General features: G+C 43.1%; 1 protein-coding gene and 1 long non-coding RNA gene across 2 annotated transcripts; one reads left to right on the top strand and one right to left on the bottom strand.

Moving 5' to 3' along the window:
- Positions 1–33,652: 33,652 nt before the first annotated feature.
- Positions 33,653–40,473, top strand: LOC308653937. Its single transcript, XR_014023140.1, has 3 exons — positions 33,653–33,775; positions 38,922–39,089; positions 40,404–40,473. It is a non-coding gene; the product is annotated as an uncharacterized lncRNA (long non-coding RNA).
- A 59,429-nt stretch (positions 40,474–99,902) lies between these two features.
- Positions 99,903–223,320, bottom strand: LOC308652898 (WW domain-containing transcription regulator protein 1). The gene is made up of 7 exons (XM_081301029.1): positions 223,059–223,320; positions 222,212–222,645; positions 153,421–153,557; positions 126,401–126,612; positions 109,228–109,361; positions 107,585–107,697; positions 99,903–103,468 (listed from the first exon to the last, which is right to left on the bottom strand). Exons 2-7 carry the CDS (start codon positions 222,640–222,642, stop codon positions 103,284–103,286), a joined length of 1,212 nt encoding a protein of 403 aa, XP_081157155.1. The 5' UTR covers positions 222,643–222,645; positions 223,059–223,320; the 3' UTR covers positions 99,903–103,283.
- Positions 223,321–288,358: the final 65,038 nt, after the last annotated feature.

The raw sequence follows: 288,358 nt of genomic DNA, 5'->3' as shown, positions 1-288,358 counted from the left end.
ACTCAATTTTTTTTTTTTTTTTTTTTTTTTGGATACAGGGGATTGAACTCAGGGACACTCAACCACTGAGCCACATCCTCAGCCCTGTTTTTGTATTTTATTTAGAGACAGGGTCTCACTGAGTTGCTTAGCACCTCCCTAAATTTCTGAGTCTGGCTTTGACCTCTTGATCCTCCTGCCTCAGCCTCCCAAGCTGCTGGGATTACAGACATGCACCACCATGCCTGGCTTAGACAGTTTCTAAACTGTGTATGAATACATACTTATGTGGTATATGATCAGTGTAAATGTGATTGCTGAAAATCTGAAATATGAGCTGGGGCTGGGGGCAGTAGCACACACCTGTGATCCTAGTGACTTGGGAGGGTGAGGCAGGATTAAGGCCAGTTCAAGGCCAACCTGGGAAATTTAGTAAGATTCTATCTCAATAAAAAAATTACAAAAAAGCCTGGGAATGTAGCTCAGTGGTGAAGCATCCCTGGAGTCAATCTCTAGCACCAAAAAAAAAAAAAAAAAAAAAAAAAAGACAAGAAAAGAAAAAGAAAGAGCTCCGTCTGCCTTCATATCTGCGGCAAGCTAGATTTAAAAAACAAAAGACTCCCCTAAACAACAACAACAGCAACAATTCCTTTTATACATGTATTTTGAATGATTAGTGAAACCCAGGACTGTTTGTGATCTGGGGCAAAAATGGAAATTTTGGCAGAAGTTGCTGTGATCCATTTCTGCCCATCCCCCTACCCACAGCAGAGGACATCTTCCTTTCACTTTGAATAGACAGTCAAGACCAGACAGCTGGAAGAAAACAAACACAAAACAACCCACCAGAAGTAGGCTGGCCTCATCTAATGCCATCCTGAAAAGTGTTCTGGTTTACTGGGTGAAGAGGCTTTAAGAAATTAAGTCATTGTGACTATTATCTTTCAGAATAAACCATCTGTCAAAAGTTCTTGCCTTCAGAGCTTTATTTAAAGTTTGAATAAGGTAAAAGTTAAATGTCATTCAGCCTCAAAAGGCAATGCATTTGGGGAGATTAAGGAGTTTGAGCCGTGCCTGGTGCATGGCTGTGACCCCAGCACCTCTGAAGGCTGGTGCAGGAGGATGGAAGGAGGATTGCAAGTTCTAGGCCAGCCTCACCAATTTAGTGATCTCCTACGCAACTTACCCAGACCCTATCTCAAAATAAAATAATAAACACATTAAAATCAAAAGGGCTGGGAATGCGGCCCAGTGGTTAAGCACCCCTGGGCTCAATTCCTGGCACTAAAAAAAAGTAGGAGCTTGAAAATGGTGGTAAGAATCTGGTCTTTACTTGGACCAGCCTGTGTGAAATGGGCTAGCAGAAGAGCCTTAGCCTTGCCTCTGTTGGGAGTTGAAGAGTGTAAGGATTTTAGAATTGACAAGGATCAAATTTTTTTTTTCTATTTGTTTTGGTTTTTGATTAGAAAGCTGAGGCCCGGGAGGGTTGAAGACCTTCTGGAAAGGCATATGCTTTTAGTGGAGGACCCTGAAGTGGTTTTCCTTTCCCCTCCCTGACCTTTTGCCCTTGTCACTTCCCTGGTTGAACACAGAGGCTTGTGGGAAACAGCCTTGATCTTTAAGAGACTTTAAGAAGTCTTTGTCACTTTTTCAGGTAAGGTATTCCCAGTTATGTGATGGGTACCTCTTGAAGGTTCCCTTTCCAGAGCAACCATGGCTTTTCTGCAGCATTCAGGTAACAGCAGAAAACCACGTGGCCTCTGAGAACTCTGGCATTGCGCCTCCTGTCCTCTACTGGCTGCTTAAGTGCCAAGCAACTAGAAGCACTGGGATTGAACTCAGGGGCACTGGACCACTGAGCAGCACCCCCAGCCCTATTTTGTGTTTTATTTAGAGACAGGGTCTCACTGAGTTGCTTAGCGCCTTGCTGTGGCTGAGGCTGGCTTTGAAGCATTGACTTTGAACATGGGTCACATTGAACATTTGAAAAGTTTCTGGTTATAATGCAGTACATATTCTTTTGTACATAAACCAGAAAACAAAGAATTGTAAAAAAGAAAGTGATCTAGCTTCACTAGATTTTTCCTTTTTTATTTTACAGCCTATTGTAGAAAACTTTTATTTGAATAACATAATTCTTTTAAGAAAAAAGATTTTTATCTTGTTCTTCTGTACAAGTCCAACTATGACATTCTACTGCCACTCCTAATTTTAGGAATAATTTCATTGTTTGGCATTCTCTGAAATTTGTGGTAAAATAATTATTTTTGTCAAAGGGATCTCTATACACTTGGTAAACCCAGTTGTACAGAAGGACTTTTGTTAAAAACAGTGTTTTCTTTTACTTCTTCAAGGCTCACAGAGGGGAATCTTTTAAAAATTTTTTTTTTTTTTAAAGAGAGAGTGAGAGAGGAGAGAGAGAGAGAATTTTTGATATTTATTCTTTAGTTCTCGGTGGACACAACATCTTTGTTGGTATGTGGTGCTGAGGATCGAACCCGGGCCGCACGCATGCCAGGCGAGCGCGCTACCGCTTGAGCCACATCCCCAGCCCTCTTTTAAAATTTTTTAAAAACTTTTTCTGTCGTGAATTTTTAGATCATTATCTTCTTCTTCTTTTTTTTTTTAGTTGTAGTTACACACAATATCTTTATTTTATTTATCTTTATGTGTTGCTGAGGTTCAAACCCAGGGCCACACACGTGCTAGGTGAGCACTCTACCACTGAGTCACAATCCAGCCTTAGGTCGTTATCTTCTTAACCCTTAGTGATATATACTTTTACTCCCCTTCCTTTTTTTTTTTTTTTTTTTTTTTTACTGGGGATTGACCTTTGCAAGGGTGCTTTACTACTGAGCTACTGAGCCATTTTTATTCTTTATTTTGATACAGGGTATTGCTAAGTTCAAACTGGAGATCCTCCTGCTTCGGCCTCCTGAGTCCCTGGGGTTATAGGCCTGTGCCACCACGCCCAGTTTATCATCATTTTTTTTTTGATTTGTCAACTTTAAGCTTCTTATGTAGGAGAGAATGTAGTTCCTTAAACTAGTTTTCTTCTTCCTCTCTCAAGTTTATTATTTAAATTATCTTAAGTTTCCTGGGCATGGTAGTGAAGGCCTATAATCCCAGGTACTAGGGAGACTGAGGCAGCAGAACAGCAAACTTGAGGCCAGCCTAGGCAATTTAGTGAGATCCTGTCTCAAAATTAAAGAAATTAAAAAGGGCTGGGGATGTAGTTCAGAGCACCCCTAGGTTCAATCCCCTTTACTGCAAAAGAATAAAAAATTTAAAAAATGTTTAAGTGTCTGGTAGGTCACCTTGGTTACTATTTGGTCCCTTTTGATAGTTTCCTAGACTTGCTGCTTTGTGAGTGAGTGGTTTTGATCAATACCAGTCTGCCAATCACTTTTTGGCCATGACACCTTAATGTTCCAAGACTCTGAACTTATTGCTTATACTTGTGCTTTGCCCCAAAGGTCACCTTCCTATTCATAAAGGATTCTTTTAAAAATATATATTTATTTTTTTAGTTGTAGTTGGACACAATACCCTTATTTTATTTTTTTACTTTTATGTGGTGCTGAGGCTCAAACCCAGGGCCTCGCATGTGCTAGGTGAACACTCTACGGTTGAGCTCCAGCCCCAGCCCCATAAATATTCTTAAGGTCGAACCCAGAGGTGGCCTCTGTACAATTACAGACCTGTAAGTGGTCCATCGCCCTGCATGCTGGTACGGTGTCAGGACAATGGGGACCACCCATAGAGGATGCCCCCACACCAGCTGGTGGGCTTTTCCTCCTCTCTCTGCACCAGTTGTTTATATTTGTCGCACTTTTTAGTTTTTTCATACTTGGACCGTGACTTAATTAAATAATATTTTTATTTAAAATTGCCTTTTAATATGCCTATGTGTTATTTTCCTTATTATGACTTAATTAATTTTCTGGACTTTGAGTTCCGTCTGTTCTCTCCAGTCTCCTTTCCCTGAGCTTTATTCCTGCATTCCTCGTCCCTGTACCCTTGTGGACTGAGGGTTGCTGGCCCGCTGCAGGGCCCTCACGGTGGGACTGCTGTAGGGCGGTAGGGCAGAGGTGCTGTTGCCTTTCCCCAGGTGTGTGTGTGTTCGTTTATGCCCTCATGTTCTGGCTTATTTGAGTAACTTCTTAAGAATGGTCTTTGGAACATAAAATTTTCAGATCTTTTCCTATCTGACCTTATTACTTTGAAAGTTTTTCTACATTTATTTTCTTTAAAAAGTTTCATTTTTTTTGTGTGTTTTGCCTTTGAATGACATATTGTGTACCTGTTTTCATGAAGGCCTTTTGCCATTCAAAATCAGTGCCAGCTGTCTCAGTTTCCGTGTCTATAACATGAAGATAGAAGTACCTGTTTCATGGTGGTTTGAAAGGTCAGATGAAGCTGGGTGTGATGACACATACCTGTAATCCCAGTTATGTGGGAGGCTGAGGCAAGAGGATCTCCAAATTTGAGGCCAGGCTCAGCCACTTATTGAGACCTTGTCTCAAAAAAACTAGTAAAAGTGCTGGGTGTGTAAGCCAGTGGCAAAGCTCCCTTGGCTTCAACAGTAAAGAAGAAAGAAAGATTAGATAAGATAGCATGCTTAAAGCACATGGCACTCAGTAGAGATTCAGTACAAGTTAGTTCTTGCCTTCCTCCCTTTCCTCTCACCCAACTCCTAGCAGTCTAGCCAGCCAGCCAGACGAAGCAGTACCAACAGGAGGGTAAGGCTGTTTTTGACTTCTAGTTACAGCTGAGGCTTTGAAAGACAAATGGGATCTGCAGCTGAAAGTCGATCTTTAAATTGAGAGTTCGTCTTCTTAGTAAGAAATCTGTCAGGAGTCTAAGAAATCTGTCAGGAGTCTCACCCTGGTCGCTCCCTCACCTCAGGGCCTTGGGCAGACACCCACCCCTTCTGAGGAGCATCTGCCTTTTATATTGGGGGATTTGGCTTGTGGCTACTGGTTGGAACTTTTTGTGTGTGGGGGTTAGAGAAGGCGGGGTTGAGAAAGGGGGGAAAATAGCCATTTGTTGGTGGCCTGGTCTGTCCCCAAGTTGAGTTAGTTCATGGGAGAGAGAGAAAGAGTCCCAGAACCACATGTGAATAGGACCTTTTTTCACAACCCTGGGGACAAGGTTACATTTATTCTTTCTTTTAGCTGTGGCAGTGATCCTGTCAATAGGTACATATTATTATCTCATCTACCGTTGAGGAAACTGAAGCCCAGTGAGGTTAAATAAATGTCCCAGGGTCAGGTAACAGGTGAGTGGCACAGATGGGATTGGAATTGCACCTTTCCAAAACCTGTGTGCCCGCCGTCATGCCATGCTGTCTCAAGCCCATTACATGCCCACACTCGGGCCCTGGGACGAAGTATCCTTGGTGCCCACGACTGGAGTGGTGGAAGGACCATTAGCGCTTGCTTCTGAGCTGAGTGACCCCATTTGGAGTTATCCTTGGTGGTGAGATAGAGATGCAGAAAACTCCCCAAACCAGAAATGGGGAGCACACCTATGGTGCCTGTTAATTTTTAAATTCTCATTAAGATTTCCAGCATAAATCAGTCCATATCACTTTAGAGAAAATGTGCTATGACAGTGGGGTGGGAACAGACCACAGAGTCTCTCAGCATACCAGCTGATGTCCAGGTCGGGCACTTTGGATTTGTTGTCAGGGTTGATTAGATAATGTTATTAATTTGTCTTTATAATTTGTGGACATTGTTTGAAAATTAAGTTCGAGGCAGCATTGTGTCTAAGTTTGTTAACAAATTAAGACATATAGGAATTTCAGTCTCAGCCTCTTTTTTTGCCCTCCTGCCTCAATTAAATACATGACCCAGAAGAGGGTGATAGGAAGTGTGAAATCATCTAATCTAAGGCACAGTTTTTTTGAAAGAATGATTTGGAAAACTGAGGACTGAAGTAATTAGCCTACTATTGCAGGGAAGCTTTTTTTTTTTTTTTTTTTTGTACTAAGAATTAAATGCAGGGAGCTCTATCACTGACTATATCCCAGCCCTTTATATTTTCAAGATGGGGCTTTCCTAGGTTGCCAAGGCTAACCTTGAACCTGCAGTCCTCAGCCTTCCAAGTAGCTGGGATTCCAGGTGTGCACCATCATGCCTGGTTTAGGAGGGCAGATGTCTGCTTTTCTGCTGGGGCCTGTAAATGTTTTTATTCAAAATGTTGATAGAGCATTATATTCTTCAGAACCCCAGTTCATTCAGACCCTCTGTGAACAAAGGGCTTCTGGACTGATAGGTTTGCAATGTGTGTGCACTTTATCCCTTTAATGCACAAAATGCATTAAAGAGGCCAGAGACTCCTATTAGAAAACTGGTTTATTTTTGCTTCCATCAATATTTCGCAAGCTTATTTGGATTTGGTCATTTTTATTCTAACTATCATCTGTTAACACACACTCAGACGATTTCCTCAGGCTACACTTTGGAAAACCCTTTTGTGACCTTCTCTATTGTTTTTATAGTAGAGACTTTCATGTTTGAAGCGAGTTAATTTTTCTTTTCAGTGTGCTTTGTGTGTGTGTGTTGTATTTTTATTTCTTGATACAGCAGCTGCTAATACTTACTGAGTGTCAGAGACTAGAATATGGAGATAGAAGTGGCCCTAAACATCCAACAAGTGGGAGATAGACAAGAAATCCAGGAATCACAAGACAGTGTGCTAGCACCATATTCCTGATTTTATTTTTAAAACTCTGTGTGAGGAGGAGAGAGGAAAAAGAGAAAGAAGAATATATAGGAATATGCTTATAGCAGTCATTTATGAGACTATGGATGATTGTTGTAGTTTCTGCCTTTATACAGAAATTTAGTCATGAATCCCCCAAACAATGTTTCTGTTTAACTTGGTGCTCGGGGCAGTTATGAAGGCATGGGAGAGTAGCCAGGTGGTGGTGTACTCTTGGAACTCTAGCTAGTCAGGAGGCTGAGGCTGGAGTCTTAGACCAGCCTGGGTAACTTAGCAAGACTCTGTCTCCAAATAAAAAATAAAAGTCTGAGGATTTAACTCAGCGGGAAAGAGCACTTGGGTTCAATCCTCAGTACCAAAAACAAAACAACAACAACCAAAGAACAACAACAAACTGCAGGAGACAGGAAGAAGGCAAAGAGAATGGAGATTGGTGGATTTGGGGAGGTGTGGGGAATCTTTTAGCTCAACTTCAGCATCTGGAGTCTGGAATTTTATTACTAAAGAGATGGTCTCTGGGAGTGGCCTGTGTTCTCTTTAGAAATGAACTGGACACAGTGATTGCTAAAATTTTAACTGAGAGTCACCTCAGGATTTGTTGGTGGCCAATGGTGAGTCTCGTGCATTCCCTTGGCCTCTGTCCTGGACTTGCTGATTTTGTTTCACATTCTGTGGTGGCACAGCAGATGATAAGCAGGAAGGGAAGGTGATATCCTTCTTGGACTGTGCCTGGCAGGTGCAGCGGCACATTGGCCCGTTAGGTTCTGTTCAGCGGTGATGGGGCTGCTCTCCCATGGCCTTCCCATGTGCCATCTAAAAGATCTTTGGTTATTTCAGGCAGTTTACAACTAAAGTTCATTGTGCTGCTCTAGATGCCCACAAGTGTATGTTCCTGAGCAGAATGTGTGGCTGGTTCCCCTGGTTTCCGAGTCTGAAGCAGCTGACACCTCCGTGGAATGAAAGGGAACACAGACAAAGGCAGGCTAAGTGGCTGGTTCCAGCCAGGTGCTGCTAGACCCAGGGTAGAGGGTCCCTGCCTGGTGGGTTGGAATCTCCTAGAGGCGTGTCCTCAGTCTGTCTTACTGTGGTTGCAGGTCTGAAACTTGTAGCCTACTGAATATCTGTTGGTTTCTTCCACTGGCTACTCTCCCTCTGGCCCCAGGAGCTTGGCACAGGCTGTTACCTGTGCCTGGAACATTATTTCCCTGCTCTTTGCTTAGTTCACTCCTCATTGCCTTTAGGCCTCAGCTCCTTGGCCATCTCCTATGGGTTTCCCTTGAGTCACAGCCCCACTCTAGTCAAGATATTTCTTAGGTCTGTGTCTCCCCAGCCTTTGTACTGCTCCTGCATTACTGTCTGATAATTTCTCTCTCTTTTTTGGTTGGCCTTGAACTTGTGATTGTCCTGTCTTAGCCTCCCCAGTGGCTGGCGTTGTAGTCATGCGCCCTGAGGCCCAATTAATTTCCCTTTCTTATTGCACTGAACCTCCACGAAGGCAAGAATGATGTTTGTCCTGCCTGCATTGTATAGCCTGAGTCCAGTGCCTGGCTACAGTAGTGTTTAACAAGGAAAAAAGGAAGGAATCTTGCCATATTTTCTCTGAGCCATTTTCCTTTTCCTTTTAGTATCAGAGATTGTCCAGGGACACTTAACCACTGAGCCACATCCCCACCCCCCTTTTTATATTTTATTTAGAGACAGGATTTCATGAGTTGCTTAGGACCTTGCTACATTGCTGAGGCTGGCTTTGAACTTGTGATCCTCCTGCCTCAGCCTCCTGAGCTGCTGAGATTATAGGCGTGCACTACCAAGCTCAGCTTTTGAGCCATTTTCATACACATAAGACTTTCTCTGCTGTGTTCAAGAATGGAATTCCATCATGTTTGTGCCTCTTGGACTGAATTTTTAGAATTAGGGCTTCAGATACTAAATGTCATGGAGAGAAAGATGAACAAAGGGTAGATGTTCAGAGAAGACTCTGTAAAGGTGGGTGGACATAAATGAAGTCTCGAGAATGGAAAGGATGTGGACAAGCCTTTCAGGAGAGAAGTGGGGAGCCAGAAATGCTGAGGCTATGTTTTGAGGCTGGGCAGAACCTGGTCTGATGTGGGCTGAAGCCTATAGCTCTGAGGGTGAGTATGCAGACCTTTGTTAGTAAATAAATATCAACTTCCTTACCCCTTAAATTTGAGATATAGCAGCCCTGGCTTTACCTCCCTGCAGCATAGGACCTCACCACTGTCCCCTGTGTTGGGGTCTTCCTAATCATTTAGGGGTCAAGCGCTGCATGCCAGCCTGAGGGGGTGGGAGTCACAGCACTCACAGTAGCTCTTCTCCCACATCTCCATCCACAGGTCCACCTGCTCATGTGCTCAGTCCAGCAGTGCACTTCCACATTGGCGGGTGGTCTCTGCTTTCCAGTCAGTGGGCTGCTGGGTTGCCCCGACTCGGGCCCCTCTCCACTGCAGCTGCTATTTCTGCGTGTGAGTGAACAGCTCTGGTCTGGTTGTTCCAGAGTGTGCTGTGGTTTGAGTTGTTTTCTCTGTTCCTGTGAGGCTGATATCACTGGTTCTGACACCACAGTCATCTCACCAGGGCCCATTGGGCTGGTCACCTGAGGATGCTCAATCAGAGACCAGTGGCTTCCCTCTCAGAGGTGAGCTTTCTGAACTCACAAGGTATATTTTCAGGTGACTTCTTTCAACTACTAAAATTTTTTTGAATAGGTAATAAGTACATGTCAACAGCAGACTATTTAAATAGTACAGAAGCAGGTACCATGAGAGCACTTTTGTTTCCTCTCCCTGGTGCCCTGGTCCTGTCTCCTCTTGTCTTATCCAGAGAAGCTGTGTGAGTACCAACATGCTTGGCTCACTGTTGATGAAGTGTGAGTGGCGGTGCACTAGCCCTCTGCTGGGCCTTCCTTCTTGCTCTTAGTGTATCTCGGAGCTCCTTCCTTCCTTCCCTCTCTCCCTCTGTTTCTTTCTTTCTTCCCTGGAACTGGGGATTGAACTTAGGGTGCTCTATACCTCTGAACTCTACCCGTTTTTTTTTTTTTTTTGGTAAATTGCTGAGGTTGGTCTCAAATTTGCAATCTTCCTGCCTCAGCCTCCCAAGTTGCTGGGATTGTAGGCATGCACCACTGCTCCTGGCTCCTTTTCTTTATATAAACATTTGCTTTTATTTCTTTAAGGAGTAAATAGGGTTCCATTGTTTGTATAGATTATAAATTTCTTTAACTGGTGCCCTATTGATGTTACCCAACTTAAATTGTTTCTGACTTTCTTTTTTCAGTTATTAAAATTATATGTACTAAAACATTACTAGAGGGAGGAAAATGGAAAATGAAATTTTCTGATCTTCTCTGAATTCCCTATTTAGAGAGAACCATAGTTGATGACTTATCCAGAAATATTCTTTGCACAAAGACTTATAATTCATTATCTAGCTGTCACAGACTGTCCAACCCATCAATCTGCCTGTCTTTCTTGTACAGGGTGTTACGCAGTCCAACCAATATACCAACCGGTTGGCAAGAGCCAGTGCAAGGGGTCTGAGGGCACAGCACAGAGTGATGGCATGGGGCGCCACAGGCTGAGAGCAGAGTATGGCCTGGATGACTCACACGGAGCCGGACACAGAAGCTGAGAGTGTTTAGAAACTTTAGAGCAAATAACATTGCTATGACGTCTAAGCACAAGGTTGGGATAGTTGTCTTGGGAAACTATCGAAACTTGGTAGTTTCGATCTATCAGATTTGTGTGTTGAGCTATGTGTGGTCTGAATCATGCACAGACCGTCCCAGTAGGACTACAACATGCTCTTGAAGACACTGGATTGGAAATGAAGATTCTGTCTCACCACAGACAGTTGGGGAAGCACTAATCTGTCCCTCTGTCTCTTGGTTCTGACTGCTATCTATTCATCTATTTACATGCAGATCACTATATTTTTTTTTGTCCTTCTAACTACCTTATGCATCAACCAATCAATCAGTCATACCTTTTATTAACTTTAGAATGATCAGTCCATGAGGTTGAATAATGAGTCTCCAGTGCAAACAAAGTCTATGGCACAAAGGTTGCGTGTGATCTGAAACCATAATATATTTTATGTTTCTCTAGCTTCAATGCTAACCCATTGTTTTAAAAATATGCATTGGTACACCTTAATTCTGTAGATAAATGCAGTTTGTGATAGTTTTTGTGACAAATCTCCTTGCAGGCCTTGCCAGCCACAGACTCAGGATGAGCACAGTGACTGGAGAAAAATACATATTGTTCACTAAAAAAATTCCTTTGTGGTGACTTTTCAATTTGCCTATGAAAATGATTTCTTGGCCTAAGTAAGTGTTCAAACATTGAGGCCACAGTTGTTGTAACCCAACAAAAAGCAGAAAACAGAAGCAAATGTTAAATGTGACAAAATGAACAGAAGTAACTTCTGCTGATTTGGTTTTCTTTTTAGATTTGTTTTTAAAAAGCTGTTTTTATTACAAAATTAATCCTTATTCTTTTTTTTTTTTTTTTTTTTTTTTTTTTTTTGGTTCCAGGGATTGAACTCAGGGGCCCTCCACCACTGAGCCACATCCCCAGGCCTATTTTGTAATTTTTTTAGAGACAGGGTCTCACTAAGTTGCTAAGAGCCTTGCTGAGTTGCTGAGGCTGGCTTTGAACTTGCGATCCTCCTGCCTCAGCCTCCTGAGCTTCTGGGATTATAGGTGTGGCTACCATGCCCAGCTTCAATCCATATTCTTATCAAAAAGTTCTGACAGAGCTGAAGAGTGTGAGGTGACAGTAGGAGAGCCACCACATTCCTCCCACTGTTCTTACTCCTCAGAAGCAACCCCTGCTCCCAGGGGCTTGTGCATCTCCCAGGGATCTACTCCTTATGAAAAGGGCAGCCCTTGGTTGCTTTGACATTGAGGGAACCACTGCTTCAGCTGCCTGTTCCTGGTTGACCTTCACAATTTCAGGGCCAACTTGAGCACAGCAACAGATTACACTCTGGAAAACAGTGTGGTACCGCCGGGCGTCTGGGTACAGAGCCTTGCTGGGGTGACCGAGGTCCAGAGACGGGGTTTGGCTTTGGAGTTCAAGATGTTGATGCCTTCAGTGCTCTGAAACCGGCCAGGGTTTTGAGGGTCGTCTGACGTGGGCTGGGAGCGATGGGGGTAGGAATTTGAATTGTAGTTTCAGAATTCACAAGCCGGGAACATCTGCTCCTCTGGAAAGGAGACACCAGCGATCCAGCCGCGCGGGAAAGTTGGGTTGGGGTGCTGGAAACGGGAATCCGTGAGCACCGCCAGGTGTGGTGGTGGAGATGACAGCAGGAGAGGGCAGGAGGATCTGCATGCTGCTGGCAGGGTAGCGGCATGGCCCGGTGACTCAGGGTGTGACAGGCAGTAGTGGGAGGTTTGGCAGAGAAATAACATGCTGAGTTTGAGGTGACATTAAGATATCCAAGGGAGTTACCTGGGGACTCCAAATACATCTCTATTCGTAGACGTATTTAGCGTTGGGCACTGAACCGGCGATGCGCATGCGCGGCAAGTGCTTGGCCGGTGAGCGGCATCCCGGCCGTTATGTGTAATTATTCATATCCAGGTGGGATGAGGTCCCTCAGAGGGAGGTTACAGTGGGGCAGGATGTCCCTGGAGACTTGTGAAGGGAAGTGAACATTCAGAGACTCCCTAAATCTGCCATGATGTATGCACTCTCACTCTCCCCACAGCACCACTAGTGTTGCCCTGCTGTCACCGTGAACTGCTGCCGCTCAGGTTCCCAGTTGAGCTACTGGCATCTGACAGTCAAGAGACCACTTCTTCATAATGGCTGCCAATCTTACTGGAGTGAGATGGTATCTTAGGGTGGTTTTGATTTGCATTTCTCTGACTGCTAGAGATGGTGAGCATTTTTTCATGTACTTGTTGATTGATTGTATGTCCTCCTCTGAGAAGTGTCTGTTCAGGTCCTTGGCCCATTTGTTGATTGGGTTATTTGTTATCTTATTGTCTAATTTTTTGAGTTCTTTGTATACTCTGGATATTAGGGCTCTATCTGAAGTGTGAGGAATAAAGATTTGTTCCCATGATGTAGGCTCCCTATTTACCTCTCTTATTGTTTCTCTTGCTGAGAAAAAATTTTTCAGTTTAAGTGAGTCCCATTTGTTGATTCTTGTTATTAACTCTTGTGCTATGGGTGTCCTATTAAGGAATTTGGAGCCCGACCCCACAATATGTAGATCGGAGCCAACTTTTTCTTCTATCAGACGCAGAGTCTCTGATTTGATATCTAGCTCCTAGATCCACTTTGAGTTAACTTTTGTGCATGGCGAGAGGAGGGGATTCAGTTTCATTTTGTTGCATATGGATTTCCAGTTTTCCCAACACCATTTGTTGAAGATGCTATCCTTCCTCCATTGCATAAGATACCATCTCACTCCAGTAAGATTGGCAGCCATTATGAAGTCAAACAACAACAAGTGCTGGTGAGGATGTGGGGAAAAGGGTACTCTTGCACATTGCTGGTGGGGCTGCAAACTGGTGTGGCTAATTTGGAAAGCAGTATGGAGATTCCTGGGAAAGCTGGGAATGGAACCACCATTCGACCCAGCTATTGCCCTTCTCGAACTATTCTCTGAAGACCTTAAAAGAGCGTACTACAGGGATACTGCCACATCGATGTTCATAGCAGCACAATTCACAATTGCTAGACTGTGGAACCAACCCAGATGCCCTTCAATAGATGAATGGATAAAAAAAATGTGGCATTTATACACCATGGAATATTATGCAGCACTAAAAAATGACAAAATCATGGAATTTGCAGGAAAATGGATGGCACTAGAGCAGATTATACTTAGTGAAGCTAGCCAATCCCTAAAAAACAAATACCAAATGTCTTCTTTGATATAATGAGAACAACGAAGAACAGAGCAGGGAGGAAGAGCAGGAAGAAAAGATCAACATTAAACAGATACATTAAGTGGGAGGGAAAGGGAGAGAAAAGGGAAATTGCATGGTAATGGAGGGAGACCCTCATTGTTATACAAAATTTCACATAAGAGGTTGTGAGGGGAATGGGAAAATAAACAAGGAGAGAAATGAATTACAGTATATGGGGTAGAGAGAGAAGATGGGAGGGGAGGGGAGGGGGGATAGTAGAGGATAGGAAAGGTAGCAGAATACAACAGTTACTAATAGGGCATTATGTAAAAATGTGGATGTGTAACCGATGTGATTCTGCAATCTGTATATGGGGTAAAATTGGGAGTTCATAACCAACTTGAATCTAATGTATGAAACATGATATGTTAAGAGCTTTGTAATGTTTTGCACAACCAATAAAAAATAAAAAAAAAAAAGAGACCACTTCTGCGGCCCAGAGACATCGCACTATGGATGGAACATGATCTATTACATCTGAGGGACTTGCTGGCTGGGTGAAATGGGAATAGCACCGTTCTCTGTGTGTTAAGAGTATATTAAATATAATTGCATTTCAAACACATCTAGCTCTAGTGTGGTTCTTCCAACACTGCTCACAACACTGTGCCCATGATATTACAAAATTTTCTAAAAACTGAATGTGTATCTAAAAGGAAGTAAATCTAGAAATAATGAAATTAAGAGCACACAGAAAGAGAAAAGGATGTGTTAACAATCTGGGCCATGGCTATGGCTAATCTGAAGTCATGTCCATGTGCTGAGGTTGGCTTGAAGGTCACCTGCCTCCCAAGCCAAGACAGAAGCCTGGGTTACATATGTACCATCATCTGACAAAAGGCAACATACCAAAATTTTTAAATAAATTGATTTTTTAGGTACTACAGTGTAAAGTAGATTTTTATGTGAACCTATCCAGAGAAGATGAACCAAACAAAGTGGGCCCTGTCTGGGATGGATGACTTTAATTATGGCAGTGTGATAAAAGATGAGGGCCCTCTGTGAGGATGTGACTGTAAACATGTTTGAGCAAAGCAAGCATGAGAGGCCTGAGCAGAACTTTTATGGGGGTTGGGCTTGGTCATTCCCTGATGCCTCCCCCAGAAGACTGGAGCCTTCTACTTCTTGACCTGTGCACCTCAGCCTTCATGAAGCTGTTCCAACTGGCATTATTCACACAGTGACGTATATTGCTCAAGGCATAGTACTAAGAGAGATGCCAGGGAAATAAAGAGAGATGTCAAGGAAATACTTAATATGAAATAAGACTTGAAGAAGAAAATGGCATTCAACAAGCTCTGCTAGTTTCATGTCTAAACCAAGAACAAGAGATTACTTTTCTTCCACATCCACTTCCCGGCCCAAGTCTAAATGGTTCCCTTGTTACTGGGCCCAACTCCAGCCACTCCAGAACATCCCTTACAGATCCCTGAGCATCTTCTCCCAGACCTGGGGGAATAACACAGCACCAACCCACTCTAGTCCTGAAGCCTATTGGGGGACTCTGTTAAATCAGCTCCTGAAATCCAAGGGGAGTCCCCTGGTGTGCAGGGCTAAACAGATGTGTTCAGAGCACCCCATCCTTCAGGTTCTACCTGGTGTTTTGTTTGTTTGTTTGTTTGGTGGGGGGGCAGGGGGATTGGGGGATTAAACCCAGGGACACTAAATCCTAAACCACAGAGCTACATCCCCAGCCATTTTTGTTTATTTATTTATTTTTTTAATTTTGAGGCAGGTCTTGCTAAGTTTGCTTAGGTTCTCACTAAGTTCAGAAGGCTGGCTTTGTACTTGTCATCCTCCTGCTTCAACCTCCTGAGCTGCTGAGATTACACCTTGCCAGGTACAGCCTGCTATTTCAAGAGAACAGCTCCTGCTCTGATTTGTAAATGTTCCCATGCCACAGGTCCTTCATTTTGCACTCTATGGATCATCTCTTTCACTAGGGAAGTCTCCCGATACAATGTTCCCTCACTTCTGCTCCCTGACTTCCTCCTCTTTGTTTGGTCATTCTGTTTGCAAAAAATAAAGTAAAACAAAAACCTACCAGGCCTTCCCCACCAGGTGCTTTGCAAAGTAAGAATCTTAACTCGGGAATTCAAAAGCTGACTCTTCATTCACTCTGCTGTGTCAACATCTGCCCACCTGGAGCTTTATGCAGAATGAGCCCTCCTTGGAGAATGGTCCATTCCTTCCAACTTCAGACAGTGCTGGGTTTTCCTTCTCTTCAGCTCTGGCCCTGAAAGGTCATCAATGACAGGAGTGGAGACTTAAAAAATGTGACATCCAATCTATAAGGACTCACCTGCACAACCTGGGAGTGTGCTCATGGGCCCAGATGTTCATGTGCACACACAAGAAGCCAGAGTCCACAATGCAACTCCAAGGACAGCATGACATCTGAGAAGAAACTCCAGAACATGCCCATAGGATAAAAAGCCAGGGCCTCATCCACAGTCCCATGGTGAGCAATCCAATTGGCCATGACCATCCTCCCTCCAAAGCTCTTCCCTCACCCTACCCTCCTGTGCCCACCCTCCTCTGGCTCCACTTTGAAGCCTGGGTTTTTAGTAAAGACCTTGATTTCTGCCTCCCAGCAATCTTTCCTGAGACTCAGTCCTGTTGGTTTAACTTCCTACCTTAACCCAACAAACAGCAAGCCAGCTTAATTTACTCCAGATGATTCTTGTCACACACACACACACACACACACACACACACACACACACAAATCTAATGAACACATTAAAATAAACAAGTAAAAATTCTTTTAGATACAGCTGATAAAACAGGACACAGAACAGTAGAACTTTGCTCTTTGGAAGTTTCTATTCTGTTTCATACTGTGCAATGAGTTCGTGGTGGTCAACTGGGATCAGGGAATCAAGACAGAATCATGCATGATTGTGTGTGAGGTGGAAACACCCAACTTCCCTGGCAAGGTGACCAGAGACACACAGGAGGAGTCCAGCCACTTAGACAAACAGAGTCGACAAACACAGAGGCAGCCTGGGAACCCACGTGTCCACAGTGAAGCATGGGAGACCTAGGGAAGATCACACAGACCTAGATATCAATGTCAGGATGGTGGGGTTTATTCTGAGCAATGGCTACCTGCATTAGTTTCCTAGGTGGCAATTTGAAGGAAAGTACCACAATTGTGGGTGGCTGAAAAGTAGTAAAAGTAGTAAATTGCATCCAAAAGAAGGATTGGCATCTCCACTCCTGAAATCCTCTGTACTCCTTCTCCAATACCTTTAGCAACAGTGATGAGATGATTATGAGCGGGGAGGCTGAGCTCCCTTCTCAGAGCAGATTGAGAGAGACACCCAGGTTGGGGACCCTCGTGGGTCATGCCTCCAGGGACTCCCAGAGCTCCCTTCTCAGAGCAGCCTCAGTGGACTCTTCGCTTAGGGACTTTCATGAGTCTGTCTGTAGGGATTCCCAGGTTTCCCTTCTCCTCAGCAGCCTGAGATAGACACCTGGCATGGGTACATTTGTGGGTCATGTCTCTAGGGATGCCAGGGGGCTCCCTCCTCCTTAAAGCAGCCTGAGGGAGATGCCTGGTGTGGGGACCCTCCTGGGCCACGTCTCTAGGGATGCCGGGGGCTCCCTTCTCAGAGTGGCTTAAAGGGAGATGCCAGTGTGGGGATCCTTGTGGGTGGCATCTCTAGGGATGCCTGGGGTTTCCTTCTCTTAAGAGTGGCTTGAGGGAGACACTGGTGTGGGGACCCTCATGGGTCATGTTTCTAGGGATGCCCAGTGCTCCTTTCTCAGAATGGCCTGGGGGAGATGCCAGTGTGGGGACCCTCCTGGGCCACATCTCTAGGGACACCTGGGGTTCCCTTCTCCTCACACTTGCCTGTGAGGAGAGAGATGACAGGCATGTGGACCCTCATGGGGCATGTCTCTAGGGATGCCTGGGCCTCCCTTCTCCTCACACTGGCCTGAGGGAGACACCAGGTGTGGGAACCCTCATGGGTCACATCTCTAAGTAGGCCCCAGGTTTTCTTCTCCTCAGAGTGGCCTGAGGGAGATGCCTGGTGTGGGGACCCTCATGGGTTATGTCTCTAGGGATGCCCAGGGTTTCTTTCTACTCAGAGGAGCCTCAGGTAGACGCTTGGTGTGGGGACCCTTGTGGGTCACATCTCTAGGTATCCCAGGGCTCCCTTCTCAGAGCAGGCTGGAGGAGATGTTAGGCATTGTAACTCCTGTTATTCATGTCTCTAGTAGGGCCTGGGGTTCCCTTCTCTGAGCAGCTTCAGGCAGACACCTGTCTTAGGGACTCATGTGTCATGTCTCTGAGGATGTCTGGGTTCCCTTCTCAGAGCAGCCTGAGGGGGATGACAGGTATAGGTACCCTTGTTGGTCAAGTCTCTAGGGATGCCTGTGGTTGCCTTCTCAGAGAAGCCCAAGGGAGAAGCCTAGCATGGGGATCTCGTGGATCATGTCTCTAGGTTTCCCTTTGCAGAGCAGCCTGAGGGAGATGCCAGGGTTGGGGATCCTTGTGGGTCATGTCTTCAGTGAGCCTGGTGTTCCCTTCTTCTCAGAGCAACCTGAGGGAGATTCTTTACTTAGGGACCCTTCTTGGTTGTTTCTCTAATGAAGCCCGGGATTCCCTTCTCAGAGCAGCCTCTGGGAGATGCCTGGCTTGAGGACTCACCTGGGTCACATCTCTAGGGAAACTCAGAGCTCCCTTCTCCTCAGAGCAACCTGAGGGAGAAGCCCAGCTTGGGGACGCTCATGGGTCACATATCTAGGGATACCTGGGGTTCCTTTCTCAGAGAAGCCTCAGGCAAATGCCTTTCCTAGGGACCCTTGTGGGTCATGTCTCTAGAGATGCCTGGGGTTCCCTTCTCCTTGGAGTAGCCTGGCTTGGGGACCCTCATGGGTCATAGCTCTAGAGGAGCCTGGGGTTTCCATCTCAGAGCAGCCTGAGGAGAGGTCTAGCATGGGGACCCACATGGGTTATGTCTCTAGGGACAGCTGTGGTTTCCTTTTCCTCAGAGTAGCCTCAGAGAGATGGCTCAGAAGCTTCTGGAAGGACTGGCAGCAGTTGAGGGGAGGATGGGGAGCATGAGGAGCAAACCCTGTCCTGGGCCTGAGAGCTGAGGGCAGCCGTGGCTGTCAGCCCCACTCTCTCCTTCACAATTTTATTCTGGCTCCCTGTGCAGCAGTGACCCTTCCTTAGGCTTTGACCCTCATCATCTTAACATGGTGACCCAGGGTGGTTTCTAGGGAACCTGGAATGGAGGAAGGAGGAATGTATAGGAAGGCAGGAATATAGAGCCTAAGGGAAGGGGGCCCCAGTCCACTTCTTTGATTTCCTTAGTGTTTTAATGGTGTGTTTTTTCTTGCAGTGTTAAAATAGTAGAAAAAATTAAAAAGTGCATATGTTAATAGCCCACTATATTATTTTTAAAATTGTTTTTTATTTTTATTTTGGGGTACTGGGCATTGAACTCAGGAGCATGTGACCCCTGAGCCATATCTCCAGCCCTATTTTTTATTATACAGACAGGGTCTCACTGAGTTGCTTCATGCCTTGCTTTTGCTAAGGCTGGTTTTGAACTTGAAATTCTTCTGCCTCAGCTTCCGAGATTCTTAAGTTTAAATATATTACTTCTAACAAAGCCAGAATTTATTAAAAATACACCTCATGTTTTTTGTGGAACCAAACCCATGTACCACATTTTTCTTTTTGCTTTAATCTTTGCTTAGTTTTTTAAATTTTTTTTTAGTTGCAGAAGGGCAAAATACATTTATTTTATTTATTTATTTATACGTGGTGCTGAGGATCAAATACAGTGCCTCACACATGCTACGCAAGCATTCTACCACTGAGCTACCACAGCCACACATTTTTCTTTTGGTGGAGAGTTTAATTAGCAAGAAGCCACGCCTCCAGAACCCTCCCCCTAAGGCCTCCCCCTCCAGACTCTGCCTCTCCTCCAGATCCCACCCATATTCTATGGCCTTGCACATCCTCCTGAACCACCCTTGCCCCTCCTTCCTACCCTGCCTCTCCTCTAGGGCCTACTCATGTTCCAGGGCCTGCCACTCCCTCAGGTCCCACCCATATGCCAGGCCCTACCCCCTTGTGACCCATTCTCCCCCTTCTTCAGACCCTGCCTCTCCTCCAGACCTCATACTCCTCCTCTTTTTTAAATTTTTTGTTGTTGTTGCACATGGACACAATGCCTTTATTTTGTTTATTTATTTTTATGTGGTATTGAGGTTTGAACCTAGTGCCTCAGACATGCTAGGCAAGCGCTCTACCATGGAGCCATAACCCCAGCCCAACCCTCCTCCTCTTTAAGACCCTGCCTCTTCTCCAGACCCCACCCATCTTCCAGGCCCCCATCCTCCTCCTGACCTTCCCTCCCCCTCCTCCAGACTCTTCCCCTGCTAATCTAGGATGAGCAGCTCCCTGGCTGCTGTGCTAATTGGCAGTATATTTGTAATGGTGCACAAATAACATCTGTTTTATAAACACTAACATCCTGCATTGGATGAATTATCTTGACTATATCAGAATTTGATATACCATAAAATAAACTTAGAAAAGTCACCTTTCTCTCTCTCTTTTTTCTCTATAGATCATGAACATTTGAAATAAAATCAGAACTTCTTAAAGGGCAGATGACAGTCAGCCTTGAGCCCTGATGATCCCAGGATCCCATCCAGTAGGAGAACTCTAAGTACCAGTTCAAGTTTTGTATGCTAATTGATTCATTTAGTTTTCTTATTTTGGAGTTATTTTGCAATGTAATTCCCCATGGCCTCCAGGTCTCCAGTTCTGTGCAGTAGGTTTTTCCTATTCAATTTTTGATTAATATTCTTTCAGTTTTCTACAGAATTTTTTTAAAAAATTTTTTGGTTGTCAGTGGATCTTTTTATTTTATTTATTAATTTTGCTTATTTATATGTGGTGCTGAGGATTGAACCCAGGGCCTAACACATGCCAGGCAAATGCTCTGCCTTTGCACCACAACTCTAGACCTCTATAGAATTTTTAATTCTGTGAACTTCTATTTTTTATAAGGAATATTTTAAAAATTACTTTTAGCTTACTTTGTTTTTGATTGAGAGAATTGGCTTGTTTGAGAGAATTGTCTTGTTTGGAAATGCTCATAATCAAATGATTTAATTAATTTCCACTTATTAAGGTATCTTTGGAGACTACATGTGCAGCTCAGTGGCAGAGCACTTGACTGGCCTGTGAGGGTCCTCGGAGTCCATCCTAGCACCAAACACAGAGATGTCTTTGACAGGACTCAAGAATGAGAAGTATGGTTTAAAAAGATCATGTATTGGGGCTGGGGTTGTGGCTCAGCAGTAGAGCACTTGCCTAGCACATGCAAGGCCCTGGATTCGATCCTCAGCACCACATAAAAATAAGTAAATAAAACAAAGGTATTGTGTCCAACTACAACTAAAAATAAATATTCTTTTTTAAAAAAAGATCATGTATTTACACATACACACATACACCACAGTGTCTCTTCCAAATCCATATGACAGTTTTGAAAGAGAAGAGGGATAATATTTTTAATGTTAACTATTGATATTTCATGATATTTAAAAGCACTATAGATGAAATTTCCTGAGATGCAAATCATTACAAAATGTAAGAGACAAGTCAGTAGCTGCTTTTTTGTAATTCAGATACATTTACTACAAATAAGCTTTTTTAAAAACAGATATTTTCTTTTAAAATTTAGAAAGCATGTCAATATGTCCTATTAAAGTTCTACATTTATCAGAAAGTTCTCTTATTCCTTGCATACAAAGGGATGGGCCTTCTAATGAGCATGATACTTTATGTTGTCAGGAATTCTTGTGGGAGAACTCTTTAAGTGTTTTGCCTCTGTTCAAAATATTATTTAAAAATGTATCAATTTGCTTTTGATTTCAGAAATTTGTCTTTCTTTTGAAATTATGTATTCATTAGCATTTAGGGTTATTTCATGTGGGAAATACAATGATTACATTTTATCCTAATGTTGGTGCTCCTATGTGCTTTTAAGGTGGCTTTCAGAACACAGTTGAGTCTCTCTCTCAAATTTGTTGAATTCATTAGAAAAGTACACAAACTTTTGATCATATTTAAATGGCTACATTTGAATTATTAGAAGCAGAAATCAGACATGTTAGTATTGTGAGCTGAACAAAGTACAGGTTTACTTTAATCATTTTGAGGAAGTTGACATAATGGCTTCTGCCCTGTTCTGTACCTGCCATAGTTGTCTGTTATCAGATGTCTCACCTAGAGAAATTTTTTTTGGCACTGGGGATTAAACCCAGGACCTTGCATGTGCTATGAAAGCCCTGAGCTACATATGTCTTCAGTCCTCGTTACAATTTCATTTTGAGACAGGGTCTAGCTGAATTGCTAATGTTGGCCTCAAATTTGTGGTCCTTCTGCTTTATTCTCCCAAATAGATGAGATGACAGGCATGTGTCAAAGTGCCTGGCTTGTCCTGGAGGATTTTGATGTCTACTTATTAACACATGTTTCCAATGTGTTAATAATTTCCTAAGCTAGATTATGTTTTTTTCTTATCAACTGTCAATAAAGCCTTTTGGTTGTTTTGATGGTATGCTTCATGTGAACATGTTTTATGATGTGACACCACTCTTCATGGTGGTCTAGCTATGCAATACACTATAAGGAGAGTATTTTGATTCTGAAAGTCTCAAGTGTTTTAGACCCAACATGTTTTCTTAAGAGGAGTGATTATTCATTTTTTATTTGATTACACATATAAGACACAAATTCTTTTTTTTCCTTTTGTGGTTCTCGGGGTTTGTCCTAGGGCCTCCTGCATGCTAGGAAATCTTTCTACCACTGAGCTACATCCCCAGCCCCATAGATTCTTTAGTTGTCATTGGCTGCCGCACGCGTTCGGCCAATGGGCCGAGTCCGGCGGGAGATGTCGGGATTAAAAAAGACACAGGAGTCTGAGGTCCTTCATCCAGGGGGAATCTGACTTTATTATCTCAGCTCATACTTATATATTTCTTTCAGATAGAATGGAAAGTCACTAGTAGGCGGGAGCAAGGAGGAGGGGAAAACAGGTGGTTCATGTCGACTCATAATGAGCCTTCAACCAGGAACCTTATCAGACCCAAGCAGGTCAGGGCGTCCCCACATGACCATTACAGGCTGAAATAATATGAAAACAGACACCACAAATCCTTCAAGGCCTTGTGAGCTCCTTCAAGGCCTTGTGAGCTGGCCTCTTTGACGTGCACAAAAATCAGGGCTGGATCCAAGCCCCGGGGGCCGGGGGGAGTCCGTGCCAGCAGTTTCCCCCTCTTTTGTTTGTTGCACGTCAAAGGGAATCAAGTAGCCCCTGTCTTAGGTCGTTCACTGCCCTTACAGTGCTTACCCGTCTCTGGGGAGGCCCCATTCCCCTGTCTTAGGTTGCAGTGCAAGCGTGAAAGTTGCCCGTCTCTGGGTACTACAAGATCAGCTCGTTGCTGCCAAGGCGTTTAGTGGTATCCATTCAGCCAGTCATTATTAGGTCTTTAATTGGTTCCGGTTCAACAAGGCATAGAGTCAGAGGAGAAGAATAATAAAATAAAGAAGAAAGGGGGGTGAAAGGAGGAAGGCATGAAGCAGGGATCATTGTAGAAAAATCATCTTCGAATTCATCGGAGACAAACTTCAGCAAAATCATCCTTGGTTTGTAGGCGTTGATAATGAACCTGTATTGGCTTAGAAGTCAAAATGTTAATTTGATCTTTAATAAATTGTGTTATTCTATTGACAAGGCAGGGGCCTATAGCAACTATAAGGAGAAGGCCCGACAGGGGTCCAAGCAAAGGAAGGAGATAAGGCAGAAATCCATTTAGTCCCGTCCAAAGGGGATTTTCGAGTAACTCCCTTTTTCTTTTCTCCAAGTCATCTTGAAGTTCCTTAATTTTTGTACGGACTATGCCTGACTTATTAGCATAGAAACAACATCTCTCCCCCAAGGCCAAACAGATCCCACCCTGATTAGCGGTTAGCAAGTCTAAGCCGCGTCTGTTTTGGAGGACCACCTCTGCTAAGGAGTCTATTTGATCTTGTAAGTCCTTAATGGTCCCTGATAGAGTTTGTACATCGTCTATGAGTTGTTGGGATAAGCGGCGGTACGAATGTATAGCCGTGCCTAATCCGGCTGTACCGGTGCCCACAGCAGCGGTCACTCCAAGGCCCACAAGAAGCGGCAAAAACTGAACAGCCCTTTTATGTCTCCTGATCAAAGTGTCCAGGCTGGGAATAGGCAGGGGCTCATCACCTGAGACGATTGTAACATCAGGGAGGAGAAATGCCAGGACACATCCGCCCGTCCAGTTGGCCGGGAGCCTGGAAAAGGCAAGGTTTCCGCCACAAAGACAGTACCATTGGGAGGACAAAGAGGTGGGGTTGGTGAGGAGTACTTTGTGACCACCGAGCAGTTCTTTACATTCAGGAACCCTACATCAACATCATTAGAAGTGTTTTGAAAAGATCCTATAAGGCACATTATAAAGCCCTCCACAATTTGCACCCTAAAGGGTAACCCAGGACCACACGCTGTGCCCTCTTGAATGGTATTATTAACAGGAATGGCCAGTGGCATCATTACACCTGTGGTCATACAAAGCCAGCAATCTCCGGCAAGAGTGGGATTGGAGTCATTAAGCAGGGAAAAGGTGGTCTCTAAAATACCTAGGGTGTTAGCGTCTAGATCAGGGAGTTGGGATTTAGGTAGTGCCAGGGGGTGATACATAAGTTTGGGGATCTCTGGTTTCAGTCGCCTAATTACCTCAATGTGTTTAATGGCATCCGTGGGTCCCCCTCCATCAGAGATCCCTACAGGGGCCGTGCTAGACCAGCAGGAGGGCTTGCCAACAATACCATAACAACCAGCCAGCTTCATGTAGCCAGATATGTCTCCCCCTCCAAGCATAGGTTGAGAAAAATAAGCACTATTTGGTGGACCCTCCCCTTTGACGGCAGTTAGCGTAGCCTCAAAATATGTTTTCCCATTTTTAATACAAGGGGAGGCCTCCGTATAGCATGAGGAATGAATTGTTGACGTAAAGTTGCAAGTTGAAGAGCATTGTGGAGTGCCCTCCGGGTTTGGAGCTTTAATTTTTGGCTTATTGATACAAACCCAATTGGGGTGGGTAGCACCCGTGGTCTGGAAACTTGTACTGAGGTAAGCCACCCTATTGGTACAATCAGAAGTGGCGGTGTAAAAGCCTGGGGCCTGCGTCATTGTTCCCCCTTTGCATTCACAGGGGGTTCCACAGAGGTATGTTAGAAGATTTGTGCCGGCCGGGGGACCAAGGCCCCCATGAACTAACTCACCCAGAGGGAACATCACCAGCAGAGTCCATCTCACGGTTCGGAAGATCGGTGGCAACGGCAGGCTCAAGTGTCTGGGGGTCTTCATCTGGAGCCTCATGTTTGTCATTCACCGGCCTTATGCAGCGTTCCGGGACCCAAATGGGCTTTTCTGCTCCTGGAGGGAAAACACATACGGCTCCTCTCACTCTCGCTAAGAGTGGAGCCAAAGGCTGCCACCTTCCGGTGGATAAATCTTTCCACCGTACTTGAGCATTTTGTACAGTTGGAGGGGAGAAATGGCGCTGTGCGGCCGTACGTCCCCTCGCATCAGTGAGCAAAAAATTCAAAGTGAACAAGGTTATGGATAATAGCGCTTGTGGTCCCTGGCAGCATCTATATATCTCCCCCTCTTTTGTTTTTTTGTAAATAGGTTTTTAAATGTTGATGGGCCCGTTCTACAATCGCTTGTCCCTGGGGGTTATATGGAATTCCAGTTTTGTGTTTAATCTCCCACTGGGCACAGAACTGTTGAACTGCTTGGCTTGTATATGCGGGTCCATTGTCTGTTTTGAGACAGCGTGGAGTGCCCATGTAAGAGAAAGCTTTTAAGAGATGTCCAATTACATCCTTAGCCTTTTCCCCAGTATGTAAGGTAGCAAAGATATAGCCAGAATATGTGTCAATAGAAACATGCACAAAAGACAGCTTTCCAAAACTTGGGGAGTGGGTAACATCAGTTTGCCAGACATCATTGGGGTGTAAGCCTCTAGGGTTAACACCTAAACTGGGAGAATGAATAAATGGAGCACATACTGGGCATAGGGAAACAATTTGTAAAGCCTGATCACGCGAGCATCCTGTGCGGAAGCGTAAAGATTGTGCATTTAGATGGAATTTAGCATGGAGTTGTGAGGCCTCATCATACTTGGTTATGGTGTATACTAGGCCCATAGTATGAGTGGCGGCATCTGCTTTAGCATTACCCTCCGCCAGAGGCCCAGGGAGCTCCGAGTGTCCTCGGATATGTCCAATGAATAAAGGATCTCGTCTAGCCCAAACAAGGAGCTGAACTGTTTGTAATTGTTCCATGATGGTAGATTGTCTGCCAATATAAGGGGCTGTTTCAATAACTGAGGCTAAATTGGCAACATAGAGACTATCAGTATACACATTAAGTGGAATAGAATTGAATAGTTTAAGGGCCATAATTAAAGCCTCGACTTCTGATCTTTGGGCAGATAGTTTAGGTACTGGGTGTCGAGTTACTTGAGATCCATCAAAAACAACAGTAAACCCCTCTTTTGCTCCATCTGTATAAACAGTCTGAGCTCCTGGGATAGGCTCCCCTTTAATAATTTTTGGAAAAATAATAGGACATTTTTTAAGGCCTTCTAGAAGTTTATGTCGGGGAAAGTGATTATCAATTTTACCTTTGAAATTACAAAGAAAAAGACACCAAAGATCATGTTCTTGTTGCAATTTTAAAATCATATCCTGGGTATAGGGTTGAATGAGAATGTCAAAAGTCTTTCCAAACAATGCATCACCCAAATATTTGGCTTTCCAAATCAGATTTATTACTAGTTCATAAAAGGGAGTTATTACCCGAGAGTTAGAAGCGGGTAAATGGACCCAATAAATAGGGCCTGCTTGCCAAAACACTCCAGTAGGAGTTATTTTAGACGGCAGAACTACAAATGATAGGGGTATAGAGTAGTCTATCTGGGTAACCTGCATGTCTTGTAGGGCCTTCTCTATCAGTCTTAATGATTGTAGAGCCCCAGGTGTGGGTTTCCTGGCTGAGGTAGGGGAAGGGTCTCCTTGGAGGAGATCATATAGAGGCTTAAGTTCCCCTGTGGGAATATGGAAGGATGGACGTAGCCACTGTATTTCTCCTAAAAAGGTTTGCCATTGGTGTAAAGTCTTAAGGTGGTGTATTTGGAATTGAGGCTTTTGGGGATAGATTCCAGTATGATTTATAACATACCCCAAATAGTTAAAAGGGTGTTGGAATTGAACCTTTTCAGGGGCTATGATCAATCCTGCCCTCTGTAGGAGGGACTGGAGGACCTCATAAGCCTGAAGGAGGGAGTCTTTCTGTGGCCCTGCTAATAAAATATCATCCATATAATGAATAAGATACAGCTGAGAAAATTGGCGCCGAAAGGGTTGTAAAACTTCGGCTACAAAATATTGGCACATTGTGGGACTGTTGGACATTCCTTGGGGTAGGACAGTCCACTCAAATCGTTGGTAAGGCTCTCTAAAATTTATGGATGGTAGGGAAAAGGCAAAGCGTTTTCGGTCTTCTGGATGTAGGGGAACGGAGAAAAAACAATCCTTTAAGTCTATGACAATAAGGTGCCAATCCTTAGGGATTGCAGTCGGGCATGGCAGCCCTGGTTGCAGGGGTCCCATGGGCTGCATGGTCTTATTAATCGCCCGTAAATCCTGCAGGAGTCTCCATTTTCCCGATCCCTTTTTTATGACAAAAATAGGAGTATTCCAAGGAGAAGTAGAGGGTGTCACATGTCCCAGATTAAGTTGTTCCTGAACTAGTAAAGAAGCGGCCTGTAACTTTTGTCAGGGGCCACTGTTCTACCCACACTGGATCGTTTGATAGCCATGTGATGGCTAGTGGGGATGGCCGCTCTTCAGCGGCCCCTAAGAAAAATTTCCTAATCCTTGCCGGTCCTTTCCTTTTCTAATAACCTGGCCCATTAGGTCTATGGAGGAAGTTCTGCCCTCATGTCCCTTTCCTAAGCCTTTCCCAGGCAGCCATCCCATATCCAGCATTACATTATTAACAAAATGATTATTTTCTTTTAAGGTCTGGGTGGTAAGGATAGCCCCCATTTGTTGGAGTAGATCTCTCCCCCAGAGGTTTGTGGGAAGCCCGGCCACCACATAAGGTTGGAAGAAGCCACTGTGACCTTCATTATCTTCCCACTTTAAGAAGGATGCACTCTTTTGTGGTCTGGTTTGACCTATGCCCTGTAGGACAGCAGAGGGACTCTGGAGGGGCCAGGCGCGAGGCCACTGTCTATCGGAGATGACAGAAACATCTGCCCCCGAGTCCAATATTCCCTCAAAGGTTTTATCTTGTATTTTCAATGTAAACTTAGGACGTGAATCCAAGTGAGCCACCCAGTAGGTTTGGGGGGTCCCGGTGGAGCCAAATGCGCCCCTTTCTCGGGATCTGCTAAAAGGTATGCATAGAAATAAAATAGAGACAAGGATTCTTTGGGATAAGTGAGTCAGTCACAGTGAGTCAATTTGCCATTAGAACTTGTTTTTATAAAGTCACTCATTTGGGAAAGTTAAACCATGAGTTGAAATAAAATCTCTAAAATGTCATTTTTCCCCTCTAGTGATCAAGTTTTAAGAAGGCAAACCTAAAACATAGTGACAGAATAAAAATATAACAAGTTCACATATGTTATTACTTCAACATGAAATATGTAAAAGTGGCACATACTTTGAATTTTTAAAAAATTTTTAGTTGTAGTTGACACAATGCCTTTATTTTTATTTATTCATTTTTCTGTGGTGCTGAGGCTCAAACCTAGTTCCTCACATATGCTAGGTGAGTGCTCTACTGCTGAGCTACAACCCCAGCCCACATACTTTGAATTTTATATTAGTTTGAACTATTTGATTTTTGTGTTATAAATGTTCATAATAAAATACAGAACTAGCTAAGAGTGTCAGTTACCAGTAATTAACTGTATGAATAATTAAACAAGTAGGTGTTTTAGAAAATATAACCATATCCTAAGGTTTTACATTAGTTTAATCTTTTTTTTTTGGGGGGGGAGGTTACTGGGGATTGAATCCAGGTGTGCTTAATCACTGAGCCACATCCCCAGCCCTTTTTTGTATTTTATTTAGAGGTAGGGTCTCACAGAATTACTTAGGGCTTCACTAAGTTGCTGAGGCTGGCTTTGAACTTGAAATCCTCTTGCCTCAGCCCCTCAAGACACTGGGATTACAGGCATGTGCAACCATGCCAGGCTTAGTTTTATCTTTATACAGAAATTGAAAAGAAAGTGCAGAGATTTCTCAGGTAGCCTCAGCCTGGTTTCTTCCCTTATTATGACTTAGGTGAGCTGTTTCTAAAGTGTTAACATCTTAGACAATTCATCACGAAGAAGAAATACTGGTATGTTAAAATTAACTGAAGTCACATATCTTTTGGATTCTTGGTACTGTGTCTTCCTGTTCTAGGATTCCATCTAGGATCCAACATGACATCCAGTCATCATGTCTCCATGAACTTCTCTTGGGGTGACAGTTTCTATGAACTCCCTTGTTCTGATGACCTTGACAGTATCGAGGAGGTCTTGTCAGGTATTTTTTAGATTGTTCTCCATTGAATTTTCCAAGAAGAAAATTTTAAAAGCCACAAGAAAAAAGCAGCAGATCATATATAGGGGTATACCAATTAGTTTAAAGGCTGATCTTTCAACACAGTCCCTGAAAGCTAGAAGATCCTGAAACAATATATTTCCAATGCTAAAATATACTGTATTCTAACCAAGACTCTTGTATGCAGCAAGACTAAGTGTCAGGTTTGACGATGAAATAAAATTCTTCCATGATAAACAAAAGTTAAGAGAATATGCAGGTAGAAAACCAGCGGTCAACATATCCTTGGCAAAATATATCATTAAGAGGAAATGGAAAAGAACAATGAAAACCAACAGTGGAATGGAGTACACTATAGGAAAAAACTAATCAAAGAGGAAAATCAAGTCAAGTTAAATAACAAAGATAAACAAATATGGCTGGAAATACAAACCATATCTCAATAGTAACCCTAAATGTTAATGGCATAAATTCACCATTCAAAAGATACAGGCTAGTAGACTAGATTATTTTAAAAGATCCTACAATATGCTGTGTACAAAAAAATCATTTGATAGGAAAAGAGATACACAGACTGAAGGTAAAAGGTTGGGAAAATCATACACTCACATGGACCTCAGAAGCAAGCAGGGGTGTCCTTACTCATATCAAATAAAGTAGACTTCTAGCCAAAGTTTATCAAAAGGGATAAAGAAGGACCCTGCATATTGATCAAGGGAACCATACAGCAACAAGACATAACAATCTTTAATATATATGCCCCCAAACATGGTGCAGCTATGTTCATATAAAAAATTCTTCTCAAGTTCAAGAGTCAAATAGACCAAAGCATAATAATCATGGGTGATTTTAGCACACCTCCCTCCACTGGGAAGACGGTCCAATCAAATTTGAATAATGAAACCATAGAACTCAAAACCACAATTAATAAGTTAGACTTAGTTGACATATATAAAATATCAACCAATATCAAGCAGCACAATATATCAGCAGCACATGGATCCTTCTCAAAAATAGACGCTATATTATGCCCAGGGCAACTCTTAACAAATACAAAGGAGTAGAGTTACTACCATGCATTTTATCCCATTGTAATGGAATAAAATTGGAAATCAATGATAAAATAAGGAAGAAAAATTCCTTCTTCACATGGAGAATGAACAATATGCTACTAAATGAACAATGGGTTACAGAAGACATCAAGGAGGAAATTAAAAAATTCTTAGAGGTAAATGAGAACACAGACACAACATATCAAAATCCCTAGGACATTATAAAAGCAGTACTAAGAAGAAAATTCATTGCTTGGAGTTTATTTCTTGAAAGAAGAAAGAGCCAAGAAGTAAATTACCTCACACTACACAAACCATCAGCAAAAGCAGTAGAAGGCATGCAATAATTAAAATCAGAGCTGAAATCAGTGAAATAAAAACAAAAGAAACATTTGGAAAAATTGACAAAACTCAGAGTTGGTTCTTTGAAAAAATACATAAGAATTACAGACCCTTAGTCATGCTAACAAAGAGAAGAAGAGTGGGAACCCGAATTACTAGCTTACGGGATGAAAAAGGCAATATTAAAACAGACACTTCAGAAATACAGAAGATAATTAGAAATTATTTTGAAACCCTATACTCTAATCAAATAGAAGATAGTGAAGGCATCGATAAATTCCTTAAGGCATATGAGCTGCCCAGATTGAGTCAGGATGATATAAACAACCTAAACAGACCAATATCAAGTGAACAAATAGAAGAAGCCATCAAAAGACTACCAACTAAGAAAAGCCCAGGACCAGACGGATACACAGCAGAGTTTTACAAGAACTTTAAAGAAGAAGTAATACCAATACTCTACAATCTATTTCAGGAGATAGAAAAAGAGGGAGTACTTCCAAATTCATTCTATGAGGCCAACATCACCCTGATTCCAAAACCAGATAAAGACACTTCAAAGAAAGAAAACTTCAGACCAATATCCCAAATGAATTTAGATGCAAAAATCCTCAATTAAATTCTGGCAAATTGAATACAAAAACATATAAAAAATATCATGCACCATGATCAGGTGGGATTCATCACTGGGATGCAAGGCTGGTTCAATATATGGAAATCAATAAATGTAATTCACCACATCAATAGACTTAAAGATAAGAACCATACGATCATCTCGATAGATGCTGAAAAAGCATTTGACAAAATACAGCATCCCTTTATGTTCAAAGCTCTAGAAAAATTAGGGATAACAGGAAATTTCCTCAAAATGGTAAAAGCTATATACGCTAAGCCTCAGGCCAGCATCATTCTATATGGAGAAAAATTGAAGGCATTCCCTTTAAAATCTGGAACAAGACAGAGATGCCCTCTCTCACCACTTCTATTCAACATAGTTCTTGAAACACTAGCCAGAGCAATTAGACAGATGAAAGACATTAAAGGCATAAATACAGGAAAAGAAGAACTTAAATTAGCACTATTTGCCGATGACATGATCCTATACCTAGCAGACCCATAAAATTCAACCAAGAAACTTCTAGAACTCGTAAATGAATTCAGCAAAGTGGCAGGATATAAAATCAATACCAATAAATCAAAGGCATTCCTGTATATCAGTGACAAATTCTCTGAAATGGAAATGAGGACAACTACTCCATTCACAATATCCTCAAAAAAAAAAAAAAAAAAAACACCTGGGAATCAACTTAACAAAAGAAGAGAAAGAACTATACAATGAAAACTACAGAACCCTGAAGAAAGAAATAGAAGAAGACCTTAGAAGATGGAAGGATTTACCTTGCTCATGGATTGGTAGAATTAATATTATTAAGATGGCCATATTACCAAAAGCACTTTGCAGATTCAATGCAATTCTCATCAAAATCCCAAAAACATTCCTTGCAGAAATGGAAAAAGCAATCATGAAATTCATCTGGAAAAACAAGAGACCCAGAATAGCTAAAGTAATTCTAAGCAGGCAGAGTGAAATTGGTGGCATCGTGATTCCAGATTTTAAACTATACTATAGAGCAATAGTAACAAAAACAGCACGGTACTGGCACCAAAACAAGCTGGTAGACCAATGGTACAAAATAGAGGACACAGAGACAAATCCACAAAGTTACAACTACCTTATATTAGACAAAGGTGCTAAAACCATGCAATGGAGAAAGGATAGCATCTTCAACAAATGGTGCTGGGAGAACTGGAAATCCATATGCAACAAAATGAAATTGAATCCCTTTCTCTTACCATGCAAAAAAGTCAACTGAAAATGGATCAAGGAGCTAGGAATCAGATCAGAGACTCTGCATGTAAAAGAAGATAAAGTTGGCCCTAATCTTCATCACATGGTGGCAGGCCCCAAATTTCTTAATAACACCTATAGCACAAGAGTTAAAACCAAGAATCAACAAATGGGACGAATTCAAACTAAAAAGTTTGTTCTCAGCAAGAGAAATAATATCTGAGGTGAATAGGGAGCCTACATCCTGGGAACAAATTTTTACCCCTCAAACATCAGATAGAGCTCTAATCTCTATAGTATATAAAGAACCCAAAAAGTTAAACAACAAAAATTAAATGACCCAATCAACAAATGGGCCAAGGACTCGAACAGAAACTTCTCAGAATAGGATATACAATCAATCAACAAATACATGAAAAAATGCTCACCATCTCTAGCAATCAGAGAAATTAAAATTGAAACTACTCTAAGATACCATCTCACTCCAATAAGAATGGCAGCCATTATGAAGTCAAACAACAATAAGTACTGGTGAGGTTGTGGGGAAAAAGATACACTCATACATTGCTGGTGGGACTGCAAATTGGTGCAGCCAATTTGGAAAGCAGTATGGAGATTACTTAGAAAGCTGGGAATGGAACCACCATTTGACCCAGCTATTCCCCTTCTCGGACTATAGCAAAAAGACCTAAAAAGAACATACTACAGGGACACAGCCACATCAATGTTTATAGCAGCACAATTCATAATAGCTAGAATGTGGAACCAACCTAGATGCCCTTCAATAGATGAATGGATTAAAAAAGGTGGCATTTATGCACAATGGAATATTACTCAGTGTGGTGAGCCGTTTCTTCGGACTGTGGTCACCATTACAAGATGGCGCTGGCTCCGCTGTGGTCTGTGACAAACAACTCCTTATTTGGGAGAGTTGGCACGTGATGTTTTAACACCCTATGAGAAAGCTCCAGGTAGCAGCTTCGCATTGGGGCTTGGGATGCTTTATTAAGGCTGGGAGGGGCGTCCGAGAGGAAGAAGAAGAAACATCAGGGGCCTGAATAAACGGCTGAAAGAAGATTCCTGTTGTTGCGTCTTCCTTGCGGGCAAGGGGTCGCGACAAGTGGTGCCGAAACCCGGGAACCAGAACTTTCAGCCGTCAGGGGTGGTGCACCGGTTAGTCCCAGGTAAGTGGGATCCGCGACCAAAGCGGGGATAGTCCCAGTAAGTGGGATCCGCGATCAAAGCGGGGTCAGCTCCTCTACAAAGAAAGAGAGAGCTTTATATTTTATTGCAGCTGCACTGTGTACTTTCACTTTTGTTTTCTGTGTTTCTTTTGTTGCTGTGTCATGGGTGCCGCATCTTCAAGTCCGCTTCTTCTGGCCCTAGACGGCCTGTTACGTTTCAAGGGCCTGGAAGTGAAACATAGTACTTTACAAAGATTTTTACGGAAGTTGGATATTGCTGCACCGTGGTTTGCATTTTCGGGCAGTCTTACTATACCTAGTTGGGATAAATTAGGCAAAGATCTTGACTTTGCTTCTGAGCAGGGCATATTAGAGGGCGGGGTGATACCCCTTTGGAAAATGGTCCGTAGTTGCCTCACAAATGGCAGATGTCAGGAAGCACTTACTAAAGGACAGGAAGTTCTAGAACAATTACATGAGGAGAAATCGGAGACGGCAGGAAGTGAGGTATCTCGGGAGGATGGAAGTGTGCGGAGCGTGAAACAGGGGAAGAGACGATTGTATCCAGATCTCAGTGCGCTGCGCACACCCCCATGTGAAAGTGGGTCAGAGGAAGAGGAGGATGAGGAGGAGGAGCTTGGGAGGCTGTCTCGCCAGCTAGGGAGTTTAGCTATAGGAGAAGGGAACAAAAATAAACAGGAGCTCAAGAAATGTGATCCTCCGGATCCACCGCCGTATGGCGGGGGTGTTTCGGGGAGAGCTTTCCATGCTCAAACATGGAGGGCTGTTAACGCTGAGATGGGTCTTGCTTATCCAGTTTTTCAGGATGATAATAGGGGAAGATTCCATGAGCCTTTAGATTTCAAAATTGTGAAGACTCTGGCGGAGTCTGTGCGCACTTATGGGGTGGATGCCGCCTTCACACTAACTCAGGTGGAGAGTCTGTCTAGATACTGTATGACTCCCTCTGATTGGGCTAGCCTTGTTCGGGCTTGTGTTTCCCCAGGTAAATATTTGGACTGGAGAGCATTTGTGCTAGAGGGCGCAATAGAGCAGGCCGCCCAAAACCATGCGGCGGGACACCCTCATTGGGATAAGGACATGCTTTTGGGGCAAGGTAGATTTGCTAATCAACAGACGGGATTCCCTCTTGAGGTATATGATCAAATTAATAACATTTGCATTCGGGCATGGAAGTCACTTCCAAATAGAGGAGAGGTAACTGGTAATTTGACTAAGATTATACAAGGCCCTACAGAACCCTTTTCAGACTTTGTAGCAAGGATGGTGGATGCCGCTGGAAAGATTTTTGGGGATCCTGATAGAGCCATGCCCCTTGTCAAGCAATTGGTCTTTGAGCAATGCACCAAGGAATGTAAAGCAGCAATCGCTCCTTATAAGAACAAAGGCATAGAAGCATGGATGAAGGTGTGTAGAGAGATTGGAGGACCTTTAACTAATGCAGGTCTTGCAGCTGCTGTCCTTCGGATTGCAAAAGGGGGCGGTCCTGCCGCCGGAACATGCTTCCATTGTGGTCAACCCGGTCATGTTAGACGTGAATGTCCCAAAAAAGACAATTCCAAAAAAGACAATTTTACTGGACCTTCTCACGGTGGCCTTTCCAATGGCCTTCGTCTACCGGGGTTGTGTCCAAGATGCAAAAAGGGGAAGCATTGGGCAAGAGAGTGTAGATCAGTGAGGGACATCCATGGAAAGCCTATTTCAGCTGGGCCAAAAAACGGCCGACGGGGCCCTCGACCCCAGGGCCCACAAATATATGGGGCAGTGGAGAATGTCACACCCGAACCCGAGACATGGCCATCTCTACGCCATCCCATGAAACGCGGAGAGCCACTACAGGTGCCGCGGGATTGGACCTCTGTTCCACCTCCAGACTCGTATTAACACCTAAGATGGGAGTCCAATTGGTGGAAACTGAGTTTACAGGGCCTCTACCACCTGGCACTGTAGGTTTGCTAATTGGACGTGCATCCTCTATTTTACAAGGTCTTCATGTTTTCCCCGGAGTCATAAGTCCTGATACTGTAGGGATAATAAAGGTTATGGTGGAAGCTCCAAGGGGCATTGTGTCCATCTCCCCAGGGGATCGGATTGCTCAATTGCTAATTTTGCCTAGCTTACATAATCACTTCCCTGCTGATTCAAGGTCACGGACAGGGAATGAGATTGGTACCACCGGAGGGAATTGTGCCTATTTGTCACTAGATATGAGCAATCGCCCCACTTTGGAATTAAGCATAGAAGGTAAATCTATTGTGGGATTACTGGATACCGGAGCAGACCGTAGTATTATAGCACTTAGGGACTGGTCTAAGGGATGGCCAGTGCAGACTTCTGATCAATCCTTGAGAGGACTTGGATATGCCCAGGCCCCTCAGATCAGCTGTAGACATCTAGTCTGGAAGGATCCAGAAGGACATAATGGTACCTTTCAGCCTTATGTACTTGATTTACCTATCTCTCTATGGGGCCGTGATCTGATGAAAGACATGGGGTTCACTCTTAGTAATGACTATTCCCCAGTGTCTCAACAGATTATGCAAAATATGGGGTATAGGCCAGGTCTAGGACTAGGAAAACATTTACAGGGACGTAAGCATCCTGTACAAGGTCATCAAAAGCTTGACAGATTTGGTCTGGGTTTTTCCTAGGGGCCGCTGGGGCTCAAATACCCATAACATGGCTCACCGAGGAGCCTGTTTGGGTGCCTCAGTGGCCTCTTCCCTCGGTTAAATTGGCAGCAGCTCATGCTCTAGTTAAAGAACAACTTGACTTGGGTCACATCCAGCCTTCTACTTCTCCATGGAATACTCCCATATTTGTCATTAAGAAAAAATCAGGGAAGTGGTGCCTACTGCATGATCTACGAGCAGTTAATGCTCAAATGCAACTTATGGGGCCCATTCAAAGAGGGCTGCCTCTGCTCTCCTCGGTTCCTCAGGGTTGGCACATTATTGTTATTGACATTAAAGACTGTTGCTTTTCTATTCCTTTGCATCCTAAAGACTCGCAGCGTTTTGCCTTCACCCTTCCCTCGTGTAACCACGAGGAACCTGATCAAAGGTTTGAGTGGGTAGTGTTGCCGCAGGGAATGGCTAATAGTCCCACGATGTGTCAGATGTATGTGGGGAAGACACTCGCACCTCTCAGACAAAAGTATTCCTCCATCAAGATCATTCATTATATGGATGATGTATTATTGGCTGCTAAATCAAAGCAGACAGTTCATGAGGCCTATAAAGACCTAGTGAAGTTGTTAGCTCAATATGGACTGCATATCGCACCTGAAAAGATTCAAACAGGGGATTCTATTAAGTATTTGGGAGCAACAATTGGGTGTGACAAATTACGACCACAGAAAATCACCATACGAGCTCAGGATCTCCAAACTCTAAATGATTTTCAAAAACTGCTGGGAGATATTAATTGGATACGAGGATATTTACATATTTCTAATGCTATGCTACAGCCTTTGTATGCTACTCTTAGGGGTGATCCAGATCTTACTTCCCCTCGTAGCCTCACCAAAGAGGCTAGAGCGGCCCTTATGACAGTAGAAGAAGCTATACAACATGCTACTTTATGCAGGCTCCAGAGTGATAAACCTTTCCAGTTATGTGTGCTTGCCACTATGCGGCAGCCTACTGGAGTACTGTGGCAAGATGGACCTTTGCTATGGATTCACCCACATGTATCCCCAGGAAAATCCTTAGAATATTATCCTGATGCTGTTGCAGCATTAGCACTTAAAGGGATTCAACAAAGCATTCAATTTTTCGGACAATCACCTTCTTCTCTTATTATACCCTACACTAAAGCTCAACTTAGTGTCTTGTGTGCTACTCTAGATAACTGGGCTATTCTATGTTGCTCGTTTCAAGGGGATATTGATAATCATTACCCTTCTCATCCGTTACTCCATTTTGTTAAAGAACATCCTATCATTTTCCCTAAAGTAACTTCATCCAGTCCCATTCCGGGGGCTGTTAACATTTTTACTGATGGTTCCAAGTCTGGAATGGGAGCTTATGTAATTAATGATTCTCCCCCTGTCCAGCATCAATTTGCTCCTGGAAATCCACAATGGGTAGAACTACAAATTGTTATTGAGGTTTTTAAACAGTGTTCTTTTCCCTTTAATCTCATTTCGGACTCCATCTATGTGGTGCAAGCACTACAAATCCTGGAGGCTGTGGGAGCTATTAGTGATGCCCGTAATGTATCTGCTTACTTTAATCAGCTTCAACAGCTTATCCGTGGCCGCACTGCTCCTTTTTATCCAGTGCACATCCGGGCTCACACCTCTCTTCCTGGTCCGTTATCGCAGGGTAATGCCTGTGCGGACTCAGCCACTAGAGGTCAGTTGATCTGTTTGGCTTCCTCCTTAGAGGAGGCTAAATTGTTTCACCAAAATTTTCATGTTAATGCTTTAACACTGCGCAGGCGTTTTTCTATTTCAAGAGCAGATGCTCGGCAGATAGTATTACACTGTCCCCATTGTGTCACATTTCTTCATCCCCCTACTTATGGAGTGAACCCACGGGGATTGAAGCCATTGGTTGTCTGGCAAATGGATGTGACACACATACCTGACTTTGGTAGCCTCAAGTATGTCCATGTTTCTGTTGATACGTACTCTGGAATTATTCATGCTTCTGCTTTATCGGGAGAAAAGGCACGTAATGTCATTACTCATTGCCTGGAGGCCTGGGCGGCGTGGGGTGCACCTACGTCCCTTAAGACTGATAATGGACCTGCTTATACTGGAAGACAATTTACATCTTTTTGTTCTACTATGGGAGTGCAACTTACTCATGGTTTGCCTTACAATCCTCAAGGGCAAGGCATTGTTGAGCGTGCTCATCGCACCTTAAAGGAAACTTTACATAAACAAAAGGGGGGAATAGGTGCTGAACATACTCCTAAAGAACGCCTGTCCTTAGCTCTCTTTACCATTAATTTTTTGAATTTGGATATTCATGATCGCTCTGCGGCCGATAGACATGTGTCCCCTCAGCCCTCTGTGATTGGCTATGTTAAGTGGAAAGATGTTCTTACGGGCCAATGGAATGGCCCCGACCCCGTGCTGACATGGGCACGAGGATCTGTATGTGTTTTTCCCCAGGATCGCACGGAACCGTTGTGGGTCCCTGAACGCCTGACAAGAAGAGTCTTGACGTCGGCTAACCAGCAACAGGAAATACCACAGCAATCCCGTGATGAGGATCTTCATTCTGCTAAGTGCTCTGGCTCTGGTGCTGATGCCGATGACACAGATGACACCAATGCAGTGGTGGGCAGTGGCACGGGCTTGGCCAATGCCAATGCCGGTTCATGGTAATTCTAGTGTCCTCCCCACTCTTTTCTCTACCTCATGTGAGATGTCTGCTCCCTGTGCCTCTCCTAGAGGGGACGTGGATAGCATTTTTAATCAATCTCAAGTTAATCTCACAGGAGTTTTTTGTTTCAGCCTTGGGAACACTCATTGTATTAGTCTTAAGACCAAGAATTTGACTAACTGGGAGGACCCATTGCGGTCCAGTCAGGTTTCAGGGAGCATTCTCAGTGCTGTGCTGAGCCAAGTAGTCTCAAGGGAACAAACAGGCTCAGGAACCCCCGCAAATAGCTCTGCTTTAAACACAACTACCTTGGCTATTATCTCCGAGGTACTAATCCCAGTGCCTCCTTCTTCTAATAGTCTTTATAATGCCACCCATTTTAAGGCCTCTCCTTACTGTACCCCTAATCTTGGTTTCCCCCCAACATTTACGCCTTGTCAGGATCATTCTTGGGAGCAACGTCAAGTTGCTAAAGGTTTCTCCCTTTCCCCCTCTCTTAAGAGGTATGTTTATAACTTTAACAACAGTGTCAACTCCTCTACAGGAGTGGGTTGGTCCTGGTTTCAATGGCTGATCTCCAATGAAAAGGGGGCTTCAGCTGATATTTCTGCACTGGCTCAATTGCTGGGAGCCAAAAGTTGGCTGGCTAATGTTTCTGGCACTGTTAGGGAGAGTGAACGAGGTAAAAGACTCACATCTGTTTCGTTCAACTCTCTGTTATATAATGCCGCATTGCCCCCTGCAATGGTCTGTGTCCAATCCCCGTTCTTACTCCTTTTGGCTAATGACACCTCGTCAGGGGTGCTGGATTGTTCTAATGTTACCTGTCTCTTATCTGAGTGTTGGGATGGTTCTTGGACTGTAGCGGTGGTTATGAAAATTCCAACTTTTGTCCCAATCCCAGTCACTGCGGACCCTGACGAATTCCCCATTGTTGAGCTACTTAGAGTCCACAGGGATTTTGGAATCACAGCTGCTATAGTGACAGCCGTGGCGGTATCTGCTGCTGCAGCGGTCACGGCCGGAGTGGCCATGGCCAGTCAAGTGCAGACTGCTGCCACCATTAATCAAGTTGTTCAACAAACTTCCACCATACTTGAATCCCAGAATACAATTAATCAACATATTTTGTCAGGGATTTTAGCTGCCAACCAAAGAATAGATTTACTCCAAGCTCAGGTAGAAGAATTGGCTGATTTGGTGCTTTTGGGCTGTGTTGACCAACGTGCACATTTATGTATAACCTCTGTCAGATTTAATGATTCCAGGAATGCCTCCCGTATCATTGGCGAATACTTGGCCGGAAATTGGTCCATGGCAGCGGAAGACATGATCCAGTCTCAACTAACCCAGATAGCTGTCTTGAACAGTACCCATGTCGATCCCGTAACTTTGGGTCAATTCACCGATTGGATATCCTCTGCCTTTTCCTTTTTTAAAGAGTGGGTGGGGGTAGGCATTTTTGGTGCAATGTGTTGCTTCGGTATGGTTCTCTGCTTGTGGTTTCTCTGTCGCCTCAAGGCCCGCAATGCTCACGATAAAGCTATGATCATACAAGCTCTTGCAGCTTTAGAAAATGGCAACTCACCTCAAGTTTGGCTTGCGCAAATTAAACAGTAAATCTTTGACATGGTCGTCGCACCCCAAGTCTTACGGACATTGCACTGGGATCGACATGTCTTTCCTTGTTATTCTCTTAGTGTTGGAAAGCCCTTGCACTCTGCCGGCTTTCCTACCATTGCACGCAGATGGGTTTCCACACTAGTGCTTTTCTATTGCCTTAAGACCCGTGCCTTTCTTTTAGGGTGTTATCAACTTGTTTATCGTTGTATTTCTATACAGCCACAGTTCAGCCTTAGCTATCCCCCTTCGTCCACCATCGTCACGATACAGGATGCGAGGCAAGGCACTGCACTTGAGTGATCCTTGAAGTGGACCTCAAGGAGAGCATGTCCTATTGTATGCGGGTTAGACGCGTCCACGCCCCGTCCCACGGAGAAAAGCGTCGGCTGATATGGCCTCAGATCTGGGGAAGGCGCCTCCTTGGGGCTGAGCCATACTATGCAGCCACTTCTGCACAGTGGGATAGGACCTCTACTCTCTCCTGTGTTGTTCTTAAAAAACAAAAGGGGGAACTGTGGTGAGCCGTTTCTTCGGACTGTGGTCACCATTACAAGATGGCGCTGGCTCCGCTGTGGTCTGTGACAAACAACTCCTTATTTGGGAGAGTTGGCACGTGATGTTTTAACACCCTATGAGAAAGCTCCAGGTAGCAGCTTCGCATTGGGGCTTGGGATGCTTTATTAAGGCTGGGAGGGGCGTCCGAGAGGAAGAAGAAGAAACATCAGGGGCCTGAATAAACGGCTGAAAGAAGATTCCTGTTGTTGCGTCTTCCTTGCGGGCAAGGGGTCGCGACAACTCAGCACTAAAAAATAACACGATCATGGCATTTGCAGGCAAATGGATGGCATTAGAGCAGATTATGCTAAGTGAAGTGAGCCAATCCCTAAAAAACAAATGCTGAATGTCTTCTCTGATATAAGGGGGGTAACTCAAAATGGGATAGGGAATAAGAGCATGAGAAGAAGACTACCACTAATAGGGAAGAAAGGTGGGAGGGAAAAAGAGGGAGAAGGGGAGTTGCATGGAAAATGGAAGGAGAAGCTCATTGTTATACAGAATACATATATGATGTTGTAATGAGAAAAAGAAAAAAAAAGTGTGTCACATTAGATTGGATAGAGAGAAAGGATGGGAGAAGAGGGAAGGAGTAAGGAGGACAGGAAGGGAAACAGAATAGAATAGACAATATGAATGATGTATGTACATTCCATGTATGCATTATATGTCAAAATACATTCCGCTGTCATGTATAACTAAAAAAAATAAAAAAATAAAGTTAAAAAAATGACAGTACAATGATCTAAAATAACAGTTCTTATTTAACCAGTTGTTTAAGTTTTATGGTTGCTTGCTCTATAAAAATAAAGCTTAATAAAAACAATATTAAGGGTAAACTTAAAAAAAAAAGAAACATAAGTCATTAACCCAGCTAAAAAATTAAAAAGAAAAAAGAAAGAAAGAAAGTAGTGTATCATGAGAGTTTTTTCTGTTAGAAATAATTCAAATGACTATCCTAGAAAGAGTCAGCAGGTCTGGGGAGGTAGCTCAGTGGTAGTGAGCTGGCCAAGCATGCAGAAGGCCTTGGAATTTAAAGCCCAATACTGCAAGAAAAGAAAAGGGAGGGAAGGGAGAAAAAAGAAGGGAGGGAGGGAGGAAGGATGAAAGGAAGAAAACAAGGAAAAAATGAAGAAAGGGAGGGAGGAAGGAAGGAAGGAAGAAAAAAGGGAGAGGACAAAAGCAGGGAAAGGAATGGGTCATTAAAACAAAAGGGCAAGCAGTACACATATAAGAATATGACCTAAAATCTGTTGAGACAGTTTAGAAAGCTTTAGAATTTGCCTGACATCAAACTGAGTGGTATTATGACTGTATAGAAATTTCATAAGAAGCTCCATCTTGGCCTAGCCTAAACCAAACTCAGGGGTGAGTGGCATGGAGAGGACTCCTCTCTGGCTGGAGTGGAAGGGACCTGAACCCCTGGCACTTCAGGATGCACTGGGTAGGGAAGGAAGGGGCCAAGACACCCCTGATGGGCACTTGAGCACCACAAGGCTCCTGGGAGTCCTTCACCCCGGCTCCCCACATCACAACCCCCCCCCTTGCAGGGGTTCTCAGTGGTCTGCTCCGTTGCCTGGTGCAGGTTGGAATTCCTGAGCAAACACCTGAGTGTCCACAGCCATATTAGAGGGTGGTCCTGGAAGAAGTAGGAAGGGTTGTGGCAGCATTGTCTGAAGACATGAAACCAGGCCCTGATCCTTATGGCGTTCCTTGGGATTTGGTGATGTGTAGAGCTATTGGATGTTTTTGTCTTCTTCTCTTGTTTTTGTTAAGAAGTTTTCAGTGTGTTAAAAGCAGGCTTTATGTGCGAAGAGAAAAACAGCTGGCTCTAAAACTTTCTAGAAGAATTGAAGAAAAATGTGAACTACTTGAAAAAGTTAGCCTTATTCAAAAAGAGCATGAAGGCATAGAGTCAACTTTAAAGGGTGGCAGTTTTGAGAAGGGTCCAAGAGAAGCCCCAAATTTAAAGGCAACCTATGAAAAGCTGCATAGGTCCAAACCTAGCCATGGGGATGAAAGACTCTTTCTAGAAAAAGAGCTAGAAGAGCAAAAGGCCAGACATTGTAAACAGGATGAAATCATGGCAGATATATCGAGAAGGATAAAGTCCCTCGAAGGTGAATTAGGATCCCTCAGATCACAAATAACTGAAAGTAAAACAAACCTGAGACTGCTTCAAATGAGTGAGGAAGGACTTCAGCTGGCAATGAAAGAAGCTTTGGATGTAAGTTCCCAGCTTCAGCAATGTCAGAAACCAATCATAAAAGGAGAAGCTGAAGCATGGAGGGAACAAGGATGTGTCCAATGTAAAGAGAGCACCACATTGGAAGACTCTCAAGTCCATGCAGGAAAAGTTCAAAGTGATAAAGAAAATCACGAGGAGTCTCTGACTGAAGGCTTGCTGAAGATGAAAGATAGGTCTTCTCCAAGCGCGGGAGCCCAAACAGATGTTGGCAACTTGGAATGGGGAATGAGGAGTGAATCAAGAATTGGTGCTCACTTGGATGATGAGCCAAAAGGAGCTTTAAAGAAACTGATTGATGGTGCTAAGCTAAAGGCCTCCTTAGAAAACTTAGAAGGACAAAGATATCAAACTTGTGCTTTCTTATCTGAAGTAGAGAAAACAAAGGAAGACCTTAGAGAACAGATTAGAAGTCTGAAGACTGAACAGGCAACCTTGCTGTCAGAGAATACACGGCTTGAAGGTGAGAAGGAGAACCTTCAGCAGAAATGTAAAGTCATAATGGAACACTATCAAGAAAATAGGATGAAACTCTATGGGAAACTCAGAGTAGAGGAAAACTACCGGGTGGAGCAAGAGAAGAAACTTTCCAAGGTCAAAGAAGAGATGGGCCATATGAAGAAAGAGCTGGAGACCTACAGAAAACGAGCCAAATATCTTGAAGAAGAATTGGAGAGAACCATTCAGTCCTGTCAGGGGAAGATTATTTACTCTGAGAAAAAAGCACATGAGAGTGAATTGGCGGCTTGGATTGCTGAAAGAAACCTCCATTATTTCATGAAACAAAAGGCTCGCAATGGACAAAAGTTAACTGAAAGGGAGCTTCAGTTTGAACTTGTAGAGAAAGATCCCTGTGCACTTGGTGTTTCAAAGGCAGCATTGGGCAGAAAGAATTCCCCCAATGGTCCCTCATCATTGGGTCCTCCTTGGCAAGGTGGATGTTATTCGAATTATGGTAGACCATCGCGACCAGCAGAACTCAGAAGTTCTAATATGCCTTCTTTGGATAAAGAGGATTGGCCTATGTCTTCAGAAAGTCAATCCAGTAGAAAGGAGACCAAATTTGATCCTGGTGATACCAATGTGCCTGATTCATCTCTCTCTGCTGAAAACCAAGCAACTGGCTCTGGCTCATTGTTGGCACCTTTCCCTCCAGTCAGAGGTGAATTGTTTCCTGTGGACCCAAGGAGTCAGTTCACGAGAAGAGGACCAGTTTTCCCTCTGCCTCCTCCAGGAAACAGGTATGGAGCACCTCAAGATTATTTTCCACCAGGCCCACCACCCCCTCCATTTTTTCCAATGCCAGATGTCTATGCATGGAAGTGTTTTTCTCAAGACCTTCCCCCAAGAGCTGGATTTCCTCCACTCACCCCCGCATTCTGAAAGTAGAAGTGAGTTCCCTTCAGGATTCATTCCATCTTCAAATAAGCCTGCTACTGAACATCCAGAACCACAACAAATTCCTACTGGTATTTTGGGGCCAATCCCTAGAGAAAGTATAGGTTTAATTTTGGGAAGTAACAATTTAAAAGGGGCCATCATGGTGATACCTGGAGTAGTAGATTCTTATTTTGAAGGAGAATTAAAATATTACTGTAAAGTCAAATTTTGCCCTTCGGTTTACTCCAAAAAATACAATTACTCAATTACTTTTATTATCCTGTAATTTGGATGGACATCCACAATTAAATTTGGTTTCCAACCTCCCAAAAAGAGTGTACGGTAATTAATTGTTTTTTTAGGGAAAGACAAAGACAATCATGCAAAGGAAACAATATATACAAAATGGTTGGTGATGAAGCATTATTCCCATTTTAAAGATGAGGAAGATAAGCGCAAAGGTAAATGAGTTGTCTAAAATCACATGAATATTAACAATGTATAAAGCAGAAAACAGGACTGTTTTAATCAATTTTGTACACCAGGAAATACCAGTACATGTTAGACAAGAACATCAAATAAAGATGAGTTCTTAATCTCTTTATTCTACTCCTTTCTAAGAGATGCTCCACAGTTGACCCAGCTCCTGGTAGGTGGGGATGCAGGGAGTGGGACAAGCTTATTTAATCCCTCCCTAGCAGTCCTATGAGAGAGATATTTTTACTATTCCTATTTTATACATGAGAATATGAAGGTACAAAGAGGCTAACAAAGGTTGGAAATAAAGTGGAAATTTGCTGAGGGCCATTACCAAGTAGAAATGACGCATCGAAATTGCCTTGCCAGCGTACCCCATGTTAATTTCGCTGTTGACCTTGCATGTGTGTTTGAGAAAGGTGACCCTGCTCAACGACCAGGGTGGATCCAGGATTAGGGTGTATCCTGCAGTTTGAGGAAGTATAGTATCCCGGTCCTTGGGTTTAGGGCGTTCCCAGTTTAAGACCTTGGGTTTTAGGGAAGTTCGATGTTGAGGATTATTGCTGCTGGAAATAGGGCGTTCCTGCTACCTGAGCTCCCTTGGAGTTCTCGTGAGATTCAGAGAGCATTTTTGGGAAAAAAGCCTCGTGGAGGAGGTGAATTGGGTGGCAGCAGAACTGGGATTGCCCCAGTACGTGTGTGGAGGCCGGTGTGAGTTTGGGAATAAAGATTTGCTGTTTGAATCTACAAAGCTGTGTGGTGGCTCGTGATTCTGTGCCCAGCCAAGACTGCGGCATTTGGTGGCCCGTACGGGGAGTGTCTGAAACTTGGAGGTAAGTGAAATTCCTCGCCCCTGAGGGAAGGCGAGAGAATGGGTGACTATTTTAAAAAGCAATGTGTTCTTGTTTTGATTTATTTCGTTTTTGTTTCAAGCTGCCTGTCCCTAGAAATTTCTCAGGCAAACTGGGAAAAATGGATGGCTCAAGGTTTGAAGTTTGTCAGCCCAGAGAAAGAGAAAATTGATACAGCAAATTTTTATTCAGTTTTTGTTTCATTCAGTTGCGGTTTTGTTTTGTGTTATCTTATTGGGTTGCGTTATCTTTATAGAAGATTAGAAATTAGTAAAAAAGAAACTGAAAAGGTGTTAAGTAAATTGTTAGAGATTCAGACCATGGAGAAAGGCATTTTTGATCAAGCAAAAGAGAAGATCTCTCGAGCTAGTCAGAGAGAGGAAGAAAATTTAAAGGAAAAGGGGTTATTAGGAAAAAGGCCACAACAAGAGGCTGTTACTAACTCCGTTTTATTACCAGAGGGTGTAATTCAACCAACAGCCCCACCGATGGAAACAGCTGAGTGGCCCTCAAACCCCGTAGTTGATAAGTGGGATCCTGAGACAGGACCTCAAAGATTAGCATGCCCTGTACTTGAACAGGTAGGAGGGCAGCGAATTCACCGTGCTTTAGATTTTAAAACAGTGAAGCAGTTAAAGGAGGCTGTAACAACCTACGGTCCCCAAGCTCCCTTCACGGTAAGCATGGTCGAATCCATTACTAACTTGGACATGACGCCAGCAGATTGGGCTAGCATGTGTAAATCTGTGCTAAATGGAGGACAATATTTGTTATGGAAAGTTGCCAATGAGGAATTTTGCACGGAGACAGCTAGGCGAAATGCAGCAGCCGGTTACCCTCAAAGAAATCTAGATATGCTTTTAGGAAAAGGACCTTATGAGGGTCAACGGCAACAAATTGAATATGATCCTGCTATATATGCACAAATTGCTGCAGACGCACTTAGGGCATGGAAGACTTTACAAGGACATGAAGATTCACAAGGTCAGCTATCTAAGGTAATACAGAGACCCAATGAACCTTACGCTGACTTTGTAGATAGGCTTATTCAAACAGCCGCCAAAATTTTTGGGGATACAGATCAAGCAATGCCATTAATAAAACAACTTGCTTATGACCAAGCGAATCGTTGCTGCAGAGAGGTTATTAGACCATGGAGACATGAAGACTTAAATACATATATTAAACTATGTAGAGATATTAATGAACAAGGGCAAGTCTTGGCAGCTGCAGTACAACAGGCTTTAGATGCCAGGCCAGAAACATGCTATAACTGCGAACAAACAGGACATTTTAAAAGGAGTTGCCCTATAAGAGGAGGTTTCAACAAAACTAGAAATCAAAGGAATAGAATACCGGGTATTTGCCCACGATGCCGTAGAGGGAGACATTGGGCTAATGAATGCCGTTCTCAAACTACCATAGAAGGTACTCCGTTATCAAAAAACGGACAAGGATCAGGTATTTACCCACAACATCGTGGAGAAAGACATCAGGCTTCATTGCCAAAAAACGGAGTGAGGGGCCCAATGCTCCGGGGCCCAAAACCACAAATATACGGGGCAGTGGAGGAACCCAGCAACACCATCAGGGTGGTGCCCAGGACACATTGTCCATTAAATCCCTCATCAGACAAACCCGAGGGAGCGCAGGGTTGGACATCTGTGCCTCTGCCAGAGCAGTATTAACTCCAGAGATGGGAGTTCAAATCATTCCTACAGGAGTAAAAGGACCTCTTCCCCAAGGAACAGTAGGCTTATTATTGGGACGTAGTTCATCTACATTAAAAGGACTTATGATAAGTCCTGGGGTAATTGATCCCGATTATGTAGGTGAAATAAAAATTATAGCTAGTTCTCCAGGAGGTATATCAGTAATTTCACCTGGAGATAGAATAGCACAGTTGTTAATAATACCCAGCCTACATAATAAGTTCTCTAGTCATAATGTAGAAAGAGGTTCTAAGGGATTAGGCTCCACAGGTGTAGATTGGGCTATGTTGTCTTTAAATTTAGATTCTCGCCCGATGCTAAAACTAAATATTCAAGGTCACGAGTTTAATGGGCTACTGGACACAGGTGCTGACCTTAGCATCATATCTCGTCGAGAATGGCCAAAACATTGGCCATTACAACAAGCCACTCAAACGCTTCGAGGCCTAGGAGTGGCGACTAATCCCCACAGAAGTTCTATGGTATTAGATTGGAAGGATCCTGAAGGATGTGAAGGAACTATACAACCATATGTTTTGGATCACCTTCCTATTAATCTATGGGGACGAGATGTCCTGGATCAACTAGGTTTGATGTTAACAAATAACATCAATTCTAATGCGCCCACTACTAGGGCTAGACAAGGTGTTAAGAAAGAAAAAAGATTAGGAAAACAAGAACAAGGTTTAGCAGCACCAGTCCAATTAGATCAAGGAACAGACAGACATGGGTCGGATTTTCAGAAAGGGCCACTGAGACAATCAAAATTACTTGGAAATCAGAAAGACCAGTGTGGGTTCCTCAGTGGCCCTTGACTAAAGAAAAGATACAAGTAGCCCATGATCTGGTCAAACAACAATTAGCGGAAGGACATTTACAACCTTCCGTATCTCCCCATAATACTCCCATTTTTGTCATCAAAAAGAAATCGGGTAAATGGAGATTATTGCAAGATTTAAGAGCCATTAATAATGAGATGGTTATTATGGGACCTGCTCAATCAGGGATTCCTCAATTGTCTGCTTTACCAAAAACGTGGCATGTCTTATGTATAGATATTAAAGATTGGTTTTTTTCTATTCCAATTCATCCCGAGGATAGTCCACGTTTTGCATTTACTATCCCTGCATTAAATCATGAAGGTCCTGATGAGAGATATGAGTGGAAAGTACTCCCTCAAGGTATGGCTAACAGTCCAACTATGTGTCAAATCTATGTAAATAAAGCAATCCAGCCACTTAGAAATCAAAATCCTGAACTAAAAATATTTCACTATATGGATGATGTATTATTAGCACATAAAGATAAAAACATATTGCTGGAATGTTATGCCACACTTACGAACTTATTGAAAAATTATAATCTAGAGATAGGAATAGATAAAGTACAATTAAATTTTCCAATTAATTATTTAGGGGTTCTATTATCCTCAACCATGGTCCATCCGCCGAAAATTCAAATACGAGTAGATCAACTCAAATCACTCAACGGTTTTCAAAAGTTATTGGGAGACATAAATTGGATAAGGCCTTATCTAGGCATACCAACAGGAGAGTTGGGACCTTTATTTGATATTCTAAAAGGTCCATCAGATCCAAATTCACCCCGAATGTTAACTCCTAAAGCTAGAAAGGCATTAAAAATTATTGAAGCATATATGGAAAATATGCATCTAGATAGAATTGATATAAGTTTGCCTTTATTATTTATTGTACTACCAACAAAAAATATTCCTACAGGAGTATTTTGGCAAGAAGGTCCATTATTGTGGATGCATTTATCTTATTCTCCTAACACTATTCTTACTAGGTATCCTGAGGCTGTAGGACAATTAATACTCAAAGGAATAAGAGCAGCAAAGGGAGTGTTTGGAATTTCTCCCAATAAAATTATTACTCCATATACTATGGATCAAATTGATGAGTTAGCTAATGAGTTAAATACTTGGGCAATAATCATGTGTAAATCTAATGTTTCATTTGATAATCATTTGCCATCAAATCCTTTGTTGTCTTTTTGGTCTAAGCATCCTGTAGTTTTTCCTAAAATGACAAGGAAAACACCTATCATGAATGCTCCAAATATATTCACTGATGGGTCTAATAATGGTACAGCAGCCGTAGTTACCCCTGATCAAACTTTTACATTTTTAGTACCCAAACAATCAGCTCAAAAGGTAGAGCTTAATGCAGTTTTACAAGCTTTTGTGATGTTCAAAGATTCTGTATTTAATTTATTTTCTGATAGTCAATATATAGTTAATGCTATTAATTCCCTTGAAGATGCTGGTAGGATTTCCCCTTCTTCTACTGTTTTTTCTTTGTTTTCCACTATACAAAGTCTAATATGGGACAGAAAAGATCCATTCTTTATAGGACATATTAGGGCACATACAGGATTGCCTGGAGCCCTTAGTTTGGGCAATGATTTAGCAGATAAAACTACACATGATGTACATATTATCTCTACATTAGAAGAAGCTACAAATTTTCATAAAAGGTTTCATGTTAATGCTAATACTTTACAAAAGTGTTTTAAAATAACTAAGGAACAAGCCAGGCATATAATAAAACAATGTCAAAATTGTGTGACCTTTCTACCACAAGTTAATCTTGGAGTCAATCCTAGAGGACTGATACCTAACCATATTTGGCAGATGGACGTCACACACTTGCCAGAATTTGGAAAATTAAAATATTTACATGTTACAGTTGATACTTCTTTTGGATTTTTGATGGGCTCCCTTCATGCCGGAGAAAAAACTAAAGATGTTATAGCTCATTGCTTACAAAATTTTGCCACTGTGGGTGTTCCTAAACAGTTAAAAACTGATAACGGTCCTGGTTATACATCTGCCTCTTTTAAACAATTTTGTTCATCATTTGGTATTACTCATATAACCGGAATCCCATACAATACACAGGGACAAGGCATAGTTGAAAGAGCTCATCAAACTATTAAAACATACCTATTAAAGCAAAAAGAGGGAATTGGAAAGGGGTATATATCCCCCAAAGATAAACTTAAAATAACCCTTTTTACTCCAAACTTTTTAAATTTGGATTCATCAGGACTTAGTGCTGCGGAAAGACATATGTATCCGAAAAATGTACATAAGCCTAAGGTACTTTGGAAAGATATTCTAACAGGACAATGGAAAGGCCCTGATCCAGTTATTGTCTGGAATCGGGGTTCCCTTTGTGTGTTTCCACAGGGAGAACAGCAGCCGATTTGGATTCCAGAGAGATTAACAAAAGCAATTTCTACAGAAAAAGAAGATGATTTGACTCAAATCCATAACAGCTGATATCCAGAGCTCCAGCTTGGCTATTCTTACATCTGCGACAGTGATTAACCAAGGTGTTTTTTTCAATATCTATTTTATTATTGCATTTTTCCCACATCGTAAAGTTCTCTTTTATTTTTTGAGCTCATACAAACCTAGGTTAATGTTTTTCTGATCAGTTTTATTTTTTGACTGTGTTTTATTTTTTGACTAGAGTTTTTAAACATTGCAATGGAGATTTCACCTACGTAAAACTACAAGGCCTTTATTGTCTTATGTGTTGTATGTTATGTGTGCACTGTTTTGTGTTGTATGTCTGTATGTGTGTATGTCCATATTTCATATATGAGGAGCGCTCATGAAAAAATGGATCCGAATTTTTTTTTATTCACGTGATTTAAATGGTTTAATTTAAATTAGGTAAACGTGATTCTGTGCCCAGCCAAGACTGCGGCAGAAATTCAAACCCAGGTGACTAACTTCACTAGGCCTTTAAGTTAGAATACTTATCCATATCCCACAGTTTCTCCCTACTTTGTCAAACAATCCTAAGTCATTCTTGGCCTGAAAACATGAGGGATATCAAATAAGTTCTGGGACATACAATGGTCACACATCTAACAATTCACACAGGTCTTAACATTTGGCTTACAGGAAAATGGTATCCCTTCAGTAGATAAACTCATGTACAATACGGTGTGGGCCCCTTCAGTAACATTTTTACAACCTGATTTAATTGGACAAGAACAAACTGAACAAAAAGTGGCAACCAAAAAAGTCTCAAAATAGCAGTAAAACAGAGAAACAGAGAAAGCCCAAATCCTTTTTTCACCTGAGTGTAGGGTTTTCTGGGGAGAAGGGCATGCAATGTATTTCAGATATACTAACATGCCTGCTACTACTCACTGCACAAGAATTCAAAACCATAGGAAGGCATCTGGAATATAACCCTCCCTAATTTTATTTACCAAGGGTTCACAAGACAGGCCTAAGATATCTAACAATAAGGCTTGACTATGAATACATTTAAGGAAGCAGAGCTTTCAGAACTGTCAGGTTTCCTAGGGCACTAAAATGACTTCAGGAAATTTGGGACCAGTCTATAAGACACTAGATTCGTTAACATCAAATGACAACTTGAAACTGGCAATAAAATGGTTTTTCAATCTGTCAATCTAATATTTCACCTTGTGAGATATATTGGAAACTAATAAATACAAGAATGAAGTTCCCTAAAGAAGTTTGTGCATAATTATCTATATCTAGAACTTTAAAGATGTATAAATCAATCCATCATCCCTTTCTACTGGAATGACTTGGAGTTGAAGGGACCCGCCCAAGTCCAGGAATAAGACCACTTCTTTTCAAGCTCACTTTCAGCCCTATGCATCTGTAACTCTTCAGATGAGAGACTCCTAATCAGCAGTTTAGGATTTACCAGCACATCTCCAGGTCAGTAGGTAAAATTAGGATTTCTTTAAAGATTTCTCAGCATAGTGAAGAGGAAGAAGATATACGTACCCTCCTCCCCAGGCTGCTTAACATCTTCATTGTCAGAACCACCATCATCCCACTTCTGTAACTTTAGTACCTTAAGACTCTTCTACCCTTCAGCTCCCCCGCCTTACAAAAACTACACATCAATTTCAGGGAAACAGAAAACAGCACCTCTTCACAAGGTTTTGAAGCTAAACCAATTCTGGATTACATCAGTTAAAAGAACAGAAAAGAAATGTGAGGTGAGAATTCTGTATATCAATATATTAACACATACATCCTATGAAATGGTCACCTCATGACTTGAGCTATATGCTGAGCAATTTAAAAAGCAAGAAGCTGACTGACAGATGTAATACTTTGACTATGGTTCAAGCAGTATCACTCCCAGTAAGTGTATGGCCAATTTCCAAGTCTGTATGCCAGCCTTGCTCTAAACTATAGAAACACACATTTTTTGTTTGTTTTATTTGCAGGCCCTTTTAATTTGTAGACCCAAGTTTTACTTACAGTGATGCCTCTTACAAAACTGTTTTCAATGGTATTTGCCACGGAGCAGGTGAAAGTATAGGCTACTAATTCCTTCTGGAAACACCCCAACTCAATTCTATGACACACATATATGTTGTTCCATAAACAACCTGCAGTTAAGTATCAGTGAGGCTCCAACAGACAGTGTCTAATATCAATAACGCTAAAATGTAAGGAGGTAAAAATCTGGAAAACCAGATCAAGGAGGGAGCTCCGCCCATTTAGTTTCCCAGTTAAATTAGATATATGCATATATTAAATATAAGATTTAACCTAAATTCTGAAAAGGCTTTATTCCTTAAAAATATCTTTAATGTTGGAAACTTAGATGCAGGAAACAGCTACTTCTCCAGTATCTTTATTAGGTTTTAAGAACTGCAATCTCTTAAGGGTTCTATGACTATAACAGGGAAATACGATGTGAGGGAATTTAATAGTTTGCCTTGGGATTTAATAAAATCCCAAATCCTTAGGCCAGCATGATGGAGAATGCCTATAATCCCAGCAACCCAGGACGCTGATGCAGGAAGATTGCAAGTTTGAGGCCAGCCTCAGCAATTTAGCAAGGCCCTCAGCAACTTAGTAAAACATTAAAAAAAAAAAAAAAAAGGCTGGGGATGTAGCCCAGGGATAAAGCACTCCGGGATTCCATCCCTAGTACCAAATAAATAAGCAAACAAACAAAAATTCAATTCCTTGAAAGAGGGAGCAGCCTGAAAAGAAAGTGAGATTCCAAAATCAATTAACAGCATCATTACTCAAGAAAAATTTTGTAGCCTACCCAAGAGCACTGTTAGTAATTTTAATGCAATTCAATTTTCTTCACACAAGGTAAAAAGGACCCCTCATAACTAGCACAATCTGAGAATACTGAATAAAGAAAACCGTTAATTTTCAACCAAAGCAAAATAAGCTCTATAGATCTTTTTTTTTTTTAAAGAGGTATTTTGTCTAAATAAACTACTGTAGGAAAATGGCAATCTAAAGGGCATTTTAAAAACCATCAATGTCCAAATGACTGAAATCGAATCGGTGTGTTTATAGTAATGCTCAGGGCCTCGGAGCAAAACTGTAGTTAGTCAACTAGTATGGCTCGCTCACAGAAGTGACAAATGCTTGAAAAGGAAAGGAATTAAGTGGGTTAAGTGCGGATTGGATGACTGTGTTTTGAGACCTGCTCACAGGAAACCACTACATCCTGCCCCAAGTCCCTGTCAGTCACCCGGCTCTCTGTTCAAGTCCCCGGCAGCGAGGCGGGGCGGAGTACAGGTGTCCAGCCGAGCCCCTCCCGTGCTCCCTCGCAGCACGCCGCGAGGCCCCCTCCGGGTCCCCGGGCGGCCTGCTTCCTCCCGCTGAGGGCGCCTTTTTCAAGCTCTCACGGGCTCGGGAGCTCGGGAGGCAGGCAGCCCCCTCCCCTCGGGCCAGCCCCCCTTCCACGCCGCCGCCTCTCCTCCGGCCGGCCGCTCCTCCCCATAATTGCTGCTCCGCACCCGCCTCGGGGCCGCTCCCCGGTGTCCGCGGTCGGCCGGAGGCCTGCGTCGGAAGGCGGCCGGAAGCTCCTCACGCCCCCGGCCCCCGCCCCCGGCCGCCGAGCCCCTCACGCCCGCTCGCCCAGGCCGCCTCCGCCGGCGCTGCCCGCTCTCCACTCCCTCCCCAGAGGCGTAGCCGCAGCCCACGCCGCCCCGTCCAGGCGACGCCTCCCCCAACACACCCCCTCCAGCCTCGCCCGCGCCGCGCCTCACCGGCCCTCTGGGCCCACCATCCAGCGCCGCGCGGCGACGCCAACCCAGCGCGCCCATTGCCCCCTCAGCCGTGTGGCCGCTACCGCGGGAAAGCCCCTCAGCCGGGCCGCTTACAGATCTTGCCCCGTAGGCTCTGCAGCACTCCGACCTCGCGGCTGTCCTGGTCTCCCGCCTCGGGCTCTGCCGTCGCAGTCGCCGCAGCAGGCGGCGCCGCGGCCACCGCCACGGTGCCGCCTGGCACGTGCCGCAGCCCCGCCAGCGTAGCCCGGCGAGGCGGAGCCCAGCGGTGGCCTAGGCCTGGGCAAGCGGCGCGCCTGGCTGGGCCCCGGCCTTGGCCTGGTTGCCCCGCCCCGCGCGGCCCCGCCCACTCGGACCGGACGGCGCGGGCGGGAACAACGCGCATGCCTCCAGTCTTGTGGCGCTGCGGATCCGTGGACCTTAGTCGTGGCTCTGAGAAGCCTCAAAAGCCCCGCGAGGAGAAAACCGTGGCAATCCTGTGGATCCCCAAGAAAACAATGCTTGGGAATTTAAGTCCGAGGTTCTGTACAGCTTCTGATGGAATTCCTGCATTTTGAAGAAGAGAGGTTAGAAGAAGGAAAGCCATCAAGGAGAGAAAGTGTGGAACCTATTCCCACCTTGAGCTGAAGGGTAATATTTGGCGAGAGACAAAAGAGCCACTTTTTCTGTATCTGTTTGCTACTTCATCTATTGATGACTGCAAAGAAAGGGGTGATTTTAAGACTGCCACAAATATGTGTAGTAAACTAATAGACTTTTTAAACAGCTTAGACAATTTCTATGTCATCTTCACAGAACTTAGTGCCTGTTTATGCAGGCCTTCGGCCTTGAGTTACCTTGTCTTGTGTCTGTAGTCTTATTTGGCTTGTATTTACCCTTCCTCTGGCTCACTTACCACAAATTGGTTATTCTATTATCTTGAGCATTTCAATAATGTCTGTTCCTCCCCCCACTCCATCAAACTGTAATATGCATAAGACCAGGATCCACTGTTTCCCCACTAGTATATCTCCCGCACCAAGCCTGGACCCCACATGTAGTAGGTACTCAATACATATCTGTTGTCTGAGTAAATCAGTAATGAATAAACTCAAGGACCTCCAGCAGGAGTAATCGACATCATCCTCATCGAGTACTCCTTACCACATGCCTTCCTGTCGGTGGTCCTGCAGGGCAAGCTTCTTAAAGCCTCAATTAAACACAGACAGATGGATGGATGCCCGGCACTGCTACTGGAAGTGGTCTTGGAGGTTCCTGATGGCTTGCTTTCCCCTGAAGCATGGTGCTAGCACAGTGCCACCTGTTGGATAAAACAGAGAATCCAATTTTTTGTACAATCTCATTTTCTCTTTACAAATAAACAGAGTCCCATCGAAGTTTTGCAGATCTAGAATCTTCTTTGGCATTTAAAAATATCTACATTTGGCTTCATTTCCTCTGTTAAGCTTACTGTTTTCTTATTTTTTTGTCTCTAAAGCCCTAGTCTTATTTCACATCATTTCAGATAAAGGAATCATGATAACCTGTCAAACTTCTGTTACATAAAGTAACTGGTTAATGGAAGTATTAATAGACATACCTTATGTGCCACATAGGGACCTCTTGAAGACACAGTTATTTATGATAGAAAAACTCTCTATGGCCAGGCGGGATTGCACACACCTGTCATCCCAGTGACTCAGAGGCTAAAGCAGGAGGATTACAAGTTCAAGGCCAACCTCAGCAACATAGGGAGACCCTGTCTCAAAAATAATAATAATAAATAAATAATAAAAAGGACTGTGAAACTTATTCAGTAGTAATGCCACTCTGGTTCAATTCCCAGTACCAAAAAAAGAAGCACACTATTCAGTAATGGCATGGCAATGCTTTCATTGATGAGATTATTGAGAAGAAACTTCTAGAACATGCAGCTCAATTGCCATTATTGCAAAAATTTGTTATGCTGGGAAACATGAAAATAATGGTCAGTAGACATGTGACTGAAGAGGCTACTGATCCTGCTTTTATGGGGCAACTGCATTTTTAACATTACACATGAAATGCACAGGCCCATTTTAGGAGGAATGCTCATTAAACCACGTTGAATTCTCCCATCTCTCATGGTAGTCCCCTCCTGTCAGTGTTAAGGTGGAGTTTTTGTTGGCTTGCTCGTCTCCTCTTTTGGACAGATTACCAAACGGCTTAAAGTCCTGTGTTTTGGTTTTTGATATTTTACTTTTGCTTTTTCTCTGATTACTGGTTCCCTGTTGGCAGTGGAATCGCCTTATGCTCCTTTTATCTGAGAATGTGGGGGACACTGTTTTCTTCTTACAGATTTCCAGGAAATAATTATATATCAACTACGGGACCCATTTGTATGTATTGTAACGTGCTGATATTGTCTCCTAATCGTGTGTGTGTGTGTTGGTGTGTGTGTAGCGTTGTGTGTGGTGTTTTAAACACCACAGAGATGTCACATTTTATGCTTCCATGCTCCGTCTTTGTCTTTGTGATAATTTCTATCATCACTCTGTGCTCAGAACACCCTTTTTGTTTTGGGTAACAAACACAGATATACTTGGCTTTAACTTTGTTTTTCTTTTTTTTTAAATTTAATTTTATTTTTTTAATTTATTTTTTATTAGTTGTTCACAACATTACAAAGCTCTTGACATATCATATTTCATACATTAGATTGAAGTGGGTTATGAACCCCCAATTTTACCCCAAATGCAGATTGCAGAATCACGTTGGTTACACATCCACAATTTTACATAATGCCCTATTAGTAATTGTTGTATTCTGCTACCTTTCCTATCCCCTACTATCCCCCCTCCACTCCCCTCCCATCTTCTCTCTCTACCCCATCTACTGTAATTCATTTCTCTCCTTGTTTATTTTCCCATTCCCCTCACAACCTCTTATATGTAATTTTGTATAGCAATGAGGTTCTCCCTTCATTTCCATGCAATTTCCCTTTTCTCTCCCTTTCCCTCCCATCTCATGTCTCTGTTTAATGTTAATCTTTTCTTCCTACTCTTCCTCCCTGCTCTGTTCATAGTTGCTCTCATTATATCAAAGAAGACATTTGGTATTTGTTTTTTAGGGATTGGCTAGCTTCACTAAGCATAATCTGCTCTAGTGCATCCATTTCCCTGAAAATTCTATGATTTTGTCATTTTTTATTGCTGCATAGTACTTCATTGTATATAGATGCCACATTTTTTTTATCCATTCATCTAATGAAGGGCATCTGGGTTGGTTCCACAGTCTAGCAATTGTGAATTGTGCTGCTATGAACATCGATGTGGCAGTATCCCTGTAGCATGCTCTTTTAAGGTCTTCAGGGAATAGTCCGAGAAGGGCAATAGCAGGGTCAAATGGTGGTTCCATTCCCAGCTTTCCCAGGAATCTCCAAACTGCTTTCCAAATTGGCCGCACCAATTTGCAGTCCCACCAGCAATGTACAAGTGTACCCTTTTCTCCACATCCTCACCAGCACTTGTTGTTGTTTGACTTCATAGTGGCTGCCACTCTTACTGGAGTGAGATGGTATCTTAGGGTGGTTTTGATTTGCATTTCTCTGACTGCTAGAGATGGTGAGCATTTTTTCATGTACTTGTTGATTGATTGTATGTCCTCCTCTGAGAAGTGTCTGTTCAGGTCCTTGGCCCATTTGTTGATTGGGTTATTTGTTACCTTATTGTCTAATTTTTTGAGTTCTTTGTATACTCTGGATATTAGGGCTCTATCTGAAGTGTGAGGAGTAAAAATTTGTTCCCAGGATGTAGGCTCCCTATTTACTTCTCTTATTGTTTCTCTTGCTGAGAAAAAACTTTTAAGTTTAATTAAGTCCCATTTGTTGATTCTTGTTATTAACTCTTGTGCTATGGGTGTCCTATTAAGGAATTTGGAGCCCAACCCCACAATATGTAGATCGGAGCCAACTTTTTCTTCTATCAGACGCAGAGTCTCTGGTTTGATATCAAGCTCCTTGATCCATTTTGAGTTAACTTTTGTGCATGGTGAGAGAAAGGGATTCAGTTTCATTTTGTTGCATATGGATTTCCAGTTTTCCCAACACCATTTGTTGAAGATGCTATCCTTCCTCCATTGCATGCTTTTAGCGCCTTTATCAAATATAAGATAGTTGTAACTTTGTGGATTAGTCTCTGTGTCCTCTACTCTATACCATTGGTCCACCCGCCTGTTTTGGTACCAGTACCATGCTGTTTTTGTCACTATTGCTCTGTAATATAGTTTGAAATCTGGTATCGCTATACCGCCTGATTCACACTTCCTGTTTAGAATTGCTTTTGCTATTCTGGGTCTTTTATTTTTCCATATGAATTTCATGATTCCTTTATCTATTTCTACAAGAAATGCCGTTGGGATTCTGATTGGCATTGCATTAAACCTATAGAGAACTTTTGGTAATATCGCCATTTTGATGATGTTAGTTCTGCCTATCCATGAACAGGGTACATTTTTCCATCTTCTAAGATCTTCTTCTACTTCTCTCTTTAGGGTTCTGTAGTTTTCATTGTATAAATCTTTCACCTCTTTTGTTAGGTTGATTCCCAAGTATTTTATTTTTTTTGAGGATATTGTGAATGGAGTGTTTTTCCTCATTTCCGTTTCAGAAGTTTTGTCGCTGATATACAGAAATGCCTTTGATTTATGCGTGTTGATTTTATATCCTGCCACTTTGCTGAATTCATTTATTAGTTCTAGTAGTTTCTTTGTAGACCCTTTTGGGTCTTCTAGGTATAGAATCATGTCATCTGCAAATAGTGATAATTTAAGTTCTTCTTTTGCAATTTTTATGCCTTTAATTTCTTTCGTCTGTCTAATTGCTCTGGCCAGTGTTTCGAGAACTATATTGAATAGAAGTGGTGATAGAGGGCATCCCTGTCTTGTTCCGGATTTTAGAGGGAATGCCTTCAACTTTTGTCCATTCAGAATGATGCTAGCCTGAGGCTTAGCATAGATAGCTTTTACAATGTCAAGGTAAGTTCCTGTTATCCCTAATTTTTCTAATGTTTTGAACATAAAGGGATACTGTACTTTGTCGAATGCTTTCTCTGCATCTATCGAGATGATCATATGGTTCTTATCTTTAAGTCTATTGATGTGGTGAATAACATTTATTGATTTCCCTATATTGAACCATACTTGCATCCCAGGGATGAATCCTACTTGATCGTGGTGCACAATTTTTTTGATGTGTTTTTGTATTCGATTCACCAGAATTTTATTGAGGATTTTTGCATCTAGGTTCATTAGAGATATTGGTCTGTAGTTTTCTTTCTTTGAGGTGTCTTTGTCTGGTTTCGGAATCAGGGTGATGTTGGCCACATAGAATGAATTTGGAAGAGCTCCCTCTTTTTCTATTTCCTGAAATAACTTGAAAAGTATTGGTATTAATTCTTCTTTAAAGGTTTTGTAAAACTCCGCTGTATACCCATCCGGTCCTGGGCTTTTCTTGGTTGGTAGTCTTTTGATGGCTTCTTCAATTTCATCCATTGATATTGGTCTGTTCAAATTGTGTGTATCCTCCTGACTCAGTCTGGGCAAATAATATGACTTAAGAAATTTATCGATGTCTTCACTATCTTCTATTTTATTGGAATATAGGTTTTCAAAATAATTTCTAATTGTCTTCTGTATTTCTGTAGCATCTGTTGTGATATTGCCTTTTTCATCCCATATGTTAGTAATTTGAGTTCTCTCTCTTCTTCTCTTCGTTAGCATGGCTAAAGGTCTGTCGATCTTATTTATTTTTTCAAAGAACCAACTTTTAGTTTTGTTAATTTTTTCAATAGTTTCTTTTGTTTCAATTTCATTGATGTCCGCTTTGATTTTAATTATTTCTTGCCTTCTGCTACATTTGCTATTGTTTTGCTCTTCCTTTTCTAGGGCTTTGAGATGAAGTATGAGCTCATTTATTTGTTGGTTTTTTCTTTTTTTGAGGAATGACCACCAGGCGATGAATTTTCCTCTTAAAACTGCTTTCATTGTGTCCCATAGATTCTGATATGTTGTGTCTGTATTTTCATTTATCTCTAAGAATTTTTTGATTTCCTCCTTTATGTCTTCTGTAACCCATTGATCATTCAGTAACATATTGTTCATTTTCCATGTGATGTAGGATTTTTCCTTCCTTCTTTTATCATTGATTTCCAGTTTCATTCCATTATGATCAGATAAAATGCATGGTATAATCTCCACCCCTTTATATTTACAGAGGGTTGCCCTATGGCATAATATATGGTCTATTTTTGAGAAGGATCCATGTGCTGCTGAGAAAAAAGTATATCCATTTGATGATGGTTGATATATTCTATATATGTCAGTTAAGTCTAGGTTATTGATTGTGATATTGAGTTCTATAGTTTCTTTATTCAACTTTTGTTTGGAGGATCTGTCCAGTGGTGAGAGAGGTGTGTTGAAGTCACCCATAATTATTGTGTTGTGGTCTATTTGATTCTTGAACTTGAGGAGAATTTGTTTTATGAATGTCGCAGCACCATTATTTGGTGCATAAATATTGATAATTGTTATGTCTTGTTGGTGAATGGTTCCTTTTAACAGTATATAATGACCTTCTTTATCCCTTTTGATTAGCTTAGTCTTGAAGTCGATTTTATTCGATATGAGGATGGCCACCCCTGCTTGCTTACGAGGACCGTGTGCGTAGTATATTTTTTCCCAACCTTTCACCTTCAGCCTGTGTATGTCTTTTCCAATCAGATGTGTCTCCTGGAGGCAGCATATTGTTGGATTTGTTTTTTTAAATCCATGATACCAGCCTATGTCACTTTATTGGAGAGTTTAAGCCATTAACATTCAGAGTTACTATTGATATATGGTTTGTACTTCCATCCATGTTTGATTGTTTATCCTTTTTTTTAAAAAATTTAGTTTGTTTCTCCATGATTATCTTTCCGCTTGACCTCTATCTTTACTGAGGCACTTCCCACTGATGGTTTTGGTTATTGTTTTTCATTTCTTCCTCATGCAGTGTTTTGCTCAAAATGCTTTGCAATGCTAGTTTTCTGGCTGCAAATTCTTTTAACTTTTGTTTATCATGAAAGATTTTTATTTCGTTGTCATACCTGAAGCTTAATTTTGCTGGATACAGAATTCTTGGTTGGCATCCATTGTCTTTCAGTGTTTGAAATACATTGTTCCATGACCTTCTTGCTTTCAGTGTCTGTGATGAAAATCCGTTGTTAACCTTATTGGTTTACCCCTGAATGTAATCTGTCTCCTTTCTCTTGTAGCTTTTAATATTTTCTCTTTGTTCTGTATATTGGATATCTTCATAACAATGTGTCTTGGCATTGGTCTACTGTGATTTTGTGTGCTCGGTGTCCTGTATGCATCTTCAATTTGTATATCTGTTTCCTTTTTTATTTCTGGAAAGTTTTCTGTAATTATTTCATTCATCAGGTTACTCATTCCCTTGGTTTGAATCTCTGTACCTTCTTCTATCCCGATGACTCGTAAGTTTGTTTTTTTTATGTTATCCCATAACTCTTGGATGTTTTTCTCGTGATTTTTTTACCAGCCTTTCTGAGTTGGCTAGACTCTTTTCAAGATGATATATTTTGTCTTCATTATCTGACGTTCTGGCTTCTACTTGCTCCACTCTGTTAGTGATACTCTCAATTGAGTTTTTAATTTGGTTTATCATTTCCTTAATTTCTAGAATTATTGTTTGATTATTTTTTATAATCTCTATCTCCTGATAAAGATGCTCAACTTCTTCTTTTATCTGTTTATGTAATTCATTCTCAATGTGTTCTTTCGTTGCTTGAATTTGCTGTCTCGTATCCTCTTTAAGGTTCCATTCCATGTGTCTAAGGTGTTCCTTGAGTTCTTTATATGACCATTTTTCTGATGACTCTAGGTCCTCCTGACTGTTTAGGCTGTCCTGCATTATTTGTACTCCTTTTCTGCCTTGCTTTTTGAAGCTGCTCATGTTACTTCTTGTTCTGTTTGACTGATGAGTTACTGTTTACTCCTATAAATGTATTAGATGCTTGGGAAGAAAGGTATTAGAAGAGAAGGGAAGAAGTCACTAAAGAGAATGAGAGTAAGCAGGTAGAATTCAAGGAAGGGGGGATAAGATAATTGAAAGGAAATGAAAAGACAAAAGAAGAAAAAAATAGGAAATAAAAAAAGAAAAAAAAGAAAAAAAAATGATAAAAAAAATTAAAATTAAAATTAGAAGAAAAAAAATTGTAAAAAGATTGTAAAAAAAATTTTAAAAAAACAACAAGAAAGAAAAATGAAAATGAAAGAAAAACCCAAATCAAAAAAAAGAGAAAAGAAAAAAAACAAAAAACTAATAAATGCAGTCTTAGAGTTTGATTAACTTCTCTTCCAGTAGGTGGCGCTGTGCCCACCAGGCCAAGTTTCTCCTGTCAATACGCGGGAACCAATCACTGTGCAGCAGCTCCTCCCAGACTGGGCGAGTCTCCAATCCTGAGTGCCTAGGGCCTCCTGTTGTGTCTAGTCACTTCCCACTTTTCCTCTAGCCAGGCCCCTCTCTCAGGTGCCGCTCACCACAATACTGGCTACATGCCAGGTCTGTTGTTCCCAGGAGCCCTGTTTTCATGAATGACTGGGCACACTCTTCCAGTTTGCCATTCCCTCAGACCCTAAGTTTGTAGAGCTTGGGGCTGAGAATCCTCAGCGAATTTTACTTGCCCTCTGGTAGCCACTCCCCCAGTAGCTGATGCAAGAGACCTCAGCTGTCAGCACTGGAGGGAGCCTTAGTTCCGTGCCGCAGGTCCCGCGCCACCTCTGATTCCCTGGGTCTGGCTATCGTGCTCACGGGAGAGCTGGCAGGGGCCCTTACAGGAGAGCTGGGAGGGGCCCTTAAGGTTTCCCCGATGTGTGGAGAGGGAAGGCTAGGGAATTACACACCTGTAGCCGCAGGTTTCAATGAAGTTATCTCCTCCGCCGCAGTCTGATGATGTCAGTTCTCTGCCATGGTGGTATCTCTTGCAAATGGCGACAGTTTGTTTCCCTTTGCTGGGCGACCAATGTAACGGGTGGGTCCTTACTGTCTCTCCCAAGCCCCGTTTCAAACCTGTGGCCACTACCTATGAAGGCTCGGTAGGCATTTACCTCCGTAGGATCAGAAGGGCTGACCAGTTGTTTCAGCCGGATGGATTAGTGCTGAGTCACAGCTGTTTGTCTGCGGGAAGCAGGCAAACGGGAGCTTGAATTCAGCTGATCCGGGCTCAGAGTGTGTTCTGAGAGGCCCAGACTGTTTGCCCCAGATCCACGTCAGCTCAGCATTGCCTAGTGATCCTGAGCAAACAGATTTAGGTTGTTTATGACTCCCTATGCCTGCACAGCTGAAGAGGTCAGAGACTTGATCTCTCTGCGCCCGCCGCCATGTTGGAATCTCAGTATGGTCATTTTGACAGTATTAATTCTGCCTATCCAAGGACATGAAGGTCTTTTCATTTTCAATTTTTTTTTTCAATTTCTTTCTTTAGAATTCTATACTTGTGCTTGTAGACGTCCTTAACCTCTTTTTCTAAATTGGTTCCCAGGTATTTTATTTTATTTTTGAAAGTATTATGAGAGACAGTTTTCCTAAGTACATTTTGGCTGGATTCATCATTGGAGTTTAGGAGCATGATTGACTAATGGATGTTGGTTTTGCATCCTGCTATATTGCTGAATATATTTGTGAACTGTATAAGTCTTCTAGTGAAGATATTCTACATATAGGATCATGTCATTGACAGACAATTTTAGCTCTTTTCCTTTTTATATCCCTTTAATTTTCACCTCTTGCCTGATTTTCCTGGTCAGACTTTGAAGGATGGTGTTGAATAGGAGTGGTGAAAGTGGTCATCTTTACTCATTATATGCTTTCAGTTTTCCTCCATTTAGAATGCTGTTAGCCTTGGATTTGTCCTAGATAGCCTTGACAGTGTTGAGACAAGTTCCCCTTAGCTCTAGTTTTTTCTCATGTTTTAAACATAAAAGTGCTGTACGTTGTCAAATAATTTTTCTGCATCTACTGAGATAATCTTGTGATTCCTGTCTTTAAGTTTATTTATGTGATAAACTACATTTATTGATTTCTATATGTTAAAACCTTGCATTCCTTGGATGAAACCTACTTCATCATGAAGGATGAAAACAACCCTTTTCATGTATTTTGGTATGCAAATTACCAGTACTTTATTAACAAATTTTTTTGTCTATGCTCATCAAGAATATTGGTCAGAATTTTTCTTTCCATGATGTGTCTTTGTATGCTTTTGGTATCAATGTAATATTGGCTTCATAAAATAAGTTTGGCAGAGTGCCTTTATTTTCAATTTCATGGAATAATTTGAGGAAGGTTGATATTATTTCTCTTTTAATGGTTTGGTAGAACTAAGCTCAGAATCCATCTGGTACAGGAATTTTCTTTGTTGAAGTTGTTTTGCTCATTGTTTCAATTGAATGGCTTTCAAACTGATTTTATTACGCTTTGTATATCCTCCTAATTCAAGTTAGGTAGGTCATATGTCTCTAGGATTCTGTCAGTATATTCAAATTTTTCTAGTTCTTCGGAGTACAAATTTCCAGACATTTCCTGAATCACTTCTGCTGTTCAGTAGTATCTGTGGTGATGCTTCCTTCCCCATCTCAGATTTTAATAATTTGAGACTTTGTCCTCCTTTAGTTAGTTTGCCTGAGGTTTTATCAGGTTTTTTTTTATTCTTTCAAACAACAATTGCTTTTTTTGCTGATTTTTTTCTATTGTTTTTTAATCTCAATTTTGTTGCAGTGGGTTCTAACTTTAATGATAATCCTGTCTTCTACTGATATTGCAGTTACTACTGATATTGTTCTTCTTTTTCTAGAAACTTTAGATGTAATGTTTGATTATTTATTGGTGTCTTCCTGTTGCTTTAGTGTATGAGATCAATGATAAGAAATTTTCTTTTAGAATTTTTTATATTGGATCTCAAATTTTTTTATATATTGTATCATTTTTCTCATTTACTTCTAAGTTTTCTTTATTTCTCTCCCAATTTTTCTGCTATTTATGAATCCTCAAAAGTATGTTATATAATAGTATGGCAATTCCTCACAAAACCTGCAATGGAATCATTATTTAACTGAGTTATTCCGCTCCTCAGTATATACTCAAAGGTCTTAAAATCATCATGCTACAGTAACACAGCCTCACTATTTTTAAAATATGTATTTTTGTTATAGGTAGACACAATACCTTTATTTTATGTTTATATGGTGCTTAGGATCAAACCCAGTTCCTCACACATGCCAGGTGAGCACTCTACCACTGAGCCACAGCCCCAGCTCACCACATCAATATTTATAGCAGCCATATTCACAATATCAAAGGTATGGACACAATCAAGGTGCTGTTCACAAGATGAATGGATAATGAAAACATGGTATGTACACATCATGGAATATTACTCAACTATAAAGAAAAATAAAATTATGGCATTTGCTGGTAAGTGGATGAAACTATAAATTATCATGCTAAGTGAAATAAACCAGTCCCCACAAAAAACAAAGACTGAATGTTCTTCCCTCTGATGTGTGGCTGACTACACACAATAATGAGGAGTGGAGGAAAGAATAGAAGTTTATTGGATTATACAAATGGAAATCAAGAGAAGAGAGGGGAGATGGAATTAGGGCAAGATGTTTTATCTAATATTTGGGTGTTAGAGTGGTTTCTGTTTTCATCTTGTTGATTTATAATTTTATTTTATTATGATGTGATACAATACAAGATATTTTATTTCATTTTCCATATTTGATAATATTTTATTTGTGATTTATAATATGACCTATTTTAGAAAATGTTCCATATGATGTTGAAAAGAATTGTGAATTCAGTCATTGATGAATGAAATATTTTGTAGACGTTCATAAGGTTCACATTTTCATTTACTTACTTTTAATTCTATAGTCTCTTTATTTAGTTTTTCTTTGAATTGTGTATCCAGTGAAAACAAAGCAATGTTAAAATTAAATTATGTTATATTGTGGTCTATTTGATACTTAATGTTGCAAAGAGTTTCTTTGATGTATGCAGATATTTCATTTTTTCAGGCATAAATTGTGTTTCATGTATGATTTCTTTAAACAGAATGAAATGATCTTTGTCTCTTTGAATTAATTTTGGGTTGAAGTCCTCTTTATCTGGTATGACAATACTAACCCCTGCTTTTGTTTTTAGATTCTTGTAAATTTTATGCTTTGTGTCATCCTTTCAAATTCAGTCTGTGGATGTCTTCTCCTATGAGGTGAGACTCTTGAAAACAGCATATTAGTGTATCTTGTTTCTATTCCAATCTGCCAATCTGTGTTTTCATTGATGAGTGTATACCATGTGCATCCAATGTCATTGTTAAGAGAAGATTTTTAGATTTTTATTTCCTGCCATTTTGATTTATTTCTATAAATTAAATGAAATTCACCTTTGCTTGACTATTTTAGTGAGTCCCTCCCTTTCCTGGCTTTCATTTTTTATTTGTTCTTCATGAAATGTTTTATTGAATATATTTCATAGGGTAGGCTTACTAATTATTAATTCTTTTTAGCTCTTGTTTATCATGGAAGGTTTTTATTTCCTCTTTAATTTAGAAGCTCAATTTTTCTGAAGATAGTATTCTTGGTTGGCTCTCGGGTTCTTTCAAATCGTGTTATATATTGTTTCAAGCTTTCCTAGATTTTAGGGTCTGGGTCAAGAATTCAGTTGAAATATGAATTTGTTTTTCTCTAAATGCAATCAATTGTTATTCTCTTGCAGCTTTTAAAATTCTGTCCTCCTCATACAATCAATCAACAAGTACATGAAAAATGCTCACCATCTCTAGCAGTCAGAGAAATGCAAATCAAAACCACCCAGGATACCATCTCACTCCAGTAAGATTGGCAGCCATTATGAAGTCAAACAACAATAAGTGTTGGCGAGGATGTGGGGAAAAGGGTACACTTGTACACTGCTGGTGGGACTGCAAATTGGTGCGGCCAATTTGGAAAGCAGTATGGAGATTCCTGGGAAAGCTTGGAATGGAACCACCATTTGACCCAGCTATTGCCCTTCTTGGACTATTCCCTGAGGATCTTAAAAGAGCGTACTATAGGGATACTGCCACATCAATGATCATAGCGGCACAATTCACAATAGCTAGACTGTGGAACCAACCTAGATGCCCTTCAATAGATGAATGGATAAAAAAAATGTGGCATCGATACACAATGGAGCATTACACAGCACTAAAAAATGACGAAATCATAGAATTTGCAGGGAAATGGATGGCATTAGAACAGATTATGCTAAGGGAAGCTAGCCAATCCTTAAAAAACAAATGCCAAATGTCTTCTTTGATATAAAGAGAACAACTAAGAACAGAACAGGGAGGAAGAGCATGAGGAAAAGATTAACATTAAACAGAGATGAGTGGGGGGAGAGAAAGGGAGAGAGAAGGGAAAGCATATGGAAATGGTAGGAGACCCTCAATGTTACACAAAATTACATATAAGAGGTTGTGAGGGGAAAGGGGGGGGGAACAAGGGAGAGAATTGAACAACAGCAGATGAGATAGAGAGGGAAGATGGGAGGGGAGGGGAGGGGAGGGGAGGGGGATAGTAGGGGATAGGAAAGGCAGCAGAATACAACAGTCACTAATATGGCATTATGTAAAAATTGTGAATGTGTAACTGATGTGATTCTGCAATTTGTATTTGGGGTAAAAATGGGAGTTCATAACTCACTTGAATCAAATGTATGAAAGATGATATGTCATGAGCTTTGTAATGTTTTGAACAACCAATAAAAAAATTCTGTCCTCCTTCTGTCTGTTAGGCATTTTCATAGTAATGTGTCTAGGATTTAATATATTATGATTTTGTATTCTTGTACTCTCTGAGGTTTCTGTATGTGGATTTCCATTTTGTTTCTCAGATGTGGAAATATTTCTGATATTATTTCATTGCAAAAATTGTGCATTCCTTTAGTTTATACTTCAGAACCTTCTTCTAACCCAATGAATCTTAATTATGGCCTTTTAAAGTTATCCCAGATTTTTTAAATATTCTGTTCATGGTTTTGTAACACTTTTCTCTAAGGTCAGCTTTATGTTCAGGTTATATACTTGTCTTTGAGGCCTGATAGTCTATTTTCAAAGATCTCTAATCTGTTGGTGATGCCTTCCATTGAATTTTGAATTTGGTTAACTGATTTGTTATTTCAAGATTTTCCACTTGGTTCTTCTTCAGAATCTCACTCTCTTAATTCAAGTGTTCTTTCTCTTTATTTTCTCTCTGATTTTACTCATTATATGGTTTATAAGCTCATAAAATAGTTTAATAATAAATTTTCTACATTCCTTCTCGGAAATTTCTCAACTGTGGTGTCAATTAAGTCTGTTGTTTGGGATGTATTGTTCCCTTTCTATTACATATTATTGGTACATCTACTCATCTGCAGGTATTGTTCCAACTTATTTTAAGTGAAGAACTACTCTGTGAGCTTCTTTTTATTAAGATCTCTGTGTTGGGTGAATATCCAGTTAATGATATTTTAATTCAGCCTGTGACATCTGCTGATTCCAATGTCAGCACCACTTTCAGAAATGTCACTGAGCCCTAATTACTATAATCAATTCTCAGCTAAGCTTCATTGTATTCAAACTTATAAGAAAAAAAACTTTTTGCAAGTGTTTTATGTGGTTCCTCAAATTCAGATATAAGCCTCCAATAAAGTTCTGGAACAAGTCACAGTTGTTATGATTAGTAAATTTATAACTTTAAGTGAGGGTCAAAGATGGAAAGGAAGAAAGATTTGACAAAGGAGAGAGGCCAGAGGAGAAAGGAGAGAGAGATAAATCTTTAAAAGGGTAATCTATGAAGACATAAAGGAGAAATAGAAGAATAAGTGTTATTCAAAGTAGTAGCAGATAGTGCAAGAGGATGAACAGGGGGAAGAGAAGTAGATATAAACTGGAGTTAAGAAAACAAACATAAAAAGATTGATTCCAGTTAATGCTTTAAAACATTAGATGAACTACATTCAAATGAGTTGAAGGTATAATGTTGGCTATGGGATTGACAATTATTGTTCAAGGTAAGGAGTTATTTATATGATCAAAGTTCATCTTAGAGTTCTTTATAGTATAACATGCCAAGGTGTAGAAAATTCTAATTGAATCATGGTTTGCATTTCATGGAGGTTTAGATATTTAAGTAAATTTCCATAAGTCTTTGATTGTGGATCTTTCCTGAGTTGCAGGGGCATAGGAGGTAATCTCTGGGTTTCAGTGAACCCTCTGGCAGCAGCTTCTTGTTTGACAGCTTACAGGACTGCACCTTACTGCTTGAAAGGTTGTCAGTTTTCTCTTTCTGTTGTGTTCAGTAGTTCTGGAAGGAGGATATTTTTTGTGAGAGTGAAGATTCTGGTGGCTGTCTGTGAGCACATGAATTATGGCTGTGGATTTTCTGTGAGTGATCTCTGATGCAGAAGTATTCTCTCATCCTATTTCACTCCCTGCAGTATTATAGTGAAGGGTCTCTTGTGGCTTAGCTGGGTTCTCTTTTCCATCTTCCCAGATTGAGAATAGCAGGAGTTAACTCCTTTTGCTTAGTAAGCCCTATGGAAGGTCCTGCATTCATCCAGACAATGCCCACCCTTTCACTTCCAGTTGTGAACAGGATTCAAGCTATGCACGTGTTAAGGCTGTTGTCAGCTCCTTTCTGATGCAAAGACAGGGATTTTCACTCTGAATCTCTATCAGTGGATATCATATATCACCTATTTATGAAATCCTTATTTAATAATGAAGAATAGTCTGAGAAGCTTGGAAGGCAGACAGAAGAAATGCAAGTACAAAGCCAACCTCAACCACTTAGTGTTGAACCCACAATGCAAAGAAAAGACAACCAACTCGAATTTTAAACCAAATTAAAGCAAGCTTATATTGTGTACACAAGAGAGCTGATCAGTGACTGCCTCACCAAAGGCTGGGCCACAGGACAGCATCTGGGGGCAGGGGTATAACAAAAGTTACAAAGGCGGGTGTCTTGGGAGCTTATAGCTAACTGGGTTCTGGCAAGCATGATACAAGGGCAGATAGCAGATTAATGATCTACATGGCTTAACATCTCAAGGTAGAGAGTGAATTCAGATTTCAACATTAGAATTAGTGAGGAGCAACTGAGATTTCAGGGAGGGTTGTTATCTGGTTAAGGAGAGCCAGGCATGAATAAGTTCAAAGCATGGGCAGGAATCCCAAATAAGTTTTTAAAACATCAAAGTATGGTCAGGCCAAATAGAAACCTTAGTATTTTGCAGTAAAATATAAATGAACTTTTCATGACCTTGTGACGAGATGGCTCCCAATCTTAAAATGAAATTAGACTGGGTTCATCATTAGTAAGGCCCTAAGCAACACATCGAGACCCTGTCTCTTAATAAAACTATAAAAACTTTAGGCAATGTGGCTTAATGTTTAACAATCCCTGTCTTCCATCCCTAGTACAACACCCAAAAATGATCTCCACAATGCATAGATGAAGTGGGGAAAAAAACCAGTAAACTCCTGAATAAAAAATGTAGGCATTAATGATATTAAAATTATTAGAAAACAGTTAAATAAATGAGTGATTATTAAATTGATGTGAGAATAGTGACACTAGAGGAAGTGAGGAGAAAAAGTAGTAACATGAGAAATGATGGGATTTAAAATGAGAAGAAAATGTGATACAGGAGGAAAAAAACAAGAAAGCAATAAAAATATCTTAGAAAATTAGATGGAATGTGAAGAAACACATAATGAGAAAACCCCATACATAATAACTGCCAAATGAATTCAAGAGCAACTTTGAACAATAAAAGCTAAAGTTTTTTTTCTGCGTGCTCTTGTAAATGAGCGTTTCTGTCCAGGCTGTCCCTATTTAGAACCCAATAGCCTGGTGAGGCTTTGGGGATGCAACTACAGTCCAGCTTTTTTCATATGTGCTCCAGCGCAATCACTTATAACATGGTAATGGAGTGTACAACCTGAGTTCTTCTCATTTTCCCTCCAACCCTACAATAGGGTAAGCCTTAGGGAAGTATCTAATGTAGGAACTGCCCAACAAAAAAACCTTCTGCCTATAGAGCCCGGGAACTTGTCTGTAATGAAGAATCCAATTCTGGACTCTTTCACTCAGTGATCTCAGATGTTTGTGAGATTCCAAGCCTCTTGGGTGGTTTTCTCATATACTCTCTTGAGAATGACAAGGGTGGCTAGATTGCAGAATCTGTGTTTTGTGCTGAGAATGATAGAAAATTATTTCCATATGACACATCTCTGCCCCTCTGAGACACTTCTGCCTCTTGAATTTTTGCACAGGATCTCTCTAACTATCAATATTCTCAAAGCACTGATTTGAAATGTGTAATGTTGCCATAGGCCTCTATTTCACAAGCCATGTAATGGGCACAACACAGCTTTTGCTGATGAGAGTTTTTATCACATTCCTATCAGTTTGTATTATGGGCTCATACTATTACAGTGAACAACCACCATCTAGTGAAGAGAGGTGGAATATGAATCTTGGAGATACAAGACATGCAGTGTGGTGATCTCTCACACAAAACCTCTGTAATGGAGCCTTTCTGAAAGGTGCTTGCCCTCAGGGTTCTAATACCCAGGAAAGTGCCTAGAATCACCCATGTAGTAGGAGCAAATACAACAAATGCCTCTGGGCGTGATGGGTTGAACATACCTATGATATCTGCTCATGTGTATGGTGCTACATGCACCTGGTTTTCTACCAAAAATATCCCTGGAATTCTGTCCCAGAACTACAAACACATTGAAATGAAAGAGCCCTTGATTTTCAATACCTTAGGTGTGGACCACAAGATCATTCTCTAGCTTGCCAAAGTCCTCAGCACATCTGTCTTATTTTTTCTCTATACCCAGCCTGTCGCTTGTTGGGGTTGTATCCAGGCCCACTGTAGTTTCTGCTCCAATTAGGAAAGACTAGAAAAATGACCCTGTGTGAAAAAGACTCCTGGCCTGGGATTCTGACTCTGCTGGCAAGAATCTGCATTACTTCCAGTCTTCTTTGACCTCTTAGGCAGAATCCAAGTCCTCTCCTCTTTGCAGAAGTTGTTATATTTGATTTAGAGTTCAATACCTTTCTTTTTCTTTGCCTGTTTTAATAGAATGACATCCATTTATGAAATTTGTTAAATTAAAGGAAGTATAATTTATAGATTATTTTAGTGATTTTTTTGCAGCATTGTTGTCATACACAATATTGGGTTAATTTTGACATAATTATATTAGCATGGAAAATAATTTGCTCAGATTCAGTTCCCACTGATTCCCATTACCAACCTCACCTCTTGCCCCTTTCCTTTTTTCCTCTACAATTTTTGTCCTTCCATTTATTTATAATTTTTAATTTAGTGTATTGTACACATATACAAAGATGAAAATCCATGCCTCTATTTTCCTTGAGTTTTTGTGACTGACTTTGCCTATATACCTTTCTGGGATTTTGTTTGTTTATTTTGCATACCGAGGGTATTTGGGGTGGGGTTGTTTTTTGAGATGTGTAATTCTTTTATGGAGTTTTTTAAAAAGAATTTTCATATTGTTTTTTCTAACATGGCTTCATTAAACATTTAAGTATTTTAAAAATATGTAATATTTGGACCAGATGTTGTGAATAATAGTAGAGATAAAGCTATTTTATTCTGTATTTTTAAAACTGTTCCATACAAAGAAAAGCTCTCCTGAATGCTGTTTTGCTGTTAAAAAAAAAAAGGATGAAAATCCCTGGTGTATATTCATGTATTTACTTAGGACATGTGGTCAGTTTTATGTCACTGTGCTTCCCATTTCTCACCCTCTTCCCATGCCCTCCATTTCCTTCCTAAATTTCAATTATCTATCACCTGGTATAATAAAATCTCTCCCCTCATACCTCCCCTTGTTTTTCTCTGATCCCACATATTAGAGGAAATGTTTGACCCTTGGTTTTTAGATTCTGGCTTATATTCCTTGGCATGATGTTCTCCAGTTCCACCGATTTGCCAACAGTTGTCATAACTGCATTTTCTCTAATGGCTTCTGCATATAAAGCACATTCTTTCTATCCTTCCATCAGTTGACCAACATCTTTTCTAGTTCTATAGCTTGATGATTGTGAATTGTACTGCTACAAACCTTGATGTTGATGTGTCTCATATTTTAATTCATTAATATAAATACCAAGGCGTGCGATGGCTGCATCCTGTGGTGGCTATATTTCTAGTTTTCTTGAGTCATCTCCACCCTGCTTTTCAGAGTGCAAGTTCTAGTCTCCAGTCTCACAGACAGAAGTGTCTCTTTACTCCTTTTCTCCATTTACTGATGTGGTTGATACAATTATCCTCAACTCACCAGAGGGAATCTTCCCCTCTTTGACTCAGTGTATTTTTTTCCTGACACTGCTATAGGATATTTTCCTATGATTGCATTTACTATTACAAACCAGTCAATGTTTCTTGGTGTCTTATCTAAGGCTCTCATATAGTGGCTTTCCAGTGTTTTCCCACAGTTTCTCTTTTTCATCAAGAAACCACCTACCTGTCAGTATGACTTAACCTCTAAATATAATAATTAAGCACTGTATCTTCCTGAACTGCTATATTTTGATGAGTTTACTTTTTAGTTTTTCCTTCAATGGAAACTGTCACTTATCCTACCTAAATAGTGTAAGCTGTAATGAAAAATAAAAGCTAAACATATTTGTCCTTTTTACATCTAAACTAGATTCCTCTCAGTGAAAATTTTACAGAAAACTGTACATTTTATAACACTGTGATGACTAAAATGAAGCAATTGCAATACTATTTTATTTCCACTCAACATCACAGAAATCAAAATCTCATCACAACAAGTCTCATATTTTAAAAATAAATGTTTGTCAATCCAGGGTTTAAAGTGTAATGCTATATAACATCAAGCATATTTCTCAAAACTGTTTTAAATAATATTTTAAACATTCTTACTTGTGATGGGGAATGTGAAGTAGGATTATTCACAATGACTTTAGTTCCTTTAGGCTGTATATACATCTTTTGGTATGTTTTTAGTGAATATCTTTTCTATGATCTCCATCCTTGTTTTTCCAAATCAGTATCCGCATGCAGGTAATTGTTCAGGTTCATCTGGAGTGCAAATGCTAGACTGTCTTCTGGAAAGTATTTGTAAAATCTCACTTGTCTAAAAATTGGGGGGGGGAGAACTGGGATTGAACTCAGGAGTACTTAACTACTGAGCCACACCTCCAGCCCCATTTTGTATTTTATTTAGAAACATGGTCTCCCTGAGTTGCTTAGCACCTCACTGTTGCTGAGGCTGGCTTTGAACTTGAGTTCCTCCTTGAGCTTCCCATGCTACTGAGATTACAGTAGCATACAGTAACATACAATGTTGTCTGTACTTGTCTAAATTTTAATTACTTGCTTTCAAAACTAAAATTTGCATGATATCTAAAGGGTGATTACTAAATCTATGCAACTTGTTGACACTGGTTTTGCAGTTTCTTTGAGCCAGCCACAGATGTTTGTTTCTCATTCATCTGGAGATAAACATCAAAAAGCAAAAATAAGTAGATGGACATGTCAAAGTTAATAACTTCATAATATGCAAAACACTTTGGACAGACTATTGATTTCAAACATGAGCACTAGTACATCCTAATTGTTTTATAAATGTACCTAGTAAAGAGATAGTAATTAAAAAGAAGAAAGGAAATAAGTTGTATATCTTAATAACAAATATTAAGCTAGATGTTATATTGGGAGTGTCCCTCTTAGTTTGTATTCAAGGTAGGCATAGATCTCTGTAGAGCTGAAAAAAGGAAGAGAAGATGAGAAAGGGGGATAAAAAATTGAGAAATGCAGAGAGTACAGGGACTAAATAAGGAGAAGAGAAGCATGGAGGCCGAGGTGTCATAAATATGGAATTTGTGAGTTTCCAGTTATGAACGTGACTGAGGGTTTGAATAAATTTTCCCAACTCTCCTGTCTTAGTTGCCATTGGAAAGAAAGGGCCAAGTAAAGAACTGATCATGCAAAGAAATGGTTTTATTTTTTAAAACATAAAGTAATGATAGAGGACAGAAACCACAAGATGGGAAGTAGGAAAGTTTACAAATGATTACAGACCCATCTCCAAACTCATGGATTTCTAAAAATGTCCTCTAGAAAAAGTAGGACTTCTTTTCATCCTCCATGTTGGGGAACATCATAGGGAGGAAACTGGGCTATGTTCTTGGACATCATGTTAAGGCAGGTAATGTGAAGCACCTTAAGCAAGTACACACCAAAACTTTCAAATTCTAATAGGCCATCTATTGGTAAACCTATTCAGAATGCACATTCTGAATTAGGTGGTCTTTGCATCTACATTTCCTCATATTGTAAGGTTTGTCCAACGATTATGACCCACAGACAACATTTTGAATAGGTCAGAAAAGGATTTCTGACCTATTAGAAAAAAATAATGCAAAGTCACTGGAACATAGAGTGCAGTACATAACCAGATCAAGTGATAGCGTACATCTTGCTTTCATTCTTAAAGAAAAAAAGAAAAAGGAAAGAGCGCTGATTCTGATCATAGTCTGTGACCTTAGCACAGCATCATAACTGTGATGAACAAAGGAACAGTAAGATCTAGTCAAACTGTATTTGAAGTACAAGACACCCTGACCCTTGGGCCCTTTGTAATTACTGTACTGCAGTCAGCCCCAAGAACAAATAAAAATTCTCTACTAGATCAATGAAAAAGAGAGGAAGAGCTAGCCCTCAACTGATCCGTGTCTTAGCCCAGATATTTCCTGTGTTAAATCACCTCACAAGTCTAGTAAAATCAATGAGTCCAGCACCTCACAATCAGCAGAGTCCACGAGGCCGTCTGTGGGTCCACTGGCCAGTCTCTGGCCACAGGCATAGTTGTAGCTGGAGGCGTTTGGTACCATGGGAGCAGAAGCCGGTGGGCTGTGCTTCAGAGGGACAGGGAGAGTGAACATGGGGACCAGGTGCCTTTGGGTGAGGAGTGCATGGCTGACCCAGAGGTGAAGAGCAGGGGAGCAGAGGGAGGGTTCTCCAGCCCCTCCAGGACAGCACCAAGGCCAGTGCGGAATGGCAGGTGGCGCGATGGAAGGTTGTTCTCCATCAAGACCCATCCCTCGGCCAGCGCGCCGGCCCTGTCTGTAATTCCAGCAACTTGGGAGGCTGAGGGCAGGGGCATGGCAAGTTCCAGGCCTCTCTGGGAACCTTGTCTCAATATGAAATAAAAAGTGCTGGGGGTGTGGGTCAGTAGTTAAGCACCCCCGAGTTCCATCCCCAGTACCCTCCCCCAAAAGAGTAAAAAGAACAAGATTTAATCAAGTGTAAAGAAGAGAAACTGAACCCTAACCCCAGCAAAGCTGCCTTTGGAGTACTCGAGTCCCGAGGGTTAGGTAGCACTTGAGTCAACACCATTGGTCCCAAACTAGGCTAATCAGGGTTTGGAGAAGCACCAAGGCTAGTGGTTGGCCCTTGCTCAGAACTTCCATTCAGGCCTGCCCACTTGCATTTTGCCACTGCTCACAGAGAGATGGAAGGTTGAGGTCATTGAATCATGGATGCTTGGGGTTGGCTATGGCACCAAGTGGAGCAGGCATCCACACAGGCTTGGGCTGGACCACCATGGTAGAACTGATCACATGTCCTGGCTCACCTGGGCCCAGGCTGGCCATGCCTCAGGTTCACACTGGCATGGCCTGACTCTGTGCAGCTGAGACCTGTGCTCCAGCCCCCCTGGGCCATGCATCCCCTGCTCTAGGACAAGGACTTGGCCTCACAGCCACTATGGACATCACACATACTCCTCAAAAATAGAGCTACCATGTGACCAGTGATTCCTCTTCTGAGTTCTTATCCAAGGAAATGAAATCAGGACCTTAAAGAGACATCTGCGCCCTGGTTTGCATTGCAGTATTGTTCACAATAGCCTAGGTATGGGAACGACCCAATGTTCAGTGATGGATATGATTAAAGATAACATCACACACACCACACTGGAATAGTATTCAGCCTTCACGAAGAAAGAAATTCTATCATTTACAACAACATGGAAGAACCAAAGGACATGCTAAATGAAATAAGGCCAGAGAGTACAAGAAACACCATGCATGGCTTCACTGATATGTGCAATGTATAAAGTTCAAATTCATGCAAAGAGCTGGACAGTGGTTCCTGGAGCTGCAGGGGTGGTGTGTGTAGTGAGGGGAGGACATTGGTAAAAGGGAACAAACTTCCAGTTATGGGTAAGTTGGGGAATTAAGTGTAAGTTATACCATGAGTTCACTTGATACTAGGAAAGAGACCTCAGGTTTATCCCCCTACATAGACAGTGAATCTGTGAGGGCCAAGATGTTTAGCTTCCTACAACTAATATGTCACAGACTAGATGCATATCAAACCATCTCCATACACACATAAATATACATAATTGTTATTTGTGTGTAATGCTTCAAGAAAGATGAAGAAATAAAGGGCAACTTCAGGGCTGCACTTAGAGTAACCGTGCTGTGAATCCATGGGGGCCTGGGAGTGCTGGGTGAATCCCCTGGGGAGGCTCAGGACGTAAAGCCCAAGTTCATAGTCAGAACCTAAGCACTTGTGTGGTTGACTAACCACAGGAGGGCACAGGAACCAGAGGATGAGAGGGAGATGGACCTGTGTGATGGATTCACCTGAGAGGTGTGAGGAGGACATGTACCTGTGTGGTGGACTCATTGAGAGGGAACATGAGGAGGAGAGGTACCTGTGTATTTGACTCACTGCAGGTTCATGAGGAGGAGAGGTATCTATGTGGTGGATGCAAAAAAAGCAAAAGGAGACAGAAGTAAAGTGCAGAGGCAAAGAAAACCTGCTCACTCACCTGCCAGCCTTATTGATACCATCAGGTCACACAGGTCACTGGCATCAGTAGTACATGCTGTTCATTGTGTGTCACCAGGCAGGTTACAGAGTTAGCAACATCATGCAGCTTATTCCTGGATTGCATACTAAGTTGCAATGTGTAGCTCTCAAGAAAGTCCACGGTATAAAGTTACTGTTGCATGGACAGGCTCAGGTGCAGTAAGACATTGTGGTTGTCTAACAAGAGAGTTCTTTTATTCCCAGGAGATGAGTGTCTGAGATCAAGATCGAGGCTGATAAGACTCTAGCACAGAGCCTCCTCATGGAGGGCATTACCATAGCAGCTAGGCATTGCACATGTATTAGTTATCTTACTAGTCCCTGGGAGAAACTGCAGAATATTCCAACTGTGGAAAACAAAATGCCTGTTATTCCTTGAGAGTTTGCTCACCAGAGAAAATTCGCTGAGTTGTACATTTCCACAGCCAGAAAGCTTACATCTCCCCATTTAGTTTTGTATGGCATTTTGGATAACGTTTGTTTTCTCTAATATTGGCAGAGGCAAAAAAGAAAAAAAAAATAGGGTAGGCATTGACAATACCAAGAACAACATAACAACCCCAGTATTGGTGAACATCCACCTATGAAGAAGGGGTCTGGTCCTTCTGGATTTCCCATAGCTAGGGTACAGCAGCAGAACAACATTATCATAAGAATCAAAACATTTACAGATTTTTGTGTAAGTTTAGCAAACAAAGCTGTAAATAAATTTTTCAGAGTGTATTTTAACCCCTTTTGAACAACCAGCTGTTGAACTGAGGCTGTTAATGATTTTATATCTCCCCAAGTCAAGGGTGGTCAAGTATCTTGGGACACTTTTGTAGTGTTCTTTCTCTTTCAAGGACAGTGATCATCTTTTTGTTTGGCAAATACTCCTCATCAAGGGCAAAATTAAACTTGGGGATTGGGTTATATAGTCCCTGGTGCCCATTCATAATTGACTGAATTCCAGTTCAATGCATGAGACCTAACAGGACCTGTTGGTATAAGCAGAGCCATGTGATCAGAGGCATAGGGTCTTGCCATATTGGGTCTGGTGGAGCCCTATATTTTACATAAATTATTGGCAATGGTTGTTTGGGAATGAAACATCTATCCAAGGCAGATGACCAACTGTGAGCATAATTTTTGTGTTGCATATTGAGTGCACTAACTGTAAATAAAGCAGTATTTGAGTCATTGTTAACATGAGAGTATTAGGTTCCCTTTTTTGTTTCTGTCTTCAGGGGACAATATGCTTGATTAACCAAGACTTGTCTGTTAGTATTATGAGGAATTTCATGGGTCAAAATTATATTTTAATGAGTACAAAATTGTGCAAAAGCATGGGATGTATGTGATGGGACCTTATCCATTTTTAAGTGAGCAGGCTTTCCCATAGTGGCAAAGCAGAGTAATAAAGGAGAAATGCAAGTAGATACTTTTTAGACCTTTGGGCATTATCCCAGACAAATGCAGAATGAGTGTCAATGGAAACATGAAGAAGGGAGTAAGAATGAAAAGGAGGGAAATGGGTAACTGTTGAGAGCCACAGCCGAAGGGGCCCCTGCAAACTTCCAGCTGCCAGCAAACTTCCAGCTGCCAGCAAACTTCTAGCTGCCAATTGATTGGCTCCTCTGCGGTGATGCTCATTGGGCTGTTTCCCCGCCCTTTCAGACCACAGAGCTGCTCATTGTGGGACTTTTTTTGCCCCACCCACGTGACCCAGCCAACCAGCCTCAAGAGCAGGAGGAGTGGGGGAGGTTGAGAGGCTTGTGGGAAGCCAGTGGTGGCAGTTGGGCTCTGAAGGTTTTTCCTGAGGAGCTGTTTTGTTTGGCCTGTGTGGTTCTAAAAATAAAGTTCATTTCTTTTGACAAGTGGCTCCTGAATTGTGCCCAGACAGACTGCGGCTTTGGTGGCTCACACGGGGAACGACTGAGGGTAAGTGATAAAGTAAACTGCTCGCCCCTGAGGGCAGGGCGAGAGGATGGGTAGCCATTTTAAGATTATTCTTTTGTTTTGCTTCACTTTTGTTTTAAGTTGCCTGTCCCTGGAGATGAGTGAGATGGAAGAAAAACCGCTCACATCTGAGGAACAGATAGGGAGAAAGGACGGATGGACATTTCAGGAGGATAGAAAGGCTATAATGATTTTATGTTGTTCCACTTTTGTTTCATTCTGTTTCAGTTTTGTTTGGCGTTATCTTGTTGGGTTGTATTATAGTTATAGTAGAAATATTCAAGTAAAAGAGAAGGTCTCTTGAGCTAGTCAGACAGAGAAAAAATTTCAAGTAAAAAAGAAGGTCTCTCAAGCTAGTCAGACAGAGGAAAAAATTCAGTTAAAAGAGAAGGTCTCTCGAACTAGTCAGACAGAGGAAAAAATTCAAGTAAAAGAGAAGGCCTCTCAAGCTAGTCAGACAGAGAAAGAAAGTGTAGAGCAGAAAAAGCCATCAGGGGGAAAGTTACAAAAGGAGACTGCTACTAACGCCTTTCTATCACCAGAGGGTGTAAGTGTCCAACCAACAGCACTACCTCTACTGGAGACTGCTACTAACACCTTTCTATCAGAGAGCGTAAGTGTCCAACCAACAGTGCCACCTCTACAGGAGACTGCTACTAACACCTTTCTATCACCAGAGGATGTAAATGTCCAACTAACAAGGCCACCTCCATATGCTGGGAGGCCCCAAACCCCGCAGTTGATAGTTGGGATCCTGAGACAGGATCTCAAGTATTAACATGCCCTGTATTTGAGGCAGGAGGGCAGCGAATTCACCATGCTTTAAATTTCAAAACAGTGAAGCAGCTAAAATAGGCTGTAACAACCTATGGTCCTCAAGCACCCTTCACTGTAAGCTTTGTCGAATCCATTAACAACTTGAACATGACGCCAGCAGATTGGGCTAATATGTGTAAAGCTGTGCTAAATGGAGGTCGAGACCTGTTATGGAAGATTGCCAATGAGGAATTTTGCAAGGAGACAGCTAGACGAAATGCAGCAGCTGGTTATCCTCAGAGAAATCTAGATATGTTGTTAGGAAAGGGACCTTATGAGGATCAGCAGCAACAAATTGCATATGATCCTGGTGTATATGCACAAATTGCTGCAGATGCAGTTAAAGCTTGGAAGACTTTACAAGGACATGGAGGTTTACAAGGTCAATTATCTAAGGTAATAAAAGAGCTAATGAACCTTACGCTGAATTTGTAGATAGGCTTATTCAAACAGCTACCAGAGTTTTTGGGAATACAGAACTAGCAATGCCATTAATAAAACAACTGGCTTATGAGCAAGTGAATCATTGGTGCAGAGAAGTCATTAGAACATGGAAACATGAAGATTTAAACACATATATTAAATTATGTAGAGGCATTAATGAACAAGGGCAAGTCGTGGCAGCTGCAGTAAAACAGGCTTTAGATGCCAGTCCAACAATATGCCACAATTGTGAACAAACAGGACATTTTAAAAGGAATTGCCCATAGGAGGAGGGTTTAACAAAACTAGGTATCAAAGGAGTAGAATACTGGGTATTTGCCCATGATGCCATAGAGGGAGACATTGGGCTAATGAATGCCATTCTCAAACCACCATAGAGGGTACTCCATTATCAAAAAATTAACAAGGACCAGGTGTTTATCCACGATATCATGGAGAAAGGCATCGGACTCCATTGCCAAAAAATGGACAGGGGGGCCCAATGCTCCAGGACCCAAGACCACAAACATACGGAGCACTGAAGGAACCCAGCAACCCCATCAGGGTAGTGCCCAGGACACATTGTCCATTAAATCCCTCATCAGACAAACCAGAGGAAGCACAGGGTTGGACATCTGCGCCTCCGCCAGATCAGTACTAACTCCAGAGATGGGAGTTCAAATCATTCCCACAGGGGTAAAAGGACCTCTTCCCCAAGAAACAGTAGGCTTATTATTGGGATGCAGCTCTTCCACTCTAAAAGGACTTATGATAAGTCCTGGGGTAATTGATCCCAATTATGAAGGTGAAATAAAAATTATAGCCAGTTCTCCAAAGGGTATATCAGTAATTTCACCAGGAGATAGAATAGCACGGTTACTAATAATACCCGGCCTACATGATAAATTTTCCAGTCGTACTGTAGAAAGAGGTTCCAAGGGATTAGGCTCCACAGGTGTAGATTGGGCTATGCTTTCTTTAAATTTAGATTCTTGCCCCATGCTAAAACTAAATATTCAAGGACATGAATTTAATGGGCTACTGGATACAGGTGCAGACCTTAGCATCATCTCTCATCAAGAATGGCCAAAACATTGGCCATTACAACAAGCCACTCAAATGCTTCGAGGCCTAGGAGTGGCGACTAATCCCCATAGAAGTGCAATGGTATTAGATTGGAAGGATCCTGAAGGATGTGAAGGAACTATACTGCCATATGTATTGGATCATCTTCCCGTAAATTTATGGGGACGAGATGTCCTAGATCAATTAGGTTTAACATTAACAAATAACATCAACCAAAATGCACCCACTATTATGGCTAGACAAGGTTTTTGGAAAGGAAAAAGATTAGGAGAACAAGAACAAGGTATAGCAGCATCAATACAAATAGATCAAGGAACAGACAGACATGGGTTGGATTTTCAGAAAGGGCCACTGAGACAAAAATTACTTGGAAATCAGAAAGACCACTATGGGTTCCTCAGTGGCCCCTGACTAAAGAAAAGATAAAAGCAGCCCATGACCTGGTCAAACAACAATTAGCGGAAGGACATATACAACCTTCTGTATCTCCCCATAATACTTCCATTTTTTCATCAAAAAGAAATCTGGTAAATGGAGATTATTGCAAGATTTAAGAGCCATTAATAATGAGATGGTTATTATGGGACCTGCTCAATTGGGGATTCCTCAATTGTCTGCTTTGCCAAAAACTTGGTATGTTTTAGTTATAGATATTAAAGATTTTTTTTTTTTCAATTCCAATTCATCCTGAGGATAATCCACGTTTTGCATTTACTATCCCTGCACTGAATCATGAAGGTCCTGATCAGAGATATGAATGGAAAGTACTCCCTCAAGGGATGGCTAACAGCCCAACTATGTGTCAAATTTATGTTAACAAAGCAATCCACCCACTTAGAAATCAAAATCCTGAACTACAAATATTTCACTATATGGTTGATGTATTATTAGCACATAAAGATAAAAACACATTGCTAGAATGTTATGCCACACTTACAAACTTATTTAAAAATTATAATCTAGAGATAGCAATAGATAAAGTACAATTAAATTTTCCAATTAATTATTTAGGAGTTCTATTATCCTCAACCATGGTCCGTCCACCAAAAATTCAAATACGAGTAGATCAACTCAAATCACTTAATGACTTTCAAAAGTTACTAGGAGACATAAATTGGATAAGGCCTTATCTAGGCATACCAACAGGAGAGTTGGGACCTTTATTTGATATCCTAAAAGGTCCATCAGATCCAAATTCACCCCAAATGTTAACGCCTGAAGCAAGAAAGACATTAAAATCATTGAAACATATATGGGAAATATGCATTTGGATAGAATTGATATAAGTTTGCCTTTATTATTTATTGTACTACCAACAAAAATATTCCTACAGGAGTAATTTGGCAAGAAGGTCCATTATTATGGATACATTTATCTTATTCTCCTAACACTATTCTTACTAGGTATCCTGAGGCTGTAGGACAATTAATACTCAAAGGAATAAAAGCATCAAAGGGAGTGTTTGGAATTTCTCCCAATAAAATTATTACTCCATATACTATGAATCAAATTGATGAATTAGCTAATGAGTTAAATACTTGGGCAATAATCATGTGCAAATCTAATGTTTCATTTGATAACCACTTACCATCTAATCCTTTATTGTCTTTTTGGTCATTGCATCCTATAATTTTTCCAAAAATGACAGGAAAAACACCTATCATGAATGCTCCAAATATATTCACTGATGGGTCAAATAATGGTACAGCAGCAATAGTTACACCTGATCAAACTTTTACATTTTTGTACCCAAACAATCAGCTCAAAATGTAGAGCTTAATGCAGTATTACAAGCTTTTGTGATGTTTAAAGATTCTGTATTTAATTTATTTTCTGATAGTCAGTATATACTTAATGCTATAGTATCCCTTGAAGATGCTGGTAGGATTTCCCCTTCCTCTACTGTTTTCTCTTTGCTTTCCACTATACAAAGTCTAATCTGGGATAGAAAAGATCCATTCTTTATAAGACATACCAGGGCACATACAGGATTGCCTGGAGCCCTTAGTTTGGGCAATGATTTAGCAGATAAAACTACACATGATATACATATTTTCTCTACACTAGAAGAAGCTATAAATTTTCATAAAAAGTTCCATGTCAATGCTAATACTTTACAAAAGCATTTTAAAATAACTAAGGAACAAGCTAGACAAATAATAAAACAATGTCAAAATTGTGTGACCTTTTTACCACAAGTTAATCTTGGAGTCAATCCTAGAGGACTGATACCTAACCATATTTGGCAGATGGATGTGACACACTTGCCAGAATTTGGAAAATTAAAATATTTGCATGTTACAGTTGATACTTCTTCCAGATTTTTGATGGGCTCCTTCATGCGGGAGAAAAAACTAAAGATATTATAGCTCATTGCTTACAAAATTTTGCCACTGTGGGCGTTCCAAAACAGTTAAAAACAGATAATGCCCCTGGTTATACTTCTACCTCTTTTAAACAATTTTGCTCATCATTTGGCATTACTCATATAACAGGAATCCCATACAATCCACAGGGACAAGGCATAGTTGAAAGAGCTCATCAAACTATTAAAATGTACTTATTAAAGCAAAAAGAAAGAATTGGGAAGGGGCATATATTCCCCAAAGATAAACTTAAAATAACACTTTTTACTCTAAACTTTTAAAATTTGGATTCATCAGAGCTTAGTGCTGCAGAAAGGTATATGTGTCCAAAAAATTTACATAAGCCCAAGGTACTTTGGAAGGATATTCTAACAGGACAATGGAAAGGTCCTGACCCAGTAATTGTCTGGAGTCGGGGGTCTGTTTGTGTGTTTCCACAGGGAGAACATTAGCCGTTTTGGATTCCAGAGAGATTAACTAAGGTCCTGACCCAGTGATTGTCTGGAGTCAGGGGTCTGTTTATGTGTTTCCACAAGGAGAACAGCAGCCGATTTGGATTCCAGAAAGATTAACTAAAACGATTTCTACAGACCAAAAAGAAGATGATTTGGCTCAAATCCATAACAACTGATATCCAAAACTCCAGTTTGGCTATTCTTACATCTGCGACACAACCAGGATGCTTTTTTCAATATCTATTTTATTATTATCCTTTCCCACATCATGAAGTTCTATTTTGTTTTTTGAGCTCATACAGACCTAGGTTAATGTTTTGCTGATCAGTTCTATTTTTTGACTATAGAGTTTTTAAACATTGCAATGGAGATTTCACCTGTAAAATGTTATAAGGCCTTTACTATTATGTTATGTGTTGTGTGCACACTTGTGTTTTATGTTGTATGTTTGTATGTACGTATGTCCATATATCATATATGATGAGCGCTCATAAAAAAATGGATCCAAATATTTTTTTTTATTCATGTGATTTAAATGTTTTAATTTAAATTGGGTAAACAGCTGTGGAGGATTTTTTTAATATGTGAACAAAAAAGGAGGTTAACAGATCTGTTTGTTTATTTTCACCTTTCCTTTTCATTATATTTATTAATTCTGTTCAAGATAATGTAAATTTTTAAGAAAATTGTTTTCTTTTAGTGCCTTCTGGAATGTTATATAATTTTTTCTTTAGCCATTATTGCCAGAATTCCTATCTTCATTCCAGTGCTGGTGAAGACAAAGATAAAACCAATCTACAGCTTCTGCAATAGCCATCACTGAACTGCATGCAGAACTTGCCTAAACTATGTGTCACTTGTATGCATTGTGAACTCACTTGTATGCATTGTGAACTATCTGTTGGTGCAGTGACTTGTGGGAGTGTTGGGGTATTTATGCTGATAGTGTCATCGGTGGTACAATTTTTCCAAAAGGAGCCATCACTGAACTGCTTGCAGAACTTGCCTGGACTATGAATGAGTGTCAATGGAAACATGAAGAAGGGAGTAAGGATGAAAAGGAAAGAAATGGGTGGCATTAATTTGTCAAAGTGCATTAGAATGTAGGCTTTGTGATTGATAGATTCCCACATAAGGGCCTGGAAGGGTGTACAGTGCGCAGAGTTATTGACAATGACATGAGCCTGTTGAGAAGAAATGGAAAGCATGTTCATTAGTGAGTGAGTGTCTTAATGAGAAAATCCATGAGATTCTACAGCATCTGAAAATAAAGGATAAAGGGATCTCAGAGCTTTGTCTGTGTCATGTTATCCTCCATCAGAGGATATGAGCTGCATATATGAACAAGGGAAATAGGGGTTGTAGGATGCTATAACAGAGTTTGAAGGGTTAAAAAAGGAAAGAGTAAATTGGAATCCAAATGAGGGGATAACGCAGCTATAGAAATATGAGGAACAAGTTTCATTATATGTTGAAAATCTGTAATAATGTTTAAAGTAGGAGGAAATAATCTCAGTGCCAGGATAATGCTGGTTAATTCAGCTTTCTATGGAGAAATTTGAGGCAGGGTATGATAGTCATTCCATTTACCATTAATAAAAACAGATATTTTCCCTCTTTGTTTACCTTCATCTGTATACTTTGGTAACTCATCTACAAGAGGAATGGTAGACATCAAGGAAGAGGAGGATGTGTAACCTGACATAACAAAGGGAATTGGCCATCACGTTGTGAAAAGCAATTGATGCTGAAAAACGTGTTAATATAGCTTGATAGTAGGAGAACTGTAAGTATTGGAGTTGTGACATTTTTCCACAAGTTAAGTATAAAACATGAATGTCTGTGCCTGTGAAGGATAGAATTTTAGTAAGACCATAACCAATTAATTGAGCATATCTATCAGCAAAAGGCAAAATATTACAGCCTGAAAATGAGGAGAATATAACAATTTTAATATATTTAATCATTAGTTATAAATAGCAATTACTGCTGTAAAAGCATAAGGTTTTTCAGCAAAAATTACCAATGATAATAACATATTAGATACAGGAAGTCAATCCACCATTACTGTTGAGAAAATTTTTGTTAATGTTTTGTAGAGCTTGTTTTAGAGAAGGAGTCAGATAAAGGGTGAAGATTAGGTCCTATTGATTCTTTATCAACTGGAAAAAAAGGAGAGAGCATCAGCTGTAATTTTTAATTTATTTAATAAACCATATTTATGAAGATTAATCCTACTTACGTTAAATTTATTTATTCTAATTGTAAAAACTAAAAATATCAGAAAAGTGTAATTAATAGCATTAATTATTTCTTTATTGTTGAATAAAAATCTTAGAAGCAACAGATATTATATACATTTTATATCTTTTTTAGAAATTAAGATTTTATTGCTTGGCCACCTAGAAAAATGTGTGAGTTAGAATTTTAAAGACATCTATATATTTATTTAATCACTTGACTTTAATTGAATTATTTGGGTCCATATACTTTACTTATTTATATTTTAATTGATGAGTGCCCATTTCTTTAAATGCCAATTTAATACCAAGTATATGATATATAGATATGACAGGCCTGTGTAATTGGAAACACCAGGTTCGAAATCCAACAGCCATGATGAACAATGAAATTAAAGGTTTCAGATAGGAGGTGCTATTGGTCCTTGATGGTTATCAAATTTATTCCCAATATTATCATTCTTATATCTTCCTAAGGATTTATAAAAGAAATTTTTGAACATATTTTAGAGTTAACTCAAGAGAAATTGGCCTTTGGACAAAGACAGAATGTAAAAACCTTTATAGTTAGATAAAACAAAACTGATCAGAAAAATACATTAACTTACATAGAATATTTAAAAACATACATGGTTGTAACTTTTTCATCTGGTCAGAGTGTACTTTTAGCTTAGATAAAAGTCAGTTGGAAGCCTGTGAAATTCTTTTAAAAAAATGTAAAGAAAGCTTATACATTTGGAATCTTTTCATTTTTGTCTTTCTGTGCTGTAACATTATGGAGGAACTGGTTAAGAAAGCCAGCTGAAAACAGATAAGATAACCAGTTAAGCAGTTTGGATTTAAAAGGGGCACTTTTTCTTCTTTTGCCTTAACTAGTTTTTCATAAGCCTAGTAAATCTTGTAGGCCCTATAATTTACATTTTAAATATAAGGCTAGGAGAGCTAGAGATCCAGCAGAAGGTAAGAAGTAAGGAAAACTGCTATAACCATTTTTTTCTTTTATACGATTATTCTCTTAAAGCATGGTGGTGCAGTTTGTATTCTTTTTGGAGAGTTTTTTTCCTTTTTTGTTTTTGTTTTAAATCTTGTAAACCTTGCAATAGTTTCCACATATGGCTAAACATGAGCAATGATTTGTTGTGGATTGGAAGGGGCAGAGCATGGTAGCCACAAGGAGCTTTTGGACGCTTGCTCATTTTTGCCTCCTTTACTCCAGACCGGGATGACCTTTTGAAGAGTCCATACATAAGGCCAAACCATAAGAGGTATTACTATGACATTAGCATTGGTGTCTAACAACCCTGTAATTGACTGCTCATTTAAATGATTAATTTAGGTCAATTAATTTAGGTCTGTCTACCTTCAGTAACTGGTAAACATGCTCCAATAACAGTAGAGCCAAATCTTGCATTTTCTCTTTCATTTAAAGGTTGTTGAGCTGAAATATAGGAAATCACAATCAATTGACCAATAGAGGATCCTTTGGAGAGGCTTAAGGGCATATGGGATGACATTTGGACATATATTGTATTGGTGTAATCAAAATTAATTACTACCAGAATAAAAAATTTTTCCTCTTTAGCATTATGAGAATGAGACAAAATTAATCCAAAAGTATTGGGTAAAGATTCCTGAATGTGAGTAATAATTTTATATATTTCTCCATGTCGTTGCATTTGGGCATCTGCAGTAGTAATCAAATTTAAGTTAGAACTCCCTCTAGTGGCATGAAAGGATTTCTGCAAGGATGTTTTGTTTGAACTGAAAACTTTTGTGTCCTGGGAGTTTGAGGGGCCTGGAAAAATGGATTCCCCCTCCTTTTGTCCTGGGTGAGTAGGTTGTAATTCTTTAAATACAGTAAAAGGTGATTGTTTATGTTCTATTTGGCAAGCGGGATTCAGCCTAATAGGACAAACAGCTAAATTATGAGATTTTCCTTACTCCTGTACTTGCTGTATACTTTCAGGTAAATGGGATCTAAGTAGGGGCAGGGTGATAGCTTCTGTCAGCTGTGGATAATTTAAAGGGGCTGAACATCTGAGAGGCTCCTGGATTGTAACAGTGGGCAGTGTGTTGGGTGCAGGAGAGAAGTGTGCTTCGGCTGAGAAACACAAAGCTTACACACTACATCACAACAAAGAAACCAAGCTTGCTGCACAAGCACAGGAGCTTGTGGTCCTCATGAAGCTTCTTACCTATATCTGCCCAACCACTTTCTGGGTACTGGGAACAATGAGAGTCTATCTCTGCCAGAAAAGCAGTGAGTTCAGCATTAATACAGTATGTCCAGCCTTGCAAAGTAAATTGGAAAGTTCAGCCCAATGATGATGATGTTGGGCATCAGATAGGGAATTTGCCATAGCTTACCAGTGGGGATGTGTCAAAGGCTGCTCCAGGCAGTAAGCTGTCAAAACATCCGGGATTGTCCCTGTTTGGGCTCACTGGGCCCTAGACTCCTTGTGGACCAAGAGGCTATGAAATAGTGTGGGGACAGGACTCTCCTTTGCCCCATGTTTTGGGCACCAGTTGCAAAGAAAGCAAAAGGAAACAGAACAAAGTGCAGAGGCAAAGCAAAGCTGTTCACTCACCTGCCAGCCTTATTGATATCAGCAGGTCACACAGGTCACTGGCATCAGTAGTACATGCTGTTCATTATGTCACCAGGCAGGTTACAGAGTTAGCAACATCATGCAGCTTATTCCTGGGTTGCATACTAAGTTGCCATGTGTAGCTCTCAAGAAAGTCCATTGTATAAAGTTACTGTTGAGTGGACAGGCTCATGTGCAGTGAAACATTGTGGTTGTCTAAAGAGATTTCCTTTATTCCCAGGAGATGAGTGTCTGAGATCAAGATCGAGGCTGATAAGACTCTAGCACAGAGCCTCCTCATGGAGGGCATTACTATAGCAGCTAGGCATTGAACATGTATTAGTTATCTTACTAGTCCCTGGGAGAAACTGCAGAATATTCCAACTGTGGAAAACAAAATGACTGTTATTCCTCGAGAGTTTGCTCACCAGAGGAAATTCGCTGTGTTGTACATTTCCACAGCCAGAACCCTTACAGGTGGACTCATCTACAGGGAGTATGATGAAGAGGTATATGAGTGTGACTCACCTGCAGGGGACATGAGGAGAAGGTGTACCTGCGTGGTGGACTCACTGCAGGGGGGCATAAAAAGGAGATGTACCCATGGGGTTGACTTATCTGCAGGGGCAAGGGGATGAGATGTACCTGTGTGGTTGGCTCACTGCATGGGAACTTGAAAAAGAGATGTACCTCTGTGGTAGACTCACCTGCAGGGGAACATGAGAAGGAGATGTCTGTGAGTGATGGACTCCCTGCAGGGGGCATGGGGAGGAGGAATACCTGTGCGTCTGGCTCACCTGCTGTGGGCATGAGCAGGAGAGGTACCTTTGTGGTGGACACATATGCAAGAAACATGAGGAAGAAATATACCTCTCTGATGGAGTCACCTGCAGAATCATGAGGAGTAGATGTACCTCTGTGACAGAGTCACCTGAGGGGACATGCAAAGAAGATGGACTCTGTGATGAGTCACCTGAGGGGACATGAGGAAGAGATGTACCTGTGGGGTGGGCTCAGGGAAACATAAGGAGAAGATGTACCTGAATAGTGAAGTCACTGAAGAGTAACTTGAAGAGATGTACCAGTGTGATGGACTCACCTGCTACAGGCATCAGGAGGAGATGTACATTCTTGTTGGATTTACCTGCACTGGTAACTGAGGAGGGACATGAATCATCTGTAGATGAATTCATATATGAAATACTTTCCAGTGCCTTCTACTAACTACGGGGAATGGAACACTGTGCCCTCCCCTCGATAGAGAACAAATTTCCATGCCTCTTAGAATGAGTGAAGTAATTCCCCTTGGGTGGTAGGTATCATTTCCTTCACACATTTAGGAGTACAATTTCCCTTGCCCTATATCTGGTAAGGGATTAGAGCCATGTACACTCCACCTGATTAAGGGAGTTACTCTCTGTACAGTCCTTCATTCCCACTCCAGATTTTTCCAGTTCTACCATCAAGGTATGAACTGGTGAAGATATTTATATGTGAATTTGTTTATGACTATGTGTATGAATGTGTATGTGAATATGAACATGTATATCTGAATGTCTATAAATATAAATTTTTATTATGAATACAAATGTATTAATATGCATGTAAATATGCATGTGTACATAAAATATAAATATGAATGTGAGCATCAACATTAATATGAATATATGGATGTGAATATATGAATATAATTGTATATATAAGTATGAATATGTACTTGAATATTGTGTAGATACTAATGTGTACATGTACATGAATATAAATGTGTATTAATATGACCATATCCTGTTGATGTTCATGAATATAAACATGTATATGAATGAGTATGATCATTTGCATATGAATGTGTATATCAATATCACATGTATGCATATGAATAAGTGCAGGAATATGTACATAAAAATGAATGTGCATACATATAGATATATATAAGAATATGAACATGAATATGTATGTGAATATAATTGAATATGAATGAGTGTGTGACTATATGTATGAATGCATCTGTGAAGATTTTATATATATACATATATGCCACAGTCTGGCTGGGCACAAAATAACCGGGAGGTCACGAGCCACTTGTAGGTTCAAACAGGAACTACTTTATTGCCCGAACCCAACGGGAACTCCACCCGAACTCCACCAAAACTCCACAAGAACCAACGGGAACTCCGTGAGAACTCATAAGTAGCGGGCACCCAAGGCAGCAGGAGCCGCCCCACTGCCGGACAGCAGAGGTCCACATACACAACTGAATACACAGCTTGCCCCAATCCAGCATCATCCAGTTACAGCAATCAGTCACCATCCCAATAATTATACACAGCTTAAGTTAATCACCATCATCCCAATGGCTCGCTGGCGTCACCTCCCAACCACTCCTTCTGGCAAAATGCCAGGCGCCATCCCGACTTGGCTGTGGCTCTCAACACATATATATAAAATGAAATACATCCCAGTACCTTCTGCTCAGGTGGGAGTGGATCACAGACCCCTGCGCCACAAGAGGTCGGGGGATCTTCACACCCTCTATGCTGTGAGAGGAGATGATCCCCATCACCTGAGTAGCTCCCTATGTCCTTATCCTTTGAGGGGATAGGTCCCCATGTCCTCCACCTGGTGAGTTAGAATCATGTATCCTCATCCTGACCAGAGAAAACAATGGTTCCCAGGCTAGTGGCCTCAAAGGGCAAGTATGAACCTTCTGGAAACAGGACAAATCCTTTCTGAATCATCCACATCATTGGCTTCATTCATGAGTATAAATGTGTAGAAATGTGAGTGAGCATGGAGTCCTGGGATTCTGAATAACAGATGAAGGCATCTCAAAAAGATGAGCCAAGCAGGAAGAGGAGTTAATCACTATATCCTAGATCTGATGAGTTCCCATCTCATATTTCAGTTCAACCCCCACAGTTCTAAACTGGAGAAGACGTGTATGATGAACATATGTATAAACATATCTTGAATAAGCAGATCTTGGTGCCTTCCACTCAATATGGGGAATGTCTCACCTTGCCCTTCAATCTATTATGGGAGTAGGTCTTCACGTCCTCCCCCTTGAGAGGGAGTAGGTGCCCGAGGGGAGAGTGGGTCCTCGTGTCCTTCATGTGGTGGGTTCACATCCTTATACCCTGCATCTGGTAAGGTATGTATAGCCATATCCTCATTCCAGGTATCTGGTGAGCAGAGTAGAACCCTATATCCTCCACCTGATCAGGGAGATAGTCACTGTACCCTCCATCTGAAGAGTTCCCATTTGAGAACATTCCAGATCAACCCACAATGTATAAAACTAAAGAAGAGATGTGTATCAATATATGTGTATTTATCAATACATATGTGACTGTATATGGGTATATAATAAATTATTTTGTACATGAATACATGACTATGCAGATGAATATACAGATTAACATGCAGATGTGTATGCAGATGATATGCATATGGCTATGCAAATGAACATGCAAATGATTGTGCAGATGAATGTTATTTGAATTTGCATGTGAATATGAGTATAAATCTGTGAATATATGAATATGTGTATAAATATATATTTGCATATATATGTGAATATATGAATATGTATAGATATGTATTTGTATAAATATGTATTTGCATATATATGAATATATGTATGTATACATGAATATATGTGAATATATTTATTTGAATATATATGAATATGTGTGTATATATGGATATATATTTAAATGAATATGTATAAATGAGTATAAATGAATATACATAAATAATGTGAATATGTATAAGAACATAGGAATATATATCTATATATAAGAACATGTATATATACATATATATTAGTATTATATGAACATGTATAAACATATGCAGTAATATATATATGAATATATTTAATAATATATATTTCGATATGTGTTGAAATACACATATACCTGCAGACCCAGCTACGTTTCTCCAACTACTGGAAAGTTCAGTGAAAAGTTATTTTAAGAGAAAATGTTAACAATTCCCCAAACTAATACTTACAATAATATTTTTATATAAATGAAGTCCTTTACATCAGCCTCTTACTTATTTTCATGAATAAATTAGCACTCAAAATCCCTTGATTTGCAGGACCACTAAGCACCCTAACAGGAAGCCATGTTCAGGGCTGGCTTCACCAGCAGGTTTCAGGGCCCCACACTCGAGAGCCCCACATGTGGGCTGACATTCCGGTCGTCCCACCCTCATCATTCTTAGTGAAGTTGAGGAAGATGCCCTATACTTTTATAATGCCCTGGGTCCCACTCCTTCATGTAGCCACTCCTTCCAGTGAGTACCTGTTGAGTTTGGTGGGACTGAGTGAGGACCAGACTCTCTGGGGTGTCCCTGGAACAAAGCCATCCCAGTTTAGGGGCAGACTTCATAAACCCATCTCACTCCAGTAACCAGAAACCCATCCACAAAGGTCTTCCTGACATTACGTGTCAGCTCTTGACTCCATATTCATCGTGTTATAGGACACATGTGTTTATTCTGGGAAGCAAGGAAGAAAGACGTCAGAGTCTCCCATTGTAACCTAGCACCTACAAGACACCTTAAATGTGCTCCCAGTGAAAATCAAGCAAATGACATATCCAGGAGCTTTGATGTCCACACTATTTAATTATAGCTTTTAAAAAATCCAGTGCCCCAAGAGAGAAAAAAGCTAAAACCTACTAGTCATATGTTTAATACAAAATACCAACATGTGAGTTTTTCATATATTGTAATCCAAAAAGAATTGTAAAGGAGGTAGGAAGGGAAGAAAGCCAGAAGGAAGACAGAGAGGGAAAAAAGTGTGGAAATCTTTCAGGTGCAAAGCTGCCAGCTCTGAACTGGTATGGATTCAATGCCCATCACAGATTTACTTGATCAACTAGACTGATGGATAAAGTAGCTGAATGTGATCAGCGGGAATGCCTACCAATTCACTAATTGGTAATAGACTTGTTTAATCAACTCACTTTCTGGGAAGTTTCTTTCTCCCTGTCCTATAACCCCACTTCTCTGTGTGTCCTCTCTGAAACTACTTGCTTCTTTGGTGTGCCAAAAAATTAATTCATTCCACAAACATTTGCTGGGCATACAGTGTGTGCTGGGCACACACTATGTGGCCCAGGGGCTTGGGATACAGTAGTCAACAAAATGGACCAAGTCACAGCCTCATGGAGACAGAGGCTGCCTCCACGTGCAACACCACCACCCACAGTACATGAACTCCCTCTTTTTGGTCCTGGAGGATTGAACCCAAGGGCACTGTTTTAGTCAAGTTTTTCACTGCTGTGACTAAAAGACCCAACCAAAACAATTTTAGAGGAGGAAAAGGTTATTTTGGAGCTCACGGTTTCAGAGGCTCCAATTCATAGACAGCAGGCTCCATTCTGTGGGAGGGAAGCAGCCCACACGACTCATCCAGAAGCAGAGAGACTCCACTGGCCTGATACAAATATATACTCCAAAGCCACCCCCGATGACCCACCTCCTCCAGCCCCAGCTACCACTCCAATCACCACTCTGTTAATCCCATCAGGTAATTCACTGATTAGGTTAAGGCTCTCCTAACCCAATCATTTCTTCTTTGAACCTTCTTGTATTTTCTTATACATGAGCCTTTGGGGGACAGCACAGCCAAACCATAACAGGCACTTAACCACTGAGCCATATCCCTAGCCCACTTTATTTATTTTATTTTATTTTATTGAGGCAGAGTCTCATAAGTTGCTGAGGCTGGCTTTGAACTCTTGATCCTTCTGCCTCAGCCTCCCAAGTTGCTGGGATTGCAAGAGTGCCCCAACGTACCAGCTTGCCAGTCTTTTAAATTTTGGTTTGTAAGAAGTAAAATGGTATGTCTTTAATATCTAAATTTTTGATTAGTAATGATGTCACAAATCAATTGCTACCCAGTTTCATCTTCTATATATTTCTATTGTTGGCTCATATTTCTTTTGGGCTGTTTTTCTTACTGATTTGTGAGTTTGTTTTATAGCCTGAATATCAGGTCTGGTTCCTAGAAGCAAGCCCTGATTCAGGGAATTATGTAGAAGTGATTTACTTAAAAAAGAATTAGAAAAAGGGCTTGTTACAGAAGTGTTTTTGTAGAGAAACTGGTGAGAGTACAAGAAGCAGGAAAAAAAGGGGAGAGAGAAAAAGCAAGAGTGCACTGGAGTCGCAGCACAGGCCGGCTCTGCATGATCCCTTGGAAATCTGGAGGGGAGGTTAGAGGCCCCAGTTGCTAGTCCATGGCTGAGGGCCATGCTGGAGGATGGCATTTCGAGCTCTCCACATATGTGTGGGCAAGTGGATTCTGGCACCCTTTTAAGAGCTGGCGTGAAGTATGAAAACACCTGGGGTGGGTGGGGAGTGAAGTGCTTGGAAAATGGCCAAACAGGAATCTGAGGTGACCTCGGAGAACCAATGGCATCCACTAACGGCAACACAAACTCAACTTCACGATTAATTCAAGAAACAACTTGCAAGAGCAAGACATTTTGTAGATGCAAAGGACAGGCAACACCTGTCTCTAGCTGCAGTAGTGCACAGGCTTCTGCAAACACTCTTGCTGGGAATATAAATTGGTACCATCCTTTTGGGGGAAAATATTTGATAGAATGTTGGTGGGCCTGACTCTGTACCTACATGGAGGGATGCTTATCTTGCTCATTGTGCAAGGAAGTCTTAACACAGAACACTGTTTTGGGACAAAGTGCTGTTAGAACATTGGCAAGCGCAATTTCCTTGCTCCTTTGACAGCAAGTTATTCCCCTGTTGGTACAAGGTCGGCGTGTGTGGCAGTTTCTAACTCCTGATGTCTGGACCGCTGTAAGATAACACCTTCTGTACCACCTCTGGCTTATCATGACTGTCACATGTAAATTGGCACATACCCACTATTAAAGCTATTTTTGCTGCACAATAAAGCAGAGCCATTCTCTGAAACAATCTAGGAGAGGTTTCTCCCCACCCTCAAGCTCCCCAAAGTCCATGCTGGAAGAGCAGGCCCCTCTGCAATGGAATCTATCTAGATTTAAAATCATGTACCTTTTGATGCAGCGATTCCTTTCCTAGGAATTTATCCTCTACCTGTCGTCCACAAAAGTGGGCAGTGCACAGCAGCACTACTCACAGAGACAAAAACCAACAGCGTACATCCATACAGAAGAGCATTATCAGCTATTTAAAGTAACTGGCAGAAATGAAGCCTCTGCTGGAGGGCGGGACCTGTGTGGACTGCAGACCCCTGCTCCAGGGCGGGCTGCAGACCTCAGCAGCTCACCACAGATTTCTTCTTTCTGGATTTTGTCTGACAAATTTGAAGAATGAAATCCACAGAGGAGCATGGGTGAGTGTAACAGTAGGACTCACTTAACTGTGACTGGAAACAGAAGTCCTCCGGAGAGAGAGAGAGAACACAAGGGGTGCCACTGGAGTGGGTCGGTTTAGGGGTTCATACATGCTTGGGTCAATGCTGCTGGTCCAAATGAATGCTTTTCAGTGACTGGGAAAGTCACCATCAACACTGGTTAGCCCTGCAAGCCTATTCAGGTCTGCCCCACTTCAACCTTCCCCTATTGGTCTGGAAGGGGAGGTTGAGGCCCGTAGGCTCAAGCAGGGAGTGCAGGTTCCGGGCTGCAGTGCTAGATGGACACTGTGCTCACCACCAGCCCTTCCCTCCACAGCTCTGGGACAAGGATCTGGCTTCAGAGAGATGTCCATTGACGTATCTGTTGCTTACTGGGCGACCCTGTGTAAATTATTTGACTTCTTTACACCTCAATGTACCTATCTGGGAATTGAGGCCAGTATTTGAAATGATATTGCTGTATGGATTAGATGATGCTTCTCAGGTGTTTTGCACAACATCTAGGACATAATTTTCAACAAGTATTAGTGATATCAGTTATTGTTAAGAGAGGTTGAGAAGCCACTTCCCCTGGCACCTCCTTCCAGGTTCCTCTGAGGCTCCTGCCAAACAGTGCTCTCACATGACCCATCCACCCAGTGGACACAAGTATGGGACAGTGGGATCCAGAGGAACTTTAAGGACAGAGAGCACTGTCCCAAGCATGAATGATGAGCAGCTATTCTGATTTTAGGCTTGTTGTTTTAGTACTAGGGATCTAATCCAGGGCACTTTACCACTGAGCCACGTCCCCAGTGCTTTTTTATTTTTTGTTTTGAGACAGGGTCTCACTAGGTTGCTTAGGGTCTCACTACGTTGCTGAGTCTGTCCTCAAACCTGCAGTCCTCCTGCCTCAGACTACTGAGTCTCTGGTTTTAATTTTGAGAGCAACAACAAAAATCTAAATCATATGGTTAATGATAGGAATAAGAATCCTGTAATTCTGATGACTTGTTACCTCTGTGAAGTTGTTAGCAGGACAGCATGGCTTTTTAAAGAAATACATACCTTTAAAAAACCTTGGGAGGGGGGATGGGGGGGCACAGAGTGGTGGCACATGCCTGTAATCCCAATGGCTGGGGAGGCTAAGGCAGGATTCTAAGTTCAATGCCAGCCCCAACAACTTAGTGGGACCTATCCCTAAATAATACATATTTATTTACCATATATATATATATATATATATATATATATATATATATATATATATATTTTTTTTTTTTTTTTTTTAAGGGCTGGAGATGTGGCTCAGTGGTTAAATGCCCCTGGGTACAATCACTGGTACCAATTTTTTTTTTTTTTTAAATCTCAGGGGGCCACTTCAAATAAAGTGGAAATTAGAATTCTGTCGACATCTAGAGTATTGAAGAGTATTGAAGTTCAGGCATGGGAGTCAAAAAAAGCATCTTCCTACAGAATTTTCCTTCCTTTGTTGTCCGCCAAGAGGTTATATAAGTCTCTCCATTCTGTTCCACCCAAAACCGCTCAGTATGAAGAACATACATGAATAATGAGACAAAGACTCCAAGTGGAAACTCAATTGTATTTATTTTTCTTATACAGAATCAAAGAAGTAAAAATCAGTACCAAACTCCAGGTAAAAGGGTTTGATCTGATTGATTTGGCTGCATACTTTTTTATGCATAACATTCTAAATTAAAAATAAACACACATGTCATATTACAAAATGTAGAAGTAAAATTTTAAAAAATTTAAAGTACTAGCACAAATGATGTAGTGTTGGGGAAACAGTCTCTGTCAAATCACCCATTTTTCCAATTAAATTAGTCCACAATTCCTTCCTTCCTTCCTTCCTTCCTTCCTTCCTTCCTTCCTTCCTTCCTTCCTTCCTTCCTTCCTTCCTTCCTTCCCTCCTTCCTTCCTTCCTTCCTTCCTTCCTTCCTTAACAGCTTATTTTTTTCCACAGAAGTTGGCTGTACTTCCAGAAGTTCCTTTCTCATTACAGGGTGAGAATGTGACTTGTACTCAGCAAGTCTGTCGCTCCACCTTCTTCTGCAGAGAGCTTTTCCACCAGGTGGGGGCCACAGCTACCAGCACACAGAATACTCCACTCTGTTTCACACCTTCCTGTGTATTGTGTGCTCAGTAAAAGAAATGGCGGTTTATATCCTAAGTGAAACACTTAAGATAATGTGAAACGCTATCTACCAATTACTTAAGATTTTAAAAAAGATAAATAAATTTTGACAATTTATTTGCTTCAAAAGAAAATGTATTTTATCAGAAAAAAAATCTTGAATAAAAAAATCTCTGAAATTACTTTTCAATTTCACTTTTGAAATATGGCTTTTCTCTAACAAGATTTTGGGATGAGATGGTGAAATTTATTGACTGGTTTTGAATGAAAAATACTAGATATCCTGGCAGCTGTCTTAATAAAAAGAAATATAAATAGCACCTTATCATGACTTCTGAGGGGTTTTAACACTTAAAATAAGAGAAACAGCCATCAGAAAGTTGCTCTGACAGGCTGTGGGTGCAGCTCCGTGGAGCCCGGCCTGGCACACTGGTTTGAATCCCAGCACCTCCCCCCACCAAAAAAAAAAAAAAAAAAAAAAAAAAAAGCTCTTACTTTAGATTTTTAGCCTTAATGTTCTTTAATGAGACCACAGTTAATGGCCTTAAAAACAACAAAAAATTATACCTGGCTTTATCTATTAGTAAACAAATAAGGTCCCTAGTTTACTCTGAAAAATATTTATTATATTCATTGATAAATGTTCCAACTAATTTCACTAAAAAAAATGATCCTAGTATTTTCTAATGGCACAAGCTTACTAGAAAATTACTCCTAAATGGTGGTAATGTAAATCATCAATGATTAACTGCTTTTTTTTAAAAAAAGGGTATCTGTATCTTTTACATTTAATAACCTGAAAATGAGTCTATAAAAATATCTTTTAAAAGTACAGTAACACTGCTGAGTTCTGTTAGGTCCCTTCTATTTGTTTTTTCTTAGAAAGAATGTACAACTCTTTTTGCAATTTTTGCTAACAAAAGAGGAAAATAAAGAGTGTTCCCTTTCAATTTAGTAGCAACACAAACACCTTCCTGCCTCTCTCTGCTTAGAGAGAGCAAAAGGAATCAGTGGAACAAAAGCCCTGACCTCAGGCAGTTAGCGCGCAGGCAACAGCCGTCCCTGCGTATGTCTGCCCACTGCTCAGTGTCCTGGGGACAGTGCCACAGGGCTAGCCCCCAACTCCCATAAAGTGCACCAAAGCCCTCTTTTCTTCTACCACAGTCTCCTGGCACAAAGCCTGTGGCAGAAGGCTGCTGCTCTGCTCCGTGGGGGCACCTCTCACACTTGCCTGTCCTACCTTCAGGGACTATGCCTTGTCTGTCTCCATGTCACACTAGTGTCCTTTCTACTACGTGCCATTCAATTTACCACTTCATCTCTGACCTTTTCACTTGCCTTCTTTCCAGCTAGATCAAGTATATTCTGTGCATCTCTATTCTGGTAGATCAAAAAGGATCTCAATGAAGATCCCCAACAAATAAGCCCCCATGGGAACTGAATGTTTCCTTTTAGAGACCTGAATTATTAATGTCTTTGAAAAAAAGAGATTAAATTCATAGAGTATAAATAATGTCAGTTCAAAACATTAACAGTCGAGGACTTCATTGGCGAGGCAGGGGGCTTCGTGCCAGGTGAACATGCCACTCTCAGTCCTTGAAGGCTAATGAGGAGAGATTCTTGTTTCTATAAGAGGTATTGAGTATATAGCTCATGCCTTTTTAGACCAACTGTAGCAACAGAGTTAGGATAATATACGTAGGAACCAATTTTCCTGCATTCAGAAACATGTCTCCACTACGCCCTTGGAGGGCGACTTTTTAAACGTCAGTCAGAGATCTGCTTCATCCTTCAGTTTCATAGATGTGATTATTTAAAACATCAGAAATTTTTAAAACAAAACTGACAAAGCTTCGCAATTTAAAAAGCAACAGCTTACTGTGTGTACTATCAGGTTGAATCTATGTTGTCCTGATGTTTCAGAATAGTTTCAAAAGACAAAAATACAGTTGCCACTGATTTATCAAAAACATCTAGCTGGTCTTTGTTGTCAGCTACAAAATTACAGTGTTTTATAAAATAAACATTGAATTCTGAGCTGCATTTTTTTAAGAAATCTAAGTTGCAATATAAAAAAAAGTTTTATTTAATAAATGCTCATTTTAGTCTGATATTGGTCTCTTTCACAGGTCTCTAGTATAAGCACTGTGGCTGATGCTGCTGCCACTCTCCTGCTGGGAGGGCCAGGTTGTACAGATACTATGCAGCAGAGGACCAAGGAGACACTCCAATAGAACTGTGTGTCCCTCTTTCAGAGGCTGTCAGAGCCAGCATGGATTCAAAACTAGGCTGCATTCCATAGAGCAGGATTTCGCTACCCATACAACAATGTTGTAAAATTCATTGAGTAGGTTTAAAGCACTTGGTACTACTGTAATACACTCAGCTTTAGAGACATAAATTAGGTCAAATTTTGTGCACATTTCCTGGACCAAGCTGCCCATCTGAATTCACTGGCTGTGATCAGCTTTCTATGGTTTATAATCAATTTATGTATAAATTTCAACTAATACACATAAAGCTTAGCCATGGGGCAGCAGAGAATGAAGAGGAGTAATTCTGCATAACCAATTCTATAGGCACAATTCTGCATCATCTGTCTCAGAAATGCAGGCTTGCAGAAAATAAAGATAGAACATTTATTCATGTTTAACTTAAGTCACTGTCAATCAAAACCAGGCATTGATGAAACTGGCCACATGGACAGGAAGGAAAAGGAGTCACAGAGGCAGAAAGCCGTGCACTGTCGCTTTCTCCAAGAGGCCTAGGAAATGTCAGGTTGCGCTGCACCCCAGTGACAAAATGGTAGCCATTACAGCCAGGTTAGAAAGGGCTCACTTTTGTTCAGAGCCGACTCTACGTCATTGAAGAGGGGGATCAGATCTTCAGACTCCAGCGTTCCTAGGTCAACGTTGGTTCCCGGAAGACAGTCAAGGAAATCAGGGAAGCGGGTCTGTTGCGGGTTGATGTTCATAGGTGTCTGACCTGTGGTTTCTCCTGTAACAGAATGAAAGGAAGCCATGGTAAGTTCTTCTTGCAAGGTCTTGAGAGAGGGACAGTTTAAATGTTAACACAACTGTTACCTTCACACTTTCAGACAGTACATTAATGAATTTCACTTGTAAGAGGTACAGAGGTGCTGGGGTCATCTGAAATGGGTAGCCGTGGCCCAGAATGGAAATGTAAGAGCCTGGGATCTATGCCTTCCTGTGACAGAGGCATGAAGGGTTGTTTCAAGAAACAGAGGCCCTGCCTGGGATGAATATCTTATCACACAGCTGCACTCCATGGTCTGACTGTGAGCTGCTTTCTACTCTCGCCATCCTTGCTGATGTTTGGGGACAGTGGTGTGAGGTTTCTTTTACTCGTGCTATGTTAGAAGACAGTCTTCATGAGGGTGTTGGGCACCATGTACACAGGGGATCTGCAGGTCCTCCGCCCCACACACCCCACGACAAGCCACCTCCTCAGAGCACAGAGTAATCTCTTTTATTTTGCTTAAACCACGATTTCCTAAACCCAATAAATTATCTAATCCTATTTTGGCAGAATGTATCTCTGAATAAAACCAGAATACTTTAGAGCACCATTGAGAAAACGCCGAACATTGAGTAGCTGGAACAGGACAGGAAGAATCTGTCCTTCACCTGTAAGACCACTGGAGGAAGTCCTCAGAGACCTGTCACCAGACTGATTCTTTTAGCTGTGTGACCTTAGACATATTTGCTTGTCTAAATAAAATGCAAAATGAATAAAATGCAAAATAATGTCTGGCACACACCAAGGGTGTCCACATAAAAACAGAAAATGTTTGTGGATCGTGCTAGGAGAAAGAAAAATCTAGGCATTCAACTATTGAACAACTAGTTGATTCAAACAGCCCCAAATTTTCTAAAGGGATAAACTACCTCAAAGTTTGAGAAGGGCTGCGGCTGCAGGTCAGCAGCAGAGCACTTGGCCAGCATGTGTGAGGCACTGAGTTTGATCCTTAGCATCATCTAAAAATAAGTAAATAAAATAAAGGCATGATATCAATTTGTAACTACCAAAAAAAAAAAAAAAACTGACTTGAGAGGCACTGATAAGTGAGGCCAGCTTCCACCAGAACAACATTGGAAGGGAAGAAACTCGCTATGTTAGTTTTTGGTTTATACATGCAGCCGCCTTCCTAAAAAGCATGCATACAGGTTGCATCATATTGATAAAAGTACAGAAATTTTATTTTATCCATATGTGTTTCCCAAGGAAGACTTACTGATTGGTGAAGGAAGCAAACTTTTGGTGACAGTAAAGCACATGGCTTTTCTAAAAGTCACAAAATATCCATGACTCTTGGCTGATATTTTATAGGATTTTTTGAAGAGCAGTAATTTGAAAAATTAAATTATATGCAACAACATGACCTCAATAGAGTGCTTCAGATACTGAAAAACAACCTTAAAAATAGAAAAGAAAGTCCAAAATAACTTTCTTCTACCATTACAGATTAACAGATGAAAAGGAGGTTTTAAAATTGATCTCTCCCAAAAAGCTATTCAATCTTAAGGGCTAGATATCTTTTTTATCTTCATTTCCAGTGAGAATCATTGTTCCAACTTTCTAATACTTAAAACATATATTTTAGTCAAAAGAAATCCCTGATTTAAGGACTCACTCCGATCCTTACTTCCCAGGATTGATGGGAAGCACAGGGAGTCAGGTGGAGCTTCTCCTCGGGGTTGACTATCTTCAACTGTCTGTCTGGAACAACTTGGAAATCTCCTAGTGATACTAGGGTCTTTGTAGTTTTGTCCACTTAAAAGGTGGATGACAGGGGCTGGGGTTGTGCTCAGTGACAGAGCGCTTACCTCGCACATGTGAGGCACTGGGTTCCATCCTCAGCACCACATAAAAATAAATAAACAAAATAAAGACATTGTGTTCATGTATAACTAAAATATATATATATATATATTTTTTTTTAAGTAGATGAGATAAAAACCAGACAATTCTTGCAAGGGTGTGATTATTGTAGAAAGTTCTAGAAGGATGGATGCGTGCCCAGCTTTTGCTCATGCTGGTCCCTGTGCTCTGTCCTCACACCAAGCCCAGCTGTTGTTTGGTGTGCATGGTGAAGAGGGAATGCTCAGCTGGCCCATTCCCATCTGGCCTGTGGTCAACGTGTGCTCAGCAGGATTAACGGATGTCTTTTAGCCACACTTGAGGTCTGCCTTCCCTGGTTCTCCTCAGCTGCTTGCTATGTGGCAGCATGTCTCCCCTTGAGAGGGTTAATGCCCACTTCCTTTAAGACTTCACAGAGGTGGCCCTAAACTTAAGTCCCTTTCACAGCTTCTTAGATAGAGGGGCAGATTTTTGTGCTAGGATTCGACCGGTGATATAAAGTGAGCACATTGCTCCTACTTCATGGGTGAGAATCTGAGGCCCACAGAGGTTAGGTGCCCACAGTAGCTACCAGAAAGTAGAGAAGCAAGGCTTCAACCCAGGTTGCCTGTCTGCAAAGACCATTTTCTTTTCAAGACACCATTTAATTCCACCTTATGGTTCATAACACTCCCCATCTTCTGACTTGAGGTCACAATTTTTAAAATGTGGAAAAGAATCCTTTCTTTCTTTTCTTTTCTTTATTTTTTTTAAGATCTCCAGAGGCTTTTTCCTTATCTAACTTTTGATTTTTGCCCTTACTGGCTTCCTTGTGTTTAAAAGATGAAAGTAAACAGCTATTATATAAGAAGGAGCCCCTTAATCAGGCCGATCCAAGGGAGCAAAATAAACCTAACACCAAAAAGGAAAGAAGGAAAAAAGGGGAAGGGGAGAGAGAAAACAGCAGCAATGAATTGAAGAACAGTAAGATGATAGTTCAAACTATTCTGTTCAGCTCCTCAGGAGACCACTGTGCAGCCATCGGACAGCAAGGCCGCAGGACCACCCAGCCCAGGAGTTGCTCCCTGCCGCACCCCAGGACCTGGCTGGTCTGACTCTCAGGCCCCCCAACAACAGGGACCAGGGCACAAAGGAGTCACTTAGGAGCAGGCACTCTAGACAAACGCTTGGGGAAGCAATTTTCAATTTTTGTCACAGAACGATTAATTTTCTATCATCCATGACAATGGAGGAGAAACTTGCCTGGGTAACTCCAAAGAGTAGACACTTCAGCTGTCATTTGGTTCTGGTTCTAGAATATTTTCTGGGAGTTATAAGTTTCATAATTAAGTCTAGATTAAGCAAATAAGACTAAATTCAGATTTTGCATTGGAGGGCTCCCTCCTAGAGAATGGGAGAAGTACTGTATTTCACAGCATTGACATATATTCTCCAGTATTTTGTGCATCCTAATCTTGCATAAAAATAATTTAGTAATAACTTATTTTTAAGTAACACCGGCACAATAAAAAAAAAAAGCTTCACAAAATGGTTGCGCCCCGCTTTTTTTGCAAAACAAACATACAAGAAGCATAAATTCTGCAATGATTATGTAGTGAAATGGGGTAGGAGGCATTCTCAAAGCCTGCCGAGCCCTGGCCTGAGGATGCACAGGCTGAGGCCAGGGAGAAGTTTTCTGGTGTTCTTTTTAATTGCAAGGGCGGGCATCATCACCATCACGGAACTCCGAGTCGACAGCGTAACATGCTCTGAGTGACTGACCTCTCTACATGCCTACTTCCAGTTGCTCCCCAAATGCAGGGAATAACATGGAAACATATGTGATTGGCGGAACTGTTAACTAGGAACATTTTCCAGGACAAAAAGTGGCCTGTGCATTATACTTTAAAACTATGGACAGTAGGAGCAACGGCAGAAGAGTGGCAAAGCAGACAGGTCTCTGAGTACAACCGCGAGCAAGGGGCTATAAGGAGCAGAGATGAGCTTTTAAAAAACAGTAATTAAAATCCTGTGCCCATGTATGAAACTGTTTGGGAAGCTCTGGGAAAGAGGCTGGAGTTCATTAATAGTGAATTGATTAATTAATAGTGCCTGTGGGTTGCGCAGCTTTTCAGGAGTCATTTTATGTTGTCATTGAGATTTCGTGTTTCTGGTTGGATTTTAGAGTTAAGGTGACAAAGGGACAAATTGAAAGTGAAAACACACTGCAAGCATTGACAGGCTGTGCCCCACCTGTGTCCATCTCGTCCACGTTGCTGAGAAAGTCCTCAGGGGTGGTGGGAACACTGTAGCACCCTAACCCCAGGCCACTGTCGGTGCTCTGCTCCCTTGAGTGGTAGGGCCCCCTGCGAGCAAAAGAGGGTGAGACATCATTGACCCACTCAATGCAGTGCACAGTCGCATCACAACCCCAGAAACAGTGTGGCTCTGTCATTGGCTCAACTTTCCAGGTAGTGAAGGGAGAAGATAGCACCTCCCTTCACTCTGAAATATACATTCTGATGTTAATGCAATCAAATTATAAGCAAGCAAAACTGGCCATTCATGATGAATGGCCCTTGATTTTCTTTCCATCTTCAAATAACCATTTGGATACTGTTCTACAAACAGAGTATGATACCATTTATGTGGGATTTTAAAAAAAAACCAGAAAACAAAATTCAACACTGCTATGGATATACACACTAACAAAAGATACATACATGATGGGCATATGCCAGTTCCTGCATAGTGGCTACATGAGGAAGAGAAGAGGGAAAGAAACAAGAGTTCAGTATTGGAGGGATGGCTTCATGGTAAGTGTAATACTTTATTTATAAAAAAAAACTAAGACTGGGGCTGGGGATGTGGCTCAAGTGGTAGCGCGCTCGCCTGGCATGCGTGCGGCCCAGGTTAGATCCTCAGCACCACATACAAACAAAGATGTTGTGTCCTCTGAGAACTAAAAAAAAGTAAATATTAAAAAAAAATTCTCTCTCTCTCTCTCTTTAAAAAAAAAATAAGACTGGACAGAAATATGGCAAATCTAGGTGGTGGGTAAATTAGTAACTTCCATGTTATTCTTTACACTTTTCTGTACTTTAAAATCAACAACTTAAAACACCCATACCTTCATTATTTCAGTTCATGTTTGTTTTCTTACCTGTCTTTACTTGTATTCTTTTGCCAGAAGCACCCGCGAGGGCACTAGGACATGGGGCAACAAAGAGTGGCCCCCATGTGCTTAAAAGGCCACAGGTGATGCTGACATCTGCACATGCGGACACCACTGCCCAAAAGCATCTTTTTATTCTGCTCCTTTGTTTTGTTTGTTTTTTGAAGAAACATCATCTACTTTAATTAATTTATTAATTATAAAATAATTTTAAACACACACAGAAGATGCAAAATGATTATAGCGATTATAGTCCGTGCTCCCTTCACCCAACTTCTTCCACACAGCCACAGTGCAGTATAGAAGCCTGGGAACAGATGATGTGAAATCCTACTAACTAACCTATAGCCTTATTTACATTTCACCATCAAAATATCATCTTTAATTATTTTGTTCTCAACTTGCCACATGACATGCTTTTATCCCCCAGGTGGCCACCGAAAGCCACAGGATTCTTCCCGGTATAAACACTAGACAACACCATCCTGTTTAAATGACAAATGCATTCCTGATTCAAACTGTGCACTAGGGGCTGACTATATAATTTTTAAAAGGCAGATGACTTCCTTGGCTTTTCTTTTTTCTACCAGTTCCTCCTACTTCCTATTCTCACCCCAAACCTCAAGCTCCTTATCTTTTCCCAGTATAAACCAAACCCCCTTTTAGTCTAGACTTCATAATAAATAGAACAAAATTAAATGTTCCCCAAATGTTAACTTACCCATTGAGAAAAGGATCTGAGCTGTTATTAGTGATGGATCTCATATCTGGGGTCATGGCAGGAGGGTTTGCAGCAGCCTGGACTGCGGCCATTGTCTCGGCTTCCATGGGGAGCTGTCTGCAGAGGGCAGCTTCCTGCAGAGGTACAAGGATTAGAGCAGAGTGTACTTGTGGGAGAAGCACTCGCCAAATACAATGCACTTATATTAATTCCCAGTGAGTCTAAATCATCAGGAAGTCATGAGTGGCATAAATCACCTTCCTACATTCACAGAGTTGAGGAGAAGTTCGGCTAACATTGGCCTCTGGACACTGACTTCTCCATGTACCACCCACAGGACTGTTTAAACACCATCACATGCAGGCTTCTCAGGCACTTTCTCAGAGACAGGCTATTGCAGTCCCGATCTCAGAACAAACCTAAGCCAATCAATGCAATCGGATGACTCAGGACGAGTAGGTACATTCTAGTCCCTATTACTTACAGGCCAGCGAAACTGTATTACAGAATTCAGGATTTACATTAAATTACATCTGACAGTTTATGTCAATAATAAAGAAAACAGCTAAAAAAAACCCACATTTTTCTACTGCATTGTATTGTTGACGTGACTAACATGGCTGAGGTTGGAGACCACGCAGAGCCAAACAGAACCCCATCAACAATTAGGTATCTGGGGGCACATGGGTTTTACCAGCAAGATCATGCTGCTAGAATTATTTATTTAAGCCAGCAGTGCTTTGCCAAGTAGAGTCAATACAAACAACTATGAATTTATTGACTACAATCTCTCTAGGTAGTACCTCCTGGAGTTTGTCCGCTCTGACAAACATGAGCAGGAATTAAATTGCTTTCCAATGCACTCTACTTCTGGAGAAGAAGGATTCTGTACAGTGTGCTGCTTGGAAACCAAGGAGAGGCTCCTCCCCAGGCCACCATCTCCCACTCCAGGCTTAGGTCACTGAACCTCCCAGACCCCAAGCCATGGCTGCAGTGGCAAGCAGACTCAGGCTGTCTGAGTTGCACATCTCATTAGCCCTCCCCAGACCTAACATGCCATGACTTCAGAGAGGAACTGTGGTCTAGACAAGTCCCAGTGAAGTCATCGGATATAAAAACTTTCGGTTACTAGAGTTCATTCTGTTGTTCGTGGGAGTCCTGGTAGCGTGACGGCTGCACACTGTGAGGCCTGCTGGGTAACTTAGCCTGACATCAACACCGTGACCAGAAAGGGCCCCCAGGTCACTGCTGTTGGCCTGGATGGCAAGTCGTCAGAATGCTTCACTCCCATATCTCATTCAGTGATCCATAACAAGCACATAAGAAATAAAGGTATTTTTAAAAGATGATTTTTAATCCATCATGTAAATCTTGGAAGAAAGTTTTGAATAAATCTAGAAAAGCCAAACTATTTTCTGATGGTTACTTTTACACAGTAGGCAGCATGCCTTAGAAACGTTCCCCCAACAAAGTCTTCCCCAAAATCTTGTATAGGACGGCGGCGAGGCTGCACCAGGTGCCAAGAGCCCGTGCCACCAGCCCACTCCTGCAGCTCACATGCCTTGGCCCTAGTGCAAAAACATCTGGCCACTGACACAATTTCTAGTTCCTTATAAACTACAAATGCAAGAATCTTGTGGCTGATAACCTTCATTATATATATAAAAAAAGACTTTAACTAGAAGTTTCTATTCTTCAACCATAAATGAATAAATTTGGGGGTTTACCTCCAGACAAATACCCTTTTAAACATAAAAGTTGATGGGGTGACAGTATTTCCTTATATTTCACAGAATTTTATCACCATGTCTGAAAAATTCATAAAAAAATTCAGGTTCAATTTATAAAATCCAGAAGGATCTGAATTCAAATAAGAAGAATAATTTCTGAAACCTCAGCTACTTCAGATAAAAAAGAGAAGAAGACTGTATATGAATGGTCATCTGTAATGACATATATATAGAAATAAAATTCAAGTTATAAGAACAAATCTCAGAAACAAGATATAAAACATGTAGTTCTGAACTTCACTTTCATTTAGATTATTCCTGGAACACTTCAAATACAGAGAATGTAAAATAATGATATATATTGTTGCTAAACATATAAATAAAATTCAAAGGGACTATGTTGCAGCCAAAGCTGCGAGGAAGACGTCTCACTGCGCCAGTTCATGTCAGCCGCTGTTTTGAGTTCGGAAGAACTGAAGTTCTGCTCCCCAGCATTGACGGTGCTGCGGAGACTTGACAAGTCACCCTAAGAGGAAGTGCTACCTGCTGACCACAGGGGTTCACAGTCTCACCCTCCATACAGATGATTGACACACGGGAGAATACACAAGGATGTTGCATGGAACTAAGAAAAGTGACTTTGAGAAACAGGCCAGTCTAAGCTACAAGGCCATTGCTCACAACACAGCACCTTCTCTGAGACTCTTCCAAAATCATCTTCAGGTCACAAGGCACTATGCACTATGCACAGCAACCCCACCCCCACCCCTGCTTCAGATCCTACCTGGATGGGGACCGTAGCCCCCAGCCCTGCCCGAACCCCTCCTAGTCCCTCACAGCTCCCCCTGGCTCCACGCAGTCTCCTGGTCTCTGCTGTTCCTCCACTCCACACCATCTGTCCCTCTGCTTGGAGCCCACTCCTCAGATTTCCCCAAGGCTCATTATCTCACTCGCTGCTCATCTACAAACGTCACCCCCTCAGAGATGCTCCTCCCTAACCCTGCCTCTGTTAATTCGTCTCTTCCCCTGTATTTATTCTCTTCTCTCCACTTAGGCATTGGCTCTCTTTCCTGCTGGAATGTGAGCTCGTGCCAGCAAGGCCTCGTCTGTCTTGTCCACGTCTGTGCTGCTGCAACATGGCCATGCTGGGAACATAGTGTGTACTAAGGAAACACCCACTCGATGAATAAATGGACAGTTTCACTGGATCCAAGTGGAAAGATCTGAAGTCGCGATTAGTAATAAAAGGAAAAATAAACTGAGAGCATTTGCTCAACCTTCCACCACACAGATGAGTGACAAAACAGCCTCTGCGTTCATCCTAGCCAGGCGGGCGCCACACCATCCACCCTAACTCTCTCCTGCTGCTCCCTCCCCAGCTCCTGACACAGGGCTGTGCGGCCAGAGCAGTCACCAGCAGGAAGTGGGCAGCCAATGCCTGGGTTCTGCCTGCCAGGCCACCTCCCAGCAAGCCTCTCACCCTCTGTGCTTCACAGTGGGAGCATGAGAGCTGCAGCTGGTGGGGGCTGCTGTGTGTGCAGTGCAGGTGAGCAGCCGCCCCCAGGCCTCACCAAGAAGAGGCTCCAGCATCAGTCCTGCCTCATCTCTGCATTCCAACCTCAAAAGACAAAAGCAAAAGCAAACCATCTAAAAGGGATGCTGTCTGTGTGTCACAGACCCTCTTTGAGAGGTAGGATATTTCAGCTTTCACTTCACCAGGATTAAACCAAAGTGTGAAATTCATCTAAAGGCTAAAAAAACACTTTTGTTCAACAAGGAGAAGTTTATAAACCTTTTATATAACATAAAAATCAGTTTTGAATATAAAGTGGTGAAAATTATATTTTATAATATAATACTTCTATATTTAGAATTTTTAAAATTCTAGCCTTTTTGAATGAAAATATTTTCTGATTTCTGCTCATGAATTAAAAGAAAAAGTACAGTATAAAATCTAAGTATGAGCTGGACATGGTGGTGCATGCCTATGATTCCAGTGACTTGGGAAGCTGAAGCAGGAGGACTACAAGTTGAAGGTCATCTTGGGCAACTTAGTGAGACCCTGTCTCAAAATTAAAAGGTTGGGGGGGGGGCGGTGCTAGGTAGAACACCATGGGTTCAGTCTTTAATAACACCTAGTGTGTGTGTGTGTGTGTGTCTCTCTCTTTCTCTCTCTCTCTCTCTCTCTCTCTCTCTCTCTCTCACACACACACACACACACACACACACACACACACACACACTATCAGTAACACAAAAAAACAAAAAAATCCAAGGATAAAAATAAAAGGACAAACCTCATGAACATGACCCCAGCCAAACAGGGGAGAGCCTGGGGTTTTCTTTGTTAACTTTTAAACTAAACTTAGATATGAGGTTAAGGTCCAGGCCCAGCATGACTGGCCATCACGAGACACCCACTGCCCTGGCATGGGCAGCAATGAAAGGCAAGCATCAGGTTTTACGTAGCAGGAAATGACAGTCCAAACTGATGGAGCTAAAACAAGCCATGTGCTGGGAAGGGAGGGGACGGTGGCCGAGGCTGGTCCAGGGTGTGGCCCTTAGATCCTCTGGTCCAGCAGAGATGAGGAAGGCCGAGCTCCAGGCACCACTGCACCCCAGCGCCATCTCTTATACCCACCTCTGCCAGTGGCCTACCCACACGTCCCTCCAGTGTCCCCTCCATGTCCACCACACTCCCCACTGCCATCCCCAAGAAGCCGTCCATTTCCAGGCTCACCAGTGCCTTGGGTCCCTCCCACTAGAGCCTCAGAAGTCCAATCCACATCCACGAGGGCTTGCCTGCCACCACAACCCAGCAAGTAACCACTCCCTCCCAGCTCTGAATTCCTATACAAAGGTGTCCACTGGCCTCTGAGCCTCCACGCGCCTCAGGCGGGCTCCTCATATGGCTCAAGGCAGCTCTTCTTATTAATGTAGAACCTTTTCTTAGTGTCATCACTACCCATCCAAGTTCAAGATCCAAGTCAACAATTTCTTCCTTAGACCCCACAGAAGTTTTTTTTTTTTCTTTTTAATTTTTAGATGGACACAATACCTTTATTTATTTTTATGTGGTGCTCAGGATCAAACCCAGGGCCTCACACGTGGGAGGCACATGCTCCACCACTGAGCCCCAGCCCCAGCCCCTTAGCAATTCTTTTGTTTACACCTGTATTTGGTCTTTAAAACATACTCCTGAGACTATCAGGTGCCGTGAACCGTGTCTCACAGCAGCAACTGACAAGGAAGGGCCTTCTCCTCGTGAACATTCCAGAGTGGGAGGCAGACCATCAGGAAGAATGAAGGCTAAGGGTCAAGCCTCCTGTATCCCAGCTCCTAGGATCTCCAGGCTCCACACCCTTGCCTTCTCCAGCAGCAGATCATCACTGCTTCTCTGTGTATCCCATGGGCCTCCCTTCCGCCAGTCAATTTCCATGCACAAAGCTGCATGTAGGTGTCTGTTCAACACTCACCAAAGTCCTCACAAGGGAGAACCAGAAAGAGAAACAAGGATAACTAGGAGTCAGGGTATCATGGGAATTATTTAACCAAAAGAGATCTGTCCATCAGCGTTTCCTCACTGTGACCAAAATACGTGATAAGAATTACTTTAAGGAGGAAAAAGTTATTTGGGGGCTCACAGTTTCAGAGGTCTCAGTCAATGAATGACCAATGTTATTGCTCTGGGCCCAAAGCGAGGCAGAACATCATGGTGGACAGGCATGGTGGACAAGAGCTACTCAGCTCACGGCAGCCAGAAGGCAGAGAGAGAGAGAGCAAGGAACAAGGCACAAAGACAACCAACCTCCAAGGACACATCCCCAGAGACCTATTTCCTCTAGCCATACTCCATCTGCCTGTAGTTGCAACCCAGTAATCCAAATTACTAATTCATCAAATGGATTAATCCACCGATTAGGTTAGAGCTCTCATTCCTGATCTCATCCTCCGATCACTTCTGCATTAACACATGAGCTTTTGGGGGACACCTCATATGCAAACCATAATTTGCAAACCAATTTTTTTTTTTTTGCATAAGGAGAAGACTCAAGGGACACAGCCATGGCTCTCAGACTATTAAAGCACCGAGACATGAAAGAAGGAAGACATGTTCTGTCCCAGATCTGAGGAGGACGGGATGAGATCTTCCCAGGTAGTAGCTCAGTGAGGAGGTGGCTGATTCTCACTTCTCTGGGATATCAGCCACTGGGATTCTCAGCAGCAATTAAGGGTTCAGTGCTATTGAGCATGTCTTAGGCTAGGCACAGAAGCACAGCACAGAAGAAAAACTGTCTTTGGAATCAGAAAGATTGGCGTTCAAACCCCACTGCAGCTGTGCTTTGGCTGTGACAAATGCACTAAATCTTAACCTCTCTTGACAGGTCATTCATCAGACAAAGGATAAGTTAGTTCAGAAAGCATATTTATAAAGAACCTGGCCCCAGATTCTCTTCAACAGAATGAGCTCCTGAAGGTATTGGGTGGTCAGGGAGGCAGAAATGTCAGCTCCGACTAGCAGACTAGCGGCCTACCGTGTGGGGAATGCTGTCCCCAGTGCTTTCACCCAATTGTTTTCACTTTACAGCTGAGGAAGCCAAGGCACAGAGATGAAGCCATTCTCCCCGTATAACACGGCTGATAACTGGAGGCACCAGGATCTGAGTGCAGGCCGTGCAGCTATTCTGATGACCTCCACAGGCAGCATGGCAGAGAAAAGAAAGCTGAGGATTGGGGTGGCAGACCTCAAATTTTGGGCCCTTTCACCTACTGGCTGTGAGACTTGGGCAAGTTACTTCATTTTTCTGAGCCTGTTTTCCCTGCTACAAAGTGGAAATACCATCCCCTCTACCTCAGACAGCTTAGAGTAGAATTTAATGAACTGTCTGTTTCAGAGTCCTCCTCCCTGAATTGGGAAACAGATTGAACTGGATGTATTCTACAGTTCTTTTCAACGTATGTGGGTAGTGCTAGTGTCCTGGGAATTCACAACACATCAAGAAAAAAGTTGCAAGTTCAAATTTAAAAGGCCAGTTTCAGAAAGATTTGGAAAGTTGCCCTCGGTAGTCCCATCCCAGATCTTTCCTTCCCCCAACAACTTTATTTTTTTTTACTTATGTCCAAGTCGGGGTTGAAAAGACTGTTGCAAAATAAGGGCCTGAGAATCTGTGAGTCTGTAGTCATCCATTCAGCTCCTTAAAACAAAAAATCACATGTGGGTTAAAGAAACACCCTGTCCTAGTGGCTGGAGGGCGTTGTGGTGTGCAAAGCAGCTGCAGGGGTGGAGCAAGGTGTCTCTGGAAGCAAACCCCAAGCTCCTTCAGCTCCCCACTGGCCTGCAGCTCGCCAGTGGGATCAATCACAGAGGTGGTGAGAGGGCAGAGTACGGTGGGGAGTGTCAGCTGGCTGGTCTGGCTGGGGGCAGCTCCCACCAGCCAGCTCTGCCCTCCCTGGAACAGCTTCAAAGGAAAGGGCAGCTGTCTCTGCTAAGGGTGCGCTGCTTGAGTTAAGTGTGGCCAGCGATTCCCCAAGTATGGAAGACTGGATTGTTTTAATTATAGAGGGTGTGGGGAGTGAGAACAAATGAAAAGCAAAATAAATAAATAAAGACAATATTTTTAAATCCTAACGTTAAAATAGTTATTCTGGTGCAGAGACATGGCTCTCTCAGCCAAAATCCTGGGGACTTCAGAGGCAGAATGCTGAATCACTTTACCTTTAGGAAAAAGAAAAGAAATTCCTGCTGTAAATCTCTCCTTCACTGTGCCAAGTGGTTCTAGAAACTCACGGTCACACTTCCTGGAGCCTCAGCTGCCAGGCTGGTGCTGCACAAGGACAGGGCTGGGGCACAGATGCGGGGGCAGTCCGTGATCATCCTCCACGGCCTGCTAGTGGCTCTTTTGTCTCACAGTGTGTGTGACAATCTCATGTTATCCCACTCTCTGTTTCTGTTGTCCCTTGGACTCGCACTAAGGAAAACATTATAATCTAGATACTCTTCTTTCTTCATTAAAATACATAAGAAGCTGAATGGTCTTTGAGATGGATATTTCATCAGACCCCAGTGATCTGATTAAGATCAGAAGTAATAAGCTGCTTTTCCTTCACACAAAATGAGCCTCTACTTTAAAATGATGTTCAATTTAAAACATTTTTCCAAGAGGGTCCTTTTCTTTTATTATTTTTTTTATTTTAACTGCTAAAAATGTATCTATCTATCATGTACAACACGTTGGTGTGAATAAAAGGAGTTGTTTAAAACAAGACTTGAATTGGTATTATTCCTCAAGAGGGGAGCGGCAGGCCATCTTAGAAAATGGTCACTTCTGGGACTTGTAAGTTAATGTGACAATTGACATGGGGTTGAAGAGCAGCTCCAAGAAGGTGGGGCAGGCCTGCTCACTGCCACACACCCAGTGCCCAGGACATCTGCTGAACACAAAAATGGACCAGGGAATTTAAACAGCCAAGCCACTACAGAGGGACAGAGGGATTTCCTAGATGGTGACCACGTGACCTTGGACATCCCAGGCAACTCTAAAACCTAACTCTGTTACAAGGTTTCCTCAAAGTTGGGTCCCAAGTTCCAAAGGCGAGACAATGAAATAGCTGCATTCACACTACGCGACCTGCTAGGCCGTGACACTTCTCAACCTCTCTAATGGCTTCTCTCCTCAAGATGGAAAACAGATCCTTCCCCTGACCAGGGCTGCTCCCAGCCGGGTGTGACAGCTGGCCAGCTGCTAGTGGTTGTCAGGTCCAACAGGAGTCTGCCAAGAGATTCCTGGGCCTCCCTCCTTCCTCGTCCCTGTTGCCCTAACCACCAGAGGCCAGTCTTAGTCAGCATTTCTGTTTGACAAGCTGCATTCTCTTGTCCCCCAAGTCCCAATTTAGGAAAGAATGGAGTAAAACGGTGCAGAATTTACTTGAGAATAAAAATTGTTTCTCAACAGTGCGGCCCATGAACAGGGGTAGGGGGAGGCCAGCCTGAGGGGGTCCAGGCCCTGAGAGCCAACAGGAAGTCCACAAGGTCAGACGCTCCAGCTCTGCCCCTACAGTTTATATTTGAGTGAATAAAACACACAAGAAGAAACATTCTTCTCAAATAAAGCCATTGCATGTGTTTTCATGTGAAGAAACTTCTTTTAAATAAAACCTGAGAAGTCTGTTTCTCAATTTTCTGGCTAAAATTTTCCATTTCATCTGATAAAGTTGCTTTTAGGATACTGAAAAAATACTGTGCAGAACTTTAAGTTGCAACAATAGAACATTCTAGTCACTGGGGCATGTGTGGCTCATGGGGTTGAAAAACTTGGGTGCAGCCTGCTGCAGAAAGGATTCCAGACACAAAGGATGGGGAGAAGGTGATGGCACAACTCACTCGGCAAACACAGAACAGCTGACTTTCTTAAAGATTAAGAAACAAGAGGCAACAAAACAGTATCAAAGTAAGCTACCAATTTTCTTTCAAGACACAAAGGACCCAGAGAAATGTACAAAAGAACTAGAAAGAAACCACCAACATCTTTACAGCTATTCTCTAGAGTATGGGTGATTATAATACTTTTGGTTTTAAGTATTTTGTACCTTTTGCACAATACATATGTGTTTGGTCTTTTTGTATGATAATTTTATTTCTTCTTATTATTTATATACAGTGAAATTCACTCTTTGTTCTGTATCATTCTGAATTAAGAGCAAGCACAGAGTTATGAAATAGCTACTAAAACCAAGGTACAGAACTATGCCAGCACCAGTCAAGTCCCTGGAGCTGCCCCTGTGTGGTCAGCCCCTCCTCCACGCCCAGCCCTGGACCCGCTCATCTATTCTGTGTCCCTACAATTTTGTCTTTTCCAGAATGTCACATGAACATAAACAGAATCATACAAGGAGTTTTGTTTTGTTTTGTTGGGATCTGTTTTCTTTAGCTTTGCAAAAATGCTGTGTTTTATCTTAATCAAAAGAGTAATTCTGTAAATTATATGTGTATATGTATGTGTGTGTGTGTATATATATATATATTTATATATTTATATTTGGTACCAGGGATTGAACTCAGGGACACTCAACCACTGAGCCACATCCCCAGCCCTATTTCATTTAGAGACAAAATCTCACTGAGTTGCTTAGCTCCTCACTTTTGCTGAGGCTGGCTTTGAACTAGTGATCTCCCTTCCTCAGCCTCCTGAGCTGCTGGGATTACAGGTGTGCCACAACACCCAGCATTGTAAATTATAATTTTAAAAATTAAAAAAATTCTAGTTCAAAATCCTCTAAAAACAAAATTCCAATTTCTTTCTAAAAAAAAAAAAAAGAAGAAGAAGATAAAATAAAGCCTTCAACTAAGAATTGTTTCCTTTTAGTGGGCACAATAGTAATGTAATCCCAGCAATTTGGGAGGCCAAGGTAGGAGGATCACAAGTTAGAGGTCAGCCTGAGCAATTCAATAAGACCCATTCTTAAAATTAAAAAATAAAAAGGCTAGAGATGTAGCTCAGTGGGTTCAATCTCTAGTAGCCCACCCCCCTCAAAAAAAATTGCTTCCTTTTCTCAGGTTGTCATTTTGGGGATGATTCTGAAGTTACCTTGTAGCCTTTGGAAAATATGGTCAAAATAAAACTCTGCCAGGAATGAAGATAAAAGAAAAGTAAACCTTGTACTAAAAATTGCTTTCTTGTGCTGGGCGTGATGGTAAATGCCTATAATCCTGGCTGCTCAGAAGGCTGAGGCAGGAGGATGGCAAGTTCTAGAAAGTCAGCCTCAGCAACCTAGTGAGACCCTGTCCTGGAATAAAATTAAAAGGGCTGGTGATGAAGCTCAGTTGGTAGAACACTTGCCTAGCATGTGTGAGGTCCTGGATCAAATCTCCCCAGATAGACAGTTTGGAAGGATAAGTAGATAGATAAATAGATAGAACTCTATCACAGACATGGAGAATGGCTTTCATGAAAATTCATTCTCTGTAATGCCTATGGTAGATTCCTGGTGAAAGTAGGGAGAGATCCAGTTTTGTAATAAAGCCTCTGAGCAGAACACCTGACAGGACCTCCCAGAGCTCCATGGTGCCCTCCATCTGAAGTTCCTGTCACATCCTGAGATAATTCATCAATTATCAGATATAAGCAGTTCAATTCTGGTGATACAGCAGCCATTGCTGAATCATAGTGACTGCAATCATAGTGAAGGATTTCTCCTAGTTAAGTTTGCTAATCAGTAGAAATACCAAACCTCACTGGCACTTTGATCCATTTATTCTGTAGTTGTTTAACTACCTGTTAGTCTGAGGGTCACTGGAAAGAGATGAAGAAACAACTTTTGTCACTTTCACAGAAGTCTGGTGTGTGTGGTCTCATCCCCAATAATTTGAAAGTAAATATGGCAACCACTGGGCCTTGATGAAGGAGGAAATGGTGTTAATTTACTTTTCTGGCCACAACTTAAATTCGGTCTAATTAGTTTGCCTCCCATGTCCCTCTATCTTTCCATTGCCGCAGTCTTGGCTGGGCACAGAATCACGAGCCAGTCAAGCAGGAACAAAACTTTATTTTGAAAAAGCCGCCCAATGTTTCCCTCTATGGCATCGTGGGCAAATACCCGGTATTCTATTCCTTTGATACCCCGCTTTGTTAAACCCTCCTCTTATGGGGCAACTCCTTTTAAAATGTCCTGTTTGATTACAATTATAGCATGTTTTTGGCCTGGCATTTAAAGCCTGTTGTACTGCTGCTAAGACTTGCCTTTGTTCATTAATGTCTCTACATAATTTAATATATGTGTTTAAATCTTCATGTCTCCATGGTCTAATGACCTCTCTGCAGCAACGATTTGCTTGGTCATAAGCCAGTTGTTTTATAAATGGCATTACCTGTTCTGTATTACCAAATATCCTAGAGGCTGACTGAATAAGTCTATCTACAAATTCAGCGTAAGGTTCATTAGTTCCTTGTATTACCTTAGATAATTGACCTTGTAAGTCTTTATGCCCCTGTAAAGTTTTTTATGCCCTAACTGCATCTACAGCAATCTGTGCGTATACGCCAGGGTCATATTCAATTTGCTGTCTTTGACCTTCATAAGGTCCCTTCCCCAAAAGCATTTCTATATTTCTTTGAGGATAACCAGCTTCTGCATTTCGCCTAGCTGTCTCCATGCAAAATTCCTCATTGGCAACTTTCCATAATAAATATTGTCCTCCGTTTAGCACAGATCGACACATGTTAGCCCAATCTGCTGGTGTCATGTCCAAGTTGGTAACAGATTCGACCATGCTTATTGTGAAGGGAGCTTGCGGCCCATAGGTCGTTACAGCCTCCTTTAATTGCTTTATTGTTTTGAAATCTAAAGCACGGTGAATTCGTTGCCTTCCTGTCTGCTCAAGTACAGGGCATGCTAATCTTTGGGGTCCTGCCTCAGAATTCCGTCCATCAACTACGGGAGTTGAGGGCCGCTCAGCGGTAGATGGAGCTGTTGGTTGAGTTACGCCCTCTGGTGATAGAACGGAGTTAGTAGCAACCTCCTGTTGTAATTCTCCACCTGATGGTTGCTTTTCCTCTAAGCTTGGTTTCTTTAAATTTTCCTCTGTCTGACTAGCTTGAGAGACCTTCTCTTTTGCTTGACCTAGCGTTTTTTCTACCATAGTTTGGACCTCTAACAATTTACTTAGCAGTTTTTCGGTTTGTTTTTTACTGGATTCTAATCTACTATAAAGGTAACGTAACCCAATAAGATAGGATAAAACAAAGCCAAAACAGAATGAAACAAAAACGGAACAGACAATGGTTGTATCAATTTTCTCTTTCTCAGGGCCGAATAACTTCAAACCTTGAGCCAACCATTTTTCCCAGTTCGCCTGAGAAAATTCTAGGGCTAGGGAGCTTGAAATGAAAACAAAATAAATCAAAACAAGAACACATTGTTTTTCTAAATGTTCACCCATTTTGTTGCCTTCCCTCAGGGGCGAGCAGTTTTACTCACCTCTAAGTTTCAGGCGCTCCCCGTACGGGCCACCAAATGCCGCAGTCTTGGCTGGGCACAGAATCACGAGCCAGTCAAGCAGGAACAAAACTTTATTTTGAAAAAGCCGCCGCAGGCAAGCCAAACCCGGTCCTCCCACGCGGGCGTCTGCCGGAACCGCGCGCCTCCCGGAGCCAGGGTCCCAGACCTTCCCCGGAATTTCCTCCTACTATCTTTCCCCAACCAATGGGAACTCTCCAGCAGTCCGGTAACTAGAGTCCTGTAGCAAGCCAAGGTGAACAGCAGGAGCCCAATTTGCATATGAATGTAAATCTTAGCATAATAATACCTCAGTGGCTAGTTGGCGTCACTTTACAACCAAAGGTGCCATTTATATTTTGTTTGTGGCTCCTAGCATTCCATTACTTTCTACAATATAAAATTGGATAAGTGAATAAATGAATGAGGAGACAAACAAACAAAAAATGAGCTTCCACCCTTAAATAATGGTGCTTCACTTAAATTTGTTATCAACTGGCCCTTGAACCCATTTTGTTAAAATCCTGTGCTAACCCATTTTGTTAAAATCCTGGCACTAAGAATCTAGTGCCAGCAAACTCACACATGACTCCTTGGTATCGTGAAGTATGAGTCAGACGGTGCACAGCACCAAGGAGATGTTCTCCCTAGTGGAGCATCATCTAACGCCGCATGCCGAGGAACAGAGACAGAGAAGGAGGAGGAGGAGCAGGAAGAGGAGAAGGAGGAGAAGAAAGAGCAGGAGGAGCAGCAATAGGAGGAGGAGGAGCAGGAAGAGCAGGAGGAGGAAGAGGAGGCACAGGAGGAGATGGAGGAGGAGGACGGTGGTAGGAGGAAGAGCAGGAGGATGGGGGGTGGGGGGGTAGGAGGAGGAGCAGGAGGCAGAGGAGAAATAGGAGGAGCAGGGGTAGGAGGAGGAGCACAGCGGAGGACCCACACAGTAGATCACTTCAGGATCTTTCACATTCATCATGTCATTTAAGAATGATAAAAATATGCAAAAGTGACAATGTCACAGGAATTAGGAAATAAATTCTTCTACTTATTAAATTTCATCAACCTCTCTACTTCCTATAGAGTCAGAGCATAGCTCGGGCCTCCCCTGGAGATTCTCCCTTGGTAGAATTGCAGGAGGATTGGGCCTGCCTGCAGGACCGGGGCCTAAGAAGACAGGCTACACAATTAGGGCTCCTACAAGCAAGGAGAGCCAGGTCTTTACAAACTGCCCGCCAAGCAAGGGATCATCAGGCAGCTGTTGATGACCAAGGCCATGGGTAGGATGGAAGGAACAAATGCAAGTCTATAGATGACTTTTCAATTTTGTGGGATCGCCACTGCTCCATCCCTGCAAATTCCTACCTCATGGGGGAGGCAGCTCAGCAGAGAAGCCAAAGACCACTTTTCCATCCAGCCCATTTTCTGCCCTTGCCCTGGCTCTGTTACAAATACAGAAGCAGGAAAGTCACCAAACGAAAGTAGTCAAACAGCCATCAAAATGATATGAACAATCCACACCTGTTATCAGAGCTCCTGACAGATGCTCAGAAAACTGCAATAGGACACTCCTCCTCACCATTTATTACACAGCCTTCAAAAACAATTTTGACACATGGTAGGGCATGTTGCTTTGGGATAGGGAAAAAAACCTTCCAGGATTAAAAAGTCTATTTAGACCTTTTTTTCCTGTCCAATAACAAAAACAAAAAGACATCAGAACTATCCATTCCATCTCCTCCAAACAACATTTAACACATGCACACACAGTCAGGGCTGGGCAGTGGGGGCCTCCAGTGACACTGGACAGCCTTTCTTCGTCACTGGGCTCCATGGGGTATTGCACACCATGATGCAGCAAAATGACCCAAGTGCCACAGCCTCTAAGGACCAGCATTTAAGGAATGTGGTTGGCATGTAACACGAACCATCAATATTATCCTGTGGTTCAAAAGCACCTACAGCTGGAATCAGGCAACACTCTGGGGCATTTTTTCCCACCCCTTCCCAGAAATACTTTCTGTGGGAAAGAAGAAGGCGGGGCAAGAGAAAGAGAAACAGCAAGGAGGCAAAAACAGAAGCAAGTCATTCTTTGCTAAGAGGTCTCACTCACACACGAACACAGCAAGCTCATTGAAATATGAAACTAACAGAGAACCTACAAAAGCTACCGTAATGCCATGTAAAGTAGAATCATCACCCAAGACAGAAAACAATAATACAATGATTTCCTGCCAAGAAACATGATCCTGTATATCTAAAAATGGTATCAACAACTGTTTCCCTGAAATAGCCACGAGAGTCCAGGCAGAAACCCTGGAGCTACCTTTCTACTCTGCTTGGGGGCTGAGCCAGCAGCAGGGCACACTGCACTTCACTCCTCTTTTTTCAAAAGCCATGTCTAAGAAGTGATTTTCATTCACCATGCCTGTTAAACCTCATGTACTAAGAGATGCCTTATATCCTAGAATTGATCTGATAGGAAATACATTAATGTCATTAATAGAAGTTATTGAGGGGCTTGGGATGTGGCTCAAGCGGTAGCGCGCTCGCCTGGCATGCGTGCGGCCCGGGTTTGATCCTCAGCACCACATACCAACAAAGATGTTGTGTCCGCCGAGAACTAAGAAATAAATATTAAAATTTAAAAAAATAATAACTCTTTCCTTCCCCTTCCTTCCTTCCTTCCTTTCTTTCTTAAAAAAAAAAAAAAGTTATTGAGTATTTTTCCAAGTGTTTACCCTATCACCCCAGGACTCCCCATTAGACAGCTCTCTGGAACAGCCAGATCTACTTATTTCCTTAAAGCAGCAAAAGGACTCTAGCCATGTATCTTGTTTCCCTTGAGTCATTATAAAGAGTTAGAACAATAAATGGAAGCTTTTTTCCCTAAGATAAAGCCAGAAAAATGTATGATACCTGCAGAGGTGGATGACATTTAGTTCAGCAACACAGAAAAAAGAATACTCTTCTGGGGCTAGACACGGTGGTGCACACCTATAATCTCAGCGACTCAGGAGGCTGAGACAGGAGGATGGCCAGTTCAAAGCCAGCCTCAGCAAAAGGGGCGGGGGCTAAGCAACTCAGTGAGACCCTTTCTCTAAATAAAATATAAAATAGGGCTGGGGATGCAGCTCAGTGGTCAAGCACCCCTGAGTTCAATCTCCAGTACCACATCCCCACCCCAAAAAGAAAATACTGTTCTGGGGCTAGGGCTACAGCTCAGTGGCAGAGTGCTTGCCTATAAATAAATAAAATGAAATAATTATTTAAAAAGAAAAAAAGAATACTGTTCTACCACAAACCAAGCCACTAAAGCAGGGAGACAATGGGTTCTCTTTTGTTCATGCTTGAAGGACAGGGCAGAGCCTGACCCTCAGAGGACACAAAGCAGCATTCTGTTGACCAGAAAGTGGGGTGCATGGAGCGAGGCACACAAGAGCCCCATCAACATGCCCAGGCCGTTTTGCAGAGCAGAAGGGTCCACAGACAAGCCGGTTTCCCGCCTCCCTTCAATTCTCTTTCATGCTCTGTGGTAGGCCAGAGGGACATACACCATGAGTCACTGCTTCCGTGGAACATTCCCCTGCTGTCTCTGTTCATCCAGGGTTGCTCTGTGAGTGATCTGACCAAGAACAGCAAGAGGAGCCCCACAGCAGTTTTCAGAACCAGCCCTCGGCACTGGCCCATCTGTCAACATTCTCTCTTGGAGACCCAGCAGTATGGAGTAAACCCTGCTGCTCTCACACTGCGAGGCTATAGACGCCCCTCCTTGATGACCAGGCCTCAGTCCAGTCAGGTCCAGGCTTCCAGAATCCCTGACACAGCACCACACACCTAACCCTCTGGACCATCCCACCTAACAGGTGACTACCACCAAGTGACCCCATCAATGCCACACAGAGAGGAAGAGGAGCCCAGCTGGGCCCTTTCCAGATTCCTGACCTACAAAATTGAGTGACACAGTGAAATGGCTGTTCCGGGCCATGAGGTGTGGAAAAGAGAGCCACACAGCAGTTTGTGACAGACACGTCACAAACTGCACTAAGCGCTAGCAGTGGAAGCCAAAGGCCACCGTGCAAATACAGCCAGAGCTCCTCCTGTACACAAGTCTGGTTCCCACCACAGCAAAGGCAGAAGCAGGGGAAGAGACCCACTCTACCAGAGGCTTAGAGCTAGGCTCTGGGCCTCCAGGGCTTCCAGACAAAGGAAGCTCATACTGAAGGCCACAAGGGCCACAGGGCCTCCGGTGGCACCATGCAGCTTACCTGCCGCAGGAGCTCCTCCTGGCTGCCATCAGCCCTGCCACCAAGGCCGAGGCCACAGGGCCTCCCAGGGCACTGAGCAGCCTACCTGCCGCAGGAGCTCCTCCTGGCTGCCATCAGCCCTGCCCTCCTGGCTGCCATCAGTCCCGCCACCAAGGCCGCAGGATCTCCAGGGGCACCACGCAGGCCTACCTGCCGCAGGAGCTCCTCCTGGCGCACGCGGATCCTCTCTCTCTCCATCTGGATCCTCTGCAGCCGCAGCTTCTGCTGCTGCTGCTGCTGCGTGGTCAGGGCAGTGGGCAAGGCGGTAGGCAAGCTCATGAGCCCGGCCGGGTTCTGAGAAGGGCGGTTCTGCTGGCTCAGGGTGCTGGGCGCCATCTGCTGCTGGTGTTGGTGACTCATCACTAGAAGAAGAACACACATGGGATAGGTGACAGGGCCTAGGACACCTTATCAAAAAGAAGATGCGACGTCCTTTTTAAGTATGGATTCCCGAGACTCCTTCCACAGCAACTTTCCGGTTATGCTTTGCTATTTAAATAACTATTACCTAATTCAATTCACTCCTGATCACCCAGTCTTGGTTTTATTGTCTGTTGGGAACCTTGCTTCACATCTTCTCCATGTGCAGAGTACATCTTAAGCTTTACATAGAACACAATGGCAAATCAAGCAGATTCCACAAACGTCATCACAGATCATGAGAGAGTTCACCAGGACCTCTAAGGCTGTGTGTGCACTTTCCCAAGAGCTGACGAGGGCATGTGCTCGCCAGTGCTCAGTGGCTGCGCAAGACCATCGAGGATTGGGTGAATGCTCGGCAACATGGGAACTCAACGCAAGCAGGAGCCCGTTAATGCTTTCTTAGAAAGGGACACCCCAAGAAATCTCAGCTCCACTTAGGAGCAAGTATCAGACTGAGAACAACAAATAGCTGATCTTACAAAGGGAAAATCAGTGAGAAACAGATTACTTGGTACAGTACCAAGGCAGGCAGTATCTATTTTACACTTACCAACATTCAATTTTTAGGATCGAGAACTTTGCCCTGGGAAAGAAGTCCCAAGCTGGGCGCAGTGGCACAGGCCTTGTACACGCTAAGCAAGTTCTCCACCCCCAACCACACTGGGCATTCTGAATAAAACTGGTGAACTGTAGGAATGTCTCCATTTGGGCTATGGTAGGACACTGCAGTTTTTTCTATTGCTATGGAGATAACTGTGTGTGCAAGGATCCTCGTGTCTTATTTCCTACGATTGCATATGACACTATGGGGTCTGTAGTCATGTATCTGTACAGGCACACTATATGAAACATGGATCTGGCCAATGTCACTCTCCAGTAACTCCCCAAACAACCTTAATAAGAAAGAAAGAAAAAAATCAAAGTTTTAAATCCTTTAACATATCCATGATTGCTGTTCGCTATCTCACACACACACACACACACACACACACACAAGAAAAAACATTTTAGAAAGTGCTAAACTGGGTGTGGTGCATGCATATAGTCTCAGCCACTTGGGAAGCTGAGGCAAGAGGGTCCCTGAGTCTGGAAGTTCAAGGCCAGCCTGGCAATACAATGAGGACCTATCTCAAAAAATATTTCTAGATTTTCCTCCTGTTCACCAGTCAAACTTGCTTCACTTCTGCCAGGCTAATATATAATAAAGACAACCACACTTTAGTTTCTAGGTCAGGACCAAAGACAGGAAGGTATAATTTTATATATTCATTTCATTTCTGAGAAAAAAAATTAGGATTTTTGCTATATTTGATCTCACTATTTTAAAAGATTTTTTTAAATGCATGTATTTTAATTAAGTTCTAAGACTTCAACTTATTTATTTATTTACTTATTGGTACTGGGATTGAACCCAGGGCCTTGTCCTTTTATTATTTCGATTTTTTTTTTTAAGCAGGGATTGAACCCAGGGGTACTTAACCACTGAACCAACCCTTAAAATAAAATAATTTTAAGTTATTCATTTTGTATTTTGAGACAAGGTCTCACTAGGTTCCTCAGGGCCTTGCTAGGATGCTGAGGCTGCCTTTGAACTTTTGATCCTCCTGCCTCAGCCTCCCAAGTCACTGGGATTACAGGTGTGGGCCACTGTGCCTGGCTGGCCTTGTCTTTGAAACACACACTCTACCATTGAACTATAGCCCCCAAAGTTAAATCTTCTAAATCTTCCATTTGCTATGTATATTATGTGGAAACATATCTTGTAACTAAATTTTCTTGAATGGATTCTATGGTGTCCTAATCACCCAGGTACTGAATGTATGTGCAGCATGCAGGCCATACTCATGCTGAATCCATGAATCATGAGCATCAGTGGATGAGGACAGTTGGCTACCTCCTATACTCTTAGTTTCAGAACTGAAGTGGGTGGGGGGGGGGGTGGACTACAGTTCTGATTGATGCCAAAATAACAGAAATGTCTAGAGCTTGCAAGAGCATAGTTACCTCGACTCCACGGCAGGCGGGAGTGGGAGGTCAAAGGCTGTGCATACAAGGTTCCCAGGGAAACTATCACTTACATACAGAATCCAGTCAGAAAAACCCAGACATGCAGAGAGTGTGAGGAAAGAATTGTGGTCATTTCAAGGGATAGACATTTCTGAACCTTCTAGAAAAGTATGCTCCTACTTTTCTATAAATAACAACAACAAAAAATGCTCAATATTTTCAATATCTGTACAGGCTATTAATCCTGAATTATTTCTTTATAAACCAGAAGTTTAACATATTTTTAAAAACTGACTCGGGTCTGGTAACTTCAGATTCAAGTGGGACTGTCTTCAGCAGCTTTCCCTAGATGGCACGTGGAACCAGGCTCACCCCATGCACTGCACTTGGCCTCTCAGCTTCTCACGGTAACCTGGAACTCTTGGGGACACTACTAATGTCTTATTTCTCATCTGGGGGACTGTGAGACCAGAGAAGAGCTCTTCCCAAACCACATCTTGCTGGTCTGCAACACCAGCCTTGAGGAGACACCCACAGGAAGTAATGGTAGAGCCACTGGGTACCTCCATGAACCCAGACTCCACCACTCAGACCAGACCTCTCTGGTCACCAACCATGGTGTCTGGAGAGGAGCGGACTTACACGATGGCTTTGTTTTCAAAGCCGACAGCATCATTACCACAGGACCCTCACCATGGCACTGCTCATAACAGCCCAAGTCTGAGCTGAGGTCAAGGGCTGTGCATACCAGGGAGCACGGGCTGCACCTTCAGAGACATCCTACATAATCATTCCAAAGAGTGAGGAAGTTCTGTAGGGTTTCTATGGAACGATCTCTCAGAAACGTGGTCTAGAGGGGCAGAGTCACAAGGTGCAGAGCCACATGTTCTATGGCCAAAAAGGAGGGGCACATGACATCCATGCAGCACTGCCCTCCAGAGGCATCCGCCTGACACTGAGAACAGTGGAACCTCTGGACAGGAAGCTGCCCACGTCCGCATGAGAGGTCTTCCTTTTCCTATTCTGCTCTGTTTGAAGTTTCCCCACACGCCCTGATACTTATTGTTTTTTAATTAGCTTTGGCATTGCTGTGACCAAAATACCCAGCGACAGGAACAACTTACAGGAGGAAGTTTATCTGGGGCGCATGGTTTCAGAGGCCTCAGCCTATGCTCTGGGCTCAAGAGGAGTCAGGACATCATGGGGGACGGACCCAGCAGAGGACAGCTGCTTAGCTCACAGCGGGGTCAGGATGCAGAGAGAATGGAAAGGGCCAGAGGAAAGATGCCCCCTTCCAGGGCAGCCCCCAGTTGCGCCTCCTCCTCCAGCCAGCCATGCCTACCCACAGTCTCCACCCAGCCAGTCCATTCACACTAGAAAGGACAGATGAGGTCACAGCCCCACACTCCAGTCACCTAGCCTCTTAACATCTCTATATTAACACAGGAGCTTTGGGGGATACCTTACATCCAAACCCTAACCCTTATGTAAAACAAATGGAAATGAAAAGTAAGGAAACAAAGCCACAAGACAAAACAGTAAACATGGCCCTGAAAGCATCACACTCAATATTTTCTTGCTGGGGTAAAAGAAGATAATCCTCAAATTAAAACAAGGCTCAGAACATCATCAAGACAACTCATCATGACTAAGAGTTAACTTGGCACAACCTCTTTTTGGAATGAGACCAAAGCCCAGAGACAAGGGAATTCAGTCTCTGCCACAAGTGTCCTGGAAGCTAAGCCTCCTGACGTCCCCAGGCACTAGCAATGCAGATCTGCACTCTACACCCTCTGGTTGATTGAGTTCTTTTACTGAGCCCTCTTGAGACTGGCTTCACTGCTGGCTGAGCTGAGACAAGGCACTTCAACTGCACTCACAGCTGAACTTCCAAAACCAGAGCCACCCCTTATTTTAGCCACTCAGAGGCCCAAGGCAGCAACACAGTCCCCAGGACATCAGGGGAAGGAAAAACATCAGAATCTGTGATGAACAAAATACTCCTCAGGATAATGTTCCAGAACACTGCGGAAAGAAAACAAGAAGAAAAAGAAGCAGAGTGTTCCAAATGCAGGATCTGAGGCCAAACTGGATTATGGGCAGACAGCCATGAACTGCCTCAAAAAGGCCAAAGACCTCGTCAGTCCTAGACCTTCGCCAGTCCCCACAGAAAGGAATAACCCAAACAGAAGAGCTCTCCACTGAAGCAAGAATGCATCAAAACTAAAGCCAGGACATCTTTTTCTTTTTTATTTTTAATTTCTTTCCAAGAGAGTCAGAATTTAAATTTAGATCCCCATTAATCTTTTTCTTTTTCATCTCCTTTCCCTTTTCTTCTTCTTGCTCTTCTCTTTTTTTTTAATAACTGGCTTTCTCTTTGGAAATTGAAAAAAAATGCCCTTAATTGGCATTATTTGATATAAAAGAAAATACCAAAAAAAAAAAAAAAAAAAAAAAAAAAAAAGAAGCTCCATAGTATCTGAGGTACAGAGGCCCTTGTGATCCAGAGCCTGGCCTCAGTGAAGCCCCAGCCCACAGGAGATCAGGTGGAACTGCGTTGCTCTCGACCGACACAACTCTCTGGTCAGCGCTGCCTGGGACAGTGTGCCCGGGTGCAACAGTTCACGCCCCTGGTCACCTCTCAAAGCCCTAAGAGTGGGACAGGCTAGAGGCCAGGAATGGCCTGGACTCTGGGCTAAGCCAGACTTCATCTGCTGCACCAGGCGCCAACGTGGAGAGTAGAGGCTTTGCTTCTGAAGCACCAGGGAAGAGGGCTCATGGAGAAAGTGCTTTGGCAGCTTCCCCCAGCCAGAAGCTGCAGACACAGAGGGAGGCCAGGAACCCAGGGCCTGCCTGGCTCGCCTCCTGGAATGTTTGACAAACGTCTTCTTGGCCCTGGAGAGGTTCAGTGGCTCGCTCCCCAACGTCCTGGGCTTGCTTTCCTCATTTTTAAAATAGGCTTTGGTCACACTCACACACATACATACACAAAGCCAAGAGAAGGAAGCAAACCACACACTTAGGCTTAACTACAAATACCATCAGGGGCCTGCATGGGGCTGGCTCTAAGCAGAAGATGGAAGGGACAGTCAGCACCCCAAGGGTCAGAAGTCACCTAAGCCCTGCTTTGCCTTCTGCTCCTCCTCCTCCTCCCACACGGGCCTGGGGGGCAAAGAGCACCATCTTCAGTCAGCTGTATGTTCCTGGTCACATTCAAAGACAAGGTGCTTCAACTGCACTGTCAGCTGAACTTCCAAAACCATGTGGTTCTGCCAGGGTGTCAGAGGCATGAGGCCGCTTGAGGAAATGGGAAGGCCCTCCAAGGCTTCTTCTGTGCCTCTGTCCTGCCAGGAGTGGACTGTCTCACGTGGGGCTCACAAGTTTAAGAGAATGTAGGACCCATGGCATCTATGCTGATATACACAAAAAATGAAATAAATAAACGGGAGAACAGACAAGTCTCTGGATCAAGGAATTCCAAATACTTATGTAGATACAAAGTCTGGAAGAGAAAGTGGGACAGGACTGCCACCAGGGACTTTATTCCAAAGACATAGTACTGAGTGGGAATCAAGGAAACTTTATTTTGGAGAAATCTGAAAAATACCACCCTAGCCATGAGGTCAGGGTCAGCACAGCAGGGATGAGACCCAGAACCACCTTGGCCATGGGGTCAGGGTCAGCACTACAGGGACAGGACTCAGGACCACCTTGGCCACGAGGTCAGGGTTAGCAGTACAAGAACAAGACTCAGTGATAGCATGTGCCTCAACATGAGGGGACGAAAATGATACTCTTTAATGCACAACTAAGTACTGTATTCTTCCCCCACAAAACCCATAATCCTGTCTTATCCTGAAAGGGAAAAAAAAAATCAGACAAATACCAAGCAAAGGGAAGCATACAAAATATTCGACAATACTCCTCAAAGTTATCCAGGTCATCAAAAACAAGGAAAGTCAAAGAACGTGCCAAAGCCAGCAGAGTCTGAGGAGGCAGGGCGAGCAGAGGTAGTGTGGTAGTGTCAGGGGTGGGGGAGGGGGCCCCTGGATCAGAAAGGATAGCGGGTGAACACGACTCTGAATAAAACACAGATTTACTTAGTAATAACGTGTCGACACTGGTTCACCAATTATAACAAATACAGCATATTAACGTAAGATTCAACAAGAGGACAAAATAGGTATGCCACATATAGAAACTCTACTCACCTTTTTCTGTAAAACTAAAACTGTTCTAAGGAATATAGTTTCTCTCTCTCTCTCTCTCCCTCTCTCTCTCTCTCTCTCTCTCTCACACACACACACACACACACACACACACACACACACATACACACACACTCCTTGTGCCCAATGGATCCTGGGGAGCATGCTGGGTAACCTATCTTCGATAGTCACTTAATTAGTTTTTACAGGGTGTATAAAAATAGATGTAATATTCAAAAGGAAATATGATTTATAATGTGCTCCATGAAAATAAGTAGATATTAAACTAAAAAAAAAAAGTTGCTTCCAGATGTGTCCCATGGTCAAATAAGATTGTGAAGTATTGGCTAAATAAAGTTACATGCATTTATTTTACTGCAGGTTCTCTTAAGAGCTTTTATAATGCTAAATGTAGTTACTGAGAAGGAGAGAGGGAGGTAAGAGTACAGCACTTCTTCAACTTACAAGACCAGTGTTCTAAACACCCTACAGCACACAAATCTTGCAAGTGTTCCTATTTCTTAGTAGGATACTAAGAAACACTGATTAAGGCAACTTCCCAGACATCTTGGCAGAATGTTGAATTATGAATGAAACTCAATATGAATTAACATTTATTAAACTCCTACTATCTGCTTAGCTCTTTAAAATTAATTAAGCTACTCAGAACTGAGGTAGAGGATGGAAAACAGCAACCAGATGTTAACAAATAGTTTCAGGAGTCTAAGTGTTAGGGACCGCTGCACAAGACACAAACTAAATACAAAGCCTCTGTGGTGGTCATCCCTAGAATCCCAGTTCCCCACCAGGCTGAGGCAGGAAGATAACTTGGGCCAGGATTTCTAGGCCCAGCTGAGCAACATACTGAGATCCATCTCAAATAAATACATAAATAAAATAAAAATACAGGGAAAGAAAGGGTTGTAAAACACTGCAAAAAAAAATGTCTGCTGAAGTTTTCCATAAGCAAACACTGATTGACAAGAAAATTTCACAGACAGCTTAACTTTATAAATTTTCAGATGAGCAAAACCTTAGCTCTATATGTTCAAAATCATATTTTAGAATTTTTTTCATTTGCTATGTTAAAACAACACTGACTGCTCCAATGAACCCTTCCAACATCATTCTTTTGAGAGTGGGATGATGAATGACATTTTCTCAAAACAGGTAAAAACAGCATTCAGATGCCCACACTGGGTAATGGACTGACATGCGACCTGGGAAGCTTCTTCCTTGGCAGGAGGTTGGTTCAGGTTGACACCTAAAGCTAAGTCTGACCAGTTGCATCTTAAACACCTTTAAGGATGCTAAATGCAGCACCAGGGGAGAAACCTGGCTTCCACTCACCCAATCTCTGTCTCCTACCAATGCTGACCCCGAGGTCAGCTGCAGAGAGTGACCAGCCATCTTGGCTTGCCTGGAACTGAGGGAAGCCTCAAGACACAGGACTTTCAGTGCTAACTCTGCAGAAGTCCCTACATATGGGCTGGTTTGTCATCCTCAGCCTGTGACTGTCCAAGGCCCTAGGCCTGCCTCACAGCAACAGAACCCATGTTTCTATTTCTGCCTAATATGTTTTCTTAAAAAGAAAACGAGGTCCCAGTATAAAAATAACATTCACTAGAAGTCAGGTAAGGCAATCAAGATTGGCAGTGTGTCCTTCTGGATTATAACCAGGTGGTTGCCCTCCTTTTGTTTTGGGTTGGTTTTTTTGTTTGTTTTTTTGGTACCAGAGATTGAACCCAGGGGCAAGGAGCCACATCCCCAGCCCTTTTACTCTGTAGTTTGAGACAGGATCTCACTGAGTTGCTGAGGCTGATCCTGAACTTGCAATCCCCTGCCTCAGCCTTTCAAGTTCCTTGGATTGCAGGTATCACCACCATGCCTAGGTACTATAGTATCCGCATTCCCTGATAATCAGAGCAAAACTATTACACATAAATGCTTCTTAACTTTTTAAGAAAATCAAGCACAGCTTTTGACACAGCGTTTCATCAGTCAGGAAAACAGTTCCCAAAGGGCTTCTGGAAGATCTGCCCCTCCCAAATGTAGCTCTCCTGGGAAACAATGATCCAGTCTCTTCCTGCAACTTGAACCAACTCCAGGCTTCCTGTGGGACGGGTTTGTGCATGTCAACAAGCCCTGGGAAGAGCCAGGTCTGCCCTGCCACTCAGAACCAGCATGATGACGTGGCTCTTCTTTCCTTATAAAAATAGAAAAATGGGACCTATTTCTTTATTAACATGGTTCGTCTAGTGTGAGTTTTATACCTGTCTGGTTATTTCCTATTTTATTGTGTGAAATGTTCAAGGTGTAAAGACACTACAAAGTGTTCTTTTGATTTTTTTTAATGTTTCTCAAATCTCATTTTAAAAACATTAAAAAAAAGAATAAATATGACTTTGGTGCATTTCAAATCTGATTGATGTACATAGTAGGCCCTGAATTCATTCTCCATAAAGTTTAGGGTTATGAGTCAGAAATTGATAACAAAATATCAGTTTCATTTAATGGTGAAGATGATCACCATAGATTTCATTTAAAAGAAGCAATGAAGAAGAGAAAACAGAACAAGCTGGAATCCGCCCCCCCACAGCTCTTCTTCTCTGGAGCACGCCTTGCACCCACTCGTTACCCCGGTGGTAGGACGGGTAGTGAGTGAGTACTGGGTCCCAGTCGCTGCTTCCTCTGCACTTCTCAAGCACAGTGGCTTGCTTAGTGCTCATTTTGCTCTGCCTCATATCCCGTGGCATACTCATCCCTCCTGTTCCCCCAACACTCTTCCTGGTGGGGCCGTGTATTTACCCTGCACCTTCACATGGTGAGACTTCAGGCTGCACAGACAGGGTCTTGGTCACTTAGACGTGTGTTCTCAAACTTCTCTTTAGTACAGGATCTTGCCCCAGCCCAACATCTTGCTTGGAGCAGGGTTGCCCCTGCATCCAGCGGCTCCTTCCACATTCTGCTTGGGGCTTGGGCAGCCCCTTCCACTGTCTTCTCTAAATTCTCTTGAGATCGATGTCACTGTGCTTTCCCTAAAGCATTTCCCAACTGCCCCATTGAAATTTTAAACACAATTTTAAAAAATATGTTGAAGAAGCACAGTTCTGAGGCTGGACGCTGACTGGGCTTAGCTGCTGCTCACGCCCCTGAGATCCTGGCACTGGGCCTTGGAACACACTTTAAGACCAATGATTTCAACTAATTCACTTATTTCAGAGATGAAGAAACTTTCAAAGGCTAAATGACTCAGCAGAAATCACACATGTAGACTGTGGCAGACCTGCAACAAACCCTGGGAGTCCCAAGGTCGTGCTAGGACACAATGGCTGGCACCTTCTGATCCATGGCCCACCCCAGTCGTCCTGCGACCCTCAGCAATCAAAAAACATCTGCTAAGTGGAAATGTGGTGAGGAGGAGAACCAGTGCCTCTTCCCATCTCCTGAATTAGTCTAGTGTGACCAACTGAATCAACTTGTTTCCTTTTAAAATGAAGTAAACATGAATCATGTTTTGATGACAGGCTGTGGGTGGGATCTAGTTTTACACAAAATGGCCTAGCGCTCTGTTATTTAATTGTCCAGAACAATTTTTTAAAGACAAAATCAGATAAACTTTGCATTTCATAATTCAGCAAGGTTTGTCTTAAAGCAGATGCAAAGCAATTCTGGCCCACGGAGCTTTCGGGAATTGCAACCTGCAACCAGAAGATGCCGAAACACACAGGTGTGAGTGGTGTCTGAGGTCCACGCGGCCCCAGACACGCTGAGCTGGGAGGGTGTTTTAGCACCGAGGGTCTGGGCACAGCTGCAGGCCTTCTCTCTGTTTATGGGGCGGTTCAGGCTTAACTCATGTGAGCTGGCCAACTTCAGGTGTCACGCAGCCCTGGCTGATGGGAAACACATGTCTACAGAGGTGGAAAGAAAACCCAGCCACAGTCCAGCCTTGACTCAGTCACGGCACAGTGAAGGGAATAGAGGGCTACAGACGCGCCTCCGCCTTCCTGATGTCTCTCTCAGCTCCTGCCAACAATGGGCTGCTTGTTTCTCTTATTTCCCAGAAACAGTCTTAGCTGTCCAACAAGGTCAGCAAAAAAAGCAGCTTTTCACTTCAGGGTGGATTTGGTTCCAAAAATCTGCAAAGTATTAGACCAAGAAGTTCCTCTATCCCAACTTCACACTGAAACCTTTATTCCAATTCTGAGTGAGAATAACTATAGAGAAGTTTCTCAGACGGCTCAGCTGATAGGCACAGAGCTCTGCCGTGATGTACGTGGGCCACACTTTCCCAGCTTGCCTGTTTCAAGCCATGAAACCACTTCCAGGAGCTCAAGGTCAGGCAGATGGACCAGGCCCTCCAGTTTTAGCCTTGTAAGCCAACCTGCATTAACTTCACAGGAAACCTTGAATATTGAGCACCAAGAAATGATTTTCCTACTTGCTCTCCTGTCCAGCCCATACAAACAGTAATCCAGTCCACAAACCCTGTGCAAAAAAGTGGACATCTGTGCTCTGCTATATGGGAGGACCAAGATGCCTGTAACACTGTTTTTCACACTTTCCTAGTAAATACGTTACCCTGAATGTTGTTTATTGACACTAAGAGGATTTAGACGTCAGTTCTCATCATTATAATATATCCAGAAAAATGCAGAAAAGAAATCCTGCATCTTCCTGGTATGTTGATTTGGATCCTTTTGCTGTAAAGAAATCATCTTTCTTCTGCTAAGGCAGCACCAGAATGTGTTACCCAGATTCCATCTGATTTAAGGGATAGCGAAAGATCTGTCAAAAGTGGCCTGTGGCAGGAAGCACATCCGCAGAGCTGTGAATTTAGCAAACAAGGACCCATCTTAGGAAAAGTGGAAACTGGGAGATTTCACTTTGCCACTTCACAAAGTTATCCTTGTAATTCTGAATTTAATTCCACAGCTGGGCATTAGAAATATAACCAAAACTGTTTTATTATCTTCAGACAATAGGTATACTTTTATCCCGACAGGAAATGGAAACTCTGATTCATGCATTTATTTTCATTCATCAGGAGAGAATTTATGGTCACTTTTTTTTTTTTTTTTAAGTTAGCTTTGCTGAATGATTTTAAAACTGCTCCAGGTGCAAAGCATGGAGACCCAAGCTAAACAGCAGAAAATGAGCCGTGACCACGAGGAGCACAGAGGAGTCACCAGTGAGAACCGCTGGCTTTTACTGTTTCCTTTTTATAATATGCCATTTTGGTAAAAACCTTTATTATTTAAAGAGGTCACACAATAAACACTAAGAATCCAAGAGACAGTCAAAGGACTCCAACAATTTATGAAAGAGAACTTGCAATTTCTAATAAACAATATTATCAGTTTCCCATGGAATCACAGAAATGCCAATTAAGAAAGAGCCATTTTCCAGCAATCAAATGAACAAAGGTGACAATGTGAAGTGCTTGGCACTGGGCTAGCAGAGCAGTAACACAGGTTAACCAGAGAGCAAGGTCAGCAAACCAGGAAATGTCACAGGCCAGATTTCAGGAATTTGTGCGTGTATGTATTTCATTGAAGACTGCATCCCTAGATCTTATAGGGTTTCTAGTAACCTCCCAAAGTTAATCATCTTTGGAAGGAAAAAGTATCAGAATGTTAACAGGTGGTGTTTGCACAGCAGGACTACTCTGGTTTGGTTTTGGGTTTTTTTGTTTTGTTTTGTTTTTTTGTTTTTTCTGTGTGTCCTGTGGTTCACTTAATATTCACCCTCAATGATCTGAGGTACAGAGTTAGTGATGGACAAAGAGCAAGGTCCCTGTCCCTTGAAGATCACAGTCTAGTTAAAAAAAAAAACAAAAAGAGATGTGCAATAGCATATAATTTTAGCAACAGGTTTGTAAGAAACAAGCATGGAGTTAAGTTCCATAGCAAGGGTAGGGAGGCCTCTCTGCGGGGGTCACACGGATCTAACACATCTGAATGACATGTGGAAATCCACCTAGGGGACATCTAAGGATGAGAGACTGTTAAGTGCCAAGGGCAGCCCCCGTGGTGGGGAAGCAGAGGCAAGGGCAGGGTGATTCCCGGGGCGCGGGCTGTGGCGGGCACGTGACTGCCTCCCCTCCAGAGAGTCAGAAATCGCTGTCCAGCTCACTGCTTGGACCGCACCGGAAACTGCTGGACCATTTCACACACAAAAATACAGTAAAATAAAAGTTTCTGAAAAAATAAAAATATGAAGAAGTTCTGGAGTGCCCTGAAGAGCCCAGAATTTCTCCATATTTCTATTAGGAATTCCTAATGACATTTCCTGGTTTGCTGACCCTGCTCTCTGATTAACTTGTCAACAACAGGAAGGACAAGAGATGCTCCTAGGATCCGCGACTATGGTCTCTGGGCCTGTGCATTACTTCAGGATCATGTTTAAGAGAATAGGAAAAAAGGTCAGGCAGGGTTGGGATGGTGGCGTGGAGAAACCAAAGCAGCTCAGCCCTTCAACCCTGCACAGAAAGCCTGGTCCCGAGCAAAACACACCGAAGCCCACAGCTCAAGATTTTATTTGGAAGGATATGCCAAAGGGTTCTGTCCTTGAAAACAAAAGCCCCATGAAACACACAACCAGAGACCATGGCTCTGGGTTTTCCAGATTTTACCCTTGCCTACCCTGGGTTGGGTGTGTGGTGTATACACCTTTGTGCTTATGGGCTGGTCCAGTGAGGGTGATAGAAAAGCTCCCTAAAACAACTAGTATCACAGATGGGATTTTTTTAGGACATTGACCCCTAGGTCTTTGTGCCTAGATGGCTTACAGAATTAGAGCTTAAGTCTTTACATCTGGAAAAACCCGACACAATGCAAGCCTTTGCCTGGTGACTGATAGACTATACCTCTGTCCCTGTCCACGAGAGCCCCCAGAAGTCTCTGAGCCACTCTGCAGTTACTTCCAGAATCTCCAGGCACCATGGTTTGCATTTTGCTCCCTGGATTTGTAGTTCTCTCAGCCCAGTGTCTCTTTACCCTAACTTAATTATTCTGTTTTTTTATTATTATTATATGTTGTATATAAGGAAAGATCAGGGAATAAATGAATAAAAGTGTCAACATTTCACTTTAAAACTACCTACATGTATAGCTACATAAATACCTTGTCAACAATGACATCCTCCAGTCATTCCAAAGGGAAGGACTTATATGACCTTGGGCTACATCTTTGGGAGACCTTGTAGACCAAAAAGCCTACTCATCTTATTATCTTTACTGAACATGTTCATTAAACATGTCACCTGACACAAGCAAACTGTATCCCCTTCCGTAACCCAGTGATCCTGCTAACATCTCCAGTACTGGAACAAATCAGTACTGGGTGCTTCCTGCTATGGCATGAAAAGAATACAATGTCTAACCTATGTCTGAGCATGAGAAAATGTCTGACAAATCCAAATAAAAAACAGTCCACAGCCAGGCACAGTGGTGTATACCTGTAATCCCAGGGACAGGAGAGTCAAAAAGGAGAGGCCAGCCTCAGCAATTTAGCAATACCCTCAGCAACAAAGCAAGGCCTTGTCTCAAAATAAAAAATAAAGAAGTCTGGAGATGTGGCTAAGTGGTAAAGGGTCCCTGGGTTCAATCCCCAGCTCCAGAAAAAAAATTTCAAAAACATTTTTTAAATAGTCTACAAAACAACAGATCTATGCTCCTCTAAAATGTTAAAGTGCAGAAACAAAGGGCTGAGGAATTACTACAGGTTAAGATCAATTAAGGAAAGGGGGCGGGCTCAGTGATAAGAGCATTTGAGTTTGATCCCTGCACCAAGAAAAAGAAGGAAAGAAAGAAAATTTAGAAGATAAGACAACTAAATGCAATGCATGATCTTCAATTAGATTCTGGGCCAGAAACAAAAACATCCATAAAGGGCATTATCAGGGAACTGAAGACATTTCAAATATGGACTGTGCCTTAGATAATAGTACTGTAACAATACTAAATTTCCTGACTTTTATATCTGCATCGTGCTTATGTAAGAGCACGTCCCTTTAGAAAACACAGCTTGACATGTGTAAGGGTAAAGTAGTGTGATGTTTACAACTTCATCTTATGTAGTTCAGGAAAAAAAGTATACACAGAGAGCAGGAGGGGGAGAGACGGGGAGACAGGCTGGGGGGAGAGGGGAAGAAAGAGGGAGGGGGAGGAGAGGGGGAGGGGAGGGGGAGGGAGGGGTAGAGGAGGAGAGAAAGACCAGGGAGGGGGAGGGGGGACACAGAGAGAGGGAGAGAGAAATAAACGTGTCTTTCTTTGCAAGTACATTATGTCCAATGAAGGTAGATCTGGGCAAAGGATAGACTGGAATTCTATATATCTTTTTGAAACTTTTCTGAAGTTTAAGATTATTTCAAAATAAAATGTGACATACTTAAAAACAAGTGAGTTTTATGTGGCACAGACTCCAAACCCCCTGGAGATGGAAAATTCTTTCGCAGGTCCAGAGAAGTGGCGTTGTCTGCAGGCCACTGTCCTGTAGCATTATTGATCTTTGAGGAGACACTTCCCTCCTTCCTTCCTTCCTTCCTTTATTTCTTTCACTTTCTTTCTATCTCTGCAAATATTTAAATCTTGGCAAAATTCAAAACGCACAACTCGCTCCTTCACGGGTGTCTGAGAAACATAATACTGAGGAGGGCAGGGAAGACGATGATGTGGACAGCCATGCACGCCTGCCGGAAGCCAGCTGCCTTCCAGTTCCCCAGGAGCGGCTCAGTGGAAGCACGTGCACACACATGCTGATACACAAGGCCCGTGGGAAGCAGGGCTGCTTAAAAGTATGCTTTCATGGCAATTTTAAACCATTTTTTTTTTTAAAAAGAAAGCATCACCCCAAACAAATCACCTCCCAACACACAATGGATCTTCAAATTTGTACTTCAAATTTATACTTTTTAAAAAAGGAATATTTATATTTTACTCACAAATGAAAAGCCCAAAGAAACTGGAAAATGAAAAAATTAAAGGTAGATACAAAAAATGAACCAAAATATGTATTACAACATTATTTAAATAGATAAAAAAAGTAGAATCAACCTATGTCTCTCAACTGAAATAGTTAAATAAATTATTGCACTGGTTTTGCAATTAATTAAATAAATTACACAAGGAACACTGCAGCCATTAACATGAAATAAAGATTTGTAAACAAAGGAACATGTCTAAGTTCATTCATAACATTAAAAAAATTAAGACAATTAGAACCTAGCTTATATCTATCTATCCAAATTGTAAGGACTAAAAATTTTGATAATGACTTTACTGACCAATATATGGGGAAAGAAGTACTTTATTGGTAGGGATGTGACTGGTATAACCTTTTAGGAAAAAAATGGAGTAACACGGTTAAACTTTAAAAGAATATACTCTCAAGAATTCTATTTGACAAAATTATACTAGACACAAACAGCCTATGGCACAAGAACCTTAGGGCAAGCATTGTTCAATAATAGGGTACAATGCGGGGGGGGGGGGACTAAATATTTAGCACCAGGGACTGCTTAAAGTATATGGTACACCAACAGAGTAGAATTATTATATAAGCTGAAAAAGATTAATAAATCAGTAATTACTGATTTAGAAAGCTCTCTATGGTATGTTAGGTTTGAAAAAGACATCTCTATCCATGTGTGCATGCATATGTAGAACAGCTCCAGCAGTCAGGAAGCTGCTAGCAGTGCTGTCTGTCAGAGGAGCAAAGGGCTGGGGGTCCTGGGGGCCAAGGGACAGACCATTCGTGAATACCCTTTGGAACTATTTGAATGTTTTTGCCATACGCTTAAGTTACTAAAAAGCAGCTCATAAAAAAATATTACTAAAAAATATTCACTAATGTGGAAAGAAGCTCATGATACAATAAATTTAAAAGGTAGGCCACAGATGGGAGTTTAGGCACATGCCTATAATCCCAGCCACCAGGGAGACAGGAGGACTCAAGTTTGAGGGAGGCAGCCTCTGCAACTGTGCAAGACTCTGTCTCAAAAAATAAGAAGGCCTGGGTAGTAGAGCATTCCTGGGTTCAATTCCCAGTACCAGTAAATAAATAAATGGCCCCAGCACAGACACACACACACACACACACACACACACACACACACACACACACAGTGAATGTAGAGAATTTCCCAGCTTTTTTTGTTTAGGTCTATATTAAAAAAAAAGTCAAATATGAGAAAATGCTAGTATAATCTTGAACGGTAAAATTATAGTAAAATTTTTCTTTTCTTTTTTGGCTGAATAACATTATTCATAATGACCTAATAGCAATTACATGACATGAAGAAAAAAATAGCATTCTTGAATCTTGTTGCCTTGAATTCACTTGGGGTCTTTTTTATTTCCCCCTGCCCATTTTTGTTTGTTTGTGTTTCTTTTAACCAGGGAGAGGTATGTTCTTCCACTTTTTAGCATTTAAGGAGAAAAGACTTCTGTTCTCTTGCCCTCTCACATGGTATCATTGGCTGCCTTCATCACAGAGGAGTATTCCAGTAAAGCAGAGAACAGCTGTCCCTGACCACCAGCAACTGCAAAACACCCAGGGAATAAATTTAGACTTCCAGAAAGAAAGAAAAAATCAATCAGCTGATACCTGGCTGGGGGTGATGATCACCAGGGGCTTCTCAGCAGAGATCAAAGAGAATATCAGAGTGTCACTCAGCACTTACCAATCTGGGACAAGGGGCTGGATGGCAAGCCATCCCGAACCCCAAGACCTCTAACCACGTAGGTCCCACAGAGCAGGGATGCTCCTGGGGCCAATTGCTGGAGCCAGCCAGCAGGTAGAACTGAAACATCAATTTACTTTTTGAATTCCCAGCAGAGATCCATAGCATGAACGGTGATGAGATTACACTTCATTAAAGAGACAGAAATAAATTAAGGTGGTGCAACAAAGAAAGGACTGAATCAGAGCTCAGCCTGACTCCTTCCCAGAGGCTGTGCTCCTCTCCAGGGACAGGTTGTAGCCACCTGGCTCAGGCCCACAGCAGCACACAGAGCCGAAGACAGGCTCACACGTTGACCCAGGGAATTGCAAGCATACTGCTCAGTAATCTAATCCTGAGCAGTAACTTGTTCCCTTGCTTTTTGAAGCTTACTGGGTATGATGAGGGTCAGAACTCTCTGGAAAGAGGCTTCAGCATTCACTCACCCAAAGCTCGTATGCACACTGCACTAAGTGCCAAGATGACGAAGCCAATGCCATGAACGCATGAGGGCTTCAGACACAGTCCTTCCAAACGTGGGAGAGCCGATTCCAGGGTCTCTGCAGCAGTGTCAGAACTGTGTGTCTGAGTGGGTTTCCTGCTTTCATCGCAATGGCCTTCTCCAGTCACAGGGCTACAATACACAGTCCTCCTGAGGGTCCTGCACCTGGCTGATGCTCTGGATCTTCAGGGCTCTTGAAAACAGGACCTTCTCAGACCCCACCCCATACCCTCCATGCAGAGTTCCCAGTGGTGACTCCAGTGCCACCTCTCCCAGCAGCAGCCTGGGGTTGATATTTGGGGAGTAACAGGTACCAGATTCTAGAGATGCATGTCTAACACATGCGCCAAGAAATGCAACTAGTAGAATCCAACTGGACCACACTAGGAGAAACCAGAGTAGAGACCAGTGAGCAACTGGCCCTAGGCAGACTCAGTCCACTGCAGAGGCCTGAGAACTCCTGGTCTTACCTGGACTCCGCTCAGGGCCTGGAGCTACTTCCCAACACCCTATTCTCCTCCCACCATGGGAAGCTCAAGGTAACAAGTGGGTCTCCTTTATTTTATTTTATATTATTTTTGTCTTTTTGTTTAATATAAAAGTAAAATAACCACATTGCAAAGAAAACAGGAGAAATTGCCCATAAGTCAAAGGCCTAAATCTAATCACTACTAACATTTAAAAATACATAACCGAGCCGCTTAATAAGTTTATTCTGCAATGTGGTACGCCTGTGCTGCATGAGGCACTCCATGAGAGCATGTCCCTGTCCTCAAGAAGCTTCATGTGTGGGAAAGGAGGCTCTAAGCAACCTTTGGTAAAAACCAAAATCATCATCACAGCATAAACCATCCTGCCCGCTGGACGAGACTGGACTGCTGTAAGGAGGCGCTTGCTGCGCGTCCAACTGTGATCCTTATACTGCTGGTTTCTGCTGTATTTATTTTCATACTGTAGGCATGTATTTAGCTACTGGCTACACATCTCTGTATACACAATACCCCAAGTGTTCATCTAGCATACTGAGGGAATTTTATCTTGGAGAATATTTTGAATATTGCTATAGCAAACATCTCATGGGTCTTAATACTGCTTGTGGAAGAGGAGATGTTCTACCTAAATTTTGCATTAAGAAAATTTATGTCTTCATCATCTAATGTTAATACATTAAAAGAAAACTGATCTAGATAAAGTTATCCTACATTAAGATAACTGTAATATACTCAGGAAAATACAAGGTTTATTTCTTTATTAAATATCATATCCCACTTATCACACATAAGAAAAGCCTAAAACAACCTGGGGTGCTACTCAGTGGAGAGCCTTTGCCCGGCACGTTCAAAGCCTCAGGTTCTACCTCCAGCACCACAGTAAATCATCAAATGAATAATAGAAAGTTGAAGAATCTTTTAAAGCCCCAACTCACATAATTCCCTATCTTTCTTTCTCCTTCTTTCCTGCTTTTTTTATTTTTTATTTTTTTTAGTTGTAGGTGAACACCATATCTTTATTTTATTTATTTATTTTTTATGCAATGCTAAGGATCAAACCCAGTGCCTCCAACATGCTGGGCAAGTGCTCTGCCACTAAGCCACAGCCACAGCCCCCTTTCCTGCTCTTTTTTAAATTTTGAGACAGTGTCTCGCTAAATTGCCCAGGCTGGCCTTGAACTTGTGATCCTCCTGCCTCAGCTTGCCGAGTTGTGGGATTACAGGTGTGTGCCACCATGCTCAGCCATTTCACATACTTTTTAAAAGTCTTAAAAGAAAGGTTTCTGGAAGCCCCAAAGAAAAGTAGTCTTCAATGTGGAACTGAGTGAATTTTGACAACAGACAATAGCTTCCTCAAATCTATTTAAGAAAAAAAAATAGTGATTTTTCTATAGTGTTTAGAAAACTCTTACTTCTTTTCCAATCAAGGAAACCCCAATTAAGGAAAACCCTGTAAGAACAGGAACCCTTTCCCCTCTTCCTGTGCCCACTAGCTCTCGACCCCCCATAAACACACTTTCCACCACAGCAGTTCTACCAGCATTCCCCACCTCCACCCTCCTGGTAAAATGTTTAGGGTAATGCTGCATAAACCACAGAGTTCAAAAAAATGATGAGAACATCCAATCCAGAAGAATTACTGCAGCCAGATATGTCTTCCATGATCTACCATGTAAATTTGATCAGAAAGAATATTCCCTTCCCTCTGCTGCCTCCACATAATTAAGGCAACCATAAACATCACACATCATCTTTTACCAGTTTTGATACCAGAGATTTTCAAAATATATAAATGACAAAATTTGCCATTTATTTTTTTCAATTATGTACCAAGAATCTCTGGTCCGACACGGTTGTATGCCTGTAATCCCAGACCTGGGAGGCTGACAGGCAGGAGGATCACAAGTTCAAGGCCAGTCCCAGGAGCTTAGCAAGACACTCTCAAAACAAAAAATTAAAAAGGACTGGTGACATAGCTCAGTGGTACAATCACAGCAGCACACACACACAAATCTCCGTGAGGGACTGGTTATAGAAGAAAGAACAAAACAGAGAAAAATCTGTGCCCTCAAGACTTAGGTTGTAGAATCAAACAAGTGCATTGCAAAAGGAAGAACAATGTTGTAATGGGTGAAATCATCTTTGGGATTAAAGTGGTGACAAGTTCTATTCTAGGTAAATCATTTACTAAATTTTGCCAATCTCAAGTACATTTTGATTACTACCTTGAAACCACTCCTCTGATTTCTTGTTTTCTTTTGGAGTTTCTGTGACACTCAAAAAAGAAGTTAGTAATAAAGTTTAAACTGAAAAAAAATATATCTCTACTCTCAAACTTTTGGAGGAGGAACAGGCAGGGATTGAACCCAGGGGCGCTTAACCACTGAGCCACATCCCCAGCCCTTTTTATTTTTTATTTTGAGACAGGGTCTCCATAAATTGCCTATGGCCTTGCTAAATTGCTTAGGGCCTTGCTAAGTTGCTTAGGGCCTCGCTAAGTTGCTGAGTCTAGCTTTGAACTTGTGATCCTCCTGCCTCAGCCTCCTGAACCACTGGATTACAGGCATACATCACTGTGCATGGCCCGAAATTTTTTGTTGAATGTATGTTTTGGTTCTAGAAAAATGGACTTAAGAGTTCAGTGAATCCCAAGCCTATAAATTAGATCCTGAGGGGACAGTTTTAGGACAGAACCCTTAACGGTGAGCACAGAGTGGATTAAGTTTACCAATAAGCAAAATTTTCTAATGTAGCTCTTGAGAAGTGTTAGGCCGTGATGTTGATTTGTTTCTCTAAGCAAAAGTGAATGTGGGACTTACAACAATGTCATCACCACATAGTCCTGAAGTCATCAAACATCACATGTTAAATGAATTTAATATTTGTTTATTAGAAATAAAAGAAATAGACAAAGGGAAACAAGATCCCTAGTCTGACTTTGAACTTTAAGGATCCTTCTCTACCTGCTTCAGGCAACACCAGGCTGTGGAATCCCTTAGCTATTTTATTTGCTTTTGATAAAATGTTTTTAAGGGCCTTTGTACATTTTGTAGAAGGCAGAATGAGTCAATTTAGCAGGCTGAGCACAGACAAGATTTTCCATCTTGTCTTGAAAAGCATGCCCTAGGGGGAAAAAAAATGGTACATGTGTTTATAATCTGAGTACAGATGGAGACTCAGACCTGGATGGCTTGGGCTCTGAGCTGGTGGATGGCACAACTTCAAAGGGGGTGTGTGTGTGTGTGTGTGTGTGTGTGTGTGTGTGTGAATTTTTTTTTTTTTAATTCCTGCAGTATTAAGAATCCTGGCTGCACTTCACCAAGTTTCTGGAGTGGCCAGGGCTGGCAGTCTGGAGAAGTTGTTATGTGGTCTTTATTTTTCCCAGACTGTCTGGAGGACACTGGCAACCCAGGTTGGAGCCTCAGGCCAACCATAAGTTCTGTTAATGTGCGACCAGAGCCCGTGCAGTAAGCTTTATGACCGCCAGGATTATCACCAAAAAGGCCAAAAAACTGCATGTCATGTTCCCTTGGTAAAAACACTTTAGAATACGGGGCATTTTATGTTGCTTTGTGATTTTGGTATCTGCATGCTGACACATGTCTCACTTGCAGCAGGGGATACCTCTTCCCTCAGAACTTAAAAGCTGGACGGCCTCTCTGATTCCTGCCCCTGGGTCTGACAGGGATGTGATGGTCACCAGCTCGCTTTCCTTCATCTCAGAACTGCTGCCTGAGGTTAAAGATTATTTTCCATTGCAGCACCAACTAGTATCACAATTTGTAAGCAAAAGTACCCAAACAGTAAAATTGACGTTGCCGCGGCTGGGTCTTCCTGAGGGAGCAGCAGCCCCACTGCCTTCTAACTGAGCACCGCAGAGGCTCTCCCTTAGAACACAGGGAAGTCTGCCACAGCTCACAGGAAGGGTTGCAAGAACACATCTCTGGGCGCTTGCTATAGGCCAGGCCAGGAACCTCCCTACTGCTATCAACTTTATCAGGTAGGTACCACTGTCATTACTTTATAGACAAGGAAAATGAGCCTCAGATTAGGTAAATAACAAATCCAAGTAATAAGTATCTAACCCAAGAGAAACTGAGTTCTGACTCCAAGTGCTTATGAAGGAGACTCCACTTATGAAGGAGACCCCTGCCCTCCACCCAACTCCCAGGTCCCTACATACCCTAATAAAGGACCAAGTTCAGGAGTGGGCTCCACTTTCCCCAGGCCCTTGATCCACAGGTCATAACAGGGTAGACAATCCTTTCTCTTCCCCTCATTTCATTTTTTTTCTTCCTTTAAAAATTAATAGGGGTATTAATAGTAATAACAGTAATAATAATTAATAGTAATCAATAGTAATTAAGGTAAAGAGCCTACTTGAAATTCTTTCTGGTTTGTGTTCTGGATAAAAAGAGTCACCTTTCACACTTGCACATACACAGAATTCTGCCCTTTTGCTGTGTCACTTACTTAAAAGTAAGCACTCTGGACACACTAGCTTCCCAGGGACTCCCAAATGTGACCTCTCTTCTGTACAGTCTGAAGTCCCCCAAGGTCTTTCTGTCTTTCATTCCTAGGCAACATCTGGGGATTCAGACTTAAAGGTCACTGGTCTACTCAGACAAAATCAAACTTTACAGTTACCCGATTCAGCAAGCAGAAAAACTAACATTTCAGTTAGAAACCACACCAAGCTGAAGTGACTATGTGAAGGAAAGTGGGGAAAAAACTACTACTACTACTACTACTACTACTACTACTATTATTATCCCCTTTAGAGCCTATTTTGTTTTCACCTGGATATCTGAAAGTTCAGTGAATCCAACCACATAGCAAATCTGCCAGTCTATTCTTACAAAATCCTAGGACAGAAGACACACTGGATTTATAGTCCACTCTTCAGGGACATGAGGAAAGCCCTTAGGAAGATGCCCAGGATACGGAGCTTCTTGCGGGAGGGAGAGTTTACTCGCCAGAGGGCGCTATCCTCACTGAAAGTAACCAGAGTGTTCCTCAGAGCACTTTGCAGTCTCACCAGCCCAAAATAAATATTTTTCTTGAAAGCCTTTATAATGAACAACAAAATTCTCTGAAAATATACATGCCATGGTTAACTAAAACATAAAATAAAGCTATTCTTTCCAAAAAGAGTGATGATGATAATAAGAATTAACACCTCATTTAGCCACATGTGGTGACACAAGCTTGTCATCCCAGCTATTTGGGAAGCTGAGGCAGGAGGATCACAAGTTTGAGGATAACCTGGGCAACTTAGTGAGACCCTGCCTAAAAATAAAAACTGGAAAGAAGTAGGCTGTGGCCCAGTGGTAAAGATGCACCCTTGGGTTCCATCCCCAGTACCACAAAACAAACACAAAATGTACTTATTTTAGCTTACTATGTGTCACATACAATTCTAAGCATTTTACAGATATAAACTCATAATTTCCTTACATATTAATAATCCTCACTCTACATATGGGAAGACTGAGGTACGACTCTGTGACCTCACAGGGTCATAGGCTGGTGACTAGCAGAGCCAAGACACATTTTTGGACAGTCTGACTCTTTATCTCCATATCCCCAACCTACGGAAAAATGAGGGGTCTAGCAGAGGTGGTGGCCACACCTGCGATCCCAGCAACTCAGAAGGCTGAGACAGGAGGACTCCAAGTTCAAGACCTGCCTCAATACCTTAGTAAGGCCCTAAGCAACTAAGTGAGATCCTGTCTCAGGAAAAGCATTAAAAAGGGCTGGGATGTGGCTCAGTGGCAAATTGCCCCTGTGTTAAATTCTTAGTACTCCCCTCCCCAAAAATGAGAGGCTTCAATAAAGAGATTTATTTATAATATATATGTTACAAATTATATCACAGCTCTAGAAATAATAGTTAGCTATAAAAAAGGTACTAATTCTGTCACCTGAGAGCAATGCTATTAACTTTACTTTGACATCATTTTCATATATATATATATATATATATATATATATATATATATGTGTGTGTGTGTGTGTGTGTGTGTGTGTGTGTGTGTGTGTGTGTCATTATGGAGACATTAAAAGGGACATATCACTTAAGTTCACTTACATTCCATTGAAAAGTATCAAAGTTCTAAACTAAAGAATAAGGAGGAGGAAAAGGATCTGATTTTTTTTTTTTTTTCGATGCTGGGGCTTGAGCCCAGAGTGCTCTACCTTGGAGCTACAACCAAGTCTGTTCATTTTTCACTTTTTAAATTTTGAAATAGGGTCTCACTAAGCTGTCCAGACTGGATTCGCACTTGGGATCCTCCTGCCTCAGCCTCTTGAGCAGCAGGGATTATAGGCATGTGCTATCACACCTGGCCTGATCTTGTCATTTTTAAAGAATGATAATAGTGAGTATGAATCACAGGCAGAGCTTTTAACTTGGAACGCAGTGTCCTGACTAAATCATTTGCTATTGGATTGTGACTCTAACTCTTCTCCTGGTCTTTGGAACCTGCTTGATGTTCCTGATTATGTTTCCCTCGTTGGAACACATCTGTGACTCTCCACAGACTAACTCTATAAATGGGCAATATTATACTCCAATGTCGTTGGGAAAACCCAAGACTGCATGTTTTAAGAAACTTATTGCCCTAATTTCTTAGAAATCTGTAAAGTAAGGTATTTCCCTCAGCCGCAGGTAAATATGTTTCAGAATGTTCAGATACAACTTCTTTAGGGACACTTCACTAGTTTGCCTATGGGTCTTTTGTTGGTGGTGTTTTTTATGTGTTTTGCAGTATAGGGATTGAGCCCAAAGACACTCTACCACTGAGCTACATCCCTAGTCTTTTTCACTTTTATTTTAAGATGGTCTCTGGTAAGTTGCCCAGGCTGGCCTCAAATTTGTGATCCCCCTGCCTCAGCCTCCCAAGTCTCTGGAACTGACCATAAGCACATGCAACTACATCCAGTTTATCATACAGTTTTTAAGATTAAGGTAAGTGCATAGAGCAGAGTATGACCAAGCATAATGATTACTGGTAACCTAAGTGTGCGTTAGATCAGAGCTAGTCAAGGATATTAATTGCAGCATATCCATATGTTGGACTATGAGGCAATTTTTAACAAGGAGGAGGCAGCCCTAAATGTATGAGTCTAGAAGTGGAAAGACAAGACACAGTGCAGAACATGAGACACCAGCTCAGTGTGAACACGTAAACAGCACAGTGTGAACACACACAAAAACAGTACATGCTGAGGAAGTGGCAGGCAGAGGTGACAGGGACTGCAGGGAGACCTAGTTTTTGAACACTTCTTTGAAGTGTTGGAATGTCTTTTATCATGCCCATGAGATATTTTTTTCAATTATAAGAGATAACAAAGTAAGACCTAGGACAGGGAATGCACTGCAGTGCTAGAGCACACACAAGCCCAGTTCAAACCCCAGCACTAGAGAAAGATGTCAAAACTTTAATAATCAATTTTTAGAATATTTAATGAAAGCTGAAGACTGATGGAATTAGGAAACTCATTTACTTGGTGATAGATAGATAGATATTTTACAGGGGATTGAATCCAGGGGCGCTTTACCACAAAGCTACACCCATGGCTGTTTTAGTTTTCATTCTGAGACAGGGTCCCACTAAATTGCTGAGACTAGCTTTGAATGGGTGACCCTCCTGCTTCAGCCCCCGCCCCAGTCGCTGGGATTACAGGTGTGGCTACTGAGCACAGCACGGGGGATGTATTTGTGACACTGGCATATGCTCTACATGAGCACATACATATTTGGGACAAATAAGTCATGGGAAGCTTATCTCCATATCCCCAACCTCAGAAAAATGAGAGGTCTAGCAGAGGTGGCTCTTCCCCTGCTCACAGGACTGGGCCACTTTCCTTGATCTGCCCTTTACACAAGGCACATGGAGAGGGGAGTCCAAGGCCTCTGCTCTTGGACACAAGCACACCTGCACACTTTAGCACAAAGGTGCAGACTTCCTGGACGAGAGTGCGTCCATTTGAGTTCACATGCACTGGCTGAGCATCTCGAGAAAAAGGGGTCTGGGGATAATGCTGCCGTTTTCATCCAATTCATTCCTGAAAATCCAGCAGGAGGTACTCTTCACCCCTACATTAACTACTCCAGGGATAAAGCAGTATCTGAGTATTTAATCTTAAATGGAAATGTCTAAGAACATTTTTTACAAAACCAATCTAAGGGCCCTTTTTTATTTTCAAGCCCCGGGAGGAAGGGAGGGAAAATTGACCCAAAACCTTGGCTACTTCTGCCCGCCAGAGCACTCCTCAGACCTAGGGTCCAGTGCACAGGATATAAAGAGCAGAGACCATTCCCTTCTCGAGGCTAAAGGTCACACACCCAAACACTGTGGTTGACGTGACAGGTGAGCCTCCCCGCGGGGCACATGAGGTGATGGGTAACTGCACCAGTAGGGAGCAGGGTTCCACCCTCAGCTCTGTAGTCTGAAGGCTGTAGGACAGGGGGTCCTCTTGTCCACACAGGGGCATTCTGTTACCTCTTGGAGGCTATGCTGAGACCTGACCAGGTAAGGCCTGGGAGGGCCCACCTGCTGTCAGACATAGCATGCAGTGTCCCTGATCCCAGTTCACAGGAAGGGACACTGCCTTAGTCTAAATGGAAACAGGACCCAACAGGGACACTCTAGTGCAAACTTAAGGCAGAGTCACGACCTATGTGGCCAAGAGGCCAAACAAAGGAGGGACGGGCAGCAGGAAAGGGCAGCAAGGAGGGAAGAGAGAGACAAGGCACAAAGAGGCCTGGAGCCAGCAGAGCCCCCTCGGCAGGAGTCGGAGCTGGGGCTTACCCAGGTTTGGCTGGGATGCGGCCATGGAACTCTGAGGCACTGGTGTGGAAGTGACGGCAGGGCGGAGGCTCATATGATTCAGGGGCTGACTCATCGCCTTCCTGGGGTCTTGCCAGGTGGTGATTTTTTCTGTGTGACTAAAAGAAGGAAAACAATTAGCTACTTTTAAATTGTCAGCATCATCAGCATCAGTAATAGCAAAACAATTAGGCGACGCTGGTCCTTCCCTCTGAGCTGCCTGCAAGTATCTACCAGTTGTGGTGGTTTCAAACAAGAACACACTGTCCTCTGAGCCTCTGTCCCAGGAGGCCACAGTGGGGCCTGCAGATGCTGAACACAAGCCCTATTGGGCCCAGGAGCCCTCATCTACCCATGGTCCATGACACTCGATACCATGGCAAGCTCATCTCCAGGAGCGGGACCCATGCTCTCCTTCCCCAGCCCCCTGAGCCCCCACACTCTCCCCGCTCATGGACCTGACACGAGGGGCTTCCTCACACAGCACCCCTGAGCTCACCAAGACAAAGCAGCCTGGCTTCAGCCAATCGCCAGGTGACACTATGAGGCCCAGGACAGAGCAACAGGAAATGAATGCAGGGAGGCGGGCGAGTGGAGAGTTGGGTTTAAAGCATGCTAGTTTCTTTCTTTTCTTTTCTTTTCTTTTTTTTCATTCATATTACTAGGGCTTGAACTGAGGGGTACTTTGCCACTGACCTACATTCCCAGTCTTTTCTATTTTTTATTTTGAGGGTCTCATTAAGTGCTGAGGGTCTTGCTAAGTTGCAAACTTGTGATCTTCTTAACTCAGCCTCTCAGTCAGTAGGATTCCAGGCAGGCACCATCACACCCAGCATGATATATATATATATATACTTAAAAGAAGAACAGAACCATCTACTGCCCTGACTGTGCTTTACAAATGGTATCAGAGGTCTTTCTGTATCCATCACAGATAATACACTTGGATAGAAAAAACTGAGTATTAGCCCTTTGTTCTGACCTCACAACTAGTTTTGCCTCTTCCCTGTCAAACCCCACACACCTAGGACAGGTCCTCAGATGCGGAGGGAACAAAATTCCTGTTAAACACAACTTAATTGTGAATAATGATGGCCTCTCAACTCTTTAGTGCAGGAAACCACTGTTACCAACACTTGGCTCCATCTGAGATCTAGAAACTTTCTTGAGCTGGAGTTAGTTCATCTTCATTATTTTTTATTTTATTTTGTTCTGTTTCCTCACAATTAAATGCCTCCACTGCTAATATTCCTTATCCAGGACAGAAACTATTCCCATAGGAAGCTCATTCACTGCCCTGAGTGAGAACCTGGATGTTTTCCAAACATCTTTAAGGGCACCTATATGGTGGTCACACCTGTAATCTTGCTACCCAGGAGGCCAAGGCCAGAGGATGACAAGTCCAAGGCCAGCAAGTCCAAGGCCATCCTGGGCAAGTGAGAGAGACCCTGTCTCAAAACAAACAATAGAAAGGGCTGAGGATGTGGCTCAGTGGTGTTGTTCTTGCCTGGCATGCAACTCAAGAGGCCCTGAGCTCAACTTCCAGCATCACACACAAAAAAGTATAAAAAGACTCGGGGTGTGTCTCAGTATCTCAAGGTAGACCACTTGTTTTCACATACAGGACCCCTCCCTCTATCCCCAGCACCTTCAGCAAAGCAAGTGGAGTGAAATGTAACTACCAAATGTCAATACTGTAGGTGCCATAGTCAATCTTAAAATAAATAAATAAATGAATAAAAGAACCAATACTATCTTGTTAAGAAAAAAACAGGGAAAGATTGATTGAGGTTCATTTACCTAAGCATAAAAAATAACAAAAGAAATGGTTGAGCCTTCACCCACCCAGGGGGTGCCAGGCACAGTGGGGAGCACCTGTAGTCCCAGTGACACCAAGGCTGACAAGTTCAAGGCCAGCCTCAGCAACTCAGTAAGGCTCTAAGCAACTTAGTGGGACTTTGTCTCAAAAATAAAAAAAAAAAAATTAAGAGCTGGGGATGTGGCTCAGTGGTAAAACACCCCTGGGTTCAATGGAAAGAGAGAGAGAGAGAGAGAGAGAGAGAGAGAGAGAGAGAGAGAGAGAGAGAGAGGGAGGGAGGGAGGGAGGGAGGGAGGAGGAAAGAAGGAAGGAAGGAAGGAAGGAAGGGAGGGAGGGAGGGAGGGAGGGAGGGAGGAAGAGAGGAAGAAAGAGAGGAAGAGAGAAAGACAGAAACAGAAAGAGAGAAAGAGAAAAAGAGAGAAAGAAAGAAAGAAAAAGAGAGAGAGAGAGAGAGAGAGAGAGAGAGAGAGAGAGAGAGAGAGAGGGAGGGGGGGGGAGGGAGGGAGGGAGGAGGAAAGGACAGACAAGGGAAAGACAATGAATGGTCTTAGTTAGATCTGAGTTTGACCACAGTAATTCTGTTTAAAGCTTTAGTAAAATCCTTGAGTCAGTTTTTTGGCCTGAGGAAACTCAGCCTCTGGGATTTGTCACAAGCCTTCAGAGCGAGGAACTAACTGAGGAGGCTATCAGAGTGCAGTGGACTTCTTTAGCAAGGTAACTGGAGCTGAGAAGCGACTCTCCATCAGACCGTCCTAGGGTCCACAGCCTAGGTGAGGACCTTCTGCTCTGGAGCAGGAAGGGCAGGAACCCTCCTGTTTCAGGAGACTCTTGGACACTGACACTGTGGCTACTGGGCCCACCATCAGCCTGGGGGTGGCTTCCTCCTCCCTACCCGTTGCTAACTTTTGCTGGGACCTTTTCCATCTGCTGGTCCCAGCAGAGGTCAGCAATGGGTAGGGAGTGGTGGCCTGCAGGCTTCTCCTGCTCCAGTCTTCCTGAAGCCCCTTAGGCACTCCCAGGACGGCTGCACCCTCCCGAGGGCCTACTGCCAGAGACTGCAGGGTCTGCCAGGGCCCTGCTGAAGCCCGCCTGCCAGGGAATCTGGGCTCCGAGACTAGCACTCACCCTGTGCACAGGACCCAGGGGGTTAAGGTCACCAACCCAAATCCATGAGACACCCAAATCCATGAGACAAAAGAAGAAAAAAATAAAAAATAGGCCAGATCCTCCCTGAGAGGGTCCAGAGGGCCCGTTCTGAGGAGGACCTTAACACCCTCACAGTCTCAGGTCTCAGGTGCAATTCAACAAGCTTCCCAAGGTCGTGCGGCAGAGGGCAGGGTAGGAAGCCCTAGCTCCTGACTCCACAACTGTGGACAGGGTGCCACATTCCATGAGCACCCTGAGGGGTAGGTATGAAAATGAGCCCCGTTAAAACCTTAAAACCCTGACTAGCGGCAGAACCACTGACGACAAAGATCAGATCCTTTGTGTAAAAATAGAGTCCAGCAGCTTCACCACCTGGGAAAGGCCTGGCATTTGGGATCTTGACCCAACTTTATGGAAGGAAGCCACACAATAAGAAGCAGAGAGGCCTCCGTGAGATGATTTGATTTGCCGGAGCAATAATAATCACACAAACAGGACGGTCACGAGGCTTCAGCAGCACGTGGGGCTGGTTTCTACGGGCAGAGATTACTTTCTCAGCAGCTTCCCTCCATCCCCACTTCTTGAATATGTCGCTGTGGATAGTCAGCACCAGACATCAGGGCACTGTGGGGACAGACTGAAGGCAACCTCCACCCACCTCTATTTTCTAGCACAACCTACGAAGCAGGTAAAAGGAACCACATCAATATGAAGGGGGAATTTAAAGGCAGCCTGGGGTCACAAGGACCCATCATGACTGAGTGCTGAACCCACAGCTGATGGGGCCCCAGCAAACTTCCAGCTGATTGGCTCCTCTGCAGTGATGCTCATTGGGCTGTTTCCCCGCCCTTTCAGACCACTGAGCTGCTCATTTGGGGACTCTTTTGGCTCCGCCCACACTACCCAGCCAATTGGCCTCAAGAGCAGGAGGAGTGGGGGTTGAGAGGCTGGCTGGAAGCCAGTGGTGGCAGTTGGGCTCTGAGGGAATTCCTGAAGAGCTCCTGTGGTGCCTGTGTTCTAAAAATAAAATCCTTTCTGCTTGACAAGTGGCTCCTGAGTTGTGCCCAGCAAGACGGCGGCATCATGCTACTTTCCTCCATCCCCAGACTGCAGACCTCCCTAGCCTTTCCTTGATCCCTCTTATCTGGGGGTACTCGGGCTTCTCTTCAATGGAGTAAGGCTCTTCTGAGGGCCCTGTGGAGCACAGCAAATCACTCTGCACGCTGAAGGCACCTGAAAAATCATACTTTTACAACCTTGTGATATTTACAAGCCCAACTTAGGGTAAAAGTAAACTGTCATATTTTTAAAAATCAGGTTTTAAATACTTTTTGATTTGTTAGGCCAGTTTACTACCCTTTTAATATTGTAACAAATATACGGGCTGAAGACAATTTGCTAAGAAATTGCTAAATAGCTTTGTAACCTTCTTTTTGTGAACCAATCCAATTAGAACCATTAGTGTTAAAAATGGAAATTGAAACAGATTTGGATGCAGTTGATAAATTCTCTGATAGGGCCTGCCAAGCAAAGTTGACCTAATGTCAGCAAACGCTATGCCAATTTTTTAATCCTGCGCCAGACGGCAAGAAGACTTTAACACTTACATTTAAGTTTAAAATTTTTCCCAATTAGAATTAGAATACAAATATCCCTGAGCTCAGTGTGTTTCAGGGATAAATACTACCTGTGTTTTGGTCTAATTTAACAGTGCATTCTTAACTTAAATCTCGAGACTTTGAAAATGGCACATCATATCTTACTCATATCTTGTAGGACATTTGTTGTGGATTTTGCCAGTGGCACTTAACAGTCCTGAGGACACCAGAGATGGTTCTTAGCCACAAGATCAAGGACAGCTGGCGTGCATTTACTCATCCTCTTAGCCAGACCCACACGCTCACTCCTTTTCCAGGTAGCCTCCCTCTGCTGTCCCCTCTGGTAGACCACAGTGAGAGCTCACAGCCGCAGGAGTCACTGTCCCTGTGGACTCTCAGCTCACAACCCCATCTCAACTGGCAACCTGGCATATCTTGCTCACAATAGTAAAATGAGCGGCCCTCATGTGCATTATTCTTCTCTGTTTAATTAACCCCAATGGACCATTTGGATGATGGGGAATTCAATTTTGAAGTTCAATACATTGACAATCAAAAATAAAGCACTGTCCTTCACATGCTGAAGAGGGGCACAGCTGTGTCAGTGCTATTTCTAGAGCCCTCAGTCTCCCTCCCAAATTGGCATTCTTCTTGCTGTCACCCCAGTTGAATATTCTTTGTCCCAAAGCAGCTTTCATAACACCATAACTGGTTACAATTCTTCTTCCATATAGAGCACCACACCCTGCTATTCTAATGCACTAGAATAAAAGACATAAAGAGGTAGAAGTCCAGATGCAAATGTACATAGCTGACACATCCATTAGGAAAAAATTTCAGAGTTTAAATGCCAAAGCTATAAAAACACCATACAATAGAGATGACTGCTCAAATAACAGAAACGTGGTAATGAGAATACTTATCCTTCTTTGAAATCACAAAGAATTTATAGTTAAAAGGTTCCAGTCAGGTTGTCACTTAGGCAGCTCATCAAATGTAGCTGTAGTCTATGACACAGGAATAATAATTTATATGCAAACAGAGAAGTTTCTAGGGTCTTCTAATAAAAGACAATACAAGACCAGAAAAGCATTACTTTGGTGTATGCTTCCGGTGTCCACCATTCACTTGCCAATTCAAAAAATTTCAGAGTTCTCTGGAATTCTGAATGAATGGCAGGGCTTGTATTTTTAACTGCCAGGCTCTAATCCTTGACTTCCACCCCAGCCTTGCCAAGAAGCCTCCACTTGTTTAAATTAGCAGCAGTAGAACGGCAGCAGCGTGACGAGGACTTCCGCTGGGGCCAGCTGTGGTGCTCCATCCACCACAGATCCTGCCCACGGAGCCATGGCCTCTTTTGCAGACTCAGTTCAGGCACTTACTCAGCCAGGGCTGCCCAGTCCCGCAGCAGGGCTGCCGTCAGCCCAAGGAACAGCAGGAGCCGCCAGGGATGTGACACCTTAACATGCATAGTTCCTGAAGGGGCCTGGGGTGTGGAAGAGGGGGACACTATGAATGGCCGCTTTTCCAGAAAACCACTTTGGGAAAACTGTGACTCATCAACAGAGCCCCTGTGTGACTCATGGGCCTCGCTCCCGGGCAAGGTTCAGCCCTGTGAGAGACACCCCACCCACCATCTGTGCCAGCTCCCCAACATCACCCAGCACTGGCAAGGCTGGCTTTGCCTCTGCAAACTGAGCCAAACTCTTGCCCAACCTCATTTCTCCTAACCCCTGAAAAAAGAAGAAAAAAAAGTCAGCCTGGCAGACTTGCTGGCTGGTGTGCCACAGACCGAGCACCCTGTGTGAGCCCACTCAGCCTTATCATCCACGTCTAGCCTTTGGTTTCCTCAAGTCGGGATTGGCAACAGCATTATAAGATTTATAAAACACCTGGATTCTTCTCATGGAACTAAACAACTATCAAGAGTTTATCTCAATCCATTTCCTTATTTCCAGATGACAATTCTAAAATATGCACTAACTTTTTCTTTTTCTCACAAAAACATGGATTGAGAAGAGGAGGAGGGGGAAGAGATGAGGCTCATTGTCAATGAGAAATGGAATGCTTTCATCCAGCTTTTCATTTGACATTTACAATAGGATGAAATATTCCTTAGCAATTCACTTCTAAAAACAGCTTTGAGGTTGGGTTGTAGGTGAGTGGCAGAGCACTTCCTTAGCATGGGCAGGGGCCTGGGTTCAATGCCCAGCACTGCAAAAAGAAAAAGGAAAAGAAGGAAAAGAAAAAAGAAAAAAAAATCAATATTTGCAAATGCGGAGTGTGGGGGTAATCACCACTAAAATCCTTTATAGTCCACTAGGCTTCATGTATATTGTTATCTTTCAATAAAACTAATGTAGCCATTCCTTCCAGGATCAGGGTACACGCTATTTCTGGGGCCGAGCTCCAGAGGCAACAATGCTGAACCCCAATCTGTACGGTGGGATTTGCTCCTCGTGTGTTGTTGAACTCAAGTCAATGAATCATGCATTCAGGGCCGAGTACCTGCCAGGCTAGGCCCTCAAGAAGCTGGCAATCAACGGGGTGGGAGGTGGTAGCAATGAAGTCAGGGTGTGGGGCTAGGGAGCCGGGGCAGAGCCTGACCTTTTGTCTCCAGAGCTGCCTGTTTAGATAGGCCTACTCTAGGGCTGCCTCACACCTGGGCAGCAGCTTTAATCTCACAATTAGTTTTGGGGAAAAAAATGTTTATTTTGAAGCCACTGAGCTAAATGCTGAATGCTAAAATACTTTTTTGAAAATTGTTTTTCCAGGCTCTGTGTGTCTGACATGTGTTTCTAACATGATGTTTTTCCAGTTGTTCTTAAGTAGGACATTGACCCACTGCTTGGCTGCTCCTGAGCAGCTCCGAATGTCAAACATCTCCAACCTAAGCCTGCGGCTGCCCCCACCCACCCCTTCCAATGGGACCAAATGAATTAATGTCACTCGGCCAAAAAAGAGGGCAAAGCCACTTTAAAAAGCAAAAATTATTTTGGGTTAGTCTAGCTTCTCCTATGTTCCTGTAAAGGGCTTCAATTCCTTTCTGCTGGTTTTATTTTGTTTTTAAATTCTAGGAAGAGGATGAGCCATGGGCCCAGCTGTCAGAGCCACTTTCTCTCTGTACATGTTGGAAAGACATGAAACAACATGGACTTTTAAAAGACTGATGTGAACCCAGAGACAGGAGAGACTGGAAGAGCTCTTCATAGTGAGGATCCTATTTTGCAAGAAATGAGGAGAATCAAAAACAAAAACTAAGACATCAGAGAGGGACCTAGTTGGGCTTCAGAGGCAAGGAAGACTGCCCCTGGGGACCTTAGAAGTGACCATTAGGCACCATCAGGCACCAGTCTTATGTTTCAGCTCTGTTCATGTTTTCTTCTTTTCTTTTTTGATGTTACTGGGGATTGAGTCCTGGTGCTCTACCACTGAGCCCTTTCTTATGAGTTGCCCAGGCTGACCTGGGACCTGGGACCCTCCACCATGTTTCTTTACATGAATTTCCCGGCATCTTTTGTCCAAATGAGACAGAGTGGTAGAGTGGACTTGAATTTTGCCTCTGCCATTAATTGGCTAAGAGGTCACTGTAACTTCACTTAACATCTCTGATCTTGGTTTCCCCCAAAGGGCATAAAAACGTCCATTCCATGACACTGATTTGAGAATTTCATCCAACCACAGAAGTAAAGCACCAAGCACCGTCCCAGACATTCATGACACCCTTGATATATGACATTTCTTCCTCTCCTATACTAAAACCTAAAGGGATGAGCACATTTTTTTGGTGGGGAGTATCGGGATTGAACCCAGGGTACTTAACCACTGAGCCACATCCCCAGCCCTATTTTATATTTTACTTAGAGACAGGGTCTCACTGAGTTGCTTAGTGCCTTGCTTTTGCTGAAGCTGGCTTTGAACTCAGGATCCTCCTGCCTCAGCCTCTCGAACCTCTGGGATTACAGGCAAGCACCAAGCCCAGCAGGATGAGTAATTTGATTGAATGAAAAAAAAAATATATATATATATATATGAAAATGCTCTAGGTACAAAGAACCCCAGAAAATGGGAGGAAATAATGGCAGACATCAATTTAATACTAAAACTGCAGGCACGTTTGACTTCATATAGTTGGAGCGGCCAAGGACTCACTGATATTGAGACAAACATTCCTAAAACAGAACATCTAGATAACCCATCTGAACAACCACGTCCGGAAACCAGGTGTGATACTGTGATTTAAGAAAGGACCCCTTGGTCCTGCCCCCTTTGCTGACACAGCACCCATCTCCCTCCAGGCGGAGGAGCTGGAAGCACCTGCTGTTCTAATACTGGCTTCGCCCCACCCAGTCCTGACTCTGAGCTCTCTCCGCAGAATTTCCGCAGAGTGGCAGGTGCATCTTCCGTTCTTTCGAGACAATTCTTGGAGGACACCCGGAAAGCCCTGGGATGTGGCTCTTTGCCAGGGGAACAGACCACGTGATCGGAGGGGCGTGTCCTAGCCCGGCCTCGTGGCCAGGGGAACAGGGGAGGAGCAGGTGGTGGAGGTGGTCTTTCATGGCCGAGGCTGCGGTCAGTCGCGAGCCTCTGGATGGCGGACCCTAGAGCCCCCTGGAGCGGCCGGCAATCTGGACTTGACGCTCCCAGCCCCGCCCACTCCTTGCCGTGTCCACTCTTCACCGGCCGATTGCCTACGGGGACCTGTCAGCCAGTTAACCAAACCGGACGGGGGCGTGAGAACCACGGCCTGCGCGGCGGTCGGGAGCAGACCAGCCTGCAGGTGCCACAGGCGTGTGCCGGCAGGTGCACGTGGGCACCGCGCTTGGGACCTGTGGGGTCTGCTGAGGGTCCGGTGGACGGTGTCGGAGCCTGGGCAAGGCGGTAGCGCGGGGATGGACCCAGGCCGCGGGCGTACCAGGCCAGGCTACCCCCACAGAGCAGCCAAATCACAGTAGAGGGCGCCTGGCGACATCCGCAGGGAGCGGTGACACTGAACTTGTCCACTGCATCTAAACTAAAGCACTAAGATTCCATCAGAACCGTGCCTTCAGCCGGAGGAGAAGCAGGCACCACCCCACCCGAAGGAGGAGGCACCTTGCAGGAGGAGGCCTCTGTCCACGGAGTGCTGAAGCTGCCAGTCCAGCAAGGACCAGACCTGGGGCCTCGACACCAGCCGGGCAGCTCAAAGGGCCTTTTCAATGAGTCTTTATTCCACTGTCAGGGAGACGCTTCAAAACAGGAGAGAGTCGCCTTAATTTGATTCGTTTACTGAGTCAGCTGGCAGCCTCCAAGTACGCTTTCTTAGAGGAAATAAGTATGAACAGCATCTAAATTCTGAGACACTCCCCTTCAGTCACTTGAAATGAAAGCTCTACTTGCACAGAAACAGATTCCCCCACCCCAGCGCTAAGCACTGGGCCTGGGGTGCTCTACCACTGAACAGCTTTTAATTTTTTGAGACAGGGTCTCACTGAGTTTCTGAGGGCCTAGCTAAATTGGTGAGGTTGACCTCGAACTTCTGATCTTCCCGCTCTAGACTCCTGAGACACCAAAATTACAGGCATGCACCATGGCATTTGGCAGAATATATAATTTTAACAAAAGAAAAAAAATTTTTTCAGGGAAAAATAGCTTTTTAGATGATCATAAAATGCTCACAAAAGACCCTACAAACTCACCAAGGGTACTTCCACATGTTATTAGACTTAAGTTGGCACCAAGGTTTATCAGTGTGTAATAAAAGCCTTGAAAAAACTTTGATACAGCACTTCCACTTCCAAGAATCTTATATACAGGAAAACTATCAGGAAGGATAGAGATGGCCGGCTGTTGGCAATGTTTGCTCTCCCATGTCTAGATGCTAGGTCTAGCCAAGGGACAAGTTTTAGACAATAAACAGAAATTCTATGTAGGATTCTGGGGGAGTTCTTCAAAAGAAAAGAATATGCAGACTTTTCTATTTTTTACTCTTCCTCTTTGCTCCAGCTTGGAATATAAATAGATGGCTAGAATTACAGCAGCCCTTTTGAATCATGGGAAATGGAAGCCACTGAGTAAGACCAACTAAGGAGAAAGATAGGTGTGTTTGGAGTCTTCAGATAAGCTGGAAACAGTGGCATACCCCTATAATCCAAGCAACCCAGGAAGCTGAGGCTTGACGATCACATTCAAGGCCAGCTTGGGCAACATAGTAAGACTGCCTCAAAATAAAAAATAAAAACAAAAAGGGCTGGGGATACAGCTCTGTGGTACAGCACCCCTGAGTTCAATCCTCAGTACTGGGGGGAAAAATTAGATTATGATAGAGCTCAGACAACTGCAGACTCAACAGACCTATAAATGACATAGATCTCTATTTGTTAAAATGAGCAGACGCCCATAATGTATTGCTGAGTGACCATAATCACATTTGGTCAATCAAATGCATATGAATGAGGATGTAGGCTTTAGACTTCTTTGCACATTTTGTTCATTTTGAACACCAAGAATTATTTTCCTAATCAGAAAAAAAGAATAAGAAAGATGTCCTCACCTCATCAGAACCCACTTCCTGCTTGAAAAATAAAGGTGCATTCCATGTTGGAACACATACTTGCTAATTACAACCTCAGCAAGTAATTCCACAGCTAGAGCTTGGGGCTGGACGTCCTGTAGTCCCTCAGCTGTGACTTAGAAAAGGCGCCATCATAATACTCCCTGGAGAGCTGAGCCTGAAGGTGCACTGAACCAGCATAGTCCCAGGAGGGAGAAACACTGTCGCAGGGATAAAGAGGATCAAGCAGAATTCTATAATTAAGCAACAGTTTATGCCTGCCTCTGGCAGCTGCTGGAGGGAGCAGGGACCCCAGAGATCATCAGCACCCCAGAACAGCCCTCTCCTGACGCTGTCTGCACTTCTCAGGACAACCTAGGGCACCCTATATCCAGCACCTGTTGGGCTGGGGAGACTCCCAGCTGCAGTTCTGTTCTCCCTGTCATCTTCCTGATCCAGGAGGAGAGGTGGTTATCATACCAAAAAAGATTGGATGAGCTATCTCTGCTTGTTCTTGGAACTGTGTGTGTCTTTTTCTGGTCTCTCCTGAACTTCGATTCGTCTGGTGACCAGCCACAGGCTCCACGGCATCCCCCACCACACGTATGCTGCCTGCAGACCCTTTACCACACCCACCCACTGGGAAGGAGCCGGGGGAGGAACAAACAAGGTAGACCATGACCCTTGTCAGAGGAAACAGCATTTTCATTACAGGATACATTTGAGTTTTCCTTTCCATGAGATTTTTTACAATGGGATTAAAACTGAAGGAGACATTTGAGCTTTCAGCTTCTCAGTAGTTCCAGCTGTGGATTGGGGACAGAAGGCCCAACATGTAGCAGGTACTCAGAACAATGCAAGGAGGGATGAATGAAGGAATGCCCACACTGTGGGATTGCTCCAGCAAATGACTTTGCCTCCCAACATGAGCTGCACCAAAGGAAGCTTATTTACATCTTAAATAACTTTTCGGATAAGTATTCAAAAACTCATTTAGGAAGATTTGTGCTTTACTTGTCCCAGGAAGAGTGACTGCTACAGAATCCTACAATTCTATCTAAAACAATCACATGGCCAACCGCCATTCCTACTCCATCTGCACACTTGCTGACTGGGCTTCTGCCCTACACCACCACCAGGGCCCTCAGAGTGAGCTCCATCTGGCATGCATGGACACACAGTGCAGAAATGGTTTCTGTGAGTGGCCTGGTACTGATATTCATGATGATGACAGCCATAGCACTAAGGGCTCACGTCAACTACTCTATTCTTTATAATATTCACAGTGATCATGGTAATAATGATAATCACAGTTGACTTTTACATAGCATTTTATAGCTTCAATTATGAACTTGATTTTACATAATAGGCTTATTAACCTCCTTTTACTCCCCCTAGTACTAAGGATTGGACCCAGGATGCTTAACTGCTAAGCTATATCCCCACCCCTTTTTACTTTTTATTTTATTCTATTGTGGCCACTTGGGGGAAGAAGCATTCTGCCAGCCACAGCACTGGGGGGGGGGGGGGGCGCGGGGGGATGTTCTGTCAGTCACAGCACCCAGGAGCCCCTTCTGGTCTTCGGACCTACACTCCACTTCCCAGGAAACCAATGCCGCGAGGCCCAGCCACGCTGTCTCCACGGAGCAGGTACCGGTATATTCCAGGGGACTTTCATCCTAGAGGATAACCATCCCTCTTGTGCCCAAAAGAGTTCTATTATCAAATAAGTTTGGAAAACACTGAATACTGAATTTACCCCCTAAAATTTACATAATACACATGCATAAAAAAGACTTTGGTTCTAATTTAACTCCACATTTCTCTAATTTATCCTAGGTGTAATCTTTTATTTTACACATAATAATTAATATCCTAAAAAATACACCTTCAGGAATTGAGAGATTCTACTGTTGATGAAATTCATCCCAACCATGATGATCTGATCAGCAGCACTGTCAGGAAACACATTACGCTGCAGATATCATAGCAGTATCTCCACACCCAGGTGACCACAAGTAAAACACTGCAGGTGGCTCCTACCGGGCACCATTAGGCAATCGTGAGCCCAATGCCATGAAGCCCTGGTTCTGAAGCATCGCAATGACAAAGTCCACCCAAAGCAGAATTAACACAGATTAGACAGGGCACCGAGACGGAGAGAGCTAGCAGGCAAGGTCAGCACATGCTGGCCACACTCAGGCACACATGGATGTGTGTGCCCATGGACGAAATACACAAACATCCACACGGCTTGAGTCCAAACTGTGTTCTTAAAAAGTGACCTGAGCTCTTTGTATCCAGAAAGGCTTTAATCTTCCAATTTATTTTTTAAAATTGGGAGCCCATATGTTTCTATTTTTAGTGTGCTTTCAAAATAAAGTGTCCCTTGGTTCGAGGTCACAGCTGCTGCAAAGCACTCTGGGTGGCTCCTCTCTATCCGTCTGAAACAACTGGTGGGAACAAGCAGTAGGCCACCACCCAGCTGTTCAATCCTGTTTTCTAACTTTAGCAAGTCACTTAGCCACTAATGTCACTAGGGCATGCTGCACTGAAAGCCACACCCCTGAAGGTAGATTGCTACACCCCTGAAATCTCCAGGCACACAGAGCAAATCTCTCACTCGTGTGCCAATCACCATATCACTGGGATGCCAACCGCAGGATCTGTATGACCTGATTTCATGTAGAGCTGATTTCACGTAGAGCCTTTCACCAGTGAGCTGAAGGCTCAAGTACACGCCACAAGTAAGCCTGCCACCCACCCAATCCAGCCCACTGGAAAGTCACCTACTAGCCGCGGCAGAGCCCAATCACCTGGAGCCCAGAAGACCAGGGAAGCCACCATCAGATTCCTTCCAGAGACCGGCACATGCTGCTTGCCTACTGGCTTCTTACTAAAATGCTTGGAAGCACACCTTCCCAGTGTGACCAGACCACACGCTTGTTGTGAAGCCCTCAAAATACAGTTATTGGTGCTAAACTGATCACACACGTCCTCATCCTAGTTTCCTTTGGTTTTATTTTTATTTTTATACTAGGGGTTGAACCCAGGGGTGATTAACCACTGAGCTACACTCCCAGTCTTTTTGAGTTGGGCTCACTAAGTTGCTGAGGCTGGCCTTGAACCTGCAATCCTCCTGACTCAGCCTTCCAAGTCGCTGGGGTCACAGGCGTGCACCACCACAGGGGCTTCTTTCAATTTTTTAACAGCATGCTCGTCATAATTCCTTGCCTCAAAGTGGGGAGATTTCAGCATTACCTGACTGTTGGTGATCCTTTGGGAATTACTAATTGAAATAATTTCCTTCAGTAAAGAGTTGCTCTTTTCCTGCATTTGCCTGGACACTGCTGGCCTCTGAGGAGAACTCTAAGAATGCCTTGCTAAGCCCCTGTCACTGACTGCCTCTATTGTCAGCAAAGGAGGACTTAAAACATTAGATGACCTACACAGATGGAAACAAAATGCCCTTTGAGTTCTATTGATAATTTAACCTTTAAAGTTTTGGATGTAATCCCAATTCTCAGGAATTAGGGAGAGTGGCTCAATGGAACCATTATGTAAAACATTCATGTGGGAATCATTTTGTGTGAAAATATATACATTATATCATTTAAAACATCTTTGAAGGTGGGCTTTCATAATTCATAATTAAAATATATGTGTCTTTTAAACTTCTCAACTTTGTGCTTCCTCTGTTAGGGAAATATAAGTAATTTTCAGTAGGGGAAGATCCTGTGGCCCTGGATGTCAGGGGAGGGGTCACCCTGAAGGCCCTGGCAGGGCAGGAGGGGCACTCCTGGACGAGGAAGCCCTTTACTCAGTCTGAAAGCTGCATAGATACATGCCTGGCCATGTCCAATTTGTGAAAATTCATCAGGCAGCATATTTATGATTTATATATTTTTCTACAATAATTCTACTTCATTATTCAGAGTAATTAAGAGAAATTGCTTCCCTTTTTTCCAAGTAATTTTTATAAAAGGAAAAGGGATGTAGTTTCCATCTAGCAGAGGCATAAAAATGAGCCCAAGGCATTTACAAGTAATAAAATTAAGACCATAGCTTAGTGTTTTTACTTTGTTTTTAAAAATGGTACATAATAGTTAGTTTAAGAAAAACCAATGTGAAAAACATATCTGAGGCCATTGGGATATTTAAGTTTAATGTATTAAATGATGTTAAGAAATTGTTTCCAGCTTAATGTGATATAGCAATAAATTCACAAAATCATTTACACTTCTATCCAAAAAAAAATCTGACCTAATTTAATCATAAGGAACGCATGTGCAAGTTTAAGCTGGGAGTGGAACTCAGTGATATAAGGCCTACATATCAGACACAAGGCCGTGGGTGTGAGCCCACCACCACCCCCACATGCACACACAGAGCCACAAAATGTGTTTGGAGAACAACTAGGAGAATGTGAACAAGGGCTGCATATTAGGTAATATTATTAAACTAAGGGTAGTGGCTTAGGTGAATGCTACTTGTCACCGTGTGAAGGAGCAGCTTTACTCTCAGATGCCACATGCTAAAACAGGTAGGGATGCGACAACCTGGCAAAAACAGAGAACACATGAAGGGAAATGTGTCAACGCCTTAACTGCAGACTCTAGATGAGCGAGAGTGCCCTCTTTGTCAACATTTCTTCAGGTATGAAAATGTTCAGAAGAATAAATAATAATTTTGTTACATATGAAAATTATAATTTTGTTACATAGGGAAATGTTCTTATTTTCAAGAGACACCTAATTTAGTATTTAGGAGTAAAATGTTAAATCCATTATTTGCTTGAAAATACTTCCATTAAAGTATATATGAAACAAATATGGCAAATGCAATAATCCTTATATCCAGCTAAGGAGTATGGTGAGTCATTATATTCCTCTCTCTCCTCCCAAGTTTGACATTTCATCATAATATGTCAAAACTAGCAACTTTCATATTTCTTCTTCTTTCAACAATAAAATCCTCCCCAAGTCTTTTTGGTCTCAAATTTTCAAAATAAATTTCAGTAGAACATGTCATGGTTCAAAGTTCTCCATAACTCCATAGCGCCTAGAGAGCCACCCTTGGCTCAGTGGGCCCAGAATTCTGATTCTATGTAAATAGAATCCCTCTAAGTTCCAGTTGTAAGAATAAGTAAGGGAAGGAGGGACAGTGAGGTGAGTAGCCTAAAAAAGCAGTGCTCTGCCCAAAACCTGAAGGTCATCGAGCTGTTCTCCAAAGACAAGCTAGTATATTCCTGTGCTACCCTCTAACCCCACCACTGAAAAGCCAGCAGCTTTAGGAATCCACCTCTTCCTTACACACCATTCTCCACCTGGGAGTTAGCCCTGGGCTTCCAAGGCCTTGCTGCCAAGGGGGTGCACTGGATACCTTTGAGAAGGGGAGCGACTCTAACCTCGGGAAGCAAGAAACAATGGAATTGGGGTGGGGGGTGCTGTACCCCAGTCTCGAGGACCTGTGGATTTTTAACACACAAGGCAACAGCTCTGGTGGGGTGGGCCCCAGATGGTGGGAGGGGCCTGTTCCTTATGTGTGTTTCATCAGCTGTCAGGACAACAGAGGACAAAGAGCCCTTGGAATTGGAATCCATACTGCATAACAGGCAAGGATGTGGGCAGGGGAGTCGGCCGACTCTGGCCTGATGGTCAACTCCACCATTCACCAACTGGGTGATCTGAGACAAGTGACAGCCTCTCCTTCTCAGTTTCTTTATTAATCTATAAAATGGAGCTGTTGGATAGCAGTTCAAAGGCCAGGAGACAGCCACACAATCCTGGCTCATACACTTACTAGTTGCATAAACGTGGGAAAGTTACCTCAAAACCAAGTCTGGTAGAGAACATCATTATTATCAGGACAAAAACAGGCACTGCAGTTAGCTTGAAATCAAAGTTCCTAAGTGAACCTCTTAGCAGAGCACTCGATGCACATGATCCTCCCATGATGGCCATCATCACTGGACTTCACAATAACTATTAAGTAAACAGTGCCAACAACTATTTTGTTGATAAGGAAACCAAAGATTAAAAAGACTCAAGGACCAGGGCTGGGGATGTGGCTCAAGTGGTAGCGCGCTTGCCTGGCATGCGTGCAGCCCGGGTTCGATCCTCAATACCACATACAAAGAAAGATGTTGTGTCCGCCGAAAACTGAAAAATAAATATGAAAAAAATTCTCTCTCTCTCTCTTTAAAAAAATAAAAAATAATAAAAAGACTCAAGGACTTTCCCTTTCCCCCGTGCTAACAAAGTGACTCTACTACACCCTACTGCTCCCTAAAATTCTCCATCCCCAAGAATCCACTGCAAAGAAGAGAGAGAAAAACTCAAAAGAGCATTGAAGTTATACTTGCTGACATCAGCATAAGCCTTCAGAAGCTAAATCTAAAATATAAACCAGAAACAACACTGTGCTGCTCAGACACCTTGGACACTTTGTGCCACGGCAAGTGATCAGATTTTAAATGCACCCAAAAATCTCCCTGGAAAATAATTGTGTTGCAAACCTTTTTGTGAGTGATTACTTTTTACTATAGAAATAACCACTCCTAAACGCTGGACATACACAGGATTTTCTGCTTAACTCAAAATAAGCAGCACCCATAGTTGAGTAAGCACATAGCTTCAGGTGTGGGCCCAGCTCAGACAGACAGTGACAGCCCTGAATAAGGGATAGTGCCCAACACAGGTATTGGTATTTGGCCTGCAATGGACTAGAAGAGTCATAAATGTAAATTCTCCTAAAGATGCCTCACCATATCTGTTTCTACGCAGCACATCAAAAAAAAAAAAAATCCATGCAAAAAACAGCAGAAAGCCCAAGAACACAAATGAAGTTCTAAGGTCCAATCACAACAAGGAAGTCCACAGAGATGAGGAAAACAGAAAGGGGGAAGGGGTACTTCCTCTCACTAAAGGAATCTCCCCCTGCTGAGAAAGAGGCAGATAAGCTATATGACAGCCATTTTTTGAAGCTGGGCTTCAGCTCCAGAAAATTAGCACTTGCTTTTAGCTGTGGCCTTTGTGCTACCAAGCTGAATTTCTCAAGCCTGCATTTACACAAGTTCATGTTTTCCATATTTTTGTTCTCTTACCTCCCAACTATCAGGCTGCCTTCCCAGATCTCTTCAAGGAGGTAAAATTCAATGGACAGGAAACACTGAGAGCAGAATCATGGAGGATTTTTAGTTTTTAACAAGATAAATGCAGGTGGTGTCTTTAATCACTGTGACCTGCAGTGGCAGGTACAGCCACTCAGTGAGGGGTCACAGGGGTGAGAGCCATGACACTTGGGCCCAGATTGTCCCTGTACTTTCCATACATACAAAAAGTTGGCTTGTTTAGAATTTTTTATTAAATCAAAGAGAGCAGGGCTGGGATTTAGCTCAGAGGTGGAGTGCTTGCCGAGTATAGGTGAGGCCCTAAGTTGGATCCCAGCACTATCAAAAAAAAAGGAAAAAAAAGAACGAACAAAGTTTTGATAAATAAATTTCTTGACATTTTAGTGACACTTTTAATCTAGGAGTTTTAGATTTTTATATTTTAACTTTTAAGCCCTTGTGGGAAATCTCCTTAAACAGACTTGTCCATAAGGACAGATGACTTCCACATCGTCATTCCCAAGAGTCTTGCAAAGGTACTCAAAATCTGTGACAGTCTGCTCCATTCCCAGCAAATTTGTGTGACTGAGGTGCTGATCATGAAAACATCGGGGGTCTTAGTGCTCCCCAGAAGTCATCCCAGACAGCTCTAGCCATGGTCTCCAGCTGCGGCATCACGTCCTACCACATCTACCACAAGTAACTCTTGCAAAGAGAACTATGCTCCACGAAGTTCTAGGGAAGCCCACCTGTTGGCAGAGATCTTGAGAGTAACCTTGCCCCACAGAATAAATGGCGATTATTAACAATATTCAGCAACATGCAAGCACGCATCACGTATCAGAATGGCGGTGCTTCTGAAGATCTGTTATCAAAGCTCTTAAAGCACCTTGTTCTTCCACTTGCATTATGATCACATACCTTGTGGATGTTAAGAAATGGGGGGAAAACACTTGGGGACTCATATAATTTCCTTGTTAATTTGTCTGCTGCCTTCCTGTGCCACACTCCTGAGTGACAGTGGAAGCATTAGGCCACAGGCATGGATGACTTCCACTCAGCCTGTGAAGGACTGAGAATGGGACCTGGGCACGAGCATTGTTTGTTCTAGGTGCAAGCCCAGCAGACCCCCCAGCCTTCATTACAAGCAGGACTGTTCCCCCTTTTGAGGCCTCACTCTGTCACAGTGGAAGCATCAAGTCCAGGAGCTGGGGTCCTCCAGGATGTTCCAGGTCATGCTCTCCTCTAGTGGCCCCTTTCATTAATTCAGAAGAATTTTCTTTTCTTTTCTTTTCTTTTTTTTATATATATATTGATTTTATTTTTTTAAATACAACAGCGGAATGCATTACAATTCTTATTACACATATAGAGCACAATTTTTCATCATATCTTTATAAAGTATGTTCACGCCAATTCATGTCTTTATACATGTACTTTGGTTTTTTTTGCATTACGATTCTTATTACACATATATATACCACAATTTTTCATATCTCTGTTTGTATATAAAGTAGGTTGACACCCAATTCATGTCTTCATACATGTACTTTATTTTCTTTATGTAATTTATCTACCAAAATAACATCTCAGAACTCCTCACCCTGAGAAAAGTCAGGATCTCTGGACCAAGGACCTGCTGTCCTGAGAACTTCCCTACTGTGAACAAAGCCAGTCCCCTAAGTGGCAGGGAAGGAGGAGGACATGGGCCACAGGGAAATACACAGATACCCAACTGCATTTGACCTGAGGGATAAGGAGCTTCTGCATTTTACCACTCAAACAATAAAGGAGTCCAATGATTTTTTTTTTTTTTAAGATTTGTTATATTCCTTTCCAGGATTTTTATCATGTCTCTTCTTTTTTTTTTTTTTCTTGGTACTGGGGATCGAACCCAGGGGCACTTAACCACTGAGCCATATCCCCAGCCCTTTTTTTGTATTTTTTTTAATTTAAAGACAGGGCCTCACTAAGTTGCTGAGGTGGCTTTGAACTTGTGATCCTCCTGCCTCAGCCTCCCAAGCCAATCATGTTTCTTTTCTAATGCATAAATTTTTTTGCCATGATCATATCGTATGAAATATTTCTACTTTCCTTCCCTTTTAACATCATAAAAATAGTCCCATGCCAAAATAAGTGAAACTCAGAAGGTCAAGGGTTGTATTATTTTTTTCTCTCATATCCTGAAGCTAGAGAGGAAAAAAGGAAAAGAAATGTTTAGGGAATATCTCATGAAAATCAAAGAACGATCAGTAGAGGAAAGGGACCAAGGGCTGGAGGTGCTAGGGCAAGAGAATGGCCAAATATATTGCTATAATGTGTGTGTGTGCAAATATGTAACAACAAATCTCATCGTTATATACAACTATAGTGCACCAATAAATGTGGAGGTGGGGAGAGAAAATGAAAAAGGTCCCAAACTATTAAAAACTCTCCTTAAACATCATAACTTACTTAACCAGTTCCTGACTATTAGTCATTAGATTTTTCTTTTTCATTCCAAATAGTGCTTTAGTAAACATCTGTGAACATATGATTTTCTCAGTATCCTGAGTTATTGCTTTAGGCCAGAGTCCCAAAATCAGTACTACTGGCCAAAGAGCATGAATGTTTTATTTTTTTGCTTTTGTTTGTTTGTGTTTTGTTTTTCTGGTTTTTGGTGCTGGGGATTCAACGTTCAACGTGGGCCTCACATATGCTGGGCTGGCCCTCTCCCATGGCACTACACCCCCAGCCCTACCTCTTGTTTATTTTTACAGAATAAAAAAACTATAGCCATGATATGGAAGATAACTCATAATATATGGACTTTTAAAATTGTTATTTGTGCACAAGAGTAATTTTAACAATATTTGCACTATAAAATTATGTCTAACTGGCCAAACAGTTTTATCAAATTCCATTGATGTTCGCCTCTGCCATGTTTGGATTATGTCAGTCTGTCAGATAAGGATTCCAAAACGGCGATGACCAAGGTCAAGTTACCATAGGAGCCAAGTTCAGAAATCCACATCCCTCGGCCTACGACTCACCTGTAGCTTACTAGCTGGATATTGGAAAGAAGATTTATCAAAGTGAATAATAAGCTGAGGAAAACAACAGGCCTAATTAGCAAAAGGATTATTCTTTGACCCTCTGCTAGTCTTGGAAGGATAAGCTTATGGTTCCCATGGAAGAAAACACAGAACAAATAACCAGGTTAATCACTGAAGTTCAAAAAGTTGGCCAGGAATGGTTGTTAAGGGCTCTGTGTCCAGGAAATCCCTCCAGACAGGCACTGTTTGCAAATGGCTGGGAAATATGGTCTGTTGCCATCAAAAACAGATGAAAAGCAGGATCTGGTTAAAAGGGTGAGTCTTTGCCCAGGCAAAACCTTTCCAAAATAAAGAAGCAGTGTATACTGGCTGCCAACTGACCTCGGCTGAGAAGAGGGGACAGCCCTGCCCAGTGTTCATTATAACCCATCTCAAAACTATTTAAATGATGTCAAGTGGAATGAGACTGAAGGGAGACTCTGCCAATTCCAACAGTGGGCATATCCAAAATGAAAACACTCAGGAATATCATTAAATCCCATGTTTTAAATTTAAAAGCAAAATACACCAAGATAGTATCTACACTAGTGGTGACAGATGCTGCAATGTTAGTTCATTCAAAAACATCAAAATTTCAAGGATTTCAGAGTATCTTTTAACGGGAACAAGACATACATCACACAGAGTGATAAAATGGCGCCAGAGATTGTCAATAATAATCTCCTCAACAAGTAATGTCATTGTTAAGAACCTAGAGCAATACCTAAGAGTCCACCTGTAACACGGACCCTGAGGGCATACAACCCATGCATGGCTGGGTGGAAAGTACATAGTAAGAACCAAGAAGAACTAGCTGAGCTCAGAGAGCCACAGGACCAGAGGTGGAGGGAGGCTGCCAGCTTCCTGACCCTAACCCCAACATGAGCATGCCTTCTCCACCCCCAGGAGGCTTGAGCTGAGGTCCCACCCCTTGCCGCTTCACTCACATGAATAGAACGGTAAACAGACTTGCCGAGACCCCTGGTGCAAAAAAATGGCCATCTTCCCCAAGGCAGGAGCCACCCTGGAGGAGCTCTTTTGATAATGAAATGAAATTCAAAGAAAGTATTGCTATAAGTTATAAAATTGCCTATTTAAAATTTAGGTTGTGAACTGCTTGACCAGTGGAATCTGGTAAAGGGGAGGCTGTGCCACTTTCCAGACCCAGGTTCTGAGAAACCCACGGCTTCTCTTTTCCGTCTCTTGGAATGCTTAGCCTGGAACCCAGCCACCCTGTGACAAGGAGGCCCACGCAGCCCCCAGAGAGACCCACATGGAACAAAACTGACGCACCCAGCTGATGGCCCAGACCCACTTGCCAGCTGCGGGAGTGAGCCACCTGGAAACAAATGGCCAGCCCCCAACCACGACCCTCCAGCTGACACACCGAAGAGCACAGACAAGCGGTCCCTGCCAAAGTCCGTCCCAAGTACAGACTCCTGAGCAAAAGAGATGAGTGGTTTTAGACCACTCACCCACAAAGTCATGTTACCTCTGTGGCACACAGAGCTATGCTCAGGTTCTAAGACTCAACGCTTCTGAACTCAAGGACACAGACACTGTAAGAAGTGTGTGCATATTTCAAAAGAAGCACCCAGATGACCCACCCTGACCATTTCTCCTTTTCCTGGAAATGAATAGCCAGCTCCACTCATCTGGGGACTTTTCCAACAGCTAATAGCTAAGCCTTTTCTAGTTAACACCCAGCCCCAAACCAGTATATTCTCCAACTCTCCATCATACAATGTCACTGTAAACCAATCTGCACTGACCCAGGATATGAAAAAAATGTTCCTGCTCCTTTGTGAACCTTTTAAGTATCCTCCAGTCTACTTGAGAAAAATAAATGTGCACATTTACAACACCCAACCAGCAGTCCTAAAGCTGCATAACATGTAAGCAGCCACATGGCCATGTGGCAGGGAGTGGCCACCTCAGAACAAGGAAGTCAGTGTAAGCAAGATGAGATGGAATAAAAGCTACTGGAAGTTACATTTGTCCAGAGATCTCCTCTGGTGGCTGTGGCAGGTCTTATTTCCATCAGATTATATATTGCTTTTGAGCCTGAACTACATTTCATCTTCACATTCACCACCAAGAGCAACACGTCAGGCTCCACAAGAAAATCCACCAATATCACTTATAGGCCCTAGAACAAAGTAAGAAAAAGGAAACAAAGCTTCTCACAGGAGAAAGGGGTATCTATGTAGAATTCAGAATGAAATCAGGAAAACTAGGGGCAAAATTCAGTTAGACATTTTCATTGACAGAGTCACGGTGTAAGAGGATACTTAAAATCCTCTGTATTCTTTGCATGTCTTCCTCTTGCTCTCTCTCTCTGTAGCTCTACCACTGAGCTACGTCCTCAGTCCCTTTTATATTTTATTTCAGGCTAGGCTTGAACTTGAGACCCTTCTGCCTCTGCCTCCAGAATTTCAGGCTGGTGTGAGTCTCTGCTGACAGGTATTCTGGAGGAAGCCATGGAGCTGGACTAAGGAGGAAGCACCCTGTGTGCATCAAGGCCATGTGGAACTCTCCTTCACCGTGGGCCTAGAGCAGCCCTGAGACAACTGTGATTCTCCTCACTGTTTAAAATGACCAAGTTGACACTCATTTTAAAGCCATTTTTAAAAAATAACCAGGTTTTCTTCTACTCTAGGCTTCAACTGCAGAAATCTATTTTCAAACTTCAGAGAATATTAACTTAGGGCAAGAATTTTAAGAATCTAACAAGAGACTCAGAGGGCACACTCATGCCTTGCTTTGAGGAAGCAGGGTCCACGGTGGCCGCCTCCCTTTGTCCTCACCTGCCCTGGGTTCACTGCCACTCTTGGCTTCTCAGCAGGACCCCCACAAGTGATTCACTACATAGAGCCAAGTAACCAGAGTTTATGAAATAATGAAAGGAAAATGGAGTTCATGACTGGAATCAAGCTGGGCGGAGACACAAAGGGCCTTCTGTTAATAACTGTACAAGGGGATGTAAATGACGACAGGCTTCACAAGGAATTCTGACATCTTAATGAAGATTTATGAAGAATTTTTGGCATATAAATCTCAAACACAAGGGGAAATAGTCGCATAAAAATACTGCTTTATAGTTCTTTAGCTTAAAGACAATTCCAAAGCCAGTTCCTTCCTAATAACGCTAATAATTTAATTGCAGAGGGTTGGCATTTTCTGTACTCCAGTGACATTCCCCAGCCCCAGCACCTCTCTTTCTGGGGTGTGCCCCAGAGCTGAGAACTGTGCCCTGATAAAGTCACAAAAGCCGCTACACTTCCCTCACAGACACAGAAAGTTCTGTTACACAGTTTTCCTTGTTCATGTCCTTAGTGATGCAGAAAATCAACTGACATTTTCTCCTGATAATGATTGGATTATGAGATGATGTCAACGGGGAAAAAATGCTCCCCTGGTAAAATGCTTTACTAGCGCAACGTAAATGTCACACACAAAATAACAGATTGTGAAGCAGGACAGCCCTCTGTCAAGAACACATCTGCCACACCCAAGGTCGCGATGGGACTCTGCCATAGTCAAGAATTCCATGTTGCATTGGGGATACATTCAGATAATCAGAAAGAAGACGAGTTCGTGAAATATAGTTAAAGGGCAGAACTTTTTTATACTTCATAAACCATAGTAATAATAGTATAATGGTACAACATGCAAAATATTTTCACATTTCATGGTGTGCAAAGCAAGCCAGACACACAGGCACATTCCTATAATCTCAGCAGGTCTAGAGGCTAAGGAAAGAGGATTGCAAATTCAAGGCCAGCCTCGGTAACTTAGCTGGACCCCGTCTCAGAATAAAAAATAAAAGGACTGGGGAGGTAGCTCAGTGGTAAGGGACCTCTGGGTTCAATCTCCAGTACCAAAACAAAACAAAACAAATGCAAAAGATGTTTGCTGTTGATTTTCCTAGTATCTATTTTATGCTCGAATCCTGTACAATAAGAAATTGAGGATGAGAACTTAGATAATCTGCCTACACTTGCAGGGCTAGACAACAGCCAGGGCCTACCTCCCTGTGATGGGTCCCCTCCACACAGCTCCCTGCAAGCAAACCCCACAATCGTCCCTGCAGCCCCACTCCTGGAAGGGTTTTACACAGGACTTTGCAAGGCACCTAACCTGGCTCAATCTCTATGCATCATCCAGAAGACCCTCAGCTAAAAACGCAGCTTATTTCATTTCAGGAAGTCAACGTCAGCTCTAAGGTTCTCAGTTTTTAGCTGTAATTTAGAAAATGCAGGAAGCGAAGGAAGGAGGTGGAAGACAGAATCCCTGCACTTCCAGGAGGGCCAGGTGTCCTGTGTCACAGCTGCTGCCACTGGGCTGTCTTAATCCCTAGTCCCTTCCCCCTGCCCTACTCCTACAGCCCACATGCAGACCAACTGCGTGGTGCTTCTGTGCAGGGGATGTGGGGCAGGTGTCAGGCAAGCCCGGGGCCCCTGGCCCTCCACAGGCTGCCCTTCCTGCTGAAGGGGGCTACTGGGTCTCACACACTCCCCAGTCTCCTCAGATGGGACACAAGGGCTGGCAAGAGGCAGGTGTGAGGACAGGTGCCAGGAATACCAGGTGCAAAGAAAGGCCCCACACAAAACGAGGCCACTGGGCTCTACATTCTCACAGTCAGAATGTCTGTGATGCTCCCAAGGTCACATGTGGAAATACAAACACCCAGGGCGGGCTTTGGGGAATGATCGGAGCCCTTGGGATCCTCATAAAAGACCACAAAGCTGTGCCTGGTGGTGCACACCTGTTATCCCAGAGATTTAGGAAGCCGAAGCAGGAGGGTTGCAAGGTCAAGGACAGCCTAGGAAACCTAGTGAGACCCTGTCTCAAAACAAAAAATGTGAGGGCTCAGGTCAGGATATAGCTCAGTTGTAGAGCCCTTGTCTGCATGTGCAAAGCCCTGGGCTCAATCCCTAGTGCCACCAAAAAAGAAAAAAAAAATACAAAAACAGGCCAAAGAGAGCTTGTTTGTCCCTTCTACCTCATGAGGACTCAGGGAGAAGCCATCTGTGAGGAACCAGTCCTCACCGGATACTAAATCTGCTAAAGCCCTGATCTTGGCTTTCTCTGCCTCCAGAACTGTGAGAAAGAAGCCACTAGTTTATGTATTTTCGTTACAGCAACCAAAACAGATGAGACATACACTGATTGTTTTATACATATGCACTTTAAGCTTTTTGAGGATAAAAATAAATCTTGTCCATGCATGCCCTGGTTTTCCCATGGCAGTATTGATTACAGATATTCTGGCCCCATGCATTCCTGCACCATTAAAATTTCAACATTTCTTCAAACAGGAGTTGATCCAATCTAGACAGTAAACATAATGAAATATTTAGGTTATAAAAGATACACAGTTCTGAGAGATGAGGAAATAGCAATATTTGCACTCCATCACCTGAACAATAACTTCCATTTATAAATCTCTTACTAAAGTACCCAGGTGAGAGGCAGCCACTGGGGTCACACAAACCTGGGTCAACCTCCCAGCCCTGCAGTCATAGGGAAATTATATGGGGTGAGCCACTTAACCTCTCTATGCCTTCAGATCTTCCTTGAGGGGAGGGTGGCAATGCATAAGTAACAGGCTCATTCATGCCCAGAGCTGGGCAACTTGGACTCCACCTCCATCCAGTTTACTGTCTGAAAATGACATAAATCCTGATTGACAGTTGCTTTGAAGACGGGCAGGCTACAGTGGAGTACTGGCAGGGGAACCAGAGTCCCCAGCAAAGCCAGGGAAAGCGCCTTGAGGAACAGCCCTTTTAAGGTGAGATGTACCAAGAATAACTAGACTGTAGGATTGGGGTGAGGGTAAGATGGTCGCCAGGGACAGCAAATGTGTGTGGGAAAGATTTGAGGCCTAATTTAATTTTATTAAAAACAACTGAGAAGCGGCCACTCTGCCTAGAAGTAGAGCAGAGGGGACAGAGGTCTGGCGAGGATTCATAGGAGGGGCAGCTTTGGCTACTGTGGGTTATTTATGTTGTTACAGTACTGTTATTATAATGGGATTTTTCTAGTTGTCAAGGCCAAGAACACCACCCTCTTCTAAAAATAAACAAAATTTATGATACCAAGGAAAAGCCCCCGAGACACCTTTAACAGGTGTGACTCGTGCTTTCAGCTGGTTTCATCTTGCCCATCAGTTCTCAATATTCACTGAAGAAACACACGCAACAAGACTAGATCGTTCTTCCCTGAAGTGTTGGTAGATAGGAGGGCTTTCCTAACTAGCCAGTGTGACTAACAGGAGTGAATTCATCCTGTCAGTGAGGAATCAGAATTACCTTCAATGATTAACAACTTTAGGAGGCTGGGAAGGCTACAGAGACCCTAAAATTTCCTCTGATGATTCAAAAACATCACTCAGAGACTTACCAAGAGATAACTGAAACAATAAGGAAAAGAGAAAAGACAAATAAGTATTGAGTAAGCAGACCTCTTCTGAAAAGTACAACTGAAGCACCTGCCCCTCATCTCCACCAGGAGGTTCCACGAGAACACAAGCAGATTCAGGCCTTGAGGCCTATCCAGTGCCTGCTCATAGCAGGTGCTCAAAAAACATTTCTTGCATGAACAAATACACATCTGAATAAAATTGGTTATCTGATTTTTGTATGAATTTCTTAAAATATTTTTTGAGTTGTAGATGGAAACAATGCCTTTATTTTGTTTATTTTTATGTGGTGCTGAGGATTGAACCCAGTGCCTCACACAAGCTAGGCAAGCATTTAACCATTGAACCACAACTCCAGCCCCGTTGTGTAATTATTTTTAATAAATACATTTTAAAATATATAATAATTTATATAATTTTTAATAAATACATTTTAAAATATATAAAATATATAATTGTCTATTATATTGTTTTTATAATTATAAGAAAAACTGTAAAACATGGGAAAATTTTATTTGAGCTACTGAATGCACATTTTTGTTTTCTGACTTCCCTCTCTTCCTCCTCCCCCCACACAGAAAAAAAAAACCTGCACAGTTAGCACATATTAGTTTCTCAACAAACATTTAAATGGTTTTTAGGAAGGTAAACTGCAAAAATTATCATCAAAGAAAAGAGGTGAAGCACAGTGACGACGCATCCCAGAGGCTGAAAGCTATATGAGGCCTCAGAAGTCACGCAGTGCCATCTTGTCATGAACCATTGGGCGGCTAAGATCCCCAGGGCCACTCAACTCTGTTAGAGAGGAAAGGACAAGAACCCGGGATTCCTAGGAGCACCCAGCCTTCACTAGGGATTTTCTCCACAAATCCAATTATCTACTAAAATATACTGAATAGCAATATGTTCACTCTTACACACACCTAAGGAATCATCCTTCCAGCTCTCTAGAAGAGGGTAAGCAAATTATGGCTTGCAACCAATCCCATCCAACACCTATTTTTGCATAATATGAAATCTAAGAATGGGTTTTACAGTCTTAAATCGCCAAAGCAAATTTAAAAGAATACTTTGCAACACATGAAAATACAAATTTTTGTATTCGTAAATGCAGTTGTATGGGACAGAACCCAGCTACACTCACTTGTTTATATATGGTGCAAGGCTGCTTTCTCACAAAAGCAGAGTTAGACAGCTGCCACAGGGCCCGCATGGCCTGCAAGGTCTGAAATGTGTATCTGGCCCTTTACAGAAAAGGTTTGTTGCCCCTGTTCTAGGAGATAGCCACTGTGACTTTGGTTAATTTCACCTTCCAGAGAGCCAGGCTGTCCCAGCCAACCAGTTACAGTCACTCACACGCTATTTCCTCTTCTTTGATTATTAAAACTCCACAGCAAACTATTGTTTTTACCAGTCACCCAGAAAACAAAGATAAAAGTTTCCATAGAGGAAATAGTAGCCTTCCTTTTCCAAGGTCCTCGTCTGCCTCACTTCCAGTGACATTAAAAGCAATGTTTCATCCACAGGGGTTCATCTGTGTCATCCCTCCTAGTGGATGCAGGACTCCAACAGTTCACTTCTGTGGGTGGAAAAAACGGTAGCTAGGTCATGCATTTACCCCAGGGGAAAAGGGATGCTTAACATCACATAGAACTGAAAGCATTTTCCTCTTCCTTTGAGATGCTATTCTTTCTAGTATGAAAAATATGCAAACTTCCATTCTATATTACACATCTTAAAAATAGAAAATCATATATCCAAATTTTAATTTTTAACTTACCAGTTTTGCAATTGAACACAAAGTACCAAATTCATACCTGGTGTCATGAAATGATTTTAAAGTGAAATGACGCTCTTTGTTTGAGCTTGTTTTGTACCATTTTCTTCCACCAGTGTATAAATCCTGCCTGGTAACCTGGAAGCCAGGAAAATCCCACCCCAGGGGCCTTTGGAAATGACTCTGTGGGTGTCTGACTTCACTAACATCATAAACCCAGCTGTTATGCCCCAAAAGTTACAAATGGTCACTTTTCATTTTAATTGCACATTTAAAGAAACCTAATGTTAGTTCAATGTGGGTAAACAGTCTCCAACAGAGTATAAATAAAGAATTCTTTGAATTGTAAATAGCAGTTGCTCAAAGTAGTAGATGGGTGGCTGAGGCACAGAGGCCAAGGGCCACTCCAGCTGTCCAGCAGGACGGTCCTCAGAGGCTGGAGGAGCTCAACCACCCAGGACACTGGGGTCGCCGCCCCCTGCAGGTAGCCCACCCCCTGTTCTTGCTCACTCCCCTGTCGCTCTCCTACTTACATAACATCCAGGGGACGCCGGACGGAGAAAGCCCTGAACCCTGCCTCTCAGAAGCCCACCAACATACAGGTGAAAGTAAACTGCACAGAACTGATGAAGCCACTTAGAGGCCAAAGACATGGGCCAGGGCTGGCTAACTGCGGCCTGCAGGCCACACGCAGCGGGCAGCTGGCTAGAGTAGGCCATTTGCTCGTCTCTGTACTGTCCACGGCTGCCTTCACACTGCCATGACAGAGGACCGCAGAGTCAGAAGACCTGACGGTGGCCTTGCACAGAGAGCGTTACCAACCCTGACCTGCCAGAGACAGGATCCAGGCAGAGGGCGGGCGCTGGATCTGTCCTGACTGGGAAAGGAGTGCCTGCTGTGAGGGCAGGACAGCCAGGCAGAGAAGAGCCCAGGGGGAGATGTGGACAGGGAGGCAGGAAAGCCCGTCTGGCACTGTGGCTGAGGATGCCCAGGAGCACCGGGTTGACGTTAATAACCCAGTTATGGGTGCTGCTAACTTATTCACAAAGCTGCTCCCCTCCCTCCAGCTTCCTGGACATTCATGGCAAACCCCACTGGGACCTCGAGGCTCAGAAATGTTTTCCTCCATCTGATTACTATCCATAAGTTGGCTGTCACTTTAAAACACACTGTCCTTACATCATTCCCTAGGCCTGTGTTTAGCCCTCAGTCTTGGCAGGCATTGTTCCCATCTGGCACAGGAGGAAAACTCATGACTTACCTTATGAGGAGCCACATGCAGTCAGGGACCAAGAGGCTGCTTGGAACCCTGGACTCAGCGCAGGACTTAACTTAGGAAGACCTCGGATGAAGGGGCTGCCCCTGGGCTGTGCTCCAGACTAGGAATTCTGATAAACACTCAGTGACCCGACAAGAGTGCACTGGGAGGACTTATCCTCAGCAGACCTGGGCTGTGGCCTGACGGGGCATCAGCTAAAGGTTGGTGCCACCCAGAACCTAGATGGAAACACCAAGAGTGTGAGGATAATCCATTTTGTGTCTCCACAAGCTCTAACGAAGTCATACTCTTCTATTATCGTGAGCACCAGGTCAGGGCTCACATGGATTAACTTCAACCCAGCACAAAAGAGGAAACCAAAAGACAAAACCAAAAAGCCCGACTACCTTCCATAGTCTACCTTGGTAGCTGGATCACCTTTATTTTACACTGGAAAACTTAAGATCTTTAGCAGAAAGGCATTATTTGGAGTTAATTTCCCTTTTCCTTTGTACTTGGTAATATTCAATAAGCAGTGTTTGAATGAGTCCCTTAGAAACCCTAGTTGCCTGCCAATTAAGTCAGATCTTCTCCTCAGGGAAGTGGCATGAAGAGAGCCTAACCCTTGGGTCGCTGCCAGTTCCTAGGTGAGAGGATACCATATCTCTCCACAAGCAGGCTATTCAGGGTGACGAGTAAGTCAGAGACTAGCGTGGGAAACAGGAGTCACTCCTTCCACTGGTCACACCGGAGGTCAGTTTCCACACCAGCGAGTTATAGTCATGGTTCCTTTAACCACCGCCTCCTCTCAACCCCTCTCAGGTGGCTCAACTCCCAGCCCTCCTCCCCTAGCCTCCGAAACCTCTCTTCCTGCCACCTTTTAACATTCTGTTCCTAGACCTGCTTCCTTTACTTCTAATTATCTCCATCCTTTAACTTCAGATAGATCCAGCACTGGTCTGAAAGCCATTTTGAAATACGGAATAAGTATTCTTCTGAAGCAGGGCAGGCCTGCTGGTGGTGAGCAGAGGCATCCTCACACGCTGAGGATGTGAAGCGGAGAGTTACGCCTGCTCGGGCCCTGGCTCCCAGCACCCACGGCCCAGTCTTTCCCAACACCCATCTCCTAAAGCCTGGACAGGCTCAGAAGGGAATCAAAGCAGAAGACAGGACAGGACCAAGAATGGGTCAGCACAGGATCGTGCTCAGTGATCTTCCCACCCAGCTAACGCATCACTAAAGTGGGCAGCACTGCCCGCCACCAGGAATGAGAAAGCAGAGGCAGGAGTCAGGGACCACGTCCATGGCTGAAGGCCAGTGGCAAGGCTGAGGGGAAGGTTTGAAGGCCATGGAAAATAGCGTCTCCACTTCCGTACAGCCGACCTCCACTCCTGCATAGCTTCTTTTATTTTAGTAAATTACATTCTTTTACAATTTTTTAAACAGTTGAATGCACTCATGATGAAAACAAACTGTGAAATATAAACAAAAAATGAGACAGAAAGATGGATGCAGAGGAGAGAGAAAAGCCGTATTTCTCCACCCAGAAAGCCCATTCTGACATTTTATCATTGCCTATGAAACTTGGCCTTAATTATGTCTCTCTTGAGAAGTCTTTCTTAAACTACTTTCAAATATCAGATTTTATTTTTTATTCTATCAGTTTTTCTGAGAGCTGTCCCTCACCTCCCTCTCAATGGCAACACCACAGACAACTAGGGATTTCTTTTCATCTACGGTAATACTATGATTCTAGACTCTTTTTCCCCAAAATTAGTAAGGACATTTTGATCCAGGAAGGCTTTTACAAACAACATGAAAATCTTTTAAAAGAAGACATCCTAATAAAAGATTTGCAGGCATATTCTGATTCAATGCAAAAATACCTAAAACTCAGCTGTGAGATCTGAGTTCAAAACACTGGTCTCAACCATATTTGAAAAGTTTCTTCTTGGTCCCCTGATTTACCAGACTCTAAGCACAAAGTTGCATGCTATCTGGAAATCTACTTTAAAATATAAAAATTAGCAGTTACAAATATCAAAGCATTCATAAGGCGGGGGGTCACTGTTGAAGTGGGGCGATGGTGGGGAACAGGGGAAATCATGACACTGTCTCTCTGCTCTGAAGTGTACTTGAACATTTCCATAACACAAGGCGTTGTTTTCTAAATCACTGTGAATACCCTGTTCCAAGTGTGAGTGAGTCCCACACGCACACCAGTAAGACGACAGCACAGTGCTAGGGGTTCTGCTCCTGCAGATCCTTGGCACTGCATGCTCAGTGGCTTCCCAGGGTGGGCAGCTGGTCAGTGGCGAGGGTCCTGATTTGACATCTGAGGAAACTGAGACCTGAAGAAGCAGGGCGGCCACACCGTGGAGGTGTCTGCCGCACATATTGTTTGGTCCCTTTATAAATATTATTGTACGTGAGCACGTCAGTTTCATTGTCACTTGCAGTATTTTAGTGCATCCTGTTTTTCTAGAAAAATGAATCAGCCTCTCTCTGTTTATCCAAGATAACAAAACAAAACAAAAAAGGGCCGAGAACAATATTGGTCTGATGGAGGCCATCCTGACTGTAAAAGGAAACGTCCCTGAGTCAATATCCTCAGTGAGAGACATCCCTCCATAAAATAGGCCAGGAATATTCCAGCAGGTTCCAATGATCACAAACAGCACACACTCCTGTGGAAGGGCTCTGCTCTGCACAGCGGGCATTTGCAGGGCCGGCATAGGTCTCGAATCTCATTTCCACAGACCCTTCCTTCAATCACCTCAGGCTTCACAGTGGCTGTCAGGTCGTGTCTGTCCCCTAAACTAAGGAAGCCCCCTTCCTGCCCCTCTTCTCTGCCTTCCAAAATCCCTACCAGCCCAGCTCATCTGCCTCTATAATCCCCTGTAATCAGATCCCCTGGAAAAGAGAAGTCCCTCTCCCTTCCAGATGGAGTAAAATACCTTCATCCTGCCGTGCATTAGGAGATGCCACCAGATCCCCTCTAGCATTGAAGACAAGTTACAGAGGATGACTCATTCTTACATCCATGGTTCCAGCACAAAGGAGATCAGTGTGGAAGGAAAAGAAAGGAGAGGGAAGGAGGATCGCTGCGCTGTGGGCACAGGCCACAGGTGACGCTGGTGAAGACCCTAAACTCCAAATCACCAAATAAAAGCAAAATCAATGGAGGAAATTGTTCCTGAGAATCCCCCCACTGCACACCAAGTCTGTGGCGCCAGTTTTAGGCATTCTCATCCTAAGTAAAACCAGCACGTCCAGTTCTCCCCAGCTTTAGGACAGATGGGTGGAAGGCCATGGTGACAAGGTGGTGGTACTCTGAGGGCCTCCTGGGAACCAAGATGAGCAGAGGGAACACTGAACTTGCCTCTCACCTCAGAGTCCAGGGCCCCTGGGCTGGAGCACTGTGCAGCCCGCATCCTCTCTCCCTGCCTCTCAGCTGGTGTGGGCCAGCCCCAGGCACACACAGCAGGACCTACTGCGCTTCTGTAAGTTCACCACTCCCAGAAGTGGTGGGCTTCCCTGGATGAGCAGCCTTTCCTCATTTCCAGATGGTCTCATTCTAGCAAAGGATTTGGGGGCTTTTAAAATCCCATAAGTCGTACAATATTATTAATGAACTCTAAGAGCCCTTCCCATGGATACAAAAATAAAGTCTAGAATATTTATTTCACCCTTGGCCATACACCCACATAGGGAGACCTGGAAGATATGCACCCAAGGGGACTGGGATGTTGACACGGCAGACAATGGGAGATTCCCTGCCCCTGTGCTCAACAAAGAGCTAAACTGCTTTTTGAAATAAGTTTTAAGAGTTACTTTTTGAAGACCATCATCGAATTCTGAGGGATGGACTGAATCTTAGCAATTCCAAAGATAAAACCTGCGTCCTTTGCAGGTATGTTCTCTCAGACAAGGAAGAAGAGCAACAGGGGCTCCTGAGCCAACAGGCTGCCTGCCCAAGCAGGCCACAGCCTGAGCTCTGATGTCAGTGTCACATGGCTAACAGATGTGTCCAGGTGTGCTGGAAGTGTGAGCACACAGGCACTGGCACCAAGTTGCAGGTGGGCATCCATCTGTGCCAGCTGCGGCATCAGAAGTTCAACGTGTGTTCATCTCTGACCCTCACCTCACCACCCGGAGCAGACGAGGCCAGGAAACCTGACCAACGAGGCACAGCCAATACGTGGCAGAGCCCAGGTTTAAAGGCAGCGAAGCCAAGCTCCGGAAAGTGCTTTTAACCAATGTGACATCTATGGAAGGGGTGTCGTGCCCACGCGCCTGGAGCTCGCAGTGAATGTAAGGTCAGGTGGAGGAACACCAGGGAGGGGAGGGTGTAGGCCACTGGAGTGTGCAGCAGGAAACCTGGGGAAGGGCAGCGCCAGGACTGGCCCTGGGCCTGGGCCTAAGTCTGTGAATTGCGTGAACCAGGCTGCCCCTCCCAAACTGAGGGTCTGGAAAGGCAGGGGAAGCAGCCCCTGAAAGGACAGCACCAAGGCAAATGTGAAGGGCCCTGTCCCCTCCCCAAGCACCCAACGGGCTTCCAAGACACATCAACGCAGAAGCCAACAGCTCCCCAACACGGTGGCATCTGGGAGACACTCAGAGACATTCAACCCAGAGATACTCAGGCCGCTGGCCAAAGAAGGGAATCCAAGATAAACCTGCCACTCTGTCATGATCTCATCCTGCTGGGAGACAGGCAGAAACAGTGCGAGAGGGACAGCCCTGTGAGCTCTCAGGGCACCTTTCAGGGGACATGAATTCACTGTTGGTCACACTTCTCTGAGGTCAGACCATGTGGCTGAGAGGCGGGGTGCAAGGGGCTCTCCTGAAGGCAAGCCATGAACTCCAGGAAACTTCTGGAAGAATGTGCAACAATCCTGCTTCCCTCAAACTCTTCAGCCCTTAAACCGAGACAACCACAGAATCCACGTTCCAAGATGAGGCTGAGTCTGACTGCGGGGCTCAGCCAACGGACAGATCTGGATGAAGAAGAGGGTTCCAGTCAGCTGCTTCCAAAGAGGCAGTGAAAAAGAAGTCAGGTAGCGAGCACTGGTGGATGAGGTCTCCAATTCCACCCTCTGTACCGAACGAAGCACAACAGATGACCTCAGGGAAGGCCACCTATCACCTGAGGATGGGACAGCCCTGCCCCCAGCAGTACTGCTCCCGGGGGTTGCTGATCTATCCTGGACAGATCCTGGGATGATACTGTGTCAATGACCTAGACCTCTCAGGATCTCAGGGAGTTGATTCCTACATTTTGTTTTCAAATCAATGGTCCTTTGGAAGCACGTAGGATCCTGCCTTCAGATGCCCAGGTAGGGATGTGGCTCCATGCCATCTGCAGGCTGATTTCCCTGGGTGCTGGGCTCCATCGCCTGGCTCTCAAGCACTTCCCTGAGTGCTGCACAGAGACCGGCTCTGCATTGTGGAGGCGGCTGCATTTTCAGCATTGTTTTGTCTCTGTTCTGAGATGAGGGCTGAGACACAGAGCGGAGGACTGGGGACCCAAGGTTCTGACTCCAGAACCTGTCTTATGAGCCACACACCAGGCCAGCTCTCCTACAGAAGATTTCGACTCCAGAGCCTGTCCTGTGAGCCACACACCAGGCCAGCTCTCCTACAGAAAGTTCTCACCCAGAACCTGTCCTGTAAACCACTGCACCAGGCCAGTTCTCTTACAGAAGGTTCTGACTCCAAAACTTGTCCTGTGAACCACTGTACCAGGCCAGCTCTCCTATAGAAGGTTCTGACTCCAAAACTTGTCCTGTGAGCCACTGCACCAGGCTAGCTCTTCTATAAAAGGTTCTTACTCCAGAAGCTGTCCTGTGAGGCACACACCAGGCCAGCTCTCCTACAGAAAGTTCGCACTCCAGAACCTGTCCTGTGAACCACTGTACCAGGCCAGCTCTCCTACAGAAGGTTCTGACTCCAGAGCCTGTCCTATGAACCACTGCACCAGGCCAGCTCTCCTACAGAAGGTTTCAACTCCAGAGCCTATCCTGTGAGCCAGTGCACCAGGCCAGCTCTCCTACAGAAGGTTTTTCACTCCAGAACCTCCAGAACCTGTCCTGTGAACCACAGATCAGACCAGCTCTCCTATAGAAGGTTCTCACTCCAGAGCCTGTCCTGTGAGCCACTGCACCAGGCCAGCTCTCCTACAGAAGGTTCTCACTCCAGAACCTGTCCTGTGAGCCACACACCAGGCCAGTTCTTCTACAGAAGGTTGTGACTCCAGAATCTGTCCTGTGAACCACTGCACCAGGCCAGCTCTCCTACAGAAGGTTCTGACTCCAGAACCTGTCCTGTGAGCCACATACCAGGCCAGTTCTTCTACAGAAGGTTGTGACTCCAGAATCTGTCCTGTGAACCACTGCACCAGGCCAGCTCTCCTACAGAAGGTTCTCACTCCAGAACCTGTCCTGTGAACCACTACACCATGCCAGCTCTCCTACAGAAGGTTCTCACTCCAGAACTTGTCCTGTGAACCACACAACAGGACAGCTCTCCTACAGAAGATTCCAACTCTAGAACCTGTCCTGTGAGCCACACACCCGGCCAGCTCTCCTACAGAAGGTTCAGAGCAACTCAGCTTTCCAGTGTGTTAAATGAAGCATCCACAAAGGGAAGCTCAGCACGAGGAACACGAAGAGAGGCCTACTCTGCGCAGCCCAGCTCAGTGGTGCAAGGGCCCAGGAGACAACTGGATCTTCTAGGGATCTGTCTGAGATTCCCTAAACCGAGGCAACAACAGAATCCACCTTCCAAGAACCAAACACTCCAAGATGAGGCCAAGTCTGACTGCAGGGCTCAGCCAATGGACAGGTCTGGATGAAGAAGAGGGTTCCAGTCACCTGCCTCCAAATCCAGTCCCAAGGGTCTTCAGGAAGATCCTGGGGATGCAGAACACCATGCCAGCCCATGTCACATCCTCAGGCACCTTGCTATGGCACACACACACAGCACCCTATCCACTGCACAGGACACAGGGTATTTTACAGGAGCTGAAAAGAAGGTCCTGATGGTTTTTACCTAGCTCTTATCTATCTGTCCCTCAAGTTCCAGCTCAGAAGCCATCTGTCTTTCTAGTAACAGCATTTCCATGTGAAAGTCACACTAAGTCTGCCTACATGCAGGAGTAAGTCGCATCCCCAGGTTGAAGAAGTAGCAGGCCACACACATGCTCCCTGAGGAGAATCTCAGCCTTCCCACTATGGCACCTTCTGGTGACAACTGTGTGATAAGGACCCAGAGGAGGAGTGCAGGCCAGAACCCAGAGCACTGCTCGGGGTCCACATCTCTGTGGAGTAGGAACAAGTCTGCACTGAAGTTCACTTTGCTGAATGACCCACAGATCTTTGAACACAAGTTTGCTGCTGTTCTCACTATTTTATGGTTCTGAAAATGTCACAAAATGACAGACTTTTTCTACCTTAGCTTCTGCTTTGCTTCAGCAGGTCTGAGGTCTACTAAATGTAGCATTTTAAAGTGCAGAAAACCCTGACCCAGGCCTCCTTTATAAAGAAACAGTTCTCGCTTTTAAACTCCTCAAGCCTCTTAAATTTGCCTCTTCACTGTCTCCTTTTTAAAATTCCAGACGGTAATTCTAGTCACTGAAGTCTTTGTGAAACTCTATTTCTGTGATTTTTTTTTTTTTTTAACTTAAGCAATGTTATTGGAAGGGAGCTGAAAACCACAGTGCCCAGACAGAAGCAAGCTAGGCCCAGCGCAGGGGCCACCGCGCCCTGGTGGCCACTGCGCCCCGGCTGCCTGCCGCACCTAGCCCTGCAAGAGCAGCTCTGGATGTGCTCAGAGGAGCAGCTCCTTCCACTGGCAATCTCCTTCTAGAGGATGGAAAGGAAAAATGCAGGAGGAACGAAACAAAGGTGAGGAAGAAACCCAAACAGAACACTCAACTCAGTAAAGACAGAATCATGACTACTATGGCAGATGCCCAAATGTGTTACAGATCAATTTTTATTTTAGTTATTTTTTATCACTTATTTATTTCTTTATTTTGGGCACTGGGGATTAAACCCAGGGACACTTTGCTACTGAACCATATTTCCAGCTCTTTTTTTAACTTTTTATTTCGAGTCAGGGTCTCACTAAGTTGCTTAGGGTCTAATTGCTGAGGCTGGCCTCAAACTTGAGAATCCTCCTTCCTCAGCCTCCTGTTCTGACTGGGATTACAGGTATGCACCACCACACCCAGCTACAGACCAATTTTTAAAGAACAATGTATATTGTATGTTCAAATGTTCTGTGTTACAGTTGTTCTCAAAAAGTTTTACATGGAAAACAAACCAGTGACCTAATGTTACACTCTTCAAATTTCTCTACAACCATTTCAACATGTTGTTGGCCCAGTTTCAAAATTAGCACATGGTTTGTCTTTGGCACCATAAAATGTTTGGGACCCAAAGAGTCAAAATGTCTTAATCCATCATGGGAGCTTTCCTTATCTTTATTGTTTCAAATAAACAATTTCACTCACTCATTTTTAATCTAAAAAAAACCAATTTGGTAGATATTAAGAATTCATATTCCACATCCTCCCCCTTCAAAAATAATACCCCTATCCATCACAGCTCGCTGCGCAGAACCCCCATCTCAGGACGGAATGGTGAAAATGCTTTCTCTTGAATGTAACAAGGGCTGGTTTAGTCCACTCTTGCTCCCTTGACAGCCTGGATCATTAAAGAAAATTTGGAATATGTCATCATCTCCCCCACGGGGTGGTAACTTTTCTACCAAATTGTTATTACTTGAACAACAGGTTTATTTTCCAAAAACCATGAAAGTATGATCAACTGTCAGCGTAAATTACTACAGATATTAAATAATGAATCTATACCAATAATGTAATACCATATATAATGTGAATAATATATAACAATGAAATTAATCTTTTGGTATTTACAACTAAATTCTATTTTCCATGTAGCAAAAGAAATAAAGGCTCTTAGAACCACTGAAGTGGTTCTAAGCTGGTCGTCATTGTTTCCCCCACAACCTCTATAAAAAATCCATGGAATAGCTGTCTGGGATCCAGTAATTCTAAGAAGGAATTCTATTGGATTTTAGTACTGGGGGTCAAAACTGGGGCCTTGCACATGCTAGGAAAGCACTGTACTGCTAAGCTATACCCCAGCCCAACTAAGGAATTCTAATGAAGAAATAAGGAAGTATCCTTAAAACCGTCTACTGGAATGTTTATCACGTGGCTTATAGAAAGTGTGGAAATAAGAACTAAGCTAAGTGCTTAGTAATGCGTGCCAGTGAACAAATCAGAACAGAACGTGGGGTGGGCACTGAAAGTCATGCTGAGATGCCATCAGTTGTAAACACATCCCTGATCGATTTTTAAAAGTAGGTTGTCTTTTCTCAATGAAATAAAGTCTTTATTCATTGAATAACATCATGTCCATGAACTTGCATTCTGACATCTTGTTTGAACAGAGAGACATGCTCTCTATGGATGAATGCAGACCCGTGTAAGTAAACATTAATTATATAATTGCTTTCAGGATTTATCACCTACTACATGACTATAAAGAAGACAGGGGTGTGGCTCAGTGGTCAAATGCTTGCCTAGCATGCAAGAGTCCCTGGGTTCAATCCCCAGCTCTGAGAGAGATAGAGAGAGAGTTGTGGGGGAGAGATAAACCAGGTACAGTGGTATGTACCTGTAACCCCAGCTATCTAGGAGCCTAAGGCAAAAAGATTGCAAATCCAAGTCCAACCTGGACTACAGAGCAAAACTCCATTTTACACACACACACACACACACACACACACACACACACACACACACACACGAACCTACCAGGAGGTACAATCGTGGTGAGCAAGCTGAAGGCTCCTACTCATCGCACCTGGGAGGCTGAGTGTGCTGGCAGCACCTAGCATCTCCTCTGGAGGAGGACAGCTCCTCTGCTCCTATTCCACCCCTGCCTTTTCTCCTCCCGATGGGTACTTAAAACAAAGCCATTGCCCTCCCTCACACCCAGCTAGTCTCCAGCCAGCAGACAGGGTAGGGCCACAGCACTTCCTGCCTCCTACCACCACCAAGACCACCTCTGTGGAGAAGCTGTTCTGCCTTCCTCCCAATCCTGTGGTGTCTGGATGGCACCCACATCACCTGCTCTGCTGAGCCAGAGGGAGGGCAGCAGCCAGCTCCTGACATGCACTGAAGCAGGTGCCAGTAAGGAGACCTCTCATTCCTCCTGAGGGTGTTCACCCCGTAAGGAAACCCGCTCTGCCTGAGGCCATGTTCCTATCAGCTGGGGCAGAAAATGTAGCCTAGGGGCAGAGGTGCCTGGGAAGCAGAGGGTGAGTCCAGGTGATACCAATGAAGCCCTGGATCTGGACACAACCGCAGCCTCATTGGAATATGCACCAGCCAGTGTGAGTGGACATCTGTCACTCTCAGCTGGACAGACCTGACCAGACCAGGCTCAGTTGTACAAGGAAGAGGCAGGACATACTGTGTGCTGCATTCATGGTCAAAAGGCCTCGCTGGGTTTGGATCCAGAATGTCTCCCAAAGGCTCACATGTTCAGAATTTGGTCCTCAATGCAGTAACGTCCAGAGGTGAGGATTCGAGGAAGTGATTAGGTCAGGAGGACTCTGACCTCATCCTTGACTTGATCCACTGAGGATTCACAGCAGATGACACTTAGGAGGTGTGGCAACCGCAGGCAGGAGGTGGTACCCAGTTGCAGGAAGCAGGCCATTCTCCTCCCTTGCTCTCTCTCTCTCTCTCTGTACCCCTGCTTCCTGGCTGCACTGAAATGGACAGCTCTCCTCCATCACACCCCCGCCACAATGCTCTGCCCTGCCCTAGGCTCAAAGCCATGGAGCCAGTGGACTGTGAAGTTCTGAAACCATGAGCCAAAACAATCTTTCTTCCTCTAAGTTATCTTTCTCCAGCACAGGTCCAGTCTCTGCTCAATGCTCCAGATGAGACTGTTACCTTGGAAGTGAGGGTCACACGTGTGTGTAAGATCTGGTGTGCTGCACCCCTTTAAGACACCAGTGCCTGTGCTAAGGGGAAGAAGTCGGTTCATTCTGTTTCTTACTGAAATTAGAAAAATAAGCCATGAATCACTCTTCATCTTCACAGGAAGGGTCTTCTTAAGAAAAGTCAGTTGCTAGTGAAATACACAACTTTGCCTTTTTAATCCCTTCTTCTATGACGAGTTAGAGTGACTCACTTTTGTTGTTATTATTATAAAGAAGCAGAAATTAGGACCACATGCAAACAAGCGTATTCTCATAAGGAAAGGAGTCGTTCTAAGCGCAGCACTAAAAGCCCTGACACAAACCAACTGCCCCTCCTGAATCACAAGCGCACCTCCGTTCTGCACCCTGAGCTTCCCACTTGGGTGTCCAGCAAGTCCCGCCCTTCCTACATGTCTGACACCCAGTTGAGCTCATGGGTCAAGGTGACACTCATAAACCATTCCTAGCAATCAATGTGCCACACCACGTAGTAATGACTGCAAAGTAATTGTCACTCCTGACGTAGGGCTTTCCTGCAGGGCCCAGGAAACAAAAACAGCCAGCTGAGTCAAATCCAGGCAAAGGGTGGTCTTCACTTGGGAAATGATGCCTGTGGTGATTTCAGTAGGAAACAATTGTAAACAAATTAATCCAACTCTGTCAGTCCTCTGTATTTCTGGATCCTGACCATTTAACAACAGAGACACCAAAAAGGGTGTCAAAAGAGGAGTGTAGACAGAGCTGCATCCAGGGACAAGACTGTATCGGGCAGGCACCCTTCATCCTCATGGCCACACCACCTATAGCTTCCTCCTGCCCTAAGACTCATCCAGTTGCAATCAGTCATCACACAGAACTTGCCTTATGTGAGGGGAATCCAGAGAGCATGTTTGTATGATCATATACATATTCTATAGTATGCTAAAAAAAACTGACCAGAATGATATGTACCACACAAATGAAAATAATTTTTACTCTATTTGTATAATCAGCATTAAAAGCTCAAAAGTAAGCCAGGCACAGTGGCGTACACCTACAGTTCCAGCGACTCCAGAGGCTGAGGCAGAAGGAACATAAGTTCGGGTCAGTCTCAGCAACTTAGGGAGACCCTGTTTCAAAATAAAAAAATAAAAAGGGCTGGGGATGTAGCTCAGTGTGCCCCTGGCTCAATGCCCCAGCTCATATGCCCCCAGGTTCAATCCCCAGTACCAAAAAAAAAAAAAAAAAAAAAAAGAAACAGACTCTGTATTATTGGTTAGAGGTGAAATTCCACTGCTTTCTTTCCAAGTTCAAGGAAAGATATTGGAGGTGTTTGCCCATGAGGACTACAGAAGGGCATCAATTGGAAAATCGCTCTTATTGAATGTGTGGGCAGATGGGGATGATGAAATACACAGAATATAGGGATGCATCTAAGAATAGTATCAAAAACAAGGTGTTGCCCAACCCGGGCACACAGTGAACAGGTAGTTGAACACCCACTCTGTCCTGGGGCCACCGAGCAGCTGCTTGGCCAATGCTTTATTTATACCCTGCCCTGCCCTCTCTTAATTCATACTCGTGTAATATCCTGCCCACTGGGCCACTCCCTAGTACCTCTCCAAAGCAAAGAAGTCTAAGGCCACGCAAGCAGGAGGCTAACAAAAAACATGAAGTAAGATGTGAGAAACACCTTAGGGATTTAGGGTTGCCAGATTTTGCAAGTAAAAATGTAGGGTGCCCAGTTAATTCCAAATTTCAGATGAAGAAGTACATATCCTGGGGGAAGCCAGTAAGAATGAAATAGGTGGTGACAGTTAAAGAGAATATACCGTGGCTATAACGGAGCTGGACAAACTCTGTGCCACACCAGGGACATCCATGCTGTAGGGCCCATGGAAGCACAGTTTACATTATCATCCACTGATGAGGTTCTCAAAGTCTCTGGGGTAGGTTGCCCCACATTTTATATAATACAATAATACTTTTTTCCTAAAGAAAGTATTGTTATCTAATAAAAAACTCCCATCACTAAGCCAGGCTGAGTACTTCGGGAATAACACACTTAGCAACAGAAAAACCCAAATGAACAAACACTGTTCTGAGAAACTGCCATCAAATCCAGTTTTGGTTTTTGGCATTGTTCACCACTGTGTGTGACTGGCTAATTCTTCCCCAAGGGATATCTTTTTCCATATAATGAAGTGCATCTCTGCCAACAGGAAAGACAGGTAAGTTTTGGAGACTTAGAACAACGGTTAGTTACCCAGATCAAGCGCAGTCACTTTGGATTTTACCACCAGGAAAAATTCTACACTGATGGTATGAGCGTTACACTCACTGATGGTGCGAGTCTTACACATCATTCTTCTAGAGGTCACCTCTGCCAAGTATCTCAAGGAAAAGTTAAAAGAAAAAAAATATTCATCTAATTATATAACATAAATTTGAAAGGGTAAAAAGGACCTGGTCTCCCTATTTAAATGAATACTGATGCTTACAAAACATAATTTTACTCATTTCTCGGACTAAGATATCTGTCTTTGATCTTACACCCATGTCCCTTGGGCTCACAAAGTACTTATATTAGTATTTCCAGTCTGTTTATTTAGTATGTTCACATCCTTACAGAGGAGGGCCTCAGTTCAATGTGTGTATGTGTGTGTGTGCTGGGTTTTATGGGGAGTACTGGGATTGAACCCAGGAGAGCTCCTACACCTTAGCTACACCTCCAGCTTTTTTGTTTTATTTTGAGAAAGGATCTTGCTCAGTGGCCCCAGGGACCTCTAACTTTCCATCCTCCTGCCTCAGCCTCCCAAGGAGCTGGATCACAGGTATGCGCCACACACTGGGGCTCACTATTTCTTAGGTTAGGGAAACTGCTAAGTCAAGGTGACCCCAGCCAGGACTTGAATATGACCTAAGATGCTGCCCTGGAACCTGGAGTTTCCCCAGTGCCTCTCCTGTGCTATCACCCCTGAGTCTGAGGGCAACTGTCTTGTTCATCAGATTCCAAATACCAGCAACTTGCCATCTGGTGTCTTGGTAAGGGCTGAAAAGAACCCACAGAGATTCTTCTCGACCAAATAGTCGCTGATAAATACTTTTCGTTTTAGACACAACTGGTATCAAATAATGCAGTAGATACCCCAATATGTGAGAGCAATAAAACAAAACAAAACAGACACTCCTCTTAAAGCAGCCAAGCCACTGACTGTGGAATATCTGGTTATGAAAATATATGACAACACGAGAAGGCCACATACAAACCCAGAAAAACAGCTGAGGTACGTTAGAATGAGATTCTAGTGGGTTTTTTCCACTTGTAAAAAATTTCCAGTAATCCTTATGAATTATTTTTGCAGTAAGTAAAATTCTAATATTTAAGTGAACCATGATTATAAAAGCAGTAGCCTCAAAATAACTTGTTTAAAATGAAAGTCTTTAATTTTACTTTGGCCTCCAACTGTGCCAATGAACAGGTAGAACTGGAGAAAAGGTTCTCTATACAGGACAAGAAAACCAGCCATTTGTCTCCAGCCAAGAGCAAAGATCTAAACTTTTCATGGTTCCTTTACCATGTCTACTCTCCTTCCCAGCCACCTCGCCAACAGGACAGGCCTTCACTTGGGGACAAGACAAACAGAATGTCTTCTTGCTATTCCCACAGACCAGCTCAGCTCACATTCTTTTCCAGGCTACTGTAAGCCAGACAAGCAGGGTCAAGGCCTGTCTCTTAAGGGGATGCCCCAGCTAAACACCCAGCCCTCTGCCCACTGGGCTGCAAGCAGGAGTCTGCATGTAAATCGGGCACCTTGCACCAAGGTCAATGGAAAGCAGAATGGTGATGCCTAAATTGATGAGACCAGCTCACTCAGACGAATAAACCCTCCTTTCCCAGGGACCTGAAATCATCTGGGAATGATGTCCATTCTCCCATCACCAATTTGTTATTGTGCAGTCTGCATTTTAAAGAAGCAAGCTAAATTTCTTTACCACTCCTTCCTTGTTTCTATGCTCCACTGAATTCTTAAAAGGGTCACAATCTAATGACAGACAACTGGGGTGTCAGCCCTCGGAGATAAACGCCCTTGGATCAAGGTCTCCCACACGGAACCGCGTTGTGTCAGCCTGGAAGTTCTTAATTTTTGGGGTGTCATACACAGGTCAAGCTAGTGGAAAGGGTGACGAGAAGGACCTGTCCCTACACAGAACAGCAGAAGGGATGCAGCCACACATCCCACCATCCATTTCCTCCACCTCCCAAGATGAGGAGGCAGAAGCTAGGTGTGGGTGAGAAGGACGAATTCCTGTCCCTTCCCTCTGAAGCCCTGCTACTTTAAATGTCAGAACTGTACATTTCAAAAGCCTCCTTACTTCCAAAAAATAATTAAAATGTTTTTTCTGAGTGTGAAGGCAGGGCTTGCTTAAAATCCAAAATTATAGAGTTCCTTTATTTCTTAATAACAACATGAACCAAATCAACAGCATCATCACGAAAGCCACCCTCCAAATAAAATTTGACTCAAATTAACATTTCATGTCTCATTCCCCCAATGAACTGCAAAATATTCCAGTCTTCAAGTACAAATCCCAAATATAAGATCCAACAGATGTTTCATATCAATATCATATCAATAAGCAAGCTCAAGGGCAACGCAACCACCCTCACTCTGAGACCACAACCTTCAGGTAAAGCTGGCAAAGGAAATGACCCCCTCCCATGACTGTCCCCACGAGGGGGCATACCTTACTCCCTACAGTCATCTTCTCTGATGTCCTGCAGTCTTGATCAACTTGATATCAAGGAAAGAGAGAAATGCTTGTCCCCACAGACTGAAGAGGTCTACCCTGGCCACTGCAGCTTGTCAGGAACACGATGAGGCAGGGCACTTGGCTGAAAATGATGATTTTAAGCACTGACATTTTTATGACTTTTGTTTACATACATTCTTACCTGTTTTTGTAGCCATCCTGAGGCTCCTCTGCACTGGTTGAGTTGTCCCAAGCTCCACCCCCTTTCAAGCATGGACCCTACTGAAACAGGCAGGGCAGTTTCCATTCAACAAATGACGAAACTGGAGCTCACTGAAGTTGTGTAAGCTCATTACACAGCAGAGTATGACTCAAGCCAGAAGGGCTGACACAGAACTCAGAGAACCCCTGTGGTGCTCTCTGCAGCCGCCCAACCTGTCGGGTCACACTGTGCACACAGCCAGCAGGCCCAGATTCCTACTTTTCAAGCAGCAGGGTCAGGCTGGGGTGTAGCTTGGGGGTACAGTGCTTGCCTAGCATGCCTGAGGCCAGGGTTCAACCCCCAGCTCTGCAAACAGGAGGAAGAAGGCAGTTACTTTTGACAACTATAGAATCCAATGAAGGGGAAACTATTTTCCCCTCAAAATAGCAACAGCTTGTCAAAAGGTGGAAATAATTCAAATACCCACCAGCAGATGAGTGAATGTACAATCCAGATGTGATTATCTGTACATGCAACGTTCTTTGGCCATAAAAGGAATGAGGTTCTGATAAATGTTATAAAATGGATGTACTTGAAGACACTATGCCAAGTGGTCATAAAAGACCACTATTATGTAATTCCATGTATACAAGATGACCAGAGTATGCAAACTTAGGGAAACATAAAGTACACAGAGGCTGTCAAGGATGAGGAGATGTGGTGGGGAGGACAGCTCACATCTGTCCAGTTGGTGGGGGATTCTCCTGTAGTCATGTTCTTGGCGATAACATCCCAACCTGTGACAATAATGTACACTGGCTAAGTGGTTAGCCAGGCCTTGGTGGTTCACACCTGTAATCCCAGCACTCAGGAGACTGAGGCAGGAGAAACACAAATTTGAGGCCAACCTCAGCAACTTAGTGAGATACTACCTCAAAAAAAAAAAAAAAAAAAAAAAAAAAAGGCTGCAGATGTGGCTCAGTGGCACAGCACCTCAGGGTTCAAGCCCCAGGGTCATAAAATTTTTTAATTATCTCAATAAAGCTGTTTTTTTTTTTAAAAAAAAAGTGGTAATTAGTTAAGCAAATTAAAAAGACCTCTGGCTATTATCTCCTTAAAGTTCCTCATTTAAGGGTAAGGAAACCAAGCCATAGCCAGATATTCAGGTTTAAATTGGTGTCCCAATGTGTTCTGCCTACTAGTCCACTACCAAACGTCCACTGGAACCCAGCTCAGTGCTATGCCAGATGTAGAGCCCAAAGGGCCTAATCCTGGTCAGTTTTAATCACGCCTGAAACAATGACATTAGAACCCCCAGCTGTAGCAGGAGGTTCAGAGGCAGCTAAGCCCAAGAGCTGATAGATGGTGAGGCCCAGATGGACCTGCAGGGCAGAAGGAACTGGAGAGAGCTGGACTAGCAGCAGGGACACTCCAGGAAGGAGACACGCTCTGTCTCAGGGCCTTGTCAGCACATGGCTGCCAAGTAAAGTGACCTGGATGAGCAGGGCAGGGACCTAGGCAGGAGGGCAGCCCGGACAGGAAAGGACCACAGGTACAGAGAGACCACCTGTTTGGTGGATTTCTTCAAGAAAGAATGCATTCATAGTAACTTGGCAATTTTAAATGTAAAAAAAAAAGACTACATTGCACTTAAATATATGGCCACCTATGAGTAAAGTAAACCTGGTTTATAATTTCAAAACTCTTCTCTTTATTCTGGTCAGAAAAAGGTTCATTTCTCATTCCTCTGAGATCTGAAAGGATAATAACCTTGTTAAAGCCATGTGACCTGAAGGGGTATGTAAAGAATATAAGAAATTTTTAAATGAAGATATTAATAATGAATATGAGACTCAGACATGAGGTTCTAGGAGAAATCCTTGTCCTGGGTTTATCTGGCTGCATATCTTTTCCATATAGAGATGAAGGTGATACCATTGGGAATGAACTTGAGGCTGTGGTTAAATGCTTGCGGCTGACTGAGCTCCTCTGACATCTCTGTGCTCACTGGGACACACGGTTAATCTGCTTAATTACGGTTTTGTTGAGATCTCAAATTTTCCTATTTACTCTGCATCCTGAAAGGTCCTTTGAAATCTGAGCAGCCTACTCCACCTCTCCAGCTCTGTAGAGAAAGGTTGCAATCCTGGGAGTCTCTGAAGGGGGTGAAGGGGATGTAAATTTCCACTAAGAGGAATGTGGAAATAATCCAGGAGTACAAGAATATAATGGGTTCTCCCCAGCAATTTTCCTCCCTTGGATCTTCCTTAGAATTTATAATTGGACTATGAAATTAAATTTTAAAAAATAGAATATATTCCAGAGTCAAGAGCTGGGAATAAAACTTAGCGGTCGGGCTGGGGATGTGGCTCAAGCGGTAGCGCACTCGCCAGGATTCGATCCTCAGCACCACAAAGATGTTGTGTCCACCGAAAACTAAAAAATAAATCTTAAAAAAAAAAATTAAAACTTAGCGGTTGAGCCCTTGTTAGCACCATGTACAAGGTCCTGGGCTTGAGCCCCAGCACCAGAGGAAAAGAGAAAAGAGAAAAAAAAAAAACCTGAACTAATACATTCTATGAACTTACTATGCTGAGCACAGTAGCACACAATATGAACTTAATAAATATGTATCAACTTACTGCTTGGGAAAGAATCACCAAATTATCTAAATGACAAGAAATTAAAATCACTTCTATTTCTTTCAGGAAATATTAACTGAATCCCTAGAGTACCAGGCTTTGAGCCAGGCACTGGAGAAGGATAAGGTGGGTAAAACTTGTTTCTTGACCTAAGGAGTTCACAGTATAAAGAATGAAAACAGGGCTGGGGTTGTGTCTCAGCGGTAGAGCACTCATCTAGCATGTGCAAGGCCCTGGGTTCAATCCTCAGCACCACATTAAAAAAAAAAAAAAAAGAAAAGAAAGGTACTGTGTCCAACTACAACTAAAACATAAATTTTTTAAAAAAAGTGAAAACAAAGCATGAGCAATCTCTATCAGGGCAAACAATCAAGGGTTGTTTATTATTTTAAATCAATTTCAAATCAAACTTGTTGTACTATTATATCTAATCTAAAAGCTGCCAGTTCTCCTCTGACCACCCAGTGACATTTTTATTATTTCAACAGCACATTCCATAATCCCAGCTACTAGGGAAGCTGAGGCAGGAAGATCACAAGTTCAAGGTCAGCCTCAACAACTTCTCAAGATCATGTCTCAATATTTTAAGAAGGGGTGGGGGAGCTGGTGGGGTGGGGGCATAGTTCAGTAGAACACCCTTGGATTTGATCCCCAGTACTAAAAAAAAATTAGCATTGATTTCAAACATTCATTAGTACCAATATATGCTAAACATGAAGGACGTTACAACACTATGTTCTCAGAGCTGACGAGTTGGGGAAATGAAATAAAACCATTCTTTTAACAAGCCTTACAGGACATTTTAATGGACAATAGAAAAGATTACATACCAAATCCCTTCTACTGATTATTACTACAGGGATTTGGAATAGAGAGGAGAGTCTTTCTAGTTGGTTGGTCCAATATGAGTTGGCCAAGTCTTAACAGACCAAAGATGGAGGATATACCAGGCAAGCAAGGAAATGCACAGTACTCAGAAATCCAAAGACAGCTACTCTGAATGAAATATGCAGTGGCCAGGAACACACAATGTAGAGAAAACTGAAGAAAGAAGCTCTGTGATTATTTATGGAGCTTCCTTCAGGTCTATTAATTCAGACTCCAAAAAACTCACTCCACGGTTAGATAGGCATATGCCTTGAGATGGAGGGGCTGACAGGGAAGAGATACAAGTAACCAGGCATTCATATTTTCAAAGAGTTCAGATGAAGGGCAATGATTCACTAATACCAATTCTGGATTTTTAACCAAATATTTAAAAGGACTCACTGCCTCTCATCTCTGCATGTGCTTCTCTGACTCTCTTGGCCTATTCCTCTCCTCTCTTCCTTTATTTCTCTCTCCATACTTCTTAGTAAAAGTTTTAAAAAAAAATTAATGCCACAAGTCTGTACGTTTAAATTCAGCCCACATGACATTTCCTTCTCATTTAATTGCTTCCATACAATTTATATCCTCTAGTCACGCTAGACCCCGGAGTACTCAACATGCTCTTTTACAAAGACGCTCTTGTCCTATAATAACCCCCATAATCAAAGTTCAGGAATAATGGGTAAGGCCCAGATGGTTGACGGGTGAAACAAACAGGTTTTTAAATTCACCCAAAGCAGGCTCCGAGCAGGAAGCAAATCAAAGCCAGCCACTCCACCATCCAGCTTGAGAGCAAGAACGCTCGAGCACTAACAAATGGATCCTTTCTGGTCTCTGTACTTCCTCCAAGCCTGCGACTGGATGCTCTGTCTTCGGGCTGCTGTGAAGACCCACCACACAATGGCCCTTAAGGACACTGGGTTGCAGTCTCTTCCTAGTTAGCCCACTGCAAAAAAGTCCCTCTGGTGCTCGACACAGCTGCCCTTGAAAATGTCTTTAGATGAGTCAACGGGGTTCCTCCCTGTTGTTTCAGTAAAGTTTTAGTAAACCTATCTCTTCTACCTTCCTGCAAACACTTAGGCACATTTCTGGTCTTGTCCTATTCCAGAGGACATCTACAAACACCTCAAAGCCTTTCACAGACACATTTTTGGACACTTGTTCGATTTCTCCCACTGCTTTCCACACCTCCCAGAGGTTCACCTTTGACATTCTGTGACTGCACAGGGACACCAGCCTCACTTCTTGGATCTCCCTTATTCACACACCCACTTTCCCCAAGATTCTGTGTCTACTTTTCTTACAAAACCCTCCAAACAGCACCTCTCATCTTTTCCACTGTGCCAAGCTCACGCCTCCCCACTAGGGTCAGCAATTCCAAACACAGCCTAATTCCATGCACCCTCTCCTAGTGTCCAAAGCCACTCAAAAAAAAAGCAGAGCAACCCAAACTAGTCAGATGTATACACATCTTAGAGCACTTGTTAAAATTTCCCTAGCTTGATTCTTAGTTTTCCATAAACAAATGTACATGTCTACAGATAAAGGTAAGAACACAGACTAGATGAAATATATCATTCTGGTTATTAGAAACTGACAAATGAAAACATTTTACATAGAGCCAATGAACTTCATTTCGATCTATTATAATAAAAAACAATTCCTAAGCTATCTCAGGAAAACGTAATATCATTTGTGGCTCATTTTTTTACTTGCTATACGGATGTATTCTTCATTGTAAAAGTCCAGAGCTAGACATATTCAGAACCATAATTATTTTATGTATCAAATCACTGGAAAATCAAAGAAAAATTAGATTTTAAAAATATTCATTTAGAAGCTCATGTTTACATTTTGGAAACAAAACCCCCTATTTGAATGGCATTAGATGTTATTTATTATACAAGGTCCTTTTATCTTGTTCTACAACATAATGTGTTTGTTTCAGTCTTGGCAGACACCACTCTCACTGTACAAAACAGACATTGTTTTAAAACCCCTTTTGTAGTAAGTGTCAGTAAATATGATCTTCACTGCTCTGCTGAAGAGACTGTGGCGACAGCGAACACCAGGGAAGTTACGACACTTTTCAGCAGCTCTCAAACCTGGGCCCCAGGAGCCCAATGCCAGTCACCTTGGTACTCCCATCACCAAGGGCTGAGAATCACACCTCCACTTGTCACCCAGCTTGGCTTTGGGGTGTGCATAGATGATGCACTTTAATTAGCCCATCCAGGGCCTACTCACACACCAGAGGTGAGCTAGACATCCCAGGCACATGCAGCTGGAAAACCTGTGCTCTTGTGGTCTTCAAGCAACTGGCCTGGGCTGGCCAGCTATTAGGGCAAATGGAAAGCATGGGCGGCGCTGGGCCCACCCCACTGTGCTGTGATTGAAATGGCTGCGCTGCTCCTTCCTTGCTCTGCTCAGTGCCAAAATTTCAGGCAAGAGCTTTGACACCTGGGATCTAACTTTTAAAATCATTTCTTTAATGTGGACAGTCCAAGCTGTCCATAATGACCCACGCTCTACTCCATTCCCACAGTTAGACATCCGTTAATGATCAATGGCTACTCGACAGCTACCAAAACGTAAGCTTCAGGTGAACACAGGGAACAACGGTCCCACTGTGCCCTGGACAGACCGCGGCCCATGGACCTGCACTTGAGAGGCCATGCTTTAAGGCCATGCTTCAAAGCCACCAACAGCCCTGGTATCCTCACCCTTCCAGGCAGAAATGCACCACCCATGACTCAAGGTTAACTTTTCTTAGACCACAGATAGGATAACAAAAAAATTTTAAAAGCCCAAGAAAAAAAGGGATTATGTGTTAAAAATACACTTGGTCGCAGCTTAACCTTTAAGTCGCAGACTTTCCTCCATCCTGAGCTTTCTTCCAAGTTTTTCTACAGTATAGATTTATGGTTTGATTCTATGCTAAAATGCAGAAGGAGGCCAACACATGCTCAGTGACACAACTATGTAAGAAGAACCTATGTTTGCCCAACGCTCCCCATACACAGGCCTGCACTTCACATAGTGCACAAAGACCACAAAAGTGAGGACTGTTGCGTCCCAAGAAAATGCAAGTGATGTTATGAGCAGCAACGTAGTTTACCGCTTCTTTTATGTTTCTGAATCCCTCCTACTAAATTCACGAGTCTGTACAAATCCCAACCCATAAGGGGCCACCAGGTGCTCCTAAAGCAGCCGAATACAACAGAACAACCTTTAAACCACAATACAAGCCCTAACTTCAAAAACTTTCTGAACTCAAACCAGTTTGATAGAATCAAATGTGGCCTGGAGAAATCACCTGCATGAATCTCAGATTCCCCTATGCCAGGTATCAGTCAGCTCTGGTTATCAGAGAAAGATAAGAAAGATAAACATTTATCTGAAACTACAGTTACATAATATGCTGAATCATAAAATTTTAACTGATCCTCTCCAAATATAATCTGCTATTTTTATGGCTATAATTTTGTATGACTCGCCTGGCAATAACAGTCCCCAGAGTTGCAAACCGTGATGAAGATTTTTGCACTGCTGGCTATGAAGACTGTAACCCCCATCCCAGAAACCAATTATATCGATTAGAGTCATATTTTTACCAGATCTGATAACATTTTGATTAGCTATAAAACACTGATTTCATGGGGCTGGGGATGTGGCTCAAGCGGTAGCGCGCTCGCCTGGCATGTGTGCGGCCCGGGTTCGATCCTCAGCACCACATACCAACAAAGATGTTGTGTCCGCCGAGAACTAAAAAATAATAAATATTAAAAAAAAAAAATTCTCTCTCTCTCTCTCTCTCCCTCCTCTTTCACTCTCTCTTTAAAAAAAAAAAAAAAAAAAACACTGATTTCAGACCACATTTTAATAGGATGCTTAAGGAAGCGAGTAGTCCTTTCCCAGAGTGCTAGACCCTCAAGCACTGCTCCTGACAGGGACTCCAGGGACGCAGGGACCTGTGGGACTGCACAGAAGGTGCTGTCCAGACCCATCCAGCCGAGATCCTTAGCCGATTTCCAAAACTAAATCACCTAGAGATATTATTCCTGAGTGCCCGGCGCCCCTGCCTCTACTCAGCCCAGGTGGAGAGAGCCTCGCTGGGCCTGTGGCACTGGGCCTGTGTCGGTCCTCCACCTCGAGAGCCGCGCCCAAGGCGGACAGCCCCCTTCGCCGTGTCCTCCCTGGAGGCCTCTCAGTCCTCAGATGTCCTCCTGCCTCTCGGGCTGTCCTCCTCCAGGTCCTTCACAAGTCTCCAGGGACATCCTGCCCCACTGTAACCTCCCTCTGAGGGACCTCATCCCACCTGGATATGAATAATTACACATAACGGGCGGGATGCCGCTCAGCGGCCGAGCACTTGCCGCGCATGCGCATCGCCAGTTCAGTGCCCAACGCTGAATACGTCTACGAATAGAGATGTATTTGGAGTCCCCGGGTAACTCCCTTGGATATCTTAATGTCACCTCAAACTCAGCATTTTATTTCTCTGCCAAACCTCCCACTACTGCCTGTCACACCCTGAGTCACCGGGCCATGCCGCTACCCTGCCAGCAGCATGCAGATCCTCCTGCCCTCTCCTGCTGTCATCTCCACCACCACACCTGGCGGTGCTCACGGATTCCCGTTTCCAGCACCCCAACCCAACTTTCCCGCGCGGCTGGATCACTGGTGTCGCCTTTCCAGAGGAGCAGATGTTCCCGGCTTGTGAATTCTGAAACTGCAATTCAAATTCCTGCCCCCATCGCTCCCAGACCACATCAGACGACCCTCAAAACCCTGGCCGGTTTCAGAGCACTGAATGCATCAACATCTTGAACTCCAAAGCCAAACCCCGTCTCTGGACCTCGGTCACCCCAGCAAGGCTCTGTACCCAGACGCCCGGCGGTACCACACTGTTTTCCAGAGTGTAATCTGTTGCTGTGCTCAAGTTGGCCCTGAAATTGTGAAGGTCAACCAGGAACAGGCAGCTGAAGCAGTGGTTCCCTCAATGTCAAAGCAACCAAGGGCTGCCCTTTTCATAAGGAGTAGATCCCTGGGAGATGCACAAGCCCCTGGGAGCAGGGGTTGCTTCTGAGGAGTAAGAACAGTGGGAGGAATGTGGTGGCTCTCCTACTGTCACCTCACACTCTTCAGCTCTGTCAGAACTTTTTGATAAGAATATGGATTGAAGCCGCCGCATGGTAGCCACACCTATAATCCCAGAAGCTCAGGAGGCTGAGGCAGGAGGATCTCAAGTTCAAAGCCAGCCTCAGCAACTCAGCAAGGCTCTTAGCAACTTAGTGAGACCCTGTCTCTAAAAAAATTACAAAATAGGCCTGGGGATGTGGCTCAGTGGTGGAGGGCCCCTGAGTTCAATCCCTGGAACCAAAAAAAAAAAAAAAAAAAAAAAAAAAAAAAAGAATAAGGATTAATTTTGTAATAAAAACAGCTTTTTAAAAACAAATCTAAAAAGAAAACCAAGTCAGCAGAAGTTACTTCTGTTCATTTTGTCACATTTAACATTTGCTTCTGTTTTCTGCTTTTTGTTGGGTTACAACAACTGTGGCCTCAATGTTTGAACACTTACTTAGGCCAAGAAATCATTAATCATTTTCATAGGCAAATTGAAAAGTCACCACAAAGGAATTTTTTTAGTGAACAATATGTATTTTTCTCCAGTCATTGTGCTCATCCTCAGTCTGTGGCTGGGAAGGCCTGCAAGGAGATTTGTCACAAAAACTATCACAAACTGCATTTATCTACAGAATTAAGGTGTACCAATGCATATTTTTAAAACAATGGGTTAGCATAGAAGCTAGAGAAACATAAAATATATTATGGTTTCAGATCACACGCAACCTTTGTGCCATAGACTTTGTTTGCACTGGAGACTCATTATTCAACCTCATGGACTGATCATTCTAAAGTTAATAAAAGGTATGACTGATTGATTGGTTGATGCATAAGGTAGTTAGAAGGACAAAAAAAAATATAGTGATCTGCATGTAAATAGATGAATAGATAGCAGTCAGAACCAAGAGACAGAGGGACAGATTAGTGCTTCCCCAACTGTCTGTGGTGAGACAGAAACTTCATTTCCAATCCAGTGTCTTCAAGAGCATGCTGTAGTCCTACTGGGACGGTCTATGCATGATTCAGACCACACATAGCTCAACACACAAATCTGATAGATCGAAACTACCAAGTTTCGATAGTTTCCCAAGACAACTATCCCAACCTTGTGCTTAGACGTCATAGCAATGTTATTTGCTCTAAAGTTTCCAAACACTCTCAACTTCTGTGTCCGGCTCCGTGTGAGTCATCCAGGCCACACTCTGCTCTCAGCCTGTGGCGCCCCATGCCATCACTCTGCGCTGTGCCCTCAGACCCCTTGCACTGGCTCTTGCCAACCGGTTGGTATATTGGTTGGACTGCGTAACACCCTGTACAGGCAGATTGATGGGTTGAACAGTCTGTGACAGCTAGATAATGAATTATGAGTCTTTGTGCAAAGAATATTTCTGGATAAGTCATCAACTATGGTTCTCTCTAAATAGGGAATTCAGAGAAGTTCAGAAAATTTCATTTTCCATTTTTCCTCCCTCTAGTAATGTTTTAGTACATATAATTTTAATAACTGAAAAAAGAAAGTCAGAAACAATTTAAGTTGGGTAACATCAATAGGGCACCAGTTAAAGAAATTTATAATCTATACAAACAATGGAACCCTATTTAGTCCATAAAGAAATAACAGCAAATGTTTATATAAAGAAAAGGAGCCAGGAGCAGTGGTGCATGCCTACAATCCCAGCAACTTGGGAGGCTGAGGCAGGAAGATTGCAAATTTGAGACCAACCTCAGCAATTTACCAAAAAAAAAAAAAAAAAGGGGGGGTAGAGTTCAGAGGTATAGAGCACCCTAAGTTCAATCCCCAGTTCCAGGGAAGAAAGAAAGAAACAGAGGGAGAGAGGGAAGGAAGGAAGGAGCTCCGAGATACACTAAGAGCAAGAAGGAAGGCCCAGCAGAGGGCTAGTGCACCGCCACTCACACTTCATCAACAGTGAGCCAAGCATGTTGGTACTCACACAGCTTCTCTGGATAAGACAAGAGGAGACAGGACCAGGGCACCAGGGAGAGGAAACAAAAGTGCTCTCATGGTACCTGCTTCTGTACTATTTAAATAGTCTGCTGTTGACATGTACTTATTACCTATTCAAAAAAATTTTAGTAGTTGAAAGAAGTCACCTGAAAATATACCTTGTGAGTTCAGAAAGCTCACCTCTGAGAGGGAAGCCACTGGTCTCTGATTGAGCATCCTCAGGTGACCAGGCCCAATGGGCCCTGGTGAGATGACTGTGGTGTCAGAACCAGTGATATCAGCCTCACAGGAACAGAGAAAACAACTCAAACCACAGCACACTCTGGAACAACCAGACCAGAGCTGTTCACTCACACGCAGAAATAGCAGCTGCAGTGGAGAGGGGCCCGAGTCGGGGCAACCCAGCAGCCCACTGACTGGAAAGCAGAGACCACCCGCCAATGTGGAAGTGCACTGCTGGACTGAGCACATGAGCGGGTGGACCTGTGGATGGAGACGTGGGAGAGGAGCTACTGTGAGTGCTGTGACTCCCACCCCCTCAGGCTGGCATGCAGCGCTTGGCCCCTAAATGATTAGGAAGACCCCAACACAGGGGACAGTGGTGAGGTCCTATGCTGCAGGGAGGTAAAGCCAGGGCTGCTATATCTCAAATTTAAGGGGTAAGGAAGTTGATATTTATTTACTAACAAAGGTCTGCATACTCACCCTCGGAGCTGTAGGCTTCAGCCCACATCAGACCAGGTTCTGCCCAGCCTCAAAACATAGCCTCAGCATTTCTGGCTCCCCACTTCTCTCCTGAAAGGCTTGTCCACATCCTTTCCATTCTCGAGACTTCATTTATGTCCACCCACCTTTACAGAGTCTTCTCTGAACATCTACCCTTTGTTCATCTTTCTCTCCATGACATTTAGTATCTGAAGCCCCAATTCTAAAAATTCAGTCCAAGAGGCACAAACATGATGGAATTCCATTCTTGAACACAGCAGAGAAAGTCTTATGTGTATGAAAATGGCTCAAAAGCCGAGCTTGGTAGTGCACGCCTATAATCTCAGCAGCTCAGGAGGCTGAGGCAGGAGGATCACAAGTTCAAAGCCAGCCTCAGCAATGTAGCAAGGTCCTAAGCAACTCATGAAATCCTGTCTCTAAATAAAATATAAAAAGGGGGGTGGGGATGTGGCTCAGTGGTTAAGTGTCCCTGGACAATCTCTGATACTAAAAGGAAAAGGAAAATGGCTCAGAGAAAATATGGCAAGATTCCTTCCTTTTTTCCTTGTTAAACACTACTGTAGCCAGGCACTGGACTCAGGCTATACAATGCAGGCAGGACAAACATCATTCTTGCCTTGGTGGAGGTTCAGTGCAATAAGAAAGGGAAATTAACTGGGCCTCGGGGCGCATGACTACAACGCCAGCCACTGGGGAGGCTAAGACAGGACAATCACAAGTTCAAGGCCAACCAAAAAAGAGAGAGAAATTATCGAACAGTAATGCAGGAGCAGTACAAAGGCTGGGGAGACACAGACCACAGAAACATCTTGACTAGAGTGGGGCTGTGACTCAGGGGAAACCCATAGGAGATGGCCAAGGAGCTGAGGCCTAAAGGCAATGAGGAGTGAACTAAGCAAAGAGCAGGGAAATAATGTTCCAGGCACAGGTAACAGCCTGTGCCAAGCTCCGGGGGCCAGAGGGAGAGTAGCCAGTGGAAGAAACCAACAGATATTCAGTAGGCTACAAGTTTCAGACCTGCAACCACAGTAAGACAGACTGAGGACACGCCTCTAGGAGATTCCAACCCACCAGGCAGGGACCCTCTACCCTGGGTCTAGCAGCACCTGGCTGGAACCAGCCACTTAGCCTGCCTTTGTCTGTGTTCCCTTTCATTCCACGGAGGTGTCAGCTGCTTCAGACTCGGAAACCAGGGGAACCAGCCACACATTCTGCTCAGGAACATACACTTGTGGGCATCTAGAGCAGCACAATGAACTTTAGTTGTAAACTGCCTGAAATAACCAAAGATCTTTTAGATGGCACATGGGAAGGCCATGGGAGAGCAGCCCCATCACCGCTGAACAGAACCTAACGGGCCAACGTGCCGCTGCACCTGCCAGGCACAGTCTGAGAAGGATATCACCTTCCCTTCCTGCTTATCATCTGCTGTGCCACCACAGAATGTGAAACAAAATCAGCAAGTCCAGGACAGAGGCCAAGGGAATGCACGAGACTCACCATTGGCCACTAACAAATCCTGAGGTGACTCTCAGTTAAAATTTTAGCAATCACTGTGTCCAGTTCATTTCTAAAGAGAACACAGGCCACTCCCAGAGACCATCTCTTTAGTAATAAAATTCCAGACTCCAGATGCTGAAGTTGAGCTAAAAGATTCCCCACACCTCCCCAAATCCACCAATCTCCATTCTCTTTGCCTTCTTCCTGTCTCCTGCAGTTTGTTGTTGTTTTTTGGTTGTTGTTGTTTTGTTTTTGGTACTGAGGATTGAACCCAAGTGCTCTTTCCCGCTGAGTTAAATCCTCAGCCTTTTATTTTTTATTTGGAGACAGAGTCTTGCTAAGTTACCCAGGCTGGTCTAAGACTCCAGCCTCAGCCTCCTGACTAGCTAGAGTTCCAAGAGTACACCACCACCTGGCTACTCTCCCATGCCTTCATAACTGCCCCGAGCACCAAGTTAAACAGAAACATTGTTTGGGGGATTCATGACTAAATTTCTGTATAAAGGCAGAAACTACAACAATCATCCATAGTCTCATAAATGACTGCTATAAGCGTATTCCTATATATTCTTCTTTCTCTTTTTCCTCTCTCCTCCTCACACAGAGTTTTAAAAATAAAATCAGGAATATGGTGCTAGCACACTGTCTTGTGATTCCTGGATTTCTTGTCTATCTCCCACTTGTTGGATGTTTAGGGCCACTTCTATCTCCATATTCTAGTCTCTGACACTCAGTAAGTATTAGCAGCTGCTGTATCAAGAAATAAAAATACAACACACACACACAAAGCACACTGAAAAGAAAAATTAACTCGCTTCAAACATGAAAGTCTCTACTATAAAAACAATAGAGAAGGTCACAAAAGGGTTTTCCAAAGTGTAGCCTGAGGAAATCGTCTGAGTGTGTGTTAACAGATGATAGTTAGAATAAAAATGACCAAATCCAAATAAGCTTGCGAAATATTGACGGAAGCAAAAATAAACCAGTTTTCTAATAGGAGTCTCTGGCCTCTTTAATGCATTTTGTGCATTAAAGGGATAAAGTGCACACACATTGCAAACCTATCAGTCCAGAAGCCCTTTGTTCACAGAGGGTCTGAATGAACTGGGGTTCTGAAGAATATAATGCTCCACCAACATTTTGAATAAAAACATTTACAGGCCCCAGCAGAAAAGCAGACATCTGCCCTCCTAAACCAGGCATGATGGTGCACACCTGGAATCCCAGCTACTTGGAAGGCTGAGGACTGCAGGTTCAAGGTTGGCCTTGGCAACCTAGGAAAGCCCCATCTTGAAAATATAAAGGGCTGGGATATAGTCAGTGATAGAGCTCCCTGCATTTAATTCTTAGTACAAAAAAAAAAAAAAAAAAAAGCTTCCCTGCAATAGTAGGCTAATTACTTCAGTCCTCAGTTTTCCAAATCATTCTTTCAAAAACACTGTGCCTTAGATTAGATGATTTCACACTTCCTATCACCCTCTTCTGGGTCATGTATTTAATTGAGGCAGGAGGGCAAAAAAAGAGGCTGAGACTGAAATTCCTATATGTCTTAATTTGTTAACAAACTTAGACACAATGCTGCCTCGAACTTAATTTTCAAACAATGTCCACAAATTATAAAGACAAATTAATAACATTATCTAATCAACCCTGACAACAAATCCAAACTGCCCGACCTGGACATCAGCTGGTATGCTGAGAGACTCTGTGGTCTGTTCCCACCCCACTGTCATAGCACATTCTCTCTAAAGTGATATGGACTGATTTATGCTGGAAATCTTAATGAGAATTTAAAAATTAACAGGCACCATAGGTGTGCTCCCCATTTCTGGTTTGGGGAGTTTTCTGCATCTCTATCTCACCACCAAGGATAACTCCAAATGGGGTCACTCAGCTCAGAAGCAAGCGCTAATGGTCCTTCCACCACTCTAGTCGTGGGCACCAAGGACACTTCGTCCCAGGGCCCGAGTGTGGGCATGTAATGGGCTTGAGACAGCATGGCATGACGGCGGGCACACAGGTTTTGGAAAGGTGCAATTCCAATCCCATCTGTGCCACTCACCTGTTACCTGACCCTGGGACATTTATTTAACCTCACTGGGCTTCAGTTTCCTCAACGGTAGATGAGATAATAATATGTACCTATTGACAGGATCACTGTCACAGCTAAAAGAAAGAATAAATGTAACCTTGTCCCCAGGGTTGTGAAAAAAGGTCCTATTCACATGTGATTCTGGGACTCTTTCTCTCTCTCCCATGAACTAACTCAACTTGGGGACAGACCAGGCCACCAACAAATGGCTATTTTCCCCCCTTTCTCAACCCCCCCTTCTCTAACCCCCACACACAAAAAGTTCCAACCAGTAGCCACAAGCCAAATCCCCCAATATAAAAGGCAGATGCTCCTCAGAAGGGGTGGGTGTCTGCCCAAGGCCCTGAGGTGAGGGAGCGACCAGGGTGAGACTCCTGACAGATTTCTTAATAAGAAGATGAACTCTCAATTTAAAGATTGACTTTCAGCTGCAGATCCCATTTGTCTTTCAAAGCCTCAGCTGTAACTAGGAGTCAAAAACAGCCTTACCCTCCTGTCGGTGCTGCTTCGTCTATCTGGCTGGCTAGACTGCTAGGAGTTGGGTGAGAGGAAAGGGAGGAAGGCAAGAACTAACTTGTACTGAATCTCTACTGAGTGCCATGTGCTTTAAGCATGCTATCTTATCTAATCTTTCTTTCTTCTTTACTGTTAAAGCCAAGGGAGCTTTGCCACTGGCTTACACACCCAACACTTTTACTAGTTTTTTTGAGACAAGGTCTCAATAAGTGGCTGAGCCTGGCCTCAAATTTGGAGATCCTCTTGCCTCAGCCTCCCACATAACTGGGATTACAGGTATGTGTCATCACACCCAGCTTCATCTGACCTTTCAAACTACCATGAAACAGGTACTTCTATCTTCATGTTATAGACATGGAAACTGAGACAGCTGGCATTGATTTTGAATGGCAAAAGGCCTTCATGAAAACAGGTACACAATATGTCATTCAAAGGCAAAACACACACAAAAAAATGAAACTTTTTAAAGAAAATAAATGTAGAAAAACTTTCAAAGTAATATGGTCAGATAGGAAAAGATCTGAAAATTTTATGTTCCAAAGACCATTCTTAAGAAGTTACTCAAATAAGCCAGAACATGAGGGCATAAACGAACACACACACACCTGGGGAAAGGCAACAGCACCTCTGCCCTACCGCCCTACAGCAGTCCCACCGTGAGGGCCCTGCAGCGGGCCAGCAACCCTCAGTCCACAAGGGTACAGGGACGAGGAATGCAGGAATAAAGCTCAGGGAAAGGAGACTGGAGAGAACAGACGGAACTCAAAGTCCAGAAAATTAATTAAGTCATAATAAGGAAAATAACACATAGGCATATTAAAAGGCAATTTTAAATAAAAATATTATTTAATTAAGTCACGGTCCAAGTATGAAGAAACTAAAAAGTGCGACAAATATAAACAACTGGTGCAGAGAGAGGAGGAAAAGCCCACCAGCTGGTGTGGGGGCATTCTGTATGGGTGGTCCCCATTGTCCTGACACCGTACTAGCATGCAGGGCGATGGACTACTTACAGGTCTGTAATTGTACAGAGGCCACCTCTGGGTTCGACCTTAAGAATATTTATGGGGCTGGGGCTGGAGCTCAACCGTAGAGTGTTCACCTAGCACATGCGAGGCCCTGGGTTTGAGCCTCAGCACCACATAAAAGTAAAAAAATAAAATAAGGGTATTGTGTCCAACTACAACTAGAAGAATAAATATATTTTTTAAAAGAATCCTTTATGAATAGGAAGGTGACCTTTGGGGCAAAGCACAAGTATAAGCAATAAGTTCAGAGTCTTGGAACATTAAGGTGTCATGGCCAAAAAGTGATTGGCAGACTGGTATTGATCAAAACCACTCACTCACAAAGCAGCAAGTCTAGGAAACTATCAAAAGGGACCAAATAGTAACCAAGGTGACCTACCAGACACTTAAACATTTTTTAAATTTTTTATTCTTTTGCAGTAATGGGGATTGATCCTAGGGGTGCTCTGAACTACATCCCCAGCCCTTTTTAATTTCTTTAATTTTGAGACAGGATCTCACTAAATTGCCTAGGCTGGCCTCAAGTTTGCTGTTCTGCTGCCTCAGTCTCCCTAGTACCTGGGATTATAGGCCTTCACTACCATGCCCAGGAAACTTAAGATAATTTAAATAATAAACTTGAGAGAGGAAGAAGAAAACTAGTTTAAGGAACTACATTCTCTCCTACATAAGAAGCTTAAAGTTGACAAATCAAAAAAAAAATGATGATAAACTGGGCGTGGTGGCACAGGCCTATAACCCCAGGGACTCAGGAGGCCGAAGCAGGAGGATCTCCAGTTTGAACTTAGCAATACCCTGTATCAAAATAAAGAATAAAAATGGCTCAGTAGCTCAGTAGTAAAGCACCCTTGCAAGGTCAATCCCCAGTAAAAAAAAAAAAAAAAAAAAGGAAGGGGAGTAAAAGTATATATCACTAAGGGTTAAGAAGATAACGACCTAAGGCTGGATTGTGACTCAGTGGTAGAGTGCTCACCTAGCACGTGTGTGGCCCTGGGTTTGAACCTCAGCAACACATAAAGATAAATAAAATAAAGCTATTGTGTGTAACTACAACTTAAAAAAAAAAAAAAAGAAGAAGATAATGATCTAAAAATTCAAGACAGAAAAAGTTTTTAAAAAATTTTAAAACATTCCACTCTGTGAGCCTTGAAGAAGTAAAAGAAAACACTGTTTTTAACAAAAGTCCTTCTGTACAACTGGGTTTACCAAGTGTATAGAGATCCCTTTGACAAAAATAATTATTTTACCACAATTTCAGAGAATGCCAAACAATGAAATTATTCCTAAAATTAGGAGTGGCAGTCAAATGTCATAGTTGGACTTGTACAGAAGAACAAGATAAAAATCTTTTTTCTTAAAAGAATTATGTTATTCAAATAAAAGTTTTCTACAATAGGCTGTAAAATAAAAAAGGAAAAATCTACTGAAGCTAGATCACTTTCTTTTTTACAATTCTTTGTTTTCTGGTTTATGTACAAAAGAATATGTACTGCATTATAACCAGAAACTTTTCAAATGTTCAATGTGACCCATGTTCAAAGTCAATGCTTCAAAGCCAGCCTCAGCCACAGCAAGGCGCTAAGCAACTCAGTGAGACCCTGTCTCTAAATAAAACACAAAATAGGGCTGGGGGTGCTGCTCAGTGGTCCAGTGCCCCTGAGTTCAATCCCAGTGCTTCTAGTTGCTTGGCACTTAAGCAGCCAGTAGAGGACAGGAGGCGCAATGCCAGGGTTCTCAGAGGCCACGTGGTTTTCTGCTGTTACCTGAATGCTGCAGAAAAGCCATGGTTGCTCTGGAAGGGGAACCTTCAAGAGGTACCCATCACATACCTGGGAATACCTTACCTGAAAAAGTGACAAAGACTTCTTAAAGTCTCTTAAAGATCAAGGCTGTTTCCCACAAGCCTCTGTGTTCAACCAGGGAAGTGACAAGGGCAAAAGGTGGGGGAGGGGAAAGGAAAACCACTTCAGGGTCCTCCACTAAAAGCATATGCCTTTCCAGAAGGTCTTCAACCCTCCTGGGCCTCAGCTTTCTAATAAAAAACCAAAACAAATAGAAAAAAAAATTTGATCCTTGTCAATTCTAAAATCCTTACACTCTTCAACTCCCAACAGAGGCAAGGCTAAGGCTCTTCTGCTAGCCCATTTCACACAGGCTGGGCCAAGTAAAGACCAGATTGTCACCACCATTTTCAAGCCCCTACTTTTTTTTAGTGCCAGGAATTGAGCCCAGGGGTGCTTAACCACTGGGCCGCATCCCCAGCCCTTTTGATTTTAATGTGTTTATTATTTTATTTTGAGATAGGGTCTGGGTAAGTTGCGTAGGAGATCACTAAATTGGTGAGGCTGGCCTAGAACTTGCAATCCTCCTTCCATCCTCCTGCACCAGCCTTCAGAGGTGCTGGGGTCACAGCCATGCACCAGGCACGGCTCAAACTCCTTAATCTCCCCAAATGCATTGCCTTTTGAGGCTGAATGACATTTAACTTTTACCTTATTCAAACTTTAAATAAAGCTCTGAAGGCAAGAACTTTTGACAGATGGTTTATTCTGAAAGATAATAGTCACAATGACTTAATTTCTTAAAGCCTCTTCACCCAGTAAACCAGAACACTTTTCAGGATGGCATTAGATGAGGCCAGCCTACTTCTGGTGGGTTGTTTTGTGTTTGTTTTCTTCCAGCTGTCTGGTCTTGACTGTCTATTCAAAGTGAAAGGAAGATGCCCTCTGCTGTGGGTAGGGGGATGGGCAGAAATGGATCACAGCAACTTCTGCCAAAATTTCCATTTTTGCCCCAGATCACAAACAGTCCTGGGTTTCACTAATCATTCAAAATACATGTATAAAAGGAATTGTTGCTGTTGTTGTTGTTTATGGGGGTCTTTTGTTTTTTAAATCTAGCTTTCCGCAGATATGAAGGCAGACCGAGCTCTTTCTTTTTCTTGTCTTTTTTTTTTTTTTTTTTTTTTTTTTTTGGTGCTAGAGATTGACTCCAGGGATGCTTCACCACTGAGCTACATTCCCAGGCTTTTTTGTAATTTTTTTATTGAGATAGAATCTTACTAAATTTCCCAGGTTGGCCTTGAACTGGCCTTAATCCTGCCTCAGCCTCCCAAGTCACTAGGATCACAGGTGTGTGCTACTGCCCCCAGCCCCAGCTCATATTTCAGATTTTCAGCAATCACATTTACACTGATCATATACCACATAAGTATGTATTCATACACAGTTTAAAAACTGTCTAAGCCAGGCATGGTGGTGCATGTCTGTAATCCCAGCAGCTTGGGAGGCTGAGGCAGGAGGATCAAGAGGTCAAAGCCAGACTCAGAAATTTAGGGAGGTGCTAAGCAACTCAGTGAGACCCTGTCTCTAAATAAAATACAAAAACAGGGCTGAGGATGTGGCTCAGTGGTTGAGTGTCCCTGAGTTCAATCCCCTGTATCAAAAAAAAAAAAAAAAAAAAACTGAGTCCAGAAAGTTTAAATTATTAAATTATTGTAAATTACTGAATCTATATTTAAGTGCATTTTTTTTTGGGGGGGGGGGGTGATGCTGGGGATTGAACCCAGGGCCTTGTGCATTCGAGGGAAGCACTGTACCAACTGAGCTATAGCCCCAGCCCTTTATTTATTACTAAGTCCATTTTGATAAATCACCATAAAATAGGTAAAACTGCATTAACCTAAGTGAACTTAATACATGATGCTAACTATTTTGGATCTGTATGCAGTAAAGAAACTAATGTCATCCTTTGGAACGATATCACTTTCAGAAAAATGTCATATTATCATATCATATACTTGACTTCCACCAGTCACTTGGAAATCAAAGCACTGGGCACATGTCTACACTACAACTCAGTGACCCAGAGAAGATAGGCTGTCAAACAAATGAACTTTAGGTCTCTTTCAGGGTCTCAGTATTATGCCAACCCCAGAAACCCAAAAGAAAAAAAAAACGACTCTTACATAAAGATGCCAACAATTGGCTGGACACAGTGCACACACCTGTAATCCTTGAAGCTCGGGAGGCTGAGGCAGGAGGATTGTGAATTCAAAGCCAGCCTCGGTAAAAATGAAACACCAGGCAACTCAGTGAAACCCTGTCTCTAAATAAAATACAAAACAGAGGTGGGAATGTGACTCAGTGGCCCAGTGCTCCTGAGTTCAATCTCCCGTACCACTCCCCGCCCCCCCCCCCAAAAAAAATGATGCCAACAGCTTGGGGACAAGGAGAGACTAAGAACTGGTCATCTCTGGGCATATGTGCCTAAGGACTTCTCACACCCAGTACCAGATACTAGTGGCCGAAGAAGGGCTGGACTAAGCTTTCAAAATAGCACACAAGGTGTTAATATTTCAAACTTTTCAACACAGTTTTTGAAATAAAGTCTACTCCACCAAAGAAATATGGGCTTTAAAATGAACTCTGAGGCAAGTTCTTAGGCATCTCTCTCACTGAGCCAATGCCAGCCAGGGCAGGCAGTCCTACACCAAGCAAACCATCAGGCTCAGCTCCCAGCCAGGCCTGAACAGCCTAACCCTGCAGCCTCCTAGGCATACTTCCAGTCCCAGCAGTGTTTCTGATTGGCAAAGTAATAATTTAGGGTACCCCAGGTGAACCGATCTCCTCTAGTGTTTGAGAATGCATTTTCCTCTACAATCCAATTTGAAAATTCAAATCTACTGTAAAAGTCATTACATCAAAAAGTTCAAACAGCTGGGTGCAAGTGGCACATGCCTATAATCCCAGCAACTGGGGAGGCTGAGGCAGGAGGATCCAAGTTCCAGGCCAGCCTCAGCATTAAGTGAGGCCCTAAGCAACCTAGCAAGACCCTGTTTCAAAATAAAACATAAAAAGAGCTGGGGATGTAGTTCAAATCCCAGTTTAAAAAAAAAAAAAAAAAAAAAGCTAGAATAATTAAGGGAAGCAGGGTAACGAGGGAGACTCCTGACTGGACAGTATTTTAGGTAACCAAGTGTGACATAATAAAACTCCTGACCCAATTTCCACACGATCGTGTTCCAGCCCACAGCTACTGACATCACTGTGCTCTGTGGTCATTACGTCACCCGGTTGGAAGCAGTGCGGCCTACCAGGCCCTGTTCACTCTTCCAGCTTGCTTCTACCAAGAGACTAGAGGCTGCCGATCCTCTACCAGGACTGCTTCTCCCAACTCTTCCCTCTACATCTTGGTGTCACATCCCTATGGACCTGGCTGTGGGCTGGCTATCTGATCTAGAGACCTCAGTGAAGACACGGGGGCTAAGGGCCCATGTCACCTACAGGTTTTATGGGAATCCCCCCCCCCAAAACTTATTTTCTCCGAAGTGTGAGAGTTTCTAAGTCCTGAATCTGTTGGGTCTTCCAGGTCCATGAACAAACTTCACAGACTTTGCTGTTTCTGATCCCTTATAAGCCCATCTCCCAGATACTCGCCCCCTACAACTTTCAGCTTTCCAAGTCTTGAAAGGAAAGCACTTACAGTCCCTCCTTGCCACCCCCCCCCCCCCGCCGCCGCCGCCGCCACACACAAGCACACGCTCACACTCGCGCGCTCGCCAGGCACCGCGCAGTGGCCCCCTTGGCTCCAGGCTGACTTACTTGAGGAAGTACGGCTGCCCAGTGGCGGTGAAGGCCATCTCCCAGCCTGGGGGCAGCGGCAGCTCGTCTGTCACGTCGTAGGACTGCTGGCGGAGGTGCGCGTGCTGCTGCGCGGAGCTGGCCGCAGCGCCCGCACCGGTGCCCAGCTGCAGGGATGCGGGAGAGGAATGCGAGCGGACGTGCTGCGCGCCGCCGGCCAGCCGCGGCCCGGGGTGGCCGCCCGACGAGTCGGTACTGGACTGCCGAGAGTGCGAGCCCGAGTCGGGCTCCTTGAAGAAGGACTCCGGCAGGATCTTCTTCCGCCACGAGCTGGGCTTCGGGTTCATGACAGAGTTAAAGAGGGCCTCGAGGTCCGTGTCGAGGTCCTGCGTGACGTGGATCACTTGCTGCCCGGGCGGCGGGAGCGGTGGGGGCGCCGAGGACGGATTCATCTTCTGCAAGAGGAAGGCAGATCAGATTAGCCTTTAGTTCAAGTTGGAGGGAGGAGTTGGGATGGGGAGGGAATAGGGAGAAGAGAAATAGAGGACACAGTTAGGTGTCCATACAGGGATCCCGGACACCAGCGGCAAGCCCAGCCGGATGGGGGAGGGGTCCCTCCTGACCTCCAGAATTATGCAACTTTCCTGAAGCCAAGAAGTTGCCGGGAGGAGGAGGAGCGGGGAGGTGGAGAGCAGCTGCACTGAGACGCTGCTGAACTGAGGTGGCAAAGGACCGGTCGTAGCTTTCCAGGGAAGGAGGCCCCCCGAACAAGTCAATCGGGCCAAGTCCGCGGAGTCGCCTCTCCGAAAACCGGAGGACACCGCTTCCTGGAGTAGTGCGGGCGAGCGGGCGCGCCAGCGGGCACTACCTGGGCGCGCAGCGAAGCCGAACCCGAACGCGCGGCGGCCGCCGTCCCGCCGGAGCTGGCCGTCGGCCCGAGTCGCCGGGGTGCGTCCGGAGCTGGCGGAGGTGGAGCCCCGCCCCCGCTGGCAAATCTCAACTGGACTTGGTGCCCGGCCGCCGAGGGACTTGCGCGCTCACATCCCCCGAGCCGGCCTCAGGCGCTCGCGCGTGGCGACAAGGAGGCGCAGAAGCAGCAGACGGCGCAGCCACAGCAGCTCCCGAACTGTCCCATAAACAAAGTTTGAAGCAAACTCCCACCCCCAGGAAAGAGGCGGGCCCGAAAGTTGAGCTGTTGAATTATGCATGATCTCCAAGTCCAGAGCGGCCAGTCCCGTTGGCCCCTCCTCTTCCTCCTCCTCCTCCCACCCGGGCTCCAGAAAACCCTGGGCGTGATGGGTACTTTACAGGGTAAGAGGAGCCGGGTGCCCCCCTCCCACCCACTCCTCCCGGCGGCGCGGACCTCTCCCGCGGAGCCCTGGGTCTGCATTCCTTTGCGTTTACCACGGACTTGGGGCGGGATCAAAGGGAAAGTGGCCCGAGCCTGTTTAATCAAGGGCTTGTGGACCGAAACCAAGCCTGAGGTGGCGGAGGGCACGCGGGTGAGGGGCCGAGGACGAAAAAGGGTCGGTCCTGGGCGCTGCGCCTTCCTTCCAGCAGGGCGCGGAGCCTCAGGCACCGGGAGGGCTGCACTGACCCGCAGTTCTGGCAGAGGTCAGGCCAGACTGCGCCCGGCGCGGGGAGACACCGAGAAGGCCAGCCTTTCTTCGGGAGGCTGCTTAGCGCTTGTGACCATATTTGGTCTGGTGAGAAGGCATCTTGGCTGCTTGGCCTTCAATTGTCTGCTAGAGCGCAGACGGTGCCCAGAAAGTGCCTCTGTTGCCGGAGGCGCAGCTTCGCCCACGGGTGGGTTGTAAACAACCTTCAAATCATTCACCAACCCTTCATTTCCTCCACTGGGTGAAGGGCCAGAAGGGGTAAAGAAGAAACCGGATCAAAACTGGGTGCTGGAAGGGGAGAGCAGTTGCGCCCCCCTCCCCCCGCGACATCCGCGCGGGTAGTGGGAGGATTGGAATGTCCCTGACGCCCTCCAGGGAGCCTGCAGCCAGGATGGAACACAGGCAGGTGGCTGGGAGTAGAGAGGGTGCGCCAGTGACCCGGAAAAAGCCACCCACCCTCCCACTGCCTGGATAAGGGCAAGGGGAAGACCCCCGCCTCAGGGAGGAGGTCTGGCCTGGAGAGACAGCTGCGGGGAAGTGGGAGGCGGCCTCGCCCTCCGCAGCAGCTCAATTCCTTCCCTCCCTCGTCCCTTTTCCCTTACCCGAAAAGAAGAGATGGCTGCAAGGTAAGTTAGGCTCCAGGAGGCCCCCACCCTTCCCACTGACCCAAATAGAGGTTTATTAAAGAAGCCAAGGGGACGATATATGTTCCGCCCTTTGCTCAGCACTGGGCCACCTACACACCGCTTGTTAAATAGAATAAAATTTTATTAAGTTCAGGCATTGTGCCTCATCGCTTTTATAAGGGTGAAACAAAGTCAAAATTAAAATCTCAGAGTTGAAGAAGTTTAAGAAAAGACAAGGCCATTTTCTTCTTTTTTTTCTTTTTTTCTCCCCCCACCCTTTGGTACAGAGATTGAACCTGGGGACACAACATTGAGCCACATCCCCAGCCCTTTCTATTTTTTATTTTGAGACAGGATGTTGCTGCTAAGTTTCTCAGGGTCTCCCCAAGTTGCTGAGGCTATTCTAGAACTTGCCATCCTCCTGCCTCAGCCTCTGAAGTCACTGGAATTACAGGTGTGTGCCATTGTGCTGGGCTGAATGGCTGCATCCTATCCCAAATTGAGATCCAAAATATCTGTACATGGAAGTGCTCTTGTTCCATTCCTCACAGACTGGGGAAAAGCGGGGCTGCTTTAGAGGAAGACATGGGCTTGGATGAACTTCAAGATAAGTGGAACTTGGGTTGGTCCAGAAGCCCCTGAAACTTCATGTTTCCTGTGCCCACAGGACTGGCAGAGGGGAAGGGAGAACCACTATAGTTCACTTGTGAGTAGAGTCTTTTTGAACTATCTTGAGAGGACACAGCAGTCGCAACATGAGGAAATGAGCTATGGAACTGGAGGCCAGCCATGACTAGGACCAGATGGTCACTAATTCAGAAGCTGTGGGATTGATTTGATGGTGAAAGGATGGAAACTTGAGACCTTGCCTGCTCTAGGAAGGCCTTCACTGCAGCAGGAAGGTGGGAATCAGGGTACGAACTGAATGAACAGTAAGATCAAAGCTGGGATTGGATGGGCAAGGATGTACTCTTTATTCCTTACCAAGCTTCAAGAAATAGTGCCCAACACCGTGACTCTAGCTTGTGATCCCAGACACTCAAGAGGCTGAGGGAGGAGGATCCCAAGTTCCAGGCCAGCCTGGGCAAATTAACAAATTAGTAATTTTAGATTAAATAAAGGTACAGGTGTCCTGTGTGTAGCAGGTGTTGCCCATGCAGGGCAGCATGGGGCAGTAGTGAAGTATAATTTCTGAAGCAAAATGCTTGATTGAGTCACCTCGGTTAGAGGGTTAAGTTATCTATTCCTGGGTTTCCCCCTTTGTAAATTAGGGACATCAAATTTTATCTGTTGACCTGTGACTTGGAATACAAGCTTTGGAGAGACTAACTCTGCTCTTAGCCTCCCTAAGTCCCAGCTGATTCACTTACAAATTGGTGATGAGGAGGTAATAGTCTGTCCTGCTGCCATGGACTGTGCTTGCTCTGTGCAGCTTATATAGTCCCTCCACTTAAATCTGGACTGAGCCAGGAGAATGCTGCAGTGACCAGTGACGTGAGCTAGTGCCGCCCACCCACCCCCTTAAGAAGGCATAGAAGCTTCTGCTTTTGCACTTTTGGGAAGACCTGAGACACTAGATTCAAAAGTCCAACTACCCTGCTGGGGGAACCACATCGATAAAGAGGTGTCCTAAGATTAGTGGAGGAGGGGAAAGTCCAGCTACTCAGTATGGGAGCTGATTTGAGCTCTACCCCTACAGGCTGACTGCAGACACCTCTGCAACCTCCCTACCAAATAGCAGCAGAACACAGCAAGCCGTGCCCAGAGGGCAGAATCGTGAGCAAATAAAATAGGTACTGTTTTATGCCACTAAATTTGGGGGGTTTAAAATACAGAATGTGCATTCTGCTGATTAAGATTTTTTTTAAATTTTTTTGGTGCTGGGGATTGAACACAGGGCCTAACACAATGCTTTACCACCAACTACGCCCTCATGGAAAATGTAGACCCAAAGAATGGGTAACAAATTCTATATCCCTACTTTACAGATGAGGAAACTGTCTCAGAGTTTTAAAGTATTTTGTCCAAGTAAATTCAATGAAATCATGAAAAAAAAACCCTGGGAATCAGCCCAGGGTTCTTAAACCCAGAGCAGAGCACTTTTCTATTTTCCTATCCCGTGTAGAGCCAGGGCCTGGTCCCTGGTGTGGCCATTTTAAATCCTCTTTCTGGGAGAAACTCCTATTTTTATAGGATAATCAATTGAGAGGACACACCTGCCGATATGCAAATCTTTCTCTGCATTTGCAAACACTTTCCACCCTAATCCAGCCCCAAAGCTTCCCTAGGCCCACTTCCTCAGGTAGCTTTCTTCAAGAGGCCCCTCCCTCCTTACACAGTGGGCAGCCCAACTGCTGTTCCTTTGGTGCCCCTCAGATCCCTTCCTCCTTTCACACCCCCACATCAGGACCTTATCTCAGATTCTCCCAGGAGCCTCCCAACTGGTTTCTCTGCTCCAGTCTCTGACTCTGTCTCCTATTTTCATGATGTCATTCTTTGGCTCAGGAATTTTTTTGACAATTGCCTGAAATAAAAAAGTTCCAAGCTGTCAATCTAGCACCAAGTTCTCCCAACAAATTGCCGTCTGGGTATCTTTCTAACTTGCGTCTTACATGGCCCAATGAGAAAGTTTCCTCCTTCCACTCCAGCTAGGCTGTGACAAGCACGTTGGGCCTGTTCCTTCAATACACCTCAGACGGAGTTCAAAACTCCGTCTGCTTTGACAAGCCTTCCCCAGTCTCTCCCTTCTTTCTCCTAAGTTCTTGTTCTTGCCTTTTCCACTGAGCCACATACCCAGCCCTTTTTATTTTTTATTATGAGACAGGGTCCCGCTAGGTTGCTTAGGGCCTCAGTAAGTTGTTGAGGCTGCTCTTGAACTTGTCATCCTCTGCATCAGCCTTTTTTGGCTGGGATTACAGATGTGCACCACTGCACCTAGCCATGATTCCTTGAGCGCATAGTGGTTCTTTCTGATTGTGCCCATTCTTCTCTCAATACCTGTGAGTGTGCCCTTAACGATTAATGAGTACCCCCCACCACTGGCTACAATTGTGTCACTGCCCATCTGCTTGGCTCTTTAACAGGATTAGGAGCTCTTAGAGAAAAGTGAAGAGGACTTGGTTTTCCTGTGAGTACTCTCCAGGCAGATGTGGTCAGTACAAATGGTGGCCTAACACAATGGCCGTTTTTTGTTGTTGTTGTTTTTTTGTTTTTTGGTTTTTGTACCAGAAATTGAACCCAGGAGCACTTAACCACTGAGCCTCATCCCCAGTCCTTTTATACATTTTATTTGGAGACAGGGTCTCACTGAGTTGCTTAGCACCTCGATAAGTTGCTAACGCTGGCTTTGAACTTGTGATCCTCCTGCCTTATCCTCCCTAGCTGCAGGGATTACAGGTATGGCCCCCCGTGCCTGGCCCCAGTGGCTCTTGTTCCAACTCTTTTGGGGGGTACTAAGGATTGAACTCAGGGGTACTCGACCACTGAGCCACATCCTCAGCCCTATTTTGTAATTTCTTTAGAGACAGAGTCTCACTGGGTTGCTTAGGGCCTTGTCATTGCTGAGGCTAGCTTTGAATTCAAGATCTTCTGTCTCAGCCTCCCGAACTGCTGGGATTACAGGTGTCATCACCGCAAGGACCTTGTCCCAACTTTTCATCTACCATTTTGCCTCAGCAAAGCCTCAGGTTGCTTTTCTTAGCCTCACACATCATTCCTGCCCCGGGGGCTACTGCCTAGATCCTAGTGACCGATTCCAGCCAAGGTGAATGGTTAGAAATGTGATGTGATGGCTCAGTTATTAGAGGACTGTGGCCCAGAAGCCCTTGGGCAGAACCTGCCTGGACTTGCTGAACCAGTATGGAGAAAATTCCCAAAGTCAGTGTTGGGTCATCATTAGCAACTGAGGAAGAGCAAAACAGATGAGGACCTTGAGTAGATAAAGGTTTGAATAATCAAAAGTCCAACTGTTGGCTTGTTTTTATTGAAATACAAGGATTGACAAGTTCACTGGGATATCAGAAGTGATACTTGCATACTTCTAATTGGCCAGATCCCAGCCATCTAGCACAGCCTCACTTAAACCAAAAGAAACTGGTGCATCCACCCTGTTTTGCAGTTACTCTCCAGGTGTAGTTCTCATTGCCTTGCTTCTCTTTGGTATGCTCCCCCCATCCCATACTGCAGAGAGAACCCAAGTACTCTAACCACTGAGCTGCACCCCAGCCCTTTTTATGTTTTATTTTGAGGCAGGGTTTTACTACTTGCTGAGGCTGGCTTAGAACTTGAGATCCTTCTTCTGCCTCAGTCTCCTGAATAGCTAGGATTCTAGGTAAGCACCCTGCACCCAACATTTGTTTAGTGTTTTGTTGCAGGATGTGGGTACCAGGGATTGAACTCAGGGGCACTCCACCACTGAACCACATCCCCGGCCCTATTTTGTATTTTATTTTGAGACAAGGTCTCACTGAGTTGCTTAGCACCTCGCAGTTGCTGAGGCAGGCTTTAAACTCACAATCCTCCTGCCTCAGCCTCCCAAGCCGCTGGGATTACAGAAATGCGACCAGCACCAGGCAGCATTTGGTGTTCTTAATTGCATCATGTACATGATAAGAAGGAAGATGATAATAGATGGGACCAAACAATGTTATCTATTGCTTCAGTAGATAACACTGGGTCAAAGAAGAGAGGAATTCCTAAAATTTAGTCTTTGTCCAACTTTGGTACATTGTGTAAGTTATTTTATCCCTTTTTCTTTTCTTTTTTGGTGCTGGGAATTGAACCCCCAGGGCACTTTACCACTGAGCTACATCCCTACATGCCCAGTCCTTTCTGTATTTTATTTTGAGACAGGGTCTTGCTAAGTTGTATAGGGTCTCACAAATTGCTGAGGCTGGCTTGAACTTGTGATCCTCCTGGCTTCAACCGCCCAAATCATTGGGATCACAGGTCTGTGTCAGGTCTCTCCATCATGGCTGGCCACTATTCATCTTTTTGCAGGAGAGGGTTCTGGGGAAAATATTTTTCAATGGGAAAAACACACTTTTGAAAATGCTTAACTTATTAAATGCTTATAATAGTGTAGACACAAACTATCAAGCAATATTGCAGAGTTGCCAACTATAGCATAATCTGTAATAGGGGAAAATTAGAAATTTTCTGCAAGAATAGCAGCTGGGCACAGAGGTTTATTCCTATACTCCTAGCTACCCAGGAGGCTGAGACAGGAGAATCACTTGAACCCAGGTCTTTAATACCAGGCTGGGTAACATAGGGAAACCCTATCACAAAATTAAAAAAAAAAAAAAAAAAAAAACCTGTGGGCAGGGAGAGCCCAAGAGAATGACTGACTACATCCAACAATGAAGTTGATTTTTTTTTTTTTTGGTCTTTTTTTGGTATTAGGGATTTGGGAATTTAACCCAGGGGCACTTTACCACTGAGCTACATCCCCATATTTGTTTGTTTGTTTGTTTTGTTACTGGGGATTGAACCCAGGGGTGCTTAACCACTGAACCACATCCCCAGTTCATTTTTTATTTTCAGACAGGATCTCGCTAAGTTGTTTAAGGTCTCACTAAATTGCTGAGGTTGACTTTGATCTTGAGATCCTCCTGCCTTGGCCTCCTGACCACTGGGATTAGATTGAACCCAGGTATGCCCAGTATGTGTGTGTGTGTGTGGGGGGGGCGTCTTGCTAAATTCCTATTTGTGATCCTTCTGCTTCAGCCACCCAAGCTGCTAGGACTACAGACACGTGCCACCCACCTGGTTCCAGTGAAGTTTGTATAGGTATCGGAAAGTATGAAGGTGATACAGCCACATGAAAAAGAGTCTTTAACTTATTTGATTATTTGATATGATCACAGCAACCCTGGAGTAGTCAGAGAATCAAAAGTTGGAGGCCAGCTAGGGCAACTTAGTGAGATCCTGTCTCAAAATAAAATTAAAAGGGCTGGGAGTGTAGCTCAATCCCTAGTACCACAAAAAAAGTGGGGGAGAGGAACATACCCCAACACATACACACACACACGTCAGTAAGTTTCTCTCCATATACTTCAATCTGAATAAATGTATCACAAAATAAAACATACATTTTTCCCCCCAGGCTGGCCTCAAACTCCTGGGATCAAGGCAGCCTTCTTCTTCAGCCTCCCAAGTAGCTGGGCAAATTCATGGGTTTTTTGTTGTTTTTTTGTTTTGCAATACTAGAGATTGAACCCAGGTGTGCTCAACCACTGAGCTACATCCCCAACCTTTTTTATTGGTTTGTTTCTTTTGTAGTTTTGAGACAAGTTCTTGCTAAGTTGCTGAAGCTGGCCTCAAACTCCCAATCCTCCTGCCTCAGTCTCCCAGTAGACTGGCTAACTGAGTATTTTCTGAAAGCACACTGTGTGCCCAGAGGCAGCCTATCAGGCCCACTTGGAAGAGTTTACCACCTGATGAGGCACTCATTGGTTGACTCCTCCCTCTGCCAGGGGAGTCCCAGGTCTGGTTCCACCAGCTGTTCAAGCCACTCCTCTTCCCTGTCTTGTTTCCCTGTTGTCGGGAGCTAGGTGTGTGCAAGCTCTACCATGACCTCTCTGTCTGCATATTGTCCTGGCTCCAGTTAGGCCACTTGTCATACCTGGTCAAGAAAGGTCAATGTGTGGTTTTTAGCCAAAGAAAAAAGAAGAGGACCTGCCAAACCAAAATGGGGTACAAAGAGGGGGTCCAGGAAGGGCATCTGGCCCCACAGGAGAGCCAACACCATGGGCACAAGCCCATCTCACACATGTTTAAAAATGACAAAATGCTCTAATTCTTATTTCCAGACGATCTTAAATAAGAGGGTGGATTCGTTCTCACAAGGTGTTTGGCCATAATAAATCCTACTTTGATCACATGACTGAAGATGTCACCATCTGGTAATGGTAATTAAAAGTTGTTAGTATTTCAACCACTACAATCATAGTAAGTAACATGTGTAATGTTTTAAATTAGGCTACAAGACAATTTCATGGGTACAATCGCACAAAGACCTCAGAGAAACCCTTGAGAATGGGCAGAGAAGCCTTCCTAGGACCCCCTCCATACAAAGAAGACCCAAGCTTCAGAGAAATATGTCTTGCCAATGGCCATCAACTTGTAATAAGAGAGCCAGGACCTAGGTCCTCCAGGGCCTCCCGGGCTTTCAAATGACACTTCTCATATAACTTCTTAACTGAGTCAGAGTCATAATTGCTTCCTCTTCTGTGAGCACACACCATTCTCTTTTCCTGAAGTGGGGGGGGGGGAGGGGCGTATTTTCAAAGTCATTTTCTTCCACGGACCCACAGGACCTTGTCACGGTGCTTTGTCACCTAATGGTCATTCAGGGCACAAAGACTCCAAAAATGACGGAGCTGTCTCCTCCCTCTCATTAAATAAACAAAAACTCAAATGTGTCGGAGGTACTTAAAATGCTGTCAGACCCAAATTGTTGGAGTACTTGCATAAACTGAAGAACCCTTTGGTGATATAAATCATCACTAATTAACATAGAACAGGCAATCCCCCGCCCCCTTTTAAGGATTGTGTCCCTAAAGTTATTTGGTCATTTCCAACTCAGAATGTCTTTCATGGGCTGGGGATATGGCTCAAAGCGGTAGCGCGCTCGCCTGGCATGCGTGCGGCCCGGGTTCGATCCTCAGCACCACATACCAACAAAGATGTTGAGTCCAACGAAAACTAAAAAAAAATAAATAAATATTAAAAATTCTCTCTCAAAAAAAAAAAGAATGTCTTTCGTTAAAGAAAAACACATATTAATTTCTATGATGGCTAGGCACCCTGGCCACCTCTTGTGCTCCAGATCCTGAGGCCCCACACCTCCCAACATCCTGCTGGAAGCCTCTGGACCTAGAGAACATGCACAGTGCTCTTGAAGGCCCACCACTTCAGGGCTACACGCCACAAAGCCAGCAGCTCCACGTCATAATTCTATCGAATCATCGTCTCCCCACTTTGGAAAAAGTGTTGTAGTTTGGAGCCTGAAGGTCCCGCAGAGGCTCATATATTGAGGAGTCAGTCCCCAGTGCAGCAAGGTCCAGAGCTGGGGCTTTGGGGAGATGATTGGATTATGAGGGCTCTGGTATTATCTGTGAGTTAATCTGATGATGGAGTCATAATCTGGTGACACTATTGGGAGCTGGTGGGGCCTAGTTTGCAAGCCAGTCACTGAAGGTGTGTCCTGGAGAAGTTGATCTTGTCCTTGGCTGCTTCCTCCTTCCTCTCTGCTTCTGGCCTGCCATGGGAGTGAGCATCTCTGTCCATTTATGCTCTCCCTGCCCTGATGCTGTCCCTCACCACAGGCCCATAGCAATGGAGCAGCCAATCAAGGACCGAAACCTCTGAAACTGTGAGCCAAAATAAATCTTTCCTCCTCTAAGTTGTTTTTCTCAGGTATTTTGTCACAGTGACAAAAAGCTGACTAATGCACAAAGAGTTAAGGCAAGAGAAATCTTATAGGTCATTCTGCATATTTCCTTCCACCTCCCATTTCCTGTTTTATAGGAAGGAAAAAAATCTGAAAAGAATTAAAACATTAAAAAAAAAAAGGCAGAGAAAAACTGAGAAGATCCCTGATATACCCACCAACTTACTTAAAATTTTTTTTCTGTCTCCCTGTCTGGCCTCAAACTCCTAGGCTCTAGTGGTCATCCTGTGACAGCCTCCTGAGAGCTGGGACCAGTCTTGTACCACTGTATCCAGGAGGAAACTTCTATAACTGCTGTCAATGAGAGTGTAGGTCGAGGCTCTGCCCTGGCTCAGGTTGCACCTGGAGTTTAGCATTAGAGGTGACAGTGATTCAAAATCTGCTGAGCTGACATGGAACCCCAAAAGTTAGCTGCTTAATGGCTTTCAAGGATAAAGGCCCCTAGTTTTTTAATCATCCATTTCTTTTGTAAATATAAAAGACTACCTCTTTTCAGTTAGACAGGGTGACTTGTACCTTTCAACAGGGAAGATGAAGTTCTTTGTCTAATATTGCAAACACATTCTCAGGTGAGAAATCTGTCACTCCCACCGGCCCTAGGATGGGTACATCAAGGTGCCCAAGTGCTGACATTCACAGCTTCACATCACGGCCCAGGTCAAATTAGAAGTGATGGAGCTCATTCTCAGAACAAAATAAGTAGCCGCCAATAGAGGAAGGCGCTTCCAATAAATTCTCTGTTGATTCTGGGGCAATAGCTTTGTTGGCTCCTCCATAAGAGCTCCCTCGGACACTCCTCTCTGAGAAAGTGTCACTTGGGTTTCAGGGCTTTTTGTGTCAGTGTTTGAACACCCCCAATGAGTCTGCCAAGAAGTCTCAGTCGCTTGGCTGGAAAAATCAGCATGATCTGGTGGCAAACGGCATCTTTGCTGATGAATCCTGCCTTTGACTCTGGGCAGCTTGGCCATCTGGTGACCGTGCAGCCTCCAGAGCACGGGTGGTGTGGAGAGGCCTGGCCCTTCACCTGCATCACCAACAGCCTTGGGGCAGAGACAAGGGTTCTACTCAGTCTCTTCCATCTCACCCTCCCAGGAGTTTCATGGGAAAAGTAATAAGAAGAACCTCACATATAGATGTTTTCCTTGCATGGGAACCTTCTTGGTGACTGCAAAATTCCATCAAAGAACATCCCAGCCAAGGTTATTCCTGCACCAGTCGCATTGATTTGCAGCCTGGGAGCAGTGGGCGTCAGTCTGAGAACAAGAGTTCTCTGCCTTTCTGCTCTCACACAAGCATCTGAACTCAAGGCCTCACTTAAACCAGAAATCTTCATTCTTCTGAAAATGCCTCTTCATTTGAACTTATGATTCTGTGACTTAAAGAGACAGAGTCCCGGTTACTAGCATCCATTGAGAAGTGAAAGAAAGGAAACTAAATTAACCCGGAAAAACTCTGAAGGTGGTCTTGGCCTTCTGAAAACCGAGAGGTAGATCTCTGCTTCTCTGCTACAAGTTCTAGACAAAGCTAAACCACTCTGTAACCAGCCCCCAGGACAGTTTAATTACAATAATCAACATCCATATTTATACCATATTAATAAGGTAGGTATCTGTTCAATCTTCAGTGAGTAAACTATTCATGAAAGAAAAAAAACTGGAGAAAATCATAAGTCCTTGGGGGTCAGTTCAGGTTCACCAGGAAGCAGACACCAAGCCTGAGAAGAGCAAGACATGAAAACAAACAAAAAAGAGCTAGCCACAGTGGGTTAATTCCCATAGGGGTTAAAAGGAGAAGGAAGAAAAGCAGGTCAGACCACAGGAAGGGAACCAGGCAGGAAAAGCCTCTGAAGCACAGCTCTGAGGCAGGCCCCCGGGGACTCCAGGCAATCACTGACTGACTAGTAGAGATGCCCCATGATGCAGCCTGGATCAACTCTAGCACTTGGTGGAGGGAGCCATCAGCAGAGGAGGAGACACAGCCCTGGGGTGCCCAGCACTATATGTTCACAGGTAAATAGACAATGGACAGATGGATAAAGGAAATGTGGCCTGTATGCACAATGGAGTTTTAATGCTATAAATAATGAAATTTTGTCATTTGCAGGAAAACAGGTGGAATTGGAGATCATCAGGTTAAGTGAAATAAGCCAAACTCAAGACAATCATGGGTTGGATGCTCTCTCTCATATGAGAAATCTAGAGAGCAAAAGGAGGGGGAAAGAAAAGTAAAAACCCAGATCTTGTGAAAACAGAAGGGAGAACCGTAGAGGATGGGCTGGGGAGGGAGGAGGGAAGGAAATCCCGTCACGTGCACATATGAGTATATCCCACTGAAGCCACCATCACGGATGATCATAAGGTGCTACTAAATCTCGTTTTAATGTCACAGTCTGTCCATTCACTGCAGTCCCCACAGCAGATTCTCCACTGAGTGGCCGGGGGCCCTAACCAGTCACCCACCTGGCCTCCACACACTCCACACACTGGTCCACTTTAGGAACGCAGTTCCCCAGGTTCCCGTGGGGTTCACCTCCTGAAGGGAAACTAGGAGAGAGAAGTCAGTGAGCAGACCGTAGTCCCTGTCACCGCCACAGCTGTTGAAGCCGCAGCCTTCATCTCCTTCCTCTATGGGTCACTCTGACCCTCCACATCCAATGGTGTCACTTCTGCAGATGCCAACAGGCAGTCTGGGACACAGCTCAAGTCTTCACTCCCAAGCTCCAGGACCCGGGATCACAGCAGACTGGGGTGCCGCCAACGTGCCTTCAGAGTGACACTGACCCGGAGAAGGAGACCAGAGGGCTGGGGGTGGGGGATCCTGGCCACCACACTCCTCCCTGCCTCCCTGGGACAGAGTGGCCTCAGCACCTCCCAGCCAGGGGGCGATGGTTCTTCGAGCCTGCTGGTCCCTGGACACGGGAGTCTCAAGTACCTAGGTGGCCTTCGTAGGTCATAGTGCACTGGTACCCCTGCTGTGTCCTGTTGCAAGAGTCCAGAGTGAGGCTGACTTGCTTCTAGCCCTTTGTTTGGGACCCATCCTTCCTCCCATCAATGGCATGGCCTCGCAGCAAGGTCCCTATAGAAGGTAGCACTGCTCCCTGAAGCCAGGACCTCACCTGCACAGCACGCCTGCTACAGCTCTGCCTCAGCCACCTCCACTGTCCACACAACCCACGCCTTGTCCATGGCTTCTGGGGGGTGGCCTTCACACCTTGTGCTCCCACCCACCCACCCACCGCTGCTTCACACCTGTTGGTTTCCAGGTCAATGGCTATCTCTTCAACCTCTTTTCTTTTATCATATTTTTCTTTTCTTTTTTTTTGAGACAAGGTCTCCCTATATTGCCCAGGCTGACCTCAAATTCCTAGTTCAAATAACCTTTCACATTAGCCTCCCAAGTAGCTGGGACTACAGGTCTCACCACGGCACCCAGTTATTTTCTCATCTTCCGGAGGCCCTTCTCGTTCCTCTCTCCTCTCCTCCTTGCTGATCACTATCCACTTTTGACTTGCACCCATGTACTGGGTCAACCAATCCATGACCATGCTTGTGCTTTCTCCCTCTCCAACTGGCTGGGGTCCTGCAGAGAGCAAAGGGAGCCTTTGCGTCCATGTGGATGAGGTGAGAGTGCCTCCTTGTCCTGCTCTGGCTAATCCCAGATGAACCGCTTCCACCTGCCGAGGACTGTTCTTGAACTTGGCCAGTTTAAAATGATGGAGCCAAAGCACCCAGCTCATACTAGGCAATTCTGAATGCACATCCTTGGGTGACTCCTGGAACCTGGTAGAGCACCCTGAGCTGTCTTTAAATGTCTAACTCTCTGCTGCGAGTTGGCCTGCTCTAAAAGTTTTAGGGCCTGCCCTTCTCCTACTGAGGCTTGCCCTAAGTCGTCTCCAACACTACAGGCTCTAGCAGTGGTCCAGTAACAAGACTGCCTGCATCAGAACCTGTGATCACTGTAGAGCCCTTTCCCCCTCTGGGCCTCACTCAGAGAGCAACCTCCCGTGTCACTGGAGAGTCACTGGAGACCAGCTGCAATCCGAGGCTCGGAACAGAGTGTGCTGCCTCCATTACCAGAGGCCCTCTGCACTTCTTTTCTTGCAGTAGAGGTATAGGATGCAGCATGCTCTCTTACTCTGGGGAGGCTCCCCCCAAACACCCCTGGTCACTGAAAACTCATACATTCTACAGAAATTTACTGGTAGGTCCAAGGCCCTTCAGAGGGTTTGTCTCCACCACTTTGATATCCATGTCCCTCACCAAAGCCTTCAGAGTAAGAGTCATGGCTTACTCATCCTGACAAACCAGCACAGTGTCACTGGTGTGATAGATCAATTTGAGGTCCTCTGCTGTCCCCAGGGCCCAGATCCACATCTGAACCATCTCTAAGAGGGTGAAAAAGTTAACGTGGCCCTCAGGCAAAATTCTAAATAGTACTCCTTTCACTTGAATGCAAACTGTTTCTGATCCCTTTTTTCCAATTGGAGTGGAAAATAACTCAATTGCCAAATCGCTGGCCTCATACCTTGTACCCTGAGGCCTTACTAATCTCTAGCAAAGAAAAAGTAGCTGGGATCCTGGTAACTGCAATCATGGTTGCTCCTTGTTTGAGTCTGAGGTATCTGTGATCATTTTCTGGGATCCAGATTGGTGAATTCAACAGAGATACAACAGGTACCGCCACTCTTCTGCACCCTTTAGATCTCTAATGGCAGTACCAACCTCTGCCAATCCCTACTCTCACCCCACTCTCAGGCTGCAATATGGGTCTTGATTGCCATTCTCTAGAGCCGGGAAGTTTGGCAGGGTATCGTCTCAGATCTTCTACTTGGTGTTTTTTACTATGATAGCTCTGAACCCACTCCTCCAAGGTCAAGGACCCAATGTGGAAATCAGTCCAAACACCAAGAGCATCAATCTCAAATATATATTCAAAGATTGGAAAAACAGCCATTCAAGGGTCCACAGTGGGTCAGACTTCAGCCAGAACTTTATTTATCAGCCTTCGATATACTCTAACAGTGAGGAGGGGCATGATAATGGTCAGGTCTCTAGGTGTTAATGTCAACTCAGAACATGTCCCTGAAATATCTGAGTATTCTCTTTCCCTAGGATATAGTCATGCAACTAAATAGCTTTAGGTCCTTCAGAATATTACTGGGGAACCTTAAAGCATTACTTGAAGGTGGTTTGTGATTAAATAAGAATTCACATTGAGGCTTGACTCCTCAACGCAGCCATGGGAGGTGGGAACTGGTAGAGGTATTTGGTCCTGTGACTGGAACCCTCATGAATGGGTTTCTGCTTTTCTTGAGACAGTGAGTTTCCAATGAAGTGGTTTAGTTACAGCAATGGCAGGCCATTAGAAACCAAGTCCACCCTCACAGTCTGCTTTCTCTGCAGGCCCCACTTCCCGTTCGCTTTCCACTGTGAGTCCAAGCAGCATCACACCCTCACCAGAAGCTGAGCAGATGTCAGTGCCATGCTCTTAGACCTGCCAGCCTCCAAAACCATGAGTCTAAATAAACCTCTTTACTTTGTAATCCAAGCAGTCTCAGGTATCCTATTATGGCAACAGGAAACAGACCAAGACACTTGCTATGGTGTTCCAGGATCCTAGCTCCTGGGGACCTGGCCACCTCTTAGTCAATGCCTTCCTGAACTGATCATTGGCTCAGGCCTTAGCAAAGACTGTGAATTTTTCCTGGGGCAAAATTCTGTCTCCTGCTCCCTCATTCCTTCCTTGTTCTGATTTAGATGTTAATTAACACCCTCCAGGTTATGTAATACACTCAGAATGTTAAGAAACCTATGGAACATTCTAAAAGCTATTATTAAATGTCAAAGGTAACCAATTTAAAAGGCAATTTTACTTAATAATAATACATTATTTAAAGCCATGAACTTCTACTCCTAGGTATAAACCCCAAAGAAATATTTTGGTACATTCACCCAAAGACATGGAATTTTCACATTCACAGATTTTTTAAAAAGCTCCAAATTGGGAATACCATTCAAGAGTAGATTGAGCCAGGCATGAGGGCACATGCCTATTGAAAGGCGAGTGACTCACCAGAGTCGGAGATTCAACCAAGAGATATTGGGGGGCTTCCCAAAGGGGAAGAAAAGGAGAGGCAGAGAGCAGAGAGAGGAGAGGAGGAGGGCAGAAAGGAGAGAGGCAGAGAGCAGAGAGGAGAGAAAGAAGAGGAAGAGGGCAGAGAGTGTGAGCTTGCAAGCTTGGCCTTAAGAAGGGTTGCGTATGCCATGTGGTAGGTACTGATTGGCAGGGTGACTCAGGAAGATGATCTGCCATTGTGTCCCCAGGGGATTGTCCAGAAAGCTTTTGAATTTACTGCCCTTCTGAGAGGAGGGAGAGGGGTAAGGGATTCTGTGATGTTCTCGCAAGATGGAAACTTAACTTCTGCAGGGAGTCTCCCACACACCCAACACCTAAAATGCCAGTGATTTGGGAGGCTGAGACAGGAGGATTGCAAGTTCAAGACCAGCCTCAACAATTTAGCGATGCTCTAAGCAAGCAAGACCCTGTCTCAGGATAAAAAATAAAAAGGGCTGGGGATGTAACTCAATGGTAAAGTGCCCCTGGGTTCAATCCTTAATGCCAATAAATAAATAAATAAATAAATAAATAAGAGCGACCCTTGAGTCTATACTGTACAATTACATTTATGCAAATTACAAAAACAGGAAAACCCAATCTGTGTGGCTTGAAGTCTAGACAATGATCGCTCCTGGCAGGAGCAGGGGCGACAGGAAGGCCCTGGGCAGGCTTGTCTGTAGACACTGGAAAGATCTGCCTCTTTGTCCAGGTACTAGTTCCGTGGTGTGTTTGGCCTGTGAGAATTCACCTCACTGTGCTCAGGATATGTACATTTCTGCACGTACATTATACATCATCAGGAAGCTCAGAGCAGATATTTGAAGCCAACAGAGGAGAATCTCCGAACACAATTCCCAAACTCTGAGGGGCGTCACAATCACTCTTTTCCCAAACCTACAGAATCTGGGGGAAGAGTGGTGATTGAAGCCTTTGAAGCCTGATGTGACCCCTTAGGACAGCCTTTCAGCTCACTTATGGCGGCTCTGTGAAGGAGGAGCTTCGAGGACCCCAGGGTCCTGAGCTGCTGGGCTCTCTATGGACCCTTTCACCCCTCCAACAGTAGCCAGTAAGACTTTGTACTTTCAGCCAGACATTGCACAGTACTTAACAAATGTTTAACTCATGAGTCCTCAGGACAACCAAGAAGGAAAGGTTTGAAAGGAAAAATCAAACAGCTCTCCTCCTGTGTCATGAGAAGTGGGTAGACACCTAGCCGGGCAGCACACCTGCAGGCTCCTGACACCCAAGCCTGTTCTTGGGTTTGAACCCTGTCTAAGGTGACCTGGACAGTGGGCTTCAAAAGCACACTAGAAAAGCTCTTGCTCCTTCTTCCAGGCCAGAGAGTCCATGAACCTTTCAAAGGAGGTTTGGTTTTGGTCTTTACAGTTTCTTAAGAAGCCTCTTCAGAGGTTTGAAGATCCTCTAAAAAAAATCTTTATCCCCTGGCATGCCCCCATAAGAATTTTTTTGAAACCATGAACTCTTTTTCCCCTCCCTCCCCTCCTCTTCTTCCCTTCCCTCCCCTCCTCTTCTTCCCCTCCCTCCCCTCCTCTTCTTCCCCTCCCTCCCCTCTTCTTCTCCTCCCTCCCCTCTGCTCAATCTAAAGTTCCTCCCTTCTTCCCTTGCCCCCTGCCCATTATGGATGAGCGTCCACTTATCAGAGAAAACATTTGGCCTTTGATTTTGGGGGATTGGCTTACTTCGCTTAGTATGATAGTCTCTAATTCCGACAATTTACCTGTAAATGCCATAATTTCATTCTTCTTTAAGGCTAAGTAGTATTCCATTATGTATACATACCATAGTTTTTTATCCATTCATCTATTGAAAGGCATCTAGGCTGTTTCCACATTTTAGCTACTGAGCTACTATAAACATTGAGGCTGCATCTCTATAGCATGCTGATAGATCTTTTGTTTGTTTGATTTTTAAGACAGAGTCTCTCTAAGTTTCTGAGGGCCTCACTAAGTTGCTGAAGCTGGTCTCAACCCTGGGATCCTCCTGTCTCAGCCTCCCACATTGCTGGGCTTGTGGATGTGCACCACAAACATATGCTGGGTCAAGCTCTTAGCTTAGTAGTCAAAAACTTTACATTCTTTCCTTCTCTCCTTAAGTTCATGTTTCTGTTCTACCTCTCCCACACACTTTTAGCCCAAATATTATATTTTTATACTTAAAGGCCTCATTCATTTTGTTATACTTCTCAGCAATAAAAAAAGTTTCTAAATTTATTTCCTGCTCTTGTAACATATTTTTTAAAATTTTAATTGAGACATAGTAATTGGACTTAAGTATGGGTTGGATTTGATGTGCCATGTGAAACATCTGTCAGGAGAATGGCACACCCGCGCCTCAGACATCATCATTTCTTTATGCTGGGACTGTCCAAATCTTTGTCTAGTGGCTGCCGTGAAAGTGCTGCTAGTCATTGTCCACCACAGTTCCTGGGCTGGTGCCATTAGCCCCTCCTCCCCCCTCCCCAGGCCCATCTCTACTGCTCTGAGATGGACTTTTTAAGCTTCCACATATCTCGTGTATTTTGTTAGGCTGAGCTGTAATAACATAGCTCCAAGTCTCATAAGGCCCAACACGGTCAAAGGTTATTTGTGAACACAGTCCTGCGTAAGGTACCCGAGGAGCGGAGTGCTCCCTGCACCCGGGAGTCCCAAGCCAGGCTCTTTCATCGCCATCACTGAAATGGCTAGTGGCTGGCCACTTCTGGCGCCTGCCCTTCCTTCTTCTAGAGATGCTCTAAGCATTCTGACTGCAGAGCTAGCGGGTAAAGGAGAGAACAGGAGGAAGGGGGCCTGGGAGAGTCCAAGGGGCCGCCTGGGGGGACCACGTGCCTCTGTTCACACAGCACAGCCAGAACAATTTCACCACCCTCCCCCGGCAGGGGAGGTGGGAGAGCAGGCTAACCAGAACCCAAAGGACAGGACAGTGGGGAAAGTGGCCGCTAAAATGTCAAGACTTCTTTATTATTGTAATTATTAGTGTAAAATTTACCAAAATAAAACACACATATGAAACATTGACATGAGTAACTATTAACCATAAAAAGAAAATTTTTATTAGTAGTATGTATCTTTTTTTTTGTTTGTTTGTTTTTTGGTACTGGTGATCTAAGGGGGGGGGGGTTTTACCACTGAGTTACATCCCTAGCTATTTTTATTTTTATTTTTTAAGGTTTTTATTTTGAGATGGGCTCTCACTAAATTGCTGAGGCTGACCTTGAACTTGCAATCCTCCTGTCCCAGCCTCCTGAGTTACTAGAACTATGCTTATGCACCACTGTGCTAGTGAAGCACAATTCTTAATAAGACGAATGTACCTATTTTCAATTAGTTCATATGTCTCAATTAACAGCATCTACTTTACTATTACTCTTCATATTTATATTTGTTACCACTGAGAAATTTTCATATAAGTAATAGAATAGGGCTGGGAGTTGTGGCGCACTCAGGTAATCCCAGCAGCTGGGAAGGCTGAAGCAGGAAGATCCCGAGTTCAAAGCCAGCCTCAGCAATGGTGAGGTGCTGAGCAACTCAGTGAGACTGTTTCTAAATAAAATACAAAATAGGGCTGGGGATGTGGCTCAGTGGCCAGGTGCCCCCGACTTCAATCCCCAGTTCCCCACCCCCAAAAAGAATAGGAATGAAAGAAGCTTTTTGTAAATGCAATCTTAACTATTTGGGCGTAACTGATCTTATTTATTATTAAATTATTTATCATTTTGTAACAAATAATTTTGCAATATGTCACTCAATATCTGCTTTAACAATACATTTAACAACTCAAATTAAGGATTCCTTCAATTCTATGGGAAGTTGTCTAATAGGAGCAATCTAACTTGCAAAAGGATTAGTACCTAATCATTCACTTCGACAAATTTGGGAAATTCACTAAAAATTTCTACTAAGATTTGTCAAAAGATTATATTGCTATATTCTCTTTCAAATAAAAGTGTCATGTTTACTCTAATATGTAAGAACTGGCATAATAAAAAACATTCCTTTCAATATGCTTTTGCCAGTACACTATTTTTTTTAAAAAAATGCTTTTTTTTAAAATTTGGGGGTCATTTGGGGGACGAATATACTGGGGACCAAACCCAGTGGCCCTTTGTTATTAGCCACATCCCCATTCCCTTTTATTTTTTCAGACAGGGTTTTGCTAAATTCTAGGGTCTTGCTAAGTTGTTGAGGCTGGCCTCAAACTGGCAGTCCTCCTGCTGGCCTCAAACTTGCAATCCCCCTGCCTCAACCTGCCAAGTTGCTGGGATTACAGGTGTGAGTCACTGTACCCCACTTAACACATTTGAAATAACATTTTGGTCAGAAGCTCAAAGCTGCATATTTAGCTTGTTCAACAATTCAATATTTATGGGAAATATTTTCCATACAAAGAAATTGGAAAAGGCAGCCCTCATTGTCAAATGAGGGCTACTCAACTAAACACAGTCTGTGGGAAAAGCCTAAGATTAATTAAAATCATTCAAATAAATGTCAAAATGCAATTTGAGGAATAAAACGAAATCACCAAGAAATTATGAAACACGACTTGTGAGACAGATTACTGAAAGCAATGGACCAGGATGCAGAGCTAATGAAATAAATGCATCTATGAAAAATGTAGAAGACAATTTTAAAATGCAATTTCTCATTATTAAATTTGCAATAATACAATAAAATGTGGCTGAAATTTTAAGCTCTTTATGAAACAAGGAATGAAAGACATTCTGGCAGTCCTGTGGTAAGTGTGGGTGTGTATCTTGTTCTGAGACTGAATTTTGAGGAACATTCAATAAAACTCATACGTAAAATCATATATAAAAATCAGAAAACCACGCATGATTTTTAGAGCTTTTATTATTAACTTTTCCTAAGTGCATAATGAAAGAGAATGAGCGACTAAACACCAAACATCTGGTAGCTAGGATTTTATTTAGAGTTAACAGGAGCGAAAATGTGTCTTAAGAAGAAATTGACTATTCCTGGGATAATACTCCACGATGTAGGGTGGTGGGAGCAGGTTTCCGTTACGCGGTCCCTTGTTGTCTACACCATTCCTTGCTGTCTACACAACCTGAGCGGATTGCGCGGATCTTCTCCGGGGTCAGGAAGCGGCCAGGCCCAGCGCCCCGGGCCAGCGCCGTCCCTCCGCCGTCGGCGCCCTGCAGGGTCCGGCCTGGGCGCCAGCTGTCCCGGGAGCGGCAGCCCCGGGGCTCCGGACCTCCCCTCGGGAGCGCTGACAGCCGGCGTCGCGGCCTCTTCGGCCGAGCGGGGCTCCCTCGGCCCGGGTGGCGACCCCTGCCCGGCCGATCCCTGCCCGGCCGACCCCTGCCCGCTCGCTGCGGCCGGCGGCGCCTCCCGTCGCTGCCCCTCAGGCCCCGGCGTCGGAAATGTAAGGTGAAAAAAACGACTAGTTTTCAGAGAGAACAACGTGAAGATCTGGAAACTGATTCTTAAAATCTGCTCACACCCCCTGGAAAGTCGCTTAGCCTGAGGATTGATCTTGAAGGAACATGTCTGTGTCTGGTGCCATCTGCGGAAATCCCCTGCCCACGTTTTCCAGCTGCAAGCTGAGTGTTCCTGGGCAGGGGCAGCTCAGGGCAGGACACTGCCTGGGACAAGCGGTTCATCCGCACACGTGCGCAGCCTGGGATGGACCCCAGCACCACAGTTTTCCTGGCGTTGGCTTTTGACATTCCAAACTCCAATGGCTTTCTCCTTCTGACATTCTATTCTTTGAAAATTCTACTGGTAAGTCTGTTTTTCTGAAGGTTAGAACCAATAAAGATTAGAAAGAATATAGAACCAATAAAGATTAGAAAGAATCATTTTTAAACAAAAGGACTCTATGGCAAGGCAGTATTTCTGGAAGCTGAATCTGGCAACATCGAGGAAGGTGGACTTGGGCTGTGAGGGAAGGAATTTGAGGAGGTCAGTCAGGAAGCTCTTGTACTTTACTGGAGGTGGATACAAGGCCTCTGTCCCAGGTAGCAGGAAGGAAAATTATTTTCTTTCTGTTTTTTTTTTTTGTTTGTTTGTTTAGTTTAATTTATTTATTCATCTTATTTTTTGGTCCTGGGGATTTAACCCAGCTGTACTTCATCACTGAGCTACATCCCCAGCCCTTTTTATTCTTTATTTTGATACAGGGTCTTGCCAGTTTGTTTGGGGCCTCACTAAATTGCTGAGGCTGGTGTTCAAGTTGCCATCCTCCTGCTTCAGCCTCCTGAATTGATGGGATTACGGATGTGCACCCCACACCCAGCTTTGCCTTCTTTCTTGCTAGTAGAACTCCAATTTTATTTTGGTCTCCTTATTTTAGAGAAGATTCCTTTATCCCTGGCTCAGGGGTACATCCGGATGATTCTTCATCAATCATGATAACCTCACATTCTTGCCAGTAATTGACTTTAGATGAGCATGTGGTGCAGTTGGGAGCATGGAGGTGTGAGGGGGAGTGTGCCAGGTGACATCTGGAAGGCTTTCTCCATACCTTCAGACAGACAGGAGGAGACACTGTCTGCTCCATCCACACAGGTGGGCCAGGGTGATGCCTCAGCCCCCAGAGCCATCTCGTAACCCAAGGGCAGCTGGTCTGGAGGAGGTGAGGAGAAAGGCGGGGATGAACAGAAAGGCTGAAGCAACCAGGGCCTTGTTCATGGGTTCAGCCACCCATCCTCCCATAACTTAGAGCTTGTGTCACCAGAAAAATAATGGCACAGAGAGAGAAGGGCGGGGGGGGAGTCAGAGAAACCATGGGTGTCACCAGTGGCTGGTGTGAAGAGCAGTGGTGTGTTGAGGGGAAATGGACAGCACTTAATTAGAGATACAGGAGTGGGGTTAGGTGATATCAGGGTCCAAGATGTCCCTGTGGAAGTCCTTTGCAGATACTATAGGGTTTCCGTAGGAGATCTTGGTAGAAAACTGGGCAGTCTTGATATCCAAATCCAACTCCTCTGAGAGGAGTCTAACACCAGAGGAAAACGAAGACACGATCAATGTTTAAAGTGAAAGGAGAGATGCGGTGCACACCTGGAATCCCAGAGACTTGGGAGGCTGAGGCGGGAAAATGGCAAGTTCAAGACCAGCCACAAAACTTAGCTAGACCGTAAGCAACTTAGAGAGACTGGCTCAAAATAAACAAGAGAAAGGGATGGGGATGTGGCTCAGTGGTTAAGCACCCCTGGGTTCAATCCCCAGAACTAATGGGGAGAAAAAAAAAGAAAAAGAAGAAAGGTGTGTCTCTGCCAACCATTGCTTAAGATAAAGATCTATTTATGTTCCAGAACAGAAATCCTGGGCCTTCAAAAAGAGAAGGGAAGAACCCAAAAATCTCAGCATTGATCCTTCATCAATAAAATTTGATATAAATATTTCCAGACAATTTAAGGATTTTAGCATTTCTGGTTTTAAAAAGTACTCCTAGTCATCTCCTATCACTGCAGCAATCTGAAAGTGCATCTCATTCTCATAAAGGTCTGCATAATCTTGAACAAATCAGACTGTGTTCTTTTGCAGAAAAAAAGAGAAAAGAAAATCCATTAGAGTAGATGACCTGTTGATTATACACAGCTGCAATTGTCCATTTTTCATAGCTCTAATGAAGTATCTAAGGCTGGACAAATTTATAAGGAAAAAGTTTATTTTACCTTCTATTTTGGAGATTCAGGGGCCCAAATCTTGTAATAGACTTCTTGCTGGCAAAAGACATGTAAAATGTCCTTTAGTTTTTTGAACTGGGGACTGAATCCAGGGGTGCTTTACCATTGAACCACTTCCTCAACCCTTTATAGTTCTTATTTTCAAACAAGGTCTTACTAAGTTACCCAGGCTGGCCTTGAACCTGTGATCCTCTTGCCTTAGCCTTCCAAGGTGCTGAGGTCACAGTCTGCACCACTGCTCCAGCTTGTGCAGGTTTCTGTATTCCGCTTCCAGTCCTAACAGCAAGCTTGCCTGGGAGATATTGTCAGCCCAGGAAAAAAAAAAAAAAAGATTAGACAGATTGAGCAATCTGCCCAGGGCCACAGCTAGCTGTAGTCCTAAGGCAGGTCTGCATGTTTTCAAGGCACCTGCACTTTCTGTCACATATCACTGACTGAAAGACAGAATAGGGGCTGGGAGCATAGCTCAATAGTAGGGTGCCGCGTGCCTTGCATGCATGAGGAGGGCCCGGGTATGATCGCCAACACCACGAAAAGGAAAAAGAGAAAGGGAGCAAAGAGCAGGTAAAATGGTGGGCCTGGGAATGTGCAACCCTCATTAGTGGGAATCTGCACAAGTCAGGGATGGAGCAACCTGAAAGATGGGGTCCAACCTGATGCTACTGCCACCTCCGTTCTCAATGGCTACCTGAATACTCTTAAGACTTAAATGTAGAGGGCACAGTCCCACAGTAGCCTGACATCCACTACAGGAGCAATTTCACTTCTGCTAAAATGTCTTTTTCCCAAAAATACACTGACAGAAGAGACCACTGCAGATGCAAGCGGCCCTGGGGCTTCCTAATCAGTTGGCGATCTCAGGGTCCTGGCTTGGCATCCATGCCACGGCCTTTTCTGCCTTCCATATGCTGACGAAGACGAATGTGTACCTACAGAGTTCATCCCAGCCTGACACTACTTAAGTGTCCTAGTGGTGTCCCCATAGACACTTCTAAACTTGAGTGCACCTTCCCACCCTCACCCATGACCTATATTCATCCAACATTTCCTCTCTTGGGAAATGCCACGATGGTCAACGGGTTATTGAAGCCTGAAACTTGGACACGGTTCATATAGTTTCCATTCATCCTTCTTCCACCTACAGATTCCACCTGGTAAACATTTTCTTTAATTTAATGCATTCCAACTTTTGGCATACAATTTAAATTTGAGACTTGTTTTAACTGAAATAACTTACTTCTAGTCTAAATAAGCCACGGTTGGTCTTTTTGTTTGTTTTGTTTATACTGGGGACTGAACCCAGGGGCACTTTACCACTAAGCTACATCCCCAGTCCGTCCATCCATTTATTTATTTATTTATTTATTTATTTATTTATTTATTTATTTATCTATTTATCTATCTATCTATCTATCTATCTATCTATCTATCTGTCTGTCTATCTATTTTGAGGCAGGGTCTCACTAAGTTGCTAAGGGTCTTACTTAGCTGCTGAGGCTGGCCTCAAATTTGCAATTCTCCTGCCTCAGTGTCATCCCATGTCACTTCGATAACATGGGTGTGTCACTGTGCCCAGCGTACCAGGGAATTAACACCTGACAAGCCAGGAATAGTGAGACCTAAGCTCCAGCAGCTCTGCATCCAGGGATTGAGATGCTGAGATGGGAGATTCAGAAGGCCCTGTTTCTTATCTCTCTTCCTTTGGCTTCATTGAAAACTGACTTCCTGAGTGTCCCTGTCCCTTCAGCTCTGAGAGGTCAGAGAGTTGGCCCAAGGTCACATGGCTGTAAGAGATCAATGGTATGAATCCAGCCCTCACTGGTGAAGTGCTCGTTTCTGTAGTGGTGTGTTTCCAGGGGTCTCACAGCCCACAGTGCAGTGCCGGCTTCCCAGGACTGCCTTGCCTCACTTGGACAGGACGGGGCCACACAGGAGCCAAAGGCTGGGCAAGGAACTAGAGAACGAGAGGCAGGAGGACCAGGGGAAGGCAGCACAGGGCAGCACTCAAGGCAGATGGTGGGTGGGCTGGGCTGTCAGCTGGCAGTGCCCTAGAGAGACGGTGTGAAGTGGAACGGGAGCCACTGAAGACCTCCCTAAACCTCCTCATTGATTTATTTTCTTTATCCATTTCTCTTTCTGTCTCTTGTCTTTTTTTTTTTTTTCCAGAACTAGGGATTGAACCCAGGGACATTCTGCCCTGAGCTACACCCTCATCCCTTTTTATTTTGAGGCAGGGTCCTGTTAAGATAAGCAGGCTGACCTCCAACTTGGCATCCTCCTGCCTCAAATAGCTGGCATTATTAGTGTGAGCCACTGAACCTGACTTTTCACCCATTGCTTGAAACAAACAAACAAAACAAAAACACCTCATGTTCCAGTTGCTCCCCCCACACACGCTGCCCCCAGATCACCCCTGGGCACTCTGCCACTGCAGCTCCAGCCACCCAAGAAGCTCCCCACACTTCCCACGGAGGAATTCCCTCTCCCCCCTCCGCCTGCCCCCTTCTCCTGGCTCACTCATCCTCTTGACTTCTGGGCCTGGACTCCACTTTTTCAAGCACCTTCCTGAGCTCTCAGAGTTGGGTCCATGCTGCCTGCTTTGACAGAACCCCAGCTCATCGCAGCTTATCCTGTGGCTCTTCAGAACCTTTCCACTAGGCTGAGAGGGCGGACCTTGCTCCAGGCCCAGGTGGCACCCTCACAGTCTACCCCACTAAATACAAAGTCAGGGAATGAATACAGGCTCCACTGCTAAGTAGCTATTTGAGCAGCTACTGAGCTCAGTTTGGGAACCTGTAAAATGGATTATAAAACTGGAATAAAAATGCAGACTGGGCACATGTACTAGTCTCCATTTCTTCCCCAAGAAAAGACCAAAAAAAATTTAATTAAATTTAGTTAAAATGCAGCAATAATCAGGAGACTTAAATGATATAACATATTTAAAGTCCCTGGGCTGGGGTTGTGCCTCAGTGGTTGTGGCTCACATGTGTGAGGCACTGGGTTCGATTCTCAGCACGGCATATAAGTAAGTGAATGAAATAAAAATCCACCAACAACTAAAAATTTTTTTAAAAAATAATAAAAAATAAAGTTCCTGGTACCTCTGGAGTAATTAAACAAAATTGTTAACCATACAAAACACTGGGAAGGGAATCCAGGGCTGGAGACAGGGATAGAGGGTTCTAACTTTAGTTACCCTTCATAATTCTTGACATGTATAGACTATTCAAAATAAATAAATTTAAAAAACAAACAGTACCTGGCACACACCAGGCAGTCAACAAAGGGGAGCCTCCTTCAATGGTGACAATGTCAGGTAAGCACAACACCAGGCCTGTGCACAGGACTTCCACCCCGTGCAGGTCCTCCTGGGCAGGGAGTTTAGACGGAGTGAGAGCCCAGGCACACAGCACCTCAGCTGACCTCTTCTGTGCTCTGTGTGTGTCTGTGTGCTGAGACCAGAGGCAAGTTGCTGGGACGATGATCTCTGTCGTGTAATTGTAGATGCTCGTGTGACTAGTTTGCCATGCGTCAGCAAGAATCAACATGTGTTTTTCCTCTTGGCATGTGTGAAATAGTCCTACATTCAAAGACGAACACTGTACAAACAGCCCACGGGGGCACTGGCGTTGTCTTGGCATGGCAGGCTGGCTCTATGCGGAGAGCCAGGACTTTGGAGAAAAATTCTAAAAATCCTGCTTTTAAATTCTTCTTCAGTTGTCACCAACCTTGTGACCTGAGATAAGTCACTCAGCCTCAGAGAGCCTCGCCTTTTCTCATGCCAAATGATTATAGGGATGACTGCAGATGATCTGGGGAGATTAAGTGAGACCACGTATGTAAGGCATCCAGCAAACAGACACTAAGAAATAACTGTTAACGTGGGTCTTTGGTTCTTCAGAAGTAGCGTTCCTTGATTTTGCTCTTGAAATAAAAAAATAGAGCTGGTTGCAGTGGCACACGCCTGTAATCCCAGAGACTCAGGAAGCTGAGGCAGGAGGATTGCAAGTTTTGAGACCAACCTCAGCAACTTAGCAAGACCCTGTCTCAAAATAAAAATTAAATAGGGCTGGGGATGTAGCCCAATGGCAAAGTGCTCCAGATTCAATCTCTAGTACCAAATTAAAAAAAAATAGTATCAAACGTTGTGATTAGCTGATGGATTTTTCCATCCATGAAATAACAAGCAGTATCAATCTTCCTTTGACAAAGAAAGTCCAAAATCAGTTTAAGGAACTTTAATTTTCCTTTTTTTTTTTTTTTGGTGTTGGGGATGGAACCCAGGGCATCAGCCTGGGCAAGTGCTCTACCACGGAGTAGCATCCCAGCCCTGGAACTCTGTTTTTGACAATGGCTCACCTGCCAGGTGACTCTGGCATTTCTGAGATGGCAAGGGCTATTGCTTTTATTTGCGGTGAGACCAGCCACAGACCCTCACAGGTCAGGCCCACTGAGTTGCCCACCTTGAAATTGCTGTTGAGAAGTCTCCCCTGTGGGAATCCTGCACATAAAATCAAGGTCAACCTGTGCACGCTGCTCCTAATACGGTGCACCTAACTCCTTGCCCATCTTGCTGCTCCTCACCCTGCCTCCGCCAATCCAAATCTACCCACATGAAGGGAGCTGGAAAGTCCCCTTCCAAAGAGATACTGAATGTGAATGTTTTGTCATCACAGGGATTTCAGTCTCTCAGCGTCTGCTCTCTTGAAAGCCACCAGGACTTGGGCTGAAAAGAGGAGGCCAGGGACTGTTGGCAAGCCTGAGATGTTCTGCAGGATCGTGGAGAGTGGGAGCCCTGGTGCCGTCTGGGGCACACGGAAAAGGTGAGAACAACCCAGAGGGGTGGCCAGCAAACAGAAGCACTTACCACCCAGCAGTCATGACGGCCAAACATTAAAAAACAGTTAGAAATTAATGAAAGCATTTATACAGCTATCCTAAGATACATTAGTTAATCTCTTCAGAGTTCTTTGGTTTGGGTTTCTGGAACAAAAAGTCTAATTTTTCCCAGTAAATCATTACATTAATAATATCTTTTGGGGGGCTGGGGATGTGGCTCAAGCGGTAGCGCGCTTGCCTGGCATGCATGGGGCGCTGGGTTCGATCCTCAGCACCACATAAAAATAAAATAAAGATGTTGTGTCCACTGAAAACTAAAAAAAAGAAAAAAGAAAAGAATATCTTTTTTAAAAATACCAAAGATGGCTGATTGAACAAATGTGTTTATCTCTAAACCTCATTAAAATAAAGTGATTTTGAAAAATTAAAAGGGAGAGGAAACAATGATAGCACAAAACTTTAGAACTTGAAAAATAGGACCATTGTACCTCTCTAAACAAGGTGAAGGAGTTACATGGAAACCAGCAAAGGGGAAAATCAGGAGCAACTGAGTGCCTGCTCCCCCGTGGCCTAGTAGCTCCTTTTCAAGCAAAGGAGTGAGGTTTTCTTCTGCAGAAGGTCCAATAAAGGTCTCTAAGGTAGAACTAGGGGTATTAGGCACTACTGAGGCTGAAAGCAGATGGATCTGGAGAAAAGGCTTATATGATGAAGTGCTGTGTCCTCAGTTTACATCTGGCCTCTAGAATACTGGTAGCCAGGGCTAACTAACCCCTCTAAGAAAGAGAATAGGTTTTTCCTCCCTAGAGAACTTATTCAGACCAAGAAAATCAGCCTGAAGATAGTGGCACACTCCCTGCCCCAAGCCCATATTGATAGTCTGGGAAGATCACCCTAAAGACAAGATGGCAGACCGCATCCAGGGAGAGCTTCCCATCAGCTCTAAGAGACCAGTGGGGACCAGAACCATCAGACATGTGAAAGATGCCCGGCCAAGGAAGGCAGAGACAGACACACAAAGAGAAACAAAAGAAACCAGAAGACAACTGGAGAGAAAACAGAGACCCTGCAGGAAGATAGATGCATAAAAAAAAAATACTAGTAATATCCTCAGAGAAATGGAAAGATATTTTAAGAAAAGGATGCTATAAAAATCACCACAGAACAAAAGGGAACTCTTAGAAATTTAAAATATAAAAACAGATTTTGAAAACTTAACAGAGGTTTAGATGGAAAGTTGAGGAAGGCTTCAAGAAAATAAAGCTAAAAGACAACAAAAAAGACAACAGGAAAGAAAAGACAAGCAGAGAACTAGTCCAGAAGGTGCAGTATGCCAACAAACAGGGGATCCAAAGGGACAAACAGCGGGTCCAGAGGGACGAACAGGAGCAGTGACTCCACAGATTTCCCAAATCGAAGGCCATGCACACCAGACTGCTGGGTGCCAGGCTGCCTGCACCACATGGAAAGGCAGACCAAGGCAGTGAACCCCAGAGCTGAGGAGACAGGAGAACCCAGCAAGTTCTCAGAGGGAAAAGCAGACCTCGTGCCTGCAATTAAAGAGCAGAAATCTCAACACTGAAAGCAGGATGAGACCATGATCATGGTGCCATACGTGAGAAAAGATCCCATTTTCAGTTTCTACAAAATGCAACAGGAGGGAGAATTTTAGAACTCTTGGGGGAATCCTCAGTCTAAGCCCTCCTCCAGGACAGGGAATTGCAATCAAACCCTCCATTTTGGAGTTGGATTGGGAGACAGAGCGTAGCAGGGATTTCTTCTTGACCCTTAAGTACCAACAACACAACACAGTGATGCCATAGCTAGCGCAGGCAGGCCTCTCCCTCAGCCCTCGTGACAGTCCACAGAGGCAGAAATAACTAATACAGTTTTGCAGTGTAGATTATACCAAATAATTTACCCAAGGTATGTTAAAAGGAAGGGACAGAATTCAAACTCTAAAACCAATTCTTTTAGCCATTATGCCATGTTACATTTAAATATTTCCGTCAAAATATTTGTGAAGCTTAGTAGCTCTGATCTCACTGCCTTCTCAGAGACAGCAGAAATATTTGTATAAAAGATCTCTTTTAGGTCACCAGTGATGGCCCATTTCCCTTCTATCTCTTTTTATTTTTTGGTACCAGAGATTGAACCTAGGAGTGCTTAACCACTAAGCCATATCCCCAGCCCTTTTTAATTTTTAATAGTTTTTTAGTTGTTAGTGAACACTATTTTATTTATTTAAATGTGGTGCTGAGAATTGAACCCAGTCCCTTGTCCCTTACACCTGCTAGGCAAGCGCTCTACCCCTGATTTACAACCCTAGCTGCTTTTCTTTTCTTTTCTTTTTTTTTTAAATTTTAAGACAGGATCTCACTAAGTTGTTTAGGGCCTCACTAAGTTGCTGAGGCTGGTCTTGAAACCTTGACTATTCTTCTGCTAAAAATAAATGAATAACTATTTTATATCTTTATATTTTGAGAGGGAGAACAAGGAGGAAGGAAGGAGATTAATTTAATGTTATTACAAAATAAATAAATATTTCATGATTTTTTCAGTAAAGAGCATCTTGGTTAACTAAGAGGAAACTTTGGAAACCTTTTAAGCACAGGACAGCCACAGTGATACCCAAAAGAAAGTAGCAAAGTTTCAGTTTTAGCTGGCCTTCCACCCAATTGCTTAGTGGTATTAATGCCCAAAATACAATAGGGTTTGGCCTAAGGCTTTTAAAATTTGTCCTGGCAGCCATTTTCATTTACTCAAGCCCCCCTATACTGAATTTTCCATATTGATGTGTTTCTATTGTTCTCAGTTGGGCCTGCAGAAACTTTAGCCCTCTTCCAGATGTTTCCTGACATCAGCATCCAAGATGTGCTGGCCAGCTGTCTTTAAAATTGCAGGAACTCTGTGTTGTGTGCATTAGTTATGCGAATGGAAAAGCAAGGACAAGAAGCCAACGCAGAGGGTAAGAAAGAGCTGGGAGGGACAGGGCCAAGGCTTTACTGGCACAGGCAGCCCAGAGAGAAGCCAAGAGAGCAAGCTGTCTTGGATCCAACCCTCAGCAGCCTCCACCGCCACTGTCCAGGCACAGGGGTTGGTGTCCTCGGTTCCCGGGTCAGGCCCAGGCTTCTGGCAGTGTCCATGACCTGACTGGCAACAAAGGAACCTGCTGTATACCCACAGATCTATCGACCTTCTAACCGGTTTCTTCTAAGTTCTACTTTTGTTCAAGACATATTTGCATAAACCAGAGAACAATCCTCCAATGTATTAATCCTCAGGAAATCAATAGATGTTTCATGAAAAAAGGGCAGGAGAGTCCGATGCGTTTAGAAAAACCTAAGTTAATTCCCTTCCCCAAGTGGTCTCTGGGGCTCTGGCACCTTCCTATGCACGGTGACTACCACAGGGAAACATTTCACAGAGGACTCAGAGCCACCCGAGGAAAGGCTGGGCGGGAGGTAAAGTGGGTTCTCAGCTCCCTTCACACCTTCAGGCGTCAACTAGCTGCGATGAGTATCTCTGCACATCCCCACGCCTCACGAGCCCACCACCCATGCAGGGTCTCTGCTGCCTGCAGGATCCAGCTTTCCTTCCCGGTCATGGCAACCGCACGTCCACTTTCCTAACCAGAGTTGCGGCCATCACCCAATGCCTCCTCTGTCCTCACCTCTGCCCTGTTCTGCCCAACCAGGCCTGCCGCCCAGGTGACCTGCTGTCTTCTAGCGCCTTCACGGGTACTGCCAGCCAGCCTCAGACCTACAGCGCAGCCCACGTCTGGACGTTTCTGCCTGGTGTGCGGAGGGACGCTCTACCGACCTGTCGGGACTTCATCCGTGTCCTCCTACCTGACCCTCCCGGCTCTCCGCTGCTCTCAGTGATACAGAATCACTGTCTCTCAAAAGGCTGGCAGAGTTTGTGGGACGTGTTTTCTCTCTCTCTCTCTCTCTCTCTCTCTCTCTCTCTCTCTCTCTCTCTGTGTGTGTGTGTGTGTGTGTGTGTGTGTGTGTCTTATTTGTTTTGTTGGTTGGTTTTATTTGCTTGTCAGTTTTGAATTGTGATAAAATATGTAAACATAAAATTTAGCATCTTCACCATTTTTGGTAGCAGAGAGCTGAACCTGGAGCGCCCAGTCCCCTCAGCCCCACCCCACATTGCTTCTTTTGAGGCAGCATCTTACTCAGTAGCCGAGGCTGGCCTTGAACGAACGTGGGATCCCCCTGCCTCAGCCTTCCCAGTCACTGGGATCACAGGTGGGCGCCACCATGCCCGGCCATCGTCATCATGAGCTCCTAAGTGCGCTGCTCACCCTGCTGTGCAATCAGCTCAGGACTCTGCCCCGGGCCAAGCTGAACCGTGAGGCCAAGTGAGTAACTGCCCTCATCCTCTGTCTAGCCTGGCAGGCCCTGCTCTACTTCCAGTAGGAGTCAAACTACTCGAGGCGCCTCCCTGAGTGCCCGTCTCCCTGGGACTGGCTGGTTTCCTTGCCTGGCTCTCGCGGCTGTGCACGAGGCACCCATTGTCGTGTGTGCCGCTCTGTTTCCCAAGCAGCTGTCAGTGGACCCTGTGTGGAGTCCACATCCTGGCTGCTGTGAGTGGTGTGCAGGGAACATGGGGTGCAAACGCCTCTTCAAGGTTCTGGTTTCAGGTATTCCGCATGTTTACCCCAAAGTGGGATTGCTAGACCCTACTCTAGCTCAGCTTTTAGGTTTCTGATGAATCTTCATAATCTGTAGCTGCTGACCTTCCAAAGCCCCTTGACCTTTCCATCAACAGGATTCCAATCTCTGCACAACCTCATCGCTCTCTTTTTTAATAGTAGCCGTCCTAACCGATGTGAGGCTATTTATTCTGTGTTGTTGTTGCAGGGCTGGAGATGGACCCAGGCCTTGCACATGCTAGGCAAATGCTCAACCAGGAGCTGCAGCCCTGGCCTCCAGGTGTGGGCCACATTTCACTGTAACCTGATGATTAGAGACACTGAACATCTTTTAGTAACCTGTGGTTATTTGTGTCTCTTCGGTGAAGAAATGTCTCTTCAAATCCTTTGTCCATGTTCTATTACCGTTGTTTATTTTGTCATTGTTTCACAAGGAACAGAACACCATTCGAGCTAGGTCAGGTAAATATTTTCTGTTGTGGTTTTTGTGGTGGCAATGACAGCTGAATCTTTTTTTTCCCTTTCTTTGGAAGGACACATGGTAGACCTAGACAACTAAGGACAGGGGGCTTTCTGGGGCTGGGGCTGGGGCTAGAGCAGGGAGGCTAGTCTCCCCCTCAGAGGCCCCTTCCCCTCGGTTTCTTCGAGGTGCATCTGGCCTATTTTCTCTCCTGTTCTTCCTTGTGGATTCAGTCCATAGATGACTCAGCACCCAGGAGCCACAACCTGACTGAACTTTCAGTTCTGGTGCCCGTTTCCAAATGGTGGCTTACTCCTGTGCTTCTCAGAATAAATTCCCTGGAGGGAAAGAATCTGTTCTGCCCAGAGCGTCTTTTTACTAGGCCCTTCTTGGTCAGGTGGCCACCAGGTGAGGCACACCATCGCAGCCACATACTCTGGGTGAGCCTCATCCCCTAGGGTCAAATCCTGCTTGCCACTTGCCAGCTGTAACTTAGGACAGACTGGCCCTCGGTCTGTGCTGCAGCCTCCTCATCTGTAAAACGGTTTGGATAACATTGCTTATCTAGAGATCAACTCCCCTCCAACAAAGGGAGAAATGGAGCGTAGAGCTGTTTAGCAACCTGCCATACCTAGGGAAGGGCAGGGCCTGGACATGAGCCCAAGTTCACCGACAGTCTCTCCTCTTAATCCAAGAGGACCAAGTGATTCCACTCCCCAGCTGATTAGCTCCATCCAAGTTGGTTGTGTTGACTCAATTATGAGCATGGCTGGGAGGCAGAGGGATGGGGAGGTGGGAGGAGAAGCATCAGGCTGACACAATCTTGATGTCATAGTCAAAAGCCTATGGAACCAGTTGGGAAGCCATAATGAGGAATCCTCCACCCTGACCAGCAGGAGTTGTCACAAGTGTCACACACCCTGTGGACCTACCACGTGTTAACATCTCCTGGACTGGGGGCCCTGCACAGGAGTGGGAGGCTCCTGCGCCCAGTTCACCTGCCTCACATGCCCTGCAGCTGCCTGACAGCCTCTCCATCCCTCCTTAGGGTTGATAGCGACATCACTTTTAGAAGAAATGACTGTGTAACCTGAAGAGAGGACCGTGCTGATTACAGCCAGCTCAGTCATAGCCTCTGCGACCCTGTGGTTCGTGTGGAGAGATTACACAAAAAGATGGGACTTGTCCAAAGGGCTTGGGAATCTGCTCTAGGCTTTGGTGAAGACGAGCTCAGGGGTGTGTCTGGTGGTGCGGTCGGAGTGAATGACCATGGCCTGGTCGAACCAGATACTTTGCTGAGTGCCACAGAAGTTACCCAAGAAAACCAGAAGAGGTGCTCATCCTGTGAGACAGGCACTGAGTGCCACCTTACTAGAACAGCCTGCCCCAGCTCCTGGGTGTGAAACGACTACCAGATTCCGTTCTCTGTGAACCTCTGTCCTCAGACTCACAAGTGGGCCTTCCACTGAGCTCACTTGCTGCCTCTGGTTTCACCCGGCCACCTGAGGCCGACTCTAGGAATCCCTCTGGTCTTCACCTTGCCACCTTCTCAGCATCAAAGTCTTTTCTTCCTGAAATCTTCCTCTCTGGGCTTCAGTGGCACCACATTTCCTACACTCCTACCTACCACTTGGGCTGTTCTTCCTCTTCTTTGATGGCTTCCTCCATGACCATCTGACCCCTTAAACATGGAGGCCCAGGGCCATAGGGCCTCGCTGGTACCTAGTGCAGTGCTCTCTCCTGGACTGGGGGCCCTGGACTGGGAGCTCTGTTGGCCTGACAGGTATATCTGCCTGGGCTGCTCCTCCCCCAGGTACCTCATTTCTTTCTGAAGTCTGCTTATCTCACCTTCCCAGCGAGGCTCCTTGACTTCCCTGTGTGAAACCATAAGCTAGCTACCCCCTCACGATCCTGATCCTAATTAGTTTCCTTAATTTCTTCCTGACAATTATGACCTTCTAAGATACGTAATGTATGCTCTAGCTTCAGTACTTACAACATCTGCCAGTACATAACAGGTGTTCAATATAGATTTTGTAAGTAAGATTATTTATAATCTCCACAAAAAGTTATAACCTCGTGTTTTATTTTATCATAGTTTTCTTCTTTCTATTTTCTTCCCCAAGCATTCCTAGCCTGTGTGTGTATTTTTTTCCTGTTTCAAAGTAGCCTACTTTTTTGTTTTATTTTATTTTATTTTTAAATGATAGTTTTTTTTAAAGAGAGAGTGAGAGAGGAGAGAGAGAGAGAGAATTTTTAATATTTATTTTTTAGTTCTCAGCGGACACAACATCTTTGTTGGTATGTGGTGCTGAGGATCGAACCCGGGCCGCATACATGCCAGGCGAGCGCGCTACTGCTTGAGCCACATCCCCAGCCCAATGATAGTTTTTTTTTTAAAGAGAGAGAGGGAGAGAGAGAGAGAGAGAGAGAGAGAGAGAATTTTAATATTTATTTTTTGTTTTTTTCGGTGGACACAACATCTTTGTTTGTATGTGGTGCTGAGGATCGAACCCCGGCCGCACGCATGCCAGGCAAGCGCACTACCGCTTGAGCCACATCCCCAGCCCTACTTTTTGTTTTAATTAGTTATACATGATAGTAGAATGCATTTATTTTATTTTTTTAGTAGTAGAATGCATTTATGCACTTTGATAAACATAGGTGGGGTATAATTTCTCATTTTTCTGATTGTACATGTTGTAGAATCATATTGGTCATACAGTAATATATATACATAAAGGAATAATGTCTGTTTAGTTCTACTATCCTTCCTATCCTCACATCCCATCCCCGCCCCTCCCTGAATTCCCCTCTACCTTATCTAAGGTAACTCTATTCTTCCCTAGTCCCCATCCCCCACCCCATTGTGAATTAGCATCCATATATCAGAGAAAACATCCAGCCTTCACTTTTGGGGGGGGGGGGTTGGCTTATTTCCCTTAGCATGATATTCTCCAACTCCATCCATTTACTGGCAAATGCCATAGTTACATTCTTCTTTACAGCTGAGTAATATTCCATTGAATATATATACCACATTTTCTTTATCCATTTATCTACTGAAGGGCGTCTAATTTGGTTCCAAAATTTAGATATTGTGAATTGTGCTGCTGTAATAATTGATGTGGCTTCATCCCTGTGGTATGCTGTTTTTAAGTCCTTTGGGTATAAACCGAGCAGTAGGATAGCTGGGTCAAATGGTGGTTCCATTCCCAGATTTCCAAGGAATCTTCATACTGCTTTCCATAGTGGTTGCAGTAATTTGCAGTCCCACCAGCAATGTATGAGTGTATCTTTTTCCCCACATCCTCGCTAACACTTATTATTGCTTGTATTCTTAATAACTGCTATTCATCCTTACTGGAATGAGATGAAATCTTAGAGTAGTTTTGATTTACATTTCTCTAATTGCTAGAGATGTCTAACATTTTCTCATATATTCATTGATTGACTGTATATCATCTTCTGAGAAGTGTCTGTTCAGTTCTTTGGCCCATTTACTGATTGGGTTATTTGTTTTTTGTTTTTTGTGTTTTTTTTTGGTGTTAAGATTTTTTTTTTTTTTATCCTGGAGATTAGTGCTCTATCTGATGTGTGTGTGGTAAAAATTTGCTCCCATTCTGTATGCTCTCTATTAACCTCACTGATTGTTTCTTTTGCTGAGAAGAAGCTTTGTAGTTTATATCCATCCCATTTATTGATTCTTAATTTTACTTCTTTTGCTATAGCAGTCTTATTAAGGAAGTCAGGGCCTAATCCAACATGATGACGATTTGGGCCTACTTTGTCTTCTATTAGGCACAGGGTCTCTGGTTTAATTCCTAGGTCCTTGATCCACTCTGAGTTTTGTGCATGGTGAGAGATACGGGCTTAATTTCATTTTGTTGCATATGGATTTCTAGTTTTCCTAGCACCATTTGTTGAAGAGGCTATCTTTTCTCCAATATATGTTTTTGGCATCTTTGTCTAACATGAGACAATTTTATTTATATGAGTTGGTCTCTGTTTCCTCTATTCTGTACTATTGGTCTACAAGTTTATTTTGGTGCCAATACCATGCCACTTTTTGTTACTACAGCTTTGTAGTATAGTTTAAGGTCTGGTATTGTGATGCTTCCTGCTTCACTCTTCTTGTTAAGGATTGCTTTAGCTAATCTGGGTCTCTTATTTTTTCCAGATGAATTTCATGACTGCTTTTTCTATTTCTATGTAGAAAGTCATTGAGATTTTAATAGGAATTGCATTAAATCTGTATAACCCTTTTGGTAGTATGGCAATTTTGATAATATTAATTCTGCCTATCCAGGAGCATGGGAGATCTTTCTATCTTCTAAGGTCTTCTTCAACCTCTTTCTTTAGTGTTCTGTAGTTTTCATTGTAGAGGTCTTTCATCTCTTTTGTTAAGTTGATTCCCATTTTTTAGGCTGTTATAAATGGGGTTGTTTTCCTAATTTCTCTTTCAGTGGATTCATTGTTGAGGTATAGGAATGCATTTGATTTATGTGTATTGATTTTGTATCTTACTACTTTGCTGAATTCATTTATTAGTTCTAGAAGTTTTCTGGTGGAATTTTTTAGATCTTCTAGATATAGAATCATGTCATCCTCAAATAGTGATAGTTTGAGTTCTTCTTTACCTATTTGTATCCCTTTAATTTCTTTCATCTGTCTGATTGCTCTGGTTAGAGTGTCAAGGACAATATTAAACACAGTGGTGAAAGAGGGCATCCCTGTCTTGTTCCAGTTTTTAGAAGGAATGCTTTCAATTTCTCTCCATTTAGAATGATGCTGGTTTGGGGTTTAGCGCTTTCGATGTTGAGGTATGTTCTTACTATATCTACTTTTTCTAGTGTTTTGAACATGAAGTTGTGCTGTATTTTGTCAAGTGCTTTTTCTTCATCTATAGAGATGATCATGTGATTATTTGATTTTATTGATATGATGAATTACATTTACTGGTTTCCATATGTTGAATCAACTCTGCATCCCTGAGATGAACCCAACTTGATCGTGGTGTACTATCTTTTTAATATGTTTTTGTATGCTATTTACAAGAATTTTTTTTAAAGAGAGAGTGAGAGAGAGAGAGAGAATTTTTAATATTTATTTTTTAGTTCTCGGCGGATACAACATCTTTGTTGGTATGTGGTGCTGAGGATCGAACCCGGGCCGCACACATACCAGGCGAGCGTGCTACCGCTTGAGCCACATCCCCAGCCCCTATTTACAAGAATTTTATTGAGAATTTTTGCATCCGTGTTCATCAGGGATATTGGTCTGAACTTTTCTTGATGTGTCTTGTCTGGTTTGGGTATAAGGCTGATACTAACTTCAAATAATGAGTTTGGAAGGGTTCTCTCCTTTTCTATTTCATGGAATACTTTAAGGAGTATTGATATCGATCCTTATTTTAAGGTCTTGTAGAACTCGGCTGAGAATCTATCTGGTCTTAGGCTTTTCTTGGTTGGTATGTTTTTGATGGTGTTTTCTGTTTCATTAGTTGAAATCGATCTGTTTAAATCATGTATGATCTCCTCATTCAGTCTGGGTAGGTCTTAAGTCTCTAGAAGTTTGTCAATGTCTTTGATATTTTCTATTTTGAGGGAGTATAAATTTTCAAAATAGTTTCTAATTATCTTCAGTATTTCAGACATGTTCACTATGATATTTCCTTCATCATGTATTTTAGTAATTTTAGTTTTCTCTTCATTTAGCATGGCTAGGGATTTATCTATTTTATTTATTTCTTATTGTTGTCAAATTTGTGATCCTCTGGCCTTGGCCTCAGCCTCCCAAGTAACTGAAGTTACAGGTGCCCACCACCTGCCTGGCTCAGACTCATACATTAAATTGCCCATTTGACATATACATTTTGGGTTGTTTAAAGGGAATCTCAAAAATAAGATGGTTAAAAATGAACTCTGAATGACTGGGTGTCCATGCTGTCGTGCAAGACGTGCCCCCCTCTAAAACAGGTGCCCTGGACACATTACCTGTCTCACGGGAACTCTGGGGAAAAAAAAAAAAAGAACTCTTGTCACACATCCTTCACCCAAACTCCATCTTTATTGTCCCAGTTGAGGCGACGCATGCTTCAAATGGCTCAGGCCAGCATGGGAGAAGTGGTGGGCTGCTGCCTGGCCTCGTTGCCCAGCTCCCTGTCGCAGGCCCAGTCCTCTCCCCCCTGCCCCTTGCACCCTGCCAGCGGGCGCCCGCAGCCCAGGCACTTCTGTGCGGCCTGAAGCAGGCTCTGCTGGGGACCCCAGCAGAACTGGGACCAGCACTGCCCTGAGGCCTTGCGCAGTCGCCCGCCACTGTCCCTCCTGCAGTTGCCCACCAGGGTCCCTCCCACAGTCGTCCACCACTGGCCCTCCCACAGTTGCCCCCCTAAGTCTGCGCCTCCCACAGACCAGGCTGGCCCACACAGAGCCAGGGGTTCTAACCCAGGCCTGGAAAGTTCATCCTTCAGACCCTTAAATGGGAGGAAGGCAGGATTCTATTTTCCATTATAAAATTGAAAATGACTGAAGAACTTGATAGGGAAAATGATGGCAGGGGTAAAAGAAAACACAGAATGTTAGCGATTTCTAAGTCAGAGTTCCCAGTATTGTGGCTTTCTTCATGTTCAGTCCTCAATTTGTAATTTCCACATTATCTTGTTCTGAATTTTCCCTGGAGGACTCCTATGTTGTGACTTATGATCCCACTTCTTGTTTTCTTTCCTCCTCCTCCTCCTCCTCCTCCTCCTCCTCCTCCTCCTCCTCTTCCTCTTCTTTTCTCTCTCTGGTACCAGGCATTGAACCAGCTTTACCAATGAGCCATACCCCCAGCCCTTTTCACTTTTTATTTTGAGACAGGGTCTTGCTAAGTTGCTTCAGGTCTCACTAAATTGCTGAGTCTGGCTTTGGAATTGGGGTCCTCCTCAACTTCCCAAATTGCTGGGATTACAGCTTGTGCCACCATGCCTAGCTATGATGCATATCTTGAATTTTTAAATCTACCAATTATTTAACTTCTCTTAGGAAGTTTTACCTTCTATAAAACAGGGAAGTACAAATTCTGTATTTGTTCTGGATTTTTTTTGGGGGGAGGGGGTGGTTAGCTATGGAGTGTCATCAACACTTATATAACATTGTCTTCCTAAGAATCTGGGTTCCAAGTTTTCTTACAAAGAAAATGTTGATAAAATGTTGAACCAAGATCTCTATGCAGCAAGAGCTCTGTGTTGAATTTACGAATTGCCATTCTAGTGCTGGGAAGTCTACTTATCCCTTTAACTAATCTAACCATAGTAGTCAAAGAAGAAACAAACAAACAACACACACACACACACACACACACACAAAAGATAAAAACAATCCAACAAATTTGAAAACTATTGTATATATACTGTGATTAAGGAAAACTATAAAAGGAAAAATAAATACTTTTCAAAGGAAAATAAATATTCTTATTTGGGGGGAAAAGTTATCTTTATGTTTATGCTTTTCTATTTCCTTTTAGAACCATTTATTCATTGATTGTTGAGACCTGATTTTTCATAGTAACCAAACAAAAATTTGCATTTCACTTTTAAATTCAATTTCTATATTTCTAAATAGTTACAATATTTCTATAAAGGGGCGATAGCTGCTTGTGTGGTTCTGAATGTGAATCTTAGGAGAAGGCTACAAGATTTACAGGTTAGAATGTGAACATTTTCATAAAGGGAGCTCAACAGAGAAATCCTAAGAAAGAAAATGGGAGAACCACACGCACAAGAATCAAATATTTAACTTTCCTCTGTGACAAAATGTGCTTCTGGATTGTTGATGATTTACCAACTACTTACTAGGGGTAGAGCTGGAGTTCTCTACGGGGCATTTATAGGGGATATCATTCCCCCTTAGAAAGCTGTTTCACTTCCACTATCTCATGTTATAAGCTTTTAAGGCTAGGGCAATGAGTAGAACTTTGGGCTGTCTTTAATCTGAAAACAATGAAAGATCAGGAACTGTTCACAAAGACTATTCACAAGGACTCACTGTTTAAATGTGCACCCTGATAGTGGGCCTGCCTCCCTGGCAATCATTACCTCCTGTCTCTGGTGGGTATGTTGAAGCAACACAGCCATCAAGAAAGCCAATAGTTACCAGGATGGTCAAGAGTTAAATTGTTCCTCCCAGCATGGTCAATGTGCTGGGAAAAACTCTGCAGAGGAGAAAACTGGATTTGTGTCCCAAGGAAAGTGAGACTCAAGATGTGCGCCCCCTGGTGCCCTAGAGGTGAAGGGTAAGGTTGACAATTCCAACACAATGATCAAGTAAATTGAAAGACTTCAATTCCCTGATTAGGTTTGGGAAGAAGAGAGCAAAAGAAACTATTCTCAGTTTGAAATACAGGCATAACATTTCATGTATTTGGAAGGTCTCACTTACATGCAGGTTTATAAACAGAATAGCAATAACCTGTGAAGATTCAAATTTTTCTAATTTGTGAGCATTCCTGTTTCCCTCTCAGATGTTGTATCATCATTCATAAAATAAGCAACACTGTCCTCATTTTGGAAAAAACACCAAGGCTAAGTTTGTTATGAAAATTAGTTAATTAAGGGATGATAAAAAAATCCTCTCTCTAAACTGTGCCATCAACTGGCAACTGGACCACCAACCCAAACAAATCATCAAAAATTGCTTACTCCTTTAGCTCAATGCACCCTCACTGAAACTGCAAAGTCCTCAGGCCCCCTAGATCACTTTCAAAAGTCAGTGTGACCTTGAGAAAGTCAAAAGGCCTTCCTTAGTGTCCCACCTTCTCATATCTACTTTGATACCCCCCATCCTGCTCCATAACCCTCACCTCAAACTTGGAAGTTTACATCTCAGAGAAGCAGAATTCTTAGGAAAACAGACCAGATGAAGGGAGGGAGGAAGCAGAGGAATCAGGTGGTAGGAGCAGGAGACCACCGTCACTCATTCACTGGCCACAGGGTGCCAGGGTCCACCTCTGCTTCCCTAGCCAACCCAACAGGTCTCAGAGTCTTCTGCTATCTCATCGGGGGGGGCCTTAATTTTTTTCAATAGTTTTTATGGTAAAATGCATGTAAAAAATTACTATCTGAATCCTTTAAAAGTGTATAATCAATGGCATTCAGCACAGGTATATTGTTGTGCAACTACCACCTGTCCATCTCTAGATCTCAAATTGAAACTATATTCCCAGTAAACATTCTCCACTGCCCGCTCTTCCCAGCACCTGGCAATCATGAGTCTACTTTCTGCCACTCTGATTCTGACTACTCTAAGGACCTCCTGTTAGTGGGATCATACAGTATTGTGACTGGTATGATATTGCCACTTATTGTAATATCCTCCAGGCTCAGCCATGCTGTAGCATGAGTAAATTTATATTGAATGGATACTGAATGATATCCGTTGTAAGTGTATACCACATTCTGCTTATATTCACTCATTCATCAAGGGATACTAGGTTGTTTCCACCTTTAGCTACTGCAAATAATGCTGCTATGATTGTGGGTGTACAAATACCTTTTTGAGAACCTGCTTTCAATTTGGGGGGATATATTCCTAGAAGTAGTGTTGCTGGATCACACAGTAATACATTGTAATTTTTTGAGGTGCTACCACACTGTCTTCCATAGCAGTCACATCACCATACATCTCCACCAAGTGCACGAAGCTTCCGATTGCTCCACACCCTCACACTCACCTATTCCCTACTGAACTGGAAGTGGCCATCATCAGGTGTCAGCTGGTATCACACTGCAGTTTTGATGTGGGTTTCTCTAATGAGTAGCGATGCTGAGCATCTTTTCATGTGTCTATTGGCCATTTGTATATCTTCTTTGTAGAAATGTCTACCCACGCCCTTTGCTTACTTTTGACTGGGTTGTTGGCATTTTTGTTATTGAGTTTTAGGAGTTCTGTTTTTCTGCATATTAATCTCTCACCAAATCTATGCCTTGCAAATATATTCTCCCGTTTTGTGGATTGCCTTGTCTATGTTTTCTTCAGTTATTTATGCCTTTGGTGCCACAAGAAATCATTGCAAATTCTAGTGTTGTGATATTTTGCCCTAAGAGCTTCACAGTTTTAGATGTTACATTTAGGGCATAGATGCATTTTGAGTTACTTTTTTTTTTTTTTTTTTTGGTATAAAGATGGAACCCAGGGGACCTACCCACTGAGCCACATCCCCAGCCCTTTTCATTTTTTATTTTGATACAGGGTCTCACTAAATTGCTTAGTGCCTCACTAAGTTGCCAAGGTTGGTATCCAACTTGCAATCCTCCTGCCCTAGCCTCTCCAGTTGCTGGGATTACAGGTGTGCACAACCTCACCTGCCTTGAGTTAGATTTTGTTATGGTGTTATGGAAGGGTCTTGTCATGGTGTCAGGGAAGGGTCTTGTCATGGTGTTAGGGAAGGTCCAACTTGATGTTTACATCCAGTTTCCTGCACCATTTGTTTAAAAGAACATCTTCGCGCTGAATAATTCTGGTTCCCTTATCAAAATTCATTTTACCAGGCTGGGGCTGTAGCTCAGTAGTAGAGCGCTTGCCTAGTATGTATGAGGCACAGGGTTCAATTCTCAGCACTGCTTAAAAATAAATAAAATAAAGATCCATTGACAATTAAAATAAAATCAAAAAAGTGTATCTAATACAGAAAAAAAGAAAATTATAAAAAATTCACTTGACCAAATATTGAAAGGCCTATTTCTGGACTCTCTTCTATTGCACTCGTTATGTGTCTGTCTTGATGTCATTAACACACTGTCTTAACTGCTGTTGCTTCATGTAGTAAGGTTTGAAATCAGGAAGTATGGCTTCAGCTTTGTTCTTTTCCAGGATTGTTTTGCTGCTTAGCATTCCCCAAGATCCCACATGGATAGAGATTTTATATATATATATATATATTTTTTTTAATTTTTTTTGCAAAAAAACTCATTACAGTTTTGATGGGAACTGCACTAAATCTGTAGATCAATTAGGATAGTATTGGCTTTTTAACAATATTAGGTCTTCCAGTCCATGAACATGGGCTACCTTTTCATCTATTCATGTCATCTTTATTTTCTCTCAGAAGAGTTTTGGAGTTTTCAGTGTTCAGACTGTTTATCTCCTTAGTTCCTAAATATTTTAGTATTTTTCATTCCCTTGTAAATTGAATTATTCTTTTAATTTACTTCTTAGGTTTTTCATCATTAGTTCATATAAATGTAACTGATTTTTAAAGTTTTTATTAAAGCTGGGGATTGAAACCAGGCACCTGAACATGCAGAGTATATGCTCTACCACTGGACTACATCCCCAGCCCTGCAACTGACGTAGTGGAATCGCTGCTGGAGTCAGTTTTCTAGTATTTGGTTGAAGCTATTTTACATCAGTGTTCATAAGGAACACTGATCTAAAAAAGTTTTCTTGTGCTGTCTTTGTCTTTAGTATCAGGGTGATGCTGGCTTCATTGAATGCATTAGGGAACATTCCCTCCTTTTCTTTAGTCTGAAAAGGGTTGATGTTAGTTCCTTAAATGTTTGGTAGAAGTCACTGGTGAAACCGTCAAGTCCAAGGCTTTTCTTTGGTGGGAGATTTTTATTTGATAACAGATTCAATCTCCTTACATGCTATAGGTTTATTCAGATTGTGTGTGTGTGTGTGTGTGTGTGTGTGTGTGTGTATGTGTCTTAGCCTTGATAGGCTGCATTTTAAAGGAATTTGTCCATGTCATCTAGGTTACCCAATTTGTTGGAGTACAACTGCTTGTAGTACTCTCTGATAATCCTTTTAATTTCTGTAGAATTGGTAGTAATATTGTCATTTTCATTTCTAATTTTAATCATTTAGGTTTTCTTTCTTAATCCATTGTCTATTCAAAGAGTTTTAAATTTGTTGATATTTTTGAAGAAACAACTTTTGGTTTCTCTAATATTTCTCTATTATTTTTCTATCCTCTATTTTATTTCTCTCTGCTTTAATCTTTATTGTTACAGCTTTGCGTTTAGTTTATTCTTTAAAATTTTTGCAACTTTGTAAGTTGCAAAGTAAGGTTGTTGATTTGTTTCTTATTTTGTAATGTGAGTTTTTAATCACTGTAAATTTCCTCCTTAGAATAGCTTTCTCTGTCCCATAAATTATGGTGTCTTATGTTTTCATGTGTCTCTAAGAATTTTCTAATATCCTGTGTTATTTTTTCCATGAATTTATATTTTCCAAATACTTAGAGAGTTTTTGGCCATTACTTCAAATGTTCTCTCTGCTAGCATCTCTTGATTGTGGAACTTCTATACAGTGGCTACTCCGATCCACTTGATAGTCTCATATGGGGCCCTTAGACTATTCACTTATATTTTTCTCCAATCTTTTTTTTTTTTCCTGTCCCTCATACTTGATAATTTCCACTATCCTTTCAAGTTTTTCTTCTATCTGTTCACATCTGCCTTTGGATACATCTAGTGAATTTCTTATTTCAGTTGTTGTACTTTGCAGCTCCAGAATTTTTAAAAAAGTGTTCTTTATTAGTTTATTGATATTTCTATTTTATTCATACATCATTATCTTGACTTTCACATCTTTTTTTTAGTTCTTGGAGCATTTTTAGGATGATTGTTTTAAAATCTTTACTATGTGATGCATTATCAGGTCTTTTTTTTTGCAGTTCTTTTTTTTTATTGGTTGTTCACAACATTACAAAGCTCTTGACATATCATATTTCATACATTAGAATCAAGTGGGTTATGAACTCCCATTTTTACCCCAAATACAGATTGCAGAATCACATCGGTTACACATCACATTTTTACATACTGCCATATTAGTGACTGTTGTATTCTGCTACCTTTCCTATCCTCTACTATACCCCCTCCCCTCCCCTCCCATCTTCTCTCTCTACCCCATCTACTGTAATTAATTTCCCTCCATGTTTGTTATCCCATTCCCCTCATAACCTCTTATATGTAATTTTGTATAACAATTTAGAAATAGATAAAGCAATCATGAAATTCATATGGAAAAATAAAAGACCCAGAATAGCAAAAACAATTCTAAGCAGGAAGTGTGAATCAGGTGGTATAGCGATACCAGATTTCAAACGATATTACAGAGCAATAGTAATAAAAACAGCATGGTACTGGTACCAGAACAGGCGGGTGGACCAATGGTACAGAATAGAGGACACAGAGACTAATCCACAAAGCTACAACTATCTTATATTTGATAAAGGAGCTAAAAACATGCAATGGAGAAAGGATAGCATCTTCAACAAATGGTGTTGGGAAAACTGGAAATTATCAGGTCTTTTTCAAGGATGATTCTTTTTGGCGTGTTTGATTCCTCTGAATGGGTTGCACTTCACAGTTTCTTTGTACGCCTTGTGACTTTTTTGATGGAAACTGTACATTTGAATCTAAGAATGTGGTAACTCTGGGAATCAGCTTCTCCTTGTCCCTGGGTTGGTTGGAGATGTTTCCTTTGTAGGCTGTCTCTGTGGTATGGATCAGCTGACAGCATGACCTTGAGATATTCTTAGCTCCTTCCTAAGTCTGCACCCTTCAGATGAATGACTAGACCAACACAGTCCTCTTTCCATCTCACCAATGTAAATGATCTTTATACATGCCACTCCTGCATCCAGACTCCTTAAAAAAAAAAAGCAGTTTTAACTCCATTCCAATAAGTTGGGAATCTGATGAAAGCCTTGGATCATCACTCCAATAAAAAGATGCACACACAATTCTGTGTACAAGGTCAGGAGATCCAGCACACCTTGAAGCCCTCCTCGCCTGCAGGCTGAGCCCCTGTCTTAGTCCACCATGAAAGGCTGATTCCCGTTCCATTTCTGACCTGGCCCCTGTAGCCATGGTTTTCTTCCATGTCAAGAGGGGAGAACATCCAGGCACAATTTTTTTTTTTTTTGCTGTTTTCCTGGTGAGGCAACAAGACACCAAGAGCACACACCTGTCCTAACTCTCAGAGGTGAGCAACAGACCCAGAGGCCACCCACCTTTTTCACATACATCTCATGTTAACTCTGTTCAAATATTTTCCTGAACCTTTGGAGCAAATTAATCCCAAATCTAAAAAAAGTCCTAAAATCCACTCCAAACACACCTAAAATCCACTCCAAACACTCCACCTCTACTCTTGCCTCCCTTCCCTTTTTTTGTGCCAGGATTGTGTTTTCACGAAATTCCAAATCGTTGGAATGGAGTAAAGACTTAGGAGACGGACTAGAAATAAATGGAAAATCAATTCAAAACAAGCTTATTTTAAATTAAATATGTGTTCATGCTTCCTTGGCAAGTCTCAATGTATGTTTGGTTGTGCTATTTGCTTTCTGTGGGGACTCTCTGGGATGGGCCCATCGACCAGTATCGACTCACCTTGCATAGGCTAGTGGAGCCATTCGAGGGTGTTCCCTGTACCCAGTACTTCCTGTAATGCTTGACCTCAATTCTGCCCATGCATCATAAGCACCTGAGTGGTATTTTTGTTTTGGGTACCAGGGACTGAACCCAGGGACACTTAACCACTGAGCCACATCCCTAGCCCTTTTTATTTTTTTGTTTTGAGACAGAGTCTCCCTAAATTGCTTAGAGCCTCAATAAAGTGCTGAGTCTGGCCTCAAACTTGCAATCATTCTGCCTTGGACTCCTGAGTTTCTGGGATTACAAGCATCTGCCACCAAACCCAGTTTGAGGAGTTTTTCTTATTTTGGGCACTGGGAATTGAATCCAGAGGCATTCTACCACTGAGCTACATCCCAAGTCCTTTTAATTTTTTATTGAGACAGGGTGTCACTAAGTTGCTGGGGCTGGCTTCAAACTGGTGATGTTCCTGCCTCAGCGTCCCAAGTAGCTGGGATTATAGGTGTGTGCCACCATGCCTGGCACCTGAGGAGCTTTTTAAATTTAAAAAAAAAATAGAGTTGTGATCCGAGAACTTGCCCTTAGAGTCAGGTTTCTGTGTGTGCAATCAGGAATCCTTCTCTTGTGTTATGTGCAAGGAATCAATCTTCAGGATGAAGACGTGGGAGAATATTAAAATTGTCTCACAGCTTATAGCTCAATAAAAGAGATAGTCTTTTAAAATTATGGAAAAAAATAGGAAAATTTTAGAAGAAAATTTTAGAAAGATCTTGACATATGTAAACCACTCTGGGATATTTAAAATACTCCACTTTATCTATTATTTAATTTCTAATGTAGCATAAACTCAGATTAGCCAGCATATGCTAGCATTACATACCTATGTGCATATATATTTTAAGTAATTTGTTATAGAAGTAGTACATATACTTTGTTTTAATATTTTTGGTACTTGGGATTGAACCAGGGCACTTTACCACTGAGCTGCATTCCCAGACCTTTTTATTTTGAAAGAAGGTCTTGCTAAATTGCTTAGGGCCTCACTAAGTTGCAGTGACAGGCCTTGAACTCATGATCCTCCTGCCTCAGCTCCCCAAGTCTAGGTGATCACAGGCATGTGCCACTGTGTCTGGCTTAGTACTTTGTAAACTTCTTTTCATTTGTAGAAAGATATGAAGTGAAAAGCAAACATCTTGCCTACCCTCCCTACTTCCAGTTCAAAGGAAACCCTAGCAATTTCTTATAGATTTTTCTAGAAATTCTGCCCACTCAAACACATCTGCTTCACGTTAGTACTGTTTTAACTTGGTGGGCTCGGGACTCGTGGGTCATAGAGATTTTCATGAGAGCACATTTCTTTTGCTTTTATCCCACCAATGGTACAACAACCAGTCCAGTCTTTTACCAGGGTTTCCTCCCAAATAACTCTTCAGAACCCTGGGGAACATTTGCCTGTCGCACAGGACCGTCTTGATCACGGAGTGGCTCCTGGTGGGGCCCCTCTGAGCAAACGCGGTCACGCAACCTTAGGACCACCTTATCAGAGCAGGTCGCCACTGCTCTCCATGAGATGACTTGTCTCATGTGTGTATTCAACCTATTTGTTTTTGTTTGTTTCAATGCTAGGGTTTGAACCCAGGCCCTTGCACATGCTAAGCATGCATTCTACCACCCTTGTATCCCATTTCACACCCTGACTGGTGAAACCAGACTACAACTTATACATGATTTTGTTGCAGGGTCAGAGATAAAAGAAGGAAAACAACACAAAACACAATTCTTACTAGAGGTGGTTTCCATCAGAAGGTTCAGGCCAGATCCTGGATTCCCCTGCCTCACTCCCAGGCAGTCACACAGGACAGAGCCAGTTCTCCTTCCTCTGCTTCAAGGGCCACCTGATCCTGTTTCTCCCAACTGGAACCCAGGTTCCCAGATTCCCTCAGGCCATGTCTTGACTTTTCAACATCCACCATTCACCACTGTCCACATTTCCAAATGGCGATGGGAATGTCTGTCTGCTCCTAGTGAATGACTTTACCTTTCCATCCAGGAAAGGGTGGTTTTGACTCAAGGGTGGGTGCTGCAGTCTTAGAATAGGGCCTTCACTCAGCATGGTCACACAGAGTCAAACCCAGGCCGTTCTGGAAGGCTCAAGAGAGGACCTGTCCTGCACTCCTTTCCTTGAATCCTCAGACTCACTTTTGACTTCCCATGAACAAGCCCATGAATAAAGCACATTTCACATGCCCAAAAGAATAAGTGAAACTGTACTGAGATGGGTAACGCACCTAATTCTACACTTAGCAAAGACATTACTTACTGCAAGGGAACTGTAATCTGAGAAACCGTCTCCTAACCACAGACTGCTTTCACATTACCAGTCCCAGTCAGTTCATGCCTCAACTCAAAAACTTCCATCTCAGAAATGATATTTGGGGCTCCAGAACATGGCAGCCGGCGAGCAGGCAGCACTTTCAATACCTCCGCAGTAACGGGATCAGAGAGACCTATAAATACACCTACATGCGACCTGCTGAGGAACATCTAGCAAAATTCTGCTGAAAGGAGACCTGCCGGGAAATAGTAAGTCTGTTTGAGGGGTCAGTTTGTCTCAGGCGAGTGAACCTCCGCAACGCGGACCAGGGGCAAAATCCCGCCGGCCGCCACCGAACTGCAGCGAACATACCAACGGCCGCTGCCTGACCACCGCCGCCTGACTGGGCCCCCGACGGCCTGGCTCTGTGAACTGCCCCTGGCAGTTTGGCGCTGCAAACAACCCCCCTCCCCCGTTGGCTGCTGCAAAGGACGACCCCCTGTGAACAACTCCCGCCCACCGGGCTCTGTGAAAGGCCCCGCCCACACGGCAAACGGACAAATGCTCCCCGCCCACCCGGCTCTTCCAACAGCCTTGCCCGCAAGGGGGAATCAGGAGTGGCCCGGGACCCACCGTGCGGAACTCCCATGACTCCCACCAGTGTTAACAACTGAGGTCTCTTGCACCAGCTTCCAGGGGCGTGGCCACCAGAGGGCAAGCAAAAACGCTGGGGGTCCTCAGCCCCAAGCTCTACAAACTCAGGGTCTGAGGGAATGGCAAACAGGGAGAGTGTGCCCAGGTGTCCATGAAAACAGGGCTCACCGGAGCAGCAGACCTGGCTTGTAGCCAGTATTATGGTGAGCGTTACCAGTGAGCAGACCCGCCCAGTCCGGGAGAAAAAGCTGCTGCACAGTGACAGGCTCCCGCCTACTGAGAGGAGAAGCTTAGCCCGGTGGGCACAGCTCCACCTAATGGAAGAATAGTGAATCAGACTCTAAGACTGCATTTATTAAATTTTTTTGTTTTGTTTAAAAAAATTTTTTTTAAACTCATTTTATTTTATTTTATTTTTTAATTTTAATCCTCACCTCTATTATTACTATTATTTTCTTAAAATTCTTTTTAATTTTCGATTTTTTCTTTCTCTTTCTTCTTTTCTTCTGTCTTTCCATTTCTTTTCAATTCTCTTATCCCCCCTTCCTTGAATTCTACCTGCTTACTCTCATTCTCTTTGGTGATTTCTTCCCTTCCCTGCTAATACCTTTCCTCCCAAGCATCAAATAAATTTATAGGAGTAGACAGTAACTCAACAGTCAAACAGAACAAGAAGCAAAATGAGCAGTATGAAAAAGCAAGGAAGAAAAGGAGTACAAACAATGCAGGAAAGCCTAAATATTCAGGACGACATAGAGTCATCAGAAAAATGGTCATATAAAGAACTCAGGGAACACCTTAGACACATGGAATGGAACCTTAAAGAGGATACGAGACAGCAAATTCAAGCAGAGAAAGAACACATTGAGAATGAATTACATAAACAGATAAAAGAAGAAGTTAAGCATCTTTATCAGGAGATAGAGATTATAAAAAAGAAACAATAATCTTAGAAATGAAGGAAATTATAAACCAAATTAAAATCTCAAATGAGAGTATCACTAATAGAGTGGAGCAAGTAGAAGCCAGAATGTCCGATAATGAAGACAAAATATATCATCTTGAAAAGAGTCTAGCCAACTCAGATAGGCTGGTTAAAAATCACAAGAGAAACATACAAGAGATATGTGATAATATCAAAAAACCAAATTTAAGAGTCATTGGGATAGAGGAAGGGATAGAGATTCAAACCAGGGGAATGAGTAATCTACTAGATGAAATAATTACAGAAAATTTTACAGAAATAAAAAAGGAAACAGATATACAAATTGAAGATGCATACAGGACACCGAGCATACAAAATCACAGTAGACCAATGCCAAGACACATTGTTATGAAGATATCCAATATACAGAACAAAGAGAAAATATTAAAAGCTACAAGAGAAAAGAGAAAGATTACATTCAGGGGTAAACCAATAAGGTTAACAACGGACTTTTCAACTCAGACGCTGAAAGCGAGAAGATCCTGGAACAACGTATTTCAAACACTGAAAGACAATGGATGCCAACCAAGAATTCTGTATCCAGCAAAATTAAGCTTCAGATACGACAACGAAATAAAAATCTTCCACGATAAACAAAAACTAAAAGAATTTGCAGCCAGAAAACCAGCATTGCAAAGCATCTTGAGCAAAACACTTCACGAGGAAGAAATGAAAAACAATAACCAAAGCCAACAGTGGGAAGTACCTCAGTAAAGACAGACGGAGTGGGGAAAGCTAATCATGGAGAAACAAAAGAAATTAAAAAAAAAAGAGATAAATAATCAAACATGGCTGGAAGTACAAACCATATCAATAGTAACTCTAAACATTAATGGTTTAAACACTCCAATAAAGCAACATAGGCTGGTAACATGGATTAAAAAAACAAATCCAACAATATGCTGCCTCCAGGGGACACACCTGACTGGAAAAGACATACACAGGCTGAAGGTGAAAGGATGGGAAAAAATATACCACGCACACAGTCCTCGCAAGCAAGCAGGGGTGGCCATCCTCATATCGAATAAAATCGACTTCAAGACTAAATTAATCCAAAGGGATAAGGAAGGACATTATATACTGTTAAAAGGAACCATTAAACAACAAGATATAACAATTATCAATATTTATGCACCAAATAATGGTGCTGCGAAGTTCATAAAACAAATTCTCCTCAAGTTCAAGAATCAAATAGACCACAACACAATAATTATGGGTGACTTCAACACACCTCTCTCACCATTGGACAGATCCTCCAAGCAAAAGTTGAATAAAGAAACTATAGAACTCAATACCACAATCAATAACCTAGACTTAACTGACATATATAGAATATATCAACCATCATCAAATGGATATACTTTTTTCTCAGCTGCACATGGATCCTTCTCAAAAATAGACCATATATTATGCCATAGGGCAAGCCTCAATAAATATAAATGGGGTGGAGATTATACCATGCATTTTATCTGATCATAATGGAATGAAACTGGAAATTAATGATAAAAGAAGGAAGGGAAAATCCAATATCACATGGAAAATGAACAATATGTTACTGAATGATCAATGGGTTACAGAAGACATAAAGGAGGAAATCAAAAAATTCTTAGAAATAAACGAAAATACAGACACAACCTATTGGAATCTATGGGACACAATGAAAGCAGTTTTAAGAGGAAAATTCATCGCCTGGAGGTCATTCCTCAAAAAAAGGTAAAACCAACAAATAAATGAGCTCACACTTCATCTCAAAGCCCTAGAAAAGGAAGAGCAAAACAACAGCAAATGCAGCAGAAAGCAAGAAATAATTAAAATCAGAGCGGAAATCAACGAAATTGAAACAAAAGAAACTATTGAAAAAATTAACAAAACTAAAAGTTGGTTCTTTGAAAAAATAAACAAGATTGACAGACCCTTAGCCATGCTAATGAAGAGAAGAAGAGAGAGAACTCAAATTAATAACATATGGGATGAAAAAGGCAATATCACAACAGATGCTAGAGAAATACAGAAGACAATTAGAAATTATTTTGAAAACCTATATTCCAATAAAATAGAAGATAGTGAAGACATCGATAAATTTCTTAAGACATATGATTTGCCGAGACTGAGTCAGGAGAACACACACAATTTGAACAGACCAATATCAATGGATGAAATTGAAGAAGCAATCAAAAGACTACCAACCAAGAAAAGCCCAGGACTGGATGGGTATACAGCGGAGTTTTACAAAACCTTTAAAGAAGAATTAATGCCAATACTTTTCAAGTTATTCCAGGAAATAGAAAAAGAGGGAGCTCTTCCAAATTCATTCTATGAGGCCAACATCACATTGATTCCAAAACCAGACAAAGACACCTCAAAGAAAGAAAACTACAGACCAATATCTCTGATGAACCTAGATGCAAAAATCCTCAATAAAATTCTGGCGAATCGGATACAAAGGCACATCAAAAAAATTGTGCACCATGATCAAGTAGGATTCATCCCTGGGATGCAAGGATGGTTCAATAAACGGAAATCAATAAATGTTATTCACCACATCAATAGACTTAAAGATAAGAACCATATGATCATCTTAATAGACGCAGAAAAAGCATTCGACAAAGTACAGCATCCCTTTATGTTCAAAACATTAGAAAAACTAGGGATAACAGGAACTTACCTTGATATTTTAAAAGCTATCTATGCTAAGCCCCAGGCTAGCATCATTCTGAATGGAGTAAAATTGAAGGCATTCCCTCTAAAATCTGGAACAAGACAGGGATGCCCTCTATCACCACTTCTATTCAATATAGTTCTCGAAACACTGGCCAGAGCAATTATACAAACAAAAGAAATTAAAGGCATAAAAATAGGAAAAGAAGAACTTAAATTATCACTATTTGCAGATGACATGATTCTATACCTAGAAGACCCAAAAGGGTCTACAAAAAAACAACTAGAACTAATAAATGAATTCAGCAAAGTGGCAGGATATAAAATCAACACGCATAAATCAAAGGCATTTCTGTATATCAGCGACAAAACTTCTGAAACGGAAATAAGGAAAAACACTCCATTCAAAATATCCTCAAAAAAAATAAAATAAAATACTTGGGAATCAACCTAACAAAAGATGTGAAAGATTTATACAATGAAAACTACAGAACCCTAAAAAGAGAAGTAGAAGAAGATCTTAGAAGATGGAAAAATATACCCTGTTCATGGATAGGCAGAACTAACATTATCAAAATGGCGATATTACCATAAGTTCTCTATAGATTTAATGCAATGCCAATCAAAATCCCAATGGCATTGCTTGTAGAAATAGATAAAGCAATCATGAAATTCATATGGAAAAATAAAAGACCCAGAATAGCAAAAACAATTCTAAGCAGGAAGTGTGAATCAGGTGGTATAGCAATACCAGATTTCAAACTATATTACAGAGTAATAGTAACAAAAACAGCATGGTACTGGTACCAAAACAGGCGGGTGGACCAATGGTACAGAATAGAGGATACAGAGACTAATCCACAAAGTTACAACTATCTTATATTTGATAAAGGGGCTAAAAGCATGCAATGGAGGAAGGATAGCATCTTCAACAAAAGGTGTTGGGAAAACTGGAAATCCATATGCAACAAAATGAAACTGAATCCCCTCCTCTCGCCATGCACAAAAGTTAACTCAAAATGGATCAAGGACCTTGATATCAAATCAGAGACTCTGCGTCTGATAGAAGAAAAAGTTGGCTCTGATCTACATATTGTGGGGTCGGGCTCCAAATTCCTTAATAGGACACCCATAGCACAAGAGTTAATAGCAAGAATCAACAAATGGGACTTACTTAAACTAAAAAGTTTTTTCACAGCAAAAGAAACAATAAGAGAAGTAAATAGGGAGCCTACATCCTGGGAACAAATTTTTACTCCTCACACTTCAGATAGAGCCCTAATATCCAGAGTATACAAAGAACCTAAAAATTAGACAATAAGACAACAAATAACCCAATCAACAAATGGGCCAAGGACCTGAACAGACACTTCTCAGAGGAGGACATACAATCAATCAACAAGTACATGAAAAAATGCTCACCATCTCTAGCAGTCAGAGAAATGCAAATCAAAACCACCCTTAGATACCATCTCACTCCAGTAAGATTGGCAGCCACTATGAAGTCAAACAACAACAAGTGCTGGCGAGGATGTGGAGAAAAGGGTACACTTGTACATTGCTGGTGGGACTGCAAATTGGTGCGGCCAATTTGGAAAGCAGTATGGAGATTCCTGGGAAAGCTGGGAATGGAACCACCATTTGACCCAGCTATTGCCCTTCTCGGACTATTCCCTTTCCCTGATTACCTTAAAAGAGCGTACTACAGGGATACTGCCACATCGATGTTCACAGCAGCACAATTCACAATAGCTAGACTGTGGAACCAACCCAGATGCCCTTCAATGGATGAATGGATTAAAAATGTGGCATTTATACACCATGGATTTACGCAGCACTAAAAAATGACAAAATCATGGAATTTGCAGGGAAATGGATGCCACTAGAACAGATTATGCTTAGTGAAGCTAGCCAATCCCTAAAAAACAAATACCAAATGTCTTCTTTGATATAATGAGAGCAACCAAGAATAGAGCAGGGAGGAAGAGCAGGAAGAAAAGATTGACATTAAACAGAGACACGAAGTGGGAGGGAAAGGGAGAGTAAAGGGGAATTGCATGGAAATGGAAAGAGACCCTCATTGTTATAAAAAACTACATATAAGAGGTTGTGAGGGGAATTGGAAAAAAAAAACAAGGAGAGAAATGAATTACAGTAGATGGGATAGAAAGAGAAGATGGGGGGGAGGGGGGATAGTAGAGGATAGGAAAGGTAGCAGAATACAACAGTTACTAGTATGGCATTATGTAAAAATGTGGATGTGTAACCGATGTGATTCTGCAATCTGTATTTGGGGTAAAAATGGGAGTTCATAACTCACTTGAAACTAATGTTTGAAATATGATATGTCAAGAGCTTTGTAAGGTTTTGAACAACCAATTAAAAAAAAGGCAAAAAGAAAAAAAAAAGAAAATATTCTATGAACATAACAGAGAAAGTTTCTCTTGGCATGACATGTACAATGTAATGTGGGGTTTTTGACTAAATTTATTCACACACATATCCTGTGGTTGAAGACTGAGTTTGATTGTATGATCATCTCTTAAATAGTATCAGTAAACTTTCTGTAATAATAGGTATATTTTATACCTATTTTGTCTAATAATATTGATTACATGATATATGACTAGTGAGACTGAAATTTAAATTTCATTAATTTTAATTAATTGCATTTAAACCTAAAAACCACATATGGTTAATGAACCAAGGAGCAAAACTATTGTAAATATCAAATGTATGTAAAGCAGGAAATGTGAAGCACAATACAGTTAGTGATAAATACATAATACCAAGTACATATTACTAACATCTTTGAGGATGATAATGCATACTTTTGGGAAAGCGATCAAGCCATTTAAAATTTTTTTTTCGCACAACTAAGTATTACTAAATTTTAGAGGTGAACTAATTTCTGAGTAATTATGAGATAAACATCACTTTGATGCTTATAATCATGGTACTAATATTTAACATAGATGCAATCAACATTTAAAAAAGACTCACTACTAAATATAATCCTCATATGGTTTCAATTTATCACAAAATTATTTCAGATAAATAATATTTGAAGGCAGGGGCCAATACTTATGACCACAGATGAGACACATGAAGATTTTTTTCTCTACTTGAAATCAAGATATTTACAGAAATATCTCCCAGGAAACCAATAGTTCTTCTTCTTTTTTTTTTTTTTTCAGCTTTAGCAATACAGACTCACGTGGAACATGGTGCAATGCTTTAAAATCTAATGTCATTTTAAGAAGATATTCAATAAATATTTGAAGTTTTTTACAGTGTGAAAAAAAAAAAGAAATGATATTTGGGACTTGATTCAAAATTAATAAGGGCAGGGCATAGAGCAAAGTGAGGGGGACTGTGAGGAAACAAAACTAGCCATACGCTGAATGTCATTAAAATCAAGTAATGGACCCGAGTGGTCATGATACTGGTCTACATTTTTTTTTTTCCGGTGTTAAATTGAACCCAGGGTCTTTTGCATGGTAGGCAAACACTCCACACTAAGTCATGCTCTCAGGGTTTTTTTTTTTTTTCATTTTTATTTTTGAGACAGGGTTTCGCTATGTTGCCCAAGCTAGCCTTGAACTTGCAATCCTCCTGCTTCAGCCTCCCAAGTAGCTGGAATTATAGATGTGTGCCACTGTGCCTGGCTTCTTATCTATTTTTGTATAAGTCTGAGGTCTCCTGTAGTTAAAAACAAAACAGCTCCATCTCTACAAAGGCTTGGCCCCTGATGTTTGCATCACTAGAAGGTTCTTCATTGAGGCATGCAAACAGACATTGCACCCCCAAAGGTGAATTCAGTAAGTACGTATTGCAAAAAAAAAGAAAAAAGAAGAAAAAAGTCAAATATTCCCTCCATTTATAGATGATTCCAGAGATTTTGGGGCAAATATTTATTCAAAGCTCACATGCAGTTATGTGGGTCTTCCTTACCATAAGCACTCTCCCTGAAGGAACTTCGAGCATTCCTCAGATGACACTATTGCTCACTATTTCTAGGGCTGTGTGCCATCTTGCCTGATATGTACACAGAGGATTTAGGCACCAGACAGGTAAAGGAAATTTTATCTGTGCTAACTTATGCCTCTTTTTTAATATTTATTTTTTTAGTTGTAGTTGGACACAATACCTTTATTTATTTATTTTTATGTGGTGCTGAGGATCGAACCCAGGGCCTCACATGAGCTAGGTGAGTGCTCCATCACTGAGCCATAACCCCAGCCCCTATGCCTCTGTTTACAAAGGGACTTAATCAGTACAATTTGATGAAAAAGAGACTAACAAGGGCAGCTTTAAGAATAATTGGCCATTAAGCCTAAGTAGCATTAATCTTAGCAAGATTTAGGGCAGAGGCCTTGTTCTGCAATGTGGTCTTCAGCTTTATTAACTCAGAAACTTAAATGTTGGCATACACAGACCTAATGGGACCCTAAGGGATGATGAATACCAATTAATTAACTTGCAATGGGAGCCATAACTAGAAGCAGGCCCCAAATTCATTTTCTGGTTAGAAATTTTCTGTCCATGGGAAACTTTTTATGCAAAGCCAAATTATAATCAAAAGGGTATTTGGTGAGAGCAAGCTCTAGAACAGTGAGTTTTCAACTAGAGAGAGTTGCTATCCCTGGGGATAAGTAGAGCAAGGGAGGTGGGGGCGGTATTAGGGGAATGTGTACACGTGTGGTCTTTTGGCATGTGTAATTAGAAAAGGCATAACTAATGTTATAATTCAACATTTTAAAAAGAAAATGTAAAGTCTATTGCTTTCACAACTAAAATGATACAAAAGTCAAGCACACAATATTCCTGGCTGGTTACTCAGCTGGGAGGGTAGAAATCTACACATCAACTCTCTGGAGGACCTAGGACTTTCTGTCTTTCAAAATGAGGCAAGAAAACATTGTTTACTGGGACATTAGACAAGAGCTACACCAGACAACCTGCATTAGAGGGATGCAGATCAAGTTGTGTTTTCAAATTCTTTCTCACTAAACAGTTCTGTGATGAATATAATCACGCAGTTATTTTTAGTGAGAAGTTATAGAGAAACATATCTATGTCCCTTGTAGAGTATCATGTACTTCATAGTATATAATATAGTACTACAAAACTACTATAGTTTTTGTGAACAGATTCTGCAGCTGGCCCAAGACACTGTATGGGTACAGCAGACATCTAATTCTTCTCTTCTTCCTTCCCATAAGACTCCATTTTCATTTGAGAATTGCTGTGGTTTCTGGGAAAGAACTCTACTTCTATGTCAGCATATTCCAATTCATGAAGCTCAGCAATTGCTTTTAATCTACATGCTCATTCTATGGTAGCTGCCTAACTTCCAGATACATGATAATTTGCAGAGCTGTCACAATTTTTTGTGTGTGAAATAAAGTATGCAATTTTACAAAGTTAATTTCATTGTATTGTTATACTTGCTAGCATTTAAGGTCATTTAGGCCTTAACTTCAGCAGAGAAGATTCACAAGGCATGAATTAGGCCCCTGCAGAATCAAGGGACAGTCCTAAGACCAGGTCCCTAAAGAGAAGAACAGAAGCCACTTCTGAAGGCCATGGAACAGACCATCAAGCATCTTGCAAACCTGCCACTAAAATGAACATGCATCAACCATCCTCTTCAATCCTGGGGCTTCAGAGTCCCAGGACAGACAGGGGCTAAGTGTGGATAATGTAGAGCATGTTCCTTTGTCTGAGAGTCCCACCAAATTATGTCCAACTGGGAAGAAATTATTATTATCCAAATGTAAACAGAAGTGCAATGACCAAAACAGCAAAAACAATCATGAAAAGCAACACCTTCCTATGCTGATGCTCCTAGTGAGAATTACTCATCAAAAATGCAGACCTCCTTATCGGCTGTAGCTTTTCTCCAGCGCACACACCTGACTGAATTGATGTCCCTTTCCATTTCCTCCTGCTGCTAAAGAGCCCCCAAAGGCAATGGCTATAGCAGCTACATCATCTGGAGAACAGCATCCTGGGGCTCTCCAAGTGGAGCTATTTCAAAATTATTCTGAGGAGTGAACGTAAGCAAAAGTAAATGACCTTTTCTCTATTCTACCAAAATTTTTAAAATTAGACAATTTTTACTTTTGTTTTTGGTACTGGGGATGGAACTCAGGGACACTCGAACACTGAGCCACATTCCCCAGCCCTATTGTGTATTTTATTTAGAGACAGGGTCTCACTGAGTTGCTTAGCACCTCATTGATGCTGAAACTGGCTTTGAACTCATGAACCTCCTGTCACAGCCTCCTGAGCCGCTGGGATTACAGGTGTGCACCACCATGCCTGGTACAGATTTTTACTTTCTAATTTGAAAAACATACAAAATAAATATGCAAAGTCATAAATCGTTAGTTGTTTTCCTATTTTTTTTCTGAATCTGTAAAATGCCCCCAGAACATGTCTTATTTTAGTAAGAAATTTTTAAATTAAAACAAAAAGAATAATAATCCAATTTATTTTTATTAACATATTAATTGTACAAATTAATGGTTTCATTGTGACATTCCATACATGCATATTTTATGCATTGATCATGTCCAACCTCCCTTCCACTGCAATCTGATTTTCCTTTTTTTTTTTTTAGTTGTAGGCAGGTATAACACCTTTATTTTTATTTATTTATTTTTATGTGGTGCTGAGGATCAAACCCAGTGCCTCATCAGTGCTAGGTGAGCACTCTACCGCTAAGCCACAACCCCAGGCCCATAATCTGATTTTCTTTAGGGTTGATTTCAGCTAAGCTGCTTCAACAGTTTATCAGATAAGTATAACTTTTTTGAGTAAGGCTAAAAATGAAATGTGGTACAGTGGAGACTAAATCTTCTAATAACTTGCTAAAGAAGACAATTTGCATCTGGGAAGAGAATTCTAAAAAGTCATCATTGTAGAAAATACATTACTAAATCTGTTACCAGTTGTGTGTGTGTGTGTGTGTCTGTGTGTGTGTGTGTGTGTGTGTGTGTGTGTGTGTGTCGCTGGAGATTGAATCCAAGTCCTCATGCACTCCAGGCAAGTGTTCTACCACTGAGTCACACACCCAGTAACTCAAAGTTCTTTTATGAACACAAAGTTCATGTGGTAATTAATTTCACAGACCAGAAATAAGAATCAAATACTATTTTTTTAAAAACTAGACCATCCAAACAATGGGATATTTTTCAGTTGTTAAAATGGCATACTGATACATGCTACAATGTGGATAAATCTTAACATTACGCTAAGTTGAAAGAAGCCAGAGGCAGAACATATTACATAATTCCACTTATAGGAAATGTCCAGAAGAGGAATATCCACAGTGAGCAGATTCAAGGTCATCAGGGGCTAGAGATGCTGCTAATGAAGACAGGTTTCTTCTGTGAATGATGAAAACATTCCATAATCAGCTGCAATGGCTGCACAGCTTTGTGAACATATTAGAAACCAATAAATTGCACACTGTGAAAGAGTAAGTTTTATGTTCGTAAAACTTACATCTCAATAGAATAATTTTTTAAAAAGGGAGGAAGGAGATTTCATGAGAGGTTTGGCATGAAAATAAATTGTTCTAAGGACCTAAGCAAGGCATGCAATTTGATATGTATTAAAACAACAAAGACTGGAAGAAAAAAGCACAGAAAAGAATACCCCATACTTACATCCTTGAGAGCCTGAACATAAAAACGTTTTTAATTACACTGCTCATACCACAGGATGTATCATTGTTGCCTTTTGGATACATTTTTTTCCTTCTGCTATTTTTTTTCAGGTATTTGAAAAATTGCAGCCTTTCTTGGGCTCTTCTTTTAGCAATTATATTGCAGCACTTATTCATTTGAGCCTTGTAAGAATTTTTTATTTGTTTGGAATAAAGACATACGGTTTTCAGACTGTGCCAGGAAATCATATCCTAACCACCTAGACTTCCCTGGACTTTCCCCCTCATTCTCTGAATTTTAATCTGTGCTTTCAGTCTCTGAGTTAACTGAGAAGGCTTTTCGTTCTGTGAACTAAGCACATTCCTTTAAAACCACAGGCATCCACTTGTGACTGGATGTCTGACAATCACAACATTGGCATGCAGGTAAAAAAGAACTCAATTTGCTTTTCCCATCACACCTCTGGTTACCTCAGGGAACCCCATTTGATGGAGAAGGTATAAGGATCATCTCCGCCAACCCAGCCACATCCAGGCATCCCCTGCTTCTCGGCAGTGATCTCAGCTCCAGCCAGAGCGACACATCACACTGTCACCTTCCAGAGGATGAAGGAAAGCACTGCCAGCAGCCAGACCAGAGAGCCCCTCTTCAGAATAGCCCCAGAGATTCTTTTCTGCAGCCTCATGAGTTTATGGATTAAACTATTTCAGGGGATGGACTGGCCTGAGGTATACTAAACTCTTAAGATTAGGACTTTGTCCTTTGTTAGACACACAACATGGATCACTCTAAGCACTTAATCAACATTTAACAAAACTGAATCTGTATCATGTTTTTAAGAAAGTAGAAAAGGTGTCAAATTGTTTCTTGTTTTTCTATCAAAATAATGCCATAGATAAGTAGGTAGATAACATCTTGGTGTAAGAAAGAGTGAAAAATGAAGAATAAGAGGTAAAAGACCTCATACTGTTGGTGAGAAAAGGCAGAAATCCATTTGTCTGTGTTCTCTCCTTTTTAGTTGATGACTGGGCAGGCTGTTCTGCAAAGAGCAGTCCTCTGCAGCTGGGGAGTGCCCATTTATTCAGCTTAGGCACAATAAGAGCATGTTCCCACTACAATGGCCATGCAATTAGTAACATTCCTAATGATAATGCAATTTACACAGAAATCTTAAAGATTCATCCTATAAGAAGTTGTTTGGGTTTAGAAGAATCTGAATGAAAGTTTTAGAGTTTTAGAGTGTGTGTGTGTGTGTGTGTGTGTATGTATATATATATATATATATATATATATTTTTTGTACTCCTGATGTTTCTTTTACTTTAAGCTCCTTTAAAAAAGAAAAAAAAGGATTACTTTTCCTATATTTTTACATTATGATTTGCAGAATCTTGTGGACTCATGGTTATCAGGCAAACCTGAGTTATTGGAGTTCCTGGGCAAAGAGGATCTATCAAAACATAAACCAGGGCTGGGGTTGTGGCTCAGAGGTAGTGCGCTTGCCTAGCATGCGTGGGGCACTGGGTTTGATTCTCAGCACCATGTAAAAATAAAATATTGTGTCCACCTACGACTAAAAAATAAAAAAATGTTTAAAAAAACATAAATCAAAGAGCCATTAAGATTCAGTGATCAGATCATGAAACATATATTTTAGTGTCATCAAGTTATCTTTTTCAACATCTGGCTTTTAGAGTTTACTCTTTCAAAAGAAAAAGGGAAATTATTTGTAAACTGAGATGCACAGGGGAGAGCCAACTATGAGTGGGAACAAAAATCCTACAGACGATTGAATCTCCACTGGTATTTTTTTATTATTTCCATTGTTTTAAATATACATGACAGGAAAGTGTATTTTGATATATGACACATACATGGAGTATGACTGTTCTTATGGTTAGTTGTACATGATACGCAGTTTCACTGGTCGTGTGTTCATATATGAACATAGCAAAGTGATGTCCAATTCATTCTGCTGTTTTTCCCATTCCCATTCCTGCCCCCTTCCCTTCATTCTCCCAGTGAACTTCTATTGTTTCCTCCCCCCACCCTTATTGCGTGTTAGCCTCTGCATATCAGAGAGAACATTCAATCTTTGGTTTTGGGGACTGGCTTATTTCACTTAGCATGGTAGTCTCCAGTCCCACCCATTTACCAGCAAAATTCATAAAAAGTCATTACTTTTTATGACTGAGTAAATATACCACATTTTCTTCATCCACTCATCTGTTGAAGGGCACCTAGGTTGGTTGCATAGCTTAGCTATTGTGAATTGAGCTGCTATAACCATCAATGTGGGTGCATCATGATACTATGATGGTATTAAGACCTTTGAGTATATACTACGGAGTGGGACAGCTGGGTCAAATGCTGGTTCCATCCCAAGTTTTCTGAGGACTCTCCACACTGCTTTCCAGAGTGGTTGCATAAATTTGCAGTTCCACCAGCAATGTATGAGTGTACCTTTCCCCCCACATCCTTGCCAACATTTATTGTTACTTCTTTTCTTGATAACTGACATTCTGACTGGAGTGAGATGGAATCTTTGTGTAGTTTTAATCCGCATTTCTCTAGTTGCTAGAGATGTTGAATGTTTTTTCATATATTTGTTGAGCATTTGTATTTCTTCTTCTGTGAAGTTTCTATTCAGTTCCTTTGCCCATTTATTGATTGGGTTATTTTTATTTTATTTATTTATTTATTTATTTGTGTGTGTGTGTGTGTGTGTGTGTGTGTGTGTGTGTTAAGTTTTTTGAGTTCTTATAGATCCTGGAGGTTAGTGCTCTATCTGAGGTGCAGGTGGCAAAGATTTTCTCCCATTCTATAGGCTCTCACTTCATGTTCTTAATTGTTTCCTTTGCTATGAAGAAACTTAATAGTTTGTTACCATCCCATTTATTGATTCTCAATTTTACTTCTTATGCTTTAGTTTTGTTGAAGAAGTCAGTTCTTAAGCTGAGAGTGGGAGTGGGACCTACATTTTCCTCTAGTAGGCACAGGGTCGCTGGTCTAATTAGTGCAATAAAGTTTTTTTTTGTTTTTTTTTTTATGGCCTGTGTAGGA

Source organism: Spermophilus citellus, assembly GCF_964194105.1.
Source record: "Spermophilus citellus genome assembly, chromosome: 7".
NCBI classification, from domain to species: Eukaryota; Metazoa; Chordata; class Mammalia; order Rodentia; family Sciuridae; genus Spermophilus; species Spermophilus citellus.
This window is presented reverse-complemented; position numbering and strand designations above follow the sequence as displayed.

Coding starts and splice junctions, on each gene's coding strand:
- LOC308652898 (XM_081301029.1), bottom strand. CDS start 222,642: ATGAATCCGTCCTCGGCGCCCCCACCGCTCCCGCCGCCCGGGCAGCAA. Junction 126,613..153,420: donor CGCATCCCAGCCAAACCTGG/GTAAGCCCCAGC, acceptor TTCTTCTTCTAG/TGATGAGTCACCAACACCAG. Junction 103,469..107,584: donor CGTGGACGAGATGGACACAG/GTGGGGCACAGC, acceptor ATTCTGTTACAG/GAGAAACCACAGGTCAGACA.